General features: G+C 45.1%; 4 protein-coding genes across 12 annotated transcripts; 3 read left to right on the top strand and 1 right to left on the bottom strand.

Annotated features, from left to right (window-relative positions):
* The first annotated feature begins 13896 nt into the window (after positions 1–13896).
* On the top strand, positions 13897–85376 carry OGDH (oxoglutarate dehydrogenase). 5 transcript variants are annotated; one of them, XM_084803878.1, is made up of 24 exons: positions 13918–14000; positions 22732–22977; positions 39608–39796; positions 43356–43458; positions 51688–51732; positions 54693–54808; positions 58000–58154; positions 61361–61507; positions 61909–61999; positions 62843–63022; positions 63288–63416; positions 64774–64953; positions 68995–69147; positions 71719–71821; positions 72228–72356; positions 74630–74780; positions 75084–75211; positions 75320–75498; positions 75956–76027; positions 76450–76572; positions 79163–79235; positions 80708–80871; positions 81603–81757; positions 82225–85376. In XM_084803878.1, exons 2-24 carry the CDS (start codon positions 22756–22758, stop codon positions 82343–82345), a joined length of 3108 nt encoding a protein of 1035 aa, XP_084660004.1. In that variant the 5' UTR covers positions 13918–14000; positions 22732–22755; the 3' UTR covers positions 82346–85376. The 5 variants fall into 5 exon arrangements, with proteins under 5 accessions (XP_084660007.1, XP_084660004.1, XP_084660006.1 ...); XM_084803880.1 differs by lacking the exon at positions 43356–43458 and adding an exon at positions 43139–43229; XM_084803879.1 differs by lacking the exon at positions 13918–14000 and adding an exon at positions 17096–17117.
* Positions 85377–132388: 47012 nt separating this feature from the next.
* Positions 132389–250524, top strand: ZMIZ2 (zinc finger MIZ-type containing 2). 5 transcript variants are annotated; one of them, XM_084803874.1, is made up of 19 exons: positions 132389–132895; positions 210716–210860; positions 212335–212449; positions 216139–216341; positions 220187–220379; positions 223266–223529; positions 225546–225725; positions 227607–227687; positions 229265–229436; positions 231803–231944; positions 235354–235564; positions 237137–237242; positions 238921–239078; positions 239913–239980; positions 241217–241285; positions 242073–242320; positions 243314–243486; positions 246939–247208; positions 248725–250524. In XM_084803874.1, the coding sequence occupies exons 2-19, from the start codon at positions 210811–210813 to the stop codon at positions 248830–248832; spliced, it is 2811 nt and encodes a 936-aa protein (XP_084660000.1). In that variant the 5' UTR covers positions 132389–132895; positions 210716–210810; the 3' UTR covers positions 248833–250524. The 5 variants fall into 5 exon arrangements, with proteins under 5 accessions (XP_084660000.1, XP_084659999.1, XP_084660001.1 ...); XM_084803875.1 differs by having other exon boundaries at positions 132442–132902; XM_084803873.1 differs by lacking the exon at positions 248725–250524 and having other exon boundaries at positions 246939–247439.
* A 1134-nt stretch (positions 250525–251658) lies between these two features.
* On the bottom strand, positions 251659–282511 carry LOC146340578 (uncharacterized). Its single transcript, XM_084807242.1, has 5 exons — positions 277627–282511; positions 268260–270282; positions 255124–255176; positions 253103–253207; positions 251659–251802 (listed from the first exon to the last, which is right to left on the bottom strand). Exons 2-5 carry the CDS (start codon positions 269542–269544, stop codon positions 251659–251661), a joined length of 1587 nt encoding a protein of 528 aa, XP_084663368.1. The 5' UTR covers positions 269545–270282; positions 277627–282511.
* A 348-nt stretch (positions 282512–282859) lies between these two features.
* PPIA (peptidylprolyl isomerase A) lies at positions 282860–287435 on the top strand. The gene is made up of 5 exons (XM_084803872.1): positions 282860–283038; positions 285187–285217; positions 285312–285400; positions 285618–285790; positions 286123–287435. Exons 1-5 carry the CDS (start codon positions 282970–282972, stop codon positions 286256–286258), a joined length of 498 nt encoding a protein of 165 aa, XP_084659998.1. The 5' UTR covers positions 282860–282969; the 3' UTR covers positions 286259–287435.
* Positions 287436–288358: the final 923 nt, after the last annotated feature.

Raw genomic sequence — 288358 nt, 5'->3', positions numbered from 1 at the left:
CAAATCCAGATGGGGAGGATTGAGTGCCCGGGACCAGCAAAGATGCCCCATGTTGTCTTGGTCCTGTATCGCTTTATGAAGGATATGAGCCTTACTGTCTTGGAATCATCCTGTGAGTTGACCCACGCCTGTTTGCTGCTTGTAAGCAAGCAAATTTGTGAACCTTCCCTCGCAGGGAGCTCTATGTGTGTACAAACATGGAATGGCAGATTCACACACACCCCATATACTCTTTCAACACATTGGGTGGGGATCATCTGAACCCCCCTAAAGTGGGGGATCTCCTGATGGAATAGGAATAGGCAAAGAAGCGATGTTCATGATTGTCCAGATTCTTTGAGCACTTAGTTGATGCTCATATCACTTCATTTCCTGTGTTCGTTTGCAATCACTGTTCGTTTGGTGTGGCTGGGAGAATTGCACAAAACAAATGCAATCGAACTGGAAAGTTGCGCAAAAGAGAGTCCAAATTTGCACAAATCTCCAACGTTGTGTAAATTTCCCCCATAAACTATAAAGTGTGAAATGGTACATTTCTAAAGTTCTGCAATTTTCGAATTGCTTTTTTGGGGAGAGGGTTGCGAACACAGCAGGCTTGCATGTTTTGCGAGCAGAAACAGAATTCTTGCACATCCCTATGATGGAAAACAATCCTCAGCAAGATGAGAGCATGCTATGGTAACGTTGAAACTTTAGATTGGTTTCCCAGTATATTCAGAAGACTCCTGATAAGATATCCTGGAGTTATAGTATTTAAGGCTGCACACTTACTAATACAAGGGTGGGGAAGTAGTTTTAGGTGGGGGGTGGATAACACCCCCCCAGCCCTCTGTAGGCCAAATGATGCCAGGGCATGGAGAGGATCATCCATCTGGCACTTTGGCCGGGGACCCAGCTGAGCCTGCTGATGCTTCCCTCTTGGGTGTGGGTGGCGCCATTTTGGCTCCATGAGGGCTGGCATGTAGAAGAATGTTTAGAAGATCTGGTAGATTTGGCAATTACAGAAAGAATTGTCTTTGGTTACCCAGAAGTGATAGGGAAATATATAAGGATTTGGCCTCCATTTCTAGAACTTCTTGGTAACTAAGGGTGCAATCCTATGGGGATGGCCATAAGCCTCCAAGTTCGGAGGCCTGCAGCCATCCAAAGCATAGCAGGAGGCACAATGGAGGTAATCTCCGTGTCCGTGCTCCCCTCGCTCTGTATTTTTGCTAGACGGGCTTTTCTGCCTGTCTAGCTGTGGCATTGGGGAGTGGGAGGGGAGGAGGCTGGAGAAGGCTGGGAATAAGGTGTAAGCCATCCCCTTCCCTCCCCACCTCTGGCACGCCTCCTTTCCCTTCCCTCCAAGGTTGCCTTTGCAGCCTCGGAGAGGCAGCCAGGGCAGTTTTCTCCATGCCGGCTGTGAGGGGGAGGGGTGGAGAGCTCGGACTCCTGGGTCCAAGGTCAGAGCACTGTCTCCAACCTCGGATCTAGGAATCCAAACTATCCTATGGTCCCCCGGACTCTGTCTAGAGGCCATAGGATTGCTCCTCCGATTGTGTTTTTGTTTTAAAAACTGTGTTCTAATAACTTAGGTTTTAAATATGTGTGTGTGTGTAATATTTTTTACATGCACATATTTCACAGTAATAGGTTTATATTAACTACACAAGCTGCAACTAAATAGGTTTATATTAACTACACAAGCTGCAATGAAGAGTTGTGATTACTCTGTTTTTCAGCTGGGATATATTTGAAATTGACCAGAGTTGAAGTCTTGGGCCTTTTAGATGAGCTTTTTAAGCATGCTTTTAACCTCCAGGTGTGGTGGGTTTACTTTGGTTGCTTTTCCCTGTCATTAAAATAATGTTGCTAATATTATTTGGTGCTTTTTTTCTTCCGTGCTTTGATGTATTTTTATTTTTAAAAAAACACTAAAAAGACAGTACATGACTGAATTTGTTTATATCATTAGACTGACACATTTGGGATTATTGATCTCACAATGAAGCAGGATCTATTACATCAGGCAGGAAATGCATCATCCAGATGTGGCAAAAGAGACGTAACTGACCTGGGAATTTCCCAGGTCCAGCTTTCTTACTCTGAGAAAGTAGCACCGGATGAACATTTCTATAATGAAGAGCCTATTGCTTCACCTGCAGCCCTGCCCTGGGGCATGTGTGTGAAGCAACTGAGATACAGTGGTGCCACTAGGCCTGGACCTTGGGGCAGATGTCTAGGGCCCTGCAGCCCAAGGGGCCCCCAATGGCTAATGCTGGTGGCTCCTATTTCAATGGGGCCATGAATCCACTTTGGGTTTCAGTCAGAATTCTAGAAGGAGCTATCCAAAGTGCTGAATCATATCCCCAAAATGGATGCCGCACCTTAGCTAGCTCCTTTAGAGTTCTGACTGGTTCTGACTGCAACCCAGAGCGGATTTACCACCCCACTGACATCGGAGCCACCAGCCTCCACTGGCTTCAGTATCTGTCATTTGGGAAACTAGGGTCTTCCAAGGAGCCATTGTAGGTCAGGGGGACCTCCACTTCCTCACTACCCCTTCAGAATGTTAGCCGAAGCTATTGGTTATGGTCACAATCTGATGCTCTTGATTTCAGGGGGTGTAACCTCACTTTTCACACTGCTGCACTAGATTGTGCCTAAATCACTTTGAAATAAAACTCTGGGTTGTATACAATGTTAGTCCTACTTAGAGTAGACCCCTGAAATGAATGGGTTGCAAGTTACACTAACATTGGCTATAACAACCCACTGCGTGTAGGAATTCACTCTGCACCAAGTGAACAGAAAGGACAGGGGCTTACCTACTGGTATAATATCCTTAACCTTGTTGGTATCCGTGGGAATTTACAGAACCTCAAAGCTGACTTAATTTCCCTAATGTTTTTGTTTTCCCTAATGTGACCATTTATTTTCTCCTGAAATAAATAATGAAAGCTGCTGCCAAGTGAAAATTCATCCTGTCTTCACAGCAACGCCAATGTTTTTTAAAGTGTCAAACCAAACCACAGTAACTTGTGAAGAGATTGTCCTCTGGCTCTCTCTAGTGGATCCAAGAGGAAATAAAAAAGACAGTTCATGTAAGACCATGAATAGTAAGTTCCTATAAGACCTGCATAGTACATCAACCATACTCAAAGTCACTCTCCTCCTGGAGGCCAGAACACATGCATAGGGAGACAAGCAGTGTCAGCAGCCATTACTCTGTCAGGGAGAAAGAGAAATGCTTGTGGTTTTTGTACTATGCATAGTGTGCATTCTGGAGGTGGGGGCACGTAGCTGACTCTCGGAGAGGCTCTGCCCCTGGACAAATTCAATCTGGATTCCTAATACCAGGGGGCAACTAGTAGAAACAAGTACCTGTTTTGTTTTTAACTCTAATAAGGTTTTAATTTCAAAAAACTTTCTCGGTAATTTTCCATTGATTTCTGCTGCCCATTTTTATCTTCCTCTTTATTTTTCCCCCTTCTTTTATTTCTCCTCCCAGTCCTCCATTTATTCTGGCCTGTACTCCTCTTTCTATATCCCCCCCACTTTTTTATTATTCCTGCCCACATCTTCCTTCCTTTTCTGTCTTCCTTTGTTCTTGGTCTTTCTCCTTTTTTCCATTTTTCATGGCCTCAAAGTCCCCCCTGCCCTACCAGCAAGTTTAGGGGAAATGTGGGGATGTTTGTATAGACAGACAGACAGACAGACAGACAATGAGAAGTGTGGCTCATGGAATAAGCTTGGGAATCCTATTTAAGTCTACTCAGAAGTAAGTCCCACTGAGTTCAGTGGTGCTTACTCCCATGTAAACATGCATAGGATTGCAGCAGGGGGGCAGGGGCAGATGCAAGGGGAGTGGGGCAAAAGAATGCTTGCCTGTGTACGTATAAGAGAGAAAGAGAGAGAATGAATTGAATGCCTGCCTGACAGTGTGAGATAGGGAATGACCTGGTTCGCACGACATGACAGCCCACAGGTTAAATAACTTTTGGGCTGTTGTGCATGAGTGGGAGAGAGCGACATACTCCCTGCAATGAACCTACCACTTCCACTTTTACCAAGCAACCCACAATTATCTCCTTTGTAGGTTGCTTAGCATGTTGTCCAAAGCTGGAGCACTGGGTTATTTAGGAGCTAAACAACCCAGCGGTTAATGCAACAACAAACCATGTGCTCTAGTCCATGTGCTTTTCAGCCCATCTTAGAAGGGCGCTTCAGAGCAGGAGGGAAGGAGGCTAGAGGAAGCTTAGGATAAATTGTATCCTGGCCTCTCTGGTCTCCTTCCCTCCCTGCCCACTGGAACGCCCCCTTTTCCCCCTCTCCAAGGTCAAGTTTCCAACCCCAGAGAGGCAGCTGGCATGGTGTAGGACTATTTTCTGTCTAAATATGCATAGGATTGCACCCTAACTGACTTTCCCAAACTCACACTAACTCCACCCATCATTCCATTCTGGCCCCCGGCTGTCAATCATTCACCCATCCACTCATTCTTCTGTTAGCCTTGTGGCAGGAAAAGAAGGCCAACAAACAGAACAAAAAAAAAGATGGAGAATGAAGATGTTCTTCTATTCGGCAATCAGTTCAGCATTCAATAAGGAAAGTTTTTCCACATTGGCAAAAAGTCAAAAAACTAAAGCAGAGTCACATAGTTCAAGTCACTCACCATGTTGACGAAACAGTGGAGAACAATAATCAGCTTCAACCTCTAGATGGAGATGAACCTTCGCTTAAAGGCAAGAGTAGCTATGTTATGTGCATTCCAGCAAAAACAACAAAGATGCATCTGATGAAGCAGGCTTTTGCGGACAAACATTCATGCTACAATAGATCTGTGAGTTTTTCCATGGCTTCATGACCTTTTTGTTGCTGTTTCACTACTCATGAGCCTGCAATGAAAGGTAGGTAAGATTCTACTAGGGGGAGACCTATCCATTTACTTCTGCCAATGGCTAGATAACCTAATAAAGCAAGGGTGGGCAACCTGCAGCCCTCAGAGACTGCCTGTGCAGCCTACCACAGGTACCCAGTGCTGCCACTGCACCTTCCCAAATTCTCCCTGCCCCCCCCCCATCTCGACTGCTAGGGATGAGGATGGGCAGGGATAAGTCTCACACCACCCTCTTCCCCAGTGTTAGCAGGTTCCTGACAGTCCACCAACCAGGTTTCGCAGTACTTTGGAACCCGGCTTCTGTTTTTGTTTAGGAAACTGTACCCAGTATAATAGTGTTGCTGACCTGTAAATGACACAGTACGGGAATCAGCATCTATTTCTGTTTACGTAAACAAGCTCGGGGAGGCAAAGATTCCTTAAAGAAACCTCTCCTCGCACAGACTTTGCTCCAGAGCAAGTGACAGCACAATGGGTCCAGGGCGTATTCATGGACCTTGCACTGGAGAATATATGGTGACAACGTCATTGAGAACAGTGCATCGGCATCGACTTTATTCTGATTAAAGTAGTAACATGCCAGAAAGTGGTGGAGGAGGGGCATGGAGCATGGTGGGCAGCACATCTGAACAGGCCTTGGTATTAACTCAGCCAGTTGCTGAAAACTAGTGAATTTCCTAACCTCACCCATTTTTAGTGGATACAAATTTAATAGAGAGATAAAACATAAATCTAGCATGCTTAGTGGCTAAGTAGCAATTTGAATTTTATTTATTTAGGGTGCAACCCTATGCATATTTAGACAGAAAAAAGTCCTGCAACTCTCAGTATTCCTCAGTCAGCATAGCTGGCTGAGGGATGTTGGGAGTTGTAGGACTTTTTTCTGTCTACATATGCATAGGATTGGACCCTTACTCTCTTGCTTATTCAAAGTATTTTTATCTCCCTCCTTGGCCAAAAAGGCTCCTGGTGTGGCTTACATGCAGCCAGTAAAATAAGACACTCCCTGCCTGCAGGCTTACAATCTAGAAAGATGCAGCTCACAAGGAAAAAGGGATGGGAAGGGAAGAGTAAAAAATGTAGTAGTCTTTCAACAGGGCTGGTGGAAAGGCCCTGCTTCCCCGTCTCATCTCCCTCAGCCCAGCCTGCTGGAAAGGCTGCTGGTGATGACAATTGACGGAGGAGGATTTGAACCTGGGCTAGCCACAGCCACATGCAACACCTGAGCTGCTACACACCACATAGCCTTGACATCCACAAACAAAATCCTCCTATTGGCCGGGAGAGCAAGTGGGCCCTAGATAGTGTCGGTGGGGGTGGGGCAAGGCATAGGATAGTTCGGATTCCTGGATCTGAGGTCAGTCTGTTGGTTATTTAGAGAGCAATTCTATGGCCGCTAGACACTGTCTAGTGGGCCATAAGATATGCTCAGATCCAGGAACTGACCTCAGAACCCGTGCTGTGAGGTCGGTTCCCAGAAAACTGACCTTCCCTCTCGTCTGCGCTGCCTCAGAGGCAGCGCGGAGAAGCCCCATCCTCCGCACTCGGAAGAGGAGTGCGGAGCGACTGAAAAGGGCCAGGGTTGGGGGGTGTTCCGGGCCAGGGAGAGTGGAGCTGCACATACGACACATCCTATTTGACGTACGGCAGCTTCCTCTCCTGGTCGGCCCCCCCACCACTAGACAGCCAAAAACGGCTGTCTAGCGAAAAAGAGCAAGGCAGGAGAGGTATGGAGGGAGCGATCCCCACATGCCTCTCCTGCCTTGCTTTGGCTAGGCGGTCGCCTCCGAGTTCAGAGGCAGCCGCCTATCCCCATAGGATTGTGCCTTAAAATAATCTTTTGCCCAAGGGCTCCCCCAAACCTGGAGCTGGCACTGGTTTCTAGCTGATTGGCTACTTCTGCACCAGCCTCATACACACTCCCCCCTTGATTGTGAATTGTATTGCTATCTCAAAGTTAACCATTATTTATTATCACAAAAGGAAATCAAAGTCAAAGGGCTAAAGGACTGCATCCGACTATATGAATCCACCCAGGTTTCAAGGCCCTCCTCTCTGGTCTCTGCTGAACCGGACCTGTTTGATGAGTACCGAAGACGGGGCCTTTTATGCAGTGGCACCCATACTGTGGAACTCACTCCATGGGGAAATTCAGCATGCCCCTTCTCTTTGCGCATTTAACCATGCTCTGAAAACCTGGGGCAGGGGGCGCTTTTATGATTGATTTTTATCTGGACACAGTGGCGTGACTTTTAAGAAGACTTTCCAACTGTGCTGTTATGTTATGTTGTGATTTTATCACTTGGATACTGATTATATGATTTTGTCATAGCTCTTGAATTTCGAGTTATCCCATAAGGCAGGGTCTAAATACATAAATTATAAAGTGCAATGGTGCCACGAGGAAAAAAATATTGGGGAAGCAAAGAAGGAGCAACATACACTTTGGGGGACAGCTTAGTCCCACATTTGATGACTGAAAGAGAAATAATGATGAAGACATGTTTTAGTTCAAGGTCACCTTTTAAAACAACTTTTAATATTTAAAAGGGGGTTTAAAAAAAGCTAAAACTACTGGGGCAAGCTTAATCCCATGTTAGTTTTCCCGAAGGGACTTAGGGTGCAATCCAATGCCTGTTTCACCAGAAAAAAAGCCCTACAACTACCAGCATTGCTGGCTGGGGAATGCTAGTTGTAGGACTTTTTTCTGGCGAAACATGCACAGTGTTTGTACCCTTAATGGTATATTTCACTATAATGCATGTTTAGTGAGAATGACATATTTCATGATAATGCATGTTTAGAGTGGCTGGCTGGGGACTGCTGGGAGTTGTAGGACTTTTTTCTGGAGAAACACGGAGAGGGTTTGCACCCTTAACGGTATATTTCACGATAATTTTTAGCGAGAATGGTACATGTCACGATCATGCATGTTTAGCGAGAATGGTATACTTCATGATCATGCATGTTTAGCGTGGCTGGCCGGGAAATGTTGGGAGTTGTTGGGCTTTCTTTCTGCCGAATCATAGGATTGCACCCGTAACGTTAGATTTCAGAGTAATGCTTTTATCCAAAACGCATTTACCCTAAAGTAAGCCCTATTGTGTTTGTCCTTGTTTTTTCATGGAGCAAAGGTTCAATGAAGTACGCTTGCGACTGCAACCCTATGTTTGAATTTCCAGTTTATGATTCAGCTGTAAATAAGGCTACAAGGGGTTCGGCCACGAGGAGGGCCAAGCTAAGCGTCTGAGGGAGTGGAAGGCGCTCCCCTTCCTGTCGCCGCCTGCGCAGCCCCACCTATGTCAAAGCGCTGAGCCAAGGTTATGAGGCAAACTTGGCATCTGTGTGCAATGGAACAGCGCAGGACATATCGGAAGTCGTTCAGTGACGGCGGAGCGAGGTCATCACGGCCCGAACAAACAAGGCCGGGCAAGCGGCTCATGCAAAGGCGCCGGATGGGAGGCTCCTTTGCACCAAAACCAGTGGCTAGGGGGCTTCCATTCGCCTCCCCCGCCCTCCCCGCGTGGGAAGGACATCCAGCGCCTACACGAGACGCCACCCGAGCCGCTGCTCACGCGGGCGCGCAGGGAGGAGTCACGTGAGGGGGCAGACAGGCGAAGGTGAACAGGGCTGGCGCGCCCCAGGACTGGGCGGGTCACATGAACGAGCCATGAGCTGAGGCGCTGGGGCGTCCAAGGGCAAGGCTGATGGGCGGGGGGGAGAACGGGTGGCCCTCCAGATGTTTGTGGACTGCAGTTCCCGTCCACCGTAGCCAGCACTGCCAATGGTGAGGGCTGATGGGAGTTGCAGCCCAGCAGCAGCTGTAGGGCCACACGTTCCCCCATCCCGTGTTAAGAGTGACAGTAAGAGCGCAGCTATGCTCCAGCGGCGCTTGATAGGAATCTAAGGTTGCGATCCTATGCAGCCTGGAGTAATTAGAGTGCGGGACCAGGATTGGGGAGGCCCACATTCAAATGCCGCTCAGCCGACGCTCACTAGGTGATCTTGGGCCGGCCGCTAGGGCAGCCATGCGCCCATCTTTACAGAGGACTGTCCAGGCCAAGTCCAGTTTAGGGTACGGTCCTATGGCTGTTCGGACAGGAAAAAACGTTCTACAGCGCCTAGCATTCCCCAGCCAGCCATGCTGCCTGGGAAATGCTGGGAGTTGTAGGACTTTTTTTTCCTGTCTGAACAGCCATAGGATTGTGCCCTTAAAGATCAAGAACTATAAGAAAGGAGAGCAGGGGCCCTGAAATTGCCCATTAACAGTTAACGCCTGGACAGCAGTCAGAGAAGCAGCGACAGAGGTCACCTGTCACAGTCTTCCGGGCTAGGATGAGATGTAGGTCTATTTAAATTCTAGTCATTCTTTCCACATTTGCATCTATAATTGCAAAGTGTATGCAAATTATATGCGAAACTGCACCCTCTTTTTGTCCTCTTTTTTGGTGATATATTTCCTCTTGTTTTGGCAATGCATAAGTGACCAACCTGCCAGTCACTATCTCTCAGCCTAACCTACCTCACAGGGTGATTGTTGTGAGGATAAAAAGGGGATTCGCATATGCTACCTTGAGCTTCTTGGAGGTCAGGACAGGAGTGATATAAGTGCAATAAATGTGTACATTTTCTTGGGAGTAACTTCCATGGAAAGCAGTGAGGAAACATGCTTAGGATGGTGCTGCAAAGGACACTACAGATGATGTGGCAACATCTTTGTTTTGCTTGTAGAATGTCCCAGGTTCAGTCCCACCATCTGCAGGTAGGTCTGGAAAGACTCTGGTGTATGAAACCCTGGAGAGCTAGTGCCAGTCAGTCAGTGTAAGCAATATTGACCTAAACGGACCAATGGCCTGACATGTATAAAGCAACTTCCTATATCTTCACATGCACAAACACATATCCCACAGTAGAAACAGAAATGTTATTTATTCTTGTGTAGGAAAATGTTATTGTTTTGTTAGCTTATTTAAAAACAACAACAATTGTCATGCAAATGCTTCCTGCACTAGGAGGGAAGAAATAAAGTGTCAGTTATTAGTATCTCCATATGGCAGAGTAGGGTTAGGGGCAAGGAGATTGTGGTTTATGATAATTTCACAACCTAAGAGACAACTTTATACATGGACTTCACCAGACGGTCGACACCGAAATCAGATTGACTACATCCTTTGTAGCTAAAGGTGGCGGACATCTATTCAGTTGGTAAAAACAAGACCTGGAGCTGATTGTAGTTCAGATCACGAACTTCTTATTGCACAATTTAGAATCAGACTAAAGAGAATAGGGAAGACCCACAGATCAGTTAGATATGAGCTCACTAATATTCCTAATGAATACTCAGTGGAAGTGAAGAATAGATTTAAGGGACTAGATTTAGTAGATAGGGTCCTGGAAGAACTATGGACAGAAGTTCGCAACATTGTTCAGGAGGCGGCAACAAAAAACGTCCCAAAGAAAAAACCAAGAAGGCAAGATGGCTGTCTGCTGAGACACTGGAAGCAGCCCAAGAAAGAAGGAAAGCAAAAGGCAACAGTGATAGGGGGAGATATGCCCAATTAAATGCAAAATTCCAGAGGTTAGCCAGAAGAGATAAGGAATTATTTTTAAACAAGCAATGCGCAGAAGCGGAAGAAGATAATAGAATAGGAAGGACAAGAGACCTCTTCCAGAAAATTAGAAACATCAGAGGTAAATTCCAGGCAAAAATGGGTATGATCAAAAACAAAGATGGCAAGGACCTAACAGAAGCAGAAGAGAGCAAGAAAAGGTGGCAAGAATATAAGGAAGATCTGTATAGGAAGGATACTAATATCGGGGATAGATTTGACGGTGTGGTCACTGAGTTAGAGCCAGACATCCTGAAGAGTGAGGTTGAATGGGCCTTAAGAAGCATTGCTAATAACAAGGCAGCAGGAGATGACAGTATCCCAGCTGAACTGTTTAAAATCTTGCAAGATGATGCTGTCAAGGTGATGCATGCCATATGCCAGCAAATTTGGAAAACACAAGAATGGCCACCAGATTGGAAAAAATGAACTTATATCCCCATACCAAAAAAGGGAAGCACCAAAGAATGTTCAAACTATCGAACAGTGGCACTTATTTCACATGCCAGTAAGGTAATGCTCAAGATCTTGCAAGGTAGACTCCAGCAATTCATGGAACGAGAATTGCCAGATGTACAAGCTGGGTTTAGAAAAGGCAGAGGAATTAGAGACCAAATTGCCAATATCCACTGGATAATGGAGAAAGCCAGGGAGTTTCAGAAAAACATCTATTTCTGTTTTATTGACTATTCTAAAGCCTTTGACTGTGTGGATCATAACAAATTGTGGCAAGTTCTTGGTGGTATGGGGATACCAAGTCATCTTGTCTGCCTCCTGAGGAATCTGTATAACGACCAAGTAGCAACGGTAAGAACAGACCACGGATCAACTGACTGGTTTAAGATTGGGAAAGGAGTACGGCAGGGTTGTATACTCTCACCCTACCTATTCAACCTGTACGCAGAACACATCATGCGACGTGCTGGGCTTGATGAAGCCAAGGCTGGAGTTAAAATCGCTGGAAGAAACATTAACAATCTCCGATATGCAGAGGATACCACTTTGATGGCTGAAAGCAAGGAGGAGCTGAGGAACCTTATGACGAAGGTGAAAGAAGAAAGTGCAAAAGCTGGGTTGCAGTTAAACCTCAAAAAAACCAAGATTATGGCAACCAGCTTGATTGATAACTGGCAAATAGAGGGAGAAAACGTGGAGGCAGTGACAGACTTTGTCTTTCTAGGCACAAAGATTACTGCAGATGCTGACCGCAGCCAGGAAATCAGAAGTTCACTTCTTGGGAGGAGAGCAATGACAAATCTTGATAAAATGGTGAAGAGCAGAGACATCACACTAACAACAAAGGTCCGCATAGTTAAAGCAATGGTATTCCCCGTAGTCACCTATGGCTGCGAGAGCTGGACCATAAGGAAGGCTGAGTGAAGGAAGATAGATGCTTTTGAACTGTGGTGCTGGAGGAAAATTCTGAGAGTGCCTTGGACTGCAAGAAGATCCAACCAGTCCATAGTCCAGGAAATAAAGCCAGACTGCTCACTTGGGGGAAGGATATTAAAGGCAAAACTGAAGTACTTTAGCCACATAATAAGAAGACAGGATACCCTGGAGAAGATGGTGATGCTAGGGAAAGTGGAAGGCAAAAGGAAGAGGGGCCGACCAAGGGCAGGATGGATGGATGATATTCTGGAGGTGACAGACTCGACCTTGGGGGAGCTGGGAGTGGCGACGGCCGACAGGAAACTGTGGCGTGGGCTGGTCCATGAAGTCACGAAGAGTCGGAAGCGACTGAACGAATAAACAACAACAAAGTCCAGGTTTGGGGTGAAGGAACTGACCATTGAGAGACAGTGGCTTACAACACCCCTCCAGTGTAGTCCTCTGTTATTAACCCCTGCATTGCACATGGGGGGGGCTGAGAGTGGTTTATGACAACACTCTCCCCATATTATCCCCATGTTGTTGATGGGGTGGAATGCTAATACAGGGATAATAACACTGGCCTGCATTGCAGGGTAGAATACCCTCCCCACAGTCAGCAAAATTAGGATAATAACAGTGCACTACATTACAGGGCTGTCAAGCCACTCCCAGACTCATCTCTTCCCCTAGCCTTCGATGTTATCATCCTAGAACTGAAGATGGGGAAGAGCGGAGGCAGAATATAATTTATGACAACCTTGCAATGTAGCTCATTCTTCTTATCCCCATTTTGCTGATTGGGAGTGAGTAGGGAATGCAACCCCACAATGTAGTCCGATGTTATCCTCCTCGAATTGAAGATCAGAGGAAGAGCTGAGACTAACGGGGACTTACAACAACCCTGCAATGTAGCCCACAGTTCGTAATTCCCATATTGCAGGGACTGAGGGAGGATGACACAGTCATGCTCCAACCAATATTACCAGTCGATCTGAGGGCAATCCACTAAGGCTGCAATGTTAAACACATTTGCTACGGAGTAAGCCCCACATGATAAGAGGGGCGCTGTAATACCGTAAATAAGGGAGCGGGTGTTCCTCTAAACTTTCTATATCTCTATGACTGCCGGTGCGATGAAGATGATGGGCGGAGAGCGGGAGCTTTTCTTTTTCCCTCACGTGATCTATCAGAAACGGGTTGGCTCCACAGAGATGAAAAAGAATAGAGTGATCCATTCCACTGGTTGGATAGGGAATTTCCGGGTTTCCGTCGGAACCCGTTTTTAAATCTCCCCGCCCCCGCCCCCCCGGCAAAAATGAGAACTGCCCATAACGATCAGTGGAGAAATATGGGATGTTGCCACATCTTTAGTTGGGCAGCCGCCGCACAGCTGCTTGGGTTGATCTCGTAAGCCAGCGTCAGCCCTGGTTATTACTTGGATGGGAGACCACGTGGGAATCAGACTTCCTGCATTGAGCAGGGGGGTGGACTCGATGGCCTTGTAGGCCCCTTCCAACCCGATGCTTCTATGAGTCTAAAGCCCCAATAGGTACCATCGAAGGCAGGCTTTTTCTAACTCAGGTCTTATTTTGTGTGGATTAGCTTTTAATCCATCATCTAGCTTTTAAAAGTCTAAAACATAGCCCTGCCAGTGCAAACACAGCCCACTGCCCCATAATGCGTGTGTATGAGAGTGAGTTACAACAGCCCTGTGAATGAGGCTGCAATCCTACACCCAAGGAGTAAGTCCCACTGAATTCAACGGGACTCGGTTCTGAGCAGACATGCACAGGATTGCGCTGGAAGGCCTGGATTAGAAAAAGGCACGCAGCCCTGTCTTTGCTGTTACCACGGATCGTTTTGGTGGGGGGGGGGAGACAGCGAGAGAGAAGAACGACCCGTTGCCCCACCCTGCGCTTCTCCTTGGATTTCAGTCTCTTGGCCGCTCTCACCCGCAACCTGGGCGTGGGGAAAAGAGTCCCTCCTCTGCGCTTTTAAAAAAAACCTCTGTGGTTGCCTGCTGTGCGCGATGACGTAGCCGGTGACGCCAGCGAGCGAAAGAGGCGTGGCCAGCGGGTGGCGCTGTCAAGCCCAGCTCAGGACCGTGAGGCGGGGGAAGAACGTCGAGGCGCTGGCAGGTAACGGCCCGAGGGGCGAACTTCCGCGGTCGGGGCCGGGCCGGGCCGGGCCGAGCCGGCGCGGCCGGGCCTTGGTGGTGGAGGCGGGTGGGCGCCGCCGCCTCAGTCGCTGCGGCGTTTCAGCCGCTTGGGCTGGGGCCGGAGTGTCGTTGGCGCGACGCTGTTGCGGATGGGACGACGGGGAGGAGGAGGACGGACGGACAGACCGACAGGCAGGCAGGCAGGCAGGCAGACGAACGCGCGCGCGTGCGCGCGCACCCGGCTCGCTCATGCGCGTGTGGAAGCGCGAGCGCCAAGCCCGGGCTCGTTCCCTCAGTTCCGAGCGCGGCTCCGGCAGAGGCTCGCCTGCCGGCTTCCTCCGCCTCGCCAGAACTGAGCCGCGCTCCCTCCCCCTTCCCGGTGGCCGGGGACCGCTGGGCCGGGCCGGGGCCGGGCGGGGCGTCTGGCTGTCTGAGGCCCAGAGCGTGAGGTCAAGTGCGGCTCCGTCTGCGCGGGAGAAAGAGAGGGCTTCAAGCGCTGTTGTGTAGGGCTGCCCTTCTGAAAAGGAAGAATGAGGTGGTTTTTTAAGCTAAAAAATAATGCCTTCGCTCTTTTTTCAGTCATCAACTTCTTCCTTTTTTGCTGTGCCCTTTTTCTAAGAAGCTCAGGGTGGCTGGGGGATTATGGGAGTTGTAGTCCAGCACCTCTGGAGGGCGCCAGGTTGGGCAAGGCTGGCATCCGTAGTTCTGTCTGCCTTTCCTTTCCCCGCGCACCTCTGTTTTATCTTCACGAAATGACCGTGAGGGAGGTTAGGGAGTGAGTGTGTGTGTTTGTGTGAACATCAGTACACCGCTTTTCATCCATTATGTCAGGGTGGCTTAAAAAAATTAAAACAAGTAAAATGGCAATAAACATGTACAGGACAACTGCCAGGTAAAAATGCAATGAAAAGTCAGAGTTTGAAATACTTAAGGTAATAAAAGTAGTTTAAAATGCCTGGGTAAATACAGTTTTTGCCTGGCCCCTAAAAGACAAAGTAGGCACTCCTCCCTGGGGCTGACATTCCAAAGCTGGGGTGCCTCTACTAAAGAAGCTTTTCCCTTCTTGTATCTAACCTCATATCTGAAGGAGGGAGTATTTGAAGAGGGGCATCAGCCAGCCAGTGTGTAGGCAGGTTGGTATGGGCAGACGCACTGTCCATACCAACCTGTTATGGGCGGAGGCACTCCTTCAGGGTCCTAAGCTGTCTAGGACTTTACAGGTGAGTGGCAGCATTTTGAATTGGACCAAGAAGCAAGTAGGCAGCTAGTGGTGTTCTTTTAAGTTCTTTTAGTGACTGATCCAAGGTCACCCTGTGAGCTTCATGGCTGGGTAGGGATTTGGCCTGGGTCTCACCTGCTTGGTCTGACACTTAACTACACCACGCAGCCCATTAAGAACCCTCATTTGTTGTCACTCTAAATCTAAAAGGTCCCTATGCCTATAGATTCACATACACCCACACGGACACAGGTAGAGATAAGACGGCAAGTACTGGCACGGCTAAAAGAAGAAACTATTTAAAAGATAATTATTTTACTTGTTGAGCCACCAATGGGCATGGTGCTTTGTAAAGAAGCAAATTCTTTGTAAAGAGTATTCAAGAAGAAAATTCTTTCTCCAAGGAGCTTACAATCTAAAATTTGACATAAGAGAGACAATAGAGGAAGTTGCTGGGAGGGGAGGAAAATGGGACAAATGCGTTTCGTTCAGTTACGCATACTTGGAGTTTAATTTCAATAGGAGAAAAGAGCAGGGACAGCAGGGAATTATTGTGCCAAAGGCTTCATGGAAAAAGGAAGCTACCTCAAAATGCTCTTCTTCCACCCTAGCCTTGATCAGCTGAGACTTCCTGCTTTAGGGTAGTATGAATTGCGGTCATGAGATTATGGCCTTTTTCAGATTCAAGAACAACTAAATCTGAAGTATTAGCCACTCCCTGGGTCTGTGGTGGTACTCATTAATCCAATATAGAGTTTCTGTTCAGCCTACAAAATCTGTATGGGAAGGGAAGGAAATGTCAGTTCTGTTATTGTCACTCCTGATTGGATGGAAGAAGAGATGGTCACAATGCAAGTAAAGAATGAACAGTGTGATCTTCAATACAGAGTTTCTTCAATATGTTACTGCCTGCTCTGTCCATGAACTTTGCTGTTAGCTCTGTGATACCAGAGGAAAGTCTATAAACTCCTTTTTCAACCACTTTGTCCTGGGATTACCAAAGCATATGATCTACCAGCAGGTTTCCTGTATATGTCATTAGACAGTCATAACTGGAGAATTCTTTCTCATGCAAATTGGACTTTCCACCTTGGGCTGAGGTAACTTTTCCAGTCCTCTTGACACACATTTGGTAAGTGTATCAAAGCTTGCCATTGACCCATATTTTCTTCCTTTAGCGTGACCAACATAAACCTCTCAGGAATGCATCCTGCTTATTTTGTCCAGCACCTTGAGATATAAAATGTTGCAAATCTAGGCTATTGCTTATAAGTAGTGTGCTGAATCCTGTGACTCACTTTATATAATGATTAGTTCAAATGCTGTATAAACTAGCCTAAAATGAATAGCCTTAATGTGTGCCTTATTCTAAGTAGACATATCAGGAACAAGGAATACATAACGTGAGGCACATGCATTTGATATAAAAAGTGCTATTACATTACTCTAGATTACTGCTTGAGGTAATTATATATGATATCAACCAACACTAAGAGCTGCAAGCACCTCCTCCCCCTACTGCTGCCCATGTATTCAGTTCAGGGATGAAGAGAGGCCAAGTCCTCCCTTTTCCTCCAAAGCAACTTTGTGGGGAGTGGCGGGGGGGCAGGGTGGATTGGGGCTTAGAGCTGTCTCAAAGCTTTCACTCAGAAAGTTCCCTGCAGCCAGCCCCCATGGATTTTATAGAGTTTCTTCCACTAATTTCTAACTTTGACATTTTTGTAGGATGAACATCTGTGTGCCTTAAAGCACCTGCGTACATCTGTTTGGGAGCCTCAAACCAGTTGGAGGTCTCAGATACATGTACCTTGTTTGCTCCATGTGTGTTTGCTGATAAGATCTGCAGTGTACCCACAGCTGTTGCCTTTACCATGTAAAGTATGGAGCACCAGTAACCTTTTTAATTCTCATATGTTATGTGAACTGAAAATAGAAAATATGACAAGCCACTGAAATTGTGCAATTTATTAGTTCTTAAAAGGTATAGATGTAACATACTTATAATTACTTCAGATATTTTTTCTTAAATGATTTTTCTCTTTATTAGCTGTAGTCATATTATTTATACTCAAATAGCATCTTTAGAATAAATATCTGAATAACTTTCAGTACAGCAGCTGATGTGCTGTTAAATGAATCTAGCAATTGTACTTTATTAAACTTTGTTTAGTGGCTGGTTAAACGGATTAATTCCCAATTAAATATTTTCATTGATGGCTTACAGAAGCTGTAAGAATATGTTTGAAAGGTCAGCATGAAAATTAGATACACTACAAATAACTGCCCTTTAAAAAAAAAAACTGGATTACAAATCAGAATTCCAGTTCTCAATCATTTATATGTTTATATAGGTGAGAAATCTATTTTTGGCTAAATGACCTTATGAAGTTTTGGTGTTTCCAGCTTTTGTGCAGTTAGTTGGAGACAACTTTGTTTAGGGTTGGGATGCTGCTCAATTAACTACTAGTTATTTGATCCCAGTAAATGTTGTCATATTCCATAAGATTAAGAACACTCTTCTATAAGTGGCAGCCTATGTTTTTAACTGCAGTATGTATCATTTGCTAGAAATAGCAGGAGTGACAGCCCTTGCTTCCTATGCCTGCAGAAGTGAGGTCACACATAGTCACAGAGAGTTTCAGTTAGGAGCAACACAGGGTTCAGGGTGAACCATGAAACAAATTTACACAAGCTGACATCTATGTGATACAACTTAAAAGTGTCTTGGAGCCAGGACTACCATCATCAACTGCATTTGCAGTAAGGAGGAGGGGCTTCTGCATCACCTGGTGGTATGAACTCTAGTATATTTAGGAGGGGCTGGATATCTTATAGGGAAAATGCAGTCAGCCTTCTTTGTCCTTTTTTAAAAATCCAAACACAGTAGTGGTATATGTATCAGGACTAATTAAAATAATAAAATTATGAACTAGCTTTTTGAATTTCACAAAACTTTTCCTCATAGTAGAAGATGTTACAGTGAAAGGAGTGGAGAAAATATATTGTTGGTAAAAGAGCCTGGTGATTCCAGAAGCCATTTGCAATAAAGGATACAATCCAGTGCATATTTAGACAGAAAAAAAGTCATACAACTCCCAGCGTTCCCCAGCCAGCATGGGGGTTTTTCCTGTCTAAACATCCATAGGACTGTGTTCTAGTTCAGTTAGTTTGTGCTCAGGGTAAATGTACCAAAGTATAATGAGACATGGAAGCGGTGATTACTCTCTTTGAAGACATTAAAGGCAGCAATTATTCAACCCTATCTCTAGTCATAATTGGAACACATATCCTGTCTTTATGCAGCTTTGCGAGTATGAATGAGGAAGTCTGTGGGACTTTATTAGACCCACATCCTGGGTTTTTTGGTGGCAGGAGGTGCCAGATTGGGAGTGCGAGGCAGCTCTTCTTCCCAGGACGCTTCTATTAGTAGGCTTACCTATTGAGTAATTAGTGGTCACTTTAGAGGCCTCTGTGATGACAATGAGAGAGATGCCTATTCACCTTGAAGAGGGGAGTAAAAATTTTTCAACCAAGCTGTAAAATGGAACAGTGGCGTCATGCTAGAGCAGGCTAAAAAAGTTAGCCATTCCCATCTTAGATTAATTGCATCCTTTCAAAGAATTTAGCCAGGAAAATCACCACCCAAGCTGTAATTACCAGACTGTGGCAGAGTGGATTGATTTAAATATGATTTGACTTGCCAAGAAAGCCCCCTAATTTAAATCATTGATTTCCAGAACAAGCATGCTTACTAACTGGTTACAAGAACAATGAAAACAGATTGCTCTGCAACTAGCAGAGCATTACCTAGGGGAATACTCCAAAATATTTGATCATGCAATTCAAGTGCCTTTTGCGCTATGACATCTGAGAATCAGCGGGGCAACTGGAAACTTTATTTGGCTTTCTGTACATATGCAAAGACACCAGCTAGGTCATGTATTTAAGACTGAGATCCAAGAACATCATGAAACTACTTCCATAAACTCAAGGGAGCTTTAAAGGCTCTGCCCTTATAATTCATTCTTTTAAAGAAAAGTAGGCTTATTATAATATTTGTGAAGTGCTTAAAAGCTGAGCAGTTTAACTCGGTGTATTTGTTAGTTGGTCATGGATTCAGTTTTAAGAGAAGAGTAGAGCTCTTAAATGATACCTGAATTTAATACAACCACATCATGTTTCAAAATTATTAATTACAGTTAATTATCATGACTGTGAACTTTTGAAGTGCTATAAATATTTTGTAACTAGAAACAGCAGAAATTCTCATTTTGAAGTTGTGTATTTACTGGCAATAGCTACCTGTAAGTGCTATTCATGACTAGTGCCTTTCAACCCTAATGCAAACGATTTTGAAAGACGATCAGACCTAAAGGGCCAGGATACATTTGCAAATGCTTCATATATGGAAACACTTGATTTATTTGAGTAAGAGAGATAAAGTGACTGTCAATTGGTCTATGCCTCAGGTAAAGTATATTGAGCTGCTGGATGTTGAATTGGCTTTTATGCTTCTTTGTATATCTCTTGCACTGGTGAGAAAAGTTCTTGGCTCATAGACTTTGAACTGTCCTTCCTCACGCTATAAAATAAGCTTGTTCTTGCTATGCACTGATACATCTTGATACAACACTGTATGATGTGATACAGTACTAATTGTTCTAACAGTATGCTGAGGGTATTGATACACCATCCAGTGTTGCCCAAACGCTAGCAGGACCCACTACCAGTGCAACAGGAAGCTAATCCTTTTGAAACAACTGGAAATGACCCGAAACCCTTGTTTCCAGAACAGAACAGGTCAGCAGAGCTAATAGAAGGGATGTCCCATTCCAGAAATGAGTGTTTCAACTCATTTCTGGGTATTGCTCTAAGAAACATTAGCTTCCTGTTGTACTAACAGTGGGTCCTGTTGGTGTAACACAAACAGGCACAGCAGTAGTATTGCATGCTACCCTAAGCTTATACTGTGCAATCCCCCAGCCTCTTCATAGAACTGGGGGGGGGGGGCGGGGGGAGACAATATTGTCTTCCACTTTAACCCTCTCATGTTTTCCCACCACTTATTTGCTTACCACAAAAAAAAAAATCTGTTGAGGAAAAGAAGGAATAGCTGCACAATGCCTTTTGACTGGTAGCACTAGGAGCCATCACTGGAAGCACCAAGTGAGTTAGTGAACCTTATAGAGGTATCTTCATTTAACCAATGTTAAAAGGAAGCTCACCAAGCATTCTTTTAACCCAGAGAGAGATGAGCTCTAGCAGTCCTTTTTTTCTTTTCTTTTTTTTCTTCTGTCCATATGTTGGTAGCTTCTTATCAAAAGAAAATGTCTCAGTTTTTCAGCCCTGGATTTATTCCTCCTCCTCAACACATGCACCTTCCTCACTCCCTTAATACTAAAATTTACTCCTTTCCTAAGATTCCACATTCTCAGACTGAGATCCTAATTATGTACAGACTGTCTAAACTAGTGACTTGTCCCCAAACGCATCTTTGTTTTTTTAATAACATCTCTCACAATAACATTTCCTAGATCCTACTTTCTTTCATTTAAAGTTTAGGTAAGTTCCTGGTGGGGAAGAGATTTTCAGGAGTGGTTGGCAGGTTCCTGATGTCTTTGTTCCCTTTTATTATGACTCATCACAGGAACTTTTGAAGCATATGTAATAGGGAAACAATATTTCTCCATATTGCTGTTTAAAAGAATATTCTTGATCCTCTTCTAACCATTATGTTCCTTTAGCTTAGTTCTCATAGTTCTGTGAAGTGACTTAAAAGTACAGCAAAAAGGGGATTAGATAGGTCAGCTGTTGCTAGACTGAACTGGGCCATGAATATAATTAACTTAGGTGAATTATACAGCCAGAATTGATTTTAAAAGAAAAGGGAGGCACTGTTAATAAAACTTGCCAGTGTTTTCTAACTAGGAGTGGAATAATGAATAATGTCTCCAAGATGGGTTTATGTAATAGAGCTTTTTTTCTAGTAAAAAATTCCAGTAACAGAGTCTTGTGCAATGTTTTGCATTCATCAGGTGTGACCTAAATATGTTGCTTGCTGACTACTTTGTTGCTGTTATTAGCATTAATCTACTTTGAGACCATCAGAGGCTATTTTGAAGGAGAAAATCTTCAGAATTAATCTGCAAGCAACTTGGGTTGTTTTAATACTTTCTAACTTTTAGAAAACTGAGCAGTAGAAAATGAAGATCAAGAGAAGAGCTGAGGTTTTTAAGTAGTAATTAGTGAAATGTAGTGTTGTCTATTCCAAATCTCCCCATTCCTCAGGATTCTTTTAATCAAAGGTTTGATAAAATTTTCTACTGCACTTGGGCTCCCATACTTGTAACTGGATCTTCCAAAGTGTAACGTTGGCCTGGTTTTCATGTCACAGCAACCTGGGGTTTAAAAAAAAACCTGGGTTACCATGATCAAGCCAACATTCTAGTTCACACAGCTCTCTTGACTCCTCCTGCAGGTAGAAGTGGTTAAACAACCCATGGATGCTCCGAGTCCCGACCCTGGGTTGTTTAGTGTGAAGTCTGAATTTGGAATTCTGGCTTTTGCTCCACCAAAGAACAGCATGGCATTCAGCTGATTACTAGATTCATAGTTTCTTTGTGGGGAAAACATGGACTGGTTATAGTGGTAAAAGTTGGATGCGGGGAGGTCAGCAGTCTGTAGAGAATACAGCACATGCTTTGCATGCAGAAGACCTTGGCTTCAGTACCTGGCATCTTTGGTTAAAAGATAGCAGGACTGGGAGAGGTAGTGCCAGTGAGAGTAGACAGACTGATTCAGTGTAAGGCAGCTCATTATTTTCTAGGAGGCAAATGGCAGTCCAGCATGCTGAACTAGAGGGATTCTTGATCTTATCCAGCATGTCTCCTTTTCTGTTCTGCCTGCGTAGCAGTTGATAGGGGTGTAATTGCCACAGTTTCTGTTAGGGCTTATTTTAGAAAAGGGCTTACTTTAGAAGTGAACTGACTTTCCTACAGGTATCCAGCATTGTAATTCTTAACTCTGGCTAATAGTGTTTGACACTGGCCAGTGTCATCAGTCAATTTTCATCAACAGCATCTTCCCTTCTATCTGCCAATCAAATTGGTTAAAGAGTTTCACAGATTCACTATCACAATCCAACGAAGATTTGCATTCATCAGAATTATTGGTCTTTGGTGTACTTAACTGTGCATTGTATCTTATGTATTGATTTAAAAGATTAATATACTGTCCTTCAACAGAGCTGGTTACAAAAAGAGCTAACACTGTAGTTGCCATTTTATTTCTCCAGCAACAGGTTTGTTTGCTTGCCTTACTTTGTTACTGGTATATAAAGTGAACATTGAAGTGAACTGGTATATAAAGTGAACCTTAATTATGGAACTCTAGTATAGATATCAGAACTGATAGTAAAGTCAGATCAAGTTTATTATGTTTGCAACATGTTAACCTTCAATGGCTAAATCATTCTTTATTCTTCTCCCAACAGGAACCTGTCACTACAGAACAAAAAATGTTTCACTTAAGGACTTGTGCTACTAAGTTGAGGCCACTGACAGCCTCACAGACTGTTAAGACAATTTCTCAAAACAAGCCAGCAGCGCCAAGGACGTTTCAACAAATTAGGTGCTATAGTGCACCGGTTGCTGCTGAGCCATTTTTGAGTGGGACTAGTTCGAACTATGTGGAGGAAATGTACTATGCTTGGTTGGAAAATCCCAAAAGTGTACATAAGGTAAGGAGCAGCCTCCCTAGAATAAAGCCTTTTCTTCTACATTTGGGTGCTCAAGTCTTAGTGCTGTGGCTTTTCAGGTAAGTGCAGTTTGTCAGTGTAGGGACTCCATCTCGAAGAAGATCCTGGCATCCTTATGAATCAGTTTCAGTTGTGCAGAAACTAAAAGCACTTGGCTGACAAAGGACGACACTGGTGCAAGAGTCAACGTTGGAATGAATTGAACACGTTTATGGCCACCTTTCCTGCTGAGGAATTATCTTCATGGCTCCAACTCCAGACACAAAGAAGGATGAGCTGCTTTCCTTGGGTGTTCCACTGCGGGATTGCTGAGCTGCTGTTGGCTTTCCTTCTAAAGTAATAGAGACGGGTCTCCTTCTGGATAGGAGAAAAGCATTAAGATTGGTTCTGTTTATATTGTTGTGTAAACACAAACCACATTCAAGGACCAGCATGAGGTGCAGTGATGAGGTGATTACTAATCTATTTATAGTAACCTCATTTCTGTGCTCCATGAACACATCAGAGAGGTTAAACTGCAAGTCTGAGGTTTATAGCTGATCCTTTTTTTCTGGTGCTTTGTTTGCAAACTAAGAAATATAGGCCCCACCTCCATTAGAACTGGTTTCTTCCTGCGTTCTGGAGAAATACTTTGTCTTGGACTTGAGGCCTGTTAAACATATCCATGGGAAGGAACCTATCTGACACAGAGCTTGATACGTTTCAGCCCAATCAGACTGTATTGGTAATTGTTGTGTGTTCAAAACTTTGAGCTGCTGTGAGTTCACAGCTCAGGATGGTTGCAACACCACATAGGATCTCTAAACCTTTCTCAGGGAAAGTAGTCCCCAGCTCTTGAGATAAGACAGAATGAAAGTCGGGTGACTTGTCTGAAGGTCGGAGAATGCTGGCATACAAACTAGATCTGCTGGCTCACTGTACAACTAGCTAGGACTGGACAGAGTTACCAAGGCAATGACATAACATTATTGGGCAAATGAAGGTTTGGCACAAGACCAGGTTTGAGGTAGTTCAAGGACAAGTGCTATTACAACTTAAATGGCATTTGAGAGCTATTTTTAGTGGAAAGGCAGGATATAAATTAAATAAATGGAAGTGAAGTGGTCAAGTAGTGCAGAGAGCTTGGAAGTAGCACAGAACAAAGCAAACACATCTATAATTTACATTGACTGACTTTTGATAACTGTCCAGTTGAAGTCTAAACTAATCCATATTGCTCAATAACCTCTGGTAATGGAATCCTAGTGAACAAAGGAACTTAAGGCAGCACTAAACATTATGATTCCTGCAGGAAACTCTGATAATATACTGGTACACAAACATGTGGGGTGTGACAGGAATACATGTGTGTGCTTGTGTCTTAAGCACTGATGCATCTGTGTGCTTGCATCTGATTAAGCACTGATGCATCTGTGTCTGGGAAACTTGTATGCATTTGCATTGCTTCTGGCACGATTGCTGCAGGAAATCCTAGCAGCAGTGCGTAATGTGGTTTGCTGTCCTTAATGGCGTATACAATTTAAAGCACTGTGCACAAAACAAATGCTCGTTGTTTTCAAAAGCTATATCTGAACTCCCAGCTTTACTATACAAATCTTTCTGGTAATAACAAAACAATCATTCTGCAGTTTCACCAAGAATGTTGTTTAGTCTGGTGTATGCTGCAAGGTTGGGAATGTACCCTTCAGAGCTATTTTTAAAAATCAGAACATTCTTTAAAAGTTGGGCCAATTGCTGTAAGATAAAAGTGTAACCTTGTGCTATTCTCTTGCCTATGGGCTCAAATGGCAAATAGGTAAATGCTCATTGATGAACGTGGGCACTGTCTGGTTGGCGCAATAATAACTGCACAGACAAAAAGATACCGCTTTCAAGAAAGCAAGGACAAAATTTGCTTCCATCTCTCAGAAAACATGTCCTTTGTACACATCCTTAAAGTGCTGTAGAGATTAAGATGTAATTAGTAGGACAATATTCTGAGTGTAACTCGCTTCCCCCACCCTAATCTTTGGGTATCTGGACAGAGGAACTGTGTGAACACTGAAGGACAGCATCAAAGATTATTGCCTATTTTTGACTCTGTGACTCTTCTGTCTACAGTGAGGAGATGTTCATAAAGAGATTTTCATATTTTGTGGTTGAAATCTTACATACATTTCTAAGATTAATAATTAAACAATAGATTAGTCATTATATAGATTGCTAAATGAATAAATAGATCCCATTTACTTTAAAAGTTAATGATCTAGTTTGCATGTAATGGCAAACCATGGATCAACCATGGTTTGTTGAATTGTGGGTTGTCGTTACATGCAAACCCAGAACTATGGGTTGCTAACCATGAACAACCCATGAAGAGAATCCAGGGTTTATTGTTGGATTGTGAACTATGGTTTTTATAAATTCTGGGTTGTTATGTACAAATCCAGAATTGTAGGTTGTTTTGCTAGGCTACAGAGGCAGCGGGCAAAAAATCCAGCCTCTTTACGTGCCAGTACTCCAGTGCGGCAAAGGCATCTGGCATACAGGGAGGGATTAGGCAAAGGAGGAGGAAACAAACCCAGAGACTAAGAAAATGAACCATGGTTTGTTCAGTCATCTGCCAGTCAAACCCTGGGTAGGGCAACAGACCATGGGTTAAATGGGTTCCTTAAGGAGGAAAAAAGGCGGGATATAAATGCAACAAACAGATAAATGACTGGTTAACATTACATGAGAACAAGGCCAATTACTCTCATATTTCAAACATGTATCAAATTCATCAATATTGTTTTCCCTCTGTAATTTCCACTTTCATTTGGACATCTGGCATTCTCTGCCTTTTTTTAACAAGTATCAGTATCTTTATTACCGATTCAGTATTTTCCTTCAAATAATCAACAAAGTAACAACAATACTTTAGAATGTTCTAAATACTTTGCACACATTGTCTTGTAATCTTTGCAACACCACTGTAGGGTAGGTCAGTATTATCATCCCTATATTGCAGGTGGAGGAGGGGGCTGAAAGATGATGGTTTGGCTAAGGCCACCTAGTGAGCTAATGGCAGAGATGATATTCAAACCTGGGATATCTGATTTGTAGCTCAGTCTATGACTCACTGTACTATATTTTGTAACTTGTCTTATTCTATTATGTTTTCCTATAGAGTTGTAATTTTTGACATAACTACTAACAATGTATGAAATGTGTTGAAACACTTGCATTTCCAATGTTCAGGTTGCCATTAGAAATTTTATGTTGCTTCCCACTAGCAGGTGCCCAATTAAAGTGAAAAAAGAGGATACTCTCCAGAGGTCTCTGTGATAATATATAAGCCCCTGGAGTATCTTGTTATTTAGTGCTGGGAAGGGTGGTGGCAGAAGATGCTCAAGCAGCAATCTTGCTCAGGCCAGCTGCTTTCAGCTAGGGATGGTGTGAGGGGAGAACACAAAAATGGAGGCAGGGCTTAAAACATGCCTGTTGATGATTCCTCTTACCTAGCTGTCTCCTGCCTCCTTCACTTAATCTTTTCATTTGGTTTCTACCTTTGGACTGACTGCCTCACCCTCTACCATGGCCACTCTGTTATTTATTTAAAAAATGTCTTACCCACTTTTCATTGTAAAATAATCTGAAACTGGGGAAGACAACAAGGTCAAGTGTGGTCGTGGCAGTGTGGGGAGAAGATAGTCCAAAGATGACGCCAAAGAAGAAAATAATGTACAGGTCAGAAAAGGGGAATTCCCCATTGAAGAGGACAGAAAGAGTTCTTGAGGCTCTGACCTTCCAGTGGGGAATTCCCCCTGCCTGGTTTGCACATTCCTTCTCTACCCCACTCCCAGTGCTTTTGCTTATTGTTGCTATGAGTTGTTTGGAAGAATTGTTTCCCTACACCACTTACTGTTCATACTCTGCAGCTTCCACTATCAGTTCCTCCATATTTTCAAATTGACTTGTTTGTTCTACTGCTTCACTGAACCGTCCCCCTCCCAAATTGAAATTATCTCAGTATTAGTTCTGTTCATCTTGCTAAAACTTCAGAGGGTGTCAAGACCGGGGGGCGGGGGGAGTGTCTCCAAGAGTGATTTCCCGTGAGTTTGCTGCATTTGGAAGTTGTTCAGGGCACATGACGTTGGGGCCACCCCAGAGTTGTGTGCCAAAAAAGGTCTTTCTTAGACCACTCTTAGTCCTGTTGTTTCCTTAATTCAGCTTGTCTGCGCTTTTGTTGCAGTGTGCACCAGCCATCCCCATTTGCTCCTGCCCAGGGCTGTGTCTTTCACCTGGCTGTGACCTCACTGATCCCAGTCAAGAGGTGTTTCCCTAATGTTTTCCCTGCCTGTGTTTCCCCGCTGTTTCCGCCATTTTGTGCATTGAATGGGAGTAGCTATACCACCATAGCACTACAGCACTATCACAAAATAGCACATTTGAACAGGAGTAGCTATACCTGCTATTGCGCTACTGCAGTTTTAGAGGTACAGTAATAAAAAATAATTAGGGGGAATCAGGCATAGTTTGCGGAGGCAGGCGCTAATACACACTGGCCAGAGAAACAGAAAGGGCGGAACAAGGCAAGAGTGGGAGGGAGTGGGTGTGAGGGAACAGGCTGTCTAGGTGATGATGTGGATGAGACTCCACCTGGTGGTCACCCAAACAATTTGCAGTAAACTGCCATGTGAACTGCTGAGAACCCCAGGCTAGCTTTGGGATAATCCATGCTTTCAAGCCCCATGTATCCCCAGACGGAGCAGATTCAACTGTAGTAAAAACCGCAGCAAAGTGGAGAGCAAATAAACCTGTCACTGTGGAGATTCCCCCACCCCCCAGATAGTAGTTCATTATAAAATAAGAACATAAGAACTCTGCTGGATTAGACCAAGGGTCCATCTAGTCCAGCAGATGGACTAGTTCACACTGTGGCCAGCCATCTGCCTGCGGGAAACCCACAAGCAGGACAGGAGTGCAGCAACACCCTCTCACCCATGTTCCCCAGCAACTGGTGTATATAGGCATGCTGCCTCTGATACTAGAGGTAACATATAGTCATCAGGGCTAATAGCCATTGATCTCCAGGAATTTGCCGAATCCCCTTTTAATGCCATCCAAATTGGTGGCCATTGCTACCTCTTGTGGTAATGAATTCCATAGTCTGACTATGCACTCTGTGAAGTACTACTTTTTATCTGTCCTGAATGTCCCACCAATCAGTTTCATAGGATGACCCTGGATTCTAGTATTATGAGGGAGAAAAATGTCTCCCTTTCCACTTTCTCCACATCATGCATAATTTTGTACACCTCTGTCATGTCTTCCCTTACTCGCCTCTTTTCTATACTAATGTTATAACCTTTCCTCATAGGGGAAAGACATTTATCTCTTTTGCCACCTACCTGGCCAAGCAATGTTGTTACAAAATCCTGATGTGTACCTATTCTAACAATTATTATGCCTCTTTTTCTATCTTTTGATGCTCTAATAATGCTCTCTCACACTTTCTGCCCAGGATATAGCTTTTCAGTGATAACATCAATATACCACAATCTCTCTGCCTCCCTCCAGCTTTCCTCTTTTGCCAGTATCTCTTTGTCAGACATCTGCCTTGTCTGTTTCAACCTTCCACATCAGCCCTTCTAAACAACAAAAGGACTCCTTTTGTACCATGCTCTAACTTCCCCCATTAATAGTTTTCCCTTGATCATTCAAACTACTATCAAATATTTTACTTTTTAACTTCCAAACTACTGTAATGTGCTATTTATTCTGGCTGCTTTGATTTTTTTCTCTTCCAGCACCTCTTTTGACGCTTTAAAATGTGACTTCTGCCTGCATGCTGTCTCCCTGAAATTACTGATGATCTCATTGTCTGATAGAAAAGTCTACTCCCTCTTTCTCCTCAACCCCTCTGCCACTTTTGATATTATCGACCATTACACTCCTCATTCCCTCTGTGCCCTAAGTTTCTTCAACCCTGTTCTCTTCCTGTTAACTCGGTTCACACATCCACAGTGGGTTATTATCGTGGGTGGTTGCCAGGTGGCTTAGCATGACATCTGAACCCAGAACGGTTTTTCTGTCATGTGTTGTTTTTCGAAACAAGCCACCCTGAAAACCAGTGGCTTGTAATAGGATTGTTGAAATGGGTTGTTGTGACGTCTGAGCCCGGCTGGACAACTTTATTGTGGGTTGTCAGGAACGGCTAGAGAACCACCTGGTGAGAGCAGCAAAAATACCTGCCTCCTTATGATATCACTAGTGAACTCACTATTCTCCTTCATCTCTTCTCAGTACCCTCAATCTCAGGATGGATTTTTAAAAGGTTTCCTAAGAAATCTTGAAGAAAGTACACTGGGGAGTGTTTTGAATGCATTTGCAATTGTTTTTTATATTATTTATTTTATTTTTTTATTCTGCTGCTAGGAATTTTGCATAATTGTCCCTTCTGTTTTACTGCTCTGCCATTAAATTTACATATTTTTAGTGATCCACCTCACTTGTCTGCCTCGAAATTTGTGTGTTTACCCATGTAGTCCCTGCTCTGCCTTGAAATTTGCATATGTTTATCCCCTCAGTCTCTGCTCTGCCTTGAAATTTGCATATGTTTAGCGATCCTGCTCATTGCTCTGTAAACTTTATGCATATCTAACAGCTAGCAATGGAGACCAACCAGCATGAAGGTGGGTGGGAAACCGAAAGGCTGGTGGCTGCAGGAAAAAAAGGAGCTTTAGGGGTGGGAGTTTTGCAAAGTGGAGGGTGAAACTTCTCAAGGACATTGACAAGAGGGGCATATGGCTATACTGGGCTTAACAGCAGACAGGCAGTCTTGGGGTCCTGCACACTTGCACAAGACCCCTTAGAATAAAAATAAAATAAAAAGTTTGTGAATCTGATATAGAGGCAATCTGATATAGAGGGAGGGGAGTTTCCCTTGTGAGCTGCCAACCCCAGCAGAACAATTGCAGAAACGGTGCTGATGTAGGGAACAAGGATTTCTGTTGCAAAGACCCCAGGATATGTGCCAACAGCAGCTGGGATGACTGAGGGAGGAACAAGCCACAGCAAGCCACCACCAAGCTGGCAGTCATCTGTGAGGAGTAATGGACAAGCCACCCACCCATCATAGTTTATTCTCAGGGTGGCTTAGCATGATGTGCGAACTTGCCCATTCTGTCAAATCGCTCATTCACTGTTTCCACTGGGATAAGTTCTTCTCCCTCTCTATAGAGGTATTCTTCAGGATTCTGTTATTGGTCTCTAAAGTTCTTCATCTGGTCTCACATCTCCAATTGCCTCCAATATTTCTGCTTGGATATCTCATCACTGTCTCAAATTTAGAGTGTCTGAGACTAAACTGATCTTTTCTTCCAAGACTTCTCAATTTATCTCCTCTTCTGTTGACATACACCCTGTTGAGAAGCCTCAAAGCTTTGGCTTTACCTTGATTCCTTCTTTGATTCCCATATTCATTCTGTTGTCAAGTCATAATGTTGCTCTCTGTACAACACTGGGAAAATCCACCCATCAGCCAAATCTGGTTCATGTTCTGATTATCCTCAGTACTGACTAATGTAACTCTGTTCCTCCTGGCCTTCCCATTTCAAATTGCTGGCCTCTAGCTCTCAGTGAGGGGTGGGGAACCTTTTCCTATGAAGGGCCATCAGTCTATAGGAAAAGTCAATCAGATTGCAGCTGATGGTGTTTGGAACCAGATCCAGTGATGGGTGGAGTTTACAGCATTGTAGGTTTGCATAGCATACTCACTATGCCACCCTATATGAAACTAGGCTGAAGGCCCCAGATTTCCACCCTACCTCAAAATAATTCATATCATTCAGGCCATGTGATATTCCTCAACAAATCCATTACTGTCTTTCCTGTCTCTAGTATAAACTCCTCCTTCTGAGCCTTTCAACAGGCTTGCTCCACCCTATATCTCAGCCCTTTGTTTCCTAATGCATCCTGGCCTGTGCCCTCTCCTCTAACACTCTTCACCACCAGAAGTTCTCCCATGCTCTCAAAAAATGCTGCCCATTCTCCTTTGCTTCATAGGACACTTTATGGCACTACCTTTCATCACACCACAGTTCAAAACCCATATTTCCCATTAAGCCATTGGCAGCCCCTTGGTTTCCCACCACATATAAGCTTAAGTATGTGTAACTGTATATACCCACTAACATCCTTATCTGGTAACTCAATTATTTGTATTCTCAGCTATCAATCTTGGAAGGCTATCACAATGAAACACAAATTTAGCTGAAAAAGAATCATGGTAAAGCCTTTCCTTGAGAGTGTCCTAAATTTGGAGATTGCTATATCTAAATATTTATTGGTATTCATGTTTTAGTACAACCTCAGGCAAGAGTTCTACAGGCCTTATTTTAGGAGTTTGGGGTGGTGTCATATTATTTAAATTCAAAGTTGACTAAGGCTGTGTGGTGTAGTGGCTAGAGTGCTGGACTGGGAGTCGGGAGATCCGAGTTCTAGTCCCCACTCGGCCATGGAAGCTCACTGGGTGACTTTGGGCCAGTCACAGACTCTCAGCCCAACCTATCACAGGGTTGTTGTTGTGAGGATACAACGGTGAGGAGGAGGATAATGTAAGCCGCCTTGAGTTCCTTGCGAGAGGGAGAAAGGCGGGGTATAAATGAAATAAATAAATAAAAATAAATAAATAAGGCTGCAATCCTATACACACTTATCTGGGAGTAAGCCTCATTGAATGCAATGGGACTTACTTCTAAGTAGATATTAAAGGATTGCACTGCAGGTGACTAGCCTGCCATCTCTCAGCTAAACTTACTTGACATGGTTGTTGCAAACCCCATGACAAATTATAATCTGACAGTTGTGAAGGAAGGAGCTTTGACTAAAATGACAGAAGAAACCTTGTTGACAGTATAGTTTTGTTTATTTATTTATTTATTTCATTTATATCCCGCCTTTTTTCCTCTTGCAAGGAACCCAAGGCGGCTTACATTATCATCCTCCTCTCCATTTTATCCTCACATAGTAAAGAATTTGGGTTCTTAAAAATGAGTACTGTAGCATGCATATATGGCACTGGATATTATGAGCCCATTTAATCATAAATGTTAATGTCACTGGTCATTGAGGCAACTGGTGTGAGATTTAGTAATTAGAAAACTGAACTTTCATATGGGTATTCAGACATGGTCAAATTGGCATATGTTTCAGTGATAATTATGGTCAAAATCCATTTGTTGAAGGTGGATTTCCAAGCAGAACAGTAAGACAGAGGCACTCTGGACATTCTCAGCCACTGTATGAAGATGCTTCCAGTAAACATGTGTGGCTTTGCTTTTACTTAACTTAGCAAATGCTTAGCAGTTATACTTTTAATAGTACATTTGATAGTTAAAGGGGCATACAAGAGTCAGCTCAACCAAAGAGGTAGCCAAGTGTTTGCAAGCTGCATTTGTCTTTTTGTTCCTGAAAGCCAGCAATTGTCGAGAGAAAGCTTTTGTGTCATATTAATTCCCTTCTTCAAGCCTTTTGGTACCATCCTTTGTCCATGGAATGATATATGAGGGAATTACCAGTTCAGTTTATTGGACAATCTCAACAGATACTGCACTTCTGTTGGGATGAGGCTATTGCAGGTTTAGCATTAAAGTTAAAATCCAGCATGGTTTTAATTGCCTGGAAAGGCTACGAATCTAATCTGATTTACAAGCTTCTAGAGTGGTGATCACTTAACAGTTGTGTGAGTTGGAAAATGTCATCCTGCCCATATTTGAATTAAGTAGAGCATAGGTCATATATTGGCTTTCATTTGCTCTAGTATATTTATATGCACCAGATCAGCAGCCCTTAACAACAAAAGTGCTTTCAAATCTTATCAGTCATATATTTGGACAAGATACAGCAGTTTAAAACTGCACATTCATCTTGTTAAAAGTTTTTAACAAGAACTACAGAAGGGTGTCCTCTTGTAAGATGGCTATATCTCCACCAGCACCCTTGACTCTTTTTTTCCCCTTCAAATGTTCTAACAAGTGAGTCATACTTTCCTCTCTTTGTTAGAAAATCTAGCAACATTGTAAAGTGCTTTCAGGTGATGACAAAATGTTTTTGGTCTTTCTTAATCTTCTGTGATTGATTGAAGAAAATGCCCTGCCCTGCCCCAGCTTGTGTCTTATGCTGCATACTTCCTCTGTCTGGAAAAATATTATATGCACAGGACTTGCTGTATTTCAAGTTAGCTTAAACCAACAATGCAGCCAGACATATGCAAGCAAGTAACCTAGGTCTCTTATACTCCAGGTGACACTGTAGTGACTGAGCATTGTTTACTGTGGCATTGTGTTGTGTTTAAACATTCTGCTTGTTTTGGAAATCTACTCCTTTGCACTGCTGTAACCATGAGTCTATCATACTAAAAAACATTGTACTAGGTATAAGAATGTAAGCTCAGCTATGGCTTTCATGTTGCTGTAGCAGTTTTTAGCACTTTCATAAAACTTGCCTTTTAAACCAAGAAAGGAAAATTGATAGGGGAGTGATGGAGAGGCTTATTGGATTTTGGAGAACTATATACTCTTCGTCCTGTGGGTGAAGAACAGTACTAAACAAATGTAACTTATCAGTTACTTCCACATTCATGACTTGTCTATTGAGAAATAGGTGTCAATATAGAGGGTAAAGATTTTATGTTAAGACTGTTGTGAGTCCTCCTCTGGAGCCTTGGCAAATGAAATAAGATGCATCTCTGCCAAAATACTCATATGTGTGTTGTTTGAATTGCCTATGTTGTTGTTCATAGTTCAGTCGTGTCCGACTCTTCGTGACCCCATGGACCATAGCACACCAGGCCTTCCTGTCCTACGCTCTCTCCCGGAGCATGCTGAAGTCCATATTCATTGCATCAGTGATGCTATCTAGCCATCTCATCCTCTGCCATCCCCTTCTCCTTTTGCCTTCAGTCTTTCCCAGCATCAGGGTCTTTTCCAGTGACTTTTCTCTTCGCATTAGGTGGCCAAAATATTTGAGCTTCAGTTTCAGTATCTGTCCTTCCAATGAGCAGTCGCGGTTGATTTCCTTTAGGATGGACTGATTTGACCTCCTTGCAGTCCAGGGGACTCATAAGAGTCTTCTCCAGCACCATAGTTCGAAAGCATCAATTCTTTGGCGCTCAGCCTTCCTTATAGTCCAGCTCTCACAGCCGTACATTACTACTGGGAAAACCATAGCTTTGATTAGACGGACCTTTGTCGGCAAGGTGATGTCTCTGCTTCTTACTATGCTATCTAGGTTTGCCATAGCTTTCCTCCCAAGGAGCAAGCGTCTTTTAATTTCATGGCTACAGTCACCAACTGCGGCGATCTTGGAGCCCAAGAAAGTAAAATCTGTCACTGCTTCCATTTCTTCCCCTTCTATACGCCAGGAAGTGCCATGATCTTCGTTTTTTTAATGTTGAGTTTCAAACCAGCTTTTGCACTCTCCTCTTTCACCCTCAACAAGAGGCTCTTTAGATCCTCTTCGCTTTCTGCCATTAGGGTGGTATCATCTGCGTATCTGAAAATTGCCTATGACCAGGATCCAATGAGCTGCTTCAGATAAGTCTGAGGCTTGGGCAAGTCAGCAGAAGCTTCTTTTTTTTTTTCTTTCAACAACAGGTCCCTGTGTCATCAAAAATGGTTTATGGAACTTGACCTCCATTTCAAAAGAGGCTTGCTATTTGGCATGGCAAGGCTTATTCAAGAAACACATCCAAATCTCCACTGGATCCATAGAACTAGTCATGTGGTCGTTTGTTATCAAGGCCTGTGTTGCTGCATGTCTGGATCTTGTCCTAAAATTCTCCTTGTGCAATCTTGTGGCTTACAGTTTACATAAATAGAAGGTGCTGGAAATAGCTTCAGTAACATGTAGACAGGATTGATACTTCTACAGTATTAAATGGATATGAGCTCCCAAGGTACACTTGCCAGGGAATAAGGTGTTTTCTTTCAGGGCTGGTCATACACCCCCATTCAAGTGTTTGTTGTCTCCCAAAATGGGTTGGATGACTATCACTGTAACCAGTTTTTATGCTGTACTTACTACTATCCCTCTGTCACTCATCCTGGATGTTCCCATGCCTATCGGATTGGAAGCAAAACAGGATGGTAGTTTCTGCATATTAAGAACATAAGAAGAGCCAGGCTAGATCAGACCAAGGGTCCAACTAGTCCAGCACTCTGTTTACACAGTGGCCAACCAGCTGTCGACCAGGAACCCACAAGCAGGGCATGAGCGCACATCGCCCTCCCATCCATGTTCCCCAGCAACTGGTGTACATAGGCTCACTGCCTCTGGTTCTAGAGGTAACACATAGCCATCAAGACTAGTAGCCATCGATAGCCTTTTCCTCCAGGAATTTGTCCAACCCCCTTTTAAAGCCATCCAAATTGGTGGCCATCGCTACATCCTTTGGTAGCGAATTCCATAGTTTAACGATGTGCTGTGTGAAGAAGTACTTCCTTTTATCTGTCCTGAATCTCCCACCAATCAGCTTCATAGGATGACCCCAGGTTCTAGTATTTTGAGAGAAGGAGAAAAATGTTTACCTATCCACATTCTCCACATCATGCATATTTTTGTAGACCTCTGTCATGTCTCCCCTTTCCCTCCTTTTAAGCTAAACCACCCCAGCTATTGCAACCTTCTCTCATAGGGGAGATGCTTCAGCCCCTTGATCATTCTTAGTTGCCGTTTTCTGCACTTTTTCAAGCTCTACAATATCTTTTTTTAGGTGTGGTGACCAGAACTGTACACAGTATTCCAGGTTGTTGCATCATAGTTTTGTATAGGGGCAGTATGATATTGGCAGCTTTATTCGCAATTGCTTTTCTAATAGTTTGCCTTTTTTTTACAGCAGCCGCACACTGGGTTGACATCTTCATTGAGCTGTCCACCACAACCCCAAGATCTTTTTTCTGGTTGGTCACCGCTAGTTTAGATCCCATCAGGCTATACTTGAAGTTGGGAATTTTTGCCCCAGGGTGCATCACTTTACACTTGCTTACATTGAACCGCATTTGCCATTTAGATGCCCATTCTCCAAGTTTGGAGAGATCCTTTTGGAGCGCTTCACAATCCCTTTTTGTTTTAACCACCCTAATTTGTTTAAAAAGAGGGCTTTTAAAAAAATTGATGAAATGGTATAAGATCACAATTCCCACAAATCTCAGAATGGCTTAAAAGAGTTGGGGATACCACTTTATTAACAAAATTAACTTAACTTTGCAAGATGTTTTAAAAATGAAACAGGTTTATTAAGAAGTTGTCTCATTTTCAAACATCAGTTTTCAAGGCAACTTACAGCAGCCTTTCCCAACATGGTGTCCTCCACATGTCTACAGCTACCATCAGCCCCAGCTAATATGGTGAAAGATTCGATTATTTGATTTGTACCCTGCTTTTCCATCCAAAAAACAATAGCTCAAGGTGGTTAACAATCATAAGAAGAAGAAATACAATAAATGGTTAAAACAATAATAAAACAAATACATTTAAAACAGTTCAAAAACATACAACAACAGAATAAAACAGCAGTCAGCCCAATAGACCAGCATACATGCTTGAATGCCTGCTTGAATAAAATCATTTTTGCCTGCCATTGGAAGGACAGCAGAGAGGAAGCTAATCTAGCCTCCCTCAGCAGGGAGTTCTGTAGCCTGGGAGCAGCCACCGAGAAGTCCCTCTTTCTCATCGCCATCAAACATGGGATGATGGGAGTTGTAGTCCAAAACACCATATTGGGGCACCACATTGGGGAAGACTCATTTATAGCCTTATGTCTTTTTCTCAAACTTACTATTGTATGTACATTTGCTTTTGTTCATTTTTGTTACTATAATTTTAAAACACTTTTAAAAACCAAAACTGTCCTACAAGGCTATGTCATGTGTGGTACTATAATATGGGCAGGAGTCACTATTCCCCTGCCTCTCCCTAAATGCCTACTACTATTGATGACTGCAAGCTCAGAACACCAACTGCCACACTTGCCTGAGCTGGTCTTCTCATCAGTTTTGGGAACTCTTGTTTCCTGGGCTAGTACTGACCATGTTAGCTTTGTTCCCCAGTGAGTTATCAGTGAGGCAGGGCATCTGGGAGGAAAGCTGTACATTGCTGCTTAAAATGGTTCTGATTCAGCTCTCCTGTGCATGTGCAGAATCCAGATTTTACTTCAAGGATGGGAGTCCATGCTGGATGCTAATAGCCTATAGGGTTTCTTCTTTTTTTAAAGAAGAGACATAGCAAGCCTTGAAGATCAGGTCCACCATTTTTTTTTCCTGGTCTTGGTCACAAGATGGTGGGTGCACTGGCTGGAGCTTCACAGATTTAAGAAGGGATGCTGCCATTTGCCTGGTAAGGGGTGGATGGGAGTTGGGTGGCAGCAGGATAGAACCAGTTCTTGCTGGGAGTAATAAGGGAGGGCTTAGCAGTCATCTGTGTGTGCTTTGGTGTGTGTGCTTGTCACTGGGGTGAGTGTGGGGTGCGTGGAGTTCTACCTGGAGTGAGTGTTGGATGCACAGAGTTCTCCCTGGGGTGAGTTGATTCCCCCACCCCTTTTTGCACTCATAAGCCACTTAATAGAATGAGATATTCTCAGTCATGTCATGCTGTACTTGATGGCCATTGTTAAGAATTTTCTTGCTTAGGGTGGGTTTTCTGTAATTTTAGTAATGGGATAATGGTGCAGGTTACTAACTCCACCAAGACATATTTGACTGTTGGTGAGGGAGTGAATAGGTTCCTTTGGCTTTTTAGGTCACTGAAATGAGAGGCACTTAACACCCTAATGAATGGTTGTACATTGATCTGTTATGTGTCGCATCTTAAATGTACCTGTTGTCATTAACCTTGGCTTATTCATCAAGCCAGACTCACAGCCTAGAATGGCATGGGTAGAACAGTGTATCTAACCCTGGGGTCTCCAACATATGCCCATGGACACCAATATGCCTGCTGACACCTGTCTTGGCTCCTTCTAGGCTCTGTGCCCTTCCTGATTTTTATTTCTTAAGATTTTGCTTAACAAACAAACAGAAATAGCTGGGAGGCTGGCGTGCTGCAAACCAAAGTGCTCCTTTCCAGCACCATCTTTATTTAGGTTCAAAATAGTGGTTTTGTATTTGGAACTCAGCCCCCAGCTCTGCCTTGTAATTAGGTTCTTGGGCAAGTTGCTTTTATTTTATTCTCACCAGTTTGCCTTTTGGAAAATGAGTGTTTTGTGACTGGCCATGCCCACCATGGCAACTATTTTATGAATGGACAAGTGCCCCCGCCCCCATAACAGGCATTTTGTGGGAGCAACCACAACACTGTCAAAACTCCAAATGTGACCACCAACCCCCTGCCCTGAGAAGCAAAATAACACATTTTCTGTGTAGATACCCTTTGAGGCTGTCCTCAGACTTTTTCTTGTGGATGAATGTAACAAAGTTAACTGTAAGGTTATAATAGCTAATGATACAGTTAGCAGCTAAATTTGAGTTGCTATATGCCCCTTAGAGAGAAGAGATGAGATTTTACTAAAAATTGAATAAACCGTATGTGGGACACTGTTACCATTTCCTAACCGGCAACAGTTGGGACAATGTCAAATAGTGAGTTACTGAATGTAAAATATTGGCCCTGTTTGCATGTAATGACAACCCATCATTTTAAAAACTGATGGTTTGTCATGCACGAGTACACATACCTTTCTACCTTTTACCCCATAACCCACGATCCACTCCTTCATAGGTTGTGTAATGTGACGTGCTAACCTGGACTACAAAAACAATCCAACAACATACCATGGGTTAACCTCTGGGTTGTTTAATCCCCAAACAGCCCAGAGATCTGGGTTTGTTCATCACACTCCACAACCTACAAAAGACCCAGTTGTGAGTTGTGCCGTAAAAGCAGAAGATGGTAACAGTGAGTGAATACGTTGCTTTTACATTTAGTTTTAGTTCATATTTCAGAAGCAGGGCTGAAAAAAATCTGATCACATAGGTACTGAAAAAATAGATGCTGTGTCTCTGAGCCTCTCTTTCTTGCTCCTCCCTCCAACACCCTCATCAGAAGGGAACCCGAGGGCCAAACTATATATTAAAAGATCCATGACTACAGGTCTTCTGATATTTTTATTTTATTCAAAAGCAATGAAGAGTTTGAATTTGATAAGACCAATGATGTTAAGGAGAAGTTTAACCCTTTTTCTTCATGTCATTTTCTTGATCCAAATCCCAACCCCACACCATTACCACTGCAACCTATTGTTAGTCCTTCTGAGGAGAAAAATACTATGATGGTGCAGGTATTTCTGTTTTTCCCTAGCACAGCTAACATTAGATTGGTGTAGAAGTTCAGATCAGGAAGACAATGGAAGGGGTAAGGGTTAACATTTTCCCAAGTGCTGCTGCTCTTATCATATGACATGGCCTCCAGGTAGAGAAGGGGTGGTGGTGGGAGAGACTGTAGGACTCAAGTCTACTGGAGATTATATTATGAATATCTCTAGCATTGTGTACAAAAGAACGATAGAAGGAAATGTCAAGCTAATGTTGAAAAAGATATTAAGCTGTTGAAGATGTGATTCCCTAAAATGAACTTTTATTTTTCTTTTCTTTAGTCATGGGACATATTCTTTCGCAACGCCAATGCTGGAGCTGCTCCAGGTACTGCTTACCAAAGCCCCCCTCCATTAAGTACCAGCCTATCAACACTGACACATGCACAGTCTCTGGTTCAAGCACAGCCAAATGTAGATAAATTGGTGGAAGATCACCTTGCCGTCCAATCTCTTATTAGGGCATATCAGGTAAGGTTATTTTCTACTTTTCTTCTCCTAACAAGTGTGCACATATGGCATTCATTTTGTCAGCCACAAGTCTAGAGAGAGGTTCTGACTTTGTTTTCTGCTTCAAAATAAGCCTGAATAATCAGTTCAGGAATTCAAAATTGGTATGACTTAGGAGAAACAAATTGCAGCATCTACGAGTGTGTTCCTCATACTTCATATCTACAGATATAGATTTGCCAGTTCATGGGTCAAGCTGAGCCATATATGGTACATTGAAATCTATCATTAGGTCTCCGTACACCAGTGAATGGACAAACCTGGCCTTGAATGGTAAGATAGGTAGGAAAGATTATGTAACTGACCAGTCTGAACTGAAGCCAAGTGTGTGAGGAGCCAGTATGACTCTTTACGATAAGCCATAGCTGCCCTATGACATCAGAAATGAGAAGACATTTGTGCACTTTCTCACCAGCCTGAGAACTAATGGCTGCTGCAAGTCTGCTCCCTTCATTTTCAAGAAGAATTGTATCACATCAGTCAGCTAGCCTGTGGCTACTGAAGCATGAGAGTTTAGCCTGGGCTCTTGCAATTGTCATATAACCAATAACTGCTGTGAGATGATTTGCAACAGCCAGCTCCTGAGGGCACCATCATTTCCGGTAGTGCTGGAGATGGAGAAGAATTCTAAACTTTTCCTAAGCCAGAACATTTGGGATAAGATAGACTCAAAATCTTAATAGTCATGTCAACATCTTGTTGCACTCTCAGCGTTTGGCAAGTCTGCTAAAATGCTGATTGAGCATGTTAATCAATTTTCTAATGTTTTATTTTAGAAGCAATGTAAAAAGCATAAGGTCCCCCCACCCTCATATGCAATGTGGGGATAATAATTTTAATTTACCTTTCAGGCTTGTAGGGTTACAACTAGATAATGCATATGAAGCTCTTTGAACACTTGACAACATGTATTGTATCAGACTGATACCATCATTGGCATCTTATTGCTTGATCTGAATGACGGGAGAACAAGAATGAAGTGCACAATGCAGCCGATCAAATGTATTTGGCCAATCCTAAATCTTATTGCAAGCCTATTACGTAAGGTAAAGGCTTTGCCATCTTCGTGTTTAGACAACATGGACCATTCTTGATCTAATTTACAACCTGTAAGAAGTCTTCCTCAGTAACGTTTTGCTACTTGAATTTCAAGCATTTTTTTTTAAATCCCCAACTTATTAAACCTCGATGTTCAAAATACAGTCAACTGTTATAGTAGCAATGGACATTCAGCCAACCTGATATATCTAGCATTTGTCCAAAACTGAGAGCATATCTTGGTTTGCCAAAATATACACTGCAAATATCATCAGCCTGACAAGTTAAGAACCCACATGGGCAAGTTTCAGGAAAAAAGAAAATGTTGTATATACATAGCAGCAGACACTTGTGTACAACTGCAGCTCCTGGAACAGTCCCATTAAAGAGAAAGCTGACTTAAATTATTTTAATAGCTGGATAATGAATCTGGATAGAATTGTCAGATTCTTGGGCCTGTTGGGGAAGTTAGTCTGAAGGTAGCTGTTGTTTTTAGAGAACGTTTTGCAAACAAGTAATCATAGGTTATGTGGTATCCATTGTATTTAAAGCTTGGAAAAACTTTTCTTTAACACCTTGATGAAAAAAAGCTTCCTGCTATATGGTTTTCACACAATTGTGTGTTCTTACTGATATATCTGTAATGGATTTTAATGGGTTGGTAAAAAGAATGTATTAAATTATTTCATGTTTCAGAGAGTTATACCCCTTGAGACAACTTTTCCCCATTGCAATCCCTTTATATTGACTTTGTCATGTATCTCACTATTCATGTTCTGCCCAAAAGGAAACTGGTAAGTCCAAGTGCATTCACTATCCAGGTACTATTTTCTGCATAAGCTAATACTTATTAATAATTATTATTATTTATTATTAATAATAATTATTAATTATTAATAATAATTATTTTCTGCATAAGCTAATACAGTATTTGAAATAAAAGCATTCATATGTAATATTAGCGTGTCAGCATCATGGGGAGAAGCAGTAAACCAGACCTTAAAAACAAGTGGTTATCCCAGAGTGCAACAATTCTTCTTCCCTTCAGGCCATCAGGCATAGTCTCTCTTACTCAGAGGATGTTTTCCAACTCTGCCAGGAACCTGGATCCCAGTTCCTTAAGCCTCCTTCAGTAACAATACCACTGTCACACAGGTAGTGTAAAAATGTGTTTTACTTTGAGTATGGTGAGCAGCTTAAATCTGTCAAAGACATTTCTTCTATAAAGAAATCCTCTACAAATCAAGAAATGGTTCTTAGACATAAAAGTAATAGCAAAAATGTTAATAACTAACTCATACATGTTGTTCATTAAACATATAGGGTGAATAGGCTAATTTAAGTCCCAGAAGTTACAGGTTACGACAGCCATACTTCTGGACAGAAATTCATAAGGATTCATGTCCCAGCTTGCATCTCTGTCTGTCCTGTCTGATTGCATGGCCTAAATGAAAGGCACTTGCGCACCAGGAAAAACGTACCAGGCAGCAAGATTGTTGATTCAGAGGGAGATGAAGAATTAAAAACAATCTGTTCTCTTGGTGCTTGGTGCCACTGGAAGTTTTTTTAAATAAAAATGAAGACATGTATGGAAATGGAAAAGATACTTTAATATTTGTCTCAACAGAGCTACTTGAAGACAGACCATCATATCTTAACTAGGTATGTCCAACCCCTGTTTAAATGAGGGAACTTATGCATCTCAGCAAAGGAATGGCACTACTTCACCCAATATTTTATCTAAGAAGTTTGACCTTCAAAATCTAATCTAATATGTAGAATAAGGACATGAAACCCAGTCATCTCTGACTTATATCTGTGTAGATACAATTCCCAAACATCAGATTCAGCATGACACAAAAAATACAAAAAGTATAATAAAATCAAGGGGTCTAATCTAAACCTAAATAAAAACAGTATTCTCTGTGCAGTTGTCTTCTGGAAAAACATTTACAAAAATTACCTACATGTTAACCGTTGTATTAGACACCAGAGAGCAATTGGTTTGTGTCCTTGCCCCATTTCTAAATGAATGTATTTATAATGACCCTTCCATCCCTTAGAGTTTGTAGTAGTAAATATTTTCACTGTTACTGTAAAGAAAAATTAGTATCTATGGTGCAGAATAGATTTATTGTTTGGATTTGCCATTGAAATACAGCAGCGTTGGTCTAGGTAAACTTGATGCCATGGCCTTGCAGAAACACTGCAATGTGAAAGATGATTTTAAACCAACATTGTGACTAATTTTGTTGTTGTTTCTAGGTCAGGGGTCACCACATTGCCAAGCTTGATCCTCTCGGCATTAGTTGTGTAAATTTTGATGATTCGGCAGTAACTGATTCTCCAAACGTCGGTGAGAATTATTCTGCAAATTAATTCTAATGTAATTTTAACTTTTATACCCCTTTCCTTTCCATCCCTCTCCCCTCATCCCTCTTTTGGTATCCACTTTCCTTTTCATTCCTGGCCCATTTCATAGATTCGAGGGCATCATGTAGCACAGCTCGACCCACTGGGCATCTTGGATGCTGATCTGGACTCTTCCGTTCCAGCCGATATTATCACTTCCGCAGACAAACTGGGTGAGGGCTCTAAGAGCAGTTAGTGCCGCATTGCTTGAGCTCCTCTCTCACTTTCACAGCTTCTAGATAGATTGCTTCACTAAGTCTGAAGGGAAAGGTCTTAAGTTTCCTTCATAATGATCACTTTTTAATAATTAAATCGGAGCAAAGATGATCTGTCCCTTGTCACCTACATTGTAGCCACAAGCTGTTACATACACAGTGCAAGCCAGCTTGCTCTCTTCTATCAGTTCTTGTTAATTTAAGTTTTGTTGTAAATGGCTCTAATTAGACTAGTAGCGCAAAGTATTTGCCTCTCTGAGAAAATGAGGAATATTTGGGGGTCATGTGTAGCTTGGGCTTTCTTCCTTGCATTTAGCATCTCTTGACCTCCAGTGTTATAAAGACGAGTAGGGCTCTTGCTTGGAGGTTTGGTGGCTTGTTTCACCAGCTTGGAGCTCTGCAATGATATGACTGTGGGGGGGAAGGGGGGGGATAATTTTTCAAAAGCCTCCAGGCATGTTTCATGGTGGCATTTCCTCACTCAGTTAAGTTGTAATCCTTAGGATTTTAGGGCAAGCTGCATAGCTAAGAAGAGCTGGATATTTGGTTTCAACTCTTAACCAATGGCTCTGTCAGTGATCATGACAAGGAAGCTTTGGAATGCATTCCCACATCTAATAAAGAAACTGAAATTATGGGAACCTTGGCTGGAAGATAGATGCATGTGTGTTCAGATGAGGATGTGTGTGCTGAGCAATATTTGGAATTCAGTTTTCTAGAACAATCCAATCTGCTCTTTACATTTTGATTACTATAGTGTATTGCCACTTTTTTGAGAGTAGTACAGGTTATGGTGGCTGAGCTCTATTGATTGCTGGTGCTTTCCACAGGTTAATCAACCTGGCTCCGCAAGCGCTTCTAAGTAGCATGCTTCTAACTTAGAGTAGAGCAATAATAATGACAACTAACCCCTTTAAAGGTTGAAATGTGATTAGAATATTTGTGCATGTTATGTAAACAAATTATCTTCTGTTGAGATATTCTGAATTGACATGATCATAGAATGTGTTTTGGTGAAATGGAAGGCATCCAAGGAAGAAAACAAAATAACTGTGATGAATATTCTTTTACCCATGTCTTTAAAGCACTTCTCTGATTAAGTGATAGAGAACATGTGCAGTGCAGTTCACTTGATTAAATGGTAATCTTTGAGTAGCAGTTGTCATTCTGAAGTTGTTGCCCCTCTGGATTAGGCATACGTTCATGCAGGGGTGTCAACCATGAGGCCAAGGGGCTCTTATCAGGCTGTTTAGGGGGATCCCCAATGTGGCCTGTGGTATTCCTGCTACATTCCACACAAACTACTGAACCATCTTCAGCAAGCATGTCAGGTACAGGACAGTGGGGTATGGCATAGTACAGTATATTGGAGTGGTGGTGATGGTGAATCCAGATGGAATGGACATGTTGGTGAAAAAAACATAGTGTGGCTCCTGTAGGATAGAAAATCCGGCTCTGCAACTCATTTTATTTTGTCCCTGCTTGAAAGTAACTGTATTACTATTAGTAACCTATCAGTAATACTACATATGGGTAACAAGGATTTACTTAGACTAGAGTTATACTACCACTAGTTTCTTATCAGTGTTCATATATGTTAATCCTAAGATTTTAATTAATATAGCTATCTATACTTCTGCATGCTTTGGATAAACTGTTCTGACCAGAGAGATCTTCATATTTTGAAAATGAGGCTGTTTGGGGTAAATAAAGATACTCAGTGTTTCCATAATTCACTAGTGGTATATATTTTTAGATCTTCTAGTATTTAGTATCTTATCCAGTCTTATTGGGGTCTTGGGACAGTACCTGGAGTGTGTTCTGATAAATATGTGCCACCTCACATGCTGAATCACCTGTGGCAATGGACAGTGGAAACTCAGTTTGTGAAGTGAGATATTAAAGAGCACTACAGTGGTAATCAAAGTGTTTTATAATCCATGATTAGTGTTTTATAATCAATGATGTAGCAAAGTGTTTTATAATCCATGATGTAGCAGTGTGTATTTCTATCCATTGTGGAATAATCAAGGCTGTGTGTACTCTGCACCACCAAAATAAATAGATTGGAAACTCTGTACTAAAGTGGCCACAATTCTGTTCCAAGAAAAGGTAAATTCTGCAAACTATATAAATTGTGCACATTAAAATTACGTATACTACAAAACATGCAAATATGTGCATAATTTTGTTTTATTAGTCATAGGAAAGGGTAGCAAGCTATGCAGGTCACTGTTGACTATCTTCTCCTTTCCTCCTTTTCCCCACTGTGAGATTTCACTAGGTGTTGGCTACACCCTCCCAAGCTTGTTTTTGCTGGTATAAGGGCTAGAAAATTAATTAAAAATCTGATGTTCTCAGAATGCTGAAAGTATATGCATGGGTGACACGTCATGGAGTACATAGGAAACTGTCTCGTACAATGTCAGTCACAATATGTGACTGGTAGTGGCTCTCCCAGATAACAGGCCTGAGGTCTTCCCCATCACCTGCTACCTGATCCTTTAACTAAAAATGTCGGATTGAACCCAGGACCTTCTGTATGCAAAGTATGTGCTCTGCCATACAGCTACATTATCTCACCCATTGCTAAACAATGAATTAACTGTATATGTAACTAGTATGGCTTTAACTTTGGTAGGCTGGCTTAAAACTGGATGTTCTGAGAAAGTCACAACTTTCTGTCTTGCTGTTTCAGGTGTTGGCAGGATGTTGCTGAATTCATATTGCAGCAGAGCTTTGGTTCAGAAAACATTTTTTTCTAATTTCAAGATAATTGGGCACAACTGAAAACCCTGAATCTGTTGTAGAAATAAAGATTGTTCATAGACTCATAGAGTTGGAAGAGGCCATTTAGGCCATCAAGTCCAAACTCAGTCCAGGAATCCAGTTTAAAGCATCGTTAACAGATGGCTGCCCAGTCTCTGCTTGAATACCTTCAGTGACAGAGAGCCCACCACCTCTCTAGGCAGTTGGTTCAATGGTCTGACTCCTTTGACCATTAGGAAGTTTTTCCTGATGTTCAGCCAAAATCTGTTTTCCTGTAACTTAAGCCCATTATTTCGTGTCCTACAATCTTGGATTATAGAGAACAGGTTGTGATCCTCTTCTGTGTGACAACTCTTTAGGCACTTGAAAAGTGCTATCATATCCCCCCTCAGTCTTCTCAAGGCTAAACATACCCAGTTCCTTCAGTCTTTCTTCATAGGGCTTAGTTTCTAGTCCCCTAATCATCTTTGTTGCCCTTCTCTGGACTTGTCCTACTTTATCTGAATCCTTCTTAAAGTGTTCTGTCCAGAACTTGGCACAGTATTCGAGGTGACCATCACAGAGTAGAGTGTTCTGAATAGTATAACCAGGGCTGAGCTATTTTAAGTGGTTCCATTGCATTCATGGTTGACACTCAAGCAGTTTCATACATGGTGTTGGCTCCTTCCACCATATCTGCAGAATATTGAAATGTTTACGCAAGTATTTTAGTAGGATTAAAAAAAACTACCTAAAAGAATTTTTTTTAGAATAATGCCAGCAGTAGATTCATATAGGATGCCTTAGCAGATTTAAGGGCTGTTCTTTGGTATTATGTACCAAAGAAGAAAATAAGCACATATGGTATCAAATATAAATTGGGCGGAGGAGTGTTCATCCCTTTTTTCCTTCCATATATTTGAGTGGAATGCAGTGCTTTCCCTGCTGCCATTTGCATGCATTTTGAATGGAAAAGCTGCTGACACATGTGCCATTAACATATGATGCAATATGTGCTTTTATATGTGTACCTGTGACAGAATTCAAAAATGAATGAATCTGCTCTGAGATCAGTCATTGATTTAACAAGGTGGCTGACATCTTGTTTAAAGGGACTATGCCAACTTCAGAATATACATGAGTAAGAGGAAGCAAAGTTTAGTAACTCTAGTTTAAAGATGGAACACTTCCCAGTTATTTTTGTGACTCTTGCTGTGTACTGTTTGACTGTACCAATAAGCACGGGGTAGTTTCCTGCCTGTAATTGGAAACCTGCTGCAAGCTGATGTACACGCCAGCTGTTTTTCCCGAGGTGTATCTTGTGAATAGCACTCTGCCCCTCATCCCACTTTATTTGGTTCTTCAAGCTCTACTACATTTTCAGGAAAGAATACTTTTTTTTAGCACTTTCCCATAATGTTCTTCAGGATGTTTGGACAGAGATATTAACATAAGCAGACCCACTCCCAGGCAAGAGTTGCAAAATGCTGTGTAAAGGGGCAGGGTGGAGCCTTTCTCATCACATCTAATGGTGAGGAAAGAACTCCTCCAGTCAGCTATTTCACACATTAAAATAGTCATGTGTGTATATGGTACTGCAGGCACAGGGAGACTAAAAGTAAAAGTAATTTGTGCTTCTTAGAAGATAAGTCAGTAGCAAATTAAGCTTAAATAGTCATGTTTCCCTGGGATTTCCTTTTGAAACTAATTAGTGTCTTAGTCACAGATTTAGGATGACACTAGCTGATCTGAGTTATAGAAGTATGAAGGTCAATTTCATATTCTTACCAAGGAGTGATTCTAAAGTTACTAGAGTCTTTGCTGATTAGCAATACTGAAAGAATGAATTAGTTACTATTGTCCTTTGACACCCAGAAGTGCTGTGCTAATGTGATTTTTATGCTGAGTACAGGCTTGCTGCTGAAAGCTAATTAATATCCAGTTGGGGTTTATCAGCTAGTAGTGGCTTCTGTGAAAGAGGTTTGTCTAGGTATTCTTCTTTTGTGTAGCACTGTTTTTGATCCTAGCAATAAAGTCCATGATATTTGCCACAAATCTTCCTAAAGTATAGTTTGCAGAGGTAATTGCTAACTTTGCACTGACTTGCTTTTGTGCCTGCATTCTAAAATGTGAATGCAAACAGGTACAAAGTTATTGCATTCCTAGATATAAAAATACTAATCAGGGAGAGTCACAAGCGGAGAGAAGATAGTATTGGCTGAAATGTGGCTCATATTTTAGTTTGGAAGATGTTGGCCTTAATTTTAAGTAATCCAACAGCATGACTTCAGTGTGACTCCAACACTGTGACGTCTTTTTGTATATTTTAATTTTTACTTCTTGGATACAAGTCTTTTATTACAGATAAGAAAACGTACTTCTGCATGTTCATGTCTAATTGAAAATATTGCCTTATCCTGTTTTTTTCCTTGTGTGCACACCATTATTTTTCTTGTTAATTGTCTTGCCACTAACATAGTGCAGAGATCCTGATTAGAACCACAAACCTTTTGAGAACAAGTGTAGATTCCTGTTTCCATAAAAATATACATGGATTTTTTATTCTTTTTCTAGATTGTCTTAGGTGCTACTCCACAAGAAGGGTTACATGCCTCTCAGGCCATTAGGAGGTTGTCTATATAACAATAATTGATTTGGAGACTATCTGTAGGCACACCACATCCCTTTCTGTATCCTCTCAGATGTCTTTTGCCTCAGCAAAAAGTGGCAGAATGGTAATTCATTGGCTTTTTCAAGCAGCAGGCCTTCAAGATCTAGCAACCAAGTTATGGCTGAAAATTCAATAGATGATTCAATTTATATAACCTCCAGGGCACTTTGGAAGGGCAAGCCCTCCGCTCCTGCAAGCCAGTCTTTACTTGATCTTTCAATGAGATGGTAGTGCTACACAGCTGCTTTTTCCCCAAGAATCAACACAGAACACAAGACTACTACACTCCATCCCAATCCTTGCATGCTATAGTTGATTGCATGGCATTTGAGTGAAGCGTTGGTCTCTAGTCTACTCTAACAAGTCTATCTTAATTCTTTTGGCACCCTGTAAACAATCCACCAATAGGATTTGTGATGCAAAGTGGAGAACCTTAGTAGAATGTTGAAAGGACCATGAGTTACATACAACCAAAATAAAGATTTGTCACATTCTGGATTTTAATTTTATTTTGCAAGTTGGTCCTAAGAAGTCTTAAAACTAATGCTCTTTATAGGTGGGTGACTTCACTAGCTTCTTAGGCAGAGGTATACAAAGCCACTTGGGAATAGAGAGCTTGGGATATTGAGTGGTATAGAAATTAAATGAAAATAAATAAATAAATAAAATGTGCTGTTCTGGACTAAATTGGTTTGTTCTGTTTGGTAGGCTATCATAGATTCGGTCCTTCCACTGATGCAATTTGTCCTACCCACATAGAGGTGCATTGCTTTAGTATGAGCCAACTTGTGGAATAGCACCTGAGACAGTCTGGGTACTCGCCTATGATTTGTTTTCCTCAGATTCTCTCAGGTGCCACTCCAACCCGCCATCTGCAACAATGGCAAGGAGCAGGGGCAGCCTACATGAACCTTGTGGTGAGAGGCTTTGACTTGTTCCGACATCATGAGGCATAGTGTCTTTCACAGCATTGTGCCTTTTACTTTTCAAAATATTGTTTTATCTTATTATTCATTGCTCTGGATCTGTCTGTCCGGGGATCATGTGGTGGGATGAGTGTAGAATATCTGTGATCCTCTCATTCAGTTAATGGTTAATGGTGCTTGCTGCTTTGGAAGAACTTATTTGGGAAGCTGTAGGGCAGGCCATGGTGTTCTTGAGGCAGTCCCCGTCAAAGTGTGTGTGTTAATTCTCCCACTACTGATCTGAGAGGAGTATAACTCATCTTGTGGACTGGCACTTGAGAGAATCTCACAGGTGAGTATTCAGCTGGCTGTTCTCGGCACTGATGGCTCTTGGCTGGGGAGGGTGAGAGACTTCAAATCTGTGGCTGTCTAGGTACCTTTGTGCAAATTACTCAGATTCCATTTTGAACCCCAGATTCATCCTTGGAGTACATAAGCAGCAGATTCTTAAAAGCTACTCGTCTGACTCTACTTCTTCAATTGGCCTTAATGCCCAGAAGCATTCTCTGAATCGAACATGGCCCCTCCCTGGGGGAAACCATCAAAGCCCTCTCCTCTTGGAGCTGAGTAGAAACTTCCCTATAAGTAAGAACTTCCCTCGCCTTGAGGTTCAGAGCTTTCTCAAACTGCTGTACAATACCCATACTTGCCTGATGCATTCAGCACAGGATGGTCATTAATTCAGGAGCTAAGGTACCACTGAAATGCATTTTTGCTCAAAGGAGTCTAGATGCTTACAACTGCATACAGAGGGCAGTGTTTACAGTTGCATCCTGAACTAATGATCATCCTGTGCTGAAAGCTTTCTCAGCGGGGTAGATAAGTATGCTTAGGAAGGTGCCTACTCAGCTCCATGAGAAAGCTCCACCAAAAGACTTCAGTGGTTTCCTCCTCGAGGGCAAATTGTGCTTCTGGGCATTGAGGCCAATTGAGAAAGGTGAGTTATGTCAGCAGTGACTTCAGTGGTACACAACCGGTTTCTGCTTGGTAAGATCCTCCCAGTAAATTGTTCTTCTGTGGGAGTTGGCCTCAAAATCTGTACTACAGCCAAGCAAGGATTTAAGCAAAGCCATGGACAGTAATTCCCACCTTGATAAAAATAACTCTGAAGATAAGAGCAGAAAGCCAGAGTAGCCAGTGATTAGATTGTTAACTGAAATGTAGGCTATACAGACTGAGTTGTGAATCTCACTGGCTTTCAGTATCTTTGTCTAATCTACCTCACATAGTGGTAGTGAGGGTAAAGTGTGTGAACCTTATGTACACTGCCTTGAGCTACTTAGAGGAAGAGTGGGATACAAATGTGATGTTAAAGAAAAACAAACTGTAGGTGAAACTCCGCTTCACCTAAAACAAATAAGAGATTCTATAATAAAGTGTTCAGTTTTGATTTTTGATTGGGTACCTGCCCTAGAGACCCCTCGTTTGATGGCTTAAACTTGATGTGCTGTACTATTTTTCATTTGCATATTTTACCTAAGGAAACAATAATGAGATCTTAAACCATGTAGCTTAACTGCTGTCTATCCAGTATAATCGTCATGCCTTTTTTTCTTTGTACAGTTTATATAGCTAGCCCTGAAAGATTCACTCAAGGATTTCTTCCCCCTGTATTAGTGCAGGCATCCTTCATTCTAACCCTCTCTTCTGTGGTGGATTTAACTGTATGTGTGGGTACTGTTTAAAAAGTAGACTTTCTCTTTATATTACTACTTTCACAATTCTTGGGGTTTTAAAAAACTAACTTTGACTGGGTCTCTCTGTCTTCTCCTTTCTGCATCCCACCTTTCCCTCCTTCCCCAGATCTTGCAGTATTCAAGGAGCGGCTGAGAGTGCTAACAGTAGGAGGTATGCAAATAATGAGCATTTAACCCTTCTGGAGATTAGGACTCTCTGAATAGTTGACTCTGGGACTCTGGGCATGTACAGTTTAGGTAAAGTTATAGCTTGCCCCATATTGCAACAGTGTTATGCCTTTTCCTTCCCAAAGAGATTTTCATTGTTGACAGTGAAACAGATGTGTGTGATCAAAGTGCTTCCTCAGTCATGCTCCCAAATTATGTACTCTTCCATTTGGTTCAGATTGGTAGCCATTTTCCCTATTGTATGCTTGTCTTTTTTTTGTTCTCTTGAGTATTTCAGAAAGCATTGTCATGCTTTAGCATCCTGTACTATGCTAAAATTTAATTGTTACTGGATGTTCATCAGAGTATATGTCCAAGTGGCTGGTAGTGATACTTAGGCTGATTTCTGTGAATTGTCTTTGTTGTGCAAAATGATCCACACAGATGCTTAACTTTAGGCAGCGAGATTCATCTAAATAACTAGTTTTGGTTATTTTTCTGCCATGCTAAGAGATTGCCATACCCTTGTAATCCTGAATTGGCACTTGCAGAAGAGTTGGGCAGTTAGGTGCCCAAATTCTTCATTGTAAGCTCCTAGCTGAAAAATTATTTTTAATCTAATGATTGAAGGGAGCAATATTAGTGAAAACAGTGGGGTTATCCCAAACAATATGTGGTGCTTAGAACTGATTAACTTCTCTGGCCTTCTTCCTGGCAGACTAGTATGTTATGAAGGATATATAACACTTGGGAAGTGAAGGGTATTAAGACAATTCTTCCTTGGTGTATGTATAAGATGAATATTCTTCAACTTTGCTGCTGTCACATGATCCTATATACTTCTCTGAAAAGGTACCTAACTTTGACTTTGATCTGGATTTGGCGTCATAAGATCTCTGTAGCTATTTGGATTGCTGTCCTGCTGATCAGATTCTAGTGCACCTAACTCAGGGGTGGGGAATGTGTGGCCCTCCAGATGTTTTGGCCCACAACTCACATCATATTTATACCTTACATAAAAGTCCCCGCCAATCATGTTTTCTTCCTCTGTCAGCATCTTTAGTATGGGATGGGAAATGCACTGCTGACATAGCTGCAACACTTGCATTTACCCTAGCCTGATCCTATGTCCATGTTTGCAAAGTGATATCCTTCAGGCTGACAGTGTGTTGCTTGTAAAGTCCTTAAATATTTCACATTTCTGCTCTTAAAAGGGGGGGGGACAGTATGGTAATTAACTAGCCAGATGTTCCTCCTAAGGACATAACTCCATGTGACACTTGATATGGGGCTGCCACCAAAAATGGCAGCAATATTTCCAGCCCTCCAGATGTTGCTGGACTGCAACTCCCATCAGCCCTAGTCAGCATAGCCAATTGTGAGGGATGATAGGAGTTGTGGACCAGCAACATCTGGAGGGCCACAAGTTGCCCATCTCTGCTATAATGTTTAGTCAGATTTATCCCATTTTGTTTCCCTGCCCTCACTCTACATCATTGGCTGCTGCTAGTGGGAGGGCAACATGGGGTAAGTGTAACTAAACATTGCAGGGAAAGGTTGAGAACTCAGCATTGGGTGGCTGTTTTTCATCGGGTATAACATGAAGTTCTTTTTCTACCAACCTGCTTCCAAGATTACATAGTCTTCTATTACAGTGGAGCAGAAGTGTGATAAAAGAATAAAATGCTTTGGAATTGGCCTGTTATAGGAAGAAGAATGGGATGGCCCCCTTCCTGCCCATTGAGGTGAACAATAGAAGCCCTTTCATGTGTCCTGCCACCATCTGAAGTGTAGTTGGCAGGAACAAGGGAAGGGCCTTCTTGATTGAGGCGTCCAGGATGTGGAACTCGCTCTACCAGGCAATCCATCTACTCCTCTCCTCAGCAGCCTTCTGCCATCATCTTAAGGCATTGTTTCTTCAGAACTTTTGCCTGACCTTTGTTTTGACTTTTGTCTCCCTCTGGATTAGATAGTGTGTTAGTTTGCTGGTTCTGAGTGCATATTTGATGTGGAAAAGTGAGACAGGAATTTCAAAATAGATAAATTTTGTCTGCAGCAGTTGCCAGACATTCACTAGATATCAAGTTGTTAATCATTAAGGAGTTTGTCTTTAATGTTGCAAAGTTCTTGTCAAACTGCTGTGCAGAATCCACTCCTGTCAGTTGCTATATCCTTTTATAGACATCTTTCTGGCCCTCAGAGCTGTCAGATCTTCAGCCGAAATATCTTTTAATTTTTATTCTAGCAGCTGATGCTAAAGTACTTTAATAGCGGCAATAACATGTTGGTCCTGGTGTGCGTTAGTGTGACTGGAAGTTTTGCATAGTAGATATTTAAATGAATTTTTTAGAAATAATTTCAAGATTTCCAGGAAGCAAAGCCTTTTTGAGGCCTGTAGAGAGAGCTTTAGTTGCACAGAGACCAGTTCATTGTAAAATCTTTGTTCCCCTGGGGTGAGCTATTCAGGAGAGTCCTCTGCAGAACCCTAAGCCTGATACATAATCTTGCTGCTTTTCAATCTTTTGGTTCTGGGAGTTGGTTCTTTAACTCTTTATTTCCTGCTTCTATTTACTTTTAATTCTGAATATGTGGTGAAATGTGGTGGCAATGTATGTTCGCAATACTTTTTACTTGTTTTCTTTTTTTACGTTCTAAAATGTATTATGCGGGTCTAAAATTCTTATTGATTCTTCCCCTGGATTTAATTTACCAATTTCCATGGCAAGTATATTATTTGTTTATACTCTGTGTGCCTTATAAGAACTTTTTTGTTCTTGCTTACCTGTCTATCATTTTAATTACTGCTTGTTTTTTATTCATACAAACCTCCTTCATGCTTATTTTGTGCTGCTTTCTTGTCCCTTCCCTTCTTCACCAAAACCTGGGTCCTGTGCTGCGGCTGTCTCCATCGAACACCCTCCCCCACTTCTTCTTTGCCTTCTCCTATCCATGAAAATCCTGCAGGGTTTTACGGCCTGGATGAATCCGACCTTGACAAGGTATTTCACTTGCCCACTACCACATTCATTGGAGGAAATGAGTCTGCTCTCCCACTTCGGGAAATCATCCGTCGTTTAGAGGTGAGAAACTGGAGGCCTAAAAACTGTTCAGACATTATTCCTTTTCTCCCTACCTACCTTGCTATCTATGCATAGCAAGGCAAGCCACAGGCATTGGGCTTGTTTGCTTCTTCCTTGCTGCTCTCACAGCATATTTAAAATGGCTGCACAAACCACATTCAATTAAACACAGGATTTCCTTATTTGGGCATATACTTCTACAAGCCAAGAGTGGGAAGGAAGATTGCTAGAGGCCCACTCCCAGGCTCATTATGCATAGAGTTTGCACAGAGGAGTGATGTTCAAATAGCCTTCTAATCACAAAGTTGTTATCCTAGATCACTTTTTCTGCATTTGGCTTTTTTTAACATGTTGTTAACAGTGTAGTCCTGAAAATGTTGTTTTAAAATAATGATCATCCTCAACAGCAGGGCAGAAGTGATATATTCTTACTGTTATGGAGACTAAGAACAGATCTGAGACTGCAGGGAAAACATGGGGCTCAATACAAAAGCTTTTACTACATGGAGCTGATCTCCATGTAGGAAAAACTGTCCCACTCCATACCATAAGTGTGGCAAAATAAATGTTGGCACCTTACTTCCCACGTGAAACGATACATGCATTTTCTACATAGGTATTATCTTTCTGTAGGAAAAATACTGTCTGTGAAGCAGTCCTCAGAAAGACACATTGCTTAAATCAGCCTTCCCCAATGTGGTGCCCTCCAGATGTTTTGGACTTCAACTCCTATCAGCCCCAACCAAGTTGGCCAGTGATCAGGAATGCTGGCAGTTGTAGTCCAAAACATCTGGAGGGCACCGGGTTGGGGAAGCCTGGCTTAAATCCTCTGCTACAATTCCAACACTGATAATGATGTATTGCTCCCAGTGGCAGTTGGTAGGAGAGCACACCTGGTAAACTCACTTCTCAAAACTGTTTTTTTCCTTGCAATGTCGAAAAGCTGTGCTACTGTCATTAGAAGCAACACTGCCATCAGCTGCTATGAGTGATCCCCTTTTGTGTGAAGAAGTTGCAACAAGCTGGTGCCATTTTAAGCACCTCTAAACTCAGTTTGCTCTGAGATGTTCGTAGGGGTTATAGCTGGTGGCGTTGCTTCTGATGAGAAGTGCTGCTTCTGGAAACTGCAAGAGGGAAAAGCCTTCATTAAGAGCTACCTGTTCTCAGAATATTGTGGAAGCCCACATACAGATTCACCTGCTAATACCAGGTTATGCTGTACCTTAATCTGAAATGTAAAGTACACTTTCAAAGCCTATGTGAATTCTTCTTTAAGGAAGTACATCTATAGCCGAGTCTTTGGACAGGTAAGATGTTTTCAAGAATAACTTGTCCTTGAGGAACTATTTTAGGGAAATACACTGTAGAGAATTTGATCCCTAGTGCACTGCACATCTCAGAAAGGCAGTAAAATAGTAATTTAAAATACAGTTATCCAGACCTGCAACAACAGATGGGAAAGTGAGAGCAGATTCTTATGAGTGTTCGACTCCCATTTGAGTGGGAGTGGGAGACAACATTTGAGTGTTCGACAAATGGCTGACTGGACAGCCATTTGTCAGGGATGCTCTGACTTGGATTCCTGCATTGAGCAGGGGGTTGGACTCGATGGCCTTGTAGGCCCCTTCCAACCCTACTATTCTATGATTCCCAAAACTGCTGCACTGTGAAAAGTATGTAATATGAAAGCTTAAAAGTTTTAATGGCCATTCCTGATGGAAGCAAATATCCTCCTCTGTATTCTGGTAGACATACAGTTTTCCTTGCCAGTGTGGGTGCCTCTTGCTCAGCAGAGCAAAAGAACAGCTGCTGCTGACTCTTAAAAAGAAAAGGGAGGGGACAGGGATGAGAAAACCTTCAAGGACAGTAACACTCCTTTCATGTACCTGCTGTAACTACGTTCATGCAGAATAGAGATGAACAGTCAGCCGCCTCACCAGCAGTGGCTTTTTCCTAGTCTACTTGTCATCTCAAAATACACCCCCCTTTATTCTGGGTTTTAGGGTTGCCTTCACTTTCCACTCAATAACAAGGTTCTAATTAACGTGCTTCATAAGGCAGCAGCACTTTCTGGTGAAGGAAATAGAACTTTGTGTCCTCTGCCTGTGTTAGCTCTCAGTGTCATGTCTATGCCTAAAAATAATTTCCAACAAGGCTGTTTAAAGGCCAGCCTTGCCACCACTTGCCAGACATTCCATTGTTGCTCTGCTTGCATCTCATGCAGTCCCCTTGCTCGGTATTAGAATTTGAACACAACCATTTTAAAGTGCAGCTAGTACAGTGATTTCTGTGATTTTTAACTCGGTTGTTTTCTGCCTGCAAGGAGCACTTTACACTTCAGCTTGTTTGTCATGGAACCTCTGTGCATTGCTTTAGGATATATATTAATTTTACACAGCGCATTAGCCAGGCCAGTTGGGCCTTGATCATTGCTCATGTAAACTGAGTGAACTCCAAAACGAGTGGTCCACTGAGTGGTCCACTTTAGCTGCACATTGCAGAGGCAGATTAGTAGTAATGGTCAAGCTGTATCTTTTAGATAAGCTTGTCTGCCATTATCTACTTGTTGAGGAGCCCCTGATAAATTTCCAAGGTTTGAAAACCACTGGCTTAGCTGAAGACCTTGGATATATCCAACTTCAGGGGCCGGGGGTTCAGTCCTAGGTTTGGATACAATACACAGTCTTCAAGTGCGTGGTCCTGACTATGTTTACTGGAAACTAAATCTAATTCCAGAGCCAGTGTGGTGCAGTGCATAGTGTGTTGGATTTGGATTGTCAAGACCAGGCCCCAAATCCTTGCTTATCTATGAAGCTTCACCAGATGGGCCTCTCTGCTAGTCTAATCTAGCAATGGGCAAGTTGTGGCCCTTCAGATATTGTTGAACCACAACTCCCATCAGCCTAGCCAACATAGCCAATGGTGAGGGATGATGGGAGTTGCAGTCCAACAACATCTGGAAGGCCACAAGTTGCCCACCCCAGTCTAATCTACCTCACAAGGTATTTGTGATGGTAAAATGGGCTAACCGAATGTGCGCCACCCCAATTTTATTAGAGGAAATGAAGGATATCAGTACAATAAATAGGATTATGTTTAGACATGACTAACTTATATGATAATTTAATTTGTGCTTGGAAATGGTCAGAACTTCTGCTTTAACTTGTATCCTCCCTTTCTGTATTAAACAGATGGCTTACTGTCAGCACATTGGTGTAGAATTCATGTTTATTAATGATCTGGAGCAGTGCCAATGGATAAGGCAGAAATTTGAAACACCTGGTGTCATGCAGTTCTCTAATGAGGAGCAGCGCACCCTGCTGGCTAGACTAGTCCGATCAACCAGGTACTTCTATTTCTTCAGCCTGCATTAATGAAACTTGTTGGAGTTGTAGGTGGAGGGAATGTGTGTGTCTATGTGTTAGTAGAAGCCCTGAAGCCTCCCAGGTTTCATATTTCATGGAAACAGATTAGGAGCCTACCAGTGTAGGTACATGGCCCAGAAGAATGAGAGTTTGTCCAAGTGTTGACATCCTTGGCAAATTGAGATGTAAAGAGGCAGAGACGTATTGCTCTCTACAGCATGTTCTTCAGAGCACATTTCTCGTGGGGAGTGGCCTTTTATTTGAGCAAATAACTGTGCCTCCACCTAGGATAAATTTGTGTTATGTAGAGCTTCCTCATCAAGAGGCCTAAACACATTAAGCAATAGCAGAGAGAGAGAGAGAGAGAGAGAGATTTCAGTGAATAGGTAGACCTACACCCATGCTAACTCAGGATGACATCCCATGCATCTGGTGAAGTGGGCTCTGGTCCACGAAAGGGTATGTCTTAAAAACCATTTTTGCCTGAGATGTTGGTGAGCGATGCCACCCCTCCTTCCTCATATTCATACTGTTTTATTGCTTTGCTGTTTTAGGCTGCCATCCTATATACACTTACCTGAGAGTAAGTGCCATTGGACTCAGTGGGTCTTGTTTCTAAATAGACATGGATAGAATTGTGCTGTGAAAAACTAAGCACTTCTTATGAACCACTCGGCACTGGAGTGCTCACCTGGTCTTTTAAAATGAAGCCAAAAAGTTGCACAGAACCAGAAATTAGACACTAAAGATACCTCCTCAAAAGCAATTCCCACTTTCTTATGAACCTTGTAATTTAAAAACCTTATGTGTTCGTTATTTCTTGAAGGGCTGTGTACTTTCGTTGACGCTGCATGTACATCCTTCTTGATGAGATTTTTCCGGCTAAAGCAGCAATCAAGACTATAATTATCCTCTTCCCCCTTCCCTCCAACCCATTACAGGGGATAAGTTATTGCAGTCATTGCATAGAGTGTAGCCTAACATGAAACAGAAAGTCTACTCTTTATTTAGGAAAGCCCTCAAGTGCTGGTTCTTCCCACTTTTCTCTGCTTACTCGCACCTTTGACCTATTTCATACTGAGATTAACTATATGTGACCACACTGAATCTATATGCACAGCTTCGTCTGCTGGCTCCCTGGATGACTTGCAAAATTACCCTTCTGAATCCTTATAATTTTTTCCCTCGTCCTGTTTTTACTCTGGCCTCCCATACTCTTGAGTCATAAAGCAGGATGTTTGAGAGATCCAGAAGAATGTGACCCTCACTCTGTATTGCGGAGGTGGGGGCGGTTTTAAAAAGTACTTCCTTTTGAAAATGCAGCTTGCCATGCCATGACCAGGTGTTGCTACTGCCTCTACATCTCTTTGAGTGATGCTTTTTATGCCTCACGCTAATGCGGCAGAAGTTCTTCCTTTCAAACCCCCCACTTCCTCTGTCCTTCACAGCTAGGGATGTACAAAAGTCACTTACCTTTTCGCAGGGGTGCTTCACGGTGGGGGGGAGGCGCTTTGCTTCTCCCCCCGAAGTTCAGGTGAGGGGGGGGAGGAGCCCCGCCTCGCCCGGCCGAAATTCAGGCCGGGGAGAAGCGCCCCGTCTCCCCGGCCGCGAAACAAAAAGTGTAAAAAAAAAAAAACCAACCGTGATAGGCTACGTAACGATTAACATAGCCTATCATGGCTAGATTTCCAAAGTCAGCCGTGATAGGCTACGTAAATCGTTACGTAGCCTATCACGGGTGACTTTGAAAAAAAAGAAGAAAAAAGCGCGTACACAAATGGCGGTGCCCTATGGGCGCTGCCATTTGCGTTCCTTATTTGGTCCCGGTAGTCTACGTAAAGATTTACGTAGACTACAGCGTAGTCTACGTAAATCTTTACGTAGACTACCAGGACCAAATAAGAAACGCAAATGGCGGCGCCCATAGGGCGCCGCCATTTGCATACGCGCTTTTTTTTTTCAAAGTCACCCGTGATAGGCTACGTAACGATTTACGTAGCCTATCACGGCTGACTTTGGAAATCTAGCCATGATAGGCTACATTAATCGTTACGTAGCCTATCACGGGGTTTGGGGGTTTTTTACACTTTACTTTGTAATGGCGGCGGCAGCAGCCGGTCAGAAGACCGGCTGCCGCCCCCGCCCCCGCCGAAAGGCCGACGAACCGCTGCCGGGACCCGCCGCCGGGATGGACATTCGCCAAAGGTAAGTCCCATCCCGGGGGGGGGGGGCGGAGAATTTCACCGCCAATTTTGGGGGGCCAAATGCGTTGGCGCTCAGCCCCCCGAAGATTCGGGGAGAAATTCTCCGCCATCCCTATTCACAGCCCATTACAAATTGGTGTTCCAATTTGTTGTGTGTCCACATTCACAATGCTTTAGAGCAGGAATGCACAACCTTGTTGGCCCAGAGGGCCTCATGTGATGTTAGGTGTTACAGACTGCACACGCCCACACACACCCACACACACACACACACACACACACACATATACCAGCAATCCTGATACAGATCTCTCTTTCAACATAGCTAGCAGTGGCAGGGAAAGAGCGATCAGTATGAGGCTGTCTGGTGTGGGGAAGGGAATGAAATGGTGGGAGGGTCAGAGCACCCTTGGGCGGGGGTGGGGGGGAGGCACAGTAATTGTCTTGTGGGACACAGGATGTGTACCCCTGTGTTAGGGCAAAGGTTCCAAATCTTGAATACAGATTTGTATGTCTTGTCTCCCCATTTCAGATCAAGATTAAGGGGTTACACAAAGACATCTCCATATATACCCCTCTCCACTATCCCTTCTCCTTTGCAATAGGAAATAGTAGAGAGAAAAAGATTAAGTGTAACTTTCTGCATGGAGCAAATGGGAGTGCAGAGATCACAACTGTCCCTGCCATTTGTTCCTGTCATTGGAGAACACTGGAACAAGTACTGTGGACAAGGATATCACCTTTTCACTATGTTTGACTTTGCTCCACTTTTAAAAATGTAATCAATGTCCTTCCTGAACTAATTTTTAAAGATTCTATCACACCTCTTTAAATCCCTTCCTACATATTTGTCCTGTTGAATTAGAGACTTCGTTTTTCTTTAGTAATAGCATATTAGTTTACACAACTCACTTAAAATTATCTAAGACCCTTCTGGGTTCTGTGGCAGTTGTCTTAAAAGTGACTTATTTTCTGCCTTCCAGATTTGAAGAATTCCTGCATAGGAAGTGGTCTTCTGAAAAGCGGTTTGGTTTGGAGGGTTGTGAGGTGCTGATCCCAGCTTTAAAGACAATAATTGACAAGTCAAGTGAGAAAGGAGTGGATTATGTTATCATGGGGATGCCACACAGGTAACTTTGATCTTGGGGTAAACTCATTATCAGAAGGGAGTGAAGTTTGTATGGTGATGAAGATATGTTGGTGTGCAAGTTGTACTTGAATGTAGGAGGCCTGAGCTGACATCTCATCTCTGCTCTTTGTGTTATTGGACAAGTTGCTCTTCTCCGAGTCTCATTACTCCCATTTTAAAAATGAGAATGATAAATTATTATCTCACTGGATCGCCATGAAGGCAAACACAGAATCATAAATTGCCACATGAATTGTACATAGTAAAGATAAGAGTTCAGTTAAACCAGAAATGCTATAATTCTTTTTACTGCAAGGGAAGGTATGGCAAAATGAGTTTTTAAAAAAAATTCTCCATATAACCCTGCGCAGTTTCTTGCTAAATATGGTTTTGGTTTTCTAGAGGGCGTCTGAATGTGCTTGCCAATGTTATCAGGAAGGAGTTGGAGCAGATTTTCTGCCAATTTGATTCTAAGCTGGAGGCTGCAGATGAGGTGAGCCAACTCCTTAATCTGTGTGTAGGTTATGCCCTCCTGCTCCACAGAGTTCTTTCTCATACTGGATGATGATTACACAGCTTTGAAAACAAGAGCAACATAACGTGTCCCCTTTCTCCTTTGAACATCCGCTCTTAAAGGGCCATATGTTTGCCTCTTGCATTTTTACTAGTTGGTCAGTGGGGCTAACTCTGCATTAACACTTGGATTGTCCTAATGTTGTCCGGAGCATTTAAGCAGCATTTCATCAAAGCTGAAATTGTGACATGCTGTTGTAACTGAATGCCAAAATGAACTTCCCAGTGCTCTGAACCTAGCCTTTCATATAAGCCTGAGATTCAGGAGTAAGTAATACAATTTAAGATTCCATAGTACCTAATCCTCCTCATCCCATATGATAGATGACTATATAAAGGTGAGCCTTGTGAAATTGTAAACACTCCTCAAGTGACTTAAAGTAACAGCTGAGTGCTACTACAAGATTAATGATTCTTGACAGCTACTACTGGGCCCATCTGCATATGGGATAGAAGTGTTGATACTTTCTGTACTAGAATCTCATTCTAGATAGAGCCATACTGCAAAATCCCATCAATGTGAGCAGAGGTAAAGGCCAAAGTAAAGCAGTCTTCTCAGCAGCAGCAGCACCCTTTTATCCATTCTGTTTTGTATTCTGGACAACTCTGCACTTGCTTTGAATGAACACTCCATGCACCTTGGACAAGGTTCATTCCCTTCCAAAGGACTCAGACTGTAAACATTTTGTGGCTTTCTCGAGGCCCTGAAAATTCACAGCATCAGAAACTCAGACTTAAAGTCAGACTTGTTCTCTCTTCTCAGGGCTCAGGGGATGTAAAGTATCATTTGGGAATGTACCACCGGAGGATTAATCGTGTCACTGACCGGAACATCACTCTTTCATTGGTTGCAAATCCTTCCCACTTGGAGGCTGCTGATCCTGTAGTTCAGGGCAAGACAAAGGCAGAACAATTTTATTGTGGAGACACTGAAGGGAAGAAAGTAAGTTGGCACATATAACCTGTCTAGTCCTTTTTTGTTCTCTACGCATGGGTGGTCAATTGGAAGAAAGATATTTTTCCGTGCCAAAGTAGTACCTCTGATATAGACTTCTTGTTGTCTGCTTCCTTCTCCAACCAATAACCTCTTCTTAAGTAACATTGCCATAACCTCTGCATTCAGCTCTGGGTACCTAGTGCTTCAAGATTACTGATAAGCCTTTTGTTTGTTTGTTTGTTTGTTTGTTTGTTTGTTTTGGTCCTCAAAGGTGATGTCCATCCTTTTGCATGGAGATGCTGCTTTTGCTGGGCAAGGTATAGTTTATGAGACTTTCCACTTGAGTGACCTGCCTTCCTATACAACACATGGGACAGTTCACGTGGTAGTGAACAACCAGGTAAAATGTGGATCTTTGTTGTAATGTCAGATTCTATAGCTCCTCTTCCCAATTTCAGAGCAACTAATTAGGAGCATGGTGGTCTTGTTAACGTTTCGTGTCTACATTCCTAGTAAAACTTCAGTGAATTTTGTTTTAATTGTGAAGATTTCAGTTACAGCTCATTACTGTTACTGACCTCCTGTTCCTCCAAATGCATCTGGATGGGCAAATTTAAACATGCCAGCTTCTTTTTCTTCTCCCCCTGACTTTTTGGGGTTCCCCCTTGATGTTGTCTGTTTGTTATTGTTTATTTGCAAATTAGAAGAAGAACATGGCAGCTACCTGGAGTGATGTTGGCTGAGCTGTAATAGTTGAGCTCATAACCAAAGCATTGTCCTTTCATAACTTCAGCTAATTCATTGCTGGGACACACGTCTAGGAGGGAAGCCCTTATTGAATAGTGATACCATAGGTGTTCAGCAATTTTCAGCCAGCAGCAGCTGGAAGGTGGGCATGAAAGCAGAGGACTAAAACTTAAGAAACTACCATCTTCAACTGAAAACTCAAATTTCTCAGTGTTATGCCTAGCCCTAACAGATACTTGGAGTATTTGGTGAAAAAGCTTTCATCATGTACAGAGAGAAAAGAGCTGTACATCTCTGAAATAATTAAAACACTGATGGCAGCTTCATAAAGGAATAAACTAGCTAAGTTAGTGATGACAAGAGGAACTGAAAATGCAAAGAAAGGAAAAAACATGTGGGCCAGAACTATCTTCCTCTCCCCACCATGTATAAACACATACCTATTTACTTGTGTTCCTTGCGGTGGAATTTAACTGCAAGCTGCTTTGGGATCCAATCTATGCTCTAAACTGTGTTATAAATATAATCTGCTCAGTGGATCCTGGGCCCCACTGTTTTGGAATCACTGCCTAAGCAGTCAACTACTTTTGCATAAAGCATTTTCAGTCAATGGTGATGCATTAATGGAGATCCAGAGCTGATCGCAGACTCTGAAATTCCCTGCTGAGAAAGGCTAGGTTGTCCCCCTCTTTGCTGTCCTTCTGCCAGCAGGCAAAAATGTTTTTATTGAGGCAAGCCTTTGTCATATGAACTGGTCTGTTGCTGAAGGGGTTTTCCGATTGGTTGGTGTTGTTTATTTCTTTTTAGTTGTGGTTTTAATTTGTTTTATTATGTTTTAATTGAAGATTGTATTTTTAATCCAGATTTTATTATAAGCCGCCTTGAGCGCCATTCTTTGAGAGAAAGTCGGCCTATACATTTAATTAATTAAGTCCCCATGTAGCTCTTACTCAAACCCTTAGTTCTCTTCATGGTTACTTTTCTTAAATTGTTTCTATTGTCTTCTCCAGATTGGATTCACTACTGACCCCCGTATGGCTCGGTCTTCTCCATACCCAACAGATGTGGCCCGGGTGGTTAATGCACCCATTTTCCATGTCAATGCTGATGACCCAGAGGCTGTGGTATATGTATGCAATGTGGCAGCTGAATGGCGAAATACTTTCCACAAAGATGTAGTGGTGGATCTGGTAGGTGGCACTGGTTCTTTTGGGTATATTGGTAAATCTGTGTTATGAGCACATATAAGAAAATATTTATAGAATCATAGAATAGTAGGGTTGGAAGGGGCCTACAAGGCCATCGAGTCCAACCCCCTGCTCAATGCAGGAATCGAAGTCAAAGCATCCCAGACAGATGGCTGTCCAGCCTCGTCTTGAATGCCTCTGGTGTGGGAGAGCCCACTACCTCCCTAGGTCATGGGTTCCGTTGTTGTATTGCTCTAATAGTCAGGAGGTTTTCCTGATGTTCAGCCAGAATCTGGCGTCCTGTAACTTGAGCCCATTATTCTGTGTCCTGCACTCTGGGATGATTGAGAAGAGATCCTGGCCTTCCTCTCTGTGACAGCCTTTCAAGTACTTGAAGAGCGCTATCATATCTCCCCTCAGTCTTCTCTTCTCAAGGCTAAACATGCCCAGTTCTTTCAGTCTCTCTTCATAGGGCTTTGTTTCCAGTCCCCTGATCATCTTTGTTGCCCTCCTCTGAACCCTCTCCAGTTTGTCTGCATCCTTCTTAAATGTGGTGCCCAGAACTGGACACAGTACTCCAGATGAGGCCTAACCAGTGCTGAGTACAGGGGAACTAGTACTTCCCGGGATTTGGAAGCTATACTTCTATTAATGCAGCCCAAAATGTCATTGGCCTTTTTTGCAGCCACATGACATTGTTGACTCATATTCAGCTTGCGATCGACAACAATTCCAAGATCCTTCTCACTTGTAGTGTGGTTGAGCCACGTATCCCCCATCTTGTAACTGCATTTGGTTTCTTTTTCCTAGGTGCAGAACTTGGCATTTATCCCTATTAAATGTCATTTTGTTGTTTTCTGCCCAGCGCTCCAGTCTATCAAGATCACTTTGAATTTTGTTTTTGTCTTCCAAAGTATTAGCTATCCCGCCCAATTTTGTGTCATCAGCAAATTTGATCAGCATTCCCTGCACCTCCTCCTACAAGTCATTAGTACAAATGTTGAAGAGCACTGGGCCCAGGACTGAGCCCTACGGTACCCCGCTCATTACCTCTCCCCAGTTTGAGAAGATCCCATTGATAAGCACTCTTTGAGTCCGATTCTGTAGCCAACTATGGATCCACCGGATCGTTGTTTCATCTAGCCCACTTTGAGCTAGTTTGCTCATCAGGATATCATGGGGCACTTTGTCGAAAGCTTTGCTGAAGTCGAGGTATATGATGTCTACAGCATTCCCACGGTCCACAAGGGAGGTTACTTGATCAAAAAATGAGATCAGATTCATCTGGGAGGATTTGTTCTTGACAAATCCATGTTGGCTTCGAGTAATCACTCCATTGTTTTCAAGGTGCTTACAGATGGATTGCTTTATAATCTGGTCCAGAATTTTCCCAGGGATTGATGTCAGGCTGACTGGTCTGTAGTTCCCAGGTTCCTCCTTTTTACCCTTTTTGAAGATAGGGACAACATTATCCCTCCTCCAGTCATCTGGCACTTCACCCATCCTCCATGATTTCTCAAATGTAATAGGCAGTGGTTCTGAGAGTTCTTCTGCCAGTTCCTTTATTACTCTAGGGTTCATCTGGCCCTGGAGATTTGGACTCATTCAAAGTAATTAAGTGTTCCTTGACCATATGCCTATCAATCTCAAGCTGCAATCCCGCCCCTTCGGCCTGTACTTTGCCTTTGCCAGGGGGGGCATAGACCCTCTTTTGGGAGAAGACTGAGCCAAAGTAGGAATTGAGCACCTTTGCCTTTTCTTTGTCATCTGTTATCATTTTGCCATCCTTATTTAATAGCTGAACCACCATTTCATTCCTCTGTCTTTTACTATTCACGTAGCTGAAGAAAGCCTTTTTGTTGCTTTTAGCATCCCTCACTAACCTCAGCTCGTTCTCAACTTTAGCCTTCCTGACACCATCCCTGCAATTCTGTGCTACCTGCCTGTACTCTTCCTTTGTTGCTTGGCCTTCTTTCCACTTCCTATATGTGTCCTTTTTTGTTTTCAGGTCATCTCTAAGCTTTTTGTGAAGCCACATTGGCTTCTTCTGTTGTCTTCCACCTTTTCTTCTTGTTGGACTTGTTTGTAATTGTGCCTTGAGAATTTCCTTTTTTAAAAGCTCCCACCCATCTTGGACTCCTTTTCTCGTTAGAGTCACTTGCCATGGGACCGTACTTATCATTGTTCTGAGTTTATTAAAATCACCTTTCCTAAAATCCAGGGTTCGTGTTTGACTACACTCAGCTTTTGCTTCCCTTAGAACCAAGAACTCAAGTATAACATGGTCGCTTTCCCCCAGAGTTCCTGTAACTGCTACTTTCTCCACTAAGTCATCTGTGTTGGTTACGATCAAGTCAAGGATAGCCAATCCTCTAGTTCCTTCCTCTACTTTCTGTAGGAGGAAGTTATCCACCACACAAGTCAGGAATTTCCTGGAAGGGCCATGTTTTGCAGAATTTGTCTCCCAACAAATATCAGGGAAATTGAAGCCCCGCATTACTATTGCATCATGCTTCCTTGAAACATTGGCTATTTGCTTTTCAAAAGTTTCATCCTCGTCTTCTCCTTGATTGGGTGGCCGGTAGTAGGCTCCGACCACCAGGTTCCTTTTATTCTTTGCTCCATTTATTTTGATCCAGATGCTCTCGATGGGGCTACCAAGCTCCTCCTCCTGTATTTCTGTGCAGATATAAGTATTTTTAACATATAGTGCAACCCCACCTCCCTTTCTGTTCCTCCTGTTCTTTTTGAACAAGTTATATCCTTCAGTTGCTGTATTCCACTCATGAGAGTCATCCCACCAAGTCTCAGTTACACCTATCAAGTCATAATTTCCCTCTTGTATTAAGAGTTCAAGTTCGTTCTGTTTGTTTCCCATACTCTGGGCATTAGTAAATAGACATCAAAGACCATGTGCTTCATAGTCTGGCTTTCTTCCTACATGTTTCTGAAGACTATTATTGGGCGCTATTAGCGCTGTTCTCTCTGTTGCGGTGCATGAGCCTTCGTCCATTGTTACTCCCAACTTTACATCTCCCTTCCCCGTAGAATTCATTTTAAAGCCCTCCTGATGAAGTTCTTCATGCTGTGGCCAAACACATTTAGGAGGGAACATTAGCTCTTGTGGTAAACATCAAGCTGAAATCTCTGGGGTCATTTGATTATTTTATTTTAAATACATTTTAAGCTACTTTGGGAGGGCTGTGTACAAAAGAAATGAGAAACAAGGTACACATCATAGGTGATCATATCAAAACAGGTGCCTATAAATTATATTATTATTATTATTATTATTATTATTATTATTATTATTATTATTTGTAGTAGTCGTAGTAGTAGTATATTTATATCCTGCCTTTTTCCCAATATTGGGACTCAAGGCAGCTTTACAACATTAAAACTTACACAATTAAAACCTATTTATGAAGCTCTTCTGATGACATGAAACCGGTAAAGGCAGCACTTGAAGACCTTCAAGGCCTGCCTAAATGCCAGTGCTGAAGAGGCAAGGCCTAGGCCAGTTGGAAGAGAGTTTCAAAGTTTGGGGGCAATGCTGAGAAGGCCTCATCTCTAGTGCACACCAACCTGGGGTGAGCGTGTCATGGGGGGAAGAGGGAGACTGCAAAAATTCAGGTGGAGACCTCTCCTTTGAAAGAAGCAGAAGGTGCCTCCACCTGTTTTTCCACCATCACCCCTACGCCATAGCACACCCCACTCAGCAGGGTTCCCCAGTCCTCTTTGGGGCATTTTCAGGGCAGCTGTAGGAGCTGCTGGGGACAGGAGGGGACAGGAAAAACAGTTTCTGCCTGCCCCCTTCCAGTGGCAGATTTCTGGATCCAGCCTCTGAATTGTGTTTATTTTGCTTGTGTGCAAACACTCCAGGGAATATTGCTTCTGTTTTATGCTAATATAAGAGAAAAATTAGTGCCTCTGAACTTCTTCGTATCAAGCATTTCCAAATAGTTAATAAGCTTGGAAACTTATTTTTGTTTGGGAAGATAAAATATGTAGGCTGACTTAATGTTTTTCCTTCAAATATGCTAGGTATCCTACAGGCGAAATGGACACAATGAGATGGATGAGCCAATGTTCACTCAGCCATTGATGTACAAGCAGATCCGAAAGCAGAAGCCTGTGCTGCAGAAATATGCTGAGACACTAATTTCACAAGGAGTGGTAAATCAGTCCGAGTATGAGGTACTTTCATTTATGATTTGACAATCTGTAGCCAGTGACCCATCAGAACCTCTTAGAGATGCCTTATAAACTTATTTCCTTTTTTTCTTTTTTGGAATGACTAAACGGGGGGAGGAGTTCAACTGAGATCAAAAGTGCAGACTAAAAAGTACATGTGCAGTTACATAAAATTGCTGCTGTCTATCTTTAGTATATGGCAAGATTGTCACTACTTTAGGCTGACTACGGGAGGTAGTTGCAGCATCCGAAACATGAACTAGAAGGGATGAAAGGAAAGTTATAAATGGAACCTAAAGAGGAAGTTGAAGAAGTAATTGGGGAGAATGAACCTGCAAGCAAACTATCAAAGAGGCCAAGAACATAGGAATCTTTAAAATACCGGGGGGGGGGGGGGGGTGCTACTGTCACTTCATGGCCTAGGCGTTCTTCCCTGCTATCGTCCAAGCAAATATTGCAGCTAAACCTTAATTCAGGTTTGTATTGTGTAGCCCAGAATCATGCTGCATGATCATCTTATAACTCTTGCTGAGAGGAGACCAGTTTTATTGTTCCATCACTGATCAAAAACACACAAAATGAAGCAAATGAGTTGTAGCTGTGATTCTGGGGGGGGAAAGTTGCCTAGTAGTTTCCCTTTACCTGCAAACTAAATACATGAGTTGGAATTGTGCGGGAGGGGAGGGATGGGGAAATCCCCATAGCCTTCTCCTCTTACACAGCATGTGGAGGAGATTGTTAACCCTTCTCTTACACACATTCTCTCTAGATAGAGTTGTGGGGAGGGAATTGGGGTTTAAGGATTTGCACTCAGTCATGTCCAACTACAATTGTGTCACTTGCTCCAGTACTGCCTAAGCCAGGAGTGGGGAATCTGTGGGCCAAATGCAGCCCACTAGTTCTCTCAGTCTGGCCTGCTAGACTGTTCCCTAGCCATGGTCCCTTAATGGCCCTGCTCCACAGCCAATATGGAAACCAATTAGGCTGGTAAAGCAGAGAGTGGCTGGGCTCACGCAACACGCTAACCCACAATCAGTGGTTGAGTGTGGGTTGTTGTTGAACCGTGAGTTACTGTGTTATCTGAATGCAGCACGGTTTCCACAGGGTGGGTTATCGTGTTGTCTGAATGCATTGCATTTTCCACAGGGTGGCTTGTTAACCACCCTGAACAACCCAACAACAAATCATGGGTTCTCAAGATAACTTGTTCAAGAAAAATAAGCCACACTTCATGGTTAACAAGCCATCCTGTAGAAAACCCTCTTCTCCATTCCGACAACCTGATAATGGTTCAACAACAGCCCACACTCAACCACAGAATATGGGTTAGCGTGTTGTGTGAACCCTATCATAGAGTGCCCAGTATGTCCCAGTGTATACTGAATATGTGTGTGATGTTGGAAAATGTGTGTATGAATGGGGGAGGGGAGAAGGAGAGGGAGAGTATGGTTGGCCCAATGCACTGCTGGCATGAAGACCGCAGTTGATAAGCCATGAGAAAATGTGGCACTTGGGCAGAAAAGGCTTCCCCATCCCAGTCTTAAGCTGTTAAGGGGTACACCCCCTTTGCAGACTACAAAGCCCTTTAGAGTAATTTGGATTGGAGGAAGTGCTTTTTCCTCTCAGCCCTATTAACCACTCTGAAATGGATCTTCACCCTGTGAATGGAGCAGATCACCTAAAGAGCTTGAAGAGGCCTGGGGGGAGGGATTGGAGTCATGGGGTGGAGGGTTTTTTGAGGTGGGGGGAATGCATGGTATTGACCAGGCTCATAAGGTCATGGTTTATTTTCCCTCCCCATTCATGAGCCACCTACTTAGCATAATTATGCATGGGTAGTCGTGATGTCTGGAATCTGGTAAGGGTAGATGGCTGGGGTAGTTTACAAACCACCCTGAAACCCTAGAACAAGCCATGGTTTTCAGGGTGGTTTGTAAACCACCCCAGCCACCCACCCTCTCCAGGTTTGAAGGTCATGACAACCCACACCTGGTGAGGGTAATTATGCTAATTAGGGCTTACGACAGGCCTGTGCAGGGATCCCTCTGTGATTGTGCGAACCCACCCATTGACTGGGTACACATAATATGACAACCCATTGTAAGTTGTTATCTGAAACAAGCCACAGTGGGTTGTGCGAACCGCAGGGTTGATTAATTTTTGGGAACAAGCCATGGCAACTACCCATGGGTTGTTCTAGGGGTTGTTTTATCCACAATGTGTTGGCATGTCGTCTGAACCCGGACATGCCAACCCATCATAAGTAAAGGGCAGCGGGCAGCGAGCCGCTCGGTAAGAGCAGCAGAAACCCCTGCCTGTGTTCCCGAGCACAGCCACGATCAGAGTTTGCGGTAGCAGCTGAGCTGCTTCCAGTGCACCTTGCCAGTGATAGCCCCTCCAAGAGTGCCCAAACAGCACTTTGGAGAGGCTGCCACTGGCTCCTCCTGGCTCCTGCCAAGCCCCCTGTCCCTGTTCCGATCACAATCCCAGTTGCAGTCAGAGCCTTTTAAAAATTATTTTTCTTTCCTATTTTGGTTGTTCGCCTCACGTCTAAATTGTGTATATGCATTTCAGGAGGAAATTTCCAAGTACGATAAGATCTGTGAAGAGGCCCATGCCAGGTCCAAGGATGAGAAAATCCTTCACATCAAGCATTGGCTAGATTCTCCATGGCCGGGTATGTTACTGGCTGCTTCCTAATGGCCTCAGTTAAGCAGTAGCTCTTCTGCCAATAGATTACACTTGCAGTTCCTGGCACTAAAAGGAGATACTCTTGCTCAGTTCTTCTAGTACTGAAAGTTCAGTACAATGACCAAGTGTGGTAAGCTTTGCACACTTGGTAAACAAAATGCACTTGCGCTGAAGAGAAGGGCACTTGCTGAACAAATTCTGTCCTTTCTACAGATGCTCTGGCAAGGAATATCCTGTTCAGTAGTTTAGCTCAGCATGGTTTCTTTGCCAAGTTTATTCCTCTCAAAAGGAAATTCTCAGTGTAACTTTTAATTATTTTTCTAGCAGCAAAAGCGTGTTCCTCCTGTGAGTATCAGTTGTATCCTTTAATGTGTTTTCCTTTACTTCCCCAGGTTTCTTCACTCTGGATGGTCAACCCAGGAGCATGACCTGCCCTTCCACTGGTCTGAATGAAGAAGATTTGGCCCATATAGGAAAGGTGGCCAGCTCAGTGCCTGTTGAAAATTTCACAATTCATGGCGGTATGATTGTCTAGACAAGTAGTTTCCATAGGTTTCACTTTTTAATGTAGTGAAGGCTTGCACTGGAGAAGGCAACGTTGAGCTTCTTTGAGTAATAAGCCATAAGACAACCACTGAGTCTAGCCAGAGTGGTAGACTCTTAAACTGCAGGATGAACTAGGGGAGCAGACAGTGGGAACAACTTGGGGAAATCAACCTATGAGTGAAGACATTGTTGGATGTTCCACTGTAGTGACATGCTTGTATTAGGTAGTCTGAGAGCTGTGTGGGCAGCATGTGGGGGAATACTCAAGAGCCACCTTATGACATTAGTCCTCTTGCGCAGCCCATCATGAACATAGGTCACAGTGGGCTAAGTAATAGCGATGTATCATTTCTCCTATCTGCAGGGGCCCTTAAGGACCCCATGCCTGCAATATCTTTGCACATTTCCTTGAAGTCCCTTGGATAGAAGTTCAGCAACTAATGGAATGTTCAGCAATTTGTGTTCTCTGCTGACTCTTTTAGCTTTCATGAGTGTGTAAGCATTCCCCATATAACATGTCCCAGTACACTTTGGCTTGGCTTAATGCCAATCAATTTTGTTAGCAAATTAAAGTGAAAAGCGATCTTCAGAACCAAGCTTATTCAACTTTGTTCTTTCTCCACATTTGTTTTTGTACCTTGATCTTTAATGTTCTTCACTACTTTACCATATGTTTGCTGAAGCAGTGGTATTTCAAGACATCTTGGGTGCCAGGTTTGAGCATGAGTGTAAACAGTATCGTCCCAGAGTCTATATTGAGCGGGTGGTGGCAATATAATTGAAGGCACACTTGGAAGAAGCCGATTATCTAGACCCATTTCAGTTGGGTTTCAGGCTTGGGCATGGGACAGAAACGGCCTTGGTCGCCTTGGTGGATGATATGAGGAGGGCTTTGGATAGGGGTGAATGCTCCTTCCTTGTTCTCCTTGACCTCTCAGCAGCTTTTGATACCATTGACCATGGTATCCTCCTGGACCGCCTGGAAGGGTTGGGGTTGGGCATTGGAGACACTGTATTGTGGTGGTTCTGGTCCTTCCTCTCCGGCAAGTACCAGAGGGTAGCACTGGGAGAGGAGGTTTCGGACCCGTGGCCGCTCACTTGTGGGGTGCCACAGGGTTCCATCCTCTCCCCGATGCTATTTAACATCTATGTGAAGCCGCTGGGGGCTATCATCAGGAGGTTTGGGGTGTGGTGTCATCAATATGCAGATGACATGCAGCTCTACCTCTCGTTCAAATCTTCACCAAGGTTGGCCGTAGAATCCCTGTCCAAATGTCTGGAGATGGTGAGTGGCTGGATGGGGAGGAATAAGCTGAAGCTGAACCGTGACAAGACCGAGGTACTTTTGACCGAGGAGACAAGAGGAGGCTGGGGGATATTGACCTGAAGTTGAATGGGGTACAGCTACTCTTGAAAGACCAGGTCCGCAGCCTGGGGGTCATTTTGGACTCCCAGCTGTCCATGGAGGCTCAGGTGTCAGCTATGAGCCGGACAGCGCTGTATCAACTCCATCTGATATGGCAGCTGCGCCCCTTCCTTCCCAACCATCTGCTCCCATCGGTAGTACATGCCCTGGTCTCCTCTCGTTTAGACTACTGTGATGCACTCTACGTGGGGTTACCCTTGAAGATGGTTCGGAAGCTGCAGCTAGTACAGAACACGGTGGCTCGCCCGATTAAAGGCAGCCGCCGGCGAGATCACATTACTCCAGTGCTGAAGGAGTTGCACTGGTTACCAGATGTTTTCCGGGCCAAATTCAAGGTGTTGGTTTTGACCTTTAAAACCCTATATGGTTCCGGCCCAGCCTATCTTAAGGAGCGCCTCCAGCAACATCAGACAGGCCGCTTAACAAGATCAGCCTCGGATGGCCTTCTCTCTGCCCCATCAGCCAGGACAGCTAGACTGGTGGGGAGGGAGAGGGCATTTCTGTGGTGGCCCCCACTCTGTGGAACTCCCTCCCTAGGGAACTCCGCCATACCCCCTCTTTAATGAGCTTCCGCCGGGCATTAAAAACGTGGTTGTTCAGGCAGGCATTTGGGGTGGGTTAGGGTATTTTAGAAAATGTTTTTATTGTAGAATTTTATTGTTTTAGACTGTTTTGTTGTATGCTTTGTACATCACCCAGAGTGCCTGGGTGGCCAGCCAGATGGGTGATTGATAAATTTAATTAATTAATTAATTAATTAACATTTTGGGAGCAACCATTGTAGTTTCTTCCAGACAGGCTGAAAACTCTTTATATCTGCAGGCTTAAGCAGGATTCTAAAAACACGTGGAGAGATGGTTACCAACAGGACTGTAGACTGGGCTTTAGCAGAGTACATGTCATTTGGCTCTCTCCTGAAAGAGGGAATCCACATCCGACTGAGCGGACAGGATGTTGAGAGAGGAACGTTCAGGTAAAGTGTTTACCTGGCTGTATTTGGCCAGTCTTCCTTTAACAGACTCTGAGACTCCTTTTTAGGCATGCAAAGTACAAATGTATGTAGTACTAACAGCAGGTCATAATAATAAAGAGTTTGGTTTATTGCTTCTACAGCTACAAACAAAACCTGGACTAGAGCGGTATAAATCTATGTGACTGACATAAGTATGTATGGGCAAATGGATAAACTTTTTTTAGGACTAGAATCTTCTTTGCAAGGCCACTCTAACTAATTAAATTGTCCTTGAGCAACATTTCCATTGTCATTACTCTTCAGCCATCGGCACCATGTCTTGCATGATCAGAATGTTGACAAGAGGACCTGTATTCCCATGAACCATCTGTGGCCAAACCAAGCTCCGTATACAGTCTGCAATAGCTCTCTCTCAGAGTATGGAGTCCTGGGTACGTACATCTCACTGTTCCCTACAGGAATTAAGGGATGGTCATTTTAACATTGTCTCCAGTTGATCATGTTCCAGAAAAGCACATTTTTAATTTATGTCATTGCAGGGTTTGAGCTGGGCTTTGCTATGGCCAGCCCCAACGCTTTAGTGCTGTGGGAAGCTCAGTTTGGTGACTTCCACAATACAGCTCAGTGTATTATTGACCAGTTCATCTGCTCTGGACAGGCCAAGTGGGTGAGACAAAATGGCATTGTACTTCTGCTTCCCCATGGCATGGAGGGCATGGTAAGGAAGCACTCTTATTAATAAACAGCCTTTTTTCTATCTCTTGCATTCAGACATTGGATAGGCTTGTACTAACTGTTTACCACAATGGAAAATGCTTCTCTGTGGGTTGAGGGAGTTAGAACCCCATAAGCTTGCTACGGATTATGGGCCAATTTGGCACATTCGCTTCCACTGCAAATTTGTGCATGGCTAGAAAGGATGTGAGGAGTAATAAAGCCTGGTGTTCTGGGCTCCATGGCAAGTTCTGAATCAGATGGTAAACTGAAAAATATGAGTACATCTGTAAGACAGTGCAGTTGGGACTCTGCACTCAGAATAGTAACGTTATCATAGAATTATGGAATAAATGCACATTTTCTTTAAAGTATTGACTACTGCTGGTGCCTAAGCACTGTACTGTTTACCCAAGGATAAGCTTTAATCCAGATCCTTGAAAGGCCTTGTTTGTTTACAGGGCCCTGAGCATTCTTCTGCCAGACCAGAGCGATTCCTGCAAATGTGCAATGATGATCCAGATGTCTTCCCAGTGAGTTGTGTCTCTGAAAGCATGCTTTCTGATCCTTTCTTTTGTTCTACTTGCGCGCGCACATGTACACACCAGTCCTATTTCTTACAGTATTGAGAAGAGGTTTCCGGAAACATCTGCAAAATATCAGACAGTAGCACATGGAATGGCTGCTTAGTCTTGGGCAGTGAGGCCATGTCCCAGAATTATCAGTTAGAGTCTTGGTGCTATAATACCTGGGCAGTAAAGGTATTACCCGGGCAATAAAGGTATTACCTGGACAATAAAGGTCATATTGGATCCTTCACTAGCAATCAAAGAAATGTATGATAGACGTGAATACTGTAGAACTGATTTTAGGGGTGGGGTGGCTACTTGGCCATGTGTCTATGCATGCAGTTCTTTCCAGCTGTTTCTGAACTCTCATTGTTGTCATCCTGCAGAAACTAGATGATTTTGATGTGCGCCAGCTGTATGACTGCAACTGGATTGTAGTGAACTGCTCCACACCAGCAAACTTTTTCCATGTTGTGCGGAGGCAGATACTTCTTCCCTTCCGGAAGCCGGTCAGTATGAAGAATGACTTCCTTAGCCCAGAAGGGGCATGTGCTTTCCCCTCCCCCGCTGTAGTCTTCCAGCTCTAATTAAGGAAAAAAGCCCAGTGGAGAGCAACACATGACACAAGTGGGATGATTAAAAGACTCTGAACTTGTACGTAGAGCTTTTTCTGTTCCCGTTTTATCACTGCATCAAGCAAAGTCAAAGCTCTGTTGTACGATAGAAATGAAACCTGTGCCTCTAACCTGGAACCAGAAGCAAATTGAAAGTATCTTGCAAACCAAGCCACTATTGATGAATTCTTAATATGCTGCAAGCACTATTACTTGTGACTTTTACAGCACCCCATTCAGCAGGAGCTCTATTTCTGATTTGTTCAATGAATGCTTATGGACCAAATTATTTCAGTTCCTCTTCAACTCTCATGCCTTGTGCTTCTTTCAATGATTAAATTTCATGTGGCTTCTGCACATTCATGCCTTGGAAAGGCTGAGTCAGCAGTTGGAGCTGATATACTTTAAATAAACCTGCCTTTTTCAATAATTGGGTTTATATCCCACCTTTCAATCTAAAAGGCAGGTTGCCGTGGATTGTAATGAAATACACACACCCCAAAGCCCCACAGTCCCGTAGCCCTTGGTCCCCTGGCCGATGGCAGAGGCCAGGGTGTGCTTCTGTAGGAATTTATTTTTATTTATGACTGCATATAGGATGCAGCTGAAACCATTTGAATGCCAGTTTAAGTGCACAAGGTGTCCTGCTAATCTCTCTGTGCAGAGGAAACACTTGTTTCAGGGGTAGCTGCCTATTTTATTGAGTAAAATGGCACAGGCTCTTCAAAATGGATCAAAAGCAAATTTATTAGACAGAATAGAGACCTCACACTCACAAAGTAGAATAATGAAAGAAGATTAAATGACAGTCTTACAAACTTCTCCAAGCTTGGTCAGTTGTGATTCTATGATCCCATGAACCAGTGGTGACGACTTCTGTTTCCTGGATTTCCAGAAGTTACCCATCCCAGTCTGAACCATACCTTTTATCAATAATCCTTTAACATGGATTAAATCTCAACCTTTTCCAAGCATTCTGCCTATGCAAGCTGTTTATCCCCTTCTCCAGGTAATACTGTCTTTCATCAAAGCTTCCTGAACTTTACTTATCTTATTTGACTACAGAAACTGATACTTCCCTGTTCTTGTACTTTGCTAGATACTTCTTTTGTAACTTTGCTAGATACTTCGTTTGTAACTTCCCAGACTACTTTTCATGTATGGTAACCTAATCTCCACTGCTGCTGTAGGCCTTTTATTTGCAAGCCTTTATTCCCTCTGGCCTATGCCTGCTCCGTGCCTGCATCTCACAAGCAATATACATATATGTGTAGCTTATGCTCAGGTTTTACACATGCTTAGATTCCTTCCCTTCAGCTCTACAGTCCCAGGGCAGCTGGCAGTTGGAGCTGTTCGTCAAATCAGCAGATTTGAGACATAAGAGCCCTGCTGAATCAGACGAAAGATCTATCTAGTCCAGCATCCTGTTTCCAACACTAATGAACCAGATACCACTGGGAAGCCAGAGCAGGGCATGAAGGCACAGCCATCCCCCATTGTTGCTCCCATTCAACTGGTATTTAGATCTACTGCCTCTGAAGATGGAGGTTTCATTTGATCACCATGGCTGCTGCAATCCTCCTTGACTTGGTCTAATTCCCTTTTAAAGCTATCTAAACCAGTAGCCATCGCTACATCATGTGAATTCCACACATCATGTGAATTCCACACATGCATTGTGTGGGAATATCCTTTCTTCCATCTGTCCTGAATCTACTATCCATCCATTTCATTTGGTGACCCCAGATTCTAGGATTAGATGAAGATTCTCTACCCATTTTGTGATTACCTCCACTGTTGATGGCTGAGCTATCCACGCTCTCTAGTTGAGGTTCCTTGCTTGAGCCTTCTATTTCTGTGGCTCATCTAAGTGTATTGCTCCTGCTAACTTGCATGATCCAAGAAATATGATTCAGGATCTCTTGCAACATCACAGTGGATGCAAAGTTTGGATTTCACACAACTGTGTTGACTCCTAAGACTTTCACCCTAACACCATCTGCGATATGGTAAGGGACCATGGCATCTCAAATCGCATATAGCTTTATTAGCATTCCTAAAAACATTGCCATCCTAGATTTCTTCTGCAGTCATTTTGGCCCTCTGTATTTCACCATTGTCTTTTAGCCCTTCATGTTGCTATCCTCTGGGTCATTCTATAAGAATAAGGCAGTTTGTTATGTAAAACAAATTCTGAATAAATGAAGCAGGATTAAAATGCCTATATTTATAAGCATGAAAATATATTGGTAAGTATAATCATCTTGATGTGTGTTCTGTATTTCTGTATAGACAGAGCTTTCTTAATAGCCTTGGGTCAGATTCTGACTACTTAAAAATGCAACATCTATATATGACTGACTTCAGATTATTGGGCTTTCATTAACTCCTGAATGTAAGTACAATAATTCAGTGCTTATTCAGGAAATGTTTCCATCCCAGTATCGCCACTAACTCTGGAATGCTTTCCTCTTCTTCTTTTTAGCTGATAGTCTTCACTCCAAAGTCACTTTTGCGTCACCCTGAAGCTCGGTCCAGCTTTGATGACATGTTGCCAGGTACAGCGGACTTGGGACTGGGTTCAGGGAGGTTTTCTTTTCTTGTCTTCTACTGTGAGGTGGAAGGTATGTGACCTAGTAGTCAGATGAGGAAATGATAGTCTTGCTTTGGGGCAGCTGTGCCCCCTGGTGACCTGAGCTGTTTTTCATGCTGCCACAGAACAGCAAGGTTGATGACAAGCTGTTAAGCTTTAGCTCCGGTGTGGGCAAGTTGTGGTCCTCCATATGTTTTGGCCTACAATTCTCATCAGCCCTAGCCAGCATAGCCAGTGGTCAGGGACAATTGGAGTTTTAAGCCAAAGCATCAGGAGGGCCACAAGTTGCCCACCCCAACTATAGCTGAAGACCTGCTCTCAAACCATCTCCTGTACAATGTATATAGTAGCTAAAAATACAGCAGGGTAGAGTGTATGCCCAAAATGATTACCTTAAGGGAACACGAAAGGAACTTGCTTCATTTTACCTGCTCCAGATATTACCATGTAACAGAGTTCACCCTGGTTTCCATTTCCGCTTGCTGGGAGAATATAGGAGAACTGCCCAGTCAACACTTTAAATGCAGCCACAGTATTCTGGAGTAACAGTTCAATAGCACACTTGTTTGACCTGTTGGGATTTTATGTTGTGGTGGCGCTGAGACTCATCATTTGGGGGGGGGGGGGCACTCTAGCTCATTCTTAGAATTTGCCAGTTGGCAGATTGCCAGTGATGAAAAGCAGCTGCCCTCTGGACAAATTAGGCTTAGCAATACCAGAAATACAATACAGTGCCACATTGGTTGCTTTGCCTGCCTTCCTAGAGGGGACTGTGACCCATGAAGAGAGATAGGGCAGTATTGTATTTCTGGGTCTTCTGTATGCACAAGGACTTCTGTCCTTACCATCATTAAATGATGCCCTGGAAGGTTGCTGATGGAACCAATTTTGGATCTTTGCTCCTCTGAGAGGCAGTGTACTTTGAGAAACAATGCCTTGCTTCTTTCTTTGAGTTCCCTGAGAAGAGAGACATGCACAGGAACTGATTTTCCATGGCTGCTTGTGTCTCACCCAGGAACCCCAGGTTCAGGTTGAGCAGCTGGGAACCAAAGTTCCCTGAAGCATTATTTGCAGCACTGTTTTGGTTCTGCATTAATAATATTGGTGGTTTAAGCAGCTCCGACTTGTTCATGTAAATGGCATCAGAGAATAGTCTGGCCTGTGTCTACCAGAATTAGTTGTCCCTGAAAAAGGGTGCACTAGCATTAACTGTGACCTGTAAGTAAGCCTAAGCATGTTCACCAGAAGCAACTTCATTTTACTTCCCTGTTTACCCCTGCCTCCACTTCCCTCCCATTCTTCTGTTTTCCCTGTGCTGAATTTTAGTTTGTAAGCTCTTCTGTACATGGACCTGTCCTCTTGTACTTTGTAAAGCACCATTCACATTGATGATGTTATATAACTTATAATAATAACTATCTGTGTGCTCCATTGCAGGCACACATTTCCAGCGTGTCATCCCAGAAAGTGGTCTTGCTGCGCAGAATCCAGATGGGGTCAAGCGAGTTCTCTTCTGCACTGGCAAAGTCTATTATGAGCTCACTCGAGAGCGTAAGACCCGAGAGATGGAAGCAGATGTAGCCATCACAAGGGTGGAGCAGGTAGGGCATGTGTAGGAAATATATTTCTGTGACTTAGAAATATGGATCTGTACTACGGCTTTCTGAGAACTGAAACAAAGTATTTCAGATCCTAGCTTTAAACACAAAGGAATTTTAGAAAAGGAATCTGCTGAATTTCAAAAATATATTCCAAAAACCCTTACCTGAATATTCTAGTCCAACCTTCCAAATATTTTTCTGGGGAGAGTGAAACCACACTTGGCAGCTGAGCTTTGTGGGCTAAAGTTCTGAAGTGGAGCCATTGCTCAATCAGGTGGGCTTGTGAAAGGCAGGTAGCTTTGGTAACAGTCTGACTAAAAGATAAGCAGCAGTTTGCAGAATACTTAAGGGTTCAGATCAGCTGAGATTTCTACAGGGAGCATCCCCATTAGAACTTGTGGGTTTGCTGCTTCCTCACCTGATGCATGAGTAAGGATGGAGGTAAATCTTTAAGTAATCTGCCTTTACTTACAAAGGAAAGGGATGTATGCCAAAAGTGTTGCTACCTGTAAATTTCCTTTGACCAGGAAAGGCAGCTCAGATTTCAGATAACATAATAATGCTGGAATTTTAAAGAAAAAACCCTTATTGACTATGTAAGCATCTTACTTGGGTTTCTTTTACCCTGTGGAACTTGTGAACCAAAGTCACTATCTTCTTCACTGTAATTTGTGTATGATATTGACAGCTCATAAGCCTTATGAACCAGAGGCCTTTTCCATTGCTTGTAGCTATCGCCATTCCCCTTTGACCTCCTGCTGAAGGAATTCCATAAATACCCAAATGCAGACCTGGTTTGGTGCCAGGAAGAGCACAAAAACCAAGGATATTATGATTATGTGAAACCTAGACTCCGCACAACCATCGACCGTGCAAAACCAGTGTGGTAAGTAACCAGGTTGTCAGATAAGTAGGGGGACATCAAGCTTTACACACACACACACACACACACACACACAGTGATAAAGATATGGGATATGTAAATGCAGGGGTATATGTGTATTAACTAGGCTTAGCTCTCAGCTGCTATTCAGTGATGATGATGTTATTGGAGTTAAGGGGATTACCCTGATTCCTGGTTGTGGGATATGCCAGCTGCACCGGGAGAGCAGGAGTGGTCCAATCCAGGAAAAGAGGGCAAAGTAGATGTGGGACCAACTCAGCCAAACTACAGAGGGAACGGAAGCCCATCCATTACTTTCTGACAGCTAACTCAGGGAAAAACCCATGGGGCTACAAATACAAGGGCCCAAAGTACTTCGTAGTCCTACACATGATTTGTGTGACTGGGGATGAGCATTTGAACACCAGTTGCAGCTAAGCATGCTATCTTTTCTGCTTTCCTTCTTCTAGGTATGCGGGACGTGAACCTGCTGCTGCACCAGCTACAGGCAACAAAAAGAATCATCTGACTGAACTGCAGCGCTTCTTGGACACTGCCTTCAACCTCGACTCTTTCAAGGGCTTGTCTTAGATACACTTGGAACTGGTTCCGCAGCACACTCTGTGTATTTCTGTCTGTTTGCTCACTTCCTTTCTATGTCCTTAACTATAGACCTTGTGAACTAACTTAAGGCGTCTTTTATTAACCTCTTGTTTGCTGTTGAGGAACTGCCTCTTCAATAACCCTGTCCAGAATGCCTGTGTTAAGTTTTCTCTTCTGTATGCTGCAGCTCAAACCACTGGAACAGTGTGGGGTCACTCCAGCACAAACCCATATTTATGAAAAACCCAGGGACTGGCCAGCTCTGCTGCTCCAAAATTGAGAGCTTTGGAGGGACTGGTATTTGCCTTCCAAATGAGTCTCCATGTTGGAGACTGTGATGACTCCAGATAATGCACGAGTCAGTTTTTCTAACACAAAAGTGATTCTGGAAGCAGGTACTGCTTTTGAATCCCTAACACAAATGTGCCCACCTTGAGGGGCAAGAGGTGTGATGTTTGTTTCACTGTCCTTGTCTCCCTAGAAATGTTTGATCTGGCCTAGCTCTTCAATTGTATCATGAGATTCCCTTTCCTTGCGCACCACATCCCTAGCACTGAAAATCCTGGGCTAGCACCCTAAATCACTGCTGCTGATTTCTGTGGTTTAGCAACCAGCATTGTCCATACTGAGCACATAGACACCCTGAATTCAGTAATTCTTCTGCAGGAAGTTTATTTCCATTAATGAAGAAGATGGAATTACCAAGCCAGACACTGATCTGGTTTTGTTTTACAAAGCTATAACCCTTAATAATCCTATATTATATCCAGGGCAGGAATCTATTATTTAGTGGAATCTAAGGACTCTGTTACATAGTCACCATAGCCATGTCTGTATGGGCCTTCAGATTTACTTTGCTTTCAGGCTGTGACTGTAGCTTAAGAAAGCTGTACTTGGAAATTATGAAAATTCACTGGGTTCCCACAAACTAGTGTCACTTATGAGAAAAATTTGATATAGATGCTAAGATTACCAAAATGCATTCTTGCTCATACTGTAATTCTACATCAGGCGCAAAGCTGCATTTGAGACTCTCTGTTCTATTACTTGAGCAGAAGGGCGACTTTTTCCCCTCAAATCATATAGTCATGTTGCACTTCCCTCCATCCCCGAGTTTCAGGCAAATGGGGTCAAACTTTGTTCTACACTTTTTTCAAAAGTTTTCCTCCATAATGATGGTTTCTCATTGTTGTACTTGGAGTTAAGCAATGTTTTAAGGACTACTTATGCTTATGGAATTGGCAGATGAAATAAGGTTGTTTTTTTTAAGGCTGAAAATCTATTTTTTCATCCATGAAAAACTTTTAAAGAGTCCTGTATCATCCCTACGTAGCATTACTGATACGTAGCCTGCAAGAAACATTTTTGAGTCAGTTTTTCTGACATGCACATGGCTTTCTGTCCAGATAGATACTTGTGCCAGTGGGCTCAAACAAGGATATAAACATCCAGCGTTCTTCGTTGCTGGATTGAAGTGTTACTTGCTCTGTGAGCTTATATCATAAGCAGAGGTTAGGACTGCATGCACTTTTGATTGGAGGAATAACTTCTAAGTACTCCTTATTGAGAAGGCTTTGTAATTCAGGAAAAGACCAAACACAGCCCACATAATAGGGACACTGATGAAATCAGTTATATTCTTTGTCTTTAAGCAGATATCATTTTAGGTAGTTCCAAACATATTTTCTGTGATCCTTTCCAACTTTTAGAGGCCTCTCCAACTGTAGCCTTCTGCCTTTCTGAGGCTTCTCAGGTGCTGGAGGTTCTTTAGCTTTGAGCGCATACCCTCCTGCCAGAACAAGGCCCACCTCAGTAGTAATATCCTAACAAGACAGTGCAAAGTTTATTCCAGATGAGCCTGAGAGTTTCTACTTCCTCATCCATGCACACAATGAAATACCTTGATTGACCTTAGCAGTACTGATGTCCCTCATCTTCCACCTGAAGTCCATAGCCTCAAGAGCAACCACAGTTCAACACAGAGCCCTTCTGGCCTTTGCGCCAGGGACTGATGTTATTACTTGGCTCTTTTTACCCATTGCTGATAGTTGGCTACTGCCTCCAATCAGAGTCATTATGCAGTGGTCTGCCAGTAATAGAATGTACCTCAGTGCTTTGGCTGTCTCTTCCTTTTTCTCCATGCAGTTGGCACAATGTCACATAGTAGCAATAGCTGCAGTGACTTGATTGGCAAGGGTGTTCAGGAGGTAAAATCCTGAACTCAGCAGTGCCTGCCTTGGGTGGAACATACAGCACAGTCTGTCTGTTCTGTGTCAATCTCCTGAGCTTCTGAATGTGGTCTTACATGCTACCACATCATGTTGGAGCCTCCCATCCCTCCCCCCAAAACTTAACTCCCCCCAAAACTTAACTGTCTTCAATAGATGTCCAGCTCTATATCCACCTGGCTGACCTCTGGGGATTTTTGAGAGAAGTACAGCTTCTTCTGTCCCCTAACTTCCTTCTGTGTGCTGCCAGCCATACCAAAAGAGTGTGCCATCTTGTGAATAAAGATTTTTCTATAATATAAGTTTCTGTGCTGCTTCACTAGGGGGAACAGCACACTCCAAAAGTGATTCACACTGTTAGAGGGGTAGGCTGTGGTTTTATGGTTACGCATGGGACTGCAGTGTTTTGTTCTTTAGCTCTGCAGAAGAAAAATCCTGGTGTCTACTCTTTGCCAAAGCTAAGGGCTAGTGGGAGAGAAAGGCCGCCTGTTCTGGGCTAGTTCTACCCTGGAACTCCCCAAAGACTCACAGCCTGATTTATTTATTTTGATTTTAAAATAAAAGCCAAACAGATGTGTCTGGCTTAAACAATAAAGCCTGATCTCCTCCGGCCAAAGTGTGTCCAGCTTGCTCAGTCGTCTGAGGTTCATTCTTTCACCCAGTGCAAATAGCACAGCCCCTCTTTTGAGCACAGGTGGAATGTAAATCAATAAGGGCCTATTCAATCTGCATCTTTGCATACTGCTGTGAAAATATTTTATAAAGGCTTGAGCAGTGGCAGGTGAAATCATAGTCTATGTGTTTCTGAGCTGTTTGTTTCAGCTGGTTTACAATGAGCCGTCTTGCCCCTGGATTGGATACCAGCAATCTCCAAGCATCTCACTAAAAGCTCTAATGCAGGGATGGGGCACCTGTGGCCCTCCAGATTATGTTGGACTGCAACTCTGATCAGCCTTATCTAGCATAGCCAGTAGTAAAGGATGATGGGAGTTGCAGTCCACCGACATCTGGAGGCTCACATGTTCGCCATCCCTGCTCTAGTATCATTTTGAAGTGTCTCTACCTACATGAAGGTTGTGTGGTTTTGCTAGATGCTCTAAAGGCTCTATACCCCCCAAAAGGTGATTCACATCTTTGTAGTAGCCCCATAAAGTCCAGAGGTTTCAATACTGCTACAGTAGCCCTAACCCAGAACTGAAGTGTGGGATTGATTGGCCATTGACAATAGCATTGCCTTAAGGAGGACAAACGTATCTGGAGCAGGTGTGCTGTCATTCAAAAATCCCAGCAGCAGAATTACAGATAGCTCTGCCCTTCAGGCAAGGCAAGTATATCTCAAGGTAAGTACAGTATCAGTACTAGCAGCCACTACTGAACATCAGCGCAGCATAATTGGCCTGACTCGTTCAAAGCAGTCAGTGTCCATCATAGGATGCCCAAAAACTGACTTCCAAGTTTCTCTCATACTGTTTCTTGCTGCGAGTTTCTTCAAAAACCAAATGTAGAAAGTAGCTAATTTTAAAAGAAAACTGAGTTTCTCCTGAAATAATGTTCATACAGACATTGGCTCATTAAGTGCATTGGGAAAAGAATACAATAACATCATTAGACCCTTTTATATGCATCACTATCTTACCCTCAAGTCTTTCTCCTCCCCCAGCTATAATATGGGGAAAATAGTACCAGCTTACAACCAAATGGGTTGTAAAGATTACAGATGGAATGTTTAGTGTGCTAGTGGCATCCGCTCAGAAAAGATGATAAAGCAACAATTTGGATCTGGAGTCGAGTAGCTATTGATGCTGTATTAAAATGTTCTTTTCAAAAGCAGTTGCAAGGGGATACAGGATAACTGCTATATTGTTTTCTACAGTGGTAGAAAATGGAAACAGCAAAAGTTTAATTGCCACTGCCATGGCAGTATAACTGGTATAGAAATGAAGTGTGTGATTGCTTAAAGTGGGAATAGACTGGTGCCATTTGAGAAAAAAGGTGTGACTTCCCCATGGTTATCACACCTTTAAACAACAAACATCTTGCAAGAAAGCTATGACCCTGCCTTTCAGATCTGGTCTTCTTGGTATCTTCTTATTCATGCGACTGTAACCGTTAGGGTTAAAGCACTGCAATCTATTCTCCATGGATTTTACCAGTGTGTCCTTTACCTAGAACAGCTGAGATGTCCCTATAGATTTAGAACTATGTGATGTTTTGTTTTTATATCCTACTCTATCCCATGGGCTTAGAAATGCTTACAACAGCTTTTCTAGACATTAATAGTTCTGTCCCCAGGGGGCTGGCAATCTAAGGGAATCATATTATTTAGGGGATAAAACAAAAACTACATTTGTGTGCTTTTTTAATGCCCATACTATGCTTTTTGGACTACTTATGTATAGCAGAGTTCAGTCCCAGGTGCAGTGCTTATTGGCTGAGGTCTTTCATGTATTGGTCTCTGTGGAGAACTCTGAAGTAGTAGTGCTTTCTCAAGGAAGCAGCTTTTCTCAAACACTGCACTGATATTACTATGGTTTCCATCAACCTTTCTGGAGTAATTCAGAGTGCTGGTAGTGACATTATACAAGAGTAGTTAACTATCTTGAGACATGCGGACCTGGAAGATGTCTCCTCTGTATCTCGTCAGTATCATTAAAGAAGCCCATGAGCCCTTTTTAGGAAACTCGAAAGAGTTATAATGTGGCAGACCAGATGCCTCGAGTCTTAATGCAATGGTTCTCCAGATTACCATGCAAGACCTAGATGTCTGGTAATTATGAAACCACAAGATGGCAGCAGAATACTAGCACAGACCTGAGATGGTATCTCTCTTTATGGGACCAAACATTTTTTTAAAACGTGGATGTGTGCTTTTTAGTTCTACAGAGCTCTTCAAGCAAAATGACTGTTCATAGCATGAAATGGTGAAATAGGGTCCCAGATAAAGGGGAAAGCACAGCAGCTTAATGGAATGTCTCTTCCTATGGAGAGGCTTGGAGGCTGCTGAGTTACAATTAAAAGAATAGTCTTGCCAATTCCATGCTTCATTTATGTAAATCTAAGAGTGCTTCTGTTGCCTTGACCAACAAACTTATTGAGAGAAAGGTGCTACAGTGCTCCTATCAAGAGCAGATACAGTAAGCACTTGTTTTTCCTGTTACTGCTAGATAAATGGGTTTGGCTGTCAGTCATCATACTAGTAATTAGTAGGTGATGTCAGAATGGCAATATAGGCATATCTAAGCTAGAAAACTGAGGCAGGACAGAACTTTGGAAGGTCTTCTAAAGGCTGCATGCCCCCCCCCTTCTCTCTCTCTTCCTCAAAACTGTGAGCTTCAAACGTCACCCAGATCTACTTTATTTTGTGGCTTCCCCTAACTCAACACCAACTGATAATTCGTTTCACAAGTGAACAGATGGAGATTCTCTTGTGCAGTTGTATAACCCATACTACTCCATGTGAAGAATTATGGCAGGGATAGGTAATGTATGGCCTTCATGGTGTTGCTAGACTGCTATTCCCATCATCCTTCACTTGCTGTGCTGGCTAGGGCTGATGGGAGTTGCAGTACAACAACATCTGGAGGGGAACACGTTCCTCATCTCTAATCTGTGAAGCAGAGGAGAAGGTAGATTGTGATCTGCTGGTAGATCTGAGTGGTTTGCAGTAGATTAGCAAGGATTTCCGACTCCCAATTGTCAAACAATAGCAACAATTAACAAAGCTTTTTCTCCCATCACCCCCAATTAGGTTGCTGAAAAGGAACAGTTGAAGGGGGAACCAGGAGAGGATTTTTGTGTGGAAGGACTTGTCAGCTTGGTTCTGTTACTGATCACAAATGGGCTTATCATAGGGGCGGGGCAGCCAGTTGACACAATTTCAGCAAAGGAAATGAACTATGGTGGCTTATTCCCCTGCCACATGTGCCAATCAAATTTCCCTAATTACCCTCGCTGGTGCAGCTTGCTATGTCATCCGAACGATGGGGGTAGCAACCCTCAAATAACCCAACAACAGCCCATGCGTTATTTGAGGGTTGTTGCCCTCAAGCCATGGTGCCTGGGTTCAGATGACACAGCACGAAACTGGCACACATAGGGTTATAACAAGCCACCGTGGCTTGTTGACCATGCTGCAATCAAGCAAACTGGGTCACTCTGTTCCTTAATTCTTAGCATACAGTTGCCTCCCTGCCTGAGCCCATATTTTGCACGTGGTCCCAGATCTGATTGGTGGGCCTCAAGATTCTAGTAAAAAAAAACAAATTGGATTCTGCAGGCCTTGAGTGCCATTTTCCTTGTAGAAAGGCAGGGTACAAATCAAACTGACAAAGTAAGTTTGAAGTCTGCCCACCCTTAGACTACAATGCTAATCCATTAGCATTAGAAGTGGAATAGGACGTCTTTGGCACACACCCTCCTCAAACCACAAGCAGGTACGTTCACTGGAGCAAAGCAGCAGCTCTTCCCAAGCAGCCTCCTCCCTCAGTCAGAATGGGATAGTGCAGCTGCCGCCACCCAACAATCCCACATGAGGGTCTTCTGCCAAGAGCCATCCACCACCATCCCAGAAGCTGGCAGGAGGATGGCCCCACCTGTCTCAGTCCTTATACAGCCCTGGAACGTTGCACTGTACTGCTGCTGGGATGTCATCCTAGGCCAAGGATGACCTGCCCAACACTTGCAGAGCCACTGCTCTAATCTAAATCTTACAGTCACTACGCTTCCTACATATTTTGGGGAAAGGGGCTGTAACTCAGTAGTAAAGCTCTGCATGCAAAAGATCCCAGCAGATTTGATCCCTGCTATCTTCAGATAGGGCTGGGGGGGGGGGAATCCTGCCTGGAATTCTGGAGAGCCACTGGTGGTCAGTGTTGACAATGCTGGGCTAGATGGACCAGGGCCAGCCCTACAATCAGGCAGAGTGAGGCAGTGGCCTTAGGTGGCAGATGTTCAAGGAGAGAACTGCGTATCCCTAAGTTAGCCTGCTGCCTTCAAGTTCAGTGGAGAACATTGTCCCATCATTAGAGTTGGACAGATTCATCTGCCAGCCCAGTCAGCTTTTGTACATGGAATGGGAGGGGGCGCCATCTCGTCCTTCACCTCGGGCAGCAATATGTCTTGGGCCAGCCCTAGGTGGACCAATGGGCTAACTCTGAATAAGGCTGCTTCCTACGTTCCCAAGTATGGCTTCTGATACCGTGTTGTGTATTTTTCAAGCAGCATGATTGGCTAGCATTATAATAGGGTTCCTTATGCCCTCGCTGTGCACTTGCTGCTTTAACATAAGCAGCAGGGGCCTCTCTCTTGGAGAGCTTGTATTTAGACCTTGGGGCAGGCGGGGTGAAGCAAGGGTAAATTAAGGGGTGAATATCATCCTATGCACTTGCATGTACTTAAGCTTAATGTGTGTGAGATGTAATTTTACATCACAATTACGTTCATACTGGGAAATGTCTCCATGGAGGACTGAGAAAGGGTTAGCTACACCCACTTCCCTTTCAGGAGTGTAACACAGCTAACCCACCCACCTCCCAAATGTTACAGTTGCTAAATTATCTGTCATCCATTTTCTTCTTGATTTTGTTCTAAAATTTTGTTACATTTGAACTGGATTTCTGCCCTTCTCAGTCAACTCCAGCAAGACAGAGATAGCTGTTTTGTTTGTGTTATTAATTTCTTGTTACTATTTTTATTTTATGTTTTGTAGTTCTGGCTATTAAGAGGGAGAAGGAAGAATTATGAGACCTATTAAAAAGCACAAGTTCTGGCAGCCTGATGCAGGAAAAGGAAGAATAAAGGTTTTTCAAAGGAAGCTGCCTGCTTTATACTACCTCTAGATCAGGAGTGGGCAACTTGTGGTTCCCCAGATGTTGTTGGCCTGCAGCTCCCATCAGCCCTAGTCAACATAGTCACTGGTGAGGGATGATGGGAGTTCTGGGCCAAAACAATTGGAGGGCCACAAGTTGCCCACCCTTGCTCTAGATCATTTGTCCATCTAGGACAAGGTTGGGGAACCTGTGAGCCTCTAAGGGCACAATCCAATGGGGATAGTTGTCCGCCTCTGAACTTGGAGGCGACAGGCTATTCAATGCAGGGTGGGCAGAGCAGGGAGAGGATCTCCTCCTCCGTGCTCTGCCTACCCTGCATTATTGGCTAAACAGCCGATTTCGGCTGTGTAGCTGGGGCAGGCTGGAGCTGGCGAGGGGAGGCTGGACAGCACACAGGAAGCGTAAGGTCCATCCCTGATCTAGCCCAGTATTGTCTGCTCTGGCAGGAGTTCTTCAGCTGCTCTTTCACATCCTTTTGTAACTGGCTGTGTCAAGGTTTGGACCTTGGTTCTTCTGCATTCGAAGCATGAGCTCTCCCTCTGAGCTATGGTTCCTACCTGACTAGAGCTCAGGATGGCTGCCTTTCAGTGAAGTGGGAGAGTGCTGTTTTAGTCTACAATAGGAGTGGGAAACCTATGGTCCTCCAGCATGGCCACTGGTCAGGGATGATAGCAGTTGAAGTCCATCAATATCTGGATGGCTGCACATTCCACATCCCTGCTCTACAAGATGGGAGCACTTCACCCTAAGGCCTGTTTTGCATGTTCTAGTAGGTGTGGGTGCATATTAAGAGTACGGCATGTGCCTGCTTCTTTGCCGTAGCATTTCAAGCTGCTGCAAGTGTTTGCTTTCTTCCCTGCCACATCAGCATTGGGGGATATGCTGCAGGAAGCTGCGGATTGCCCCAATTTCCCACCATGCATCTCTCAACCAGGCTAAAGAGTTAACTGTACAGCAGCCTTTCCCAACCTGGGGATGTGTTGGACGCAGGGCTGGCCCTACCATTAGGCAGGGTGAGGCAGTCGCCTCAAATGGCAGATGCTGGGAGGCAATAGCAAGGTGTTCAAGGAGATAACTATGTGCCTTGCAACCTACTTGTGCCCCCTAAGGTAGCCTGCTGCTGTCTTGTTCAGTGGAGAATGTGGTCCCATCATTAGTGTAGAAGACAGATTCATCTGCCAGTCCAGTCAGCTTTTGTACATGGAATGGGAGGGGGGTGTCATCTTGTCCTTTGCCTCAGGCAGCAAAATGTCTTGGGCTGGCCCTTGTTTTACTGGAGCTTCCATCATTCCCAATCCAACACATCTGGGGGGGGTACAAAAATGGGGTAGGCTGCCGTATGGGGAAAGAAAAACTGGCTAAATAATTGTATGCCTGGACTTCTGGCTTTCCCTAAATATTGGGGTTTTAAATGGAAGAAGATGCAGCGTATCCTGTCTCTAGGAGAAAACAGGATGCTTTTTCTACCCGTCTTTGCTTTTAAAGTAGGGTGACCGTATGTCCTACTTTACAGAGGACATTCCTCTATTTGAAGGGCTGTCCAGCCCAAGTCAGGTTTAAAGATCAAGAGCCATGAGAAGGGAGAGCAGCAGAAGCCTTGAAGTTTTCCAGATCAGCTGAGCTGGCGCACAGGCCGCATTGCAGTCTTCCTCACTAGGATGAGATCTGCACTGTATTCCTATTTTAATCATAGCAATTATTTATGAATTTGCATCTATACATACCAAGTATCATAAGCAAATCCATATCCTGTTTTTTGGTGATCCGTTTCCTCTTTTTTGCAGTGTGTAAGTGGCCACCCCCTTTTAAAGTTAAAGGTAGTAAAGAAACGCTGTAGGAAATACGAGGGGCAGACATCCCAAATGGACCCCCGGATTCTGCTTCTTAAGAACTTAAGAACCATGCTGGATCAGACCAAGGTTCCATCTTATCTATCATTTTGTTCACGCAGTGACCAACCAGCTGCCTGTGGGAAGCCCACAAGCAGGACATGAATGCAACAGCACCCTCCCAGCCGTATTTTCCAGGAACTGCAATATAGAGCTCTTCTTGGACTCTATAATGCAGGAGTGGACAGACTTCAATCTTACAGGATCTACTTTTAGGTTGTTCTTTACTAGAATCCTGATATCTGGTACTCAAAGCCTGGTGCAAAAGACATACATGTAGAATTCAAGAATTCTGAGCCCAGTGATTGTTTTTTGAGGACCAGAACTGAATGGAGCTCATAGTCCTTGCATATAAAAGCCCACTCCTGATTATTCCAAGCATTCTTCATTTCAGTAGTATAATCTGGGCAGGGTGGGTGTTATTTTGTTGCTACTATAGTTAAACCATTTGGGTTTACCTATATGGGTTTACCTAGGGTTTACCTAAACCTACTATAGTTAAACCTCTTCTCGACTACAAATCACCCAGAGATTTACAGTAGATTCAGATCTACCTTCTGCTCACCCTGCTCTAGTAATATGAATGTTGTTCCCATAGCAACCGGCTGCTACATTTTAGGGAAGGGAAAGGTGCCACCTGGCTAGTTTAAACTGGCGTTATGGGTTTATTTTTCTCCGCGTGCAGATTCTGAGAGAAGTGTGTGTTTTTTTCAAAGCAAAACAAAATGGGTAATTTTGAATATGCATCTGAACACTCTGCAAAAGAGCAAGCTACTACAGAAATCACCAACAGCTATTTTGTGAATGGTCATAATAACATAATTGTCACTGTCTATACTGTCTGCAATTCATTTCCCTCTGACCTCACTATTTACAACCCCACACTCCCCACCCCCCCAACCAGATATAGATACACACACACACGTAACTCAGGATAGCATTTTATACATCTGATGAAATAGACTGTAGTCCATGAAAGCTTATGCCATCATAAATGTGTTAGTCTTTAAGATGCCACAAGGCTCTTTGCTGTAACGGACTAACATGGTTACCCCCCTGAAAGAGTAGTTCTGTGTCTGTAATACAGTCTGTGGAAGCCATTTTCCAAAATGGCCACCAGACATCCTCCTGCAGTACCTATCTCATAACAATTGTGTCAAACTATAGGTGGGGCGGAGGGAGTATAACAAACCAAAAGTAACACCCTCGAAGCTATGTTGTTCAACCTTTTTGAAGTTCAATCTTTTTGAAGTTATACACTGAGGTATCAAAATAAAGGGGTTTTCAGCCTGATTCCCTAGCACAGGGGTGCATAACTTCAGGTCTGGAAGCCAGATCTAGCCTTCCTGGGACCCTAATCAGGCTCTCAGGGGTTCCACCTTCCCCCTGGCCCTACCCCCTTTTTCCCAAATACTTATTGTTTGGTGTTTTCCCAGTTTTTGTGCAATGTTTTCCTCATTCCAAAAAGTTGAAATACCTCTCCTGAGGCTTACTTACTGGCAGTCAGAGCATTAAGCAAAACTATGCAGGTTGTGTCTTCGGCCCTCCCCACCACAGAAATGCGGCCCCCGACAGCTTCTCCGAAATGGAGTTCGGCCTTCAGGCTGAAAGAGGTTCAACACCCCTGTGCTATGTTTTCCTCCATGGTGTTCCCTGCTGCCTGTCCTCTGCCCACACCATTTTAAGACCAGAATTCGGAGTATTTCATTTTCCCTGCCTGTTCCTTTTGCATTTCATTGAACTCAGTGGGGCTTACTTCTGAGCAGACATCTATAGGAGTGTGCTGCTGTTAGTTCCCTACTATGCCAGCCTTCCCCAACCTCGAGATGTGTTGCGCAACTCCCAGAATCCCCTAGCCAGATGTTGTAGACCAACACAGGTTGGGAAAGGCTGTACTAAGCCATGGGACTCTCAGATGATGGTACTACATGTAACCTGTGTGGCTGCTTCCGTGAAAACCCCTTCAAATCAAGAAGAGGTGAGCACAGGCATGTGCTTCATTCTGATAAAGCCACTTGACCTGCAAATGGCCATTTGCTGCCAATTAGGCAAATGCATTCAACACTGGGTGTTTCCAGATGGAGAGCTCGTAGTGCTACCAATCAGAAGGGGCCATGCAGCAATTCCACCTTTTTTTCCCTTAATGGATTTTTGGTGGGGCAAGAAAAGACGAAGAAGTGGTGGGAAAACGTGGGAGGGTTACGGGTGGAAGATGGTGGCATCTGGAACCACCCCCACCCCCAGGGTAATTCTGTGGATGAGGCAGGACATTGGCACCATAAAAGCCTCATCTGAAGGAACCCTTGGTCTTACCATAATTTATCACATCAAAAATCAAAGACTGTGCTGTGAAAGTTCTAAGCACTGAATTTGGAAATGGCAGAAGCTGCCTTATACTGAGTCAGATGACTGGCCCATTTAGCCCAGCATTGTGGGGACTGACTGGCAGAGGCTCTTCCGGATGTTAGATGGGTCTTTTCCAGCCCTAGCTGGAAATGCTGTGGATTGAACCTGGCACCTTCTGCATGTCAGAGCTACAGCCCGTTCCTGATTGGCAAACCGCTACATTGTAGAGACTCCAACTGAAACACACGGAGACTCTTTTTCCTCTTCCGGAACTTGTTAAAGGCCCACTTCCTGCCAACATCTGGGGGCATTACTGCTCCCTGCAGAGACTGTTTATTTCAGGGAGAAGGCATGCCACATCTTTGGATGATGCGTTCCCCTCAACAATTTGCATTGTGATGTTTTGGTGGTGCGTCAGATTTGGAAGCAGTTGAGGCTGTGCATGACAATGCTCCTGCCTGCATATGGTTTGATGGAACCGGAGTACTGCTGTGTGGTGTGGGCGAGATTCCAAAAGGCATTCTTTTGTGCTGCAGACTGAGCAGACATCACTGTCTAGGACACACTCAAAGTGCCTCTCGTGAACTCCAAACAAACTGCAGCTGCCATCGGCTGGCAAGATGGCATCTGTCTCAATTGCACTCTAGGAGATTTTTAAGGTAGTACCAAGGCTCTTGCTTGGATCTGTGCACATGTATTCTATTTTGATCGTTACACCAGGCTCTTCAGTGCAAATTGTGAGAGCGGCGTCCGTATTCTTTATCCAGGGCTAGCCCAAGAGATTTTTCTGCCCGAGGCAAAGGACAAGATCCCACACAGGCTCCACATTCAGAAATGGACTGGACTGGCAAGATAGCACTGATGACAGGATAGCATCCTCCAGTGGACCTGAGGAACGCAGGCTAACCTAAGGGGTTCAGGGCAGGCTTCATGGGACACACAGCCCTGTCCTCTGGCACTTTGCCACTGCTCTTCACCAACCAGCATCTGCTGCCTGAAGCAGCCGCTTCATTCTGCCCAAGGGTAGGGCCAGTCTTTTATCCATCCTATCTATCTTCCACAAACAATAACAAGTTAAAATCAATAACAATATAATAACAAAACAACAGCAATCTAGCCAAGTGAAAATAAATGTAAAAGGCCTGGGAAAACGGAGGGCAATTAACAGCTGAGTCAGCCCTGACCAAACCTCTCTGGCGAGGGAAGTTCCAAAGCCAGGCTGCCACCACAGAGAAGGGCTGATCTCTGGTCACCAGCCGCATCCCCTCTGGCAGCACTGAGAACTGGAGAAGGGTCTCCAAAGCAGATATCAAAGCATGAGCATTATTTAGTGCATGTAATGAGGCAGCATTGGAGTCTAATGGGACCAGGGCTCATTCTCCTTAATGAGGTGAACAGTAATGGAAGCAGCCCTTATACCTTCTGCAGACTGGCCCTAATCTTAGGCAAAGGCGCCGCCCTCAGGTGGCTGATTTTGGGTGTCATACAAGGGCAACAAATTGTTAGTTATTTAAGTTCTTATTATTGGTGGCAGCGGGTTTCTCCCAGGGAGAGGCACTTGTGGAATTTTCTGACTCAGCTGCCAAAATCACCTACCTAGCCCTGCTCTCACGGCTTTTTTTCTTTGAGCACGAGTCAGTGGCAAGTTGAACCTGATGAGATCAGCCGCTCGCTCACAATGCCTCCTGAAGCATTCAGGAACCACCGGGGCACTGAATGGAGCATTTGCACTGCTTTTCAGGGGACAACTATTCTGGTTAAAATATGATGCTTTGCACAAGCAATGGAACTTCAGGGGCAGCTCTGGGGTTGTGTTAGCCCTCTCAACATTTTTTGGGATGGAGGGATAGGGTGGCCACTTCTGCATTGCCAAAAAAAAGGACATCAATTTATGGAATATTTGCATATGCAAAGATATGTGCATAGGTGCAAATGTGGAAATAGTAAGTATAATTTAAATAGAAATAGAAGACATTTCACCATAGTATGGAAGATTATGACCACGGGCCTTGCTCAGTCTGCTGTCCAGGTGCCACCTGTTGATGGGCAACTTCAGGACTCCTCCCTGGGGGGGCGGGGGGAGCTCATCCCACCCACCCTTCTGGGGACTATCAGTGGACATTCCCTTGAGCATGCTCAGTTCTAATTGGTTTGGTTTGTATTCCCCCCACCCTGCCTTAGGGTTTTTCCCCCTTAAGACTTTTTCTGTTTCTACGCACCTTGGGGTTCCCCTGTGCCTGCTGATACCTCCCTCCTTTGTGTGGCAGGGGGTGCTGCTTTTGGCTACATACACAATAGTGCCCATGCCTGAACACTGAAGACAGAGGGATTAGAAATACTCTTGCTTGCCAGCCAAAAACTATGTATGTGTGGTTATACTTCCACACCAGCATGATGGAGGAATGCTTGTTGCATTTGGGGGTCATCTCAGCATTTAATCTTGTCTTTCAGAATATCTGTAGACCTGTAGACATGACGTGGTTTGGCAAATGAATATGTCAAAAACCTCACAATCTTCAGAATGACGTAACGCTTTGTTATAGGGTTAAGGTTCATTTTCCTGTGGTTTCTCTGCTTTGCACTATAGTGTAACTCTCCTCAAGGAGAGTTACATTACTTTCACAATACACAGGCATAATGTGTGGCTGGCGGTGCATGTAACAGTGATCAGAATAGGGAAGTGTAGTAGCTTATGATGTACAAGTATGGCTGACATCTAGAGAAGTCCCATCCATTTCAATGGGACTTGTAGGACAGAAGTCTCCCAAAGACTGTGCGTTACGTGCATGGGTGTACGTGTACTCATTTAACCAAGCGTGGAACCTTCTGTAGCCAAAACAGTACCGTCCACACAAAAGTATGAGCAAGCTTGGAGGAAACCCAAGGTTTGCAGGAAAACAAAAAAACTAGAAAAAAAAACTAAGGGGCGGGGGAACTCCCCAAAACATCCCAAAGAGAACTGAGCATGCTCAGTAGGCACAGAATGTTGACTGACTTTTGGCTGGGGAGGAAATGGAAAAGGGATGGGGTGGAGTACCCTGGGAAAGGGCATGGCTGGCTAGCTGGATCCTTGATCAGGAGCTCCATATTGCAACGTTTTCTTTCAGGTCCCACTTTTATAACAATACTACAAAAATCAACCAAAAAGACAATTAGGCAGCAATTCTACCCAGTTACCCAGGTGTTCAACTGAACTTAGTGGGACTTACTTCTGAGTAAATATGCATAGGCTACCACTGCTAATCCCCGATCTAAAAACAGTGCAGTGTCATAATAATCACAATAAGGCAATCATAAATAAATACGTTATCATAATAGGGCAACTGTAAACAATTATCAGAATATTAGCTAATAACCATCCATTTAAACAGTTCAGTGAGAATAAAATCAATTCAGGCCATCGCATTAACCGAGCACTTTATCATTTCTAGGCCATATTAGTATTTCAAAACTGACAGGTCCGTCCTGTGCCCAGGAAAGCTTACGAGACGTTGTGGGTGGGTGTTGCTGCGTGGCGCTCGGGGTGTGATGTGCGTGCGTGAAAGCAAGTGGGAGAAACTGCTACCGCAAGGGGAGAGCGACTTGTGACATCGGAGATGGAGCAAAGAATCGGCCCACACCCTCGCTTCCACCGCACCCTTTGGTCTACCTGGTGACTGTGTCCCCAAACTTTGTCGCCCACGGCAGGTGCGCAGGGAGCTGGCTGGCTCACTGTGACCAGCCAGGGAGTCAGACACCCTTAAGGCCAGGGCGGCTTTGCGAATGAGCGGCAAGACCCAGGACAAGGAAAGGCGGCGCAGTAGCCTTGCTGTCTCCATGGCAACAAGGCTTCATCCAGCCCGCAGGAAGGGAAGCGGGAGGCAAAGGAGACCATCTTCTGCAGCCCCGTCTCCCCCTTCCCCACTCAGGGATATCGTGTCCTAGCAAAATCTACGTATGCAGCTTAAAAGAGACCGAATCCCGCTGCACTTAATCTGTGGCAACCAACTGCAGAATGGACCTTGTTATCAGCTGCCTCGCTTGCTATTTGCAGTTCTGAAGGCTTCACTGAAGGATAGTGTGCTTTTATTTTATTTTATAAATGTGCTTGGAACGGACCCAGCTCTGCATGGGTTGGAATAACCCCTTCGTCTGACACAGCGAGACGCCTTCAAGCAAACTAGCACAGCAGTCAGAATTGGGCACAATGTGCCCATCCTGCCATACCCACTGACACCCCTAGGCATGGCCTCTGTCATGATGCATCCCTACACAGGCAGGAGTCTGTTCATTCCCTGAGGGAGGCTGCCCCACCGTGGGGAGGAGGGGCAGATATGTAACTGCCCCTCAGCCTACTAATCTCTCCCTGTTTCTAACTGTATGGACTGCAAAGCTATCTGCTGGTTAAGGGCATATGCCCCCAGTGGCTGTAGATGTTATTGCAGGTTTCAACCAAACAGACAAATGTAAATTAATTAAAATTATTAATGCATTAAAAAAACAAAATAAACCTGAGGCACACACCACTAGAGTCCCCTTAGTATGCATGCCAAATTTTGCGTGTCTAGGTTTCACAGTCTTGGTGCTATGATGCGGACGGACAGATACATATCCTCTTATTATAGTTAGACTGGTGGTTCACAAGCAACAATAAAATACACAACCATAAAAGGCATCTTCAGTGTAAGAGAAGAGTTAAGGCTAGGTGTGGGCAACCAGATGTTCTCCAGAGGTTTGGGGCTGCATCTCCCATAATCATCGGTCATTGGTATATTTGCATTTAACCTTGTTTTATTGTTTTTGTAAAATTGCCCTGAGAATATAATTGAAGGGTGGTATAAAAATGCTTACACTAAGTAAATAATAAGTTATGATAAGTAAACTTAAAAAAAAAAAAAGAGGAGAAGTTACTCAGGCTGCAATGCACAACATATTGACACAAATGTGCTTGTTGCATAAGGAATCCTTTTTTACTTTCAGTTGATCCAGGAAAAAATGGCCAGCCAGGGCTTTCACTGCAAGGGCAAGGATAAGAGAGCATGTTAACAGTGCCTGCTCGAGACAGATGACACCTGCGGTTGCACCCGTATGTGCATAACCGGAAAGTACAGACTGGTAGGAGAAGCTAGGCAAGTCTGTGCCATCATCGGCACTAGTTAAGCCTTCCCATAACCACTGATGACTCTGGCTTAACCCACCCCACTGCTAAGCCAGGGGCTGGCATGTCCTCAAAAGTGGCGTCTGGTCAGAAACAGATGTGGGCTGAAGAAGGAAGAGAACCACTGCCTGCGATGGCAGGTTTGTGCAGCCTAGCCCATAAGGCCGTGGGAGGCAAAGGCAACACAGGTGGCCAACCTGCCGAGGAAGAGTATTGGGGCTGAGATGGTAAGAGAAAGCGTGGGTACACAGAAGCTCAGTTGTAAGCAAGCATAACATGCAAGGCTGTAGAGCGGGGGGTGGGGGGAACCTGTGGCCATCCAGATGTTGTTGGACTTCAGCTCCCATCAGCCCCAGCCAGCATGGCCTACGGTCAGTTGTAGTCCATCATCCTGGCACCGAAAGAGCACTGATGTAGGCACCAGGCAAACCTTTCTGAGAGCATTTTGCAACGGGGGTGCCACCACAGAGAAGGCCCTCGCCCACCTCACCTCAGATGGTGGGGGCACTCGCAGGAGCCCTTCAACTGGAGATCTTAATGTACATATGGAGATAGGTAGCCCTTCAAGTTCTTTATCTTATCTGACTTATAAAAAGGGCTACTACCATTTACTTTCTTTGACCCACTTTCTGGTAGCGCTCCTGTACTTAGATGAAGCTGCCTTTTGCCATAGTAAATTATTTCTCCCTGTAGCCCAGCAGACTACTATCATAGCAACCCCCCATGGACCCAGGCAAAGGGCTTCCCCATCACCTCCTACCTGGTCCTTTTAAGTGGAGATACCAGGGATTGTACTTAGGACCTCCTGCATGCAAGCATGTGCTTTACCAGTGGGTTATCACCCTTCCCCCTATTTTTTTTAACAAGCACATCATGACAGGCAGATACCTTTTCCTACCTCTGCACGTCCATGCTTAGAAAGACTTCACCTGTTAAACTTCCCACGAGGGTGCAGCTGTCAGAGGCAGAGAACAGCTCTGTCCCTTGCCCCCCACACACACACACACAAGGCAAGGCAACAACACTACTTCGAAATCGTGTATCTCAGACTTGAGCGCAGCACCCCCGTAGGTAGCGGTCCCATCCTGCCACTCACGTCTATCTTATTCTTGCCTGCTGAATCTAGTAGGATTTAGAGCAGCCTTCCCTGCTCCAGATGTTAGACTACAATTCCTATCACCCCCCAGCCAGCACAGCTGATTTAGACCAGCTTCCCCAGCTCCGGAGCCGTTGGACTTCAAGTCCCATCATCCCCAGCCAGCGCAGCCGATTTAGACCAGCCTCCAACCGATTTAGACCAACAGCTGCTTGGAGAATGATGGGAGTTGTAGTCCAGCACATTTAGGGGGCCCGTGTGGGGGGAGGCTGATTTAGACTCTTCGCCTAACCAGAGCTGTACGCCGTGCGGCGAAGCCCAGCAGCCGCTTCCTTCGCGTGCAGAAGATCCGCGGTTCGATCCCTGGCCTCCCCCGGTAAAGCCGGCAAAGACACCCGTCTGGAACCCCGGAGGGAGCTGGCGGTCGCTGTGGGGCAGGCAACACTGAACTAGGCGGACCCCGGCCCTGACTCGGGGTCGAGGCTTTGCTGCCCCCCCCCGCCCGAGCCTGAGGACCACCCGCGCCCCGCTGCCCCCTGGAGCGGTTCCACAAGCGCGGAGCGCCCCGTTTCGCCTTGGGCCAAGAGCGACTGAGCACCCGGCACTGCGCCCCGGGCGGTTGCGCGCGGCCAGAAGCAGAGGAGCGGTCGCTCCTCTGTGCCCTGAGCTCCCTCGGGCCGGAGAACTTCGCGGCCATCACCGCAGACTTCCGAAGCGGCAGCCCGCCGCGGGGCCTCCGTTCCAGCCAGGAGAACTCTCCCCGCCCGCGCCTCCTTTTCCTTCCCCTCCTCCTCTGGGCGGTTTGGTCTGTGCCCTGTGCGCCCCTCGAAAGGGTGGATGGGGCGGATCCGTCTCGCCCGCGTTCCCCGGCAGAGCCTCCCCGCCTCTCCTACGCGCTCCGCGGGGTGGCGCGCGCGGGTGGCCCGGGCCCCTGCAGGCTGCAGCGCAAGGAATGTCGTGGCCTGCAAAGAACCCAGGCGGGGCAATGCGGCTGGGAAGCCAGGAGCTCGCTAGGAATAATCAGACAACGCGCTGAAGCCCAGGCCCCTTGGGCACTTGGCTTGCAAGCAGAAATTCAACAGGTTAGGGTTGGGCGCGCGCGCGCGTGTGAAAGTGTTTTAATCCGGCATTGTCATGAAGTCACGCAGAAAGCTGCGCCTGATGAAGTTCTGTCCGGTAAGGACCTCTTAAAAACGCAGGAGCCCCACAAGGGGGGGAAATGGGCTTGCCACCAATCCCCACATAACACTAGAAATCCTCTCTTCTCTCTGACGCGTTATATCGGCTTCCTAGGGCAGCCTTCCCCAGCCTGACACCCTCGAGATGTGTTGGGCTGTGATGCCCATCATCCCCAGCCATGCTGGCTAGGAGTGATGGGAACTGTAGTTAACACATGCCAAGGATGCCGGTTTGGGGAAGGCTACCTGGAGGCAATCGCCTTTGGGTATAGCAACCAAGCAGTTTTTTAAAATGGTGTGTGTGTGTGTGTGTGTGTGCAAACCTGCATAGCTCTTGCCCTATGCTACTAAAACCTTAGTTTACACTGCAGTGTGTGCTGGAACATCTGCACAATATCAAATGTACCCCTCCAGGGAAATTATTCCAGATACTTGAGAAATAACACAAGAAGAACTCTGCTGGATCGGACCAAACCTACCTAATCCACCATCCTGTTTCTCCCAGTAGCCAACCTGATGCCCCCAGGAAGCCCACAAGCAGGCCAGGAAGGCCAACAGTTCTCCACTAGTGTCACCCCCCCCCCGCTCCATGATAGTGAAAAGTACAATGCCTCTGAATATGGAGGTTCCTTCCATATAGCTCTCATGACTAGCAGCCATTGATAGACTTCTCCTCCATGCATATTCTCATTTAAAGCCACCATCAAAACTACTGGCCATCCACACATCTCGTGGGCTAGTGTAATGCAGGAACAGATGGCAACCGGACTGCCCACACACTATCAGACTGCTGGAGTTAGAGGCATGTAGTGCAGACAGTGCACATGATGTGGGAAGGAGGGCTTTTTAATGCAACTCTTCCTGTGTGTCGCTTCAGCCTCAGTAAGAGCTTTTCCACCAGCCTGCACGTGGGCTAACATTTAATTTGGCCCCTCAGAGTTGTTAATTTCCTGCTTCCTCGAGTGGAACTGGTTAATCTGGAGCTGCAGGAGTTAGCGGAATCAAAGTGGTGGTAATTAAGACCCATTTGGCATGTAAATGATTACCACCCTTCCTGCCACTGGCACATGAGCCCCTCTTTGGATATAGAAATGTTCCCCAGTGCATTGTCTCTAATGTACAGTCATGTAAACAGGTGGCATATTACTGGTGTTGCAATGATACTGTTAAAATGGCAGTGGAAATAGTAATGTAGAAATGGTTGGGGGCAAAGTACCTGAAACAGGCAGCTTTGAAGACAACGGTAAATAGATGATTTTCAGATAGCTCTCCAGCCACAAGCTATCATGTGCTGAGGGCATGACTAAGCTCAGAAGTTGTGCTTTACTGCAGCAAAGCTAGAGGAAGTAAGGACTCCTTGCTTATCTCTCTCTCACACACACTCACACAACCTAGCAAACAATCTTGTGACATTTTAAAGACTAACACATTTATTGTGACATAAGCTTCGTCAGATACTCCATAAGTCCATGGATGTTTACGCCATAATAAATCTGTTCGTCTTTAAGGTATCACAAGATTCTTGACTGCATTTGCTGTAACAGACTCACTTGGTGACCCATCTAGGACTTGTTTATCACACTGCTGCAGTGTGCTCATGTGGGCACTTCGCACACACTTCCAGGATGTCCCTAGAGGGTCCCAAGCCCCCTCACACAAAGGGGGACAAGCAGTTGTTGCTTCTTCCAGTAGAGGTCAGCATTTTTTCTATTTGCCATGCACATCAACAGCAAATTCTCTCTGAAAATCCTAGGGATGGGCGGATTCCCTACCTTCCTGTCTGTGGGGAATCCGCCCATGGGGAGGAGGCGATTCATTCCTCCCCCTGGAATCCTCTTCGGCCGGCTCCACTCCACGGCAGTTCCGCGGAGCCGCTGGACAGCTCTGAAGTGCCAGCGATATAGCCGCCATGCCATTTTGCTGGCTGAAGGGGACTGACTGCAGGGGACTGACTGTGGATGTAAATGGCGTCCAGGACACCGTTTACAGCCGTAAAGGCCTTAGTTTAAGGTAAATGCAGCCATTTAGCGTAAACTAAGACCTTTGCAGCCGCAAATGGCGTCCTGGACACCATCTGTGTTGGTGCTTTTCATTCACGCTATAGGCTACGCAAATATTTGCATAGCCTATCACGTGAAAAACAGGGCCGCAAATGGCGTCCTGGATGCCATTTGCGGCCACAAAGGTCTTAGTTTAAGCTAAATGCAGCTTAAAGCTTAGTTTAAGCTGAATGCAGGCCTTTGCGGCTGCAAATAGCATCCTGGACACCATTTGCATCCACAGTCAGTCCCCTTCAGCCAGTGATACGGCATGGCAGCCATATCACTGGCAAGGATTCCGTGGGGAGGCGGAGGTAAGTGTTTCGTTCCGCCACAGACTCCAGGGGGCTGGATTCTAAACTGGAGTCCATGGTGGAATGCTCCGCCATCCCTAGAAAATCCCATACCCGCTAATGTTTGAGATCTCATAGAATCATAGAATAGTAGGGTTGGAAGGGGCCTACAAGTCCAACCCCCTGCTCAGTGCAGGAATCCAAGTCAGAGCATCCCTGACAGATGGCTTTCCAGGAGAGTGATATGCAGCACAATCGTAAGTGTATCTACTCAGAAGTAAGTCCTGCTGAGTTCAATAGGACTTACTCCCAAGTCAGTATGTGTAGGATTGCAGCATTACGCTCCTTCTCCAGCTGTGAAGTCCCCATCGTGATATGAAAGACATGAAAATATTAAGAGATATTTTACTATTTCTTTTCTCTGAAATAATTTCCCTACGTCTCTGCTGTAAGGTAAAAAGAAAATACTTCAAAATGCAGCTGTAGCTCGGTGGTAGAGCAGGTCCCAGGTTCAGTCCTCAGCATCTCCAGATAGGGCTAGGAAAGAATCCTGTCTGAAACCCAGGTGAGCTTCTGCCAGTCAGTGTCAACAATACTGTGCTAGATGGACTAATGGTCTTGATTCAATATAAGGCTGCTTCCTAATGCCAATTTTAATGATAGAATTTACTCTTTGTAAATTTTTACTCTTTGTAATTTGTAAATTTTGTAAATTTTAATCTAGCCTTTCGTGGCCATGTGCCCTAATTCACAAAGGACAATATTCGATTTGAAGGCACCCTCTATTTCAAGGGCTGTCCAATCGAAGTCTGGTTTAAAGAGAAGCTCTATTTGGACGTTCAATAGAGTGTGTTGTTTCAACACATGAAGAGGGGGCTTGTGCTAGCCCACCCCCACCCACCCCCATTGTCATGGACGGCAACTATGTAAAGTGGGGAGCCTCCTCGTTCCATGGGGACTCTCCTTGTGACCCAGAATACTGATTATCCAACACTCCGGATCGCCTGGGGAGCCCGCACAGGTAGAGGCTCTCCACTTCAGATAGTCACCTTCCACAAGTTCAGCATGATGAGAGGATGGGGCTGGAATGCTCCCCTTCTTCAGGTGTTTAAAAAACATGCTTTATCAAATGCCTGAATAGGGCTAGAAAGAACCATAAAAAGGGAGAGCAGAACCCTTGAAGTTGCCCATCAGCAGTTACCACCTGGACAGCAGAGATCACCTGGCCAAAGTCTACTCACTCTGGTGAGATGTATTATATTTCTATTTAAATTCTGGTAATTATTTCTAAAGTTGCACCTGTACATATAAATTAGCACATGCAAGTTTTATGCAAAGCCATGTCTTCTGTTTTTTGGTGTTGCATTTCCTCTCTTTGGCCATGCGTAAGTGGCCACCCTAATCGAACCACCTCTTGCTTAACTTGCTGACCAAGGAATTGTCGCAGGAGGCAGCTACAATTTAGTGAAGAAATGTTGCTAAACGTAAGCAGCAAGATCACTTCGATCAAACAAGACAGCGCGTGGCTAAAGTTTGTTTTATTTTCGCCTTGATCTAATAGAAGCTCTTTTTCTCTTAACAGAGGTTCTTGTGTCTTTAGCAGCTGCATGGCAAGAGGAGAACAAGCAGGTCTAGTTTCTTCTGTCCTGGAAAAAGCAATGACGAGGAAAGCTGCATCTTGCCAACTTTTTGAGGGTCATGCAGATTTAAAGGCCCAGAGCGTTGGGGTGAGGTGGGGTATGTCTGTGTGGCAATCCCAGAGCACCCATATCTCATGTTTTACCTCTGAGCGACTCCTAAGCTGTTTTGTTTCCATTCCTACGCAATTGGCATCGATCCAGTTGAAGTTATTTCTTTATTTTCTATATTTATATCCCACTTTTTTGAACTGTGGTGCTGGAGAAGACTCTTACGAGTCCGCTGGACTGCAAAGAGGTAAAATCAATCAATCCTAAAAGAAATCAACCCTGAGTGCTCCTTGGAAGGACATATACTGAAGCTGAAGCTCAAATATTTTGGCCACCTAATGCAAAGACAAAACTCTCTGGAAAAGACCCTGATGCTGGGAAGGACTGAAGGCAAAAGGAGAAGGGGACGGCAGAGGATGAGATGGCTAGATAGCATCACTGATGCCATGAATATGGACTTGAGCACGCTCCGGGAGAGAGCGCAGGACAGGAAGGCCTGGCGTGCTATGGTCCATGGGGTCATGAAGAGTCGGACACGACTGAACGACTGAACAACAAATCCCACTTTTGCTCCATGGAGCTATGGCAGAGATGGGGAACCTTTGGCTTGAGGGATTAATTTGGCCCACAGAGGTTCCCCATCCAAACTGCGGAGGTGCCTTCCCCAGGCCTGTCCCCCTCCCCAGGCCCTGCTCCCTCTCCACCAGGAATCCCCATTGATCAGGGCCGGCCCTACCATTAGGCAGGGTGAGGCAGTCGCCTCAGGCGGCAGTTGCTGGGAGGCAGCAGCAAGGTGTTCAAGGAGAGAACTCTGTGCCTTGCAGCCTAGTCTGCGCTCCCTAAGTTAGCCTGCTGCCTTCAAGTTCAGTGGAGGACATTGTCCTATCATTAGCATGGAAGACAGATTCATCTGCCAGTCCAGTCAGCTTTTGTACATGGATGGGGCACCATCTTGCCCTTTGCCTCAGGCAGCAAAATGTTTTTGCTACCATTTATTGGAGATAACAATGGGGATTCACCTTTGTGCGCTGTCTGCCGACCTACAACAAACAGCGTGTAAAGCAGAATGCTGGACTAGATGGAATCTTGGTCTGATCTGGCGTGGCTCTTCTGTTCTAAGCAGGTGCGCAACTCAGCCTTTGCTTGGTGGAGAGGCTCCACCAAGTGCCAGCTGAGTCCCCTTTCTGTATGCAGAGAGAGGCACAAGCCCCCATGCCTCTCTGTGCATGGAGAAAACTGAAATGGGCATCGAGGCAAGGCATCTGCTCTGCTGGATTGGTCCTGGGGGACAATTTAGCCCCCAGGACCAAAAAGGCTCCCCTGTCCTGAGCTATGGGGTTGCTCTGTTTTATCTCACAACAACCCAGCAAGGTAGGTGAGGCTGAGTGTGTGTGTGTGTGCGTGTGCGCACATGTGATCAGCTTAAAGATAAATCCCATGAGGTTTCTGACTGGGTGAGGATTCATTCCATGTCTAACACAATCCACTAGTTATGGTATCTGTAAAAGATGTCATCTTGCAGAGCATCTGAGAGATGGAATATTTCTTAGCGGAACAGACAGGGCAACCCAGCTGAGGAGGCTGCATATAAACTCTGTTGTTTCCAGAACTTTACATTAAACATGCCTGTCAGCACCCAAGTCTCATTCTTCATAAGAACTTAAGAAGAGCTGTGCTGCATCAGACCAAAAGCATCTCTGGTCCAGCACCCTATTTCTCACAGTGGCCAATTAGATGCCTCTCGGAAGGCCACAAGCAAGACATGAGCACAATAGCACCCTCCTGTTCATGACCAGAGGTATTCGTTCTCTGATCTTGGAGATTGGATATAGCCATTGTGTGACTAGTAGTCATTGATAGCCTTAAGGTGCAATCCTATGCTAGCTGGGGAATGCTGGAAGTTGTCAGACTTTTTTTCTGTCTAAACATGCATAAGATTGTGCCTTTATTTTCCATGCATTTATCAAATCCCCTTTAAAAGCATCCAAGTTGGTGGCCATCACTACATCTTGCGGTAGCAAATTCTATAAATTTATAATGCACTGTGTGAAAGAGTACTTCCAATTGTGTGTCCTGAATCTCCACCAATTCAGCTTCATCAGCTGACACATGCACACGCACACCGAATTCTAGTATTATGAGAGATGGAGAAGAAAAAAAATCTCTATCCATGTCCTCTACATAAAACGTTTGATAAACCTCTATCATGTTCCCCCTTATTTGCCTTTTTTTCCAAACTAAAAATCCCCAAAGCTGTAACCTTTCCTCATAGAGGGACTTGCTCCAGGCCCCTGATCATTTTGGGTGCCCTTTTCTGCACAGGAAGAACTACTGCTGTATATAAAGGCTGAAATCCTATATGCAACTTATATAGCAGTCCTATGATCCCTGGACCAACGATTCCTCCATCCTGCAAGGTTGGAGACCGCACTCTGACCTTGGAAGGGGGAGTTGGCAATCCACCCCCATCCCCCCGCCCCTCACAGCCAGTGCAGAGAGAACAGTGCCAGCAACCTCGGAGAGGGGGAAAGGGGGCTTTCCAGTGGGCGGGGCAGGGAGGAGACCAGAGGGACCAGGATACGATTTATCCTGAGCCTCGTCCAGCCTCCTTCCCTCCCCCTCTGAAGCGCCCTCGCTAGACGAGCTGAAAAGCCCATCTAGCAAAAGCTCAAAGATCGGAGGACAAGGAGGCGAAGATCACCTCCGCTGCTTCTCCCACCCTGCTGGTTTCTGCCCAGCAGGTCATAAGAATCTTGGAAGCCTCAGAGTTTGATGGCTCCCACCCAGCGAGGGCACAGTCTGTAGGATTATGCCCTTATTTAAGTAGTGGTAGCATCCGAGCAGGACTTTGGGGGAGATGTGCAGGTCTCCTTTCAGCAGAAGGAACAGGAGGGCCCCAAACACAGCAGGTTTGGCTTACCACATTTTTAAGCAAGTACAGTAATACACATTACCATCTAAAGAGGAGGCGGAGAGGGGAGCGTTTAAGACCATTCAGTCCAGATTACTTAACTGCAGCACCGTACTTGAGAGCAAGCTCAGTTTAACTCAGTGGGACTCACTTCTGAGTAAATCTGCATAGGGCAGACAGTTGCTTTTCCCCTGTCCTTCCTTACACATATGTCCCAGGCATCACTGACCCAAAGTCTGTCCAGACTAGATAAATCCAGGGCAGGGTTAATCTGTTTGCTCTGAGCCATCTAGTTTCAGATCTTCTTTTCACAGAAGAGATGTATCAGAGGAATTTCTTCTCCTCCCTGGGCTGTCAGCGGTTGGCCCAAAGCCTGTGTTTACATGCAAACATAGCAGAGTGGGTGGTTCTCTATCTCAGCCTTGTGGGCAAATTTGAAGAGGCTTCTTTGGAAAATGCTGACCTTTATCTCCCAAGGATCAGGAACGGGAAGCAGAACTTTGAATCCACCCCTCCCTGCCCTATGACCATAACGGATGCTTCCTGCCTTCTGAAGAGGCCGTATTCTGACCTTTTCATGGCTTGGGCAAGAGATACCAGCAATATGTTTTAAAAGCTGTGATCATTGTGAGCCATTCAGCAGTGCCCCTTTTTTACCACGTGAAGTGGGGCTAACATCGGTTGACAGAAAAGGGAAGCTGAGAAATGTATTAATGTCTCTCAGCCCATTCTTTTCAGAACACTTTCCTGTCCAGCTTTATCCGCCAACAACTGTATCTTAGTGGTTTCCTCTTTTGATGTCATGAGAAACGGTGAAGCCTATACATGCATATTATACAGCAGGGGTGGGGAACCTCTTTCAGCCTGAGGGCTGAATTTCATTTCAGAGAAGCTCTTCAGTAGGGCCAGTCCTATCCTGAAGCAGGGTGAGGTGCCTGCATCAGGCGGCAGATTTGGAAGAGTGATTAATTGTTCTACTCCCCTCCACCCCCACCAGGAGGGCCCACTGCCACTACCCCACCGCCTCCAGCAGGTGCTCTGGAGAGCCCCACCAGCCGCTTTCCCAATGTGGCCTTTGCTGTAGCTAGAGAGAGGCTGGAGGGGTTCTCTGGAGCAACCACCTGCCTTGTTTCCCTCGCGTCATGCTCCCTCCTTCCCTTTAGCTTTACTGCCACTGAGGCCAGAAGAAGCCGCCGTGGTTAGAGTTTTTAGGAATGTACAAGAATTTTGTTCCACTTGCGTTAATTCACATTAGGACAAATTCACATTTGTGCTAATGCGCATTACCGCAAGTGCGAATTGGCACAAATCCCCCCACAAAGTTAAAAAAGTGATCCGCAAGTCTGCAGAATCCACGTGACTCAGAAAAAGCCGGTCCATTGCAGAATCCGCAAGTCAGGTTCACAGAAATCTGAATTCATTTGAATCTGTTGAGGATTTCTCCAATATACCTACCTGATGTAGCAATGTTGTAGAGCAATCTGCCACATCGTCTGCCACCCCCATGAACCTTCACAGTAGCTGGGGGGGAAATGAATTTCCCCAGCAACAATATGTTGTTCCCTGTTACGATGCAAAGTATTTTGGTGTGGCTGGGTCTTGAATGGGCAATTCAGACCCCTTAGCTTTACAAAAGACCTGCCTCTGGTGGACATGAAAAACTTCTAGAATTTGTTTGTTGATATGGATCAACACAGCTGCCTGCATTTTTGGACTCTCCTTGGCAGTGTGGCTATGGTGACTGTCATGATGAGTGCCTGCACTTCAAAATTTACCACTACACCACTGGTGGGGAGCAATTTTTATCAGGAAAATTGCGGGGGAGGGAGAGTTAAACATCCCTTCTCCAGAGGCCCTGCTCCAATCACCCCCTCCCTGTGGATGCTTTAAAGTTTTTTTTAAGAAGTCGGGAAATCCCATCATAGGCCTCCAGCATCATGTCTGTTTTGGCCCTGTATCTAAACCCAGTATGCAGCCTTCCCCATACTGACTGGGATTTATGGGGGTTGTAACCTAACACAGCCAGAGGTAAGGATGTACAGATGGTGTAGAATCTGTTCTGTCTGTGTTTTGCAAATTGTCAGCTGCCCTTTGTTCCATTTTTTTCCCACTGTCAGAATTGGGGGACGGTTTAAGTTTCTGAATTTGCGCAAATGTTAATTTATGCAAATCTGCACATGCCAAAATGCTCAAATTCCCCAAAATGTGCAATTTTCCCAGAATGTGCAAATTCCCCAAAATGCTCAAATTCCCCCAAAATTCTGATAACAGCATTCTTGTTATTTCATTTCATTTCATTTCTTTAGTACATTTCTAATCCGACCAATAGCTTATGTTCTCAGGGCTGATTACAACCAGTTAGAAAACATAAATGCCATTTTAAAACACAGTTAAAAATACAAAATACAATACAAATATTTAAAAGAATAAAATACAGTATAATGCAAAATAATAAACAGCACAAGAATTGATAAAACAGCCATAATAACCTAGAACTAGGACTCTAAAATGCCTGGGAGAAAAGATATGTCTTTGCCTGGCACCAGAAAGATAATAATGTAGGTGCCAGGCAAACCTCTTTGGGGAGTTCATACATTTCTTTGACTTCCCCCAAATGTGTTCTGCCTCGGCACTCTGCCTGCCCAAGGTGAAGATTCCCTCATGTCATCACCCCAGTTAGGACATTATGCTATTTTATTTGTATATTTGTATCCCATTACCTTCAGTACAAATGCTCTCACTGGGACCCAACAAAATATAAGATAAATAAATTAAATAAAAACCATACAGTTATCAGTAAAAATCCATAAAATCACAAGTCACATCGCATACAACACAATCATTAATCAATCAAAAACAATCAATAGCTTCCTCCTCACTGTGTCTTTGGGCTGGGGAGAAGCTGCACCTCTGGAATCACTGCCTGTAACCTTTGCGTTCGAGAAAGTGGAGCTGATGGTGCGGAGCCGTCGTTTACTTGAATTTTAGACCAGTTCAAGTAGGACCATTTCCAAGCTGTCAGGGGTGCAAGATTGGAAGAACAAATGTAACAGGCAGCATTTCCCCTGGAGACCCAGGTTAAGAGGAGCCATTGAGCAAGCCCCCTCATTTGAGGACTCAAGGAGGCTGACGTCATGTCTTCGATTTCTCCCATCCCAGCCATGTGCGCTGCGAGGATGTTCTGAGCAAAGAAGCCACGTCAGGCAAGTCACAGGCAGAGCCGCTGAGTCATGCATCTCTGACATACATGGAGATGGGTCACCCAAGGTGAAAGCAGTGGGCCTCACTTCAAATTCCTGAGAAGCTTGCCAGGTCGTTTGAGCCAAAGAAGCGGTGGAGCGGCCAGGCCCTTGTCTCAAAACACTGAAATCCTCCTCGGACAAAGCCACCCTTTTCCACAAGCTAAAATGGGAAGGGCTATGCTGGCTGGGGATGGTGGGAGTTGAAGTCCAATACAACCTTTGTAAACCGCCCAGAGAGCCTCGGCTACGGGGCGGTATAGAAATGTAATTAAAAATGATATATCTAGCGGGTACCACGTTGGGGGTGGCTGGTAGGGGGGTATTCTAAGACCAGAGCAGTTGGATGAAGAGCAAGGGCTGTTGCCGCAGAGACAGTGACCCAAGGCCTATTGGAAGGTTATTGGAGGGTTGTTTCCCGCTCCAACAACCCCAGAGTCAGACAACATGGCAAACCATGGCAACCACCTGCCGAGGGCTGAATATTCAAAATGGCTGCCGGCACACAGTGGGCTGTGTCAGGGGTGTCTCTGAGCGCAGGAAGTGGGATAGCAGTTCAGATTCTGAAGGACAACCACCAGACATCGGGGAGTTGTTTTCCCAGGCTAGTCCAGATATGAGTAGGCCAGCTTCTCAGGTTGCAAACGTACAGATGGCTGAGCTTGAGGGTCCCTCCTCTCACACACACACACACACCGTGAGAGGCAACAAACAAGAGATTGACCTAATAGATGGCAGGTGCAGGCGCAGAACAAAGAGGCAGAAGGCAGGGGTGGAACTTAGACGGTCTACCTGATTGGCCTTGCATGAGAAGCTGCGCTTAGAGGCCTCAGGAGAAGAGAGGGACCTCCCCCCCTTAAGTTAGGCTAGCGAGACCGCCCCCCTCTTCAAAAGGCCGGCAACTCTCGTAAATTCCATTTGGATCCCCTGAAGGCATTCCCTGTAGACAGAGAGTTTCTCTGAGAATTTGCATCTGTATGACCCTGTGAAGTAATGGAATAAAAGCTGTTGACTGAAGCCTCTCGTCTGTGTATGTTTGGGCATTTGGAAGTGAAGTGGCGGCTAGGGAGTCGTGACAGGCTGTGGTGACAGTGTAAACCGGCCCACTGTCGGCAAGACTGGGCTAGATGGGGAAAATAACCTGACTTGAAATAAAAGCAGTGTCCTATATCCTGACTGTGGCAAATCCTTGCTCTTGACTCTTATACACATTTTAATTGAAGTTAAATATTTAATTTTACAGATGGGGGAGGGAAGAACAACAACATACTAAGCAGCCAACATTTCCTCTTCCTTATATTAACAATAATGGGTTGCCAGTCATTATAATTTGTTGACTGCTCCAAAATGGTTTAAACTACATCCATTGTTGCTTCAGTTTAGCATAAGATCTCCCTCCCTGACTAGCTCTGATAATCCAGGTTAATTTATTTAGGACTGCAAAATCTCACAATTTGCAAATGTTTGTTCTTTGACGTCACAAGAGTCTCTACTGCAAGCTGACCCAAAGGGGAGAGTTGTTTTCTGTTGTCCCCCCTCCCCACTACCAACCCCCAGCAGAGCTGGAATTGTGGTTGAGAAAAATAGGGTAGCTTAAAGAAACGCACAAGCCCCACTTCCTGACTCCCCCCCCCCAACACACACATGCTTTTTGCCAAATGTGTATGTCCGTCAGATGTTTTGGACTACAACTCTCAGCATTCCTGACCATTGGCCATGCAGGCTAAGGATGATGGGCATTGAAGTCTAACACATCTGAAGGGCGCCAGGTAGGGAAAGGCTGACACAAAGGATTAAAGAACACCCACTACGCCTTCTTTGCCAACCTGTACAATCTAGACAAAGCATGAAACTATCTTCTTAAAAACCACAACTTTAAAAGCCACTCCATATCAATAGAGTTCCAAAATGTGAACTAGACATACTTCATGTCGTTTAGAGCAGAGGCGCGGAACTTCAGGCAATGAGGCCAAATCCACAGATGACCATGACCCCACCGCTTTTTCCACAACCACTAGGACCAGCCCAAGACATTTTGAAGCCTGAGGCAAAGGTGAAGATGGCCCCCCTTCCCATTCCATGTACAATAGCTGACTGGACTAGCAGATGAATCTGTCATCCACACTAACAATGGGACAATGTCTTGAACTTGAAGGCAGTAGGCTAACTTAGGGAGCACAAATAGGTTGCAAGGCGTGCAGTTCTCTCCACCTTGCTGCTGCCTCCCAGCATCTACCGCCTGAGGCAATTGCCTCATCCTGCCTAATGGAAGGATTGGCTCTGCCAACCATCCATCTTTTGGTGGGTTCCTGGCTTTTGTACGGTTTTTCCCCCAGATTCTTTCTGAAATGCCTCTGGCAGTAGTTGCTTTAAGCTAAAATATGCTGCATTTTTGGCATTTTGTTCCCATCCCTTTTGCCTTTGGCCCCACACATCACTGGAATGTAGCCCCTGAGAGCTTCTCTGAAATGGAATTTGGCGTTTGGACTGAAAGAGGTTCAATACCCCTGGTTTAGAGAGGTAACAGATTGCCCACACACATGCAACAAATTCCCTGACTTTTAAAGTATATCTTGGACTTTTCCTCAGGGTGGACAGACTTTAGGCATGCAGGATCTATTTTGTTTTTTTCACTAGAAACATGAGCTCCACCAATCGGAGCCAGGTGCAAAATACGGTGGCTCAGGAAGGCGAACATAGAATTATGGAACAAGATGTCTCCGAACACCTGCTCAGCCGAGGAATCCATTTTCACTACCCAATCTGGAACTCACACACAAATCTACTCCTGTTTTCCCTAACCTTTCTTATTTCCTCAGCCTAATTTAGAAGTGTGTGTCAGGAAATTTTTGTTGTCGCTGTTTTTAAACCATAAGGAGTTGGAAATACTTGCGTATCTACTGCAGAACACCCAGAGATTAACCAGTAGATCCAGATCTACTTTCTGCCTGCCCCTGTTTTAGCTGCTCATTCATTTTCTCAAGAGCGCAAATATTCACAAGAGGAAGTTTGTGGGGGAACAGAATAGGATACATGTATGCACGTGTGTGTTCTGGACTGAATCCCAGTCTATTGCCTGGCTTTTTCTGGCAAAAGCAGTTGTTTATGTTTGTTGGGTTTTGTATGGGAGAAAGTAGCAGAAACAAAAAAGCCACTTGTAAATACTTGACTGCATTTTATAATTTTATACCAGGGGGTCTAGTGATCGCTTATTTGCAAAACTTTAGATTTACCCACATTTATGCTGTGCTAAACAGCACATTGTTTGGTCTGGGACATTAAAATAACACCTTGGCTGTAACTAGCCAGTGTTGCATCTGGAATGAATTTGGTTTCATGTGAAACATAGTTGAAGAAAGGGCCTGCTCTAAGCAGGGTGGTAATTTTTTTAAATTTCCCCCTAGCAGAGCTTCTATGCACCTTTCCCATCTGCATGCAGAGCAACAAATCAGGAGGTGAAGCTTTTCCAATTGTGATATCTGTATCAAACTGGAGAGTGGCCTTTAATGGAGTTGTAGTCATTCTTTGATTTTCAGTAGGGGTTGGTGGGCACATTGTTTCCTTTGAGTGGGCCTCTGATAGTGATGCATGGAAAACCAGTGGGCGGGTGCATGGTTTCAGACTGAGGAACGTGCAGGCCGTTGCAAGTGATATCACAAACAGCAAGGCCGTGTTCGCATTCCTCCTGATTTTTACGTTGAGTGTATCCAGTGGTGTAGTGGCAAATTTTGAAGTGCAGGTGCTCATCATAACAGAACCCATAACCATGCCCTCATAGGAGAGTCCAAAAATGCAGGCAGCTGTATTGATCCATATCCACAAAATTATGCATGGTGTAGAAAAAATGAATTGGGAGACATTTTTCTCCCTCTTTCATAATACTAGAACCCGGGGTCATCCCATGAAGCAGCTGGGTGGGAGAGTCAGGACAGATAAAAGGAAGTATGTCTTCCCACACCACATAGTCAAACTATGGAATTTGCTAGCACAAGATGTAGTGATGGCCACCAGTTTGGATGGCATTAAAAGGGGATTGGACAAATGCATGGAGGATAAGGCTATCAATGGCTACTAGTCCTGAGGGCTCTATGCTACCTCCAGTATCAGAGGCCATATACCTATGTACACCAGTTGCTGGGGAATATGGATGGGAGGGTGCAGTTGCACTCAGGTCCTGCTGGTGAGTTTGCCATGAGCAGGTGGTTGGCCACTGTGTGAACAGAATGCTGGACTAGATGGACCCTTGGTCTAATCCAGCAGGGCTGTTCTTATGTTCTTAAGAAACAAATTCTAGATGTTTTTCATCTCCATCAGGAGCAGGTCTTTTATAACGGATCTTAATTGCCCACTCAAGACCAAGCCACCCCAAAATACTTATTATTACAACAGGAAGAATATCTTGTTGCTGGGGAAATTTATCCCCCTCCCCCCATCCCCAGCTACTGTGAGGTTTGCCGCTAAGCTCAGAGGGAACAAGGAAGTCTGAGGGGGGTGGAAGATGAGGTCAGCATCCCTGCTAATAAAAAAATTCTGGTGTTGTGTCCCTGAGCCCCGGTTCCTCTACAGCACTGCATGTATCCCTTGGCCAGGTAATGGTGGTGGAGCCCTATCTTCTCCCTGAAGCTCTTTCTCAGCAGGGTGGGGTCCCACCACTGAACAGAAGCGAGCAGCTTAAGAGGCTGTCATTGTGCTCCTTGATATAACCAATTCTTCTGGAAACAGGATCAACATTGGTCAGACACCGAATTGCCTGTGAGGCTTGGAAATCAAGATCAATGTGAGATGCTGCTCAGGGTTCTCTTTTTTTCTTTTCAAGAGGCGAGATAATTTAGGTGGGACCTTTTCTGTGGTGGCCCCCCAAATGGTGAAACACACCTACGGCCTGTCCCTGCATGCTCTTAGGCACTCTCAGCTCCAGATCTTTTGGGCTGGGTTTGGGAGGAGAGGCTTGAATAAGATGCTTTCAGTGGGCCCGCCTGCTTGCCACTGCTCCGCATTTGTTTGCTCACACTTTCTGGACCCAACCTGCACTACCACCCAGGAGGAGAGGACAAGGCAAGCAGAGGCTGCTGCAGGTGGCTAAAGCTAACCAGTCCACAGAGCAGGACCGTGCAGAGCAGTTTAAAGCAAGCTTCATGTGAATGGTCTAAAACAGCAGTGAAGAACCTCTTTCAGCCTGAGGAGCCTTAGCTTAGTGGTAGAGCACCTTACATGCAGAAGGTTCCAGGTTCAATCTCCACCATTTCCAGGTAGGGCTAGGAAAGAATCCTGCTTGAAACCCTGGAGAGCTGCTGCCAGTCAGTGTCGACAATACTGGGCTACATGGGCCAATGGTCTGACTGAGTATAAGGCAGCTTCCTATGAAGGGCCAGTTCACACAATATACTTTTTCTGTTCCGTGTGAGCATTTTTTATCTCCCTTGGGTGCATATACACATGGACAAACATAAGGTGTAAACTGGGGCCATTGTGAATATGCCTGGCAGCAGTTTTATATTTTATTTATTTATTACATTTTAATACCACCCAACAGCTGAAGCTCTCTGGGCGGTTTCCCAGCCACCGTGGTCGTGGGAATTGCTGCCGCCACTTCTGTGATTACTTCGTTCACAAGTTCACATTTGTCCATGCAAATACATCCTCTGGCACTGGCACTCCTCATCTGTCACTGTCACTCCTCGACGAGAAGGACTCCTCGTCGGGAGGAAATCATATTGTGTAAAGCAGCCGAAAGAGCATCCCCGGTTTAGGCGATGACAGGGAAGGCACGGAAACAGCTCTTTCTAAATGCTGTAATGAGTTTTCATGTGATATTATGTTGCTCATTTTGCCTAGATGGTAAAATAAAACGTCAGGACACTTTTTGCAATTTGGTTTCCTTTGGAGGAAAAATCTGGAAAAATGCAACTCAATCCACAAGGGAAGATTATGTTCAGTGGTTAGAACAGCCTTCCCCAGCCTGGTTTGGACTACAGCTCCTAGGATTCCTAACCATTTGCCATGCTGGCTTGGGCTGATGGGCACTGAAGTTCAAAACATCTAGAGGGCACCAGGTTGAGGAAGGCTGGGTTAGAGTGTCAGAACTATAGAGTTGTGGGTTTAAATCTGCACTCAGCCATAAAGTTCACCAGGTGACCCTGCACTAGTCACTTTCGCTTAGCAAAGCCTACCTCATAGGGTTGTTGTGAGGATAAAATGGAGGGGGCAGTGAGAATCACTTATGCCACCTTGAATTCCTTGGAGGAAAGGCAGGATATAAATGTAATAAATAAATATTTCCCACCATTCAGTGCAATTAGGGAGAAAAGGGAGGGAGAAACCAGATCGAATGACTTCTACAAGCCCCAATCCTATGCATATATCAAAAGTACAGAAGGGTGCTACTTTGTGGAGAGGTCAGCATAGCAATAGATTAAGGATTAGAAAGCATGTGCAGACACAGAATCATAGAATTGTAGAGTTGGAAGGGTCCTAGGAGGTCATCTAGTCCACACCCAGCCACCTGGTTCAATTCACACAGGAATTGTACAGACTCCACTCTCCTTTTAAAAATCTCTCTCTAGTTGAAGCTGATGGGAGAAAAGTTAGCAAATATCTGTTTGTGTTAAATTTGGGTGATGTGTTGTTGTTGTTGTTGTTGCCATATAGGTGTATAGGTATTTTAATTTAAAACAAAAAACTCCATTAGCTAAGCCCAATGTGACATGTAGGCATTGATTGTTTATTACATTTCTATACTGCCCAATAGCTTTTAAAACAAGGGTGTGTGCTTTTTCTTCTTTCTTCTTTATGTCTTTATTTATTTAACAAAAGATTTAAAACAACAGAACTAAATGACTAAAATGCCTGGGAAAATAAAAAGGTCTTCACCTGGTATCAGAAAGAGCACAATGTAGGCACCAGGCAAACCTCTCTGGGAAGCTCATTCCACAGCCCGGGTGCCACAGCAGAAAAGGCCCTCTTCTTGGTAGCCACCCGCCTCACTTCCTTTGGCAAGGGCTCCCAAAGAAGGACCACTGAAGCTGATCTTAGGGTCCAGGCAGGTACATATGGGAGGAGATGATCCTTCAGGTAACTTGGCCCCAAGCTGTTTAGGGCTTTGAACGTTAATGCCAGCACTTTGAATCAGGCCTAGACCTGGACTGGCAGCCAGTGCAGATGGAAAAGTACTGGCATAATATGATCACGTTGGCCAGTCTCCATTAAGTCTCGCTGCCCTATTTTGGACCAGCTGAAATTTCCAGACCGTTTTCAAAGGCAGCCTCATGTTTACTAGAACCCTGAGATCTACTAACCGGAGCCTGGTGCAAATGACAGAGCTACTTAGAATTAAAGAATTGTGAGTCCAGGAATTTGCTCCCAGCCAGAACAGAACAGAGCTCATAGTCCTTCCACACAAAAATCCACTCCTGGGTACCCGAAGCTTTTCTTAATTTCAGCAGTATAATTTCAGGGAGGGCAAGAAGTGGGGAGTATTTTTGTTGCGGTTATTGTTTAGCAATGGGGAGTCGGAAATGCTTACCCATCTATTGCAAAACACTCAGAGATCTACCCATAGATTCTTCACATCTATCCTTTGCCCACCCTGCTCTAAACTGATTTGGGGAAAGTGTAATCGGCTCTCTTCCTGATAGCCCTGCAAAATATCCAATCCTTTCCTTTCCCAAATATGGTTTTTGTTCCAATACTATGGGTGCTGCCTCCTCTTCCTGCACGTCCTGGGAGATTAAACTCTAGTGCTCTCAGATAAAGATCAGTCAGCAATCTCACCCCATTGTCAGTTTAGTTTCTCTGCCCCTAGGCCAAAGGAATGGTGGGAATAAGTTAACTGCACCTTTTGTTTATGTCCTCTGCTCAGGACTTTTAAGAATGTCCTGGTGTCCACCTCAAAACAAGTACCCACTTAAGTGCTCACTCCCAGCCTCATTATGCAAATGACTATGGTGAAGGACATTCCAGGCAGCCAGTAAGAAAAAGATCTACCCCTCCTTTTTTAAAACCCCAGCTGGGAAGGGAGGTTTAACGATATATAAATCAAGATGTCACACCCAGGGAAATAGTTTAGTCCAGGGGTAGGGAAGCTTTTTGGGCTACGGGCACATTTGGCAATTTGGGAAACTGTCCTGGGCACCAGCCCAAAATGGCAGCAAAGACCAAGTAACGTGCCCCAAAGGCTGAGTACAAGCCAGTGGTGAGGTCAGGGCCCCAACACGCTAAACAATTCCTTTGAACCCACAGTTTTCAGCATCAACAGAAACCTATTTCACAGCAATCCCAGCTACCGGTAAGAAAATGTGTTGTTTAAAAATAAGTGGAGGACTGGGGCACCTTGGCGGGTGCCAAACAAAGTGTCCAAGGGTACATTGGTGCCCATAGGCACCAGGTTGGCTACCCCTGGTCTAGTCTAAGGGTGATGGTCAGGATTCTGCTTGATTCAGCACCCCATCTCTATATTTCTCCCCACACCCCCAAGATGGGATGAAGAGACTGCAGCTTCCTGCATGCTGATCCCTGGCCAAGATATGAAATGCTACCTACAGATCCGCAAATGTGGTAAGTTCTACTTGAATCTTAATTCTTCAGAAGTTTCCTTTATTTCTTTGCTCTGTTAACCTGCCTACTCTTCCAGCAGTGTGGTTAGCTAATTTTAGACTCTGGACCTACTGGCCTCATGGGTGCCCCCCCCCTTTAAATGGTTAAGGGCACAATCCTGTGCATGTTTAGATGGAGAGAAGTCCTACAACTCCCAGCATTCCCCAGCCAGTTCAAGCTATGTTCTGTCAGACATTCCTTTCAACGAAAGTACAAGAAATATTTTCCTGGGGCCAGCATACAAATCACCCCCCACCCCCATCAAAGAGCAATATATTTTTACTGGGAAAATTAAATTTTCTTCCAACCCGGATCTTTGCCATTTGGAGGGCAGGATGGAATGTGGTTGTGTGAGTTTCACAGGCACCTGTTAGATTATGCCAGTGACGCACTGATTATCAGCAATGCCACTACCCTTTCCGCCCAACAATGCCATGCTCACATTGTCTTATTACCTTAAAAAAAAATTAAACATTTTGTTCTTCTTTAGTGGGCGAGAGTTCCTTTGTAGTACCATTTAAAATGTGTGAGCTTTAAAGTTGTTTTTTATAAAGAAGGAAAAAAGGAAAGCCGCTAACAAGGATATTCAGCCCCCTGCAGCAGTGCTCTGCCAGCCCCAGAACACATCTTTCTTTGAAGGCTATGTAGTCTGTAGTCCCTCTCTCCAGTGCTGGAATGGACATTTCTTCATGACCCCTCTGCAGGAGCAGCACCCCCGCTCCATGAGCGGAGTGGGAGGAGTGGCAAATTGTGTGCTCCCCCATCCCAGCCAAGAGGGGCCCAGCTGCCACCTTGCTCCAGCAAGGCACCACTGGACAGGGTGCTCCAGAGAGCCCTGCCGGTTGCTTTCTTGCTGCAGCATTTGCAGGACTGGCGGGTCTCTCCAGAGCAACCACCTGCCCTCTGGCTCACCCTGCTGATCCTCTCAGGGCAAGCCAGAGGGCGGTGGGGCTCTATGAAGAGCTGCTTCCGCCAGAAGAAGCAGCCAAAGTGGCTCTTTAGAGAGCCCATCCTCTGGGTCACCTTGAGAGCCAGGCAGAGAGCAGACGGCAGTGGCAGAGGAGGTGGGTTAGCGGGATGTCAGGGGTAGTGGGCAGGGAGGGGGGCTGAGAGGGGCAGCAATGGGGGCAGCAGAAGAGTTTGTACCGGCCCTGCCTCCCTAGAAGACTCCTCTTTAGAGGATGACCTGAAGCCCACACCCCACACCAATCCAAGCATTACAGAGTTCTGCCTGTGTCTGATCTGCCTGTGTCTGGGGACCTTGAGGCATATCAGGGAGATCCTGGGCCCTTGAGGGAGGTGGCCATTAACTCTAACCCACAACACAGTTTGCCCACTGTCAGCCTCAGAGGCAGACATGGGTACCTAGCCCCAGGAAGCAACTAAAGGTCAAGTCTCAGCCAGTTGCCAGACACAAAAGTGCCCATCTGAGGAATATGGACTCCTTGTGAGTAAAGGTATACCTGTGAGCAAGGCCCTGCTCATGAGTAGACCTTCCTGCAAGTGGCACTAATGGTCTGCAGCTGTGGTCTGGGTGGAGCTCAGGTTTAAAAGCCTTCAGTTCCAGAGACAGGTATCAGAACAATGTCTGAGCATCAGTTCCTCCTTTGCATTGCCCTTCTCTGGACAAACCTAGGAGAAGTTCCTAGGTTCAATCCCTGGCATGTCCAGGTAGGGCTGGGGAAAAAATTTGCCTGAAACCCTGAAGAGCCATTGTTGCCAGCCAGTGTTGATAGTACTGGGCTAGATGGACCAAGGATCTGATTCAGTATAAGGTAGTTTCCTATCTTCCTATACCTTTTGTACTGACCCTGGCTAATTCCCTGGACCTCTGTGCTCTACTGACTATAAGAGCAGGGGCCTTTTCTGTGGTGGTGCCCCATCTCTCGAATGTCCTCCCCAGAGAGGCTTGACTGACATCGATGTTGTATGTTTTTCTGCACCAGGTGAAGACACTTCTATTCCCCCAGATATTTTTTATTGCTTTTAGATCTCTTTGCTCTGTTTTAGTTTGCTGCTGCTTTTCCTTTGATTTTATGCCCTGCCTTGTTTTAGCCCCTTGCTGCTGGTTTTATGATGTGCTGTTTTTATTGTTGTTTTACTGTTGTGTCCTTGATGTTTGTAATGTACCTGTATGCCTCCCAGAGAACTCCAGTTCTTGGGCAATCAAAGAAGATCAATAATAAATGAACAATGCATCTGGCCTAAGAGAATGGGTATTTCCAAAAGAGGCCTGCTTCTCCTTCATTTCCTCTTTAGTGCCTGGGAGAGAAAGAAATGGGAAGCCAATTTGTCTTGCTGAATCTGGTCCCAGAAAACCACAGTCTGGGAGGTAGGGTGGCCACTTGCCCATCACCGCAGAAGAGAACAGCTGCATAAAATGTGCATATGCTAATTTATACGTAGAGGGGCAAATCTAGAAATAATGACTGTAACTGAAATAGTAATACAGACTGCACCCTAGTGTGACCACTAGGGTGGGGAGGGGCCGAAGCTCAGTGGCAGAGCTTTGTTGGCATGTAGAAGGTCCCAGGTTTGATCCCTGGCACCGCCGGGTAGGGTAGGAAGAACCCATGGGCCAAGTTCTCAAGTAACAAGCTTTGGTGTTGCCCCTGCTGTGTCTCGAATATTCAAAATGGTGGCTGTCACTACAATGAGAACCCCATTGGGAAATTCACCCATGGTAGCCTCATTGGGACCCCATGAAGGCTAGACCTGAAGTTCTGCACCCCTGTGCTAGGGAATCAGGCTGAAAAACCTTTATTTCACATTTATCTTGATACTTCATTGTATAACTTCAAAAGGGTTGAATAACACAGCTTTGGGGGTGTTACAATCGGTTTGTTATTACCCCCCTTATAATTTCTCACAAATGTTATGAGATAGGTACTGTAGGAGGAAGGCTTGTGGCTATATTGGAAAATGGCTTCTGCAGACTCTTGAGCATCTCTACACCAGCCTAAAATCCCTCATTTAAAACGGGGCTTCCATTTTAAATGCAGGATCACAACGGACTCCCTTTACACAGGCTTCCTTTCTCCCCTTTTCCCTTCTCTTCCTTATCTGAGTCTTCCATATGTGTCATTGGTCTAGCTCCTCTTCTTGCGGCTTTTCCTTTTTCATGGAGGGAACTCAAGGGGAACTCAGGCAGCATAATTTGATAGCTCATTATCTCTGAGATTTTTAACGATGGAATAAAGGTCATTTAGTGCAGGAGATGCCCTGGAGGTTCATGACATCAATCTAAAGGGCCTGCAAACTTCAAGTGAGAGAAATCTCAATAGAAGGATAAAATACACGTGTATTACAGAGACAGAACTGCTCTTCCAGAGGGGAAAAGGGGATGGATTAGGGAAAGGAGATGTGGCCTTCTGGGAAACCCGAGGACTGGATATAACCAACAGGTGGTCAGTTTTGTCCTGTCAGCCTGAGGTTCAACTTCCCTAACTGGAGACTGGTGGCTTTGAGAAGCACCACAAATGCCATTTCTTAAAACTGGCCATGTTTGTTTTCTGGGAGGTAGGCTGGGGCAGGGGATGCAGAAGTTTCTTCACAGCTGTTCCCACTAGGGCCTGGCTGTCTGCCAGAAATATTCTCATTGCCTTCCTAGCATAGAGAGATGAACATTCAGCAGTCGGGAGGACTGAGAGAATTTCAACACAAAATAACTGTGTGGTGTGATGGGAGATGGATTTCTGTTGAAAGCAAGCTGTCCCCAAAATAGTTGCTGGATAAAATGAAAAACCTTCCAGAAAATTCAGCTAACTTGAAAGCAACGAGGCATGGTTTAGGACAGAGATTCTCAAACTGTGGACTGCCAGCTGCGTTCAGGTGATATGTGGAAAGATTGTGGAAGAGTACAGAACATCTGTGCTTGGCGGTAGACTTTTTTAGAAATGATGATGGCCTTTGGTTAAGGCTGTTTCGACTAGGGTCAGGTTATTGAACAGGCTAACAAGGCCCTGGCAAAGGGCCTGTGATTTTTATAATATAATAATGGTTGTTGCAATGGAACATAGGACCATAGAAAGCTGCCCTATACTGAGTCAGATCATTGGTCCAACTGGCTGTGGCTCTCCATGGTTTCAGACAGGGCTATTTCCCATTTACACTCCCTGTAAATGTCAGGGACTGAACAGGGTGCCTTCTGCATGTAAAGCATGTGCTCTATTATTGAGCTGTGGTCCCTCCCCAAACGATGCTAGTGCTGAAGAAAAAAAATGTTATTAAAACATGAGTGTTGTACATGCTTAGATTTGTAGAACAAAAAGCTATTTAAGTAGTCCACTGAGACCCCCAGCAATTTCCAAGCGATTTTTGTTTTGTTTTATTTTCTGGAGAACTGCTAGTTTACAGGATGAGGTGGTCAAAGAATGAGGGCTATAATATACAAGAATGACAATGGTTATTTTATTTCTTTTTTTAGTTTTATCTCCATTTTCAGTCCTAGACAGGGCCCTAAGGCAGCTTACAATCACAATGATAAAAAAAGGCAAAGCCTGCACTTATTGCAAGAAAAACAGAGCAACAAATTGAAGCTATTAAAACATAAACAATAGAAATGGTGGGATTCAGCACAGATCAACAAACACCTGGCAAAACAAAATTCTCTCAAAAGCATGTCTGAAGGCCATAGGGGAGGGAGCCAATCGGACCTCCCTAGGGTGCTGCGAGTTTACTTTAGATCAGCTCTTCCCCAATCCGGTGGCTTCCAGAGGATGTGTTGGCCTACAATACCCATCCTCCCCAGTCAGCACAGCTATGCTGACTTGGGGGTGATGGGAGGTGTAGTTCAACACATCCTCTGGAGGGCGCTGGGTTGGGGGAAGCTTCTTTAGAATACTAGAAAGGATGGTAGCTGAAGGGTCTTTTGTGTTATTGTTGTGGCAAGGGAAGGTTGGTAGCATGTGCTTTGCCCGTTTCAGTGCTTGGCATCTTTGGACAGGGTTGTTAAAGACTTGTCTAAAATCTTGGAGAGCTGCTGCCAGTCAGTGGACACAATACTGAGTTAGATGGACCAGTGGTCTAACTAGGTATAAGACAACTTCCTGTGTTCCAAGATTGCTTCTGGAACTTGAATGCAGGCAAGAACAGGAGGAAAAGAGAGATTGCGATAAGTGCATAAGACGTTCCGTGCTGGGTCAGACCAGCCTCTGCGCTGGGCAGAAAACAACAGAATGAAATTTAATAGGGATAAATGCCAAGTTCTGCACATAGGAAAAAGAAACCACATGCACAGTGACAAGATGGGGGATACTTGGCTCAACAATGCTACAAGTGAGAAGGATCTTGGAATTGTTGTAGATCACAAGCTGAATATGAGCCAACAATGTCATGTGGCTGCAAAAAAGGCAAATGCTATTTTGGGCTGCATTAATAGAAGCATAGCTTCCACATCCTGTGAAGTACAAGTACCTGAAAAGTTGTCACAGAGAGAAGGCCAGGATCTCTTCTCGATCATCCCAGGGTGCAGGACACGGAATCATGGCCTCAAGTTACAGGAAGCCAGATCTGGCTGAACATCAGAAAAAACGTCCTGACTGTTAGAGCAATACAACAGTGGAACCAACTACCTAGGGTGGTAGTGGGCTCTCCCACACTGGAGGCATTCAAGTTGAGGCTGGACAGCCACTTGTCAGGGATGCTTTGACTTCTATTCCTGCACTGAGCAGGGGGTTAGACTTGATGGACTTACAGGCCCCTTCCAACCCTACCATTCTATGATTCTAAGGTCCATGTAGTCCAGCATTCTGTTTACATAATGGCCAACCAGGTGCCTATGGGAAACCCACAAGTAGGTCATGAGTGCAGCATCACCCTCCCACCCAAGTTCCCCAGCAACTGGTGAACATAGGCAGGCTGCTGCTGATACTGGACGTAGCATATAGCCATCAGGACTAGTAGCCATTGATAGCCTTGTGATCTAGGATTTGTCCAGTCCCCTTTTAAATGATCCAAATTGGTGGCCATCACTACATATTGTGGTAGAGAATTCCATAGTTTAACTAAATACTGTCCGAAGTACTTTTTATCTGTTCTGAATCTCCCACCAATCAGCTTCATGAGATGACCCCAAGGTTATGGTATTGCAACAGTGAGAAAAATATCTCCCTATCTACTTTCTCTACACTATGCATAATTTTATACACCTCTAGCATGTCTCCCCTTACTTGCCTTTTCTCTAAGCTAAGCCGTCCCAGATGTTATAAACTTTCCTCATAAGGGAGCTGCTCAAGTCCCTTGATCATTTTAGGGTGTAAGCCTATAGCTGTTTTAGACAGCATAGCTTTGCTGGCTGGGGCATGCTGGGAGTTGTAGGACTTTTTTTCTGTCTAAACAGCCATAGGATTGTGTTCTTAGTTGCTCTTTTCTGCACTTTTTCCAACTCTGCAATATCCTTTTTTAGGGTAGTGAGCATGGTGTCTCTTTACTGGAGCACATCATTGTACCTGGCAGCAATCAAGCTTATGAGGAAAGGTTACATTTGGGGGGTGTTTATGGGAAGACATGACAGAGGTGCACACAATGATGCATGGTGTGTGGAGAAAGCGGATAGGGAGACACTTTTCTCCCTCTCACATAATACTAGAACCCAAAGGGGTCATCCCATGAAGCTGAATGGTGGGAGATTCAGGAGAGATAAAGGAAATACTTCTTCAAACAGTGTATAGTTAAACTGTGGAATTTACTACCACAAGATGTAGCAATGGCCACCAACTAGGATTGCTTTAAAAGGGAATTAGGTAAACTCACGGAGGATGAGGTTATTGATGGCTACTAGTCATGACCTCTAGTATCGAGGCAGTATGCCTCTGAATTCCAGTTGCTGGGAAACATGAGGGGGAGGGTGCTGTTGTGCTAACCTGCAGGGGGGCTTCCCATGAGCAGCTAGTTGGCCGCTGTGAAAACAGAATGCTGGACTACATAGAGCCTTTGGGGCTCTTCTTATGTCTTTATGTTATGTTCAAATATATTCATCTGCAAGGCCAGTTTTCAAACATGTCAAATATAGCTTGACATATATAATTTCCCACCCACCTAAAGTCTACATAAGTAATGTAATTATTTTAAAGTGCAAGCAATTTCTACCTGCATGGAGTGGTTGTGGGGAATAAAGTTTACAACTATCTACCATTGTAGCAAGTGTGGTTCATTTTTCTCAAGCTAGTAAAACGAAACGGGACAATAAAATCACCCAACTTGGCCTTCCTACTGAAGTGTGTGTGTGTGTGTGTGGGGGGGGGGACTTCTATTTTTAAATCTGTTGTATTTTTAAATGTTTACACTGCTGCTGGTTTTATACCATGGTTTTAAACTTTAAAAAGTTTCATGTTATTGTGTTGTATTTTATGGTTTTAATAGTGGACTGCACAGAGAGCTTCAGCTATTGGGTTGTACAGATGTACAGATTTTGTGGTGGTGCTCACAGCATGGTCTCAAATTCCTAAATGTACAGTTTTTTAAAATAATTTTATTAAAAATTATTATGCTTCAGCTCTTGGGTTGATTGAGATGCAACCTAAGATCCATAGATGCAACAGAGGCCAAAGTGGTGATTAGACATTTTTGTGGTGGTGCTCACAGCATGGTCTCAAATTCCTAAATGTACAGATTTTTTAATAATTTTATTACTATAGTTTCTTATATAGCACTCATTCAACCAGTGGGTAGTATCCAATGTTAGTCCTATGTAGAGTAGACCCACTGAAAGGAATAAGACTTAAGTTAGTCATGACTAACTTGAGTTCCATTCATTTCAGTGGGTCTATTGTATGTAGGACTAACATTGGATACTACCCTGGCTTTCCAGGAAGTGGAAAGCCCTCATACTAAAACCTTTAACTTCCTTTTTTATAGCATTTGGGAAACTTGAGGCACACCCTGTTCAAGACTGAAATCATCAGTCAAATTTATTATATTTATGTCTTGCCTTGTCTGCTGTAGAAGTCTAGGCATGGCATACAAGAGGTTCCCAGGTGGCCTCCCACAGACCAGACCTAGAACTCAAGGTTGCTGCATCATGTGCTTGCAGATTAAGCCCCACACTCTTACTTATTACAGAATCACGTGGATGGCCTGCCAGGGTATCTGGGTGTATAGTAATACAGGTGGGAAAAACATAATGTTGAAGTGTGAATCGCTCCTGTAGAAGATGCCAGCCAGCCAGCCACTCACCCACACCTTTTTCCAGGATATTCCATTTCATTTCTCCCCCCCCCCCGGCAACAATCCATGGTTGTGGCCACTGAGCATGCTTAGCCCTCATTGGGCTGCTTCCTCCTGCCTCTTACATTTTCCCCCAAACCTGCTGACACCTCCCTTTTGTGCATGGAATGTGCCATTTTGGCTACATAAGGATCCGCACATGGAGAATGAATTCACTATTAGTATATGAGATGGCCCATAGTGCATGAAAAGCCCTTCATGTTTTGACCTGGTTGCTTGTAGTTAGACAGTCCCTGTACATATTGTTGGTTGTTTGTCACTTTGGTTGTCACCAGTGTCTGCAGCAAGGCCCTCCAAGGTCAGCATGGTCAGTGGTCAGGGATGGTGGGAGCTGCAGTCCAAAACATCTGGGAGGCACCAGCTTAGGGAAGGCTGTTCCCACTGCTTTGTATTTGATGGGAACTGCAGCAAAAATATCCTTTTGGATCAGGTAAGATAGGGGTGAGGTGGACAGATGTATCTGCTTGACGCTTTCTCTCTCTCCGTATAATATTGTGTATAATTTATACATAATCATACTTGGTAGCATAGATGACCTGAAAAACAACAGAACAGTGCAGCATTCAAGTGGGCTCTGGATCTCAGCAGGATGCAGTTATTATATATGAGCAGTCTTCCCCAATCTGGTGCCCTCCAGATGTTTTGAAGTACAACTCCCAGCATTCCCAGCCAGCATGGCTAATGGAAATGCTGGAAGTTGCAGCCCAACATGTCTGGAGAGCACCTGGTTGGGAAAGGATAAATGTAAGTGCTTGGGGCCAGGCGTGCTCCAAAGGTACCTGCTGCAGGAACTTTGTAGCGAAATCCATCTAGACCGGGGGTCCCCAACGCGGCACCCACAGGCACCTCCAATGGCACCCACAAATGGATCCCCAAACATGGTGCCTGTGGGCACCCCCAAAAACCCAATTTTCCCCATTTTAAAAAAATACATGCATGGATTTGTATGAAATGCATACAGCTCTCTAGCAATTATACATGGGTTTCAACAAAAGTAGACCGAATATCCAGATAAGTATCCATTTGAAGATGGCATCAATATACCACCCGTTCAAATATTGAAAGTGCTGTAAGGTCCATTGCATTATAGGAGATGAGTGTTTATCCTTCCAATGTTGTAATATCAGTCTTTTAGCTGTCAAAAGGGTGCAGAGAATCCATTTATGCTGACCACTTGTTAATTTCCGTGAAACAGGTAAATATTTGAAGAGTGTGTGTACATCAGTAAATATTAAAGACTGTTCCAGTACAGCATTTATCTGTGTAGTAACTCCTTCCAAAAAGAAACTACTGGATGTTGCCAAAACATATGTTTAAAAGAAGCATTAACTAAATGGCACCACCAGCAATTAGCCAAATTAGACAATCCCTTATTAAAGAGATGTTGCAGTGTCTAATACACACGAAACAAAAGTTTCTGTTGACTGAGATGCAACCTAAGATCCATAGATGCAACAGAGGTCAAAGTGGTGATTAGGCATTTTGTGGTGGTGCTCACAGCATGGTCTCAAATTCCTAAATGTGCCCATAGGTGCCAAAAGGCTAGGGACCTATGATCTAGATGCTAAGGTTGTTAATCATGTGGAGAGCCTCCACCTATACAGGAGGCTCTCCTGTATAGACTGTTGCCCTCCACCCATACAGGATGACAGGTGCTTGTCACTATCCCTCAGCCTAGCCTACCTCACAGAGTTGTTGTGAGGGTACAACGTAGCGGGTACTGTATGCTGTTCTAAGTCCCCTGCTGGAGGAGCAGGATATATATGTCAAGATGGTGCTTTTTGAATGTTCAAAGCACCAACTCTTACAGTCACTTATTTTATTTATATCCTACTTTTCCTCGAAGGAGCTCAAGGTGGCCTTTATGGTTCCTCCCCCATTCACCTCATTTTATTCTCTCAACAACCCTACCAGGTAGGTCAGGCTGAGAGATAGCGACTGGGTCAAAGCCACCCCAGTGAGGTTAGTGGCTGAGTGGGGATTTGAACTTGGGTCTCCCTAGCCCTAGTCTGATGCTGTAGCCCAGGGTTATGGTGTGTGCGTGCGCACGCTGTGACCCTCTAGATGTTGGACTATATCTCCCATCATCCCTGACCATCAGACATGCTGGCTGGAGCCGATGGGAGTTGGGAATCCAACAACAGCTGGAGATCATGGGTTCCTGCCCTCCCCTGTTCTAACCACTACACCTTGCTGGGCTCTCAAAGTAAATCCGTACAAGAACCTTGCAAGGTAGGCCAGCACTTAATTTCGTGCGAAGATGAGAGACGGCGGCGCCTTGTTTTCGGGCGCAATCTCTCAGCTCCTACCTACGTTTTTCTGCAAGGTAGCAAGTCCGCTATGTGGCTTTTCTCTTCCTCTCGAGTACGCGTTTCCAAGGACTGCAGCAGCCCTGCCGCTGTATTTGTAGCTGCGGCGAGCTGGGCACGGGGAGTTCCCAAGCTCGCCCTGGTCATCGCGGCGGCTGCTCCGCACACGAACATCGCCTGGGCTCATCGGCAAGATCTCTACCAAGAGCCGCCGCCGCCGCCGCCCTCCTCCCCTGCTTGCTGTGACGAAACCTCGCCCCGGGCAAGCCGCGTGCGCGGCCCGTACCTACCTGATCTACCTGCGAAAGGAGGAAGGCGCCCGCCCGCCTTCACCAGCCTTCCCCAACCCGGCGCCCTCCAGGTTGGGACGGCTGCAACTCCCATCATCCCCGGCCGGCCCGGCCGGGGATGATGGGAGTTGCAGCCGTCCCAACCTGGAGGGCGCCGGGTTGGGGAAGATTCCATCCGTTCTTAGGGTGTCGCCGCGCAGAACAACATAATAATAAAACATGCTCAGCTGCTGTAATCTCAAAAGGCGGCGAGGGGGGGGGGGAAATCTAGTTTTGTTTCGACTCCGAAACGTGATCCTGCCGGATGCGCGAGCCGTTTAAGAAGAAGGGGCGCATCTCCTAGGACGGCAGCCTTCGTCTTTGCAGAGCCGCTGGGCTGAAGATGGAGGCGGAGGCGCAGAGAGAGAGAGAGAGAGAGGAGGGAGCATAGAAGAGGCTCCGCCGCCCGCCTTCCCCCTCTGACCCCGCTCCCTCCCTCCCCTCCCCTCCCCTCCGCCCCGCGCCCAAATCCCGGGAAGATCCTCTCGGGCAAGCCAGCCCACCGGCAGAGGCCGCTCCCCGGGACTCTCCCCCTGCCCCGCGCGGTGGTGCGCGCGCGCGCCGCTAGCCAGGCAAGGCGCCCTGCGTTGCAAGCGCTCCTGTCTCTCCTCCCTCCTCCTCCTCCTCCTCTCGAGCCGGAGATAGGAGCTCTATTGCTTTAGCCTCAGTGACGGGAGAGGAGGAGGAGGAGGAGGAGGAGGAGGAGGAGGAGGGAGGGCGGGCAATGAATATTGATGAGGCTGCTCGGGCTCTATTGTGCAATTGGAGCTGCGAGGCGAAAGCAGAATGGAGGTGGGGAGCTGCGAGGCGCTCCTGGGTCTGTGGTTTCAGCGGCGGCGGCAGCAGCAGCAGCAGCAGCACCAATAGCAGCAGCCCCGGCAAGCGAGCCGCCGCCGCCGCGCCTGCACGGGGGGCTTTGTTAGTTGCACCCAATCGTCGCCCACTAAGCCCCCCCCTCTTCCTCCCCCCTCCGCACCCAGCCGAGCGGCCACGATGGGGCAAGAACAGAACGATCTCTGAAAAAGAAAAAGAAAAAAGGCAAGAAGAAGGGAGAACGGCTCGCCGGAGCCCTCCTCCTCTCCACGCCGGGCAGAGAGGCACCGACTCCCCGACAGGCACCGGAGGAGAAACGCCAGGGCCGTTTCTCCCCCTTCCAGCGCGGCTCATCTCTGGCTGCCGCGCAGGCTCCTTCTTCGGTGGGGCTTCGCAGGTTGGTGGTAGGCGCAGGGTTTGGGGAGGCGGGGAGGAAGACGGTAGGGCAAGGTGGATCTGTTGTCTCTGGTTGCGGCTGGAGGGAGATTGGGGCGGGGGGGAGGCATGTTCCCGGAGGGGCAGGAAAGGGAGGTGAAGTGTGTGTGTGTGTGTGTGTGTGTGTGTATTTTCAACCCCTTTTGCTATCTCTCCGAGCAATGATCTCCAGTGTTTTGCAGCGCCAGCTTTGCTGGGCACTCCTGGTTTTGTCTCTCTCTCTCTCTCTCTCTTGTGTGTGTTTTGTCTATTTCTGTTGCCTGGGAGGATTTGGTGGGCGCAGGGACTGGAGCGAGAGACATCTGCCCAGTTCTGGGGGCACCCGCCCGCCCCAACTAGGCTGCCATGTTTTATTGTTTCTTCTGAAAATGTGTCCGTTTTTTCTTTTTTTCTTTTGGTTATTGGCTTGGTCTTCCGAGGGGAAGGTGCGCCTAAGTGATGGTGAGGGAAGTGAATCTCTATGGCAACAGAAACTGAAGCTATGGGGAGATGTGGGCACGACGAGGCGCTTGCCCTGAGAAATGTTGGCACCTGGGAGTGGGGGTGTTTGCAGAGAGCACCTGCTGCCCAGCTGTTGGCCCGTGTTTGTGCGCTAGGGAGGGTTAGGGTGGAATCACTTGATATTCTCCTAGGGAGAGATGCCATTCTTTGGGCATGAGAATGAGATGGCCTGCACTATGGTGTGTGTGTGTGCGCGCGCGTGCGCGTGTACGTGCGCGCGCTTTCAAGGAGAAATGCTTAATTGGTACTTGGGAAGAATTAATCTTCCCCAGTTTTTTTCATTGCTGTTGGGAGAACTTAAATGCTGAGGGGTATCCGCCCCTATCCAAGAGCTGCAGCATCTCTTTAGAAAACCATCCTATACTTCATCCTTCTCCAATCTAATGCTTGCCAGATGCATTGGACTACAGCTCCCACCATCTCCAACCAGCATGGCTGGGGCATGGTGGGAGTTGTAGTCCAACATAACTGGAGAGTGCCACGTTTGGAAGGTTTTAATAGTTTATGTCTAAAAAATCCTACTCCGAAGGATGGGATGAGAAGGTCAGGTATTACGAAAAGGTGTAAAGGGTGCTTCATCAGTTCACTTTAGTTCTCAAGTAGCTGGATGATCTTAGAGTCAAGAAGCGAGATTTCAGTCATCTGGGTGGGTGAAAGGCTTGGGTGGGAAAGGGGGCTCCAAGCCAAAAACGTTCATGTCTGTGTCCCCCTTCAGCTCCCCATATCTTCAGCTCTCTCAGGCACTCTGGCTGCCAGACAGAGCAGGGGTATGGGAAAATACAGCCAGGGCAATGTCCTAGATAAATCTGTTGACCTGTTCTGATATTCACGTCATTCCCATCTATTATTGCGAGCTGGGTGGTATTTTGATATCTTGTTAAACAAAAAGAACAACAAAAGTCCTCCTTCTGCTCTTGATTTCAGCACAAGGGTGGGATTGCACCTTTCTCCTGTTTTGTGCACCATTTGTGGTCTGGTGCCTAGGAAGGGCAGATCTACAGCCAGTACCAGCTGTCTTCTGCCACTTCTCTTGTGTTCTGGTATTTTTAATTTCTTCATTTTATTGGTCTGGGTGCCTGAATGCAGGAGGGGTGAGACCATCTTTTCTTTCTGTGCCAGTTGCTCAGCTTATCTTGTCCTTCCTGCTTCTGTATGCACTGGTAGTCTGCCTGGGCCAGAGTGTCACAGGGTTACTTGAAACTGGGATTTGTTGGATAAGCATGCGGCTTATAAGCAGGAATGTCCAGACAGACAGCATCCCAGACTGTCTGAATATGAGGGGTTGCCTTACCCCTCTTTATTTTATTTATTAAAACATGTTATAGCTGCTCAGTGAAATCCCCAAAGTAGGTGGGATGTGTGGAGATTTAACCCCCCCTCAAAATAATAACTAAACACATAAAACAAAATTAATGAAAAAAGAACAACATAAAACTGCAGCAGTGCGGAGACAGAGAGGAGAACTCGACACATAATATCCACCCAGGTCAAATACATATCTAAATCCTGTGTTTTGATCTAGGCTAGTGGAAACTTTGCTTTGTCTAACTCAGTATTCCAGTGGTAGGCAACCAGTTCCCCTGTAGATGTTTTGTTACCGTAATCTCGTGACTATTGGCTATGCTAGCTGGGAATTATGGGAGTTGGAGTCCAACACATCTGAGGGCACCAGATTGAGAAAGGTTGGTCTATACAGACAGCAGCTCTCCACCGTGTCAGACAGGGGCCTTTCCCAACCCTATCTGGAGATGGCAGAGATTGAATCTGGGACCTTCCGAATGCATAGAAGGTGCTCTGCCACAACTACAGCCCTTCCCTGAAGCATAAGGCAAAATGAAGGCAGACAATTCCAGCAATCTGGGTGCCACAGCCAAAAAGGCCCAGTCTTGTTTGCCCATCAGTCTCAGCCCAAACAGCAGTGGGACACAGAGCAGGGCCTGTTGCCAAGGTGATGTGGTAATACCCCTTTTCTTCTCTGGTTGAATAGCCTTGGAAGGAGGGAAAGTATGTAGTCCCAGTAAGTTGCTTGAGTCTCTAAATATATAAGGAGTGAATGTTTAAATGAACAGCGACCTCACAGATCAGGGAACACTCAGCAGACGTTTGGCTGGTTTGGTTGGTCCTGCAGAGCTTGTCTTGCCTGTCCTTGGTTCTCATCCCTTCTTTAGGTGTTTTGTTTTCTCTTATCATATTGCTGCATGTGGATTATGGCAGGTGTTGCTAATATTTAGTCACCTGCCTGTGGATGAATTTGGGGAGGGGTTGAGATCATATGATCTGCCTGCTTTTCCCTTCAGGCACAATGCTATGCTTGTTTAGAGAGAAAAAGGTCCTAGAATGCTGGGAGTTGTTGGACTTTTTCTGTCTAAACGTGTGTAGGATTGCTCCTTTAGTCACTTTTTCACTGTACTACCTTGCAGTTCTTGCAGAAAGGGGTTACTGTCTGTGTGTAATCCTTGCACAGTGGATCTTAGCTTTATATTTGGTTCAGGGACAACAGGAGAGGCACGGCACAACGGTTTCAATCAACATTGCTGCCATCTCTTGTTTCTTATCACTCCATGACTTACAGCTGCAGGTGTGAACTACTTTCATTGAAAAGTATTATTTGTGATATGACATGACATGAAAGTTCCTTCCTGTGGTGTTTGATCTGTGACAGCAGCTTCACATACGCGAGTAAACTGCTTGATGTTCCACACTGAGTGATAGACATCCATGACTGGGGGCTCCCCTAAATGGAAACTATAACCAACGGGTGGAAATTGCAGGGAAGCAGATTTCGGCTAAGCATCAGGAAGAACTTCCTAACAGTGGGAGCTGTTCAGCATTGGAACAGATTTCCTCCGGAAGTCATGGGTTCTCCTTTGCTGGAGCCAGTTAAGCAGAGGATGGATGACCACCTCTCAGGGATGCTGTAGCTACAACCTATGGTGCTGAGCCTGCATTGAGCAGGGGGTTGGGTTAGATGATTTCCAAGGACCCTTCCAACTCTATGATTCTACTTCCATTTGAAATGTGGGCCGAAAGCATTTGGAACCAGGGCCAGTTCGTATCGACAGGTGTAGCATAGATTACCTGGTAATAAGGATTAATTTAGGTCTGTTTTTCCTGGATATAAATTAATGTCTAATATAGCAACCCTCTTTCATGGCTATAGCACCGGCAAGGTAAGAATCTGCAAGGATTATTGGTGTTTTGTGGGGCTGAGGAGAAAAGCACAGCAGCTCAAAACCAGAGTTATACTCTGGTAGGATCACTTAAGTTCTTAGGAACTGTGGTAGACAGGCTAAAAGTGAATTGGTTGATTACAGAATTATTCCAGAATTAAATCTGGCGTTTGTTAGTCCTGTAATGACTTCCAAATGTAGAATTAGTTTCTGGGATTTGGATGAATGAGGTTACCATTGCACCATCTGCCTGTATCCACAACCAAATCCTGTTACTGGAGCACCAGGGTTGCAATAACTCAAATAACCTTCAGTGCTAGGCTTCTTATACATGATCAACTAATATTAGTAGTAAAAGAATTGCCTAGGTGGGAGTTACTTTTTTTATTTTTCCTTTGGATGCTTTCAGAAGTGTACCACTATTAACATACCATGGTGATTCATGGAGGCACTGTTCGTGTCCATTATTCTTTTACAGAGCTTCATATTGAGGAGGTATAGTGCCAATTTGTTTGTTTACAATATTGGTGCACTGCCTTTCAATGGAAAAATTGGTGGTTTTTAACAACTAAGACAAGTAAAAAGTAGCACTACAGATTAAAAGCAGGGGAACTACACTAAGGGAAACAAACATTTAAAACTGCATGAAACCGTGAGAATCTGCAGTAATCCCAAAATGCTTGACGGAATACACATATTTTCACCTGTCTACAAAAGGAGACCAAGGCCAGTGCCATGCTGGCTGAGAATGATGGAAGTTGCAGTCCAGCATATCTAGAAAGTACCAAGTTGGGGAAGGCTGGATTAGCTTGCTGGAGTAGGATAGAGTAGACCTGTGTTCAGTCCCTCTTCAGCCATGAAACTGGCTGAGTGATCTTGGGCCAATCATAAACTCTCAGTATAACCTACCTTTTTGGGTTGTTGTGATGGGGGAACCATGTTTGCCAGCCAGAGATCTTCTGAAGAATAGTGGGATAAAAATGTATTAATAATGTTGACAACCTTACCTCTGGGGAAAAAAAGAAGATGGAACCCAGAGCAGATCCTCATTACAAGATGTTAAAGCTCTTTGGGGGGTGGGGTTATATAGGAGAAGGTACTCCTTGAGATGCCTGGAACTCACACCATGCAGGGCTGTAAAGGTCTATGCCAGCACTTTGATATGCACCTAGAAACAAATTGGTACTGCTCACCTCTGTTTTAGAATGCATGTTGTGTGTTCTCTCCAAACTGGGTTGGATCCAGACTAAATAATTAGAGTAGGTGCATTGGACAAAGTAATTATCACTACATTGATTTCAGTGGGTCTACTCTAAGCTTGACTAAATCTGGTTCCAACCCTATATCTGTCAACATCTGGGCATTATATGTTGTTATTCAGTTGTGTACATAATGTGGTATCACCAGTCACCTAATTCAGGAGTGGGCAGAAGGTAGATTGGGATCTACTGGTAAATCTCTGGGTATTTTCTAGTAGATAGGCAAGGGCTTCCAACTCCCATTGTTTAATAGTAGTAACCACAAAATGACCTTTTTCCTCCTAAATTAGGCTGATGGAATGAAGAAATCTTGGGCTAACTAGGAGGAGTGGACTTTTATATGAAAGGACTGTGAACTGAGTTCAGCTCTGGTACTGAAAACAAATTCCTAGGCTCAGGATGTGCTGGGAGAACTGGGGTTGTACTAAAAAATAAAGTAGAACTGATAAGTCTGAAGACTGCTCATCCCTGATCTAGTTAATGAAATGTTTGTAAACTTTTTATTTGGCAGCTTAAGAGCCTTAGGAGCCATCCCTATGTAGAACAGAAATAAACAAAGGTTCACATGGTTTGTTTGGGATTTTTGCAGCTCTGAATTAATAAATTTTAATTTAGTGACAGTGAAAAGCTATGAGAGATCATATACTGTAAGTGTTATTTGTTTGTTTATCACTTTCATTCACTTTATTGTTTGTGGTTAATTTTATTTATACATTTGGCGTAGTAGTAGCATAAATGTTGAAAACCAAGAATTGAAAAAATGGTAACCTCATGTGTAGGTAACCACAGTGGAGTATATGAAACGGTCTGTTGTCTTTCTTGTTTTTCTCTTCCTACTAGCTAGGAATATAAGACTGCTCTAAGAGCTGATGATGTGATGCTCTCTTAGAGTTAAATGGTTGGCTAGAATGTTCTTTAGACATTGGCACAGATATTTTAACACAGAGCCAAAATAAAATAGATCTACCTGATTAAGTTTACTGTTTTCAGGAGCAGCCCCGTTGATTAAATTATAGATAGTTAAGCCTTAACCAAGAAATTGGCTGGAGCTTCAGTTTCCTTATGGCTTTTAGAAAGACTAAGCTGGTTTGAACGTCATGGTAAACTGTGGTTTATCTTGATGGGAACGAGCCCCAGCAAGTCTTGGACTTAGGCGCTTCCCTCCCTTCTTCTCCTCTGGTGCGGCTGCAAGTGGGAGATCAAAAGGAGGAGGCATTTGATAAACCACAGCTTATCATTTTGTCTGAAGCCAACAAACTGTCAATCTTAACTATGGCTGGAAGAAATATTACAAGGAAAGAAAAGAATAGGAACTATATGTTTACTTATTAAAATTATGTTATGGCAGCCTTCCCCAACCTGATAGCCTCTGGATGTGCAGGCCTACAACTCCCAGAATCCCCCAGCCAGCTATTCTGGCAGTTGTAGGCTGGGAGGGCCCCAGGTTGGAGAAAACTGTTTTACAGAAACTAGTTTGTGAGGTTCACCTATAAAAGCAATATAAAACTGCTTTAAGCAGAATAAATATTTATGGCGTAAATAATTTACACTATAGTTCTTTCTGTTCCTATAGTCCTTAACTCAGAGTATGATCCTAAGCAGGTTTACTCGGAAATAATTGTCACTGAATTCTGTGTTGCTTACTCTCTAGTGAGTGTGCTTGGGATAGTTGCATCCATTAGTTTACTCAGAACCCAGGTGAGGCAGACGACAGAGCCATGGAACAAAAAGAGTCCTGATTGTAGCAACTCTGGAGATTAATTTGCAGAACACAGGAGACTGTTGATTTGGTTAGAATTCAGTGGAATTGCCTCTTGGGGGTGATTGGTATTCAGCCCTCTGGAACAAAGTGTCATCTCTCAGAGTTGTATGGTGCTTAGAGCCAAGCTAAACAATCGGCAGCCTTACATGGTGCATCTGTTTGTCGGACTATACCACTACAGCAGGGAGATCAAATATTTGAGGGTGCCCCCCACCCCCACTCCTCAGTAGAAGGCTAACCTCCTCTCTGAAATGCTAGTTTTGCAGAGTGGGGATATAGAGAATGGAAAGGGTTCAGACCTTTCATTGCTCATCTGAGGACTGTTGTCTGCTGATCAAGCAGCACAGCTCTTAGAGCAGGGGGTGTTGGATCTCTTTCAGCCCGAAGGGCAAATTTCATTTTGGAGAAACTCGGGGGGGGGGGGCATTCAAGTGGTGGGCAGGGCAAAAATACCATCATAGTTTAGCTTAAAGCTCTTGTTGCCACTAACTAAGGAGAGGCATTTGAACAATTTAAGATGGGGAAAAAAACCCATGCCAGAGCCAGAAAACCATCAAATAATTAGTGTTTGGGGGAAAGCAGGTGGAGCCAACTGGGGAACCCCAGAAGATGGGGAAAAAACCCATGCCAGAGCCAGAAAACCATCAAATAATCAGTGTTTGGGGGAAAGCAGGTGGAGCCAACTGGGGAACCCCAGAAGGCTGGATTGGGATCCAAAGAGGGCCAGGTTTGGCCCCAGGTCTGAGGTTCTGCACCCTGACTTAGAAAATGTGCATATCTGGCTTTGCTGTTGTTTGGAGTGCTTTGAAATAATGACTTAGTTTGCATCATGCTGGACTGGGATAAAGCAGAGAATCACGATATAGATTGTCAGTTGACCAGAAAAAATGGCCAGTTTTCTGTGACTGTAATGGCACATGGGTCTTCAGAAATAAGCAAGTGAATTTTTCCGCAACATAAGCAAAGCTTGCAGATCGAGCTTCTGTAAAGGCACACGAGCAGCAGCTAGTAAAAAGTTGGCAGCCCCAGCAGGATGGCTGTCATTACCCTAGTCCAAGGGTGTAAGACATATGGGTCTGTTCTGGTGCACAGATTCTCTGCAGCAATTAGATATTTTCTTTTGTTTGTGATGGATTTTTTAAAAAAGAGAAACATCTCTCAACCAAAATTGTCCCAATGGAGAAACTTAAAATTCTGAAAATCAGCTTACTATGCCAGAAGCAGCTGTTGCTATTTGAGAATCAATGATGTAGAATGTCTTGAGTTTTCAAAATTATTCTGATAAAATTGAAGTTTGGCTTTTAATTGTGGTCAATCGCATCGTGTCATCTGAGACATCTGATAGGTAAAAAAATGTGCCCTGCAGCTGATTTGGAAGGTTTCCTGTCCCCTCCAGTAACTCCATTCTTTCTCTCTTACTACCCTTTATGCTGGGAACTGTTCCAGTTACTTTTGGATGCACTTTCAAGGCAAGTATAATAAACTTTGCAATGCTGAATGTGGTATATCTGTCCTGGTCAGATAACAAAAATAGCAGTTTCTTGTGGCTGGTTTTCTTTGTTTTCCTAGCCAATAGTGGCTGTATATACAGGTCTCTCCACTTTGTAAACATTTTATACTCCAATAGAAAATGGCCCTGTACCTTAAATTTATAGCCCTCTGGAATGAGTTGCCATCTGGGGTTCCTCAGGCCCCATCTTTGCAGCCCTCTAGGAAAGCTCTAAAGATCCACCAAAGAGAAAGATCTTTGGCTTTCTCTTGAGCTTGTGTTTTATCTTGATGGGTTCTTAGTTGCAATTATTTTAGTATTCTTTGGGTTGGATGTTTGTTTATGATTCATTGATGTTTGTTAATTTTATTGACATTGTTTTGTTATTAAAGGAACATGGGATTGCCCCTTAGTTAAGGTAAGCTCCAAAAAAAAAAAAAAAAAAGGTTCCGCCATTAGAAGCCTCAAACTTCTACTGTTTATAAAAGTGACACCTGTTTAGCTAATAAAATGAGACTTGGCATCTCTGATCTACCCAGTGAGGTCTACAGGTGTGCAAAATGTTGAAGCGATCCAATAAACATTGTCACAGGTACAGCTAGTTAAATAGTGCTGAAAACTGACACATTTATACTTTTTATAACAACCTGTGGCTCAGCATGGTGAAAACTACTGATATACTTTGCTCAGGTTTGCCAAGGAGATATGCCTTTCATTGGTTTGTTAAAGTTCTGACCCATGGTTCAGACGTTAAGGTTTTTCTGCCCCATGAAAAGCCTATGGCAGCAACTGCTGGCAAAGTTATGTTGGACATGCTCAGTTTCACTCTGAAGCTAGAATGCTGCCTGCACTCCACTGTTCTGAGAGGAATTCCAGTGTTCCTGTCAGCAGTCTGAAAGTGTGGGAGGGTTCGCAGGAAACTGTCAACTGAGATAAGAACGAAGTAATTTTGAAGGCTGAGGGAATCATTCTCACTGATTGATAGATTACTGATGAAGAGGGGATAGGGAGGGAAGAGGGGATAGGGAGGGAAAGGAATCCTGTGCAGGCTTACTCAGAAGTAAACCTTTCTGAACATACAGGGACATATCTATTCATTTGTAAACATCTACTCAGTTAATGACTTGTAAATGTTAGTTTGTATTTTTCAGAACATTGTAATAATAAAATTTCCTTTTAAAAACCAGGGAAATTCAATTATGAAAACCCATGCTGGTATAAGACGCGAGTTAAGGTGCTCTCGTGATGGCTCAAGATCCACAAAGCCAGGAAATTGGAAGCTAAGGCTGATGCCTTCACAGATGTGCCCTGTGATGAGTGGTAATGTTGTGCAATATCACAAATTGTACTTCCGTACAAGTAAGAAATAGGTGTGGGTCAACTCACAGAAGGATTCCTCTAGCAGTACGGTATGGCTCATGCTTCATAAGGCAACACAGGACCAGGACAAAGGGGTCATATTTGCTGGTCCCAGGCACTCCGTCCTCCCCAACTGCAGTTGGGCCTGAAAGACCCAGGAAAAGTGTGGGTGTATGGAAGGTAAGTTGTAAGCAAGTGCAATACATGACATTGCACAACATGTCTATTAAGGCATCAGCCTTAGCTTCCAGTTTCCTGGCTTTGTGGAGCTTGAGCCAAAATGAGATAGTCTTAACTCTGTCCTTCAACTAGCAGTGGTTTTTTTTAATCATTGAATTGTGTTGGGTTTTAAGTATGTAAGCTGCCTTGAGAGGATTGTACCATTAAAGGCAGCCTAAAAATATTTTTAAATTATATATATTTAAAAGGAGCTAGTGTGGTGTAGTGAAAACTGATGTGTCAGACTAGGACTATGGAGACATGGAATCAAATCACATAGGAAGCTGCACTGATCGGCAGTGGCTTTCCACGGTTTCAGGCAGTATTCTTTCCTAACCCTACCTGGGGATGCTGGGGATTGAATTTAAGACCTTCTGCATGCTAAGCATGTGCTCTACCATTGAATATGGCAATCTTGGCAAACTCTGCAGCCATCTCACTGGCAAACCAGTGAGATTCAGACATGATTCTCATTGGTTGACCTTTGGTCACTTCTCTTTTCAGCCTGATATATCTCACAGGTTTGTTATGAGGATACAATGATAATAACTACATTCCAGAGTGGTAGCGGTGTTAGTCTGTTGCAGCAAAAACAAAGAGTCCGGTGGCACCTTAAAGACTAACCCATTTCTTCTAATAAATGTGAATAGATTTGTTGGTCTTTCAGGTGCCGCAAGACGCATAATAAATAAATAAATAAATAAATAAATAATTCGTCAAGGCGTAAAGAGATAATGCACTTGCTTTGTCTCCCCTGTCTCCTCCCACCCCCACCCCCGGTCCTTTTGTCCACCCACCCCACTTCTCCACAGCAGGTGGGGGAGTGTGGGTGAGAGGAACAGAGTGTGAGTTGCTGCAATTGCCGCTTTAAAAAAATTGGCCCTGATCCTGCGATTTTTAATTGACACACTGATGTTTTATTTGAAGCTTTTCCCTGGCATGGAGTGAAACATGAACCAGCTTCTAATTGCAACAGATTAGACCACTGCTAAAGGCACAGTTACGGGGGGTGGGGGTGGAAAAGTTGGCCCCATCTGCAGCTCTGCCCTGGAAGCGTCTGGCAACCTTAATTCAGGGTGTTTTTAAATAGCAGGGAAAGGATTACTCTTCTCTCTCTCTCTCTCTCTCTCACACACACACACACACACACACACACCCCTTTCACTCTTTCAGCATAGCCTTTTTTAGGCGTGGTCTGATTCTTAGTGATGTTAGAGAGTGGGAGGGCAGAACCAATAGGTGGTAATTATGACAGATTAATTGGTCTGAAGAAAAAAGAGTGATTTGGAGTATAACATAACGTGTAGGTATTTTTTCAGTGGGCTCAAACTGTTGTTGTCTTGGCAGCACTGGCTGGGGGTAGTGGGAATCTTAGTCCAACACATCTGGAAGGCCAGGTTGGGTAAGGCTACCTTATGGCTATAATCTGCATTTAACTTTAATATACCCTGGATTTGTTTGGAGAGTCCTCAAGGGCAAAAAAAAGGGGGGGCAGTCCTAAGCCCACTTATCAGAGCATAAGCTCCCTTGAACCTATTGGGACACATTTCTGAGTAAACATGCGTAGGATTGCACTGTTGGACACCTAGTCTCAGGAATCAATATTCTGAGCACCTCTGCTGTGAGATGGGCAACTGTTTCCTCCCCTGTCGTGACCACCTCTGTGCAGAAGCCTTTTAGAAGATACACATGTCTCTGTATTTTCTCCCAACATGTCTCCTGAGAATCAGCTTTGGTTCCAGTTATTCTGGGGAGGAGCTTTTTTGGGTTTTTTTTAAAGCTGACCGTAAATCTAAAGGTCAGGCCGCTCATTTTCAGTTCCCTCTTATTCTGCTTACAAGGTTCTTAAATACCTACACGTCCTCCAAATACAATACATGCAAGAGGGGGAACAACTCCACCCTCAAAGCACAATGCTATTAGCTGAAACAAGCAAAGTTTTTCCTCCATGTCAGAAGGTTGCAATCCTATGTATGTTTAGATAGAAAAACACCCTTTTGGTTTTGGATGTTGGAAAGTCTCAGCCCCGATCTTGGTAGCATCACTGTTGTCCTGTTAAACAACTGGATGCGAGTGTAACCAGAAGGCAGTCAGTGCAGTTGGAGCTCCAACAGTAGTGGCCACATTCGCATGCCATGGTAAACCAGGATTCTGGAGTATCCCAGCTTATCACTCATGAGCCATTGGCTCTCACCAATGGGAACAGCTGAAATAACTAGGAATTAAAAGCTTAGTGTGTTTGAACCAGGGCTCTAGCTTGTCCCTCCCCTAACAAACTAGGAATCATAAACAAACAACAAAACCTGGTTTGCAATTGTGGCTTGTTAGGGGAGTGATGAGCCAGCCCTGGTTCGGATGATACACTAAACTTGGAAGTCCTGGTTAGTTTAGCCCGGGGTAGGCAAACTTTTGGGTCTGTGGGCACATTTGGAAATTCGAGAAACTGTCCTGGGCACAACCATAAAATGGCTGCCATGTGTGGGCATGGCTAGTCACAAAGGCCAAATTGAGGGGAAATTAAGACATGCAGGGGAAATTAAGATGGCAGCAGCTAGAGGCTCCCACTTTGCTTTGTAACAATCCCAGCTGCTAGTAAGAAAATATACTAAAATTAAAATTGTGAGGAATAGGGTGTCTCAGTGGGCTCCAAGGAAGGTGTCTGAGTGCACACTGGTGCATGTGGGCATCATGTTGCCTCTCCCTGGTTTAGCCGCTCCATCTGGCAGGAGGAGCCAAGCAGGAGCAAACGGATACACACAGCTCATGAGTGATGAGCCAGGATTCTACAATATTCTGCATTATTGTTTTGTTCAAATGCAGCCAGTATGTGTAGAAGGTCCCAGATTCAATCCCAGGCATTTCCAGTAGTAACAGGGTTTTGAAAGATCTCTTTCTAAGACATGCTTCCAGTCAGCATAGACAATGTTAGGCTTGATTGACCTATAGCAGCCTTCCCCAACCTAGTGCCCTCTAGATGTTTTGCTTTGCAACAGCCATCATCCCCAGACAGCATGGTCAGTGGTCATTGGAGTTGTAGGTTGGGGGAGGCTGCCCAATGGCCTGAAGATGGAACTGTGGCAATAGAAGACCTGTGACTCTGAATGCAGGTTGCCAAAATTTCTGCATTAGGATTATCAGGCACTGTTTATATCATGGGTGGGGACAGGGTAGATCAGGACAATTTTATTATGGTGTTTAAATTCTTTTTATCTTTTTTACCTTTTATGTTTACCTCTCCAGAATCTGTTTTAGCTGTGGAGTGGTATACATACATTGTAAATAAGTAAATAGATCCCTGGGTAATTTGCAGTAGATAGGCAAGGGTTTCTGACTCTCAGTTGTCTAAGAATAGTAACAACTAAAAAGCATGCTTGTGGGAAAGCATAAGAGTGGGTTTTTGTCTGAAAGGACTTGAAGGGTTGGTTCTGCTACTGACCACAGATTTCTGGTCTAAGCCTGTGCTCAGAGGTACTCTTGTTTCTTAATTCTTAGTGTATACCCAACTGCCTGAGCCACTGATTTGCACCCGGCTCCAGTTATTGGACCTCAAGGTTCTGGTCCAAGTAAAAAAACAAAGGGACATCCCTTGTTCACAGAATGTTACCATCCTGCTTGATGCTTCTTTATGCAGCTTGCAATAGCTGCACTGAGCACCATAGAACGCCAGCATTGGTGCTTTACCATACTCCCTTACTCTGGCGATGAGACCGAAGCTTTTGGATGCAGGAAGCTAAGTCATGGCTAACTAGGGCTTAGTCCCACAATATGTCTGCGATATAAGAAGTCCCCTTAAGCATGTGCTGAGTGCTGTTCTGGTACACTGTAGCAGTTACTGTGTTAGATTAGACCCAGATTCAAATTCCCACTCAGCCACGAAGCCCATTGGGTGGCCTTGGGCTGATGCACCAGCTCTCAGCTTGACCTACCTCACAGGGTTGTTCTGAGGGTAAAATGCAGGGAGAGGAGGAGCCATGTGTGCTCCTCTGAGCTCCTTAGAGAAAGCTTGAGATACAAATGTAATTTAATAATTTCCTTGAGCCACGGCACATTTCAGATTAAATAGTAAGATCTGCTTGGGTTTATTAAGACCAAACGAACTTGTCCTGCAAAAGTTCCTCTGCACTCCGTGCTGTGCTTTGGCTTCCCAGCCAGGACATGATCGAGGTTGTCCCTCTTCTGCAGATCCCACATCTGGCATGGTGCTATCGTACCTGCTACCCCGAGGAGTCTGTCAGTTGTATTAGCCCTGAAAAGGGTTCACTAGGTAACTAGGTTAAGTACCGAGTCATCCGCCCACTCCTTTCATATAATGCTGGGCGGGCTTCTTGGATGGGTGCCTCTTGATGAAGGTCAGGTGCTTTGCAGCAGTAACTTCCTGCAGTTTGTGCAGCTGAAGACATGCTGGCGGTTTGAGTAGTGAGTGGGGGGGTTTTTGGCAAATGAATTGAGGGGAGGGACAGGGAGGGAACGAGCAGAAAAAAACAAAAGTTGTGACATTTCTCTGGAGTACCTTGCTGTGAGTCCTGCCCAGTATTGTATTACTGGGTGGTGAAGCATCCCTTGTTATTACCTTCGTTACCTAGCAAACCAGCTCAGTTTGTTCATTCCCAACCAGGACACCTGCTGCTCAGGGCCCTGAAAGCAAACAGACCTTTGCGAAGCAAACGGCTTCCTGGTAGGGTGTAGAATACATGATGGCTCAAATACATACCTGGCATCAGTGGCTCTGGTGGCTGACCTGGCAGAATTAAAACAAAGCAAATCAAACAAACACAGAACTAGAATGGGTTGAAACCTGGCAGAGCCCAAGCAGCTTTACTGGGACATGGAAAGGAGAGCTAGGAATAATCTGCCTGCAGATTAGTCTTCTCCCAGAAAAGCACATTTGCACGTATTAATATGTTGGAAGTATACATATTAAAAATACAGCGGATGAGCTAACAATCCCTCCAGCCCCTCCAAAGGTAGGCTCCAGTTGAATCAAATCTGTCCTAAGCACCAGCCAGAAAGCCAACAATTTGTATTAATGGTCAACTGTCCCTGTCCATTATGTTAGCCGTTTGGGTAGTTGCCGTTAACTACAGTCAGGGTAGGGAATCTCTGGATGTTGTTAGACGCCAGTTCCCATCATCCCTGACCATTGCTCATGCTGGTTAGGGCTGACGGGAGTTGGGAGTCCAACAATATCATGAGGCCGCAGGTTACCCACCCCTGGAGTATAGCCTGGATTGTTCTTGCCTTGTCTGTTGCTCTCCCCACCCCAGTGAGGAGGAAGTGTGCAGGTCAGCTTTAGGGTGGGATGATGCATGCATTTCCAAGAAAAGAGAGAAACAAGAGATAGCTGGCATGGAATAATGTATAGGGGGATTTCTGCACCTTTGCCTCCATGGAACTGATGGTTGACAGCTGGTATAGCATAGTGGCTAAGAGATTTTGCTGTGAGTCAGGAAGTCCCCAGTTTGAACTGGACTTCCCGATTTGCAGCTCTGTCTCTTAGCCACTACACTGCACCAACTCTCAATCATCAGTTCTGTGGAAGTGAAGGTGCAGAAATCCCCTATATATTCTTTCCTGCCAACTAACTCAAGTTCTTCTCCTTTCCTGGAAATGTGTGCCTCTGCTGTGAACTACTAGGTGACTTTAGGCAAGCCTTTCTCTCTCTCTCTGCCTCCCCCCCCCCCCAATCTGCAATATGTGGGATAAGACTGGCTTATCTTACATGGTTGTTGTAAGTACTGCAAGTCAATAATGCATGAGAAGCACTTTGAACACTTGAAAGCGCTATACAAATGTTCAGCATTATTTGTTGCTGCTTTTGATGGATTTGGGAAGGGCCTGAAGGTAGAGTGAGTTCAGAGGGGTTTTTCAAAGTTTTAAAAAATGAGATATGCTGGAGTAGGTAGAGGTACTATCATAAACCATATCCCAGGTGGGCTGTGCCTTCTGTTTGTATAGGTCAGGGGTGGGGAACTTGTCGCCCTCCAGATGTTGTTGGACTGCATACGTTGTTGGACTGTAACTCAGCATCTCTCACCATTGGCTATCTGGCTGGGTCTGATGGGACGTGCAGTCCAATAACAGCTGGAGGGCCAAGAGTTGCCCAACCCTGGAATAGCGGGTGCTATTTCTGTGTAGGCTGAAAAGGAAGCAAACATTTGCCAACTCAGAACTCTTGACAGCACTAAGTAGCTAGGCCTGTGCCTTGAGAGGGTCTGTTTTGTCTGTTTTATAAATTTGTCATTATTTATGTGGCTTAGACCTCATGTAGGGTCAGCTCAGACATAATGCCAAATCATGGTTTAGCACTACTTAAAAGAGCCCCGTGTTCACAGCCTCTCTTCACATACTCTGATTTCACTGGACAAACCATGCTTTGCGCAAGTCAACATAGTAAATCCAATTCCATGATAGACCTATCCTCCATGAATTTTTCTGAACACCTTTTATAGCTATCTAAGCTACTGGCCATTGCCAGATCTTGTGGTAGCGAGTTCCATACATTTAATTATATATCAACTATAGTTTTCCTGCTTGGGATGTAATGGCAAATGGGTTTGCTGTTAAATCAAAAGTGTGTGTGTGAATAATAGAACATGCAAGGGGAGGAAAGAGAATGCTTGCACAGGGCTTGTCAATGTAGCACCAACAATGGTTTGGTGTTGTGCCTGAACTGACCCATAGTTCAACTCTGGCAGAACACCTTTGCATTGAAGGTAACACTTAGTGTGACAAGCTTGTAGACTATGGTTATTTTTCTTTGGAGCAATTTCTGCAATACCTCCGCAACAGGGTGTACATGATTGATTTTTTTTTTTTTTTTGATGGCTTAATGAGATTGCCCTGAAATTGCTTCTGTGTAGCCATGTGCAAGATTCCATTGCGTCTGTTGTCTCTTGTATTAAGGAAATTGGTGCTGGGGTGGGAAATTTCATATATAAATGTTAGAGTTGTGGTGACATACAGTCTAAGGAAACAATCTAGGTCACCTGCCCAGAGGCTAAAAAAAGGTGTGTCATCAATATACATTGCGTATGATAGACATTTGATGTGTTTATCCAACTATTCTTGCTCAAGGTGATAGCTGGGATGTCTGCAGACATGAGAGAAACAACTTTGCTCCCCTAAGCATCCAGCTCCTACAAACTGCCTATTCAAATGCACATTTATTGACATGGGACTATATTGCCTCCAAATCAGTTTGGTGGGTGGGTTGCTTGTTTAAAAAGGGGTTTAGCTCAGTAGTAGGGCACATGCGTTGTATGCAGATGATTCCAAGTCTTCTGGTAGGCCTGGGAAATACTCCTAACTGAAACCCTGGAATGCTGCTGCTGCAGTTAGCATAGACAGTACTGAGCTAGATTTGGCCAATGGTCTGACTCTATATAAGTCAAGGGTGCACAACCTTTTTGGCCTTGAGGGCTGCATCAGGCAGCACCAGGTGGCCATGCGTGCATGCGCACAAGCACAGACTCACACAAGCCTAAGATTGCACTTGCTAACGCTAGCAGGAGCAAAGGAATCCCTTCTCTCCTATTTCTGTTGAAGGGTTCAGAGATAAAGAAGGGATTCCCTCACTAGTGTGGGAAATCTCAGGCAGTGCCACCGCAGCGGCAGGTGCATAGGGGACTGTCAGGCCGCTACAAATGGCTTGGTAGGCTGCATGCAGCCTACACTTTTTGCAACCCTGCTATAAGACAATTTCATATGGTTCATCAGAGTTTCTCTGCAAATGAAAAGCTTCTTGCTTAGCCTTCTCCTGACACACTAGTTTCCCATGTGTGGGAAGACTTTGATGAAGAACTGCTTTCAAACAAGTAATCGGCCATGTGCATTCTAGAGGCTCTGTTGTCCTGGGGGAGCTGTACCATCTGCCTGCCTACACATTTGGATGGGTTCTCAGTCATTCCTGAACACTGGTACACCAGTTCTGCTATAGTTTGTTCAGTTTTTGTTGTAGTTTCCCCATCTTTTAAGGCTCTATTGCGTGCATATATATATGTATGTGTGTGTGTGTGCGCGCGCGTGTGGGCGTGCGTGCGCGGGCGTGCATATATATATATAGTTAGCTGACAAGAAAGCCAAAGAGTGTAGGTGGTAAACGGCCAAGGGTGTTCAAGGCTTTCAGCCCATATGAAATAACCAAGTCTTCTAGGAAATAGATAATAGTGGGATGAGAAGGACTCCACTTCTGAGTCAGTCAGTGACACACTTAACTGTTGTCAGATACCCCCTTCTGTGCCCACACAACACTGGAATGTCTACAGTGCAACAGAACACATTTTTAAATGTAGGATAGAGGTAGGAAAAAAAATCTGATGTGTGAGATGAAAAAATGATTTATATTAGTTGGGGGGAAAACAGCTTAAACTCCAGGGTGGGGTTTGAGGTGATTTGATGCTGCTTCTTGAATTAGTGCCTGTTTGTTTTTTAAAACATACCCTCCTATACCGCTGTAATAATTGATGGGCAGAGAAGCCAGGACATACCGAAACTGGTTGCATTAACTTGCGGCTTGAGGGGGGGGGGGTAAAAACATCTCCCAATATTTTGGTACAGGGACCTGTTGCCATTGTTGATCTCCCAACAATTAAGAGTATTTAGTCAGGATGACTTGATACAGACTAGTTACCTATTAGTAGCCATTTTTGCTGACAAACTTGGTGGTTAAAGAGTGCATTTTGCCCATTCTTCTCAAGGTTATGAAGTGTGGGTTCTAATCTGCAGTCATGAATTTGAGTATGAAATTAATGGGAGTAGCTATTCCAGACATTAAGCCAAAGTAAAAGTGTGAAGCTGTCTTTGCAATAATAGGACTTGATTTCATGTTGGTTTGCTTTTTAAACAACTTAAGTCTACATTCTGAACGAATAAGTGATAAGTATTATCTGCAATTATATACATATACCAAAATTGTACCCAGTTACATAAATGTACCCAAATATATAGAAAAATATGATCCAAAGTCCTATATTTATGCACTCCATGCTGTTCAAACTAAAAAGCATACGTGTTGCTCTTAAATCTAACAAACAGTATTTAAAAATAATTTAACAGCATTTATGACCTAGTTTCTGTTGCTATGAAAGACATACAGAACTTTTTATTTAGCCTAGAGCTCTCTTGCTATGGTAGTAGGGAGAGGCAGTGTGTTTTGTGCTGCAAAGTTTCCATTTAAAATGTATTTTTCAATATCGCTTCATGTATTTGTATGTTCGCATATGGGCATCCATTGTACTGAACTGGAGGGGAAGGAGGGAAGGAAAGCAAAGGAGAGGGTCTCCATCAATGGTAGAGACTGCTTACCCCTGCATAAAACAGTGTGGGGTGAGTCAGGACAACCTCCCTTCCCCCCCCCCAAAAAAAAAAAAAACTGCTGGAAACAAAGGGTTGCACTTATGCTCTGCTCCCGTCCTGCCATATAATACTCCTGGCAGCACAAAGAAGCCTCAGGAACTTAAGAAGCTGCCTTATATGGAGTCTAGACCATTTGGTCTATCTTAGCCAGTATTGTTGACACTGACTGGCAGTGGCACTCCAGGGTTTCAGGCAGTATTTCCAGTATCAGAGGCAGTATGCCTATGTACACCAGTTCCGGAGGGTGCTGTTTCACTCATGTCCTGCTTGTGGGTTTCCCGCAGGCAGCTGCTTGGCTGCTTATGAACAGAATGCTGGACTAGATGGACCCTTGGTCTTGATCCAGCATGGCTCTTTTTTTGTTCTTGTGCTCTTATGAATTTTTTCCTGCCCTACCTGGAAATGCCAGGGTTTGAATCTTGGACCTTCTGTGTGCAAAGAATGTGCTCTACCACTGAGCTAACTTCCTCCCTTGAGCTGCGTCCCCCTCCCTAACCCTCAGTTGGTTGGGACTGCAAGTTCAGATGCCTGAAAGCAAGCACTGAGAACCGGTGTGGTGTAGTGGATAGAGTTCTGGACTGGGGAGACCTGGGTTCTAGTCCCCACTCGGCCATGAAGCGCTCTGCGTGACTTTGGGCCAGTCACTAACTCTTGGCCTAACCTACCTCACAGGGTTGGTGTGAGAATAAAATGGGAAGGAGGACCATGTAAGCCACCTTAAGTTCTTTGCAAGACAAAAAAACGAGATATAAATGACATAATAAATAAGCAAGCAAGCATGCACCCCTGCATCTCACTTTCCTTCAGGCTGTGTCCTAAAGGATCCTTGTTGGAGGAGGATTTGAACTCTGAGGACTTGTGGCATGTATCCCCCCACTCCATCAAGCCCTTTCACTATTGAAAGGATTGTAGCAAGGAGGGAAAAATGAGGCACTGCAAGGAATGCAATGCTCCCTCATAGAGAGTGGGAGTAATAGTGGCTGTTTTTTCTAGCCAGCAAGTCTAGGGAGACTCACCACAACTTCTCCTGTTTGCTTGAGCTGAGTGCTTCCCTAGAGCCAGTTCTATGTGGATGTGGGGTTGAAAGGGAGGGTAAAAGGAGGGGGGAAATCTAATTTTCTTTGCCCTTCAACCCCCCCCCCCCACACACACATCCTCACTGGTAAATAAGAATGTCTAATTAATGTATTTTAGGACAGTGAATTCAGTCAGGCTAGGCCTGCATTTATAACAGTTTCTGTGGCACAGAGAGAGATGGGTTCTTCTCTGAATTAATGGTGGTTAACATTGGCTAGTGAGTAGACACATGCATATATTTTCTTAAGTTGTTAGTATGAAAAGAAAACCTCTCAGCTTGACAAGTTTAGCTGCCTTTGTTCCCCCAGAATGTATTATAAGGCTTCAATACGAATTGATGTTAGCAGACATCATCTCCAGACATTTCTTCCTAAGCATTAATCAGCTCCTACTGGATGGCTGCCCTCTTCCTTTTTTAAAATGAGTCAGACCTAAGCCTCTGTTTCAGTCTGTGTTTGTTAAACCAATGGCTCTAGAGCTACCTGACTCATGACGTCATGACTCATACCTGAACCTAAGCTCGAAGACACCTGCTTAGACCAGAGCCTGGGAAAGAAAGAGAAAGGGGAGTGCCTGTTTTTTTGTGGCTTAGTAACCATAGCATTATTCACACCTTCAGAGTGACATTTTTATCCAGCCCCTCCTCCAGGGAGCTTGTGCTGCTACTTCTCTTAAAAAAATATTTATTACATTTATATCTCACCCTTTTCTCCAAGGAGCTCAGGGCAGTGTAGAAATTTATCCCCTATTTTAGCATATTTTAGCATAACATAATTTTTTAGCATAACATCATAATATTTTATCATAACAACCCTGCGAGGTAGGTTAGGCTGAGAAATTGTGACTGGTCTAAGTGAGTGTCGTGGCTGAGTGGGTATTTGAACTTGGCTTTCCCCAGTCCTAGTCTGGAACTCTGACCTAACATTCCCCAACCTGGTGCCCTCTAGATGTTTTGGGCGACAACTCCCAGCATTCCTAACTATTGGCCATGCTAGCTGGGAATGATGGGAGGTGAAGTCCAAAACATCTGTAGGGCACCGGGTTGGGGAACACAGCTCTAATCACTATACCACACTAACTCTCCAGGGTAGGTTAATCAAATTTTGGGAGATGGGAGCAGGATTGCATTTGGAAACCCACCACCCCAAATCTATGCCTGTACATTTAAAGGTATGAACAGAGCTATACACATATAGACTGTTCTGCATGATTGGGAACCCTAAAAAAGCAGGGTTCCCTATCATGCAGAGATCATCTTGCACGCATACAGCTGTCCACTTGAATGGCTCTGTTCACACCTTCAAATATATGTGTGTATTCAGTTAAACGTCTAAAAATGGCTAACTGCCTGAAATGCTCTAAAAACAACCACCACGATAAACTAATAAATTTATTGTGGCATAAACTTTTGTGGACTAGACTGGAGTCCACTCATAGGGTGTTAATTGAAAGCGAAAGTGAGGAGTGCGCTGGAGGAAGCACGCATGCTCCCCACAACCCATGGGTTAAAAAACTCATGGGCCAGTGAAGTTGGAAGGGCCCAGTGTTAAATACCAAAGGTCATGTCAGTTCAGCTTCTGTTTGTATTAACCAGGTATCTTCACCTATTGTGATCTTAATGTGTGGTAATCAGGATCTGGATGTATGATAAAGTGGTGGTGGCTACCCTGAGTTAGGTGCCAATATGAAAGGTGATTAGCATACTCTTGTTCCAGTGTGTTACCCAGAGCTAGACCTAAGTAAAAGTTGGTTCAACTATATCAGCCTCTTGGTTCTTGAGAATTGCACGCTGAAATTTCCATATCAATAACTGCTTTGAAAAGTGCATCAATTGTCTTTTAATCAGAGCCTTTCAGTTACAAGAGAAAATTGAAAAATGCAAGTACTGCAGATGCCAGCAAATTATAACTGCTTCCTCATCCAATATCATGGCAGCAAACTGAATGAGAATTGCCCCCAAGATGAATTCTAGAGCTGCTTGTTGGTTATTTGTTAGCCGCCTGAGGAAAGGTTCTTTCGAATTTAAGCCGTGGTTCGTCTGATTAGGCCTTCTCTGTACACAGCTTAAGACCGCTGGTGCAATTGAACACCAACAGTGTTGTATGATCATGTAAACGCACATTTAGAACGTAGAGGAAGTACTCTTGTAATTGACATTTTCTTCAGATTGAATAAAAATGTGGGTCTGCAAAAGGGCTGTGTAGATAAGTGGTAGCTTCAGCAGCTCCCTCCCCCCAACCCCATTATTTGTTTCAGCTTTCTTCATTGTTTTCCATCCAGGGACATCACGGAAAATGGGGAATTGCAGAAAAGAGTGCATCTCTTTACTTTCCCAATCTGATCCAATCTTCACTGGAAGCTGCCTTATACTTTTCTGTACTCCCAGGCACTCTCCATTGATGATGATTAAGCACCATTAAGGTGCACAGTACTTTATGGAGTACAAAAGCCCAGTTTTCTGCCCCGCGGAGCTTACAATCTAAAATTCAACACAGGGGTAACAGCAGAGAAAGGGGAGGGAAGGAGAGGCAGGGGTGAATGGGGACAGAGTCGACATACAGTGCTACTTTGTCCAGGGTGTCCACGCCCAAGCTTGCTCGACCCCAGTTACTTAGCTCCAGTTTTTTTAACCCCTCTCTTTGTTTTTTTCTAACTACTTTCGTACGTTTTACTCTGGTGGCATGGTTGTTGCCAAGAAAGCGAGCTACATAGTACTATTCCTCCTCTCTGTGGTTAGCTGCTTGTGTGAAAAGTTACAGCATCAATGTAACTTTTTCAACCACATTGATTTTCAATGTAATCAATTTCAACCACACTAGCTAATCTCCCTCAAAATGAAGGGATTAGCCGGCATGGTTAAAGCCAGCCCAACCATTCCATGACACTTTGTGGCTTCTGCTTTACATAATAAGGCTAAGAGTGCAAAGTGACACCCATGCGGTTCTCATGTTAGGCAGCAACAATGTTGGCTTGTGACCCCCTCATACCTTAAGGACCAGCTCCCCCTCATATGAGTCAACTCACCAGTTGAGGCTTAGTCAGGATGCCTTACTGTTCAGGCCTTTTTTGAGGCAGGTTCAGAAATTGGGCATTTATAGTAATGGCCCTGTATTTGTGGCTCCTACCTGAAGAGCTGAGGAAAGCTACCTCACTGATCTGTGGTTTTTCTCTCGATAGGAGGTAAGGTACATATCTCTTATGTCTGGCTCTTAGTTGACAATATTCCTTTCAATATTGCTTTCTGTAGCTGTTTCTGTATTGCTGTTGAGCTATGTTGTTGTTGGTTTTCAATTGTGTGCTTGTTACTGTAAAACGCTTCGAACTTTTCCAGGGAAAGGGTCTTCTAAGTGTTTTAAACAAAATAAATAACTATGCTGCCGCTTGAGTAACATATGAAAAGGGCCTCAGAAAAGTTACCTAACTGTTGAAGGCTTGAATGTTTCCATGCTTTCAGTTCTGAGTTTAAAAGGCAGTGTGGTAACTTTTCATCTTGTGTTACCAGTTGTCTGTACAGGACTGCAGGGTCGTAGTTTTATTCAGGAATAAAATGGTTATCTTGAAAGCAGAGTCTCTGTCACGAGCAGCATGTCTGATGAGTTGTTAGAGCCTGTTTTGGTTGGCCTGTTAGCTGGGTATTGTTGGGGCAGCAATACAATACACAATACTGAGGTGAAAGGTCCTCTGAGAAGGCTTAATATCTTTCTCTATGACAAAGGAGACTTTAGTCAACAAAAGTTAGTTATTTTTGTGACTAGAGCCTCACCTTCCACTCACTTGATGGCTCCCATGGTTCTAAAGTCCTGGCCTTAGCAGGGAGATTAAACTGGCCTGGTTCAGACGATCATGTCTCAGCTTAATTAGCTGAGCTCTGAATGAGCCTTTTGCTTGTCCACACAGCCCCTTTGCTCCTCCCTTCGTGGTGTGGTGCAATTAAACCAGGAAATCTCTAATTACCCATGATTTCCCATTTTGTCTGAAGTGGGGAACTGTGGTTACCAACTTCAGAAAGAAGGCAGGATCTTAAACCAACTTCAAACCATGGTTTAAGATCCTGACTTGTTACAAAGCTTGTGACCATAGATTCCCAGTTCTGGTGAAATGGGAAACTATGGTTAATTAGAGACACTTTGGCTGGGTTCACATGTCATTTTAAGTCATTAATCATGGTTTAATAAATCAGACTGTAAATGAGCAGTATGCTAGTGCATACAACCTATTTTTACCTGCTTCCTCCTTCCCTTCATGTGAGTGGGTAAACAAACCAGGAAAGGGGGATTTTCATGTTAAGTCCAAACCTTAGATTGTGGTTCTTGTGCCCAAACAAACCAGGATTCCGAAGATAACAAATGCTGGTTTAAAGGTGGTTTGCAATCCTGGCTTGAAGTGAGTTCAGTCTTTGTCAAGTGTGAAGTGTGTGTTTGTGTAGTATTAGGCACCTAACCTTTAAAAATATTGAGAAGGGTGGTGGACTTGCTCAGACTTGCTTAAAGGGATGCTGACTCTTTATCTTACATGTGTGCAATCCATATTTGAAGAGAGGCTTCTGGTTAGGGCTAGCCCTATTGAGGTTCAACAAATAAAATATAAATTGGCTTTTGGCGCAACTTTGGGATGTTGTTAAGAAGTGTGGTGGGGAGCAAAGTGCTTCTTCCTCCATTGCTTACTTTAAGAATCTCCAAATCTCATCTGACAGCTGCTTCTGATACTTATTATTATGTTTTAATCTCTTCTTTTCTCCAAGGAGTTACAGGGGTGACATACTTCCTCACAAGAACCCTGTGAAACAAGCTATTTTTAAAATAAAAAAATCTTGCTTTTGAGCCCTAAAAAAAGCCCCCCAGAGCAGCTTACAAAAATTATTCCAATCATGTATTCCAATCATTTAAAATTAAAATAGAGGTGAATTTGAAAGCAGAACATGATCAATAAGACACAATCAGCCAATGTTGAATCAAGTTAGCCCAAACCATATGCCAGACAAAACAGTAAGGTCTTCACAGCTCATCTGCAACTCAGAGGGGAGGGAGTTCCAGAATCTGGTTAGATTGAAAGATAGTGACCATCGCAACATATGCCAGTAAGATTTGTGACTGAATAGGGACTTGAATCCAAGTTTCCCTGGCCAGAGTCTGACCCTGTTGACTACATGATGCTGTCCATGTTTGCATGGAATGCGAAGTTGGGATTCTGGGCTTGTTGCTCCCAAACAAGCCAGGATTCATAACCCAAGAACAAACCTTGGTTTGTGATCTAGGCTTGTAAAGGGTGCAACAAGCCAGGATCCCTGGTTCAGATGACATCCTCTTATCCTAGCAGGAAGAGCCAAGCACACAGCTTGTTCACTGTAATCAAAGAATTGCCAGAAGTCTGGCTTACTGTTCAGTGCAATCACGCCTACTGGCTCTCACTTTTTAGTACTGCTATTGATACTACCTTGATGGATGCCTATGTTGTTAAAAACATGTAGATGTAACTTCAGAATGGTTGGATGGGTGTGTCTGTCAGTGCTGAAATGTCCGGCTTGTCAGAAATGGGCCATGGCTTCAGTGAACAGCATTAATTCAGAAAGCAGTGCTGAATGTTGTGATGTGGGCCCGTGGCTTCATTTTATTTCCATATGTTCTTTGAAATGTATGCATTTTGAAAAAATTCCCACTGCTCAGCTTTGGAATTGAGTAGGAAACAGGACAGAAGATCAATCTCTCTCGAAAACAAGCCAGGTTGGGTACCTGATTTGCTGTTACTGGTAAGAAGAATACCCCAGACTTGGGGATTCCCAGGGTGAGCAAGGGTTACCACATTACAGCAGGCTGTTTCCCCACCCACCATCTCCTTTGGGGAATGGCCCTGTGTTCCTGTAGTGTTTTGCAAAGAGTTGCATGGGGAACTTTGAAGCCAACGGTGGATTCATACTTGACATCGCTCAATGCAAATGAGCCCCCTCACGCACGCACACACACAAATGCGCACACGCACGCACGCACACTCTTTAACCATGGTCTTTTCAATAGTTTTCAAGCATCTGTTTTCAAGCCACAGGCAAGGTTAGCAAGTCTTTTCTTGTCTGTGCACTATTTATCTTTTGTGGAGTTATGTGGTGCAAGCTGGCTGAAAAGTGGGCAATTGCTGGGCTTCTCTCCCCCCCCCTTTCAGTGCATGTTACAGACAAATCTACAGCAGCGAGTGCTATTACAGAGAAATTGGGAAATGTGAGTGAGCTGGCTTAATTAACGTGGAGTTAATTGCTGTTTCAAGTAAATGAGAAAGAGCTGTTGTCTATCTTTTTTGGTGTGTGTGGGGGGAAAGGTGGCTTCTCACCCCCACCCCCTGCTTCTCACTTCCATGTAGGAATAGGGTCAGATAGTTAAGGGGGATTAATTTGTCATTGAGTGCTCCCTCCTTTTGTGGGTTGGGGTATGTGCTCTTATTTTAGCTCATTAACTCCTCCTTGGTTGGGGCAAAACTAACACTGTGATTTCAAATGAGAAGCAATAGGATAAAACTGTGTGGGGAGAGCACCCCCCCCCCCAAGCATAGAAGGGGGGGTGTTGAAGCAGCAGTGTAGGGAAGCAGGAAGGCTGGAATGAGAGACAGCAGAAAGCTGGGGCTGTAGATGAGCTGAGAAAGCAGAGGCTAAGCAGATGAGAGGCCCAATGTAGAGCAGCCGTGGAGTATCATCTGATCAGCTGTGGCCTGCGAGGCTTTTGAAAATCTGGGTCAGTGCAGCTTTGGATTCCTTGTACTGGGGGATGGGCTGTGCCCTCCCAGCTGAACAGATTGGGCTTCACACCCAAGCGCTGGAGCAGAGGATTGTGGGTCTCTTACCACCTCATCACCCAGCCGCAAACGATGCTGTGCCTGCAGGAATTGTATACAAATTGCTCCAATTGGCTGGGTGTGTTTTGAAACTGTTCTTGACAGTGGCTGTTGTCATTCCCATCAGCTCAGCAAGTGGTTATTCTGGTTTAACTAATCCAGAAAAAATGCTCTTATGTTCAAAAGAATTGGTTGTCTAAAGACCAGTCTTCCCCAGCCTGGCACTCTCCGGATGTGTTCGACTGCAACTTCCAGCAGCCATGGTCTAGAGGAGAAGGAAGATGCTACCCAAAAGGGGCTCTTAGCCATCTCCTTAGTTCGGGGTTTTGACCGTAGTAGAGTCACTGGAACTGGATCAAATTGGGAGGTCTCTGAATCTGGCACAAATGTGACCCTGATCCTATAACTGGGACAAATCCTGTTTTTTCTGCACGTTTGCTATTGTCTGCAGTATGGGTGAGGGGGGAGAGACAAGTGACCAGCACAGGTTGGAGTAGCCATTGCATGTCAGAGTGGAACACACTCAGTTTGTGTTACTGTCACCCCTTTTTGCAGTATAGTTTGATTGTCTATCCCAGCTTTTTATATTGTATTCTGAGGGATGCATACTGGGTAAATACCGGGCAACAAATATACAAAGCTAAGAGAAGGAACTAGGAACTTTAGCTTCACTGGGTCACATTGAAGCTTATCACAAGCTAGAGACATACAACAAGTTAGCATGTTATATTGAATTCATTAGGAATATTGAATGGTTCCCATTTTCCACTAGTGAAACCATAAGCATGGTGAAGAGCCATGATATTATAAAATATTCAAAGTTGATGTCTTAGCTTCCTGAAACTAAGAACTCTTGACTTAACATGATTATCTCATGATTAAAAAAAAAAATCATATATTTGGATATCCCTTTTTGTTTGTTTTGTGAGTCTTTCTTTAGAATCCTTCTTCACTCCATGGGAGCTAGAAGCTCAACTTTAATAAAATAAAAGCTGAAGTTATTAAAGGGGAACTTCATGCCTATAAGGCTTTCTACTTTTTGTAATAAAAAAATTAAGGCACACTCAATGCATGTAAGCAAAGTTCATAGTAATATTACTTGAAACAAAAACATTGGGAATTACCTCAGAAAAAAATTCTAATTAGAAGCATAACACTTAAAAATAAAAGATGCTAACAAATACACACATCCTTTGGAGATTTAAAATAGCCAAAAATATGCCTCCCTCTGCCACAATGAAAATATTAAACAGGCAGTGTTAGAGAGGCCTAATTACACCATCTGGCTTCTGTTCGTGCCATCTGAGATTTCCAATTTCCCTAACTCCATTTGGACCCAGTTGAGGGAATTCTGGCCTAAGATCCCATTGTGATTTTGAAAGCATAGCAGTAGATTAGCATCAGAGAGTGCTCTGCCTCAGCATGACATCAGTGGCTAATGCATGGGAAGCCCACAGGATGCCCTACTTCTAGGTAGGATCTGCAGTGGGTGTTTGGTGTTTCCTGTAACAGGACATACAGCTTATCCAAGGGATAACTTGGTTGGGGTCTGGGCCTGTGAATGGATGATATGAGCATTGGTATAAGCCAGGTTTCCCCAACCCAGCACCCTTCCGATGCTTTGGACTACAGCTCCTATCATTCCCAGCTAGCATGGCCATTAACATGGAATAATGGAAGCTGTAGTTCAACCATCTGAAAGTCAGTGGGTTGGGGAAGACTGCTGTAAGCAGGCTCCCAACTTGAACCAAATAGACGTGTTTGATGCAAAGAAAGGGATTTGTGATTTCAGGAAAGAACGTGCATATTGTTCCATGATGTAATCCATGCATATTGCTCATGCTGCCTGGATTTTGTGGATCACAGTTTTGGTTTCTGGGTAGAGGGGGCGGGGCTCTGTATTGGGCTTTTCCTGGACCCATTGTTTTGTAATTCTTAAGAAGCCCTCTGTTTTACTTTAATCCTTGATACCAAGGACTAGATATGAAATATACACACAGCTTCCATATATGTGTAATCATTGCAAAATAGACCCTCTGTATGATTCTTTTGGTACGGTATTCCCCCCCCTCCCCCATCCATGGAGGGAAAAAAGTATTGTGTGTGAAACAGGTCAGAGCAGTAGCAGACAGACTTCAGGCTTCCTGAATCTACTCTGTTTTTTATTAGAACCTCAAGGCCCACCAACTGGAGTTAAGTACAAAATAGTGGCTCAGGGCAGACATACACCTAGTAGAATTTAGGAACAGGGTGCCTCTAAGCGCATAGCTCAGACCAAGAAGGTCTTTTTTCCATAGCAGAACTGAGCTCTTGGTCCTTTCACATACAAATCCACGCCTGGATTTTCTTTATTTCAGCAGTCTAATTTTGGTGGCAAAGTCATTTTGTTGGTGCCATTGTTATACAGTTGGGAGTCCAACCCCCCTTTCCAACTGAGTACAGATCACCCAGAGTTCTATGAGAAATCTACCATCTATCTACTCTCTACCAACCATCACTGGCCCCAAGAATGATAATCTGATGGTTAGAGAGTTAGGTTGTGGCCCATTTCTTATGTTTACAGCATGGGCCATGATATCCCTCCTCCAATGTCTCCATCTCATATCATTCTGATAACATAGCATTGTGTAGACAGCATCTAGGTGTGACAGTATCATGTTGGAAGGACTGTACAGTGGCCATGTTAGCCTGGAATGGTAACTCAGGGTTGCTGATGAATCCTGGCTTACTGTGAACAAGCTGTGCACTGGTACACACAGCCCATTCAGTCTTCCCACTAGCATGAGTGGGTAAACAAACCAGAAATGGTTCTCTTAGTGCCACATACAAATCTGGAGTCCTGGTTTGTTGCACCCTCTACAAGCCAGGATCATAAACCAGGCTTGTTCTCAACTTCTGAATCCTGGATTGTTTGGGAGCAACAACTCAGGAACCCAGGTTCAGATGTAATGCTTAAGTAGACCATTTCTAGTTTGTTGACCTGCTCATGCTAGTGGAAGGAGCAAAGTGGGAGCAGACAGGCTGTGTGCACCAGTGCACAGCTCATTCATGGTAAGCCAGGATTTTCCAGCAATAGTGACTTAGTATTATGTTTGGATGTGCCCAGTGTTGACGGATGGACCCAAATGACAATGCTGTGGTTCTCCCATGTGGTCCAGCCTGTTCCACCTGGTCCCAAATTCTTATAATGCCATGAGATGGAGCCACAGAAAAGCTGCTATCTTTGATGTCCTCCCATGCTACGTCCACGTTCAGAGGCACTATAGGTTGTATCCAATGAAAGTCCTACTTAAAGTCGACCCATTGAAATGAATGGGGCTTCAGTTAGACTAAGCTTGGATGCCACCATATGCCACTAAATACCAGCTGCTGTAACAACATAGGAGAATTCAGGGCTCCATTTTGCTGCCTGAGACAAAGGACAAGATGGCTCTCCCTTCCCATTCAACGTACAGAAGCTGACTGGGCTGGCTGTTGAAATCTTAATTCAACTCTGGGGACACGACAACATCCTACCCCACACCTGAAGGCAGTAGGCTAGGTTAGGGGGTGTAGGTCAGGCCATGTGGCACACCTAGTGTTCTGTATTCCAACACCTCATCACTAACTTTTCCCTCAGCATCTGCTACTTCAGGCAACTGCCTCACTCTGCCTAACGGCAGGGCCGGCCCTAGCAGACATATTACCTTCACGCGCTGCTTGTGGGCTTCCCAGAGGTATTTGGTTGGCCACTGCAGGAAACGAGATGTTAGACTAAGTAGGTCTTTGGTCTAATCCAGCAGGTCTCTTCTTATATTTTTAAGTCCTACCCCTGGGATAAACTAGTCTTGGACAAGTATCTTTGTCTCTGTTTCCCACTCATAAAATGGAAGTAACAGCAAGCTTGGAGGGTTGTGTCAGAGAGCATGTACAATAAAGGTTGTGAAGCATTTTGCAAACTAAATGTGCTGTATGGGCAGTAGTGAAGATTCATGCCCACCCACCCTATCACTTTGATTCTGTACTTACTTCACTTACAGTCCAGTGTGCATCTACTATAGAGACAACCCACTCCATCCTCCTTCCATGCGAATCTTTGTCCCTCTTTTTCTTCTTCAGCTCACACCTTTCTGAAAGTGTAGGCCTTTTCTGCATCCTTCTTGGCCTTGTCAAACTGTTTTTGTTGTTGTTTCTAGTTTAGTTTGCTCCAAAACCCTATCATGGTGAGTCACTAGCAGAGAAACAAACAGAAGCATTTTTTCCAGCTGAGCCTTGGCTGCAGAGGAAGATGCAGTGAGCTGTTGGAAGCGGCGCAAGTGACTGTCTGGGGAATAGTTGTTTTGAGAGATGGTGCTGGAGCACTAAAGCCCTTAACGCTCTGCCTGTCCTGTTACCAAACAGTGCTCTCTCTCTGTCTCTTCCTCAACTGTTCATAGTCACACTGCGTTATCCATTCGGATCTCTCTCGTTCCTCTCATACCTTTCCGTGGGCTGAAGATATACATTGGATAGTGGTTGAGAGAAGTGTGCCTTTGTAACTTGTGAATACTCATGCACATATCTTGTGTGTATTTGGCTACCTAACTTCTAGGAGGTGTACCAAATTCCCCTACCTGCACACTAAGATCTTCTTTGGACACTCAGCTCCAGGTGCCCCTGCCATCAAATGTTCAGTGGGTAGCTGCTCTGGACAGGGCTTCCTCGACAGTGGCACCAAAATTGTGGAACTCCTTCCCAAATGAAGTTCATTCCTTCTCCAATGGTTTTCAGAGACTTTACAAAGGCTAAATTGTTTCAGAGGGCTTTGGGTTCCCACTGACTTTGTTAGAGTGTAGCTGCTAATCTCTCATGAAGCTGTGTAGATGTATTTGTTGTCCCAATGTTTATGACTTAAAAAAAGCATATTGTGGTTTTTAATCTTTTGCAAAGCCACCTTGGGCATTTGCTGAAGAAAGGGCGGGGTATAAATGTTTTAATAAAATCAACAAACACCTGCAAGTTAATCAGATGTGTGTTGGGGAGATGTGCAAGTTGCAAAGATGCACATCTTTTTTGGCCGCTGTCCAAAATGCATCTGAAGAAGGCATGGTAGGAAAAAGACTGGGGGCCTCAGTTCAATGTGAGCTGTTAATATTTGGATCTGAGAGCTTTGAGGGAGGGAGCCAACCAGGGGATCTTGCCAAGCCTTCCCATCTCTTCAAAGCCTACACGCTCTTGCCTGTGCATTCAAAATTGACAGTGTGATGAGGTTCCAGAGATGGTGACTGGGGAGTCTCTGTGATGCAAACACTGGATTGTTGGGTTTAGAGAAAGTGTAGATGATATATCAAAGTAAATCTCCACCTCTTTGTTTGCACAGATATAACTGGGGAAAGGCACCCAATCTGTGCCTGTGTGTTTTGGGGGGTGGGTTGTTGATCTCATCATTTTTAAGAGGACATACGTAGCATCACACTGAAGGCAGATTAGTTATTGCAACACCTTTTGTACTTGTAAAAAATGGTCGAAGATTGGCAAAACAGTGCATCTGTTGCACTGTTTCAGCATTTGTTTATGGGTGGTGTGGGGCTCCCTACCTGCGTGAATGGCTGTGCCAGCCAAGTGGTAAAATTTTCCACACCCACACACGTCAAGAATGTATTTAATTTTTTATTTATTATTACATTCATATCCCACCGTTTTCCCTCTTGCAAGGTACCCAAGGCAGTTTACACGGTCCTCTTCCTTTCCATTTTTATCCTCACAACAACCCCGTGAGGTAGTCTAAGCTGAGAGTGAGTGACCTGTCCAAAGTCATTGAGTGAGTTTCATGGCCGAGTGGGGACTAGAACCCTGATCTCCCGGATCCTAGTCCACCACTCTAACCACTACACCACACATATGACCTCTCTCACATCCACATACCTCTCTACAGAACTTCTAGCTAGTAACTGTTCTAGATTTAGTGGAACTTTCACTATCGCCACCAAATAGAGGCATGGCAAGGGAGAAGGGGCAGCAGTGCAAAGAGTGGGGAGTACAAAGAGCAGTACCAGAGTGGGGGCAGGTGTCTGTGTATGAGTGAATGTGCGTAAACCCTTTACCTTGTAATCAACTTGCCCACTAACAGTGGTCTCTGCTATTGAAACTCCTCCCTTGCAATCATCTCTTTCAACTTTGCAATTCATTTCTTTCAGTTGAAAAAAAAAGCATTGCTGGGGAGAGGACTAATGTTTAAGCTAGAGACAGAAAATCTACCTAAGGTGTTAATACGCTCTCCTCCTGAGCACTCTTGGCCTGCAAGTTGGGTCACAAAGGACCAAAAGCATTTTGCTTTTCTGGAATAGTGGAGGACGCTTTTGAGGCCCTGAGGTGAAGGACAAGAGCGTTCTCTTGTATAAGTGTATTGGATAGAATGTTCGGCCTAGTTTCCCACACTGAGGTGGTAAACCTGTGTCAGGTTTGTACCACTTGTAGAAGGATGCTCACAGAATGGAATGCCCCTTCATACGAAAAAATAATTTCCCCCTGCACACACAAAGCTAGAATGTCAGGCAGAAAGCTTTCTGACATGGAAGCTTTCTGTGAGCAGGGGCAATAATAGTAGTAGTAATAGTTGTTGTTGATGTTGTATGGAAGAGCATTCCACCAGTGAGCTTCCTTCCATCTGTCCTCTGAAGTAGTACAGCCCAGACACAGGGTATAATATATCTGGGTTGATCAGAACTAATAATCAAACTTGAACTGGGAAGATCTACATTCATGTCCCCCCTGGTATTCTGGCTGGCTTTGGGTAAGTCACTTGGCCTGTTCTACCTCCTAGGGTGGTTGGGAAGATAAAATAGAATAAACTCATGTATACACTTCGAGCCTCTTGAAGGAAAAGTGGGGTATGAGTGTGGTAAATGGAACATTAAATGGGTCATGTCAAAGTGCTGCTTTTTTGTTCGATTTTTATGGGCCGAAATTTTTAAATTACACAATGTTTTATAAGGTCAGTGTATCCCAATAGCTATGTTTATGTAAAGGAGGGGTGGGCAACTTGTGGCCCTCCGTATTGGTTATACTGGCTAGGGATGATAAGAATTGTAGGCCAAAACATCTGGAGGGTCACAAGTTTCCCACCCCTGAAGGGGCGGAAATCTTATCATTCACATGCAATTTAACTATAGCCCTGAAACACCTGAGATGCCCTTCAGAAGTGCTGATCAAATGGTCCGTCCTTGGAGTTTAGAGGCTAGGAAATCGTCCAGGTCTTCCACAATTTGCCCAGCTGCATGATTGGCATTTATGTATTATGCATTTATCTGAAATTTGCAAGTCACTGGTAGATCCCAGACTGGTTGTCGTGATGGTGGGGTGGGGAGGGAGCCCCTTTTCTTATAGCCCCCCTGCCCCCGAGGTAAGATGGGGATATCAACTGGGGGTGGGGAACAAAGTGTCCTTGCTCATTCTTGGCATTCTCAGGGCTGATTAGCATTAGCCTACTGGTCTGTGTCATCCCTCCCCCGGTGCGAAGGTACTAAGCAGCTCCCGGAGAGATGCTGCGTGGAAGTGACTACTACTCGCCGCAATCATCATGACTGTGCTGGAGGATATAATAAGCCTCTTCCCCTTGATTCGTGTACAATATCTTAGTCATGTTATTGAAAGGGTAGGTGGTGGGCAGAAGCCTTGCAGAGAAAATAAATGCTAACTGGTAAGCTTTGGCGGGGGTGGAGGTGTTTGTGTGTGTACTGTGCCGATTGAAAAGCAATACATTTAATTTCTTAAACCAAACTGCTGGGGAGGTAGTTCACACATGCCTGACACTTGTTGCTGGTTCTCGATTGTGATGGAACAGCACTTTGCACATGCTCAAAGGCACTGGGAGAATACAGGCAACCATTTGCTGCTTGGTAAGTCAGCTGGCTGAATTGTCTTGCAACGCAATGCTACCTCTCCCCACCTCCCCACCCCCAACTCCTTCTCTTGCTTCAAATCCTTCCTCAAAACCTGTCTCCTCGAGGAAGCCTTTGGCACAACCACTTGGGCTTAGTTTCCGTATGAAATGAGGACTACGTATGTGTAAACTGGAACAGCATGGATAGTCTTCTCCTGTTTGCCCTCACCACCACCAATATATTATGTGTGTGTGTAGAGAGAGAGATACACACACACACGCGCGTGCGCATACATACAATTCATTAAAATTATGTCCTGCCTTTCTGCCAAAAATGGCACTCAAGGGGGCTAACTGTAGTAAAATCCCAGTAAAAGCAGAAATACAATTAAAACACAGATTAAAAACACAATTAAAAACATATCAATAAAAAGGGAAAAAAACACCCAACCAGTTAGAAGAAACCCCCTCAATAGCAACCCAGCTTAAATGCCAAAGGACTGTCTGAATAAAAATGGTTTTGCCTGCCAGCAGAAGGACAGGAAAGAGGGAGCCAGCTTAGCCTCCTTTTGCAGGGAGTTCCAGAGCTTGAGAGTGGCCACTTCCCCTGTGTCATATGTTCAATTTGTGTGCTCCTTGGGGCAGGGCCCTGTTGTCTTGTTACTGCGTACAGCACTGTACACTTTGATGCAATTGTATGCATATTATTTCAGGCAACAAAGCCTGTAACCGAGCCTAATCACATGTAACTGAAACACTAGCATATTCTTTCCTATTGTTTGTTTTAAAGTCATTTATTTTTCCTCCCTAAAGGAGATTGGTGTACATTAAAAACAGTAAAATAGTATTAACAGGCAATAACAAACCACAAAATGCACAACACCCAAAATATCTAGAAGGGCTCCAAAGCCAGATCAGAGAGCAATTTTACCTGCCCCCCTAAACACAGGGAGTGAAGGGAAGGAATTCCAGAGGCAGGGAGCCACCACAAAAAAGTCCCTCTCATGCATTGTCACCTTATGAATATCTGGAGGGACAGTGAGAAGGCCTCTGCAGAAGATCTCAGTTCTCAGTGCAGGATTATATGGAGGAAAGCAAAGGCAAACTTCAGGTAAACCTGTTCCCAAGCCTTTTAAGGCAGGAGTGGGTACCCCCCCCCTCCATTATTCATTAGAGAGAGAGTATGCAAACAGATCCTCAAGAGTTACTGTTGGAAGATATAGCAACAGTTTAGAGCGTATCATGGAAACCCATATTAAAGAAACAGTACAGGTGGTTTAGGGACTTGGAACAAGCGTACAGGGAAACCAGTACATGTGGGAAGTAATTACACTGGAGGGGTTGACATTAAAGCATGGAAACAAGTGGGAAGCTAAGTCGTTTGATTAAAATTATTGTGGGAATAATAGGTGTAGACGACAGGGAAAAAAGATTGCCTACAGAGACAAATTGTGTCCTGTGTCCTCAACAGAGCGGGAAAACTTTCAGAAACATGCATCTAATGAAAAGACACTGAGCTTTGTGGCGGTAACACACAAAAAAGTCTATATTATAGTGTGTGCACGAATGTGCATTGTGGTTTAATATAACAGAAGGAGTGGCCTTTTGGTTCTGATCAAAGGCCTAGCTGGCACAGCATCCTGTTTCCAACAGTGACCAACCAGATGCCTTTGAGAAGCCTGCAAGGAAGACATGAAAGCAATAGCCCTCTTCCCCCAACTACAGGTTTTCAGAGGCATGCTGCCTTTCTTTTACTGGAGGTAGTAGATAGCCACTGTGACTAGTAGCCATTGACAGTCTTATCCTCCAAGAATTAGTCTAGGAACGAAGATTTATTCGTGACAAGCTTGTTTGAAGAATAGCTTTGTTCCCCTTTCTCCTGGAAATATATTCCCACTTCTTGAGGTCATAGGGGAGGGAGCATAAGTCAGTGGCTAGAGCACTTGCATTTCATTCAGAAGGTCTGAGTTTCAGTCCCTGGTATATCCAGTTATGAACTTGAGCACACACCGGGAGAGAGCGGAGGACAGGAAGGCCTGGTGTGCTATGGTCCATGGGGTCACGAATAGTCGGACATGACTTAATGACTGAACAACAACAACAACAATATCCAGTTAAAAAGGACCAAATATCAGGTGATGGGGAAAGGCCTATGGCTGAGGTCTTCAGACAGCTGCTGTCAGAAAAGCAGACTAGTGATGCTGGCTGTGGATGATGGGCATTCTAGAGCAGCACATCTGGAGGGCAGTAGGTTGGGGAAGGCTGGAATAGATAATGTTGGGCTAGATCAGGGGTGGGGGACCTTTTTCAGCCCGAGGGCTGGATTCAATTTCCAGAGGCTCTCAGGGGTGGGTTCCAGTGGTGGGTGAGCCAAAGGCCAAAGGGGATGGGTCTAACGGCAAAAGGGAAGGATCAAAATACCAAAAATTTTAGCATATTTTAATTTAAAGCTCCTACTGCCAGTAAGTAAGCCTTGGGAGAAGCATTTCAGCTGTTTAGAATGGGGGGAAAACTGCACAGAAGCTGGGAAACCATGAAATGATAGGTGGTCGGGGAAAGAGGTGGGGCCAGGAGAAGGGGGCATGGCCATCTGGGGAACCCCGGTACCCCAGGTGGGCCAGATTTGCACCCCAAGCCTAAGGTTCTGCCCCCCTGGGCTAGATGGAGAAACAGTGTGAACTGATGCAAGGCAGTGTCAGGAGCGCCCTAGCTGCCTCTTGCAGTCCCCACCAATAGCCAACGCAGGACACAGATGACGAGGAATTCTTTCCAAGACTTTATTCCTTTATTACTTTATGACTCTTTCAGAATACTAGTTGCTAGCTCCAAGGCAAGGAACAGCATTGGGGAAAGATAGCTGAGTAGCCTAAGCTCCAGGTAAGGCAGTTGGTCCCCGTTTGAAGGAGAATCACGGGAAGACCCTGAACTTATGGGCTAGGGAGAGAGCTTCCCTCTTTCCCTTGGATCCTCGGGACGCAACTGTTGTTTGCGCGCCAAATGAGCGCTACGCCTCCTTTCCACGCCCTCCATCTGTCGTCGCTCCCTGCGTCTGCGCCGAGCGTCCACCAAGCCCCCCTCCAGCACTCTCTCACTGCCAGGGTCACTATCTATCCCAGGAATGCTGGCAGGAGGAATCTCTGCCAGCTGCTGTGCTTGTGAGAGATGAGCGAGCTCCTCTCCCACGGATTGCTTTTCCTCCTCAGAATCAGAACTGCTCTGGGGCTCTATTGGCTCAGTTTCTACCCTGACAGGCAGCTTCCTATGTTTTCCTATGCCTTGAGTCTCCCGAGAAAGGCCTTGCTGATTACTTTGCCCACCCCCCATACTTAGCAATTCATGAAGAAAGCGAGGTTTGATCTTCTTATTCCTAGCACAGAAGGTGTTCGTGTCACACCCAGGCACTCTTTTGTAACTCGTGCCAATCCACATCTTGTTTTGCGGCTTTAATGGAGATCAAGGACTTCCTGGTTCCCTTAACTAGCAAGTTCCTGTTTGGACAGGTTGAAGCCTGTCTTGGGCAGTGGGGGAGAAGGAGGAAGAGAGTGTAGTGTGGATATAGCCTGTCCTTGTGAGCCCGAATAGTCTGGCACCTGGCGGATATTTTTAAAAACAGACTTGGCTTCCCCCTGCCTTGCACACCTCATGGCTGATTGTTTAGTGGTGTGTTTGTTTAAATCACAACCTTCATTGGCAATTTATTTCACTGCAAAATTAAAAAGTGCTTTCGAAAACACTATAATCATGTTTTCGAAAGCAGCAGTGGTGTAATACCTTTATTAGGACCAGCTAGTCAGTCACAAAGTAGTGAGCGTGTTTTGGAAGTTACCAGATCTCTTCACACTGGATGTTAAGTGCAAAACTAAGGGGGAGGGGGCGTGGAAGAGAGTGAGAAAGAGGATGTTGGTGGGCATGATGGAAAAGCCCCAGCCTGTAGTTCGTAATATTCTTAAGATTGAGGGGAGGAAGTGTTGGCAGACTTAATTGGGTTAGATTGAGCCTAGCGCAAAAAGATCTCAGATTGCAGCAAGCAAGGCATGCTGGAGTTTGAATGAACAACGGCTGCTTTCCCTTTTGAGAACATAAAAGCCAACAGTTCTTTGGATCTGCTGCAATTTGGTCTCTGGTCTACCTGCAGTTTTGTCTCCAGTGTTCCTCAATATGCAGTGGTGCACTTGAAGAAAAAAAAAATCAGAAATAACCAAGAGTCTTGTGGCACTTTAAAGAGTAATAAATTCATTCTGGCGTAAGCTTTCATGGATTATAACCCACTTCATCTGATGCATGAAGTATTATGGGGAGTTTCAGGTTTATATACAGTACAAACGGTGAGGGTAAGCAACAGGCACCAGTTAGCAATGGGGGGTTGTTTTAGGATTCGCCCTGGAGAAAGAACAACCCTAGGCTCTCCTTGAACAGATGATTCTCTTCCTTTTCTTAGATTTGTATCCTACCCTTCCACCAAGGAAGGCCCCAGAATGACAAGCTTGGGTCTCCCAGGAAGATTTCCATTCACATACTACCCAGATCTGGAGCTGTGACTACATCAAGGAGAAGACCATCCTGTAACCATGTTGGCTTACAGGCAACACAATATCCTTGGCAAAGAGCTTTTGCAGCCTGGCCAGGTGCTGGTGTCACCAGGGATGTTGTTACCGGGGCGTGTCTGTCATTTTCTCCCAATTGTACTCTGGGCCCAGCCCTCGGGAAAAACCTGCCAAAAACAACCCTAAATCCAGTTGAGCACATCTGCTGTGGAGCTGCCAAGACCAATTTGCTAATTTTGTTTTTTAGCAATCAGTGTTTGATATTTGCAACATATATGTGCACGCACTTCTTTTTTTCCTTTCATTCTCCATGGTAGAATGAAATGGATTCCAGCCTGACTCATCCATAATGAAAGAAATTGCATGAGAAATGTTACAATTGGAGCTAGTCAGGATTGGATGCAGGTTCAAAATATTGTTGAGACTTAATTATTGTAGCAAATGAAAAAGAAAATAGAAAAGTTAACTTTAGATGTTACACAAAATGAAGAGAATAAACCATAGCAGTACAGGACAGAGTCATGTGTTGTCATTAAAACAGTCAACTGTATTATTGGACTGTCTTTGCTTTTGCAAAGACTGCCGCCTTAGCAGTGAAACCCAGCTTGCTGTTTAAGCACTAGCCTGGTCACCATAGGCCATCAGGAGTTCTATGCAGGTGAGTCACTGGTGGAGGAGGGATGGAGTGTTCCATCTGTCCTCTACTGCCCAGTATAGAACGAAAGCTGCTTGTGAGAGGAGGAAAGTCCTGTCCTCTTCGCCCAACATAGACATGCAGCTCTCCGTCCTCCTCCTTCATCCTCCAGCAGGCTACCAATAAACTTTGCAGGCTAGTTACCCTTGTGCGCTTATTTACAAGGCTGGTTAAATCACTGATCCAGTTGAGCAAGCGTGCTGGTGCATGGTGCCCATTCACTCCTACCGCAAGGTAGAGATGCTGTACAAGCCAGGGACTCTCCATCTCTGGGTTGTTTGCTGTGATATATTAACCAGGAACGTTGGCTTGACTCTTGCCTGACAAGCCAGAGCTAGAGCAATTGAACTGCATGAACTAGCATGCTTGCTCATTCACAACAAACCATTGTTGTGCTGGGTGAAGGCAGTTGCAAGAGGATTTATAGACTCCTGAACAATGTGCTTTCCTACTCCTGTGTTTTATTAGTTATAATATACCTGGCAAGTTACCCTATTTTGTTACAGTCCAACAGGTTGCAGGCTAATGAACTTTGCAGACGATTGCCCTTGGCTAACCTAGACCTGAGCAAACAGAGTTAATATTACCCAAGGATTTGACATCTAACTGCAAAATGTTGAGGTTGTTGAGAAGGTCTTTCCCGTGGCCTACCACATCTTAAGACTGGAAGGAAGAAAACTGGGAAAAGAGCATATGTTTCTAATCCTGTCTTTTAGCGAGTCACAAAACTGAACTAAAATGTCAGAGGAAGAACTTGTTCTGTTTTCCAGTCGGCAAAAGATGTAAGATTATTGGAAGAGATTGGGAGAGGGGGAGTCTTCCGTTGCTTACCAACTCTTTTCTTGAATTTTGTCAGTGCCATACCTCCTTGTTTGTCAAGTGTAAAGGAAATCGTGGGGCCAGGCTTCAGAAAGATGTGGGAGGTGAAGGTTATTTGAGGCCCTCAGTAAGGATGATCTCTTAGCTGGTAACTCAGAGCATGTTCCTCTATGTTTAAGTATATTACGGACTCTCACTACAGTAACTACCCAGGAATGTGTGAGCAACAGTTGGCAGTTGAAGCTTTTATTAATCATATCAGTGGCAATTCTTAGCAGGTAAAGTGCTTTTAATGATCTTTACGTGATTTATTCTCTCCACAAACCTGAGTGGTGGGCCGCTGCTGCCATTTTGTAGCCTGAGGCACTGAGACCAAGGTGGCCCAGGGCCACCAAGCAAGCTCACAGCTGAAGTGGGATATAACAAAATCTTTGCATAAAAACTGCTGTAGTCAGGCCCCTAAGGATCATGGGAAGGGAAAATTGTTCTCCCGTTGCCGAGCCAAACCTTACTGAGCACCATGAGAAAGCTGACTGTCGTCTCCCTCAAGACTTCACAGACTTCATTCACATGAGACCATATCAGGGCCTACATTTGCACCTGTCATCTTGCTGCTAGGGACCACTGGCAAGGAGATCTGCCCTGTGCCCCTGTTGCCAGGTGGCTATAAGCTGTCATTTAGGCTGTCATTTATGCAAACTTCCCATAATGCCCCAGGATGACACTATGTCAGGCAATCTGTGGCATTGTGGGATTTTTTTAAAATGGTGGCTCACAGCTACATGTCATGGCCTAGTAAGCCCAGGCCTATGGCCAGAGGGCCTATTGTGCCACATTTCCAAGGAACCCCTTCAAACATGCAGCTGGCCCGACACTGCATGGGACGCACTTTTGGGGGCGCCACAGTGGTATGAGAAAAATGGAACCACACTGGTGGAAGGAAAATTCAAGGTATCAGGTCATGTGTAATTAATATCTGTGTGTGTGTTGAGTAGCGCTTGCTAGGGGGTGGGGTGAGGTGGGGAGTTACAAGGCTGCTGCGCAGAAGTATAATCACTTTCAAAATTAGCTAGTGCCTAAGACCTGCAGTTAGGATATTCTTGCTCTCTGTTTTTTTTAATCAGTTTTATTTAGTAGCTGATTTTCCTGCCAATTCTTTGCTCATTTGTGGGTTGGTGTCTATGTGTACTAATCCTTAGCCTTTGAACTGCTTTGTAGGAGAATGGAGAACCCCTCACCCCCACCCCCGGGCTGTGCGGTCCTTTCCCAGCCAGCCTGCTTCACTTCTAGCAGAAAGCATTGCATGTTGGGACTTGTAGTTGCTAGGCCCAGCACCTCCATGTTAAGACACAAGGAGAACTGCCATCTGCTCTTCACGCAGTAGAGCCGCAACACAGCCCTTGCAGGCTCGTGGCAGACTGCCAGCCGAGCTCTCAGCTGGAACTGCGCTTGGGTGCATCTGTGCCAAGGCTAGGATGTCTCTCTGTTCCTGAGATCAGGTGACCCTGCTGTTGTTGCCACTGCTGCTGTTGGCTGCCGTGCACTCAGGCGTCATTACTGCTTTTCTGGAGAAGAATCCACAATTGACAGCCTGCCGAGATCAGCCTCCTGGGGCCAGGTCTCTGCCTAGGAAGCAGAGCCGCGAGACAGAAAACCCGGCTGGAGGTTGGAAGCACAATAAATAGCTCCTCTTCAGATTTTCATGCTCATTCTGCTAGGAATAAGTCCAGGTTCCCTTCCCCATGCTTTGGATCCAGAGTGGTTTAGTGGATAAGAGTGTCAGGCTAGGAGTGGGGAGACCTGGGTTTAAATTTTGCCTTGAGTGCAATTTTTTGGCAGAAAGGAGGAATATAAATTAAATAAATCCCCACTTGGACACAAAGCTCAGTGGCTGTGTGTGTGTGTGTGTGTGTGTCTCGCTGGCCCGCACACACACACACTCTCTCAGCCTAGCCTAGCTGAGCTTGCAAGGTTGTTGTGAGGATAAGAGAGAAAGGGGAGGACCATGTTTGTCTCTCTGAACTCCTTGGAGGAATGGTGAGTATTTATTCATCACACTGTCTGGAAAGCTGGCAAGAAAAGGATGCAATTTGTCCATCCACAGCTTGAGAGAACTTGCAGAGGGGAGGCTCGCACATTAGCAGGCAGATGCATGCCTTTGTGGTGCAGGTTGAGTTAGTGCATCTCCCCTCAGAGTTCCACCTATATGTGGTGCACTAAAATTACATTGAATGAAAACGCCTGAGTCGCTTACACAGCCTCTACACCCATGTCTTGTATTATGCAATCAGACTCAAGTCCTCCTCTTGATCCAGGGGACTGTGTTTGGTGCCTGCCTTGAAGACTTAGTTCTAAGAGCGTTCTTCTCTCCCCACCACTCCCTGGGTGATGGTACCTCCCTTTCCTTTGGAAAGATGCTCCTGCATTTTGTTAGAACTGCTTCTTAGCAAAGGACTTTTGCTTGCGCTCTTTGCTTTCTCCACCTCTTTGCAATACCCAAACCCTGTTAAACAGGTACTGAAAAGTGCAATGGAGAAAATGAACGCTGGGTAAATACTCTGGGCCCCCTTTGTGTAAGAGCGACACCAAGTCCTCTTCGAGCCCTTGGTCGCATGCTGATTCTTTTAATATTATGGTAGCATAGTGACTGACTGTCTGGAAGTCCAGTAAATGATCTAACTAGAGCAGACTTGGCCGGGGCAGGGGCTACTCAGTGGAATGCTCTCTGCCTTTCCGGACTCTGTCCCCTCCCAAGTTCTCCTTGCTATGGAAGAGTTCGGGCAAGGCTCCAAACAGAGTGAGGAGGTGGTCGTGGCTTCTCCATCCTGGGGGTTATTGGATTACACCCACCACCGGGTTTTTTTTTGCTGCTCCTCCCTCTCCCAGTGCAGTCATTCACTACCGTTTACGCACACTGCTGCCCCCACAGCCCTTGCATTCAAGGGTGGGGGACCACCAGAGCCCGCAACAGGAATTGGAGCCTCTGAGGCACTTCCTGGCCTCTTAACCCCTTCCCTTCCCTTTCTCTCCAGGGTAGCAAATGCAATTTCATGCTCCTTACCCAGCCCTCCTAGTAGGCTCCCAGTGCGGTGGTTTCTTCACTGAAAGGTGCCTGAGCTGAAACCTGCCTACAAGTTCATGCCCTTTAGCCTGGAATGCCAGAGGTACAGAGGGCCGGTTACGTTGACGGACAAGGCACCCTGTGCCCAAAGACATCATAAATAGGGACTGTGGATTAAGTGTTTTATTTTTAAACTGTATGTGTTGCTTTCTGCTAAGCACAGTGCCCCATCGTGGCTTACAAAAGCCAGGGTTAAGAATCTTCAAGTGTTCTGCGTGTGGTATACCAATGAGAAGTCTTAAGTCTTAAGATGTGCTAGAGGTCTTCACAGATGTGCTATATAAGACTGCAAATCTACCAAGGAATTTTAAATTGTCTGTGAGCATCTCTCTTTGTTACGCAACTCTCAGCTTTTCCTTTCTCTTGAACGGGTTGCTTGTAGGCAGGAATCCAGAGTTGTTATGACTCCCCCCCCCCCCAGCATTTTTATGAGCAGAACCCTGTAATAAGGAAGGATTAGGGTAAGCAAAGAGGGACAAAGTTTATATCCCTCCTATGTTAGGATGTAGCCTTAGCTCGCCTTCCTTGATGTGTTGGACCACAACTCCCAGCTTCCCCTGGGGAACAGCTGGGAGTTGTAGCCCAACACAGCTGGAGGGCACCAGGTTGGGGAAGGGTGTTTTAGCTGCATCTAGTCCAAAAAGTGTCTGTGTTTCTGTAGCTAAAGTGGAAGAGTGTGTGTGTGGGGGGGAGATTTGGAAGACTATGCTCTTGAAAGCAAGATTACTTTTCCTTCAGGCTTGGCCAGGCAGGCTGTTGAAACGCTTCTTTGGGGTTAGCAAAACCCACCTTCTAGTAGAGGAAGTAACAGCGTATTCCAAAATGTCTGGAAACATGGACAAGAACAGGAAACCACCCCTAAGTTTGAGAGCCAATTCAGGGGTGGGGGGATGACTTGAGAGAAGTAAATAGAAATTGCTGCTGGAGTAGGGATGAGAAACAGTAGGATAAGGTTTATTTGCAAAGTGGAGGGGGTCAGATGCAATTTCCTCTGAGGGAATCTTCTTTACTGCAGAATATCTCAGCTCTACAAAATATAATGGATGTTGCTTTTTTTAAAACTAGGCCGGAGAGCAACTGCTCTAGAATCTTAAAAAAAAAAAATGTTTCCACTGCCATTCTGTAAATCTAGGCAGAAACTGTGCAAGCAATTTACTTGTTCTTGGTTGGATCTAGCTTGGGAAGGAAGTAGGGGGAGTGTGTGGGGGAGAGAGATTAGGGTGAGGAGGCCATTCTTTGGCCGTGGGCATGGCCTACAGCCTAACTAGCCAGTCACCTCCTGCAGTGCTGTAGTTCCAGGCTGCAATTCTGGGCTGGAACAATCTGTTTTTCCTTGTTCTCAGAACATGTTAGAAGAGAGAGGCACTCAGTGTTCGGAGGAAAAGCATGAGTACTTGCTGTGTCACACACACAGTGGGTTGGCAATAGGCAGACAGAGGAGGTGCGACTGGGACCCTCCACAGCCTCGACCTTGCTATTAGGGAGGTGTGCTTCTCAAGCTTGCATTGCTGGACCGCCCTTCCAGTGTGCTAGATTTCCAGAGGCATCGAAAAGAGCCAAGGATTCAAAGCAAACTTTACTATTTCATATATGCGCCCGTTCTCTGCTCAGCAGTCACAACATCTAAAGGTATGCATGTGTAAATCTCACAAATCAAGCCCCTGGTGTTAACCACAAATGCAGTTAAACAGAGTTGTTCACATAGGCCACTGCAACGCGGTGTATAGACTAATTGAGTGATGTGCACCCATATTTGAATTGAGGCTGAGTAAATTCCACCATTCCTCAGATATTGGGCATTCCTTCCTGAATGACCCCTACAGCAAGGGTGGGAAACCTCTTTCAGCCCGAGGGCTGAAATCAATATCAGAGATGCTTTCGGGGGCCATATTCCAGTAGTGAGCAAGCCAAAGGCAAAAGGGGGCGGGGCCAAAAATAGCAGCATATTTTCACTTAAAGCTCTTACTGCCAGGAACGAAGCTTTAGGAGAGGCATTTCAACCTTTTAGAATGGGGGAAAAACTGCACAAAAGTTGGGCAACCACCAAACGATTGATGGTCGGGCGAAATGGGGTATGGCCAGGGGAAGGGGTTATCTGGGGAACCCCCCAGGGCCAGTTTTGGCCCTGGGGCTGAGGTTTCCCATCTCTGCCCTTCAGAAATACATAATGAGGTTGCACTCCCTCTGAAGGAGCAGGTCTGTAGCTTGGAGATCCTCCTGGAACCATCCTTGTCACTTGAGGCTCAGGTGGCCTCAGTGGCAAGGAGTTCCTTCTACCAACTTCTGTTGGTGGCCCAGCTACGTCCCTATTTGGACAGGGATAACCTGGTTTCAGTTGTCTGTGCTCTGGTAACCTCCAGGCTAGATTACTACAATTTACTCTACTTGGGTCTGCCTTTGAAGATGGTTTGGAAGCTGCAGTTTGTGCAAAATTCAGCAGCCAGACTGATAACTGGGACTAGAAGGTCCACACATATAAGACCGACTCTGGACCACCTACACTGGTTGCCTGTATGCTTCCGAACTCAATTCAAGGTGCTGGTTGTAACCTATAATGCCCTACATGGCTTGGGACTACAATACCTTATGGCAGGCCCCTCCCAAAATGAACCTACCCAGAACATAGAGTTCAACATCTAAGGTCCTCCTCCAAGTGAAGCTTGGAAGGCAGCAATGAGGGAGAGGGCCTTCTCAGTGGTGGCCCTCCATCTGTGGAACATTCTCCCTGATGAGGTCTGCCTGGTGCCAACATTGTTATCTTTTTGGTGCCAGGTTAAGACCTATGTCTTTTCCCAGGCATTTGGCAGCATGATGGGTTTTAATCGGTCCTGGATGTGTCTTTAGTTATGACAGACTGTTGAAAGTTGTTTTTAGTTATACGTTGCTTTTGTATATTATCTTTTTATGTACATGACTTTTACCTTTTTATATTGTATTTAATGTTTTAACGTCTGTAAACTGCCCAGAGAGTTTTAGCTATGGGGTAGTGTAGAAATGTAGATGATGACGCCCACTTTTATGTTCCTGTAAACTTAGACTCGGTATCTGATGCCCAAGTGAATTTGCAGTTCGTTCCTTTATCTTCGTACAATCTTCTCAAGCATGTCCTGACCAATGAGCATATGCCAAGCTTCTTGTATTCTCTTAACCTTCTTTTTGTTTTTCCTGGCTAGGGTTATCCCTGGTAAACCTGAGTACAATTAATAGAGAAGCTCTGCATCAGTTGCCTTTTGTAGTGAGCAGTTAAATTTCGATAGCCATTTGCGTATAAGCTGGTCTGTTGTTCAAGGATTTTTTAGTTGGTTGGTGCTGCTTATTTCTTTTATTTTTTAATTGCATTTTTATTTTATTTTTACGTTTGAATTAAGGTTTTGTTTTTAATCCAGCTTTTATTGTTAGCCACCTTGAGCACTGTTCTTTGGCAGAAAGATAATATAATAAACAATAGCAAAGGCTTCACCTCCAGTACAGTCAGGCCAAAGATCTACTGAGAGCCTCTACCTCTCCATATAGGTAAAGCCACTGTGGCTCATTTGGTTACATGAGGAATGGAGGACATGTGGCCTTCAGATGTTGGACTGTAACCCCCATCATCCCTTGCCATTGGTTATGCTGGCTAGGACTGCTGGAAGTTGCAGACCAACATCTGGAGGGCCACATGTTCCTTACCCCTGGCCTACATGATTGATCTAGGGTCCCTCCTTTTTAAATGAGTACATGGCTCTGCAGAACTGATCAAGGGGAGAGGGTAATGTGCCTCTCTTTAAGGCAGGGGCAGCCAACCTGGTGCCCTCCATATGTTTTGGACTACAGTTCCCATCAGCCCCATCCAGCAGGGCCAATAGGCATGCATAATGGGGCTTGTAATCCAAAACATCTAGAGGGTACTGGGTTGCCTGTCCCTGCTTTAAACTTTACATGCTGGATTTTAGCACTTGAATTCAGCAACGCCCAATATGGTTCAGTTTCAGTTCAAGTCAAATCACTTTATTGGAAATGGCATGGCTGTTGATAAACCACAAATCCTGTAAAGCTTTCTGCAAGGGAGCTGGAGACTGAGGTTAGGTACTAAGAAGTACCCACTCAGATGCTGAAGCTGGTGGTAGGAGTTCCCTGCGCATCATTATTCGTGGTCTGGCAGTAGTCAGTTACGTTGTGTAATGCCAACTCTGCTGCTTGTGTATTCTCCCAAGAATGGACACATTGAACCTTTCTCTGTAATGTTGACTCATGTACCACATCTCAGTGCCGGAGGTGGATGGGGAGACTGCTCTTCAGGGCTCATGCACACGTCTCTTTGTTATCCCTTTGCTGCTGTAGTGTTTACCTCTAGATCGCTGTGAGCCTTTAAGCAACAGCAAAAGCAGAACTGGACAGACTTCAGGTTTGTCAATCTATTTTATTTTTTACTAGAACCCCTGGATCCATCAACCAGGGCCAGCTGCACAGTGGTGTAGTGGTAAATTTTGAAGGGCAGGCACTCGTCATTGACAGTTTCAGGAGGGGAAAAAAGTTGTTACTATTGTTAGGGTCAGAAGCCCTTGCTAAATCTACTGTAAAGCACCCAGAGATCTACCAGTAAATCCAGATCTAGCTTCTGCCCACCTCTGGCTTAGAGCTCTGTGAGAATCCACTACACTGTCAAGGTACCTCCCTGTAAATGTAATGTGGGGATGGATGGTAAGGGCCCCAACTTGAAAGTTGTATAGAGGTAAAGAAACTGAGCTGCGCATCAGAACATTTCTGGTTCGAATCTGGACTCTGCCTTAGACAAGCCACTCAGTCCCCCTACCTGCAATATGAGAGCGTAATAATACTGACTTACCTTACAGGGTTGTTGTAAGAATCAAAATAGAGAATGCACACAAGGCTCTTTGAACACTAGAAAGTACCATACAAATGTTTATTGTTATAGACCTAAGACAATCCCCACCGATGGGGGTTGGGCGTGAGAATGTTTTAGACTTCCCCATCCCCTCCAGATTTATAGTGCAAACTCCAGCCAATAACCTCGTTATGGAAGGGCGTGGCCCAATCCTGTGCATGTTTACTCAGACCTAAAGCCCACTATGTTCAACGGGACTTACCCCAAGTAAGCATGCATAGGATTGCAGCCTGTGCTGAACAATCCTTTCCACTGGAGCTGAGGCATTGAGCAGAGGGCGCGGGGTGGGGGGGTTAATGCCATTTGCTTTAGTAGTGGTGTTGGCTTAGTCCCCTAGCATTGCTATGAGCAAGGGATACCTGGGTATGTGGTGTGTAAGGCCTGCTTCTGGACATTGGAATTCCCCCCCCCACACTCACTGCAGAATGTGGTCTTGAGATTTTACGAAACTGGACTGATTTATTATTATTTTTGCTCTGTTCTAATAATCTCCGGGATACTCTCTTGCAAAGGATGGGTTTGCCTGTCCCATTCCTCCTTTGCTGCTGCAAACCCCTCCCCCGCTTCCCTAGAAAACTCTGCATACCATGTCCAATGCTGTTCCAAAACTCCCAGCCTCCCACACCCAGCCTTGCCAGTTGGAACGGATCCGATTAACTCCTGCAGCACCAGAGCTGCCTTGCACAGCTCTGCGAAAAAGACTGCAGGAAGTGCCCAGAGGACCTCAGACAGGCCCCCTTTGTTCAGATGGGAACCATTCCATCCAAACAAGTGGTCTCCCCAAACACTGGGGAGGAGGGAATCCCAGACCAAGGGCACCACCAGCGTTTCTGTGCTACGTGCAAGAATGGTGCCCCTCCCCAAAGTCTATCAGGCTTGCAAGATCCTTTCATCCATAAAACCTCCCAAGTTAAAATTTAGGTAAAATTTTGTTTTGCTGTTTTTCTCTCTCTTAAGAATAACTAAAAGCGTTCCCCTTAATTTGCACCTCCCTAAATTCTGTAGTAACTGCCATTTTACATCCTCCCACAATGAGTTGCTCCTGAACTGCCCACAGTTACCTTCATTACTCAGTAAATTTCTCAGGGCCTTTTTGACAGCTTTGAGACAGACAGAAATCCAACAGGTAAAGCTTTTCTTGGCTGACAAGTACAGGATTGGGGGCATGCTTCATCAGTTGAATTTCTGCCTGCTCACCGTTTTCTTTTTAAGCACAGTGTTCTCAGAGGGCAGGAAGGGAGAGGTGACCGTCATGAAATAGCCCTCAAAATATATGTCTACTAGAATCTAGTCTACATGAACAGGAATAGTATCCCAGCAGCATCGGTGGTGGCACCATTTACTGTAGGATGCACAGAACTATTCTGGGATATTTCTGATTTTAAACAATGTAGTAAAAAAACTAAAACTGAAACTACTGCACAGGTTGCTGGCAGAATTTTACCTGGTCAAGGACACTTCCCATGGTGGTTTCTGCACCAATAATAAAGGAAAGCGATTATTGTCTTTCCTGTATTGCTGGAAGTGGCTTAAAATTAACCCTTCTGCCTCTTGGGGTGGGGGTGGAATTCATAGGTGATCCCAAAGTATGTGTGTAGGTAATTTGCTCTACCCTTTAAGCCACCACATTGCATCTGGCTCTGATAGGTGGACCCAGTGCCAGCTCCGGGTTTTGGGGGGCCCTTCGGCAAGACACCCGCCATGGGCCCCCTTCCTCAGTGAGTCTACCTTCTACCTGCCTTTGTCACCAGCTGCTATTGCTCCTCTCATCCTCTTCATCATTGGTACCACTTTCTTGGTTGCTTGCCAGGCAGAGAGCCAATGAGCAAGTATGCAGTGGCATCTACTGCTCCTCTTATCACCGCCAACACTGTCCAGAGCGTGAGGCAGGTGAAGCAGGTTGCAATGGTGAAGTCCAAGGGGCTCTCGTCAATGCGCCCCCGCTGGAGTTTAGGCCCTTGGCAGGTGCCTGACCATACCTACCTTAACGCCAACCCTGGATGGACCTTTGAGTTGTAACAGCAACACAAAGTAGATGTTATAAGCCTGAGGTCTGCCCGCTCTTGGCATATATAATTCTCCCTCTCCTCGCTTTTATCCTCACAACAACATTATCAGGTAAACTTGATTGAGAGATGGCAACTGGTTCAAAATCTCCCCATGAGATTAGCGGGGCTTTGAAGCTGGGTCTCCCCAGACCTAAACTAACACATCAGTTACGACATCACATAAAACCATTCCACTCACCTGTGCTATTTCATACTTCATGTGTTTTCCTACAGCAAGTCTGTGGTTTGGGTTTTAGGTCTTGTATGGTGCAGGCCAGTCCTACGGTAAGGCTCTCTATATGTTAGCTTTCCCTGTTTCTACCACAACATAGCAGCCCCCGCCCCCCAACCCTGATAACAAAACCAAGCCCACATAAACACACAAATTGAGAATTTCACTGAAAGGGTGTTTGAAACAGACCCCACTTAAAGTGAATGGGAGAGGGGAAACAAAGGACACTACCTCCACAGTAAGGGGCGGGGGTATGAATGACCCTGACCACCATGAAGAATTGCAGCCCAATAGCTGATTTATATTTGATGCAGCAGGTAAAATAAAGAGATATCATCCTTTTAGTATTTTTTAAAAAATACATTACTCCAAGAGTGGGAGTAATGTATTTACAGGGTGGGATCCTATCAAAAACAGGTCATTCACCTACTCCGCGTTCTACGGGATTGCTCACTGTCAAGAATTTCATCTTTATCTGTATCAGGCGTCAGTTTGTTTGCTCTCACCCAGCTCATCACTGACTTTAAGCACAGGGTCAGGGTGTCCTCCCTGTCAGCATACCGACATAGAACTCAAAATCCTAATAGAATCTCTCCCAGTAGTTTCACATGGGGGAGGAGACACAATTTTGGGAAACAAGATGATACCTTGTAGAGCCCCGCTGGATAGTTCTTCTGACGTTAAGTAGAAATTTCCCCATACAATCTTCCGAAATGGGGGTGTTGAACCTCTTTCAGCCTGAGGGCCAAATTCCGTCTTGGAGAAGTTCTCGAGGGCAGCATTCCAGTGATGGGTGGGGTCAAAGGCAAAAGGAGTGGGACCAAAATACTAGCGAAGTTTAGTTTACAGCTCTTACTGTCAGTAAATAAACCTTAGGAGAGGCATTTCAGCCTTTTGGAATGGGGAAAAAACTGCACAAAACCCAGGAAACCACCATATGCTGGTTGGAAGAAAGAAAAAGAGTGTGTGGCCATCTGGGGAACCCCAAAGGGCTGGATTGGGGCCCTGGACTTGAGGTTCTACACCTCTGTTCTGAAACTTTCCTGCCAAGTACGAGTGGAGCTGCTGCAATGTGGTGCCTCCACCTCCCAGCCTAGACAGGAGCTCTATGATTGATGGTATCAAAAGTTGCCAAAAGGTCCAGAAAACCTCTCATAAGTCCTTAAATCAGATTTAAAAAATCAGCCAGACTTTAAAATGGGTCAAGATAATCTGTCTCATCCAAGTGTTCCAGATTCTGGACAGGACTGAACTCTTGGGCTTGTAATAGCTGTGTTATGTTTGAAAAGGATACTTTTCTGCAAATGGAGGCTCACGCGTCAAATACAGCACTGCAGTGCCAATTGCTGAAATTCTCCTTCCTCCCAGTGGTGTTGGTCAATATTTATTTTATTTACTATATTTATATAGCCTCCCTGTTACAGAAGTTCTCTGGGTGGCTCACAACATACAAATACAACCTTAAAATAAAATATAAAGCAATTAAAACAATTAAAACTAAAACACGATAAAAAGCATGAATTTTAGCTCAGGATATAAAACAGAACACCCATTCTTTTTTCTACAGCTTCTTATGTACTCGCATTCTGACCAAACCATTAATTAGACAAGGTAAACGGCACACATGAGTGATATGAGGAACTCATTGCCACAAGATTTTGGAAAAGGAAGGGAAAAGAGCCACAGAAGGCAATGAATATTTAGGTGTTGATCCAACTTGGACAAACACTTGGCCTGAAATACTGGGGAACAGTGATTGTATCATCTGCTGTTTTTCCCCTAAACAAACAGAAACCTCCTCATTCTCCATGCTGAAGTATATTATCCACCCCATGTGCATACAAAGCTGCTGAGCTTGTTTGCTGAGTGAGTTTCAGATGCTTAAAATCTCAAACCTGTAACCCATTCCTGCCTGGTTCCTGAATCAAATTTGTTAGCTGGCAAGAAAGGGGAGGGACCCAAGGTCTTCCTACAATGTAAAATTGCCCCTACTCCAGTGTAGTTACTTCTTATGTGCAAATACCAGCTCAGTTTCAGTGGCCTTAGATATGTCACAGACTCTCATCCTTGATTCTCAATCTGAAAAATGGGAATAATAATAATCTGTATTCAGAATGGCTGCAAGGATGGTAACATATAGGATAAGTCATCCAAGTTGGAGATCACAGGTATGCTTCAGTTGCCCTGCTGCAAGCTGGAGGGCTGATTCCAGAAGCAGTGCTGGAAGATGACTGTATGGCCTCACGATTCTTATGCTATGTGGTCCTGTAAGGTTCCATTTTGTCCCCCCTGCTATTTCACATCTACATCAAATCACAGGGTAAGATTATCTGGAATTAGGTGCCATCATTATGCTGGGGGCATCCAGCTCTATGGCTCTTTTTCATCTGATTCAGATGAGGCTGTGGAACTGCCAGATTGGTGCCTGGGATCAGTAATGTGTCGGATGAGGGCCAATAAACTGATGCTCAATCATGATGAGCTGGAGCTGCTATTGGTAGGTAGGAACGTAGGAAATTGCCTTTTACTGAGTCAGACTGTTGGTCCATCTAGCTCAGTACTGTCGACACTGACTGGCAGCAGCTCTCCAGGGTTTCAGGCATGAATCTTTCCTAGCCCTACCCAGAGATGGTGGAGATTGAATCTGAAACCTTCTGCATGCATAATATGTGTGTTAAAAAGGTAAAGGTAAAGGTGTCCCCAACCAGTCATGTCTGACTCTAGGGTGTGGTGCTCATCTCCATTTCTAAGCAGAAGAGCCAGCTTCCGTGGTCATGTGGCCGGCATGACTAACACCGAGGTGCACAGAACACTGTTTGTTACCTTTCCCGCCTAAGCGGTACCTATTTATCTACTTGCAATTTCTTGCTTTCGAACTGCTAGGTTGGCAGAAGCTGGGACTGAAGACGGGAGCTCACTCCGTCACGTGGCACTCGGGTCTCGAACGGCTGTCCTGCTGACCTTCCAGTCTGCAGTTCAGCGTCTTAACCACTAAGCCACCACGGCCCTTTTAATATGTGCTCTACCACGGTGCTATCACCCTTCCCCAACTACTACACTTGCCTGACTGGGAAGGTAGTGAGTGACCTGTTCTGGATGGGCTTGTCCCTCCCTCTAATGAACCAGGCCTGTAGTCTGGGCTTGTTGATGGAACCATCTCTGGCCAGATGGGTGGCTAATAAATAAATAAATAAATAAAATCTCTGTTGCCAGAGGCCTGAGTAGCATCCATGGAACATAGCCCATTTTGCCAATAAGGCTGGAATGCCAGTTACGGCTCCTCTTGGATAGAGAGAGCCTGCCCATGGTTATCCATGCTCAGGAAACCCCCAAACTAGATTACTGCAATGAGTAATTACTTGGAAACGTCAGTTTGTTCAAAACACAGTTGCTAAGCCAGCCTTATAAATCAGCCCACAAGTTATGAGCCTGCACAAATTTTTACTTGCCTGCTGGGGGTTGGCCGAGGAGGTATGGAGAGCTGCATTTCTGTGCAGGACTTCCCTTGTCTAGCAGCCTTCCTGGGTTCTTTGCTGAGTGCAGAGGAAAGATGGAGCACTCCAGCCCTCCTCCACTAGCCCACTCACCCTCTTGCATACAATTACCTGTTTTATTTTGAGACTTCTGTCCCACTTTTCTACTCCCAAAAAGGAGTTGCTCAGAACGGCTTACAAAACATAAAGAAGAACAACAATCATTTAAACACTTTTACAGCAAGCGTAACGCAGCAGCAAAGATAAAAGTACCAAGAGCCAAGACTAAGGATCAATAAATGAAATTAAGTAACCCCAGGGTCAAATGCTTATTTGAAGAGGTAACAAGGAAGATGACCTACTGTCTTGGGGCAGGGTGTTCCACATATGGGGCACTGCCACCAAGATAGCCCACGCACACATTGCCATAAACCATGCCTCTAAAGACAACATGCCTCTGAAGCCATAGGCACACATGCATTTGGCTACCAGGCTAGTGCTTAAAACCAAGGCTGAGCAAGGCTACTAACTGGGACTGCTGAAGGGAACAAACACATCTGGCCAGTGATGGCTGCCTGTCCATTCCTGAGCACAATTCAAAGTGCTTGCTTTGAAAGCCCTAGGTGGCTTGGCCCAGCTTCCTCAAGGACTCTCTTTTCCCACACAAACCTGCCCATCTGCTGTAATCATCCACAGATCCCCTTCTTCAGATGGAGAAAGGGCCTTTTGGCTGTGGCACCCTATCTGTGGCACACTTTCTCCAATAAGGGTGGCAGTTTGATTTGCCTGGTACCCACTCTTCTATATTTTCAGTGCCTTTTCAATTCTCTCTGGTCTTTTAAAATATAACTTAATTGTTTTTATTCTGCTGCTGTGATGTTTCTGTTTCAACATATCTTATTCTATTATTTTGATATACCTCTTCAGCTGTTTGTTTATTACTTGTTAGCCACCCTGGGAGTAGAAAATGGGTAGGATACTTCTATAATGTATTTTTTAAGGGTAAGATAAATAAAGATTATAAAGGACTCTCTGTAGCTCAGTGGCGGAGCACATGCTTGGCATGTAGAAGGTCCCAGGTTTGATCCATGGCATCTCCAGCTAAAAGGAGTAGGTAGCAGGTAGTGGGAGAGATCTCTGCCTGAGAACGTAGAGAGCTGCTATCCTCCACATTGTATACTCAGAAATAACCCCCACTTTGTTCAGTGGAATTGACTTCCAAGTAAGTGTGTGTAGGATTCCAGCCTTAATGACCAGATGCAAAGGAGGAAATAGCTCCTGTCATTTGAACAGGTGTGCAGAACTGGGCATTTCAATCGCTGCATCTTTTCTCCTTCCTCCGCACAACAGGCTGCACCTACTCAAGTTCCCACTTCACCTGCCTGTTAAAAGTACAGAAACCCTATTCTCTTCCATGTACCTGTTCATGACAGTAGGTATAGTTGCCACCTACAGGATAACTAAGGTCACCACTTCTTTTCCCCCTCATGGGGTTCCTGTACGTTTAACAGCTTCATGACAGGCATACATTTCAACAGATGCAGATTTTAGCAGCATTCAAATGCAAGATTGGGAAAAGGCAAAGCTAGCTAACCTTTAGGAGAACTGTAACCCAAAAAGTATCATTGATATGGATAATGGATCTAACAGCAGAAAGCTCTTGAAGGGCAAATGGGCTATTTCGTTGCTGTCTGATGTGAGAATTTGAACTACTTTTTCCTGCAGTAAAAAGGTGTCCCCAACCAGTCGTGTTTATTTTGTATTTATTATTAAAAAATTATATCCTGCTCTTCAAGAGTTTTTCCCCCACTGCAGCTTATTTGAAAATAAGATTCAATCCATTAAAAATATTAAAACTAAATAATAAATAGACATGGCATATAGGAGGGTGGTAAAGCCAATTTCAGAAGGAGTTAAATTATGAAAAAGGTCTTGGGAAAATAAAAGGGGTTTTGCTGGAAACATACCAGTATGAACAAAGTGAACCTTCTTGGGAAAAGCATCCCAAAGCTGGGGTACCATGACTGAGAAGGACCTCTCTGGTGTTGCCACCCACCTTACCTCACGTTGTAAGAGCACCTGGAGGAGGGCCTGCAAAGAAGATCTTAATGTATGGGGAAGATGGTATGGGGGCTGGCGATCCTTCAGGTACTGTGCTCCCAAGTTCTATAGGGCATTGATGGTAAGCACCAGCCCTGGAAGTGGAGCTAGAGCCAGTGCAACCTGTTTAAACATAGCCAAGATAAGCTAGTGCTTGCGATAGCAGCTGTGTTCGATAGAAATTAAGGCTGCATTTTTCTCACTTAAAAGTGGTGCCGTGAGTGTGTGTGCGCGAAGAAACCAACACAGATCAAATGCTGCAGATAGAACTTTCCATACTGGATAGGCAACCTAGTGTCCTCCAGATGTTTTGGACTGCAATTCCTGTTGCTCCCAATGGTCAGGGAGCATAATCCTTTCCCAATGGTCAGGGATTATGGGGCCTGTGGCCCAAAACATCTGGAGAACACCAAGTTGCCTACCCATGTCACCTCAAACCACAATGCTTTTTGAGCATGTTCAAACAAGTGACGTACATGCCTGTGTGTTCCACCTTGTGCTTTATGTTCCTGACACCTTGGCTTTATTATATAGTTGTTCTGTTCATTCTATGCTGGAGCGCACAGCCCGTGAGAGACATACAGCCCCTCAAGAGGTTTTGTGTGGCCTCCATGACACCTACACATCCCACCAAATTGTGTACATGTGTGTGTGGCACCAGCCTGCCACCTAGTACTGCATGCAGTCCTCGGGGCCAAAAAGCTTGTTCTGTAGGCAGTCCAAATCTAAGGTAGTTATTATACTGTTTGGTTTACCATTTCTAGATAATCCCTTTGCTTTGTTGTCATCCCCCCCCCCCACAGCTTTTCTTCCATCTATTGCTGCTTCTAACAGCAGGCATGCAAACCCAGATGTTGTGCAATGTTAGCACAATTTGATAACAAAGTAGAAGGAGAAAAATCTCAAACTGGAAGCTGCAAATCTTGAGTTAGAGGAATTGGCAGATCTAGAGATACAATTGGTTGGAGCAGTCTTCCCCATGCAACCTGGATCCCTCCAGATGATTTGAAGTACAATTCCCAACAGCCCTAGCCAACACAGCCTATGGCCATGGAGAATGGGCACTGTAGTCCACAATCTCTGGAGGGACCCAGGTTGGGGAAGGCTGCTCTAGATCATCACAATTCAGGGAGTCTTAACTCAGTGTCCAACCAAATGATCTTCTTAAAACTGCAAAAATGGGGAGTGGTTCTATAAAGTATAAAGCTTACTTTAAAATCACAATGTAATTTTGAAGTCAGAATTACAAAGCATCTTGTGTACCACAGGGTGGGAAGGGGGTCATCATAGCTCAGTGGTTGAGCACATGCTTTGCACAGAGATGGTTCCAGGTTCCGTCTCTGGCATTTCATACCCAAAAGTGATCTTCAGCTGCAGGCCTGGAAAAACTCTCTCCCTCTCTCTGTGCAAGATCTTGGAGAAGCTCTGCCAATCAGAGTAGACAGCCCCAGGTTAGACAGAACAATGACCTGACTCTGTTTAAGGCAGCTTAGTACATTCAGCATTATGACCTTAAGAGAAATCATAGTATTCCCATTTCACCGCCAGACTTCTGAATTCAACCCCCACACACACACTCACACAATGCTAGGTATGAAAATCAGATATATATGCCACTTAGGGCGCAGTCCTATGGCCGCTAGTCAGCGGCTAGACAGCCATAGGATAGTTGGTTCCCGGGAACCAGCCTCGGAGCCTGCACTCCGAGGTCAGTTCCCTGAGAACCGACCTCCACCCCTTCTCCACACTGCCTCATAGGCAGTGCAAATCAGCCCCGTGCTCCATGTTCATAAGAGCAGCTCGGAGCAGTGAAAATAGGGCATTCTGGGGGCAGGGCGGGGAGAGCGGAAGTGCCTTTCCAATGCCAGCCTCTGCCCCCCCCCCAGACTTCCCACAGCTAGACAGCAGAAATCGTCTGTCTAGCTGCGAATGCAGGGCGGCTGAAGCGCAGAGGAGAAGATCCCCTCTGCGCTGCTCCTGCCCTGCACTGGATAGGCGGTTGCCTCCGAGTTCGGAGGTGGCCAGGACCGATAGGACTGCGCCCTTTGCTTTTCCACTCCTCTGTAATTTGCTTTCATTACACATTATGGATGAAGGAGAAATAGTCTTCTGTTGGGGCTGGGGACCAGGAGAAGGGAAAGGGCAGTATTGGGGGATCTCAGAGCTTCTGCCTCCTGACTTTGAGAAGCTTGGATTGCCACATCTAAACCCTGTGAGGGCTCAGGTGCTTTTGAGACAGGGATGGAGGACCCCTGGTTCCCTGGACTCTCTCACAGCAGGGAAAAGCTCTTATCTGATCAGCTGCTGACCAGAGATGAGAGCTTTTCCCTGCCAGGGAGAAGGGATAAGGCCTGGGGTGGAAGCTGCTGAGTGATACAGGCGTACTTACTTTTGAGACATGTCCTGCTTGCTTCTGAGTAGACATGCTGCTCATGCTTACTTCTGAGTAAGACTTGCCCTGCTTACTTCTGAGTAGGCTTAAAATGGGTAAGAATCATATTTTGGCTCCACCTACTTTGCCTTTGGCCCCGCCTACAGATGGAATGCAACCCTCAAGACCTTTTCCAGATTGGAATTTGGCCCTTGTACTGAAAAAGGTTCCTCACCCCTGCTTTAAGACTTGCATAAGAGGGAAGTTTCACCAGGTGATGCTTTTTTCATAAGCAGAGGAATCTGCACCCAGGGAAACCTTCCTTCCTTTCTTGAAGGTACAGGAGTATTCGCAGATTCTAGAACAGCCTTCCCCAACCTGGTGCTTTTCTGGTGCATTGAACCACAGGCCTCATCATCCCCTAGCCAGCCTGTAGTCAAACACATCTGGAAGGCACCATGGTGGGGAAGGCTGTTCTGATGCGAGCAATCCTAAGAGAAACACCAAAGAACAGAATTGGGGAACCTTTTTTCCCCTGTTTGGGGCTGCATGCCAGCAATTGGCAGGGTGAGAGCCACAACTTCCTTTCTCTCTTTGTGCCCTCTTTCTCTTTCTCTCTCTTCCTTTCCATTCCCCCCCCCCCCCCGAAGCTTTCAAGGGAAGGACAGGTTGCTCTTTCCAGACGTCCAAACTGATTGATTGCAGGGGGCTTTTGAAATTTAAGGGTGCAATCCTATGCATGCTTAGATGGAAAAAAGTCCTATAAAAGTTGTAGGACTTTTTTCTATCGAAATATGCATAGGATTGTGCCTTCAGTCCAAGGGTTGCAGGTTGTCCACCCCTGCCATCAAAACTGTTTGTCATTTCTGGCCAGTTAGCAAATGCAGGCTAAACTCCATAAATATTCTATTGCCTGCTCTCTGGAGGGCTTAAGATGACACCCCCCCCCCCATCACATGTGTTTGTGTTGAAATTGATGTTCATATGCACCTGGGTCTGTGCAGCAGAAACATCTGAGAATCAGAATAAATCCAAACAGAACCTGTCAAAAACAAAAAACGTACCTGCAGCTCACCCAAAATACTAGCTCCTCTGAGAATGTTGTTTTTCTACTCAGCTTCTGTGTTAGGAAGTGGGTGACATTTAAAAGTAGGCACATATACTTTCGTGTGTATTTATGAATACTAGCTAGTGCACTTGTACACACTTTTTAATGGCTACTTTTTCTTCCCCATATTTTGAAACTAGGTGTTGGTGTTGCGAGTACCTGGGAAGAGGGAAGAGTCCTTGTCTCTCAGCCCTTCCCGCTCACGCTGTATTAAAAAACAAGCTGCCTCTCTTTTCTCTAATCTGTAGCTCTTTATAGCTTGGCTGGGTAAAAACCAACCAACAACAACAAAAATCCTACTCCTCCCCTTCATTTTCCTTTGTAACTGGAATTAATAACCACGGACAGTACCTTTGGTTGATGCAAACCATTCATACATATCATATTGCCCTCTGTAATAAAAATAATAATATAAAAACAAAACTCTGAACCTCTGTTTTAAATTTTGCAGAAAGATTAGGCTTAACTCTGAAGAAATCCTCCAGGAAAGAACAGTATTTTGCCTATTTTCTGCTCTACTGCTACTTATTTTCTGCCAAGAGTGTGTGGTTCTTCAGGTTAAATGTTGCTGGACCTCTTTTCTCTTTCCATTGTGCCTCATTGTGTCATTGCAAGATTTTTTTTAGGCTAATTCTTTAGGGGTTTTTAGAAATACAGCTCTTTCAAATGCTGTACAGCATCAGGGTTCTGAATTCTATGTAATTAATTAATGTGATAAAACACACAGGGGCATAATGAGCGTTAGGGAGAAATTTCACATCTTCAGTAAGACAATGATAATAGTGCCAAAACACAGAATGGTGGTCTATATAGGGAGCTATCGACTCGTTTCTGATCCCAGAGACCTTGCAGATAAACTTAACACAGATTGGAGTAGTGTGTGCAGATGCAAAGGAGGATTGCACCCCCCCCCCCAAGCATTAATAGTTATGCAAAAGAGGGAATTTCAACAGTTTCTGGAACCTCTAGACAAAAAAATCCCCTCTTCTACACAGCTACTAGAACAAGGGTAGGTTAAGTTTGGCCCAGCTGTGGGCACATTTGAACATTTGAGAAACTGTCCTAGGCACAACCATAAAATGGCTGCCATGGGTAGGCATGGCTAGTCACAAAGGACAAATAACTGCCTGGAAGCATTCATGGGAAATTAAGATGGCAGCAGCTAGAGGCAATCCCAGTTGCCAGTAAGAAAATAAACTAATATTTAATAAATAATCATTGGGAGGAGTAGGGTGTTACGGATGGGACCAAAGAAGGTGTGTGGGGGTACATTGGTGCTGGTGGGCACCTCGTTGCCTACCCCTGTACTAGAAGCACAGGAGCCCTGTCCTCTTTTGCATCTGGTTCCTGAGGGACCCTAGCTCTTGCTTGGCATCAGAAGGTCTTCACTTCAATCCCTGGCATCCCAAGTTAAAAGGATCTTTGGAAGTAGGTGATGGGGAAAGACCTCTCTCCCTTAGGCAGCCCTGTACTGTAACAACTTGCATGGTTGCCAGAGGCAACAGAGAATTCCATGCAGGTGCATGAGTGTACTGGCAGAGGAGGAACCACCAGCCCTCTTGGTAGAAAGCACATATACTTACATACATACATACATACATGCATATGTATTCTCTTTCTCTCTCTCTCTCTCTGTCTCGCCTACTAAGAGGCCAGTAGTTTGCATTTCTGTGTTGTCCATGGAGGAAGGGACTTCCCCGCTTCTATGGCCAGCAGGAAAACACAGGCTACTTTAATCTTAGCAGGCCAGCAAAGAAAGAAAGAAATGACAGACTCGTAACTTTTTGTAGGCTTATTTACAACACTGGCCTTAGAGCCTGAAGGATGGGCATGGTTGGGGACCTGCTGGTGGCCCATATCACAGCAAGGGCCCACTTACAAGACACCCCTGGTCTTGCCTCCCCTCTTCACCATTGCAACCTGCTTGTTCACCTGCTTTTCGCTTTGGCCCAGGCAATTGTGGTGGTGAGGAACAGTAGATGCCACTGCCTATTTGTTCACTGGCTCTCTGGCTGTCAAGCAAGCAAGTGGCAGCAATGGTGAAAAAGAGGATGAGGAGCAATAGCAACTGGTGACAATGGTGGTGAGAAGGTAGACTCACTATGGGAGGGGGCTCATTCCAGTTTTCTTGCCCAAGGACCCGCAAAAATGTAGTCGGTGCTGGCCTTGGAGAGCCAAGGCCAGTCAGAGTAAAAAATAATGGGCTACATCAGGGCTGGAGAATGTGTGATCCTCCAGATGTTGTTGGACTGCAACTCCCATCATCCTACACCATTGGCTATGCTGGCAGGGAGGTGAGGTCCAGCCAGATCTAGAGGGCTGCATATTCCCCATCTCTGGGCTTGATGGGCAAATAGTCTGACCTGGTGTAAGGAAGTTTCAACAAGTCTCCCCCCTCCCATCCTATTCACTCACATCTACCAACTAAGCTACAGTTCAGGAAGTCCCTGGTTCAAATTTCAGCCTGTGTTGTGAACTCTGTAGTTGCATCCTGCATTCTGCAGGTGGTTGGGCTAGATAACCTTTAAGTCCCCATCCAACTCTGATTCTGTGATACTAAAGAGAGAGAAAATGAAATTCTTTGAGCTCTGCAAGTTGCTATTGCCACCATCATTATAAAATAAGTATTGACCTAGCTTCTTTCCGTGATGGATCTCCCTAGTAATATCCTCTAGCACTGGTAAATCAGAGGTATCATTAATTCTTCCCTAATATAATGGGTTCAGATGTACAGCTAATAGTGCAGGGAAGGGTACATACATGTTTAATTTTAAACATTAAAAGCAGATTTTGTTTTAAAAAAATATTTAAAAAACAAATGTATTATTGGAATTTTTACAAAAATCTATGGCTAAAATATTTCTAATTTTATTTTTGTGCGGTTGATTTAAAAAAAGAAAAGATGAGTAAAACTATACTTTAGTAGGATCAAGCAGAAATCACAATGTAGCGTTCAAGCTTTTGAGTGCGGCAGAACTGTTTGTCAGAATGGGAATAAAAACCACCACCACCATCATATGGGGGGTGGGGGGCAAAGAAGGGAAAGGAAAGATGTTATTGGGCCAAGATTTACAAGCCTGACACTTATCAAGGTTAACATATCAAGGTGAAACAAAAGAGGTGTTTTGCAGGTGGGCTGTGCAATCCTATACACGTTTACTTGGAAACAACCTCCACTGAATTTACCGAGACTTACTTTCAAGTGCATGTGCATAGGATCTCAGCCTAAGGCTACAGTCGTATTGCACACTTACTTGAGAGTAAGACACTAAACTTGGCGGGGTTTACTTCCAAGTAAACACACAGAGGGTTACACTGCTGAATTAGGTTAGATTACGCAGGTTGCAAAAAAAAAAAGAGAGAGAGAGAGAAGAAAGCTCTCAGGTTGCAACAAGGCATGCTGGGACAAAGAAGCAATGGCCACACTCCCCACTGCAAACCTAAAAGCCAGCCGTTATTCAAATCCATTTCTAGCAGTGATCAAAACTCACAGGTTCCTTGTAAAGCAAGAGAGCAGATGTAAATTAGCAAAGCTGGAAATTAATTTTTAAAAGGGCAATGCTGATGGGCAGGATTGCTTTTTCTTCTGTTTTAGGATTTTAACACACGCACACACACACACACACACCAATAATACATTTGGGCTTAGATTTCAGTCCTGGGGGTTGGGAAACCCACACCCAGGATTGGCTGGGAAGAGGATCTAGGAAGCCCCTGTTCGTTCTCTCTTTCTCTCTCTCTCCCTCTCTCTCTGGCTGCTCTTTGCTCTCTCTCTCTCCCTCTCTCTCTCTCTTTTCCTGGAATGTCAGGGTCAGGGAGAGGCAAGCTGTGTTTTCCTACAGGGATAGTCTCCCGCCCTGCCCACCCCAACCTCTGCTTCCTCGTTCTGGACATTGGGGGAGGGAAGAGGTGGGGGGGAGGGACAGGGCAGCTGCCGGCTCCTGGGTGCTGCTTCCTTGTGGTCTGCTGCTGGCTGGCTGGCTCCCTGCAGCTGGAGGAGGCTGAGCCGAGCGAGCAGGACGTGCTGTTCCAGAGTCTGCCTGACGCTGGGGCCTGGAGGAGGGGTGGGGGGAGCGTGATGACACTGTGTCACCGTAGCTGCGGAGAGCTGTTCCACCTTCTCCGCAGGGTGGCCAGATTGCAAGGGAGGAGCAAAGGGGTCTTTGCCCACCCTGCACTCTTTGCTAACAACTGCCAAAAAATATTCCTGTTCTCTACCTGAGCTGTAGGCTTTGTAGGTAACCTGATTCATACATCTCGCTTGCCTTACAGGGGTAAGAAAAGTTGCACTTAATGAAATTCCAGTCTATTAGTGGTACAAGTTCCAGAGAGGTAGCCATGTCAGGCTGTTGCAACAGAAACCACCAAAAGTCTTGTGGCACCTTTTCGTGACTGACAGCTTTCGTGGATTTTAGATCCCACTTCACAATCTTGTTCGCCACGGGAGGCACCCTGTTTAGCCATGTTTGTATCTGATGAAGTGGGATCTTGGCCAGGCACAGGCAGACTTCCGTCTTGTGGGATCTGCTTTGTCTGATTTGCTGAATCTAACAGCCTAATTTTAAGGTGGGGGGAGCCTTTTGTTGCTTTTGTTCATTGGGAGTCAGAAACCCGTTGCCCTTCCTGCCCACTTCCGCTCTAGTCTGTGAAAGCTTAGCCACAAGAAATCCATTAGTCGTTAAGGTCCCACAAGATTTGGTTGTTGTTAATGGGACACATAGCCTTTTTGCTTTTGTGTCTGACTCCCCCAAACCCCATAGCTTCAGTCAAAGAAAGAAGAAACTCTGCTCTTTTTTCTTGTGGATGGGGATTGGGTTGTGCCTTCATTATACACCACCACCACCACCACCACCACACATTTTTATTATGCCACAATGCCAATATGAGAGGATCATTCAGGTTTTCAAAATTGGCACTCTAGTTTCCATCAGTATGGGCCCTTTTCTGGTCAAACCCTTGAACTATCCCCCTCTCCGGAGGAACACCAGTCCCACCCGAGTAGCGGAAAAACAAAAACAGATAAAGCTCTATTTAATTTAATTAAATGGAAAGGGTGCCGGACTTAGAACTCTGAGTTGCTAAGGGTAGGTTGTAAACAGCTGTGTTATACTTTGGACTACAGATATATTTGTCCCCAATTAACTCCCCATTGCTCTGCTTCCACCCACAGGGACTAGGCCAGTCTCTACCAGGAAAAGAATCTTATTATTTCAGTTAACAGGAGCTGCTTCAACTATCTTGCACTAAGATTTGGAAGACCTGCTCATTTTTATCCAAGGGGAAAGGGACAAATGTTAGAGATGCATTTTTTTTTAACTGGGCTCAACTTGAGTCAGACTTTGGCCTCTGAATTCACTATCAGAACTCAGCCTAGGGAGGTCTCTCAAGAAGAGAGTGCCTTTAAGCGTGCGCAGAACACTTTCCCATCTTTGCTGAGTAACTACGCTCTGCCTCCATGCATCATGGATTAATGGGGAAGGAGCTGTAGGCATTATTACTTCTAGGCTGTGTGTACGGACTGGTATCTCTCCGTTTTTAGCTCTTAGTCAGTATTGGCAGGGTTGATTTGGTGGTGATAGGCAGCTTCCGCCATCCTGCTGACCTCAGATGTGGATAATGGCCATGCTGGCTGAGGATGATAGGAGTTGCATTCCAACACATCAGGAGGGCACCAGTTTTGGGTAGGCTGCAACAGACATGTCCATAATACACTGCAGTGAAAGCAGCAAAAGAGTCAAAATTAGTACTCTGTAGCTGCTACAAGCAGGAGGTGGAGGGCAAAAATGGGGGTCCACAGGGGAAAAATGGGGGTCTGGACATTTGAAACTTGCCGACCCCTAATATAGGTCCTATAGGACATATTTCCACAGAATGGCAAGCCAGGATTCTGCACACAGCCCATTCACTCCCACTTGGCTTCTCCTGCTAGCACGAGCGCACAAAAACAATTGCTGGTTTGTGTGTTGTCTGAACTGGGGGATCCTGGCTTGTTGTGCCCTTATAAACCAGGATCTGCAAGCCAAGAACAAACCTTGGTTTATGATCCTGGCTTATAAAGAGCGCAACAAGCCAGGATCCCCAGTTCAGACAACATGCGAAATGAACCATTTCTGGTTTGTTTAGTTGCTAGCAGGAGCAGCCAAGCATGCAGCTTGTTCACAGTAAGCCAGGATTCCCTAGAATCCTGGCTTATCATTCTGTGCACGCAGAGACATCATTTCGAATCTGAGGACCTTGCTTGTGGCTTTCTGTTATAAAATGCTATGACACATTTTGGACTTGTTTTATATGTGTGTGTTTTTAAAAAAAGCAGGAGAAGGTTATGATCCCAGAGCTAGTAATAGTACGAATCCCAAATTGTAATAAAGAATTAATGGTGGGTGAGACCACCTGCTTGGCTTCAGCAGTAATATCTTCCTGGCTTGTACTGGCTAATAAAGTATGTGTGAATGCTTAGATCATTCAGTCATCCAGCACCATAGAACTGATGTAGTCCAAAAATGGTTTGTGCAGATTAACTAGGAGTTAACTTCTATGCCACCCTTCAAAATGCTGAAGGTGGTGCCTTGCCCATTCACAACCGGAATCCTCATTTCCAGTGACTACCATAGGGAGTGGATCAGTGGAAGATTATGTCCTTAGGGTCAACTAAATGTGATGCAATCATCATTCATGCTCCCGCCAGATTTATGTATCAGGTATGTGGCAAACTCAGGCCTAGCCTAAACATTGATCAAAATAAGGCAGAAGAACAGCCTACCTGGAGCCCTCCAGATGTTTTGGACCACAACTCTCAGAATTCCTGACCATTGGCCATGCTGACTGGCTGATGGGAGTTGAAGTCCAAAATATCTAGAAGAGACACCATGTTGGGGAAGACTGCGGTAGAAGAATCCTTGGCTATACCACTTCAGACTACAAGGATGTATGTCACATTCTTTGAATGCTCCCCCTACATAAAAACTCCGTGCAGATTTAAAAAAACACCAAGATATCAGGGAGAGGGGTTCTGGTCTAACCCACTCTCTGCTGTGCTAGTTGGGAGTTATTGGATTGTTCTTTTCACATGGGTGGGGGTGGTGGTATTCCTATGGTCTGGTGCCTGATCCCTTCATTTAATTGAAAATGCAAAGGACTGAACCTGGTATTGCCTAGATGCAAAGCATGTGCTCTACTGCTAAGCTATGGTTCCTCCTCAACATTCTCCTGGCTGAGCAGATGAGACACATGAAAAGTAACCTGTGTCCACCATGAGCCAAGACTCTTAATGCCATTATTAGGACCAACTAAAATGTCATGCAAAGCTGTGAGCATGATTTGGAGTTCACCAGAATTTGTACAAAACAAAAGTGGGCTGGGGGAGTATCCACCATATCTACTTTGGCTCTCAGTTTCTGTTTTCTGATTTCAGTAAGATGCGGCTGGCAAAGCTTTTCCTTTTACCATTTCCTTTTCAGACATGCACACTTCTTAAAATTGTATGCTTTTGTGTCACTATTATGATTTAGGATTATGGTCTTTAGGGCAGGAAGTGTGTTTGGGGAGGGGAAGAAGGGAATTAAAGTTCTTTTTGGCTGCTTTTATTCTGGGGACCAAATGAGAAAAACCTGGATTCTCATTCATTCATTCATTCTCTCTCTCTCTCTCTCTCTGCGCAACTTTGCACAGCTAGCTAAGAGTGTCAATTCATCTTGAAACTACTTGTGGGCTGCAGCCTCTGTACACTTGATTAGTTTGTAAAAGAATTTGCAGAAGCAATGGTTTTTATCATGGTGAAAAAGCCGTGGAAGCGCCATGAAAAACCTTGGGTTAACTCAACCTTCATTTAGAGAACGAAGCCCAGTAAAGCACACCTTCCCTCTATGCTTGTATTGTAGCCATGTGGCTGCATTGCTTTTCCTCCAGCTGACTGGCTTTCTGAAGAGAGAAAACAATGTATTCTGTCTAAAATCATATATATCAATGTCATTTTGGTTCATTAGTCTCACATGTTTCCAGTGTGGCACGCGTTCCAATTCTGTACAGCAGGAATGGGCAACCAGTTGCCCTCCAGATGTTTTGGGAGTCCAGCTCCCATAAGCCCTAGCCAGCATGGGATTATGGGAGTTGTAGTTCTGAAAGGTCTACCCCTGCTCTAGAGGACATGCACTGGGCCTTCTGGCATCTAATGCGTAGCATGACTTGTTCAGGGTCAATCAAGGAGCATCTACAGCTTAGTGGTAGAGCACATGCTTTACATGTGGCGATCCCAGCCCAACTCTTCATTTGGCTCAGTAGTCTGGAAGCTCAGACATCAGTGGCCGTTGCCACAGCTGACAGACGCAGCAGGCAATTGCCTCCATCCTCAACAAGTTCCATATGCAGTACCCGATCAGGAACAGGCTAAGGCAGAACCATCAAACTCACAAGCATTTTGACAGTAAATCGGGGGTAGGCAACCCAGTGTTCTCCAGATGTTTTGGACTATAGCTCCCATAATCCCTGCCCATTGGCCCTGCTGGCTGGGGCTGATGGGAGTTGAAGTCCAAAACATCTGGAGGGCACCAGGTTGTCTCTCACCGTTAACTGATAAATGCAAGATTCGCACGTTATGGGAACTCTTGACCTGTAGGGTGTGTATTTTCCATCATTTTAGTTTTAAAGCTGGGGTGTCTTTTTAATTTTACTTTATGTATTTAAAATTGATACTAGTAATTTACTGAATTTTTATCCCATTCTTCCTTGAAGAAGTTTATGTGGGTTTCTTCCCTAGTCCTTGCTGCCACTGCCACCCGATTTCAGGAGAAAGAGAGCAGCCACCATTGTACCATGCAGTTTATTGGGTAGCAGGAGTTAGCAACCCTACTCAGTGTGGTGGTGATGGGGGAATTGTTATTAGCCTCAGGCAAGCAGGTGAATGATAACTTAAAAGGCAGGCATGTAGATTTTCCAAGTCTAATAGCAGAAGCTCTCCACTGTGTCCCTGGGAAAACCTCCAGGCAGAACTGCTGGAAAGCATTTCTGTATCAATCACCCCACCCTTGCCCCAGGCATGAATGCTTCTCATGTTTTCACTGCCATCTTTTTTGCTTTTATTTCTGCAGTGGGGAAAGGGTAAGGATGCAGCAGCGCATCACCCATATGCATCACTGTGTGCAGGGAAAATCGGGAGACAATTTGTTTCCACTTTCTCTTTGTGCAGGGATGGGGAATCTCCCGCCCACAAGGCTTGCCAGTCCAGCCCACAGCACTCTTCCAGACCACGCCCCCAAACATGCCCCCCTCCATCCACCTCCTCCTTCAGCATGGTCTCCATTCCTATCACTGCATGCTGGGCTAGGAGTCTTAAACCTTCCCGTCCAGTGTGTCACAATAGGAATGAAAGTACCCGCACCGTCAGCTGATCCCTGAGAAGTTTCCCGGGTGGCAGTCAGGTCCTCAGGCCAAAAAGGGTTCTCACCTTGTGGTTTTCAAGTACCACTAGTTCATCCTTCAGTTGTTGCCATTAAGAACTGTGCACCCAGCTTGCTCTTTGCCTCCTTTCCCACTGTGCTCTCCCTAGCCCTCCAAAACCAGGGCAAAGTACGGTTTCCCCACCCCCTTCTTGGCAAGCAGTTCTGTACTGCTTTGCAAAAAGACCTGTTTGAGCATCCTTCCCGTTTAATGTACAGAAAAGCCGTTAGAGGGCTTGTGGTCACTCCCAGATGAGGCAGTGGCTTTGTTTGGGGGAAATGGGTCTTTGAACTGACAGTTGGGAGTTGTGTCAGATTATACGTAGTGGTTAGGTTAGAACTGTGGGCTTCTTTCTGTATTCTGCTTTTTTGTTTGTTTTGTTCACAGACAAAATGTCCTTCAAGTTGCTCCTGGAACTAAAAGTCTATCTTGGGGAAAGATTGATACACAACAACCTAGTTGCAAGTCTGGCATAGTGCAGGCTGGATTCCTGGAATAGCTGTGCCTGAAGCATAGCTCAGTACATACCATAATCCACGGGTAGGCAATCTGGTGCCATCCGTAGGCTTTGGACTGCAACTCCCATCAGCCCCAGCCAGCATGGCTAATGGTTGGGGATTATGGGGGTTGGAGTCCCAAACATCTGGAGTGTACTGGGTGCCCTATCCCTGCCCTAATCCTTCCCATGTTAACAGTTTGACTCACAGCTGTGTTTTCCAGCATCATAGACCTGATATCCCATAATCTATTGTAAGAACAAGAGAAGAGGAAGCCTCTGCAAAAGAATGCAAAAGAATGGCTTGTTAGGCTTAATGCATTTCGTTTAAAATGTACATGGGGACGTTGTTCTTTATACGTACGTACGTGTGTGTATTTATATATTATAACCATTGAAATAGTTAATTGATAAATAGTTAATTGATAAAGAGGGTAATAAAAATGGAAAGGGTGAGCAAAAGTATATAAAGCATTCCACCATCAACAATACCACAAAGATTTTATCCCCACTCTGTAATTTAGTGGGATCCCCTTTCCCTAAAATAACAACAGCAACAAATAACTGAGGTGACCTATAAAACCAAAACTCTCTAGTCCTGTTCAGGCTTTCAAGTTCCCACTCTTTTCTTGCACCACCGTCATCATTGCCCTCCACAGGGTGAGGGCTAAAATTCTGTGTGTGGCGGGGAGCTTTCTTTTCTTACGTAGGCTCCTAGCACAATTCAGAACCCTGAAAGGTCAGGATTTCTAAAAATTGTGCAGAAAGCCTAGACAGGCTCCCTGCTGCAGAAGTTTGGCCTCCGATATGCAGAGGACGATGTGAGAGAGGGGGCAGAGCCCTGGAGCATGCCCCTCTCTTCCCCCTCTCACAATTGGAACTGTATGGTCAGGGGAAACACCTGAATAGGGATTCTGTGTTCTCCAAATGTTCTGTTGCATAGTTATTCCTGCAACTAAACCCAGGGTAGCCTTTTTATATCCTTGGATTCCCATCTAGACAAAGCCATCTTAGGTTTTGTTCTTCACAACCTCTTTCCCCCCTAGAATGTTCCTTCTCGAGGGGGCTTTTTCAAGTCCTTTCAAGACTCCTTGATATTGCAGACCTATGAGTATTTTAGGTGCATTGTACCCATGGGGAATCTTTCTCATGTGGTAGCAACCCGTTTGTTAGTACATTTGGTGTTATAAGCTCATGGGAGGATTTTTATTTTTTTCACTGTAATTAAAGGGTTATGTCTTCCCTGTGCTAACAAGTTCTGTGGCTGAGATTCATGTGAGCAACACCTGGTTTCCCAATTGGTAGCACCATTTTGGGAATGTTTGGGGGTCCCTAATCCAGGGATATAAAAAGGCTCCTCTGTATCTAATTCCAATTCTTTTAAACAATATTTTTGCCGTTCCTTTCCGTAGTTGTTCTTTGCAGTACTCTGAGGGTTTCTAAAAAAACAACCCATTTTATTAATGAACTATTTTATAGTTCTCCTGATGAATATTTTAATCCAAATGGCGGAGCTGGGTCCAAGTTTTGAGGGGGCCCTAGAGAAAGCGCCATCTCATGGGCCCCTTCCTCCATTGCTGATAGGAGGCAGCAGTGATCTCCACACACCACTGACGTTTTATGTCTAGTGGTTATTTGAAGATCCCACAACACCCCTGCTGTAGTGTCACTTTGGGGCATTGTGGGAAATTGAAATGGCAGCTAGACTCAGCTGTCTGGCACTGATCAGAGCAACAGAAAAAGTTCAACGGGGCTTTAGGATAGGTGTTAGTGGTGGGTTTTGTTAAGGAGCCACTGCCGGCGGATGCCAAATGCTGACACCAGCTCTGCGAAACTCATTGGACTTGATAAAGTAATAATTTTGTTCTCGTAGAACAGGGCTGTGCAATTTGAGATCCTCCAGATGTTTTTGCCTACTTCTCCCAGCATCCCTCACTATTGGCTATGCTGGCTATGGCTGATGGAAGTTGTAAGCAAAAACATCTGGAGGGCCACAAGTTGCCCACCCCTGACTTAGAGGCCTTCTCACTCCTGCATTGGCACTCTCCTTCCTTTTGTTCCAAAAACCATAATCCATTGCCATGATGTGAAAATAGTCATACAAATGTCCATATGGCTTTTAGGGGAGAAGGTAGCTTCTGTGGGATCAGGCATATCTGTGCTTGTGCACACACGCGCACACCACCAGTGACTTAACCTATATATGGCACTTCATATGTGGCACCTTTTGATGCCTATCATCTGCTTTTAGTATGCCACCTGCCAGCAGGCTGGTGGTAGGTAGGCTGCCATTTCCCTTTTTAGAAGAAATGTGCTGTCATTATAGTAGGTAGCACCCAATCACAGTTCCATGCCTTAGCTGCAGCTGCAAATGGGAGTGCCTTTCCTGATGAAAATTGTGGTATGAGAGGGCCACCACCTCCCTGGTCTTACACCAAACACACTAATGACATGAAAATGATAGAAATGCCAAATATTTAAATATATGTCAACTCATACATTTCAGCAGCACCACCCCTTTGGAGGCAGAGGCCAATCCTGAATAAATTAGGGTTTGAGTGATGATCCGGTGTTTTGTTTTGTTTTTTTTACTGTTTGTAGGGGGCTTTCAGGGCCCAAGAATTCTATCCCCTTTTCCCTCCGCCATTGAACCTTGCTATGCACACAATGGGGTACCCTCCTCTCCACCAAAAGTCATAGCTGACAGCCTGTCCCCATCCCAGAGCCAAATGCAGAAGGGGGACACCCCTGTTCACTATGCATTCCCCCTCTTCCCACCTCCTATCCCACCACAGCATCCTGTTCCTGGAACTCTTTGTTTTATTTGCTTGCTTTTTAAACATAAAAAAAATCCTTCCCTGACTTTTTGATTAAGGCAGCTCACATAAAATAGCAATCAAACCCACTTAAAGCCATTTAAAAACATCCAATTAAAGCATCACATTAAAAACCACCAAACATAACCCCCAAAAGCCAGGGGGAGAGCGCTTGCAGCTACCCCATTTAACAATGTGAGCAATTAGCCAGCCTCCAGAAGAACACATACTTTTTGCCCTCCTCCTAAAAGCTAGAGGAGAGGTTAACTTGGCAGGCTTCCTGGGGCAGCGCCTCCCTTTCTTCCCCCCATGCATGAGCAAGTGAGAGGCCTGCTTTTGGGGCTGCTTCCAGCCTCTCTTCCCTCCCTGGTTCCAAATTGGATTCCAGTGACTCCTCTTTCACCCAGCAGATGGTGAAATGGAATGTCCCTTCTGCCTCTTTACTAGTAGAAACTTTCCTTGCCCCAGGAAAGGAGTGTGCTCAGAAGGTCTTGGAACATCAATGCCCAGAGCACAAGAACCCTGGTGCTGGGACCAGATGAGGGTGGGAAACCTCCCAGTTTATTCTTCTGGCTCTAAGATGACTTCGGCACAGAAGGATGAGTGGGGGGAAGCATCCAGCGGTTGGTAGTTTGCTCTCTTGGTTTTCATTTTGGTCCTGAAAGGCAGAGGCAACTGGGAATGGGCTCCCTAATTGGTTTTGCTCTAGGCCTAACATAGCCAACCTTCCTGGTCTGGGCAGGGATGGCTTACAACTTTGCAATCTCTCCTCTTCACTCCCATGGCCTAGATAATCTGGGAGGTGGACAAAACAGCAGCCGAAAGAGATCCCTGCTTTCCCAGCAACTCTCCAAGGGCTCTTGGCTCAATCAGATTTTCTTCTCTCCCCACCCCCTCCTTTCAAATCAGAATCAAAAAACCTCGCTGGAGCAGTTCTATCTGGAGACACTTCCCTATCTCACTCAGCAGTAAAACAGCACATTCCCCCAGCTGTGACCCACAGGCAAACATATCAGAGTCTGGGGTGTAAACTAGAGTGGAGTTTGCAGCTCTGTCACAGCTTTCCTGCATGGCTGACCTCAGGCAAGTCAGCTAGTTATTTGGGCGCCTCCGTTTTCCATTTGAGAATGGAAGGCTTTAGCATTTAATCACAGGGACAGGAGTGCAACTAAATGACTCACCAGGGCCAGCGTCAGTGTCCGGCGGTATCAGGCACCTGCCGAGGCCCATGCCTTGGTAGGGGCTCCATTGCAATTCACTTGCCCTTTCTGAGTGAGCAAAGAGAGGAAAGAGAAGGAGCAGTAGTTTCTACACACCTTGTCCTCTCTCTTTGTCTTGGGGGAATGCATAAGTAGCTCCGTGGGTCTGTTTTCCCAAGAGCTCCAAAGAGGGCATTTTTTTTACTTCAGGCCTAGTGTCCTCCTCACCCACTCTCTGGAAGATGGTGCAGATTGGGCCCAGAGGGAGAGGTAAGCAAATGGGCATTGGTCAAAGCAGTGAGTGGAAGTAGATGGCTGCTCTCGGGGATGGGGCCTCACTGAGAGCATCTCACCCAAGCCCCCCCCCCCAAGCCCTAGAACTAGCAGTGAAGCTCCCAAAGGACTGTGCAATATATAACTGTGAGTTTGCCCAATGCAATTTGTCAGCATTGCTTCTAAGAGTAGCACCTGTTTGGAGCACTCCATGTGGTTGGCCAACAGTTCAGAACTCATTGCCGGCAAGACCCACACTCAACACCCATCTTCTTCCTTCAGTTGCCCTATCGGTTTTTCTGCCTTGTATTCCATTTTTGTCCCCCAAACCTGTTTTCAACCCTACAATTAAACCCTGAATATGTTCATTCATCCTGTTCATTCATCATGGGATTTCCATCCCCACACAATGGAGATGTTCTACGCGATCAGGGTTCTAAATTGCATGTGGTGCCTACACACGTAGCCTCATCCCCCTTCAGACGTTTTCCCTCCCCATGTGCGGAAGTCAGAGGGGCTACAGGTGAGGACCAGCAAGTGCAGCCCCCCCCCCACACCCCTAACTGTAATCACATGAGATGACAATGAGTGAATAGGGTTTGTGTGAGGTAATAAACCAAACAGTCCTTCTCTATACGTACAGTATACCTTCTACCGACTGCTAAGTTAACCACAACCAGCCCTCACATATCAATGACAAGGAGAGAAGAATGACTTAGAGCAAGAATGACGTGTATACAAGTGACACCATTCGTCCATCCAGCCAAATATTGTCCAGCCTGACTGACTGGCCAATGGTGCTCTGACATCTCAAAGCAGAGGTCCTTTTTATTTATTTTTATATATTTATTTGTTACATTTATATCCCGCCTATTCCTCCAAGGAGCCCAAGGTGGTGTACGTGATCCTCCTCCACCTCTCCATTTTATCCTCTCAACACCCTGTGAGGTAGGTCAGGCTTGAGAGTCAGTGATTGGCTCACAGTCACCCAGTGAGGTTCACGGCCGACTGGGGACTTGAATCTGGGTCTGCCCAGTCCAACACTATAAGCACTGCATCACACTGGAGATGGCCAAAATCGAGCTTTAGGATTCTCTGGGTGGAAAATGTGTGCTTCTGCCACTGAGTTATAGGCCGTCTCCAAAGAGCCCTGGGGCTCACTTTTGCTCATTTTTGTCCTGTAACAGGACAAGCCATAGTGTGATAAATAAATAAATAAAAATGAACCCCTCCTTCCATTTCCTGAGTTACAAGGGATGTGGTGGGCTACACATCCAGGACGGAGGCAATGCAAGCCCAGGTGGTGCAGTGTGTTTGGCTAGCTCTTCAGTTGTGTTTGTCTGGAAGCCGTGGGCAGCAGAGAGTTAATTTGGTGTAACTAGGCCGGCCCTCCAGCCTGTGCCTGCCAGGACCTTGTTTTGCCAGATCTGGGCAGTACGCCAAGTTCCTTCTGGCCTCTGTATAAAGTTGACGTAGTCAGAGCAAAAAGCCTCTGCTGAACAAATGTGACCACTTCCCCTCAGGAAAACTGGGGCATGTGGGGGGGGGGAATATTGAGGAGGGGGCAGAGGACTGCGCTGGCTGGAAGTTACCGGTGTGGCCTAGAAATCAAGAATAGTGATAACGGAGAGGGGTGGGGAGACTTTGGCCTGGAACAAAAGAGCCAGAGTACAGTGTGGGTACCAAGCCTGCCACCCACTCATGGCCTTGATGATGCTAGGGAAGATGAGGCTACATAAGGACATCAGAAGGGACTGGCAGGGAGGTTTGGACCATATCATAATGGCCTGGAGAAAAAATACCTCTGTATATCAGCTTTCCATAACCTGGTGCTCTCTAGATTTTTTTTTACTACAACTCCCAGAATTCCTGTGCATTGGCCATGCTGGCTAAGGCTGATGGGAGTTGATATCCAAACCATCTGGAGGGCGCCATGTTGTGGAAGGTTGCTGCATATTGCTTGTGTTTGTGGCAGTCACCTTTTGATCGTGGTTGTGCCTGCAGCAAGTTTGAGAATGTCCCAAAACATCCAGGTTTGTGGGATGTGAATGGGATCGGGCTGTATTTAGAGGTATCTGGAAGGTGTCGGTGGGGAGGAATTAAAAATACACTGGCCACTTGAAGTATGCTGTGCTGGAACTGTTATATATATAGCAATTCTTTCTTATTTCTAATCCTTGTCTCAGATCAGATCTAACACGACTAAGGATGCAGCAGATGAGAATGGCAGTTTTGGAAGTGTGTTTTAATAAAACGTATGCCTCTAGACTTTGCCCTTGTCATAGTGGCAAAGTGGAGGACCTGCCTCATTATCTGTTCTGTTGTTCTAATCTTTTCCCAGATTCGTTCCAAGTATTTAGATACATTTTTTGAGGAGAAGTCCATCTGGTCTGACTCAGACAGAATAAATTTTTTGTTTACATGTCATAATAAGACAGTTCTCCTGGCACTGGCCAGTTTTGCCTTTGTAGCCCAAAGCTATAGAGTAAATGTTTTGACTTTGATTAAAAATGCATAATGTATGTTTTATCTGATTTTACTTATCTATGTTCTTTGTATGCTAGTTGTAACCGCTGGTTGAAACAATAAAAGCTTGATTGATTGGTTGATTGATATAGCAACTCTGACCCTCCGAGGTTCCCTAAATTACCCTTTCCCCTGACCATGAATTGCTTCCTGGCTTTTGCACAGTCCCTCTCCCCCCACTGCCCTTTCCCAAAGGTTGAAATGCCTCTCCCAAAGCTTAGTTGCTGGCTGTAAGAGCTTTAAGCTGAATATGCTGGTATTTTTGCCCCACCCTTTCATCTTTGGCCCCAACGACTGGAATGTGGCCCCCGATAGCTTCTCCAGAATTGAATTTAGCCCTCAGGCTGAAAATGGCTCCTCACCTCTGAGTTAAAAGGACCGGGTAGCAGGTGAGAAAGATCTCTTCCTAGGGCACTGGACAACTGCTGCCAGTTAGAGTAGATAATAATATTGGGCTAGATTAGAAGATGGACAAATAGTCAGACCTGATCTAAGGCCACTCCCTATGTTCCCATGATTTTCTGATGATGGAAGAATTGCCTGGGGGCATTGGAACAGCGATGCTGTCTGCAGTTCCTCTGTCAGAGCCTTCATTAGGAGATGAGGGGAGCCATGATGGGGGAGCACGGTGCCTGCAGTCACCTGTAGGCTGAGAGCATTTCAACAGCCAGCCTTGGATTGATTTCCCCACTGCATGCTCCCTAGAAGGATCTGATTCTTGTCTTTCCTCTATGCACAATGTGGCCGCTGTTTCATTAGATAGTTTTTAACATCTTGCTTTCTCCCTGCTTCTCTGTAGCCCAACCCCAGCTGTGACACTCAAGAGGTTGCTGCTCCTCTCCTTCTGTTGCCTTGGAAGATCCCGCACCCAACCCCTTCGCTTTCCTGTAGCCAATGAACTCAATGAACCCAATGAAACCATCGCTCCCGCCCACCCCGCATGGGTGAGTATGGCTGAGCCTGCCTCCTCTCGCAGCGCTTGCCACACGCACTGTATGTTTGTCTACGCACTGCTGTCTGTCTTACCCTTGGGATCTCAGTGGAGTGGGCTGGGTCCATTCTGTGAGTCTGCACAAGAATTCTGTCACATCGGCACGTGATTCAGCAACCTAATATCCCAGGTGTCATTTTAAAAGTTTCTAGTCCTCATGATTGCAAATGATCTTGAAAATGGGTAGATGATGGATACATTACATAGCTCGGTGGTAGAGCACCTGCTTGGCATGGAGAGAGCTCCCCTAATTCTAATGCTTGGCACCTCTAGTTAAAAGGATAAGATCTAAAATAAGGCTCTGGAGATCTGCTCCCAGTCACAGTAGGCAATACTGGGCTTGATGCACAGATAGTCTGAGACCCCCAAGCTTTTGTGTTCACCGCTCCAAAATCTGTTTTAGATATGGAGTGGTATACAAATATTGTAAATAAATAAATAAAATACATAGTCTGACCTGGTGGCGTAAGGCAGTACCCTATATTTCTGACACATAGTGAAATCACCAAAGCCACAGGGCCCCTGCTGTGGTCTGCAGGAAGGTTTCCGTACAAACATCTGGTATTCTGAGGAAATATGGAGGTCCTGCCTGTGATCATTGTTCTGTGATGTCTATGTCACAGTTGATGGCCATTGCTTGAGAACATAAAAGCTCTGCTGGTTCAAACCAAAGGTCCGCCTAGTCCAGGGGTGTTATACCAGTTTCAGCCCAGGGGCCAAATTCCATTTCAGAGACGCTCTCGGGGGCCATGTTCCAGTGGTGGGCGGGGCCAAAAATACCAACCTAGTTTTGCTTAAAGCTATTACTGCCAGGAACTAAGCCTTAGGAGGGGCATTTCAGCATTTTATAATGGGGGAAATCCACAGAAGCCTGGGAACCACCAAACAATTGGTGGTCAGGGGGAAGGAGGTGAGGCCAAGGGAAGGCAGAGGAGCCATCTGGGGAACCTGGAGGGCCAGATTGGGACCCCAAGTGGACCTGATTTGGCCCATGGGCCTGAGGCTTAACACCTCTGTTCTAATCCCAACATCCCTGTTCTAATCCCAACATCCCTGTTCTAATCCTGACATCCTGCTTCACACAATGCCCCACCAGATGTTCCTGGGAAGCCTACAAGAAGGACACAGAGACTGTCCCTTTAGGAACTGGAATTCAGAGACACTCTACCTCTGAACCTGGAGGTTTCATTTCAGTTATCATGTCAAATAGCTCTTAGTATTGCAGCCACTGAGCAATCAACATGCACATGTTAATTTTATCCCCCTGCATTTCGTATTCAGTTGTGGATCGCCCACCTTCTTCTTCCTCTTGACCAGCCATTAATACCCCCTCCTTTTTCCTTACACAGCTTTCCTGCCACTTCCTCCCAAAGGCTCTTAATTAAATTGTTGTGTGTTGGTGTTTTGTTTTTGTTTTCTTCTCCTAGTGATGGTTCATATGCCTACGAGTCAGTTCCTTGGCAACAGAATACCAATCAGCCTGCAGGATCTCTCTCAGTGGTAACCACTGTGTGGGGAGTCAGCAACACATCCCAGAGTCAGGTACCTTCTGCAGCCTTCCAAAATGACAAGGCGGGATGGAGTGGTGGCTGGGGCAGGGAGCCAAAGCAAGGCACCTGGGCTGCCCAGACCTAGCCATTTTGTGAAATAGTCCCTAGAAAACCGTGGGTTGCATCCAGTGCTGTCTGTCCACCAGTGGAATGGAATTCCCCTCCCCACCCGCAGCCCCCCGCAAGCCCCCCCTGCAATCTGCTCCAGAACACATTTGGAAGGTGGGTGGGATGTATGCAGCAGGGAGGATAGCAAGGGGAATTTGTGTGGTGCGAGCAGAAGTCTGCTTGCATGCCATAGGAGGGAGCCTCATGCTGCTATCAGAACTGGAGTGTTAACATAGAGAAGACTCTGGAGCTGTTCACACAACACATTAGCCCATACTCAGTGGTTGAGTGTGGGTTGTTGTTGAACCATGGGTTGTTTGTTGAACTGTGGGTTAGCATGTTGTCAGAACCCAAGACATTTTCTGAAGGGTGGCTTGTTAGCCATGTAGTGTGGCTTATTTTTCTCTAACAAGCCACCTATAGAATCTATGGTTTGTTGTTGGGTTGTTCAGGGCAGTTCACAAGCCACACTGCATGGTTAACAAGTCACCCTGTGGAAAATGTCCTGGGTTCAGACAACATGCTAACCCGTGTTTCAACAACAGTGCACACTGAACCACTAAATGTGGGTCAGCATGTTGTGTAAATCCAGTCTCTGTCTGCATATGCTCTGGGTTTTGTGGAGAGGCTTGGGCGAGATGCCCTCAGGGGGCCTGCTCCCTGAATATCCCCTTCTTCTCTCTCTTGCTGCTGCCCATTGTCTTGCCCACTCCTTCTGTGCCCAATCCACAGCGCTGCCCAGAGGGAGAGAGCAGGGTGAGCAGAGGTTGCTGTTCCTTCCCCTGGCCCATGTCACTTCTTGCTCACCTGGAGAGGGCAGGCAAACAGGTAGCAACAGCAATGAGGAGCAGCAGCCGGGTCAGGGGGCTGTGAGAGTTAGCATGGTGCTGACTTTGCTACCTGTGCACTTTCATATAAAATCTAAGATGAGGTGTACAAAGTCTGGTAAATATTTCCCTCAGTTTTTGAAACTGTGTTTCACTTGCAGCAGTGAGCATTTGTTAGGGAAAGTTTAGTTTTTAGTTTTTTAAAAGAGACCTACCCCAGGTCAAGAAACGACATCTTGCCATCCCTTTCTAAGCTGTCCTTTCACATCTCCCTGCCTTTCCCCCTCCATTAATTCTATGCTATTGCTAACTTGGTTCCCACCTCCACTCTCCAGCCCTGCCAGTTTGATCCCTCCAAATCTACGGTACATTTGTCATTACTTTGCACTAGGCTTCTAATAGCACAATCCTAAGCATGTTTACTCAGAAGCAAGGCTGAAATCCTACACACACTTATTTGGGAGTAAGCACCATAATCAATAGGGATTAATTCTGAGCAGATAAAGTTTGTGCTGTTAGCCCCACTGTGTGCAACAAGTCTTACTTCCCAGTAAATGTGCTTAAGATTGCAGCCCAAGCCTTATTTCACTCCTGTGTATATTTTACTTTTATTGTTATTAATGTCCTGCCTTTTCCCCAAAAAGAACTTTGTATCTCCTGTTCTTTAGGCATAACGTTGGCAGATGAGGAGGAGGAGGAAGACAGAAGGGGCTTCCCCTTCTCCTACAAAGCATAGACAAGATAAGATTAATTTACACTAGGACTGTCTGCCTTCCCATCACTCCAGTGCATTCCAGGTTGCTCAAGCTATAACTGGGTCGGATGGACAAGGGAGGAGAACAACAGGGGGGTCCCCTGCTAAGGTTTCTCCCCCTGCCCCCAAATGTTGCTACTGAGCATGTAAAAAAAGATAATAGTTATTTACATTTGCAGTACCAGACCTCCCAGGTTGGGAAAGAGATGCCTCATTTTTTCAAAAAGATTCTCCATCTTTTCCCATTTTAAAAGGTTGTTTTCTAACTTTGCATTTGTTCTGATCAATTTAAATTTCAACCTGGTTTCCTAAGGACATAAGGAATGTTGCTGTACTCTGTCAGGTGAATTGTGCAAGACCTCAGTTGAGCTTGCTAGATGAAAACAAGTATGCATATAAAATTCATGGGATTAAGCTCCAGCTCAGATTTAATCCCAGGTAAGTGTGTACAGGATTGCTGCAATCCTGTACATGCTTATCTGGGAGTAAGTCCCATTGAACTTTGTGGGACTTGCATCTGAGTAGGCATACATACAGAGGTTTGTACTGTATGCTGACTTTGTAACAAATCTTGTGCTACCAGATGTGTTTCTTCCCAACCTCTGCTTGCAAGGCTTTAGATCTGAACTATTGGGCCAGGCTTTAGCTAACATTCATATGTAAATTACTAATCATCTGTTCACAATTGGATCCTTATATTCAGCAAGTTAAGGAGGAGATGCCTCTGTTTGACTTTTACAAATATAGTGAAGAATGCTCTTTTTAGTCTCTTCATTCTAATTGCCAGGATTTAAAGCAGAACATCATAAAATGTATTTTGCTTTCATTTGCTCATTTAAAATGTATATAGAGCTCAAAATGATGTAACAACAGATCCATCTGATTACAGCCTGAATGAATCCAGATATCTACCTTACTTTTCTTCTCTTGACTGTCCTTCTAGATGAAATGGCAGGAACAGAGCTATAATTTCCCATTATTTGCTATACACTATCCACTCATCCTGCTCAGCCTTTCCAAATCTGGCGCCCTCCAGATGCTGTGAATTTCAACTCCCATCAGCCTCAGCTAGCTTGGCCAATGGTCAGGAATGCTGGGAGTTGTAGTCCAAAACATCCAGAGAGCATCAGATTGGGGAAGGCTGATCCTGCTGAAATTACTTCATCCTTCCCTCCCCATTTCTACTTGTGCTTCTGCATGCATGTCTGCTTATTCCACCTAGGATGGTCATTTTCTTTATTAGTTTTGGTGCTCAACTGGAAATCTAGCAGGTGAAGCTTTTCCCAGAATGGAAAAAGCTATAGGTTGCTATTAAAGGCACATTTTTGTTATTAATTTAAGTGGCAACCCAAATGCTATCCTTCCAGGTTATTGGTTGTAGGTTAGGTATGCTACAGGATCATAGAATCATAGAATAGTAGGGTTGGAAGGGGCCTACAAGGCCATCGAGTCCAACCCCCAAAATATCATATAAACGTAGAGTAGGAAGGGACCTTTGGGCAAAAGGTAGATTGAAATCTACGAGCAGATTTCTAGGTGATTTGCAGTAGATGGGCAGTCGTTCCTCATTCCCAATAGAAATAACAAAAAGACTCCCCCCCCCCCCCCGCCACCACCAGAAAAAAAAATTAGGATGCCGAAATTAAGAAGGCTGGGAGGAGTGGGGGAAACCAGGAGTGAAGTTTTGTGCAAAAAGGACTGTATACTGTGATACAACCCTCCCCCTCATTCCTGAGTTGAGCATGTGCTTGAAAGTTTCCTATTCATTAATTTTGTGGATTTCTGCCTCCACCTGTCTACTGTCTTGTACCTTGTTGGTAGACCTCCTAGTTCTAGTAAAACAAAAATAGATTCCCGCAAGCTTGAAGTCTTCCCACCTCTGATCTAGTCCAACCCTCTGCTCAATATCCATTTCTCAGATGGTGTTCAAAACTTCCTGCAATGTTTCCTTGCTTCTTGACACTGCTTCTCTTGGGCTCTGTCCCTTTGCAGGTTTTTGGAAACCCCATGGGCCCTGGGGGAAACACCTCTGGCAATCCCATGATGCCCAGTGTGGCCAGCAGCGGTTCTGGAATGAACTCGCCCCAGTTTATGGGGCAGCAGCCTTACCCTGAGGGCTCCACCGGGAAGGGCTACGTGCAGCCAGGGATGTACAGTCGCAACACTTACCCCGGAGGGCCGGGCTTCACCACAAGGTAGGTTCTAGTGGCCCAGTCTGTCCTTCATCCAGCACAGCTACCTTGAGCACTGGGGTGGGGCAGAGTATGCTAGCCCTGGAGCTGGTATACATATTTGCCCTCCCCTTGGGACCAATAGAGGGTAAATTTAAAAGGGAATGAAAGCAGCCAAAAAGTGGAAGGGCAGGGGGAGAAACTACTCGATAGAGACACACACCTTTTGCTATGCCGGCATGAGGCCAGCAGAGCATATGGGTAAAACTATGTCTGAAGCAAGCAGCACTCTTCTTTCGTTTTTGGATACTGCACACGCATGCATGCACATCACGGCAGGCATCAGCTTAGAAGAGGCATTCCATCCTATGTGAGAGAACAAGGGGAATGCCACTTTTGAGAAGTTGCTTGCTGCCTGAAGTTTTTATAAGCACCGGAATTAAAAATAATACTTTAAAAAATCTGTGCAATTTAATTGGGGCCACCTTTTTAGTCCTGGGTACAATGCTATACTCACTCACCTGGCAGTAAACCCTTTCGAATTCGGAGGAACTTACTTTTGAGTGCGCACATATCAGACTGCGCTGTGAAAGTCTTTTTAAACTGCAGTCATCTACATCAGCCTTCCCCAACCTGGTGCCCTCCAGATGTGTTGGATTACAACTTCCCCACCAGTATGATCATGGCCATGCTGGCTGGGAAGGATGGGAGTTGTAGTCCAACATATCTGGAGGGCACCAGGTTGGGGAAGGGCTGCTCTACATCTACACAGTTATTTAGGAGTAAGTCATTGGACACATGCATAGGTTTGTGTTGTTAATTAATCTAACCATTTAAACATTGCAGCCATAATGAATGATTGCTGTCTTAGGGGCCAGGATGGAATTCCTACACACACATCTGGCAGAAGGGTGACTTTCCTATGAAGCTTGATTCACTGGACCTACACTGCCTTTATTTGACTTAGTATTTTTAAAATTTCTATCCTTCCCGAAGTCCTAATAAAGCCCGTGAATAAAATACTCAGTTCAGATTGCTATCTTGAATATCACATTCTCCCACCCCTCCCCAATGCTTGCTTAACTCCAGCTGTTAAAACCTTTCCAGGCTAAAGAAGGAGGTCTGCAGGCATCGTTTAAATCAGCTTTTCCCAACCTGGCCCCTTTCAGATGGGTTGGATTGCAACTTCAAGCTGGCTGGGAATTATGGGAGTTGCAGTCCAACACATCTAGAAGACACCAGGTTGAGGAAGACTAGTTTAAATAGTGAATTCACATTAGTAAGGGGAGAGCAGTCGCTGCCAGAATAAACAAGGTGCTGCTGTTTTGAAGCGGTTGGGTTAGTGTGTGGTTCCTCCTGCTGGGAACACCGAGACCTTCTCCATCCTCCTCGGCCTGTTCTTGTGCTAATGGAAGAGAGTTTGCTTCCTTCTTTGGGATTCTAAAACAAGCAGAAGTGGACTTTAAAAAAAAAGGAATTCCTTTGGTAAACTTTTCACATGTGCATCGATCCTATTTGTGATGGGAGAACATGACCAGGGGTGGGCACATGAAGAGCTGAGCCATCGGTCTCCTGTTACTAGTTCCAAGAAGAGTCATCCCCTTCCTACTGTTACTGATGCCAAGCAAGTGGGGGAAAAGGCATGTGTATATGTGTGAATAAATGTGGTTGCCAGCTCATGGTCACCAGGCCCAGTTGCCTAATCTCCTAGACACTTCACCCTCGTAGCATCATCCTACCCTGGCTGGGCCTCCCAACTACTGTCTAGAAAGCCTCTGGCACTGGTTTTCCTAGGCTGAAAAGCCAACTGGAACTTGTGTCCTCCAGATGTGTTGGGACTATATCTTCCATCATGGCCATGCTGGCTGGGGGTGATGGGAGTTGTAGTCTAACACATCTGGAGGGCACCAGGTTGGGGAAGGCTTCCCCTATATCAGTATTCTGTACAGAGGTGGGGAAATCCAGGCATCCAGTATCTGCTAGCACCTTAAAAATTGGGCCTGACACCTGGAGGTCAGAAAACCAGTTTGCCCTTTTGTCTGGATCCTAAATTTTGCAAATTGCTTAGCACCACCCCTGGCTTTTTAGTTATTATATTAATATTTTATCCTGTGGCCATTTGCGTACACCCTAGTCAGGGGCTGAGTGAGTGTGCCCTCTGAACAGTCCACAAAAGAGCAAAGGGGAAAGACACAGATATGGTAACAATGAGAACTTGGATGGTGTACTTAGAAGACAGAATTTGCTTGTATTGTTTATATGCCTCTTTTTGACCTATGGGTCCCCCAAACAGCTGATGATATATAAGCATAATAATTTTGGCTCAGAATTGCAAAGAAAAAGGGTATCCCATATCCAGTGACTTAGAAACAGGAGATAATGTTAGTTCTTATCCATGTAGCATTACCATTTCCTGAAAGTCATCAATCCAGGCCTTTTGATCAGTCAAAAGCAATTTTCTGTCTACAGATCCAGAAGAGGTTGAGTCCAGAAGCATTAACAAGAAGGTTCCCAAGTGACCTTCAATATGTTTGCTGAAGTCTGCTGATTTTTTGTTGTTGAGGTTCTACCTTACAGAGCTGGTTTTCCTACTTCTTCTGTCCCTTTCCACTCTACCTCCACCTTTAAAAGTCTTCTAAATAGCTAGTGTCCCCCTGGCTGGCCTAGATTGTTCCCATGGGGCAAAAGCAACAGCAGCAGAACATGATAAGGACTTACCCAATTTGGCTGATGTTTTGGAATACAACTCCCATCAGACCCAGCCAGAGTGACCAATGATCAGGGATGGTGGAAGTTGTAGTCCAAAATTTCTGGAGGGCACCTTGTTGGGGAAAGCTGATGCAGCCACAATTAATTGCTTTCCCAGAAAATATGAGACAAACGCATGTGAATTTTTGCTCAACTGCACCTCATTTGTATAATTCATTCTGATCATAATGTTGAGATTTTAGGAAATTGGGGATGCAGTGGCAATAGGGCAAAGTGACTTAAATCAGCAATTTATACATTTAAGTCACCAGGAAAAAAGGCCAGTTTAAGTCACTGATATAAATAACTTCTTCTCATATATTATTTAGATAACTTGGTAAATAACCTCGCATAGTAATTGGTTGCTATATCCGAGTAAACATGCTGATTTAGTACTGACTCTGAGCCAGTTACAGAGATCAGGTAGTTAGTTACTTGGTATAAAATAGAAGTAAAAAACCACCTAGCTCAATCAGTAGATGGCTCCTGTGATGACGTGCCAGTTCCCAGCCCAAGAAGTATCAAGACATGATATTAGTACATGGGCTATGGGCCCAGTTTGCACAACAAACCCGGGTTTCAACTCTGGATTGTCCAACAACCCAGATTTCTCAGCACACAATGCTGAACAACGCAGGGACAGAATGTCACTGGGTTGTTTAGCTTGCACCAGGACCAACTGGGCCACAGGAGCTAGCACACTCCCCCGTTCTCGCCCATTCACATCAAGCCAGGTTTTAAAAAAACCTGGATTGTTCTGATGTGCAAACTGGGCTATTGTGTGACATGATGACTGACAGGTGTTTTTCCCTGCAGTTCTTTTGTTACAGAGAAAAGCAGTCTAAATGCAGCCTTCCCATAAGTTCCTAAGAGGGCCATAAGGTCAGTGCTCACAGCCCTTCCACACAAAAATCCACTCCTGGTTACCTCAAGTTTTCTTTGTTTCATCAGTATAATTTAGGGTGAGGGAGTCATTTTGCTGCTGCTATGGATCAATAATTGGGAGTCAGAAATTTACTTCAGATCACCCCAAGTTCTACCAGTAGATCCAGAGTTACCTTCTGCCCACCTGTCGCAAAGAATATGCACCTCCTTGCCTATAGTCCTCCTCTTCTCTCTAGTTATACAGGCAGCCCGAATGGCCCCGGGGGAATGGGCATTCCTTCACATACTGGGAGACCCCCTGCAGACTTCACCCAAGCAGCTGCCGCTGCCGCTGTTGCAGCTGCCGCCGCCACGGCCACAGCCACAGCCACGGCCACAGTTGCTGCCCTACAAGAGAAGCAGAGCCAGGAACTGAGCCAGTATGGAGCGGTAAGATGTGGACCATGATTCAGTGCATGACATTTTCCAGCATGTTTCAAGGGTGAAGAAAAGAGCCAACAGGATGTGACTTGGTGTCTGGGGGGAAAGTGTGATGCCAAAGGAGTAGCATCTGTTTCAATGCTGTGATGCAAGTTCAAGCAGTGAATCTGTTAAGAGTACACTGGGGTCCTCCTCAGCGTGGCTAGCGGATGGGGAGAGGCAATCTTCTTCCTCTGTCTGTACTTCTGCCAGCATCTAGGTTTACTTGTAGCCTTAGGATGAAGTGGTGAGAAGGCCCTGCTTTGGGGGGTGGCAAATAAGATCACAGCCCCTGTGAATGATGGTGCAGACATCTCTGTTGCTGCAAAGGGTGGGACTAGAACAGACAGGTGGGGATTGAAGGAAGCCGGTTTTGGCTAAACATTTCTGAGAAACATCCTAACTATAGGAACAGTCCAAAAGACTGCCTTGGGAGGTGGTGGGGCTCTCCTTCGCTGGAGGTATTTAAGCAAAGACCGGACGGACATTTGTCAGGGATGCTGTAATTGCAATTGTGCAGGGTGTAGGACTAGATGATCTCCAAGGTGCCTTCCAATTAAGTAAGGCTATTAATCTGTTCAGCATAGTATCTACTCTAACTGGCAGCTATTCTCCAGCAAATAAAGGTTTTTCTCACACCTGCTACTTGTTCCTTTTTTATATATATAATGAGATGTCAGGGATTGACCATGAGGCCTTCTGCATGCAAAGCATGCACTTTGCCCCTCTTCTGCAACAGCTGTAAGGCACATGGTCAGGGTGTTCCCAGACAAGGCTGTTATCGCACCATCACCCAATATCGTTCTCAGAATTTTATGGAGGATCCAGAGGCCAGGCTGTCAACTTCCACTCTTAGCCCTCCTGTGGTTCCCCTCTGCTGCTTCTGTCCTTTTTTTCTTAACACAGAAAATCTGTTAAGAAAAAGATAGCCCTATTGCCCAGTGTCTTCTAATTCATAGCGCTAGGACCTGTCCGTCTAGACACGCCCTCTGTCTATGCGCCCCATGGACTTTGACACCCCAGCCACCACAGAACAACCCACAAGAGCAAGGAAGGGGCTAATTGACAGCCAGGATCCCAAGAAGGGAGCCATGGTGATTTCAGCTCAGGATCAGTTTTATTAAAATCTTCCCTCTGAATAAGGTGGGTGTCCTTCCCCCACCTCAGCAAACCAGTCTGCCATTGTGATGCAAAAAAAGAAGATCCAGAACAAAGGCACAGCTTAAACACACTGATGCACAAAAGGAATCTTGATGCAGTTGAACTAGCAAATGCATGAAGAGAACTAAGCCTCGCTTACAGTAGCATACTGACTTAAGGAATGGTCATCCTGCCACTAAGTGATTCAAGGGAGCCCTGGGTGTTGCAGAACAGTTTGAGGAAAAATTTGAATCTCAAAAGGGCTAGATGGCTATGCACTGGGAGATGCCTCCTCAAAGCTTCTAGGCGGTTGAGGGGCTTTGATGGTTTCCTGCCTGGGGCCATGCTCAGGACAGGGAATGCTTTGGGGTTATTAAGGCCAGTTGAAGTGAATGAGTCAGCAATAGCAACAGCCACTAGGAGCCTGGTGATAATGCATCCAAAGATGAAGTTTTGGGGGACTCAAAATGGAACCTGAGAGTCTTGGGCCAAGATGTGTAGTAAGCCACAGAGCTGGTTTGCACATAATGCTAAACCAGCCTTTCCCAGCCTGTTGCTCTCTAGATGTGAGGGTGTACAACATCCATCACTGCCAGCCAGCATGAGCATGATGGGAGTTGTAGTCCCAATAGGGCACCAAGTTTGGTATAGGGCAAGGGGCTGGGGTGATGGGAGCAGATCTGGAGGGCACCGCGTTGGGGAAGGCTGTTGGAAGCCATAGTTTCACTTTTCCAAAACAGGCCAAAGCTCCATCCCTCCTCCAGTAGCCTCCTGCATTTCTATGCTGGGCAAGAGGAAGGGGGCTTCCCTTCTTTGGCAGCTTGCTTGGTTTCAGAGCTCATTGCAGTGGAGGGAAAGAGTACTTCATCCAGCCTTGGAATTCCTTGCATTTGGCTACGTGCAATTCCTTAAAAAAAAGAAAGAAAAAAAGATAGCCATGAAGAAGAAAACCCCCACAGCTGGGCAATACCTTTCTTAGGACCAACCAAGATTCCAGAAAAATGTGCAAGCTTTCGAGTTCTCCAGAACTTTTCATCAGGCTAGGTAGTACAAAAAGCTGGAGGCAGGGGGAAGAAACAGCAAAGTCCAAAAATGGCCAGATGTTGTGCCTACAAGGTCTGCAATTTTGATAGACCCAGTCTCAAAATGAAGATTTTGAGGGAGGAATCGTAGCTCAGTGGTAGAGCACGTGTTGCATGCAGAAGGTCTCAGGTTCAATCCTTGGCATCTCCAGGAAGGGCAGGAAAAATTCCTGCCTGAATCCCTAAAGAGCTGCTGCCAGTCAGTGTTGACAATACTGGGCAAGATTGACCTGTTGTTTGACTCTGTATAAGGCAGCTTCCTATGTTCCTATTAGCAGTCTGAATGAATTAATCGGCAGTAGGTGTTGCAGGTTTCAGATCACACTAGTAGTGCATTTTGGGATAGAGAAGCAATGGCTAATATCCATTTTTGAAAACGAAGGCCAGCTTCAACTCTGATCTGCCTCTTGCCCTGGGTAGACACATGTTTCTGAGCTGGCATACCAAGCTAGTGCTTTCAGTACAAGGCTACTTTGATAGGTACGTTGGGATGGTGACTGATGCATAATTCATTGGTAGGGACAAGCACTGGGCATCAGTTGGGGTATACTGTATTATTTGAACCCCCCTATTTCCATAGGGCCTGGTTTTCTACCATGTTGTGTTGAACTTGTTTCTTTCTCATGTTCTGCAGATGGGGGCTGGGCAGGCATTCAATAGCCAGTTCCTTCCTCACTCAGGGCCCCGAGGACCAGCTGTGCCCCCTGGGATGAATCCCGCCAACATGGGCAGTGTGATGGGAGCTTCTGGGATGTCTCCCATGAGCATGAACACAGCAAGGGCTCCAGCAATGAATGCCATGTACGGTGGACAACGGATGCCCCAGCATGGATACCCCGGGCCTCCGCAAGGCCAGCAGATTCCCAGGCAAAGCGTCAAGAGGACCTACTCCAGTGAGGTGAGCACAGAGCGGGGATGCATTTTGAAAAAACTGGGGCCCTGCAGGCTGACACTGGACACACGCGCAAAGCAAATAAGCAAATACTTGGCCCAAATCCTAGAAAAGGGTGTTAGAGCTGCAATTGGCAACCAGCGCAGGTCTTTCAAGAGTATGCTCCCAATACCATGTACTGGTTAGCAGCCTAGCTGCCACATTTTACACCACTTGAAACTTCTGAACACTCTTCAGGGGTAGTCCCATGTAAAGCGCATTGCAGTAATCTAAACATGATGTAACCAAGGGATAGATAGCTGTTGCCAAGTCAGAACTGGTTGTTTTGTGTTCCCTGCTGAGAAGTGTAGGCCCACAGAATTCTGGGCCTAGGAATGGGTGTTAGAACCGGAAAAGTGAATTTATTTATTCATTCATTCATTCATTCATTCATTCATTCATTACTTGTTTGTTTGTTTGTTTGCATTTAGACATTGCCTTATTTGCTAAAAAGCCATCAAAATAATGTACAACATTTTTTTAAAATTAAATCAATAAACCCTTAACACAGTTTTAAAAAACAAGATGCTTTGTGCTCCCTCCTGAGAAGTGTAGACCCACAGAATTCCTAGGCCTGCAATTTGCTCAAACAGATTTTCCCCCATACTCAAGATGGGTGGAATCGGGCACAACAGTTGCATTCTCCCATCTGTCTTGGATTCCTACCAATACAAGCTTTACTAGCAAGCATTAACACTTTATTTCTTGATTCTGCTAGGGTGAAGCAGATATATATTTGAACAGCTGAGACCATAGGAAAAGGAGCTGCCATGAGGAGTCCTTGGACCCCCAGCCTTAATTTCAACCTAATTCCGACCACGCCAGCCCAGACTCAATTTAAATTCAGCCAGGAACAAATACTTCAAAAGTAAAACAGAAGTGGCCTTCTAGATAAGATATATTGCACTCTGTGGAGTTCCAGAGAAGGAACCCTTTGGAAAAATGAAGTCTGCCTCTTCTTAGCCTGCATTCCAATTTCTCTGGATGGCAGTGCAATAGGCAGCATGGCACTTGTGCATGTGTGTGTGTGTATGTGCGTGCGTGTGCGCGCATGTTGGCCAAAAAGCAGCTTGAGGACGAAAGCCACAGAAAGTAGAAAACGGGATCATCTGCAGGGAGAGTGGAAGTAGTGGTTCCTTCAGCAGTGGTGGGCATATTGATTGATTGATTGATTGATTGCATTTCTATACCACCCAATAGCCAAAGCTCTCTGGGCTTATCCGTTGCACAACCCTATGCAAATGCCTTAAGTGCCACCCCCTCCCATTTTTTCCTGCCCAGCTGAGTCTTGCCAAAATCTACTGATGCGCAGAAACATTAAAAACATGGTGACACGGGCAGCAGAAACAACTGCAGCCATCCGGAGTGTTGGCAGCACTGTCCTTCCACCTTCACCGCCTCAACGACCTGTGAATTAACCCCGCTCCTCATCGCCAACACATTGCAGCAGCCTTCTGCCCTCCGCCCCACTGCCAACCACACATTTGGCCAGCATGTGAAGGAGCTCTGCGTGAGGGGGGACCTTGCCCCCATAAGGGTTCCCCTTTGCATGGAGGAGGTTTATGCCAGGGTAGGCAACATGATGCCTGCTGACATCAGTGTGCCTCTGGGCACCTTTCTTGGCGGTCACCAAGGTGCCCCGTCCCTCCCACTTTTTGTTAAATTAACAAACACAGTTAATTCTGTTGGTGCTGAGAAGTGTGTGTTCAAATGACCTGTTTAGTGTGTTAGGGGTTAGACGTCACTTGGCCTTGTACTCAGTCTTTTGGGCAAGTTACCTATCCTTTGTGGCTAGCCACGCCTCCCATGGCAGCGTCTTGTAGTGGTGCCCATGACAGTTTCTCCAATGGCTAGATGTGCCCACAGGCCCCAAAATGTTGCCTGCCCCTGGTCTATGTGCCTAGGGGTGTATGTATTTATTTACTGAGTAAATTAATAATATGTGGCCATCATTCTTCTCCCTTCTCTCTGTGTCTCTTTCAGGGTTATCCAGGACAACAGTACATGCAGGGAGGCCAGTACCCCGCCCAAGCTGGACAATATGCCGCCAGTGCGCCTCAGCCGTCTGCTCCGTCCCCATCATATCCTGGCCACAGGATGCCCATGCAACAGGGAATGAGCCAGTATCTCTCTGCCTCCAGCACTGGTGGCCCATACTATAAGGTACCCAGTTACTATGGTAACAGTCTCCCAGGATTCTCTGTGGATGTGTGAAAGACATTCATCCTGTGAGGGGAGAAAGAGAATCCCCAGTAGTAATGACGAACCTGTCAGGAGAGGATCCTAAGTGACAGAGGGAGGGAGGGTGGGTGGGTGTGCCTCTCCTTCGTGTAACCTACAGCAAGGAAATGCTCTGTTGCTGCCATCTCTGGTATTTGTGCTTTCCATTGGGGTTTTAAGATTTTATTCATCCTAGATCCCTAGCTTTTTGTCCAAAGAGTTCCTAAGAAATCAGCCCCAGCTAAGCCACCAGCAGGTTGTTATAATTCTGGGTTTTTCAATGTAGTGCCCATGAACACGTATCTTGGTGCTTGCCAGGTCCCCTACACCTCTTGATTTTTATTTTAACTTTAATTATTTTTCAAGTAAAAAAAGTAAGTGGGAGGCTGGTATGCTGCAAAGTGAAGTGCCCACCTCCCCCACTATCTTTTTTCCCCAAAAATGCCTCTGGGCCTGATGTCTCTGATCCTCAACAGTTTGCCTTCTGTGAAATTAGTTCTGGAGCAGAAAAATGTTGGTTCAAAATGGTGGTCTTATGTTTTGGAGCTCAGAGACACACACCGTTCCCCCCCTTTGCCTTGTACTTCGGTTTGGGGGCAAGTTACTTTTCTTTTAGCCTCACCCATTTGCCTTCTGGGAATCAGGTGTTCTGTGAGTAGCCATGCCCACCATGGCAGGCTTTTTGTAAATGGGCAACCTCCCCCCGCTCCCTGAGGCAGCCATTTTGTGAGAGCGTTCACAACGCTCTCCATGTTCCAAATGTGCCCACTGACCCAAAAAAGTTTTCTTACTGGCCACTGGGATTGCTGTGAAATAGGTTTCTGTTGGTGCAGAAAATTGTGGGTTCAAAGGAGCCATTTAGTATGTTGGGTCTCAGACCCCCATCTCTGTCTTGTACTCAGTCTTCAGGGGAGGTTACTTGTCCTTTGCCATGTCTCCCATGGCAACTATTTTATGGTGGTGCCTGGGACAGTCTTCCAAATTGCCAATGTACCCATGGCCCAAAACAGTTGCCTACCCCTGGTATACAGTGACAGTGGCACAAATATGGCCCCTGACCAATATAGTCTGAGGGCACAGGATGCAACGGTCTTGCTGAAATTAAGCAGGTGTGGACCTAGTTGGAGCCTGGATGAGAGACTGCTTGGGAACACCTTGAGTTCCATGGGAGAAGAAAAGCAGAATATAAATGTGCTAAATAAAATAAATATGTAAAGAACCCCAATCTGTCTGCCTTCAGGTAACGAAGCTACTTGCTCACTGACAACCAGATACCATCTAGAAGATGGCCTTCTCTAACCTGGTGCCTTTCAGATGACTACAACTCCCAGCATTCCTGTCCATTGACCATGCTGGCTGGGGCTGGAAATCCAAGACACCTGAAGGGAACCAGGTTGGGGAAAGCTGCTGTACTGAGGGTTGAGGAGAAAAGTAGTATTATTGGAAACCGTGTGGTGTAGCGATGCCTCCCCAGTTCTAGTGTGACCCTTTAAAGGTAGAGTGCTGGGCTAGAACTGGGGAGTTCAGCCGTGGGGAGACCTGGGTTCAGATCCCCACTAAGCTGCAAAACTCACTGGGTGACCTTGGGCCAGACACTGTCTCTTAGCCTAATCTACCTCACAGGGTGGTTGTTGAGGACAAAATAAGAGAACCATATACGCCACCTATGAACTCCTTGGAGAAAAGGGTGGAATATAAATGAAATTAATGAACGAAGGAATGACTGAATAATTAGACTAAGGCAGTTTCTGCCTCAAGAATAGGGATGGTCTGGAGGCATAGATTCTTCTGGCAACTAACGGTTTGGGGGTTTCCTCTTTCTAGCCTACCGATCAGTTCAATGGTCAAAATGCCAATTTCAATGGGGGCAACTTCAACAGCTATGGGCAGGCTACTATGAATGGGGTGAGTCTTATCTTTCAATTCTGTCAAGACTTTCTTAGGTACTTAGCAGAGTGATATAGAAGCCAGGGGCTCATGTCTTTGCAGTATTTCTCAGGGACTGTTTTTGTCTTTCCTTAAGTTTGCAAGGCCTGGTTATAGTCCATCTAGTCTGACCCTTTAAAGGTAGAGTGCTGGGCTAGAACTGGGGAGACCTGGGTTCAGATCCCCACTAAACCGCAAAACTCACTGGGTGACCGTGAGCCAGACACTGTCTCTTAGCCTTCTCTGTCTCTCTGACTGACTGACTCTCTCTCACACACTCACACTCACACTCACACACACACATGGAGAGAGAGAGAGAGAGAGCACTGTCCTCATTTGGTTCTCTTGGTTTTTAAAAATGGAAATTGAAGCTAATTATGTGCTATATATGACCCCTTATATTCCATTTTAATTAGTCTACAATTGTTACCACCCTGCTCGCTTTATACATTTGTTTGTTAACATGAGATATCCCCACCCCCACAACCAATTATTAAAAGGTTGGCAAACAAATGTTATTAATCTGAATTTAGTGTTCTTGATTCTGTGTTAAGTTCCACTTTCTCTACCATCTCCCATTTTTTGTTCATTTTTATTGCTTCTTTCTCTTACCTTCATAGAGTAAGCAGCTGCATCTATTTCTGCCCTCCCTCATTCTCAAACACTGGCCACATTTGCACGTCATGACAAACCATAGCTTAGGGCAGGATGCGCAAGCTGGAACAAGCCACGCTGAGCCTCGGGTTCCTGTGCTCCCCCTCCCCTTTTGCTTCTACTCTGGAAGTTTGTCATGTCTGGACAAACAAACTGTAGTTAACGTTAACTATGGCTTGTTTCAGACAAGCCAATTTCAAACTATAGTTACCGAAGCAGGATTGTTTAAACTGACCATAGTTAAAATTAAGCACAGTTCCAGGCTCAGACGAAACAGCAAGCTGTGGTTAATCAAAAGTGCAAATGTCTGAATGCCTCCTTCCAAAATGATCCAGCCCATTCTAGCTCAGACATGTTTCACTAAATTATAGTTGAGCATGGCATGTGAATGTGGCCAGTCTCTCCCTGTCCATTAACCACAGGGGGTAAAATCCAACGTCCTACTTAGAGTAGAAACATTGACACAAATGGGGCTTAAGTTAATCATGTCTAACTTAAGAACATAAGAGCCATGCTGGATCAGACCAAGAGTCCATCTAGTGCCTCATTCTGTTCACATGGTCGTCAACCAGCTGCCCATGGGAAACCCACAAGCAGGACATGAGTGCAACAGCACCCTCCCACCCATGTTCCCCAGCAGCTGGTGTACATAGGCATACTGCCTCTGATACTGGAGGTAGCATATAGCCATCAGGACTAGTAGCAATTGATAGCCTTCTCCTCCAGGAGTTTGTCCAATCCTCATAAAGTCCAAATTGGTGGCCATCACTATATCTTGTGGAAGTGAATTCTATAGTTTAACTATGCCTACTTTAAGTAGGACTTACATTGGATTTTACCCAAGGCTTTCAATTTGTGTCCATCTGTGTCAAGTTAGCTGAATGCTTTGGTTTTCCTTTCAGCCTGGAAGATCCATGCCTGGTTACCCGAGCTCCCCACTACCTGGCAATCCCACCCCTCCAATGACACCTGGAAGTAACATCCCACCATACATGTCCCCAGGGCAGGATGTGAAGTCACCGTTCCTTCCAGACATCAAACCCAACATCAACTCTTTGCATCCCTCTCCCTCTGGTAAGTTTTACGTTCGTATCAAGGCCCTTGTATTCTGGCTGAATCACCTCTGCGCCCACAGGGCCACAGCTACGGGAGCGGGGGCAGAGTGAACTCATTGGGAGGCAAGCTTTGGGGTAGGGTCTTTCATGGGGCCTTGAATGCATCCGCACGTTTCCTCCTCCCAGCCAAATAGTGTACAGGACTACAAATACTCCCTTCTCTTTCTGGTAGTCGTCAGGTCCATTTGACCTTAGGAAGTTATAGGCCCAGTCACTGAATGAAGAGAGACTATAAGCCAAATTTGCATTAACAAGGAACACTTCTTAAAAACAGTGTGATGTCTTAAAGACCTTTTCAGTGTCTTGGTCCAGTCCACAAGGTCAAATGAGAAATCCCTTTAAACACCAAAGACTCGCAGAAAGACGCTCTCAGTAGGAACATAGGAAGCTGCCTTATACTGAGTCAGACCCTGGGTCCATCTAGCCCAGTACTGTTGACGCTGACTGGCAGCAGCGGCTCTCCAGGGTTTCAGGCCATGTTGTTTCCTAATCCTAGCTGGAGGGGCAGGGGATTGAACCTGGGACTTTTTGCATACAAAGCAAGTGCCCTACTACCAAGCTATGGCCTCTCCCAGTAGCTGTGGGAACGTTTATGAGATTCCATTCCTTGGGTGGTTCCCACAGTTCTAACTTGAGCACAATTCTGAATTGTTAGCCTTTCTGTTCATGCAGTCATTGGTGACTCTAGATTTTAATGTATTTTTTGTTTCTATATTAATGTTTTTTAAAAGATGTTATCATCTGCTTTGAGCCTCTGGTGGAGTGTTAAGCTTAAATGAAATAGCTTCACTGGGCATTCATTAAACATGGGCTGTGGCAGCTGTTGTACTTATTAAAGAAACATGGCTCATCTGATAGGATATTCCTCTAGTCTAGCCTATGTGCTGCCTACCCACTGGAATCTTTTTATACAAGGGGGACTTGCAATGAAAATGTTTGAGTGTGGAATGTTCAATGAACCATGCCCTCTTCCAGGCTCTATTCCATGGGTGGGCAGAAAGTAGATCTCCATATGCTTTGGACTTCAACTCTCAGCATTCCTGACCTCTGGCCATGTTGGTAGAGGCTTCTGGGAGTTGAAGTCCAAAACATCCGGGGATCTACTTTCTGCCCATCCCTGCTGTATTCTAGGTTTCCCCAACCTGGTGCCCTACAGATTTTTGGGGCTGCAGTTCCTGTCAGCCCCAGCCAGCATGGCCAGTGGTTAGGGATGATGGGAATTATAGTCCAAAACATCTGGAGGGCATCAGGTGGTGGAATGTTCCCCCAACAGTCAGGATTCTGTGGCCACCGAGTATACTCAGTCCTCATTATGCTGTTTTGGGGACCCACCCTCCCCTTAGGTTTTTTTTCTCCTGATTTATTTTTTGGTACTTCTGCAATCTTTGGGTTTCTCCCAAGCCTGCAGATATCTTCCTCTTGAGCATCAATGGTGCCTCCACTTGGAGAACTGAGTTTGTTATTAGTATGTGTGTATATATGATAATGACAAGCAATATATTTGCAGTCATTTCACAATAACCAGTGGGTCAGTATGTACATTATGCCAGAATCAAATGGTGTTCTGGACTGTGCCATGTCACGCTGCAGGTGGAGATGGGTTGAATGCACAAATACACCCCCCCCCCCGAGAGAGAGATACATACACACACAGACAGGCCCTTTCCTGCATTTAGGAAGCTTGTATATTAGCGTGAAAAGTTTGATCTGTCCTTAACATGCAAGAATCTTTTCCTGGGATAGCATTCCCAGGTAGTATTTTCTGTCATACACGTTCGTGTGCGCACACTGGCAGCCCAAAGTGGTTCAGTCCAGGACAAGCGTTACCGCTTGTTCCTGCTGAGTTTAAACAATAGTTAAATTTGTGGTGGATTCACACCCGTTTGGGGAACAGTGGAGTTTTGGTGGCTGGAGGGTTCCATGGCAGTTGAGAAGTGACAGTTGGGTGCTTGAACTTGGATGGGGGAGGGGCACCTAGGGACCTCATCCATTCACTGTGAGTGCAGTCTAGGGTGGGGGGAAGGATGGTGGCAGGTTCTTTCCCCAAATGTTTGGGAAATACAGCTTAGTGAGTGAGAGGAAAGGAGATGAGGTCTCTGGTGCCCCAGGAGAAGCTTGGACAGGGGCAAGGTCGGTTCTCTACATTGCCTGCTGCCTCATTCCACCTGTCAGCCCCTTGTTCTCTGTCAGCAGACACTCGTCTTCCCCACTGCCTGTCCTACTGCCGGATCAAGCTGGCCCCTATGCCTACATTTTCATCTCTGTGATGCCTCCTGTTGCGCTTCCATCCCATCACCCATCCCCTCTCTTCTCTTGCCCTGTCAGGTAATCCTTGTGATGAGTTGCGCTTGACGTTCCCTGTGCGGGATGGCGTGGTGTTGGAACCCTTTCGCCTCCAGCATAACCTGGCCGTCAGCAACCATGTCTTCCAGCTCAGGGACTCCGTTTACAAGACTCTGATGCTCAGGTGAGAGAACCTCCCTTCTCTTTTGCCTGTGCCATAGTGTTTCCTGTTACAGTAGGGTCAGGTAACTTGCGGCCCTCCAAATGTTTTGACCTACAAGTCCCATCCACCCTAGCCAGCATTGCCCATAGTCAAGGATGATGGGAGTTATAAGCCAAAACATCTGGCGGGCAACCGGTTGCCCACCCCTGTGTTATGGGATTTTATTTTTCATCAATTCGAGGTGATAAGAGAGACATGCTACCTTTTTTTCTCCCTGACCTGAAACTGGGCATCTGTAGCCATGATAGTTATCTCAATCTTATCTTAAGAAAGATCTTAATGTCCCTGATAGCCATGATAGTGCGGTCACTGAATTTGAGCCGGACATCCTCGAGAGTGAAGTCAAGTGGGCCTTAGGAAGCATTGCTAACAACAAAGCTAGCGGAGATGACAGTATTCCAGCTGAGCTATTTAAAATCCTAAAAGATGATGCTGTTAAAGTGCTGCATTCAATATGCCAACAAATTTGGAACACTCAACAATGGCCGCAAGACTGGAAAAGGTCAGTTTACATTGCAATTCCAAAGAAGGGCAACACCAAAGAGTGTTCAAACTACCACACAGTTGCACTCATTTCACATGCCAGCAAGGTGATGCTCAAAATCCTACAAGCTAGGCTTCAGCAGTATGCGAACCGAGAACTACCGGAAGTACAAGCGGGGTTTCGAAGAGGCAGAGGAACTAGAGATCAAATCGCCAACATTCGCTGCATCATGGAGAAAGCAAGAAAATTCCAGAAAAATGTCTATTTCTGCTTCATTGACTACGCTAAAGCCTCTGATTGTGTGGATCACAACAAACTGTGGCAAATTCTTAAAGTGATGGGAGTACCAGACCACCTTACCTGTTTCCTGAGAAACCTGTACGAGGGTCAAGAAGCAACAGTAAGAACCAGACATGGAACAACCGAGTGGTTCAAAATTGGGAAAGGAGTACGACAAGGCTGCATATTGTCACCCTGCTTATTTAACTTATATGCAGAGTACATCATGAGAAATGCCGGGTTGGATGAATCACAGGTCGGAATTAAGATTGCTGGGAGAATTATCAACAACCTCCGATATGCAGACGATACCACCCTAATGGCAGAAAGCGAAGAGGATCTCAAGACCCTCTTGTTGAGGGTGAAAGAGGAGAGTGCAAAAGCTGGTTTGAAACTCAACATTAAAAAAACGAAGATCATGGCATCTGGCCCTATCACTTCCTGGCATATAGAAGGGGAAGAAATGGAAGCAGTGACAGATTTTACTTTCTTGGGCTCCAAGATCACCACAGACGGTGACTGTAGCCATGAAATTAAAAGACGCTTGCTCCTTGGGAGGAAAGCTATGGCAAACCTAGACAGCATAGTAAGAAGCAGAGACATCACCTCACCAACAAAGGTCCGTCTAATCAAAGCTATGGTTTTCCCAGTAGTAATGTATGGCTGTGAGAGCTGGACTATAAGGAAGGCTGAGCGCCGAAGAATTGATGCTTTCGAACTGTGGTGCTGGAGAAGACTCTTACGAGTCCCCTGGACTGCAAGGAGGTCAGATCAGTCAATCCTAAAGGAAATCAACCCTGAGTGCTCATTGGAAGGACAGATACTGAAGCTGAAGCTCAAATATTTTGGCCACCTAATGTGAAGAGAAAACTCTCTGGAAAAGACCCTGATGCTGGGAAAGACTGAAGGCAAAAGGAGAAGGGGACGGCAGAGGATGAGATGGCTAGATAGCATCACCGATGCAATGAATGTGAACTTGAGCACGCTCCGGGAGAGAGTGCAGGACAGGAAGGCCTGGCGTGCTATGGTCCGTGGGGTCATGAAGAGTCGGACACGACTGAACGACTGAACAACAACAACAACAGCCATGATAGTTAAGTGTAGGCAGCATTTCAAGTCTGCTCAGGGGCTGTAACTGGTGTAGAACATGGTTGTGGTTTGCTGGCGAGGGGGGCAGGAGATATTGGAAACATACAGCATCAGTACTTCTGAGTCTATATTGCAACAATTGGAGTTGCTGGTCCTGACACAGAAAGTTCTAAACAGCTTTGCTTTCTTTCTTGTACCCCATCACAGTCCTTAAGACTAGAGAGCACCCTTTTGACTATACCACCTGTGTAGGCAGCAGCACCCCATTCCCTAGATGTGTAGAGAGGCATTCTCGAAAGCAGCTCCAGGTATCTACAGAAAATCTTTCTCCTGGATCTTTTCTGCATCCCTAGTCTGAGTTTTATTTTCTGAAACGTGATCAGGTGTTTTTAGGCAGGCATTTGTTGGTCTTTTACAGGGATTATTTTAATTGACTACATTCTGATGTTTTTGGTGTCATCATTTCTGAGCCTCTGGCAAGAAGCTAAAACAAATGGGTAACTCTTAAGTGTGACCAAAATTATTTATTACATTTCTATACTATCCAATAACCGAAGTTTGAAAAGTAGAGACGTGAAAGCCCAGAAAGGCGAAAAAGGAAAACCAGGAAGGGGGGTGGGGCTGAGGTTAGGCACGTCAGAGAAAATATTTTCTCAATTGGGAAACATGGAAGGGGAAAAAAACAGTGGGGAGAGAAGAGGGGATATCACCAGTGACTGGCTGCTTCTGCTTTGGCTGCAGCTGCTACATCTGTGTGCTTGAATTGTATCCTCCTAATCTCATGACAGTAACTGCTGCAGGTTACAGCTTGGCTGGCAAGACTGGTTGAGTCCCTAAAGGTGCAATCCTATGCATGTTTGGACAGAAAAAAGTCCTAAAACTCCCACTAGTCATGGTGGCTGGGGCATCCTGGAAATTGTAGGACTTTTTTCTGTCTAAACATGCATAGGATTGTGCCCTAAGTTACTGTGTATGTGGATCCTTGGACAAGCCTGTATTTGGCTCTTGCAGGATCAAATGTCTCTCCTTCTTCCTACGGATAGATGAGCTCATCAGCTTCTGGCTCTTTAGAACAAGCGTGGGCAGCTCTGAGGGCTAATTTCAACCCACAGGGGCAGGCAGCAAAACAATCAGCACACAGTTTGTTTTGAAGCTAATTTTGGTCTTTTGGGGCCACAGTCACCAAAATTCAGTGGCAAACAGCTGCCACCACCACAAATTCAGGGGGTGGCAGGGCCTCCTGCAGCCTGTGGACTGCACATTGCCTGCCCCGTCTTAAAAAAATAACTCTGTGACCATTTCCTACATGGAGAAGAAAAATATTCCTCATCCAGCATTCCCAGAGAGAACAGCAAAAAAGGAACGTGCCAAAGTTTGGGCACTATGGGAAATCCTTGCCTATATCTGTCTATGATCTTCAGCCTTGTTGCCTCTTGCCTACCCCTGGTGGGTTCTTGGCTTGCCAAGGAATTGTGTTCTTTTTCAAAGGCATCCAGTTGTTTCTCCCCTTTTTTCTAGGCCTGACTTGGAGCTGCAGTTTAAGTGCTACCACCATGAGGACCGACAAATGAACACCAACTGGCCAGCCTCGGTCCAGGTTAGCGTGAATGCCACGCCCCTGACCATTGAGCGGGGTGACAACAAGACGTCACACAAGCCCCTCTACCTAAAGCAAGTGTGCCAGCCTGGCAGAAACACCATCCAGATCACTGTCACTGCTTGCTGCTGTGTAAGTTCTGCCTGGTTCTGAAAGATCTCTGGTTCCCAGCAGCTGCAGGGAGTCTGCTATTGCATGCCTGTTTTACCCTAGAGAAAGCCCCAAGTGATGTTGGTCCTGTAGCCAATGCCTACACTGTTCGTTCCCCTTCAAATTCCTATCAAACATCCACCAAATGCCTTGGTAATCCAGTTTGTCCTACTTTAAAAGGCTCTTAATAACCATTGCCTGTGTGAATATTTTGCCAAAACCTAGCACGAGAAAGAGCCATATGCTGTGCACTGACTAAATGGTGCATGTAGCTGCTTAGTTTGTACAGCATGTTCTCTTCCTGCTAGCCATGTCGGAAAAGCAGGGGGCGCTGTTCAGAGCGCTGCCTCTCCTGATGTTGATCAGGACTCCTGATCAGAAGCCACTGACTGGCTTCTGATGTTTGATCAAGTGCTCCCCTCGGGTGCATTAGTTTATCTTTGCAGCCGCAAGGCTAGAAATGTGAATCTCAGGATACTGAATACCGCACAGGAGACCAAATTCTGGATTTGGTCACTGTGGTCACAAATGTTGAACAGACAATCCTGCCTCTCATCCACTGCTTCCTTGCACTGAGCCCCTTCCCAGTTCACATTAGGAGAGGTGTGGTGTAGTGGATAGAGTGGTGGATTTTAGGTAAAATCCTACTTAAAGTAGACCCATTGAAATAAATGGGACTAAACATAAGGCCCATTCATTTTAGCAGGTTTACTCTAACAGGACTTAGGTTGGATTTTATCCTTTGACAGAAGAGACCTGGGTTGAAACCACTATTCAGCATTGGAAGTCACCAGCTGCATGACACCACGATAAACCGTGGTTTATTGTGACGGGAATGGGCCTAGCTTACCTCTGGGTTCACGCTGCCCTCACTTCTGACAATAAGGAGTGTCCTGCTGGATCCAGCCACAGATTTGTCTAATCCAGCATCCTGTTTCCCACAATGGCCAACTAGGTGCCTCCAGGAAACAGGGTCTGAAGGCAAGAGCCTGCTCCGTTCGTCACTCTCCTCTGAACCTGGAGGTTGCCTATAGCCATCGTGACTGGTAGCCATTGGTACACTTGTCCTCCATGAATTTGTTTCCTCCCCTTTCAAAGCCATCTGAGTTAGAGTCCCACTGCTACATCCGTAAATCAGTTATGCGCTCTTTGAAATGTTACTTCACCTTGTCTGTCCTCAACCTCCTGCCAGTCATTTTTCGTTGGCTGGCCCTGGGTTCTAGTACAATGGGGAAGGGAGAAAAACTCCTCTGTATCAACTCTGCCCACACGATGTGTATATAGGAAGGGGCGATAGCTCAGTGGCAGAGTACCTGTTTGGTATGCAGAAGGTCCCAGGTTTGATCCCTGGCATCTCCAAGTACAGCAGGAAAAGCTCCTGCCTGAAACCTGCGGAGCCGCTGCCAGCCAGTGTCAATACTGGGATAGATGGACCAAGGTCTGACTCAGTATGAGGCAGCTTCTGATGTTCTTAACTTCCAGGCATGCCATGCACCTGTGCAGACATGGAATCTTCCTCTGCCTGGCTGACCCCCTCTTCTTTCTTCTCTTTAGTCTCACCTCTTCGTCCTGCAGCTGGTACACCGGCCTTCTGTGCGGTCTGTTTTGCAAGGCTTGATAAAAAAGCGGCTGCTGCCAGCTGAGCACTGCATCACCAAAAGTGAGTGTGAGCGCACTGATGTCCTCTCCTGTCTGTAAATTTTGTAACTGGGCCCAGAGAGCCAGAATTCTCTCCCAGGGTTCTTTAAGGGAGTGAAGTTCAGAGTTAGGGGTGGGCAGAGCATTCCTATACCCGTATTACACTGGGCCTGGAGATACTGGCTGCTGTCACGCCGGCAGAATGGCTGCCATATCCAGTGTTTGCTCAGCCTGATGGGGAAGGGGGGAACACAAAACTAGAAGATTTAAAAATGGCATAGAAATGACAGTGTCCCTGGAAACAGTGCCAGTTGCAACCAATCCGGGACTGCGCCAACGACTGGCCACGTGGATTGCCAGGAAGGGGGCTGGTGTAAGGTTGCACTGTCAACAAGGGCGCAGCCATGGATTGAAGGAGTACCTCTGCTCCTCCCCTGTTCTGCCTGCATCCTGCACACAAATGCGGCCCATTTCAGCCGTTCTGCCAGAGTATCATCGCTGACAGAACAGCTCCACTTCCCATCCTCCTACCCTGTGCCTTGAACTCTGAGACTACTCCAGCCTAGAGATCCAGCAGCAGAATGGCAGTTAGAACGGCTTAAAAGTTGGGGGGGAATTTGTATAACTTTTCTTCCTGCTTAGTAAGTGTTGTCTGAACCAGTGCCCCCAACCTGGCACCCTTCAATACTACAACTTCCATTATCCCCAACCAGTGGAGCTGGGGATTGTAATCTAACACATCAGAAGGGCACGAGGTTTGGGACAGCTGGTCAAAACTGTGGTTTACCATTATGAAAACAAACCTCAGGCTTGCCTGCTCACCCCTACTCCTCTGGCATGGCTGCAAGGAGGAGTTTGGAAGCTTTGGCTTCCGTTTTTGATTAACCATGGATTGCCGTCTCATCCCCCTGTAAAACTGCAGTTAATCATGACTATGATTAGTGGCACCAAGCCAATTTCAAACCAGATTTTATAAAGCTGGCTTGTTTCAGCTAACCATAGTTAAGACTAACTGCAGCTTAGGGTTTGGACAACACACTAAACTATGTTTAAATCTAAAATGGAAGTGGAAGCTTCTGATCTCCTCGCAGCAGTGCCCGAGGAGGAAGGGGAAGTAAGAGCCTGTGGCTCAATAGGGCTTGTTCTTGCAGTGCTGAACCCTGGTTTTTAACATTATGTCCAAGTGCAGCCTTTGTACGCCGCTTCAAGAACTTGGTTAGTAGATGGGGTATAAATACTCCACATAAATAAAGTGGAGTTAATGGTGACAAACTTTCCTGAAGAGGAATGTAGGACACGGAGAGGCTGGCGCCATTTCTGTATATGAGGAGCTGTCAAAATGTAAGTTGGAACATGGAGAGTAATGCTCTAAGCATTAGGAAGCCACGCAAGAGATCCAGCCTACATGGATGAGAGGACTGGGGCGGGAGAATCCAGGACTGTTAGTTTTTTGGGGATGGGTGGGTCTGGGCTTCTCTGGAAAGCTCTACATCAGCCTTCCCCAACTTGGTGCCCTCTGGATGTCTTGGACTACAACTCCCAGATGCTGTCTGGAAATTATGGGAGTTGTAATCCCACACATCTGGAGGGCACCAGGTTGGGGAAGGCTGCTTTACCTCCATCAGCCATCAGTTCCTCCCTGCTGGCTAACAAATGAGCTTACCATTTGCAACAATGCCATTTCTCATCTCAATACATAGTAAAGCGAAACTTCAGCAGCGGCACAATCCCTGGGACTCCGGGCCCAAATGGTGAAGATGGAGTGGAGCAGACGGCCATCAAGGTGTCTCTGAAGTGCCCCATCACTTTTCGGAGAATCCAGCTTCCCGCAAGGGGTCATGATTGTCGGCACATACAGGTGTGTGTCCAGCTCTATCCCCACTTCCTATGTCTCTGCAGAGGATTAATTGCAATCACATAGAATGAAGCCCCACCGACCACACTGTTTATTACAGGGGTAGGGAACCTGTGGCCCTCTAGATGATGATGGGACTACAACTCCCATCATCCTTGAGATCTGGAGGGCCACAGTTTCCCCCCACCCCTGAATTATTACTGAAATCCCACTCTTCCTCCAAAAACTGCATACATAAGTAGAGCACCTTATGTATGTTGACCAAGTAGTCAAGCCATGCTGGCTGGAGATTATGAGAGCTGTAGCCTGACACATTGGGAGGGCCACAGGTTGGAGAAGCCTGCGCTAAAGTGCGAAAGGAGGTAATCTGTTGTTCTTATTGTTCCAAGTGTAGCCCATGTAAGTAATAAGCCTCTCTGTGACCCAGTGCACAAGAACCCACCTTCCCAAGGGACGGGATGAAGATTTGGAGGAAGAGAGAGTTCTGGGACAGCTGAGTGGGAGAGTAGAAAAAGGACTGTTAAACTGACTGGAGATTAAGACTGTATATGTTTCTTAATAATTCATTTCCCCCTCCCCCCAATAATTATTTATAATCTTTTATAAACACCTTCTCTGTTACTTGAGTTTACTTAATATATGTTGGGCTGTTGAAGCTATGAGAGAAAAATAATGAAGACAGTTGGCCCGCTCCACCTACCGCAAGAAAGGGACAACTGGGATGGGCTCCTGGGCAATCTTACCCTTACACAAGGCTAGATCATTCCCCCTTATCCAAACTCTTTGAGGCAACCAGCAGCTTTTGATGCCTATTCTCCAATTGTATTTCCTGCTCAGTGCTTTGACCTGGAGTCCTACCTGCAGCTGAACTGTGAAAGGGGGACGTGGAGATGTCCTGTTTGCAAGTAGGTATACGTGGTTGGGGCCTGTGGCCTTTATGGAAGGAGGTGGAGTTTTAATATATGAAAGAATGGAGCTTATAGTAGTGGAAGCAACACAAGAACCTGAGGACCTGTGGTCCGTCTGATCCAGCTCCTGTTTCCCTACAGTGGCCAAGTGGAGAGCTTCTGGGCAGCCCAAATGATCAAGGGGCTGGAAGAACTCCCCCTATGACAAAAAGTTACAGCACCTGGGACTGTTTAGCTTAGGAAAAAAGTAGATATGTGGAGACATGATAGAGGTGTACAAAATGATGCATGGTGTGGAGAAAGTGAATAGGGAGAAGTTTTTCTCCAACTCCTATAGTACTAAAATCCATGAAGCTGCATGGTGCAAGATTCTGGATAGATAAAAGACTTTAGTTATGGAATTTGCTACAAGATGTAGTGATGGCCACCAACCTGGATGGCTTTAAAAGGGGATTAGACAAATGTATGGAGGATGAGGCTTTCAGTGGCTACTAGTCATGATGACTGCATTATTACCTCCAGTATCATTGGCCACATGCCTCTCAATAGCAATTGCGAGGGAACACGAGCATGAGGCTGCTGTTCTATGTAATGTCCTGTTGTGGACTTCCCATGGACATGTGTTTGGCCACTCTGTGAACAGAATGCTGGACTGGATAGGCCTTCGGGGCTCTTATGTATTTATGTTCATATGTATGCATCTGCAAGGCCAGTTTGGAAATGTGTCAAGTATAGCTCTCTGGTGTTTATATAATTTCCCCCCACCTATACTGACATAATTAAAGTAACTATTTTAATGTGCAAGCAATTGGGCTTTCCACTGTATGAGCAGAATGCTGGACTAGATAAGCCTTTGGTCTGATCCAGCAGGACCCTTCTGATGTTCTGGGAAACTCACAAGCAGGGCACGGAGGCGACAGCTCTCTTCGGGATAGCTGTTGTATCTAGCAGTACAAGCCGGCATCTCAGCCACGCTGCCAGTCTGCTGTGTAACTCTGGCAAGATGGTTCCCCTCTGGCCTGTGTATTTGCTCGTGTCAAATAGTTTGCTGAACTTCAGCAACAGCACATTAAACTTGGGGACTTGTGCATGGGGCATGTGGAGGGGAAAAGCTGCCGCCGAGAGTCAATGTGGGTATGTATGTAGTCAGAAATGCAGACCAAGCCCCCGGCTGATACGTTCCCTGAGCACTGCTAACCTCCACTCTTCCCTGTACTTTTGCTTTGTTCTCAGTAAAACAGCTTTGCTGGAGGGGCTCGAAGTGGATCAGTACATGTTGGGGATTCTGATCTATATTCAAAAGTAAGTGGTTTTAACTGTTCCTCCAGTCTCGTGCAAAATGTTCCCGGGTAGAGTCAGGTTGTGCAGACACCTGCTTATTATCGTCACCAGAGGGCAGACAAGCGCTGGCATTTGCCTCCAGCCCGCAACCCCTTCTCCTCTGTGATGTCAAGAGTAGAGCAGCCTTCCCCAACCTTGTGCCCTTCAGAGGTGTTGGATCGCAACTCCCATCATTCCTAGCCAGCATAGCCATTGCAGGCTGAGAATTATGGGAGTTGCCATCCAACGCCTCTGGAGGGCATCAGGATGGGCAAGGCTGGACTAGATGAAACCTACTAGATTGGGATAGAACTCCATAGAATCCAGGCAGCTGTGGGAAATGGCCCTAGGCAGACCTGATCGCTTGCTGTTTGCGAAGTCCTCAGATCCTGAATACAAAGAGGCCAGTGGACGGATACTCATTTTGAAGAAAGCGCCAAACGAAGAGCCAGTGTGGTGCAGTCTTGGACTAGGACAGGGGAAACCTGGGTTCAAATCCTAGTGCAACCATAAAGTAAACAGGGAAACCTTGGGCCAGCTGGTACCTCTTGGCTTAGCCATCCTCACAGGGCTCTTGTGAGGATAAAATGGGTGAGGTGGGGAGAGAAGAACCATAAGGTGCTCCCTTTTGCTCCTCAGAGGAAGTACGTGATAAAAATGTTAAATCAATAAATACATGTTGGATCAGGAGCCACCAATGTCTCACAGGAGCCTCATTGGTGAACCTGGCCTCTCCTCTGACCTTCCTTCCCCTTGTCCCTTTGTCCAGCTCCGAATACGAGGAGATCACCATCGACCCGACATGCAGCTGGAAGCCGGTGCCCATCAAGCCTGACATCCACATCAAGGAGGAGCAGGATGGGCCGGTGCTGAAGCGCTGCCGCACCATGAGTCCCACCCACATGGTGATGCCCAGCGTCATGGAGATGATTGCTGCCCTTGGGCCCGGCCCCTCACCTTTTGGGCCCCTGCAACCCCCATCTGCCGGCAGCGGCAGCAGCGACTACAGCAGCCAAAGTGAGTCGGCATCTGGGATGCAGAGCGCCCCCTTTGTAGGGGCGAGGGAAAGCCAAGCAGCCCTGTCCTCCGAGGGACGACTCCCTCTCTAGCTCAGCCTTCCCCAAGCTGGCAGCCTCCAGAGGCGTCGGACTTCAACTCCCACGATGGCCATTGGCCATACTAGCTGGGAATGGTGGGAGTTGTAGTCCAATACCTTTGGAAGGCACCAGCTTGGGATAGGCAGTTCTAGCGTGTGGGTATTTTGCACCTTCTGGGTACATCTTCTGGTGCCTGGAGCTGATCTACTACTGATAATGCAGGTGCCACTTTTTTGTCACCAGAAACCAAACGTGTACGTGCAGTGCACTGTCGTTGGATATTTTCATCCTTGTAAGATGAGGATGATGACTGTCACTATTGCTACGTGCCATCAGTGTGCGTGGCACTTTACAGAGTACAAGGGGGCAGGTCCCTGCCGGAGGAGCTTACAGTCCAAAACTCGATACTGGGAAACCAACACAGGATAGGGAGGGGAGGGGAGGGGAGGGGAGGGGAGGCAGGACTAAACGGAGGAAGCACATGTGGATATTTCATTTACATGTACTCAGGCACAGTGACAGCAGGGCAAAGGAACTGAGGGGTGTAGAGAGAGAGAAAAGAGCTAATACATACAGAACAGGCATTAGTTTTGCACTGCCACGGAACCATCTCTGATGCAATCCAGCTGCAGAGCTTTTGATATCAAGTGCTGACCAGTTCCCTTTTTTCCTGTGTGAAAGGGATTCTATGCCTACCATGAGGGGTTAAGAAGTGAGACAGCATCCTGAACCAGCTTCTAAGTTTGGTTCTTGCTAACATTCCTGTCCCACTCTAGTATCTAAAGTACCTTTTCCACCTTTGATCCTTGTGTTATTGTATGAGGAGCATCATGTGTGTTCTAATTTGCACCATACACCTTTCCTACCACCACAACCATCACCTTTCCCAATTTATTTGAATTTCCTTTTGCAGGTTCAAGTTTTTCTGGTTCTGGAAGTTTCCCAGACTCATTCCCTACTGTGAACCCTGGCACGCCGACGTTAAACGAATTCAACCCAGGACCTCCCCCAATCTCATACCAGTCTGACATTCCCAGCAACCTGCTGACTCCTGAAAAGCCACCAGCGCCCCCCATCACTGGGCAGGTCAGCAAGAATCTCCTCAAGTGGGTTGGGAGCGGGGGTATTTGCCTACACCAGCTGTTCCTTCTTGGATATCAGCCCTGCAGCTGTCCGCTCCCCTTGCTTTTCTTGGAAGTACCTGGGACAGCTTGCCTGATTCTACTCCCCACCCCCACCCCTCATGACAGATAACAATCTTGCTGCTGGGGTTTGGGGGAGTCCAGAGCTATAAAACTGCAGTGTAGATTCCAGAAAGATTTAGATGGTTTCTGAAATATGGAAAAAGAGAGCCTGATGGCAAGTGCTGCACTTAGGCTGGGGATCAGTTTGCCCACCTTTTTATCTGTTCAGAGAGGGCAGTGACTTTGTTGGAACAGCCTCAGAAATGGCCTTGGAATTGGACAGCCCTTAGAGGAGATTCTTAAGCCGCCATTGTCAGAGGTTCTGAACATAAAGCCATCAGTGTCGTGCATCTCATGTGACGGCCCTGCATTGGGGCTGCAGGGGCTGCGGGTTTTGCCCACAATTGCAAATGAGATTCTGTTTGTGACTCCCCAGATTGGCCACCAGGGGGCAGTGTAGAAATTGCTGAGCCATGCAGTCCCATGGTTTTCAACTAGGGGAGCCCCAGAGTTTCTCAGAAGATTACCAGGGGAATCCTCAAGAGAAGATCACTAATAACAGAAATAGCTTCCCCAAAAGCTTTCCTGCTGCTGATTCTCCCCTAAAATGAGAAGTATTAGGTATGCTGCAGTATTGATTCATGACAACACGTGTTAACTGTGAGCACTTGAACGACACTTCCCGGAATTCTCTGCAACAATCAGGGGTTCTATGGCTGATGTGCAAGGGGTTCCTTATCAGGCGGCATGATGTGGAAAGAGTTCCCCAAAGCTAAGACTCCTAGAAGGGGCCCTGTCATTGCTCATTAAGGCTGCAGTGATGGCAGCATGTGAGAGCATCTGATCCCAGCTCTGAGGCTCTTCCTCAGTTTTCACTCTGTAGAACAGGGGTGAGGAACATGTGGTCCCCAGATGTTGCAAACTGCAGCTCCCATCAGCCTCAGCCCAGCATAGCCAATGGCAAGGGTTGATGGGAGTTGCAGTTGAGCAACATCGGGAGGGCCACGTTCCCTATACCTGCTGTAAAAGCTGGAAGAGCCCCCACTTCTTCCCCTCGGACAGCTTCATGCTGTTCATCTTAGCCCAGCAAAAGCATATTCAAAATGGGGGGTTGAGAACATCAGGAAGGAGCTTGCAACTCTTTTAACAGCTACTTCTGCTTCTATAGGGGAAAACCTGCCTTGTGCATAACGGTGCTCATGAATGCTCACAGAAGAGAATGCCTAAACCTGTGATCTCTGGGGAGGAGATGAACAAAGCCATGGGACTCGCAGGGCTTCCCCCAACCCTTTCCCTTATACTGCACACTTTGGTTAAAAAAAACCCCGTAGTATAAGAAAGGGGTTGCCTAAGCATAAACACACAAGAAAGAGCCCTGCTAGACCACACCAGTGGTCCACCGAATCCAGCATCCTGTTTCCCACAGTGACTCTGAAGGCAATAGTCTTCCTAGCTCTACTGTTGCACCTGAGTAACTAGAATGCAGTAACATAATCCTCTGAGGATGGAGGTTCCGCTTAGCCACCATGGCTAATAGCTGTGGAGAGACCCTCCCCTTGTGAATTTGTCTAAGCCCCTCCGCCCTTTTTAAAGCATCCAAGGCAGCAGCCATTGCCACATCTTGCGGCAGTGAATTCTATACATTGATGCACTGTGTGAGTACTTTCTTTGGTCTGACCTGAATCTCCTGCCAATCAGTTTTTGTTGGATGACCTCCAGTTCCAGCATTATGGGAGCGAGAGAAACTTCTCTCTATCCACTTTCTCCACACTAAGAAGTTTAATTTATCATGTTCAATTATGTTGTCAGTGGGGCAGTATGCCTCTGAATGTATCAGTTGCTGGGGAACACAAGAGGGCCGTGGGGGTGGGGTGTTGATATTGCGCTGATGTCCTGTTTGTGGGCTTCCTGTGGGCATCTGGTTGATTCACTGTGTGAACAATGCACTGAACTAGATTTGGTCTGATCCAGCATGGCTGTTATGTTCTAATGACACACATGGCCTGCCAAAGTACATATGGACAATATACAAGGAATGCACCATAGCCTCAAAAGAAAATGTCTGTTCTCTAGGGGTCCAGAAGTCATCGAGTCTAGACTTTTCCCAGAATTCCCCAAAACACAGCTGCCGCCACCTATTGATTTATACAGAGCAGTAGGACTTTCCTTTCCTATCCTTCACACACGGGGTGAAATATGCCAGTGTTCAAATCCACCCAGAACAGAACATAGGTATTTAAAAGACTAACATTTATGTATTTAATAGGTCAACATTCAGAAGAAACAATAGCCGACCAGTAACAGTGGTTCCAAAAACCTAACACACCTCTGCTTTCAATAACTTACCTCGCTCTCTTCTTACTCACAACCTGTCTCAAGAGTCTATTCACTGACTAACTTAACTAACTCTGGCTCCTACTTCTTCCCACTGTCTCTCTCTTAACTCAGCTCACTCTCCCTGATTTCCCTTTAATGGTCTCTGTCCTCCTCCTAACTGATTTTCTCTAAGTTCATCCATCATTCCATTCTAGTTTCGGCTGTCAATCATTCCTCCCCTCACTTTTCTGTTACACTTTCCAACTTGCTTATTCTCTTCTACCTACCCCAGATCCAGCGATCTATGCAGTTATCCTTCACCATTCCATTCAGATACCACCTTCTTGAGAGCTCCCAAGATTTATTGGGATTCATGCCCCACCCCTGACTGTCATGTCATGTGTGTACTTATGGATATGCATAAATTTAATTAAATATTTTTCATGGAACATTACCTTTCAGCGCTCACCCAAACTTAGTATCTCTGGTGGCACTGCTGCTTCTCAACACCTCTGAAAAATAGTTTTGCAACGACACACAATTAACTTTAACACATGATTTCAACTACTCATCCCAGGTCTTGCCAAACAGCCCACTCTGACATGAAGCTTTTCTGACACTGTGGTGCAGTGTGGTGGGGTCAAGCTTTCTCTCTGGCCCTGTTTTCCAGTATCATGTGAAGGCGGGAGATGTGCATTCTCCCCACGCAAGAACAGAATACATCTCTCATTCCCATAGCACTCAGAAGTAGAGGAGATGAAGTGTAGATCCCCCATACTGCTACTATCATTACTTCAGTGGAACACACAGAGCTGCTCTCAGTGTCGCTGCAAAATGTTTCTTTTGTGGGCAGTGTGTGGGGTAGGGAGGTTTGGGTGTGAATGTGTGTGCACCAGAGAAGGTATGTGGGGTCTAACAGCACAAAATATAAGACGGTGGACTTCCTCCCCTGTGTATTCATGTGTCCTGAACATGGCTTATGCCGGCTACTGCAGTGTTCCTCAGAGTTTTTTGTCTTTGTTTACTTTGGTCATGTAGATGCCTCCATCCAGTAGGATGGATCCTTCTTCGCACAATCCTGTGCAGCAGGGGCTAAACAACCCCAACCTTGGCAGTCAACCTGGGCAGCAGCAGCAGCAGCAGCAACAACAGCAGCAGCTCCACCACCGGAACCCTCCCACACCACAGTCACGGCAGCCCATGGGACAGTCAGGAAGCCAGGCACACGGAGGGGAACTCGCTTTCAATCCTGGTCCTGGGATGGGTGGGACGCCTGGACCGGTGGAAGGCCCTGAGCCTTCCCTTGACGTAAGCAGCATGATCCTTTCCTTTCTGTGCCAACCCTCCCATCTCTCTTGCCCAGTGTACCCTAAGGGCTTCTCAGAGGCTTTTTATCCCACAGATTTACTGGGGCTTCTGCTTCTGTATTCTTTATGAGAGTAAGACTGCCCCTTTTCACGCACTTCTGCTTTTTTCCCAGGGAGTTCCTTTATCTGCAAGCTCTATACATTTCATTATACAGCCACTAGATGGCGCTGTGTTATGGCTCCACTTCCTCATTTAACAGAGAAATTCCACTCTGGTTATTTAAATAGCTCATTAGCCATGATTTTTTTAAAAAAAGGATAAAGATCAGAAAGCATGGGAGAGGTCCTGGAGCTTGACAACGTCATGTAAGGGACCCGCAAACTTCTGTGCGTTAACCAATCTCAGTCGCAATATAAAAGCACCTAAGGCTGGGAATTCTCTGTGGGCTGGCTTCCTGCTGTCAACACTGTGTAGCCTCCTCTTTAAAGCCCTTTTGATTCACATGTAGGAACCAAACAAGGCTCACCATAGAGCAGCTGCATGTAATGACGCGCTAAAAAAGTGACATATGCAGAAGGAGAAGCCCAAGCCCTGGTTGCCACTTTGCAAAACATCTCCTTCACCACCCCAGCTATGCTGGCAATGTGTATAAATCACAGTGTGGAAGCCCAGAGCCAGACTGCCCTTCAACAGGGGTGTTGAACCTCTTTCAGCCCAAGCGCTGAATTCCATTTTGGAGAAGCTCTTGGGGGGCTCATTCTAGTGGTAGGAGGGGCTGAAGACAAAAGGGGTGGGGCCAAAAATACCAGGATATTTTAGTTTAAGACTCTTACTGCCAATAACTAAGTCTTCGCAGAGACATTTCAACCTCTTTAGAACAGGGGGGAAATGCGCAAAAGCTAGGAAATGATCGGTGGTGGGGCCTGGGGAAGGGTGTGTGGCCATCTGGGGATCCCAGAGTGCCAAATGTGGCCCCCTGGATCTGCCCTGAGGTGCTGCAGCCTTTGAATTGCAAGGCAATTGAACTGATGCTGCCATAGCGGCCTTGCTGCAGGTCATCTCAGGCTGTCCCCCTTTGCCCATGTCAGCAGGCTGCGTCAGTGGCAGCTTCTCTCAAGCTTCTGCAGTGAGGCTCTTGCCAAGCAAGATTCTCAGCTGCTCTGAAGCATGGCGAAACAGCCACAGTGCCAGGACAGCTCCTGCAGTCACTGGAGAAAGGATCAGCAATCCCCATAAGCCACTGCTTTGGATATTTGGTTTTGTCAAATGAGAGCCAGGTTGAGGAACTTCCCAATCAGATGGCTAATCCCCACTGTACCTCATGGCTCTCCTGGCAAGCTGCAGCCCTTAGATTAGCCTCACCGCATCTTGCAAGTGCTTCAGCTGTCTTCTCCCCACTGCCCAAGTCATTGTCCTGACATGTTCTTGAGTCAAGCTGTGCTTGGGATGCTCTTTGTGCTGCCATGTATCTCAAAGAATAAATGGTTAACTCCATTCTTTGTTGTTTTGCCCTCAGCTACTTCCTGAGCTGACGAACCCAGATGAGCTGCTGTCCTACTTGGGACCCCCTGACCTCCCCAATAACAGCAACGATGACCTGCTTTCTTTGTTTGAGAACAACTGAAGCCACCCCTTATGGAACACAGTCAACAAGCTCCACACACCACATACACACATTTGCACATCACACACACACACACACACACTTTTTTCTCTCACAGAATCTATCCCATTGCTTCCCAGGCTCTCATCAAGAGAGAGGCCTTGCCTTGTATAGTGGCGGTGCCCACTGAGTCCTACCAGTGAGTCAGAACAGTACTAAGGCAGCCCAAGGAACTTTAGCCAGGCAGGAATCCCATTTTCTTAGAATTGCCTCTAGCTGACAGAAGACCTCCCGTGGACACTAGAGCAGCTTGCTTTAGCTGTTTTGGGAAATCCTTCCTATGCAGGAGAGTGGGTAGTCCTGGCGGTAGGGACTGTTCCCGAAGAATTCGTTTTTAACAAGTTGCTCAGACTGTGCCAAGGTGCGAGGTCAGCCACACGGCGGCTGTATTGTTTCAACTGATCTGCCCAAGGGACATCCTGTAAACGCACAGCCAGGGAAGGAAGAAATGGAGCCAAACGGCTTCCTGAAATTTTAGTAGAACTGATGACTCTCCCCTTCCTCATGCACATTGTTCTGGATCTGAAAAGTCTTGGGATGGACAGATTTGCCTGGACATGTGAAGCTATAGAATAAAACTGGCTCCTCCTTGTTTATTCACTTCCTTGTGTTTTTAAGCCACAAGCTCCAAGGAAGGCCAGAGATCTACCACGTCTGGAAGAAGTACATGGAGCTTGCTTGCTCTTGCATGTCTCTGGAGCTGGAGACCCGAGGAGCTGGCTCTGCCTGTCCAGACTCCCCAGTCCTGAAATGGAAAAAGCAGCTGTTTCGTCTTACAGCTTCCAGCATCATGGATGTGCCAGAACAAATCCGAATCAGAAAACCTGACCATGGTCCCTGCTCCAAAGGACTGTTTCTGTCAAAGAACCTCACAAGAGCTTGAACTGGAAAACTTTTTTTCCATTTCTTCCCCATGGACTACAGCAGCAAAGAAGTGTAACTCTGGCTGGAAGAACACACCATTCCCTGGACACACAGCCTGACAGACTGTCTCCATCAGTCGATGGATCCATCTACAAGCACAACAATGTAAATAATGTAGAAACACTAAAAGGAAACAAAAGTGAGGGTGGGAGTTGAGAGGGAGGGGAGGGGAGGGAAAGAAATATTTAAAAGCAAGCGCATCACTCTGTTGTATAGTCTCAAGGGCTTCCCAGCCTTGGGGCAAAAGTCCTCTGTATAAATGTGCATAAGCTTCCTAGATTGTAATATAGACCATTCCATATGGGGGCTGCGTGCACCATCCAGAGACTTGATGCCTTTAGCCATAGCTGGGACCTGTCCCTTGCGTTGATGACATTTGTGCGTCCCACCAAAGTAGGATCTGGATGCTGAGAATTAACTCATTTTAAGCCTGAGCCCCAGAAATTAAGTGCAACAAGTCAGTCCAAAACAATGTGTGTATGTGTTGACCTGCCATTCCCCTCCATCCCGCTCAGGAACCTACTTCAGTTGAGGTTGCATTTGGGATGGTGGCAAAGAGGTCCCAAAGGTTACCTGTCTATGTAAAGAATCAAACCATTGTTTGTGGCCGGGTTTCCTGAGCCAGGGAGTCCCTGTGTCCAAGTGCTGACAGCTCTGTTGAGTTTTGTGTATCTTGTTTCATTATTACTATATATTAAAGGATTCTTTTTGGTGGGGCTCACCAAATCACTTGCGTACTGTTGGTTTTGAGGTGTTAGTTCTTGCAACAAGGGAAGATGACAGATCTCTCCCAGAAGCGGTGTGCTTTTCCTCTCTTTCCTTTCCCCCTTAAGAGATGCACAGGCTCATTTCTTGAAGAGTCCATTTTACAGTAAGCTCAAGGCCAAAATTTTAAAATCGGCAGAGAGGTCATGGGAGCCAAGGAGTGATTGGGAAAATGATCTTAATCTTGATATAGCTGTGATAACATCCATAGGTAGAGACAATCTATTAGTAATCAACTTCTCACTTAAAGGCAACAGAGCAGGAAAAAGCTGAGAGCTATTAACCATGGCACTGCAGAGGTATAACTTTGAAGTGGGAGAAAACATTTTGGAGCCAAGTAAGAAGAACCAAAAATAATGGGAGAAGTAAACAGATATTTCAGGGGTGCAATCCTTCTCCAAAATTGCAGTAAGGAACTTTCTGCTCTTCAGAGAGATTCCAGATACCCCTTCCACTCTTACCCGTAGAAATATTTTGCAACCCTAGTCCCTGAATATGGAGCCTGGATTATCCTGGCCATCCCAAGGAATTAAACTATTCCCAATCTGTTAGGCTCCTTGGTCTGCCTAGGAAAGAGGAAGTTGTAGAACTCTTTTAAAAACAAAGAGCCAAGAAGGGAGTGCTTAGGAGTTAAGGCTGTCCCCACAACCACGGGACATCTCGACGTTTTTTTCTTTCACATCTGCTGTCAGAGCTGCTGTGAATCACAGTAGTTAGCACTGGCTAGATGAACAAATATTCTGATATGGTATAAGGCAGCTTCCTGTGTGTATGTGTTGAGTTCCCTTGTCCCCTTTCAAGCTGCTGTCTTACAAACCTCCCTTCAACCACCCTGAACATGCCACCACCTTGGGAAGAGCTTTCAGCAAGATGGACCAATGGTTTGACTTGGGATAAGGCAGCTTCCTACCTTTGTAAGCAGGCTGGAAGTGAGAATTATTGCAGCAAACTCCACAAGATTATGTTGCCAATGGTTCTGAAGTGCCTAGGTGCCTGTGGACAGTAGTCAGAACACCCCCAATCAAAGTTTCATGCAAGATGCAGAAGGATCAGAGCTCAGTGGCAGAGCACTTGCTTTGCTTGCAGAAGGCCCCAGCTTCAATTTTTGGTACTTCCAATTAAAAGGAATACAGAGCAGGTGACAGGGAAGACCTCTGCCTGAGACTGGAGAGCTACTGCCAGCCAGACAATACCACAAGGGCGCACAGCCTCTTTGGCCTTGAGGGCCACATGTGGTGTCACCTGGGGGCCACACATCTCAGCACAGAGGGATGGGGAGGTTTAAACCACCCTTCTCTGCCCATTGAGATCTAGGGATTGTTTTGGGGAGGAGGTCAGAACAGTGGCAGAAAAACAGCTCTCAGAAGCAGAACCACTGGGGGTTGGGGACAAGCATCAGTGCTGGTTTGGGAGAGAAGTGGCACTGTGGAAATCTCTGGGTGGAAATTGGGGTGGGGGGATTCAGGGGCAGCAGGACATCCATCGGGGCCACATCTAAAGCATTGGGGTGTGTGAGTTATGCACCTCCACAGTACTGGGATAGGTGGACCAATAGTCTGACCTGGTATGTGGCAGCTTCCTATGTTCCCATGATACTTTGTGATCCAGGGAGGAGAGACTAGAAGACGTTGTACCCAGGCCTGTTTCCAACAGGGAGTTGGATAGTAAGTAAAAGCAGATCGCAAAGTAGCTGAATACTGAAATCCATACAAGAGCCAGATGAGTGCAAGAAAAGAAATGGAGGAACTAAAAGACCAAGGGAGTGTGGTACCAGGGAGGGTGCGGGGGAAGAATGAAGTATCGACATTTGCTGGAATGTTGAGCAGCAACGGAGACTTGAAAGGCACCTGCATAGGGAGGAATTTGAGCAAGATGCTTCTCCAGAGAAAGAGAGAAGGAGAGAGAAATGAGTGGAATGCAGTTTTTTTTTTTCTGTGCAGTGAGAATTGCAGAGCAAAAGGGAAGCAAATGCAAGAAATAAATCTTGCCTACCAAAAAGCTGAGAATGTGCAGAGAAGACTTAAGCTCCAGGAAGGCCTTTTTTTCTTTTCTTTATTATTAAATGGTAAGGTCACTAAAGACTAAAATGGCTGCATATCAGTTGTTTAGAATTACATCTTTCCCCAGCAAGGCAGGGTCTGGGGTCTGCACAGCAACTTATTAACAAACATGTAGAATGCACAATGGAACACGTAACAGTAGCTCAGAGCATCATCCGGGCCAAGGTGTGTGTCCTGGGGTCTACTGGATTTAGCTATCAAGTGGTCTGATGTTTTCTGAAAAGTCCTGGAGGATCAGGGAAGAAAGGCAGACAAATGTGCCTTTTTTAAGGTAAGAACAGAATTCCTGGAAATGAGTTGACAGGCTGACCTCTGTCTCTAATGATATAGAGGAAATTAATGCCAAGGGTGATAAAAAATCACTAAGCCGCTAGAAAGACATAAGAATTCCCAGGCTGAAACAAAGCAGATTTCCAGCATGTTCAATCAACAATGGCTGTCAGATTCTACTTCGGAGAAGCATTATTGTCAGCATTAAATACCCTTGCAGAGTTGGAATGATCTGCTCTCTTTAATCCCATTAGCAGTCCCTCACCACCACTGCTTCCCCAGAGACCCTTCAGCGCTTGCCTGCCTTCACATGCAGCCTGTGAACGAAAGAGAGCTGCAAGAGGTCATTTGGTTGATGACTCAGCTCATAACTCAAGAGCTTCTTACATATAGGTCAGGTAACCACTGGGAATCTCGCGTGCCCTCCATTACATGGCCTACCAATATCCATCAGTAACATACCAGTTAGTAACATATCAGGTCACAACATAACCCACCTTGTGTGATCCAAGATGAGGTCCCCTGCTTCTAACTTCCATATAGCCTTATATTAGTGTTAACTGTAGACCTACACTGCAGCCAGTGGTGACCTTCCAGTGACCATGTCCTGGGGTTCCTGTCAACTTGAGGGCGCTACACCATCCCATCTCTACTCATCAGGTAGGCTTTAGCCTATCAGAGTAGTGATGGTGCTGAAATGTAAATGGTGTCCTCCACAGGATAAAACAGCCCACATGATTTCTCAAACCAAGAATCCAAGAGAAGGTCCCAATCTTCGGTTCTTCTGACAGTTATTCCCTAGAAAAATATCTGCAAACTCTCCCTTATGCAGCTATTGAAAACAACCAGGAATTCTTTGCAACGCATGCAAAAGCCTTCTATGTACAGAGCACATTTCACTTGCTGAGTATTTTTAATCCTTGTTTCTCCGGAATGTATATGAGATGCGCTCAGTAAGAAATTTTTAAAAATTCACACATGCATGCATGTGCATACACACACACAGACGTGAAGAACAGGACTACATCGTTTTCTCCTGACAACCAAGCACTGCCTAGGCTTCTACATCACCTACTAGGCCATTCCCATTTCATTGCTATGTTCTGGTTCATTCCTCCCTCCCTGGAAAGAGCAGATCTGGGTCATTCACTACATACATACGCACACCTCAGGGCATGAGCCTGTGCCTCACTGAAGGATTTTTTTCTCAGTCACAGCATCCAGAAGCTTCCTACGAAAAATGGAGAATGCCTATCAGCTGCCTAGTCTGGAGCACGGTAGAAAATTCCCCTTTCCATGCCATTCAGTTCAATGACATTCAATTGATAGAGGGAGAAAGCAAAGGCATTTGCCAGAAGTTTGTTGTTGCTTTTAAAAAGGGCAAGCCTCCGGTAGCTATTAAGTGTGAGAGGCACCCAAAACAGGAGTAGGCCTTATATTGCTGGAGATAATATTCTGTTGTGAGAACAGTAGCAGAGTCCTGAGGGATCAGACCAAAGACCTTTTTAGTCCAGCATTCTGTTCCCACAGTGGACAACCAAATGCCTCAGGGAAGCCCACAAGAAGACATGAATACAACAGCACCCTCCCACTTGTGTTTCCCAGCGACTGGTATCGAGAGGCATGCTGCTTTTGATACTGGAGATAATAGATATAGCCATCATGACTAATAGCCATCAATTGCCTTATCCTCTATTGTTCCGTTACATTTCTGGTCAGATAACATGCTTTATCAATTTCTCAATGTTCTTCTGAAGTCACCGTTTTTTGTTTATTCTTTTTGCCTCACATTTGATGTGAATCCAACTCCTGGTAACTACGAAGGAACTGCCATTTATTTTAGGGATACAGGAGCAAAATAGGTTTCTGTCTTGTGGTTCTTTCTTGTTATCATACCAGCTGTACTGCTTCTTGGGATGTGCTTTGTACCACCCACTTCCCCATTCTTAATTTGGCATCATGGGTAGTGACTATCTGGCACTGCACATTTTATCCACTGGGAGAGCAACGACATACTGCAAGTGGCTCCATTTGCTGAATGTCATTGTGTTGAAAAGCCAAGGTGCTGCAAACTCAGTTTATGACTGGGCAAATCCTGGAAAGAATTGGTTTCCCTTCCCTTTTAAGTTATCCTGCTAGAACTGGACTGAGGATGCAGCTGTTCAAATGTTGCTGAGTAAAGCTTAACATCTTTCAAGTATCCATTTCCCAAAACAGTGGCTTCAAGACTTGCCTGTAGGTTGGGGAAGCTTCCATGGGTGGCCGTTAGAGTTCCATCAGTGGTTGCTGATAACAATGCACCACAAAAGGCTTAAAAGGCTTCACTTCCAGGTCACCAGGAGGGACGGGTGAGACTTTCATTCAGTATATCTAATTATATATATAATGTAATAAAATTCACAAATTCTGCATAAAATAGGTGGAAAGGAATGAGATATTAAAAAATGTGGGAGAAACCAAAGCTGCCATCCGTCCATTCAGAGGGCTTTGAGTACTTAACATTTAAAAGTCTGGGTTTGAATCCCTGTGTATTCAGCTTCATTTATGGTGCTGAGTTAGAGCTGCCACCTCTGACAGGCTTCTTATCTTGAACAGCTACATAGCAGCCAGGTGCAGTATGGGCCTCTCCATGCTAGGAATAGCTGTACCTATTGAATATGGCCAGCGCAGGTGAGAATTCCATTTGGTTATTTGATAAGAGTTTACCAAAGTTTGCACATTTCTTTATAAATGGGATGGAAATAACTTGAATTTGGGAGAAAATTTGAATGTGAGAGAAAACTAAAGTGATCCATCGATCCATAGAGCAACTGGCAACATGAAATGGGTCCAAAGCAAAGGCTGTGTTGCACTGTTTTCTTAAAGCTGGGAAACCGATGATTTAAAGTTTGAATGCTTCAAGGAATCAAGGTACTGTAAGTTGCGGAAGGCAGAATGCTGCAGATGTTCTCACATGGCTCCATCTGAAAGGTATTTGCCAGGGATCCTGTTGACAAGAGTCTCAGCCTGGCAATTCAGTGGTCTACGAGTCAGTAACATCATAAAATCTTGGCAGCTGCTGGGTGGATTAAATCAAAAGCTCACCCATCACATACTAGGGCTGCTTTGCATGCCTGACTGCAGTGACAAGCGCTCCCCCAGGGAACAGATGGCTACAACTCAGCTTAAAATGACAGGTACAGGCATGGTGCTTCTGCTATGGGAAGTGGGGAGGGGGGATCAAGGGAACAGGTGGGGGCCATATGCCCCTCTCACTTCAACCAGGTCTAATCCCTAGAGATTATGTTTGACTCCCTCTGAAAAATCCACCATGCAAGAGGAGTTCACAGCTACAGCTCTTGACAGGAACACAAGGAAGGTTCATGAAAGTACCATAGGAGCTGTGTTCACCTCCCTCATGCTTATATCCTGTATTGACGTCCCCTATGTGGTGAGATGTTACCCCAATTCTATCCAAACAACTAAATTATCTCAAATAAATAACTAGGAAGTACAATACTACTTGACTTGAATACCAGTTGCTTGGGGGCAAATCAGGATGCTAGACTAGAGAGGCCTTTGGTTTTATCCAGCAGGGCTCTACTTACATACTTATGAATTCCCCTTTGGTGAAACTTTTTTTGAAAGCCAGGATGTTCTTGGCAGTTTTTGTAGCTTCTGTTTCTTCTGGATGAGACATTGAAAATACTTTACAAAAGTGTGCCAAAGAAATGATGGAAGTGTGTCACCTCATTCCGATGCTGTAATAACATCAGGTGGATAACACTGGGAATCCCTGACTATGTATATCTATCCCTTGTGATGAGCATCAAGGCTACAGTTCAAACTGTAGGCAATAAACAGTTCTTGGCCAGTAAAGGGTGATCCCACTCACTCAAGCTTGCCACTGGCTGTTTCCAACAGGAAGAATTATTAACAGTTCCTGTTCAGGTTTAGATTTTTCCGGGGCAACATTAGTTTTTCGTAGCTCTGGGATTCTATGGTCTCTCAGTCAGCTTGTTCTCCTGGCTTGATCCTTTGGTTCCTGACCCCTGGCTTCCACTCAATGGCTGCCTAGGGCTCAGCTCTGATAAAACAGTCTAGACTTTGACTCAATCTGTTGTAAGGTAATTAGAACAGCCATTTAGTAAGTGTTTATTTACCATCATGATGTGCCTGTAGCCACTTGGTTACCCAGGTGTGCAATGTCCTGTCAAGTGTTCAGAATTCAATCATAGAGCTTCATCCTACGAGAATCCAAAAAGCAGGGGAGCGGTACATTTAAATTACTTACTTGGCAGATGGTCATCTGTGGCCCAGCAGTGTAATAAATAGTGGCTGGAAATCTCTTTTATTAAGCAAATTACTAGCTAATGGTTCAGAATGGCTGGTACAGGATGTGACCTAATGGTTAGAACATGGTCTCTTGACGCAAAAATCTTTCTGGAATATCCTGAACAGAAAAAGCCACCAATGTGAGGTAGCTTGCACCCTTTCCAGCCAAAAAGAGAGCATTTTGTGTTTGTGTGCATTACCTCAGGTGAGGGGGATAAAATTTCTGGATGCTACATTCAATAAAACTCCCTGCAAGTAGAAAGCTAGTGCAGCATATGCACTCCAGGCCAGGCCTTTTCCCCTCTATTAGGTTTCTACTGGCAGGGAACTGAGTTTTTTACTAGGGGCGGAGCATTTTGAAACTATATCCTCCACCTACATTCTGTAGTGGTACAGCCACTTCAGGACTTTGGCACCTTATTCTGACACAGGTGTAGACCCAAGGCTCTTGTATCTCATCTCCACTCAGGATGGCTTGGCTGGTGGACCTTCTATGGGCTGTGTGTGTTTAATAATTCATAACTGATTCAGTTATTTGCTATTAGTGGGGATGTAACATTTGTGATACAGGCCTCAGATCTTGGAAGAAGAGACTAGGTCAAGGGTGGGCAACTCATCCTTCAGACGTTTTGGCCTACTACTCAGCCCTAGCCAGCATAGACAAGGGTGAGGGATCACAGGAATTGTAGGCCAAAACATCTGGAGAGCCACAAATTGCCCACCCCTGGACTAGGCCTTCTGTTGACAGTGATGCAACCAGTTTCCAGGGTATGTTTTTCTAAGAGTTTTCTTCCTTTCTTTAAAAGAATCTAACCAGAGCCAGCGCTACCATTAGGCAAAATGAAGCATCAAGTAGTGGATGCTGCAGTGGGGAGGTGTGGAAAGATGAAAGACAGAGCTGTGCATGCTCCATGGCCTGCCCTATACCCCCTAAGCTAGCCAGCTGCCCTCAGATGCGATGGATGGATGCCATGTTGAAGGAAGATTCAATTGTCAATCCAGTTGGCTTCTGTACATGGAAAGGGGTGGGGGCGCCATCTTGTCATTTGTATGTTGAAGGCCAATGAGATAAAGTTTCAGGCAGCAAAATGTCTTGGGCAGGCTTTATACACGTCACATCAGGTTGCTCTTGTGAACAAGTCATGGTGGCCCACTTCCCCTCCCCCCAATCAAGTAAATGATTCAGTTGTTAAAGAGGCTGGTTTTTACTTAAATAGCCATAATTAACCTTAACACTGTCCTATTCCCCCAACATCTGTCCAGTGACAATACATATTCTTGTCTTGGGCTACGTGGCAAAGCAGTCACTTTCAAGGCAGTCCGCTAGCTAGCAGAACTTGGCAACGTTCAGATTTACAACCAGCATTTCTCATCTACCAATTTTTTTTGTTTAAATAACATTTTAACATTTGTGCATTTCAAACCTAGCTCTCAAATGCTATACTTTTCAGAAAGTCAGGATATTACTAGAAAACATTGTCACAGCTGGTACCCAAACATGGAAGTTTTTATGTTGCAGGCTAAAGGGGCAACGCTGTGGATGATAAGCATTAGAACTGGATACAAGTTTACATAGCAAGCTGCCTTTTATGAGGTCAAACTCTTTGTCTATCTAGCCTGGTACTGCCTGCTCTGATGGGCAGCAGATCTCCAGTAAAGGCCTTTCTCAGGCAGAGAAAGGCCTTTACCATCACCTGCCAGCTAATATTTTTTAACTGGGGGTATAGAGGATTGAACCTGGAATCTTCTATGTGCATGGCATGTGCTCTACCACTGAGCTATGGCCCGTCCCCCTACACATTTGGGAGATGGAACTGGTCCATAAAGTGAGAAAATAGGAACTGTAACAATGAAAAGGCATGGAGGTGGATGCTGGGGTGGGGTGGGGGAGAGGCAGGCATGTGCAATCCATGCAGCTGGTAAGTAGTCAAATCAACAAAGGAAGCTTTGGATTCCTTTTTCTTATTCTCTCAGTCTCAAAGGCCTAGATCTCCTTCCCCCAAAAGAAAAAATAGATTTTTGTCTACACCCTGGTTTTCTTGTGCTGCCTGTGGCTGTCTCCCCCAACCTGCTTCACCTTGTAAGAAGCCTTCCCACTCCCAATTCCCGCTGTAACTGCATCTTCATGTTTTCTGAGGTCAGCCACACGGAGACAAGGAAGCACTGCCTGGTAGCTTCTACTGCTCAGCCCACAGGCCCCTGCACTGCTGAGAAAGGCTTTTAGCATATCTCACACGTCTACCACTTTGGCTAATTAAACATGGGGCTTCCCAGGGCTCACGCACACCAGTGAGGGCTCCCATCCCATAGCAATAGATATTTGCTCATGGAAGACTAATGTTGTTACTACTTGCAGTACCACAGCTCAGAATTCTGGGGTGTGTGGAGGTTTTTCTTTCTAGGGAAATTTAAAACCAGTGCTCCTCCCCATGCCCAAAAGCATAACCGTTGTATTTTGAATAGCACTAATAGTAATATAGCCCACCATAGCTTCTCAAGGTAGGTTACTGGGGAGTGGGGGTGGGGAGATATTGAAAGGGTCCCTGCCCTTTGATGCCTTGATCATTTTGTTGTGTAAAGTGCTGTCCCATCCATACACATTCATGCTTGCAATATCTCTGGCAGAGGTGGCTACCGCTCTGTTTCTTCAGCTAGGGAACAGATTCATGGAGAGACCAGAAGGATTCATACTGAACTGGGATTTGAATCCATCTCCATACGGTATTACAGTGGCTGTCAGTGGGTTTAACTTGGCAACCAGGACAGCAACAACATATGTCCACCCCTTGCATCTTCTACTCTCCTCTGAATGGGTTCTGATCAAGTGGGTTTTGGCCAAGAAGCAAGATATAAACCTAAGAAATAATAACACAAATGAGCACGGGACTATCAGGTGCTTAACAATAGCCATCCACTGTTTAACATTGGCATACTGCCTCTGAACATGGGAAACTCCATTTTCTGGCTAACATCCATTAAAAGATCTGTCTTCCACTAATTTTATTTATTTATTTATTTCATTTCTATACCGCCCAATAGCCGAAACTCTCTGGGCGGTTCACAAAAACTAAAACCAAACAACACACAATAAAACAATTTAAAATATATAGAACATTAAAACCACAATATAACAATACAACCACAATAAAACCTAGCAGCAGTACAGGAGTTTAAAATACAGATTTAAAACAGCAAAGATAAAAATTTAGAAAGCTAAAATGCCTGGGAAAATAAAAAGGTCTTCACCTGGCGCCGAAAGGAGTACAATGTAGGCGCCAGGTGAACCTCACTAGGGAGCTCATTCCAGAGCCGGGGTGCCACCAGTAATTTGGCTGGTGTGTGCTTTTTAAAACGCTTGTGGCCATCACATTTTTGGGCAATTAGAAGTCATGAGTAGATTATATACCGTTTTATATTGGGCTATATTCTGTAGCTCCTCTCATTTCAGGAAATTCTTTATAATGCCCTACTACTGTAGTACCCCTTCGTGGATCACTGCCTTGTTGTGGCGAAGGGGCTTGCGTAACTCAGTGAAGCCATAAGCTATGCCGTGCAGGGCCACCCAAGATGGACAGGTCATGGTGGAGAGTTCTGGCAAAATGTGGTCCACTGGAGAAGGAAATGGCAACCCACTCCAGTATTCTTGCCAAGAAAACCCCATGGAACGAATCACAAGGCTAAAAGATATGACGCCGGAAGATGAGCCCCTCAGGTTGGAAGGTGTCCAATATACAAGAGCAGAGGGTATTTCCAAGTAGCGCCAGAAAGAGTGAAGCGGCTGGGTCAAAGCCGAAAGGACACTCAGCTGTGGATGTGTCTGGTGGAGAAAAGAAAGTCCGATGCTGTAAAGAATAATATTGTTTAGGAACCTGGAATGTAAGATCAATGAATGAAGGTAAGCTGGAGGTGGTCAAACATGAGATAGCAAGATTGAACATCAACATCTTGGGAATCAGCGAACTAAAATGGACAAGCATGGGCGAATTTAATTCAGGTAACCATTGTATCTACTACTGTGGGCAAGAATCCCTTAGAAGAAATGGAGTAGCACTCCAGTGGAGTCAACAAAAGGGTGGGAAAAGCAGCGCTGGGGTACAAGCTCAAAAACGATAGAATGATCTCAGTACAAATCCAAGGCAAACCATTCAACATCACAGTAATTCAAGTCTATGCCCCAACCACTGAGGCCAAAGAAGCTGAGGTTGAGCGGTTCTATGAAGACCTACAACACCTTCTAGAACTAACACCAAAAAAAGATGTCGTCTTCATCATAGGGGATTGGAATGCTAAAGTAGGAAGTCAAGAAATCACCGGGATAACAGGCAAGCATGGCCTCGGTGTACAAAATGAAGCAGGACAAAGGCTATAGAGTTTTGCCAAGAGAACATGCTGATCATAGCAAACACTCTTTTCCAACAGCACAAGAGGCGACTCTACACATGGACATCACCAGATGGTCAGTATTGAAATCAAATTGATTATGTCCTTTGCAGCCAAAGATGGAGAAGCTTTATACAGTCAGTAAAAACAAGACCTGGAGCTAACTGTGGCTCAGATCATGAACTTCTTCTTGCAAAATTTCGGCTTAAATTGAAGAACGTAGGGAAAACCACTAAACCACTCAGGCATGACCTAAATCATATCCCTTATGAATATACAGTGGAGGTGACGAATAGATTTAAGGGATTAGACCTGATCGACAGAGTGCCTGAGGAACTCTGGATGGAGGTCCGTAACATTGTTCAGGAGGCAGCAACTCAATCCATCCCAAAGAAAAAGAAATGCAAGAAAGCCAAGTGGCTGTCTGATGAGGCTTTACAAGTAGCTGAGGAAAGAAGGGAAGCGAAAAGCAAGGGAGAAAGGGGAAGATATATCCAACTGAATGCAGAGTTCCAGAGAATAGCAAGGAGAGACAAGAAGGCCTTCTTAAATGAACAATGCAAAGAAATCGAGGAAAACAACAGAATGGGAAAGACTAGAGATCTCTTCAAGAAAATTGGAGATCTCAAGGGAACGTTTTGTGCAAGGACGGGCATGATAAAGGACAAAGAAGGCAGGGACCTCACAGAAGCAGATGAGATTAAGAAGAAGTGGAAAGAATACACAGAAGAACTATACAGGAATGATCTGAATGTCTCTGATAGCCATGATAGTGGCTATCTAAAGAGCCTCTTGTTGAAGGTGAAAGAGGAGAGTGCAAAAGCTGGTTTGAAACAACATTAAAAAAAACTAAGATCATGGCATCTGGCCCCATCACTTCCTGGCATATAGAAGGGGAAGAAACGGAAGCAGTGACAGATTTTATTTTCTTGGGCTCCAAGATCACCGCAGACAGTGACTGTAGCCATGAAATTAAAAGGCGCTTGCTCCTTGGGAGGAAAGCTATGGCAAACCTAGACAGCATAGTAAGAAGCAGAGACATCACCTTGCCGACAAAGGTCTGTCTAATCAAAGCTATGGTTTTCCCAGTAGTAATGTATGGCTGTGAGAGCTGGACTATAAGGAAGGCTGAGCACCGAAGAAATGATGCTTTCGAACTGTGGTGCTGGAGAAGACTGTTAAGAGTCCCCTGGACTGCAAGGAGGTCAAATCAGTCCATCCTAAAGGAAATCAACCCCGACTGCTCATTGGAAGGACAGATACTGAAACTGAAGCTCAAATATATTGACCACCTAATGCGAAGAGAAAAGTCACTGGAAAAGACTCTGATGCTGGGAAAGACTGAAGGCAAAAGGAGAAGGGGACGGCAGAGGATGAGATGGCTAGGTAGCATCACCGATGCAATGAATATGAACCTGAGCACACTCCGGGAGAGAGCGGAGGACAGGAAGGCCTGGTGTCCATGGGGTCACAAAGGCTCAGACATGACTTAACAACTGAACAACAACAACTACTACTGTAGTAACCATCTCAGTTGCGCTTATATGACCACATGCCAATTTGATACCTCTGGAAATAGTTGGATGTATATTTATGGCCTAGCTAGCAGAGCAGTCACGCAGCCTCTGGCCTGGCCTCTTCAGCTGGGTTTTCTTTCCAAACTCTAAGGTATATTGAGGGCATAGAAGAAAATAAAACAGGTGATGTGGCATGCTTCCACAGCTGATGCATCCAAGAAAAGTAAACCATTCTAGGGCTGAATGTGAAGGATTCAGTCTGAATTATAGCCCAGTAATCAACAATGTAAAGAAATCCTTCTGGAAACAGAGAACCTTCTAAGAAATGTTTTGGGCATCATTTTAGCCTGTTCTCTCCACTGCATCTTAATATCCTTAGTGTTGCTCCTTTCATGTCATGTGATAATCAGTTGTTGTTATTTTTAAATTTTTAGACACCTCTCAAAAAAAAAAAAAAAGTCTCAAGGTGACTTACAACAGAACTGTAATTTGCAGCATATTTTGTCATTCACAGTATATTACCTAAATTGGAACTATTAGTGTTTGTGACTCTTCACAGAAGGGGTGGGGGAGAACAGGAATAAGGCAACCCACAAAGTACATCACCCTGAGCTCTTCGGAGAAAGGTGGGACATAAGTGTACTAAACTAAATGAATAAACGCAATCATAAACTGGTTTTTTCCCTTCCAGCTCTAATGTAGGCATAACGAGAGGTTGAAAAAAGACAAGATGTACAAGATGCTATAGTACAAATTTGGGCAAATGTATAAAATCTAGGGCTTTTTCTCTAGTAGCACTTCAGCTGTGGAACTCATTCCCAAGAGAGGTCAGAATAGCTCATCCCTACTGAGTTTTAGACAGGCGGTAAATACTGTATTGTTGCTCCAGGCCTTTGGCTTTGAAACTGTATTTGTTCTGTTTTTAAAGAACTTTTTTATGTTGTGATTTTATTGTACATCGCTTTGAGGACCCTGATAGGCAGAGAAGTGATATATAAATACTATTAGGGTGCAGTCCTATGGGATCCGCCAAGGCTACTCATAAGCCTCTGAACCTGGAGGCTTACAAGTATCCTATGGAGGCTGGAGGGAAGGAGGCTGGAGGGAGGGAAGGAGGCTGGGGCTGCCATAGGATTTCTTGTATGGCTGCCACCCCGGCCTTCTCCCCTCCCTGCCCCCAGAAATGCCCCCTTTTCCCTGTCTCCACACTCTGTTTTCCAAGCACGAAGAGGTAGCTATCACGGTTCTCTCTGTGCCCACTACAAGGAGGAGGGGAGCGCAATTTCCTGGCTTCCAGCTCGGAGCCCTATTTACGAGCTTGGAGCTAGGAAACTGAACAATCCTATGTCCCCCAGATGCTGCCTAGGGGACATAAGATTGCTCCCTCCATATATAAAATAAATGTTCCTTTTCCTCCGCTATGCCAGAATCACTGAGGCTCAGGAGGAATGCAAGCTTCATTTTTTTAAAAATCCTTCTTGGCTACTATAATGAGGATATATTATGAAAAATGCGAGGCATTTCACATCAACCTGATTCAATATAGATTTACTTAGAAGAACCTCTTTTGAAAGGATGGGCTTATTCTTAAATAAGTAAGCATAGGATTGCAACCTTACAAGGCAATCCTACGCATATCTACCCAGAAATAAGTCCAACTGAGTTCAGTAGGACATAAAAGACAAAAGAGTTCAGTAGGACATTCAGTAGGACAGATAAAAGAGTATAGAATTGCAGCCTTAGGGAGCAATCCTATGTAGAGAGGCGGCCGCCTCCTAACTTGGAGGTGACCGCCTATCCAATGCAGGGCAGGCAGAGGGCAGAGGGGATCTCCCCTGCACTTGCAGCTAGATGGCCGATTTTGGCTGTCTAGCTGTGGGACTTTGGAGGGGAGGGGGGCCAAATGACACATAGGTGTCGTACTGGCACTTCCGCACTCCCTGCCCCTGGGAACGCCCCTTTAGCCCCGCTCCACACTGCTCATCTGAGTGTGGAGCCCTGGGATGATCTGTGCTGCCTACGAGGCAATGGAGAAGGGGGCGGGGAGGCAGTTTTCCGGGAACCAACCTTGGAGTGCGGGCTCCGAGGTCAGTTCCCAGAAACCGAACAATCCTATGGCCATCTAGCCACTTCTAGTAGCCATAGGAATGTGCCCTTAGTCTGATAAAAATATAGGACTGGAGCTGTATATTTTTTACAAAAGTATAGGGACTTGGTTGTATTTTAACACTATTCTGCATTAAAATCCCAGAAAAAGATTCAAGAGGCATGAACCTATGAAACCCTAAGCTGGTGTTATTTTCATCATGTACTGTGTGCAAATGATATACATTTAGTCTTTTTTGCCATCCCACTTTAACACTGGCTTGTTTGGTGGAACAGCATCAACCACTGGAGGATTTGCACATTATTTGCTAAGGTAAATGTGGTGTTAAAAGTTGACAGTCACCACTATGATCTAGCAGCAAGTCCGGACATCCCAAAGAGTTTATTAGCACAAACAGAGCAAACAGTTCTAAGATGAAGACTGCAGTCTTACTCACATATACCTGGGTGTAAACCTCATCAAACACAGTGGGATTTACTTCCAAGCAAGTGTGCAAAAGACAGAGCTCCATGAGTAACTACTGTTCAGAAAAATAGCAACTGGTGGGAAGCCTATCTTGTTTATTGCAAGGAAGTGTTGGACAGATACATGGTTCCTTACCACATGAAATATGCATCAGGGTTAAACCAGAGGAAATAAGAGTAGAAAGCTGCCATGGAGCTGGACAAATAGATGCTGCAAAAACGCATGCAGCAACATCAAGAACAGAATGTATGTATTTTTATTTAATTTATATCCCACCTTTCTGCCAAAGAATGGCACTCATGGTGATTAAAAAAACCAAATTAAAAGATCTTTATTAAAACATAGCATAAAAACAAAAAAATTAAAAACACCATTAAAACACAGTGAAAGAAATAAGGAGCACCAGCCAATTTAAAAGAATCCTTCAGCAGCAGACCAGCTTTATGTTAAAGGCCTGCCTGAACAAAAACATCTATGCCTGCTGGTAGAAGGACAACAGAGAGGGAGCCAACCTAACTTCTTGCAGCAGGGAGTTACAGAGCCACCGAGAAGGCCCTTGCTCATGACCCGCCAAACATGCTTCCAATGGCAGCAATACCAAGAGAAGGACCTCCTCCGAAGATCTTAATACCCAGGCAGGCTTGTTTGGGAGAAGGTGGTCTTTGAAGATAACCTGGTCCCAACCTGTATAAGGCTTTATAGGTCAATAACATGGACTTTGAATTGTGCCTGGAAACAGAGAGTAAGCCAGTGAATCTGTTGTAACAAGGGGGTCATGTGTTCCCTGTAACTGGCCTTGTCAATAGTCTGGCTGCAGCATTCTGGAGCAGCTGAAGATTCCAAACAGTTTTCAAAGGCAGCCCCACACAGAGTGCATTACAGTAGTCCAAATGGGATGTAACTAACCCATGCATGACCATGGCCAGATCAGTCATCAGAACCAGGAATTACAGATGTTAACACAGCATGAGACTCAATTCTGAAATTACATATAAGAACTATGGGAAGCCCTACAAATTTCCAAGTAGTTTCTGCTACATAATTGTCCTGCTACACTCCGGGAGAGAGTGGAGGACAGGAAGGCCTGGCATGCTATGATCCATGGGGTCACAAAGAGTCGGACATGACTTAACGACTGAACAACAACAACCAAGTACTCAAATGGTGTAGTCCATGAACATGGAGCATTTTAACAACCTTCCCCCTCTCAATCCTTCACTCATTTACTTGGGAAAATGTCCCACTTATTTGAGAGAATTCATTCATTTATTCATTCATTCATTCATCCCATCCCATCCCATCCCATCCCATTTCTATACCGCCCAATAGCCGAAGCTCTCTGGGCGGTTCACAAAAATTAAAACCAAACAGCACACAATAAAACAATTTAAAATATATAGAACATTAAAACCACAATATAACAATACAACCACAATAAAATCTAGCAGCAGTGCAGCAGTTTAAAATACAGATTTAAAACAGAAAAGCTAAAAGTTTAGAAAGCTAAAATGCTAAAATGCCTGGGAAAATAAAAAGGTCTTCACCTGGCACCGAAAGGAATACAATGTAAGTGCCAGGCGAACCTCACTAGGGAGCTCATTCCACAGCCGGGGTGCCACAGCAGAAAAAGCCCTCCTCCTAGTAGCCACCCACCTCACTTCCTTTGGAGCGGCTCACGGAGAAGGGCCGCTGAGGATGATCTTAAGGTCCGGGCAGGCACATATGGCAGGAGGCGATCCTTCAGATAACCTGGCCCCAAGCCGTTGAGGGCTTTAAATGTTAATACCAGCACTTTGAATCGGGCCTGGAAATGGACTGGCAGCCAGTGCAGCTGAAAAAGTACTGGCGTAATATGAGCTCGCAGGCCAGTCCCTGTTAACAATCTTGCTGCCCTATTTTGGACCAGCTGAAGTTTCCGGACCATTTTCAAAGGCAGCCCCACGTATAACACATTGCAGTAATCCAGATGAGAAGTTATCAGAGCATGGATAACTGTAGCTAGGCTATCTCTGTCCAGGTAAGGGCGTAGTTGGTATACCAGCCTAAGCTGATAAAAAGTGCTCCGTGCCACTGAGTTCACCTGTGCCTCAAGTGACAGTTCTGGATCCAAGAGCACCCCCAAACTACGAACATGATCCTTTAGGGGGAGTGCAGCCTCCTCCAGAACAGGTTGAATATCACCTAGCCGGGCAGACGAACCACCCACTAACAGTACCTCCGTCTTGTCTGTATTGAGTTTCAGTTTATTGGCCCTCACCCAGTCCACTACTGTGCCCAGGCACTGATTCAGAACAGCCATTGCCTCACCTGGGTTTGATGAGAAAGAGAGGTAGAGCTGGGTGTCATCCGCATATTGATAGCACCTCAGCCCACACCTCCGGATAACCTCCCCCAGCGGCTTCATGTAGATGTTAAACAGCATAGGGGATAAAATAGAGCCCTGTGGAACCCCATGGCACAATTACCATGGCACAGAGCAATAATCCCCCAGCACCACCTTCTGGAATCGGCCATCCAAGTAGGAGCAGAACCACTGCAGTGCAGTGCCTCCAACTCCCAACCCAGACAACCTATCCAGAAGGATACCATGGTCGATGGTATCGAAAGCCGCTAAGAGGTCCAGGAGAATCAACAGGGTCGCACTCCCCCTGTCCCTCTCCCGGCAGAGGTCATCCCACAGGGCGACCAAGGCAGTTTCCGTTCCAAAATCAGGCCTGAAGCCCGATTGAAATGGATCTAGATAATCCGTTTCATTCAACAGTGCCTGGAGCTGTCCTACAACCACCTGCTCAAGCACCTTGCCCAGGAAGGGGATGTTGGCCACTGGCCTATAATTGTTAACATCCTCTGGGTCCAGGTTAGGCTTTTTCAGGAGTGGTCTAATTACCGCCTCTTTTAAAGTGGCAGGCACCACTCCATCTCTCAAGAAGGAATTTACAACCTCCTGGACCCAGCCGGACAACCCCTCCTTGTTTGATTTAATAAGCCATGAAGGGCAAGGGTCAAGCACACAAGTGGTCAATCGGACTTGGCCAAGCACCTTGTCCGCATCCTCCGGCCTCAGTAACTGAAACTCATCCAATAAAACTGGACCAGATGGTGCTGTGAACACCTCTACCAATGGAACTACATTAATCGTGGTGTCCAATTCATGATGAATCTGAGCGACTTTATCTTCAGAGTGCCTTGCAAACTTATCGCAGCGTGCCACCAAGGGTTCCACCATCTCTCTCCCTGGCCCAGAATGTAACAGGCCGCGAACCACTGAGAAAATCTCCGCTGGACGACACTGAGAAGATGCAATGCTGGTGGAAAAGAACTGTCTCTTTGCCACCCTCACCGCCACAGAGTAGGCTTGATAGTGGGCTCTTACCTGTGCTCGGTCAGACTCAGCACGAGTTTTCCTCCACCTGCGTTCTACCCGTCTCCCCTCTTGCTTCATTGCCCTCAGCTCAGGTGTATACCAAGGAGCTGGCTGGGCTCGGCTCAGAGGGAGAGGGCGCTTGGGTGCGATCGTGTCAACTGCCCGAGTCATCTCTGCATTCCACAGAGCGACCTGGGCTTCGACAGGAGCACCAGCCATACCAGCAGGAAAATCCTCCAGAGCCCTCTGGAATCCATCGGAATCCATTAATCTCCAGGGGCGGACCATTTTAATAGGTCCCCCACCCTTGCAGAGGGGGAAGGCTGCCAGGAGTCTAAACCTCAGCAGGAAGTGATCTGACCATGACAAAGGGACAGATGTTAATTCCTCCACTTTCAGATCACCATCCTCCTGCCCAGTCGAGAAAACCAGATCAAACGTGTGTCCTTTTATATGCGTTGGGCCGATGACATGTTGGGACAGTCCCATGGTTGTCATGGCGGCCATGAAGTCCTTACCATCAGGTTGGGGGAAGAACCAGAAGAGGGGACAGCTGTAAGGTGTCTAGCCCCTCTTCTCCTCAGCTGGCCTGTTAATCCCCCAACACCATACCTCCCCCTGCCCGTGACCACAGAGAAACATTCTTCTGCATGAGTGTGCTTAAGACTGTAGCTTTACAGGGTTTATACATCGGCTTATGTGAAACTCTTCCTAGCATACACCACAAAATCAAATTAAGAATTAATTTCACACTGTTTATACCTAAACCACGTCTTTGGTACCTAAATCATCCCTGACAAGAATCTAAACCACTCACTCTCCCTCCCCAAATATCTTCATGTTTGTTGGTCATTTGTTTCATCCTTTTATTCATAGGCCCTTCAATCTTCCCCAGTGTGTGCCATTGTGATTTCCGCGATGCCTTTCCAAATCTGGGGCCTGCCTTTAACCCCAACTTTAGTAAAAAGTCTACTTAAAAAACAAAAAAACTTTCATATGGTTCTCCATTACAGCACAATCTGATGCATGCTTTCTCCAAATTAAGTCCCATGAGACTTACTCCAAGTTAAGTGTGGATATGATTGCAGCCCCAGTCTCTTATTCTCATTCCCCAATTCTTCCTTCTAGCATTGTGCATGATATTATGCTGCATGCCCATCCTGAGCAGACGTGATCTGAAAGATGTGTCTTGACATATTCTGTGATGTTGCAGAGGGTACTGGACTAGACTTCTGGGATTGTGTGCTGCGGACGACACATTTAAGAAAAAAAAGAAAATTGTGACACTGCAGGTGCAACCTTCTGGAGTCACAACACAGTTGCAAATCACAGCCTAACATTTAAATGCCCTAACAGAACCAAATTTTGCCTCCTGATACTTTGATACATATCAGTTGACAATCAATCTTTATTGTACAGCAATAATATTGCATTACAATATATCAAAGGTATCCAAACAAATCCCAAAGAATACAGGCAACTGATATATCAAAAAACATAGTGAAACTATCAGTTATGATTCCCACCGCTTTGGCCTATTCATTATTTGTGATCAAATCTGAGCTGTATCTACTGTGGATAATGTTACTTTATAAGTCACAATCCTATTAGTGTCATTCAGGAAAAAAAAAACCTGCCCAAATTTTGTTAGCCATCCAGCTATTTTGGTTAGATAAACACCTAATAGCACATCTCGCAGAGCTATATACAAGTGGCAGCAGCACACATCATGAGTAAGATTTCTACTTTCCCCATCCAACAAGGACATAATTGTTTCTCCATTGCAATATTACTATATCACCCACATTTTACGTACGTTTCTATGATTTGAAGACAGAGCATAAAAAAGCTTTCCATAGATTATATGACTTCAAATCTAAAAGCTAGGCTAATTACATAATTGATTGATTAAAAAAAATAAAAGGAAGGATTTTAGATACATAGCAACTTACAACATCTTCCTAGGGCACAATCCTATGCATGTTTAGGTAGAGAAAAAGCCTACAACTCCCAGCATTGCTGGCTGGGGCATGTTGGGAGTTGTAGGCTTTTTCTCTGTCTAAACACGCATAGGATTGCACCCTTATTGCCCTATTTTATCCTGTTCTACCCTTCCTCCAAGGAGCTCAGTGTTTAACCCTTTACCCCTCCCCAATTTTATCCTCACAGCAATCTTGTGATATGGGCTAGGCTGAGACAGAGTGACTAGACCGAGGGTAGCCTAAGTGAGTTTCATTGCTGAGTGGGAATTTGAACCTGGATCTTCTCTCATTTAAGTCTAACACCGTAACCGCTAAACCACATTTAGCGGTTATCTCAGGAGTAGGTATAAACTAGAAGCTGTTACTGAATGGCTAAATGTTATGGCTAAATCAGAAGATTAGGAAGACATGATTTGTGGGGCCCCTTCTTGATCATAAACTTTAGGCAAGTCTGTCTTCTTTCTGTACAAAACTGAAATCTGGACATTACACAGTACTGGAAGAAAAGGGAAACTCCTAACAGCCAGGAAGGTGTGGGTGATAAGTCAGAAGCAGCACTGGGAAGGCGGGATGTGTGAGTCAATGGCATTCCCATATCAAGTTGCCATAGAATTTACTTGGGCAGAAGCTGTCTGGTAATGTTGCTTCCTTTTGTGCTTCCTCTTCCAAAATGGGCTGAAGACCATGAGCTCCTTCCTGGATTACTTAAAGCCTCAGAACCTCAGGCCCATGGGCCAAATCCAGCCCTTCATGGTCCCCTGATGGTCACACCCCCTTCCCCTGGCTCCACCCCCTCTTCCCAATTCCTTTCCCAGCTTTTGCAGTTTTTTCCCCATTCTAAAAGGATGCAATGCCTTTGGACTTACTTAGGGTGCAATCCTATCAGCTGCCCCCTTGATGCTCATAAGCCCCCAGAACCAGAGGCTTACATGCATCCTCTGCAGGGCAGGAGGAACAGCAGAAGCTATCTTCACCTCCACATCCTCCCACCCTGCATTTTCCCTAGCTGGGCTTTTTTGCTCCTCTAGCAAAAGCATCTTGGAGGGAAGGAGGCAGAAGACCCCCCAGGATCGGTCATATCATGGCCTTTCAAGTCTCCACCCCTCCCCACCCACCAAAATGGCCCCTTCTTCCAGGTCAAGTTGCCAACCTCAGAGAAGAGCCAGCACAGTTCTTTCTGCGCTGGCTACGAGGGTGAGGGGGAGAGGGGTCAGAGCTCTGATTCCCAGTTCCAAGGTCAGAGCGCTGTCTCCAACCTCAGAACTAAGAATCTGAAATGTCCTATGGCCCCTCAGACAGTGTCTAGGGGCCATAGGATTGCTTCCTTACTGGCTAAAATATGCTGGTATTTTTTATATTTTGTCCTCACCCCTTTTGCCTTTAACCCCACCCACCACTGAAATGCAGCCCCCAAGAGCTTCGAAACTGAATTTGGCCCTCCTGCTGAAAGAGGCTCAGCATCCCAGGCTTACAGCTACTCAGTAAAAATTTACTGTAATTATATGAACTGCTCTTATTTATATTTTAATGAAATGGTCGAGTTCTAACGTAGGTGGGAATACAATCCTATCCTTATCTACTCAGAAGTAAGGCCCACTGAGTTCAATGGAACTTACTCCCAGGTAAATGTGTATAGGATTGCAGCCTAAGTATATTGACTTGTCCATAAGCCATACAATACTAAAACATCAATACAAAATAAACTCCCAGAACACTGCACACATAGCTACATCATATATAAATCTGTTTGGACACGACAAAAAGAACATGATTTGATGAACAGGATACAGGATGTTAAACTCTATACAGCCACTGATAATTAAAAGACTCCACCATATTTATAAGAAGAGAGAGAGAGAAATGCCCTTTGACATATACACTCTCCTGCAAAAACATGTAAAACCACTTTCTCGGTGTTATGTCTATTGGTATTGGCTAAATAAAAATTGCTGTTGTCCTAGATATCTGTATCTTATTGCCCTGTGAAATGAGCAACATAACAAACAGTTGGGATAAACCTGGGCCCAAAACACCAGTATATTTTAGCTTTAAAGAGTAATCCTGTGGCCCCTAGACAATGTCTGGGGCATCATAGGATGCTGTGGATCTTCTCTTCCCTGCCCATACACAGAACTATGAGCAAGGAGATCCCACACCAGCTCCCCCTCTTCACAGAAAGCTTCTCTTATGAGGTCACAACTGCGACCTCGGCCTCGTAAGAGAAGCTGGAGAGGGAGAAAAGGGGGTGTGCTGGTGGACAGGGAGGGGAGAGGCCAGATTGTGCAATATCCTATGGCCTCTCCAATCCCCTCCCAACCCACTGAAAGGTAAGTCAGCTAGATGGGCCTTAGAGATCCCTTTGTCTGCTATTTATTTACTTAACTGCATTTATATCCCACTTTTTCCCTCTTACAAGGATCCCAAGGTGGCTTACATTATCCTCCTCTGCTCCATTTTATCCTCACAACAACCATCTGTGAGGTAGGTTGGGCTGAGAGTCTGTGACTGGCCCAAAGGCACCCAGTGAGCTTCCATGGCCGAGTGGAGACTAGAACCTGAATCTCCCGGCTCCCAGTACAACACTCTCACCACTATACCGTTGTGGTTGTTGTACAGTCGTTCAGCCGTGTCCGACTCTTCGTGACCCCATGCACCATAGCACGCCAGACCTTCCTGTCCTGCTCTCTCTCCCGGAGCGTGCTCAAGTCCATGTTCATTGCATCAGTGATGCTACCTAGCCATCTCATCCTCTTCTGTCCCCTTCTCCTTTTGCCTTCAGTCTTTCCCAGCATCAGGGTCTTTTCCAGAGAGTTTTCCCTTCGTATTAGGTGGCCAAAATATTTGAGCTTCAGCTTCGGTAGCTGTCCTTCCAATGAGCAGTCAGGGTTGATTTCCTTTAGGATGGACTGATTTGACCTCCTTACAGTCCAGGGGATTCGTAACAGTCTTCTCCAGCACCACAGTTCGAAAACATCAATTCTTCGGCGCTCAGCCTTCCTTATAGTCCAGCTCTCACAGCCATATATTACTACTGGGAAAACCATAGCTTTGATTAGACGGACCTTTGTCAGCAAGGTGATGTCTCTGCTTCTTACTATGCTGTCTAGGTTGGCCATAGCTTTCCTCCCAAGGAGCAAGCGTCTTTTAATTTCATGGCTACAGTCACCGTCTGCGGTGATCTTGGAGCCCAAGAAAATAAAATCTGTCACTGCTTCCACTTCTTCCCCTTCTATATGCCAGGAAGTGATGGGGCCAGATGCAATGATCTTAGTTTTTTTAATGTTGAGTTTCAAACCAGCTTTTGCACTCTCCTCTTTCACCCTCGACAAGAGGCTCTTGAGATCCTCTTCGCTTTCTGCCATTAGGGTGGTATCATCTGCGTATCTGAGGTTGTTGATAATTCTCCCGGCAATCTTAATTCCGACCTGTGATTCATCCAACCCGGCGTTTCTCACGATGTACTCTGCATATAAGTTAAATAAGCAGGGCGACAATATGCAGCCTTGTCGTACTCCTTTCCCAATTTTGAACCAATCGGTTGTTCCATGTCTGGTTCTTACTGTTGCTTCTTGACCCTCGTACAGGTTTCTCAGGAGACAGGTAAGGTGGTCTGGTACCCCCATCTCTTTCAAAATTTGCCACAGTTTGTTGTGATCCACACAATCAAAGGCTTTAGCGTAGTCAATGAAGCAGAAATAGACGTTTTTCTGGAATTCTCTTGCTTTCTCCATGATCCAGCGAACGTTGGCGATTTGATCTCTAGTTCCTCTGCCTCTTCGGAACCCAGCTTGTACTTCCGGTAGTTCTCGGTTCGCATACTGCTGAAGCCTGGCTTGTAGGATTTTGAGCATAACCTTGCTGGCATGTGAAATGAGCGCAACTGTACGGTAGTTTGAACACTCTTTGGCATTGCCCTTCTTTGGAATTGGAATGTAAACTGACCTTTTTCAGTCTTGTGGTCACTGTTGAGTGTTCCAAATTTGTTGGCATATTGAGTGCAGCACTTTAACAGCATCATCTTTTAGGATCTTAAGTAGCTCAGCTGGAATACTGTCATCTCCGCTAGCTTTGTTGTTACGAATGCTTCCTAAGGCCCACTTAACTTCACTCTCTAGGATGTTGGGCTCAAGTACAGTGACCGCACTGTCATGGCTATCAGGGACATTCAGATCATTCCTGTATAGTTCTTCTGTGTATTCTTTCCACCTCTTCTTAATCTCATCTGCTTCTGTTAGGTCCCTGCCTTCTTTGTCCTTTATCATGCCCGTCTTTGCACAAAACGTTCCCTTGAGATCTCCGATTTTCTTGAAGAGATCTCTAGTCTTTCCCATTCTGTTGTTTTCCTCGATTTCTTTGCATTGTTCATTTAAGAAGGCCTTCTTGTCTCTCCTTCCTATTCTCTGGAACTCTGCATTCAGTTGGATATATCTTCCCCTTTCTCCCTTGCTTTTCGCTTCCCTTCTTTCCTCAGCTACTTGTAAAGCCTCATCAGACAGCCACTTTGCTGTCTTGCATTTCTTTTTCTTTGGGATGGATTGAGTTGCTGCCTCCTGAACAATGTTATGGACCTCCGTCCAGAGTTCCTCAGGCACTCTGTCGATCAGGTCTAATCCCTTAAATCTATTCGTCACCTCCACTGTATATTCATAAGGGATATGATTTAGGTCATACCTGAATGGTTTAGTGGTTTTCCCTACATTCTTCAATTTAAGCTGAAATTTTGCAACAAGAAGCTCATGATCTGAGCCACAGTCAGCTCCAGGTCTTGTTTTTACTGACTGTATAGAGCTTCTCCATCTTTGGCTGCAAAGGACATAATCAATCTGATTTCGATACTGACAATCTGGTGATGTCCATGTGTAGAGTCGCCTCTTGTGCTGTTGGAAAAGAGTGTTTGCTATGATCAGCGTGTTCTCTTGGCAAAACTCTATAGCCTTTGTCCTGCTTCATTTTGTATACCGAGGCCATGCTTGCCTGTTATCCCGGTGATTTCTTGACTTCCTACTTTAGCATTCCAATCCCCTATGAGGAAGAGGATATCTTTTTTGGTACTAGTTCTAGAAGGTGTTGTAGGTCTTCATAGAACCGCTCAACCTCAGCTTCTTCGGCCTCAGTGGTTGGGGCATAGACTTGAATTACTGTGATGTTGAATGGTTTGCCTTGGATTTGTACTGAGATCATTCTATCATTTTTGAGCTTGTACCCCAGTACTGTTTTTCCCACCCTTTTGTTGACTCCACTGGAGTGCTACTCCATTTCTTCTAAGGGATTCTTGCCCACAGTAGTAGATGTAATGGCCACCTGAATGAAATTCACCCATGCTTGTCCATTTTAGTTCGCTGATTCTCAAGTTATCAATGTTGATATTGAATCTTGCCATCTCATGTTTGACCACCTCCAGTTTACTTTGATTCATTGATCTTACATTCCAGGTTCCTAAACAATATTGTTCTTTACAGCATCGGATTTTCTTTTCACCACCAGACACATCCACAGCTGAGTGTCCTTTCGGCTTTGGCCCAGCCGCTTCACTCTTTCTGGCGCTATTTAGAAATACCCCTCTGCTCTTCCCCAGTAGTATATTGGACACCTTCCGACCTGAGAGGCTCATCTTCCGGCGTCATATGTGATACGTTCCATGGGGTTTTCTTGGCAAGAATACTGGAGTGGGTTGCCATTTCCTTCTCCAGTGGACCAGATTTTGTCAGAACTCTCTGCCATGACCTGTCCGTCTTGGGTGGCCCTGCACGGTATAGCTTATGGCTTCACTGAGTTACGCGAGCCCCTTCGCCACAACAAGGCAGTGATCCATGAAGGGGCACTATGCCATACTGGCTCTTTTTGTACTTTAAAGGGAAGGTCAGACATAAAATCATCTCCATCCTCTTCTTGTTCTTGCCATCATGGTACAGGGTAAGAGGGCTCCAAACTCTGAGCCCCCTGTCTATCATGAAAGGGGGCATGGCCATATGGGGAGCCTCAGAGGGCTGGATTGAGACCTGTGGCCTAAAGTTCTGCGCCCCTGCTCTGGTCCTGTTACTTCTCTTCCTGTTTGTTACTGCCTGTTCATCTGCCGCCACCACATATTTGAGCAGTGAAAAGAGCAAGGAGAAGGAGCCTTCACTCGCTTGGCGCTTTCCCTCTGGACTTTGGTGTGGATTGGATTCAGAGGCAGAAGTCAAGTGAATGGGCAGCAGCACTGGCAGCAAGAAAGAGGTGGACTAATCGGGAGAGGGGCCACTGGGGTTATCTTGCTCAAGCCCCCCCCCAGCACTGCATATACACTTCTGCATCAGATTTACCTATGTAGTTTCTGATTAACCAAGGGAATCCGCAAATCGGGATGAGGAACCTTTATCCTATGAAGAGCCATTAACCCACAGGAAAAGTCAAGGAGGGGCTGCAGCTGATGGTGGGTGGGGCTAGAGCAAAAAGTGGGCAGAGTTTGCAGGATTGCATAGCTCTTTCCCTCTCTGTGCCACCCCATCCTTTCCCTAAATCTGTGTGCGCACAAGCCAACTGATAAGTGAGAGGTAAGTTCTGCCAATAGTCATATTGCCACTTTACATAAGATATTTGGGAGAACAGGCTATTTTTAGAAGCTTACTTCAATACAGGAGCTCAGCAAGGTATCCTGGTGCTACACAAAAAATCAACACAGGAGGTACCGATTGCCTCATTCACACTTTGCTGAGCTTGCTAACAGGAACATGGAAATGGTCAACTCGCCAGGAGGAGCCTGTAAGTACATGCATAAGGTATTTTATTTGATACGATAGACCACTCAGCAGTTACATGTTCCCTCTCCTCTTATAAGATGACCACTAAAGCAGTTTGAAAGCTTTAACTTCTTATTCCTCCAGAGTGCAATCTGGAGACCAATCCTATAGAACTCACTATGAAGCAGACCTCTAATAACACCCCTGATTAGCAAATCTATATTATCCCAGTTATCTGAAATTGCTTGTTTGAATTCTTCCTAAAATTGGTATCAACGGCCTCTTTTGGAAGTTTTCATTTTATAGTAATGTGGTTGCAGCAATCCAGTCAAAATACTGTGTTCTTTGTGACTCAGTACTTTAGTAATAATAGACTTGAAAATAAGTTTAGACTGATATATAGGACTGGACACTGCAGATCCAGTATAGAACAGCATTTCTGGGTATTTCAACATTTCATACAAGGGAGACTTAGGGCTGATGCAATTTCTCCTATCACTGTGTTGCGGTTGTGGAAAAGGCCATGTCTATGCAGCCATACAAATTTTACCTCCTGTGTTAGTATTTGAGATACAGATGCTCTGTCTCATACTGAGTTATTGCCCACGCTACGGAAGTGGGATTCAAGTTCCTTCTCTCACTTTGGCCAAAGCAACCATCTCCCCCTTCCCTGCAAAGCACTAGGTCACCTATATATAATTGCTGCCTATGCTAGAAAAATGCCATGATCAGCAGGGCAGGAAAAAAACACCAAAAACATAAAGATGATCAAACTGCTAGACCAGCAACTACAAGAGCAACAAAGTCATAGGGAAGAATAGGACAAAAAGTGGAGTCCACAACCATCCAAATTGACAGGGTTTGACCCTGACTTTAGTAGGATATAAATTCCACTTAGATCTGACCTTTCCACTGGTCATGTATCAAGAATGAATGAGCAACAACCTTCTGATCAAGGGACAGGAACTCACTGGATGTAGAGAAGCAGATGTAAGCCCTAGAGATGCTTGAGGATTTCATACAGCCTACATTTTTAAGAGAACCAACCTGCTTCATACATGGAATTATATGTGGATGCGAATACGGTTATCCTTCAGTTTTCACACTTCTCTGAATTTTTTTATACTTTTCAGCTCAAAAAATGTACCGATACGCACCAAAAATGTGTATTTTAGGGTAAAATGCATACAAAAATCTGTATTTTGTGAAAAAGATACATTCAACAATCATCCACATGTTTGAGTGTGTGTGTTTAACTGCAGATTGAGGCTGAAATGGGGCAGAACAGACTTATAAATACATGGAAAACTGACACAGACCAGAAATAGACTGATCCTGCTTTCCCTATTGCCTAGGAATGCTGCCATAAGTCCTATGGCAGCATTCCCCAAACAGGTGCCCTCCAGATGAATTGGGTTACAACTCCCAACATGTCCCAGGCTGCCCTATGGGACCCTTCCTGATACAGGGTGGCTGACTGGGGCATTTGTGTGAACAGGGCTGGGTGGAGGAAGAAGGCTTTGGTGGGTCCCCACAAGCTGAGCAGGATAAATAACCAGAAGCCGTGAGGCACAGAATCTGCCAAGGGTGGAGGCTCCATTTTAATGTTTTGATGCCAAAACGCATAACACTTGCCCTATATGTATCCATAATTATGAATGTGATGCAATCATCACTGCAATGGAGGGGAACTTTCCTACTGAAACCAGTGGAGTTGGACTCCCATTCAAGGAAAATTGTCCTGAGTTGTACAGCTACCAATGCAAGTGGATTAGGTATTTTGCCTGACCACCCATAATATTTTCCTTTATGATGAATGATGAATAGAGGTGAGTGAGAGGTTTATTTCAAACTCAAAATTGTTTCTTAGTCTGAATCAGTTCCTGTCCCCTTTTGAAACGGCCTATAAGCATTTCACTGACTGTAACTCCACGTTACAGGGGAAGTAAAATAAATCAAGACACAATCCACACTCCAGAACTAAAGAAGTGCCTGTGCATACAACACAACAGAGACCGATCGATGGTGCATCTATAGTTCTGTTGTTCTCCAAATGCGTGGTGGATTTCTTAAGATCACTTACATACCATCAGGTCTCAAGTTTAAAAAGAAATACACATTTTAAAAAATAGCCAGGGCTGCCCCACCCCAATTCCTATACAAACACAATTGAAACCCATGAAGGAAACAAGTCGCCTACCTTCTAGCTTGCTCTAGCCACAGAAAGAAAGAAAAAACCCACACAAGTACAGTGATTGGCTCTGGGCATCTAAAGGGCCACCCACTTCAGATGCAAATATCTCAGTCCTGATTGGCTCTGGGGGAACCAATCAGGCCCCAAAATGGAAATCCAACAGAGCAGTCGTACTGGATGCTCTGCCTGCCTACAGCTGCCTCAGAGAAATTCCACTGGGAGTGAGGAAGAGGAGGAAACATGCTCACAAGCACCTGCCAGCACTAATGGAGATTGGAAGGAAGCTATAGGACAGCACTGCACCATCAGAGTAAAGGATTTGCTTTTCTCCGGGGAAGAGGGAATGGACTTTGTTGGCAGTTCAACCCCCCCCCCCCCATCCTTAATAAGAAATTGCCTCTGGAAGGTAGATTGGGCTCTACTGGTAGATTGCTGGTGTTTGCAGTAGATTAGCTAGGCTTTTTGATAACTCCCTATTAATAGAACAACAAAAGACCTTTTCCCTCTCTCTCAATCAGATGTTAGAAGCCTTGATCGGTAGAAATTCAGAGGTAGATTTGTTGCAGGTGTATGGTTCATGGGATGCAGTAAGTGATTGGCTCCACGCCTTGAGGCATTTTGTATCTGATTCTGTCCCTATTTTGCATCTGGCTCCAGTTGGTGGACCTTCAAGTTTTAGTAAAAAAAAAAAAAAAAGCCTGATGTTTGCCCACACATTTCCTAACTCATTGGTAGTGACAACTTATAGCAAGGGTCCCCAACCTTTTGGGGCTGGTTAGTACAATTGGAATTTTGAGGGTGTCATATGCATTCTCACAAAATAGCTGCTATGGGGAGCTTGTCTATTCACAAAATGGCTGCTATAGTGATTAAGGTCAATCACAAAGCACCCATTTCCCAGAAAACAAACCAGTGAGGCTAAAAGAAAATAACTTGCCCAAGAACCTAAGTACAAGGCAGAAGTAGGCCTTACCCCAGTATACACTTTCCATTTTGTTTGGGTGCCTGGGCACACTTCAAAACAAAGCACTGGGCTACAGCCACTTTCCATTTTTATTTTCCAAGGGTGATTCTGGGGCCCATGTGGGGTACCAGCATCATTCTTGTAATTAAAAATTGTGCTGGAGCTGCTTTGCAGCATTCCTGCTTCTCAGTTAAACTGTCAGGAGGGGCAGGGAGAACAGCAAGCACCAAGGGAGGTGTCCGTGGGCACATTGGTGTCAATGGGCATTACATAAGGAGCCCTGACCTTAGGCCATTGACATTTAAGAAGCATATAAAGGAGTACATAATGTGGCCTCACGCTGACCCTTACGCAGGTAGTAAGGTTTAACATATTGGGGAAGGAGATGTGCAAATATACCCAGATGTCTGACGCTGAAGTCACAATGTCAGATTTCAAGCCCAAGTTGCAGTAGCGGAGGCTGAAACACCACAGATGGCAAAAGGGTGAAAGTTTACTCTGAAACAGAAAAAGCACCTTTTGTTCCATTCTCCCCAATATGAAACAGGTTGCTGTTCCCCAATGACTTCTCTTTAAGTAATCTCAGCAACAGGCTTCAGGACCAAGTGCACCTGAGGCGCCAGTAAAAAATGTGTGAGAAATGCATGCCTTCGTGCCAAAGATACCACCAGAAGAAGCTGTGCCTATTTTGGGGAAAGAAGAAAAGCAGCAGTACCATGCAGTGCAGGATAGCAGTCATGAATGAGCAATGAATGCACGGGGGAGAAACAAATGAGCCTAAGGAGTTCAGCCCAGAACTAAAAAATGCATCTGTCCTAATCCCAGATCACATCCCAGTGGAGAGTTACCCAGAAGAACAGCCTGTCTGGTTATATTTAGGTGATACCCTCAGAAACTGGATCAGGACGGGGGAGACCAGGTTCAAATCACCCTTCAGTCATAAAGCTCTTATTGGGTAACCCTGGGGCAGTTACTCTCTCGCTGCCTAACTTACCTCACAGGACTGTTGTGAGGATAAAATGGGGAAAGAGGTTAGAACCATTCGTGGTGTCTCGAGCTCCTTGGAAAGAAATGCAAGACTTAAAAATCAGTATAACTGGATCACTCCCCAACGAGAGCTGGTGTGGTGTAAGGATATGTGTCAGGCTAGGGCAGCGGAGACCCGGATCGAAACCCCACTTGGCCATGAAGGTCTTTGGTGAGCCACCCATCAACTCTCAGCCTAACCTAGCTAACAGGGCTGATGTGAAGATAAAATGCAGGACCAGGGGGGGAAAGGCCTATGTGCATCTTTGGAGGAAAGGGGGGGGGATATAAATGTAATACGCAAACAAGCTTACTTGGGCTGTGATCACACAGCCATGCAGGGCTCCAAAGTCCGATCACATCCTCCACCCTCCAGTCCTCACTCCACCTTCTCACGTGAGCTCCAACAGCAACCCCAAGTCACCCAAAATTGCCGAACTGCCCAGCCCTATCTTGCACCGCGCATGCGGTCTTCCTATTTAGACTGCAATCTTCTGCTCTGTTGGTTGGGGGCAAGCCCACTTGGGCTCGCGGGGGGGGGGGGCTACTTCTGAGTAAAACAGCACTACAGGCTTCATGACTCCAAAGTCATTTCCTTCCCCGGCGCCACCCAAAACCCCCGCCGCCCTCAGTCCTGTCCCCACCCCACCGTTGTCGCCCCGCCCTCCAAATGACAGCCTTCGCTTTACCCAGTGCGCATGCTCTAAAGAGGCACATACCTTTCCTCCCCGGTTCCCGCCTCTCGCCGAGACCACGCCCTAGCACAGAGGCGCGGATCGCTGAGACACCGCCCTATCCCCCAAAGGAGGGCCGTGATTGGCCAATACGCCTTTCACTCTTGTCCACCTTTCGCGCTGCGATTGGCGAAAGGTCGCGTGAGGGAAGGTCGAGGCGGAGACACAGCGGCTATATAAGGTCCGCGAGTGCCCGTTTTTCTGTTTGCAGCGCCGCGCTCGCCGCCGTAGGGCCGTTGCTGTTAGTGTTTGCGTGTCGCCGCCGACTTCGCGCCCCCCCCCCCTCCGGTCCATTACTCGATTCATTCCCGCCATGGCCAATCCCATCGTGTTCTTCGATGTCGCTGCCGACGGCGAGCCTCTCGGACGTGTCACCTTTGAGGTACGAAGGCGGGAAGGACCGTTGAGGGAAAGGAGGGAGGGAAACCGAAGAGAAGAGCCGGCTCTGAGAATGGATGCGCCGCCGCCATTTCCTGCCGGGGAGGGAACACGGGGCCATTTTGGGAATTCTCCGTATGCATAAGGGGGGGGGTGAGGGGTGGAAAAGAGGAACGGACGCCGCGGCGGGGGGGGGGGGAGAAAAAGGAGTTCGCCTCACTGCAGCGCGAGGAGAGCTGCGCGCGCACCTGGGCGGGGGGGAGAACTGGGGGGGAAGAGAAGGGAAGTGTGCTTAGGGCGCGCGCGCGGGCGTCGCCGCCTCCACGTGGCCTGCGCAGCCCTTGCCCTGGGGAAGCGCGAGCTTCCTTGCCGGCCGCCGCCTTTGTCTTCATGCTACCGCTTCTCTCTCTCCTTTCCCGGGATAAAGCCGTAAGCCGGGCGGGGTCGGCTGCTCTTTTCAGGCCTTCAGTTGCACCTGGTAGAATCTCTTCTCCCCCCACCCCACCCGACCCGACCCCGGTGATCCTGAGCTCTTGCTGCTGCCCACGCCCTGCCCGCCCTTACTGCAGCGGGGAGGAGGGCAGTACCCGCATCACCGGCGGGGGGCCACCTTCTGATTTTAGGTTGCCGGGAGGAGGCGCGATTTGGTCGAAAATTAGGGTATTAAAGAGAGGGATTTACGGATTTAATGAAGGGCCCCCATACCTCTTTTCATCCATAATTCGAGCATTAAATGAGGAGCTGTTCCAGCGAGCCTCGTTCTAAATGGGCGTTGGGGGGATTGGGATTGGCCTGGTTAGATATGGTGATAAAATGCCTTCGGTTCTCTTATTCCCTCGCATCGGGGGATCTGGTCTGTGTTGATAGGGGTACCTCCAAATGGCGGTCTCCCGTCTCCCGTGCAGATTACCTAGTATGGGTTCCTGTTCCTTACTGCGCGGCTGTAACAAGTTGCATGTAGCGGGTTTCGCCTGTCTCCCCTATTTTTTAAAAAAATGTCACTGATGCGGCTGTATTTTGCTTGGACTTAACCTCGATTTAGTAATCACGCCAGTAACTCTCATTTAGCTTTTCAAAGTGGCTACAAGTTAAAGATGATTGTGGAATTTTAATTTCTCATTAACGTTTTGATGGGGTATACCATGTGTTTTATAGGAACATACTTAACCTGCTAAATTTCACTGTACGAGATTTCAAAGTGCTATAAATGGTTGCATTACAGAGGAGGCTGTTGCAAGTGCCCCCCCCCCCCCCCACTGCAGTACTTGGGAAAACTAGATACTGGAGCCAGAGTGAGGTTCTCACTTCAGCAAAGAATGAATCAAAGTTGATTGGTTTTTAGAAGTGGTACACTTCATGCACTTTACAAATTCTGGGAAGGCCCTAAAGGAAGCTACATACTCTGAATACAGCAGTATCCTATATGATTGGGTGTCCCCTTTGAATCATTCATTTTGGTGGCTAGCTATGGCGTTGTATCATAACAAAAAGCATGAACCTATACATTATGGATTGTTATTCAATATGGTGAGTAAATAGTTTTCTACCTGATTTCATCTGGCCTCAGTTTTTCCTGAAGATGGTAGGTCAGTTGTCCATTTTTAACTAGACTGCCCCTTGTTCACAGACTCTCCCAGCGCTCCCTCTAGAATGCTGTTCAGTCAGAGCCACGTGCATTCTGAGCCAATATTCTGTGCCTTATATAAACATCAGCATTATCTGAGATCTCTATCATTCCAGTAGAGTTCAGTTGGATAAATGGACCTTAACAGTTTGGTTTCATTTCTTATGTGCAGAACTGGAGGCATACTTTGGGACACTAATGATTTTCATATGTAGGCTCCTAGCATCTTTTGCAATAGATATGTTTTAGCATAACATTTGAAGCAATTTGCCGCTGCCCAAATTAATGACACTAGTCATGTGCCAGTTAACAGACCATATCACTGCAACCTTCTGCCAGTGTAGAAGATTATATTGCCCAGTGAGGGCTATGCAGCATACTGTAAACTCAAGGGTGCTTTTTTTAAGGTAACAATTGCTTGGTAAAATGTGATAAGTCATTTTCAGGTTTTACTGCTGGAAAAATCACAAACACATTGACATTCAGAAGAACATGGCATTAACTGACATCTTGTTTTTTGTCCCACAGCTGTTTGCAGACAAGGTTCCAAAGACAGCAGGTTTGTAAACTTGATTGCCTTTTTCTTCAGGCATGTTAGCATGAAACAATATTGTCAAGGAAATGTTCTGACAAATATCTGTCTCTGATTTCAGAGAATTTCCGTGCCTTGAGCACTGGAGAGAAAAGCTTCGGTTATAAGGGGTCCTGCTTCCACAGAATCATTCCTGGGTTCATGTGCCAGGTGTGTAACACTTGATTTTTACAGTGTTGCATCTAAGAAGCATTGAAATTCTTGCCTTGAGTCATGACTAAAAATAAACTGTATGTTAAAGGGCCTGGTCCCTACGTTTTGCTTAGATTTGTGCTAGCATAGCAGTTCTTCTACCACAAGGTCCCTTGATGGGATTGTTTAACCCAGTGTCAGGTTTCAGCTGTACCTTTGTATTGTCTTTCCACAGGGTGGTGACTTTACCCGCCATAATGGAACAGGTGGTAAATCCATTTATGGTGAGAAGTTTGCTGACGAGAACTTCCTCCTCAAGCACACAGGCCCTGGCATCTTGTCTATGGCAAATGCTGGTCCCAATACGAATGGTTCTCAGTTCTTCATCTGTACGGCCAAAACCGACTGGTGGGTACTTGGCTTAACACTTCCATTGGTGAACCTAAACCTTTGTTCAAATGGCTTACCATCTAAACAATAGAATACCTAGGCCTGAAGTGGAGGGCCATGTCATGTCTCAAGTTACACAAACAAGATATCTAAGCATTTCTTACTAGTGTAGCTATTGCTTGCTGCTTCTGATCTGAATTCAGAACACTAAGTGCTTTTAATGGCGTCATGGAAACGTTAGATTTGCAAAAACATTCAAGTGTCCTAGTCAGTGTTTCACATGCGGTTTGCACATTTTTAATATGTAGTATGTTTTAAAAGTAATGCTTATACCTAATCTATCTCCTTAGGTTGGATGGGAAACATGTGGTCTTTGGCTGTGTCAAAGATGGTATGAATATTGTGGAAGCAATGGAGCGCTTTGGATCAAGGAATGGCAAGACGAGCAAGAAGATCACCATCTCTGACTGTGGGCAGATCTCATAAGATTCCTTTGTCTTAACAATCAACCATTCCTTCTGTAGCTGGGGTTAGTCCCCTGTAATCCTTGTGCTCCTGACTTACTGCTGCTTTTCTATTGGGTTTCAATTTCTGCTCCCTCAGAAGTCCAGCTGGACTGAAGACAACTTTGTTTGCAAAATGAAATAAAACAAGTTAAACCACATGCTAGTTTGGTGTTTTCTCCCTATAGGGGAATACTTATAAGTATCATGATCTAATCAGAGATGTCCTGGTCCTAAAGAACGTTGCCAAATTTTGGGTTTAGGAGTTGCGGAATGCAAGTCTCTGTGTGCAGCCTTCATTCCTAGTAAAGACATAGAAACTCAGGAGGTCCTAACCCATAATTAAAGATGGGTCTTGGTGTCACTGTATTATTCAGACAAACCATACGTTAACTGAAATTTGAACTACTTTGTTCAAGCAAAAACAGTATCAGTGGGACTAGATGACAGCATTGGCACCAACTGGCTTAAGTAAAGAAGCAAGAATTTCCTATAGACAGCTGCTGAGCAGGAGCTCCCAAGTCATTGGGACAAATAGTTTGAATTGGACTATAGCGAAGTATGTAATTGGACCTGCCAAGATATATTTCCTCAAGGGGGAGGGAATAAAAAGCCAGAAGGTCAGATCACTATTGATTGCCTTGCAACTGCCTTGTTGACGGTTGCAAAACTTCTACCTATTCATTTATTTATTTGTTATATTTATATCCCACCTTTTTTTCTTTTTGAGGAACCCAAGGTGGGGCACATAATCCTCTCCATTTTAGCCTCACAACAGCAACTGTGTGAAGTAGGTTGGGCTGAGAGTGTGTGACTGACCCAAAGTCACCCAGTGAGCTTCCATGGCCAAGTGGGGACTAGAACCCAGATCTCCTGGCTCCCAGTCCCAACACTCTAGCCACTACACCACACTGGCTCTCTACCTATTCACAAGAAGCCCCCAAACAAAAGGTGATTAACAGGCCTTGTTGTTGTTCAGTTGTTCAGTCGTGTCCGACTCTTCGTGGCCCCATGGACCATAGCACGCCAGGCCTTCCTGTCCTGCGCTCTCTCCCGGAGCGTGCTCAAGTTAACAGGCCTTGCTGAAGGTCATTAAAACTGAAGATGTTAAAACAATTGCCACTGTAAAAACTTCTATAATAAAACTGCTTGAACTTAGTTTTATCTAGCTAAGTGTCAGTTAATGGTTCTTGTTGGATCACTAAGGTAGGATAGCAGAGCTGCTGATCTGCTTGATAGGCAAGCTGTAGCTTTTTAAAAAATCCAGCTATGATGGGTGATTCAGATGGTAGTGCTAATTCTGATGTCTAAAACTGCAGCCTCGGTGTGCTTGATGCTCTGAACTAAATCATGGTTTTCCACCCATCTGCAACTAAATCCCAAGGATGATGCAAACTCCTGCTATGCTTGTGCATCAACAACTTTTACTCATTGTAAAAGGAAAGGTATACTGTTGTCTTCAGGTGGGATAGCAATCCACTAAATACATCTGGCCTCAAGTAAAGCTCGCTTTGAATCTCCTGTCGGCCTTCTGAACTAGTTACCTTGCTAAAGTTCAAGTCTGCTTTGTTGCAAGCTGACTAATGTTAACAGTTTGATGCTACAGAAGCTTTTCATAGGCAATAGCTCTGCTGTTCACTTGTAATCTTAGTTTATTGGAACTCGCTGCCTGGCTGGTTTCCTGTATATGCCATTCTTCCAAGGGCCTTGCTTATTAAGATAAGCATAAAGGGGATTCCTTTACTAGTCTGCAAGATGGAGCAAACTACTAAACTTGCTCTATGCCAACTGGGTTTACAGTTGAGTTGCCACCAGTTGCCTACCACCACCAGGAAAGCAAATTCCAAGTGTACTTAAGAGGCTGAAAGTTACTGGAAAGCATGGACTGCATTCTGAATGCATTTATGTCCTCCATACGCTAGTTTTGCAACAGCTGTCAGGATAAGACTGTTGGGTTACTGATATGGCTATTTGCCTTCCATTGAGATTATCCTCTTTCCTCTGTTAATACTTTGTAAAAAAATCTGTGGGGCGGGGACTGGCTTTCACTAGTGGGCCTACAGTGACCACAAAGGGTCTTATG

The sequence above is a fragment of the Heloderma suspectum genome, chromosome 6 (genome assembly GCF_057233095.1).
Source record: "Heloderma suspectum isolate Gila_16-S chromosome 6, 16-S_ref, whole genome shotgun sequence".
NCBI lineage: Eukaryota > Metazoa > Chordata > Lepidosauria > Squamata > Helodermatidae > Heloderma > Heloderma suspectum.
The sequence above is the reverse complement of the archived record's forward strand: the minus strand, read 5'-3'. Positions and strand labels throughout refer to the sequence as shown.

Coding starts and splice junctions, on each gene's coding strand:
- OGDH (XM_084803878.1), top strand. CDS start 22,756: ATGTTTCACTTAAGGACTTGTGCTACTAAGTTGAGGCCACTGACAGCC. Junction 74,781..75,083: donor GTTGAGAGAGGAACGTTCAG/GTAAAGTGTTTA, acceptor ATTACTCTTCAG/CCATCGGCACCATGTCTTGC. Junction 75,499..75,955: donor CCCATGGCATGGAGGGCATG/GTAAGGAAGCAC, acceptor GTTTGTTTACAG/GGCCCTGAGCATTCTTCTGC.
- ZMIZ2 (XM_084803873.1), top strand. CDS start 210,811: ATGAACTCAATGAACCCAATGAAACCATCGCTCCCGCCCACCCCGCAT. Junction 220,380..223,265: donor AACTGAGCCAGTATGGAGCG/GTAAGATGTGGA, acceptor CATGTTCTGCAG/ATGGGGGCTGGGCAGGCATT. Junction 239,981..241,216: donor TGGAGATGTCCTGTTTGCAA/GTAGGTATACGT, acceptor CTTTGTTCTCAG/TAAAACAGCTTTGCTGGAGG.
- LOC146340578 (XM_084807242.1), bottom strand. CDS start 269,544: ATGGCCGCCATGACAACCATGGGACTGTCCCAACATGTCATCGGCCCA. Junction 255,177..268,259: donor TTTCGATACCATCGACCATG/GTATCCTTCTGG, acceptor CATTGTTATCAG/CAACCACTGATGGAACTCTA. Junction 253,208..255,123: donor GAAGCTTCCCCAACCTACAG/GCAAGTCTTGAA, acceptor TTTCGTTCACAG/GCTGCATGTGAAGGCAGGCA.
- PPIA (XM_084803872.1), top strand. CDS start 282,970: ATGGCCAATCCCATCGTGTTCTTCGATGTCGCTGCCGACGGCGAGCCT. Junction 285,401..285,617: donor TTCCTGGGTTCATGTGCCAG/GTGTGTAACACT, acceptor GTCTTTCCACAG/GGTGGTGACTTTACCCGCCA. Junction 285,791..286,122: donor TGTACGGCCAAAACCGACTG/GTGGGTACTTGG, acceptor CTATCTCCTTAG/GTTGGATGGGAAACATGTGG.